General features: G+C 40.9%; 4 protein-coding genes and 1 long non-coding RNA gene across 22 annotated transcripts; 2 read left to right on the top strand and 3 right to left on the bottom strand.

The window, feature by feature from the left end:
* Positions 1-9,066: 9,066 nt before the first annotated feature.
* mkrn4 (makorin, ring finger protein, 4) lies at positions 9,067-44,195 on the top strand. Of its 2 annotated transcripts, none has more exons than XM_072563288.1 (8): positions 9,067-9,199; positions 27,414-27,542; positions 29,235-29,665; positions 32,933-33,045; positions 33,658-33,851; positions 38,889-38,996; positions 40,515-40,644; positions 43,354-44,195. In XM_072563288.1, exons 1-8 carry the CDS (start codon positions 9,147-9,149, stop codon positions 43,549-43,551), a joined length of 1,356 nt encoding a protein of 451 aa, XP_072419389.1. In that variant the 5' UTR covers positions 9,067-9,146; the 3' UTR covers positions 43,552-44,195. The 2 variants fall into 2 exon arrangements, with proteins under 2 accessions (XP_072419389.1, XP_072419390.1); XM_072563289.1 differs by lacking the exon at positions 9,067-9,199 and adding an exon at positions 9,257-9,338.
* Positions 44,196-45,614: 1,419 nt separating this feature from the next.
* Positions 45,615-71,854, bottom strand: fance (FA complementation group E). 2 transcript variants are annotated; one of them, XM_072563284.1, is made up of 10 exons: positions 71,349-71,854; positions 68,698-69,337; positions 61,508-61,552; positions 59,638-59,691; positions 56,456-56,599; positions 54,890-55,013; positions 53,163-53,238; positions 48,871-48,937; positions 47,468-47,593; positions 45,615-46,418 (listed from the first exon to the last, which is right to left on the bottom strand). In XM_072563284.1, the coding sequence occupies exons 1-10, from the start codon at positions 71,555-71,557 to the stop codon at positions 46,317-46,319; spliced, it is 1,587 nt and encodes a 528-aa protein (XP_072419385.1). In that variant the 5' UTR covers positions 71,558-71,854; the 3' UTR covers positions 45,615-46,316. The 2 variants fall into 2 exon arrangements, with proteins under 2 accessions (XP_072419385.1, XP_072419386.1); XM_072563285.1 differs by lacking the exon at positions 56,456-56,599.
* A 1,597-nt stretch (positions 71,855-73,451) lies between these two features.
* On the bottom strand, positions 73,452-104,626 carry LOC140467157 (NADH-cytochrome b5 reductase 3-like). The gene is made up of 9 exons (XM_072563282.1): positions 104,534-104,626; positions 91,404-91,553; positions 91,248-91,320; positions 89,104-89,210; positions 86,545-86,674; positions 81,592-81,675; positions 81,335-81,420; positions 76,711-76,810; positions 73,452-75,113 (listed from the first exon to the last, which is right to left on the bottom strand). The coding sequence occupies exons 1-9, from the start codon at positions 104,546-104,548 to the stop codon at positions 74,941-74,943; spliced, it is 918 nt and encodes a 305-aa protein (XP_072419383.1). The 5' UTR covers positions 104,549-104,626; the 3' UTR covers positions 73,452-74,940.
* A 27,334-nt stretch (positions 104,627-131,960) lies between these two features.
* Positions 131,961-261,493, top strand: LOC140467156 (tetraspanin-18B-like). Of its 16 annotated transcripts, none has more exons than XM_072563281.1 (11): positions 131,963-132,114; positions 212,593-212,651; positions 214,908-215,003; positions 223,645-223,860; positions 250,592-250,692; positions 251,051-251,173; positions 254,303-254,377; positions 254,469-254,567; positions 256,105-256,278; positions 256,987-257,070; positions 258,631-261,493. In XM_072563281.1, exons 5-11 carry the CDS (start codon positions 250,618-250,620, stop codon positions 258,676-258,678), a joined length of 678 nt encoding a protein of 225 aa, XP_072419382.1. In that variant the 5' UTR covers positions 131,963-132,114; positions 212,593-212,651; positions 214,908-215,003; positions 223,645-223,860; positions 250,592-250,617; the 3' UTR covers positions 258,679-261,493. The 16 variants fall into 16 exon arrangements, with proteins under 16 accessions (XP_072419380.1, XP_072419382.1, XP_072419381.1 ...); XM_072563280.1 differs by having other exon boundaries at positions 251,051-251,245; positions 254,339-254,377; XM_072563264.1 differs by having other exon boundaries at positions 131,964-132,114; positions 251,051-251,245.
* Positions 168,731-182,867, bottom strand: LOC140467083 (uncharacterized). Its single transcript, XR_011955337.1, has 3 exons — positions 182,755-182,867; positions 172,389-172,536; positions 168,731-168,869 (listed from the first exon to the last, which is right to left on the bottom strand). It is a non-coding gene; the product is annotated as an uncharacterized lncRNA (long non-coding RNA).
* Positions 261,494-272,618: the final 11,125 nt, after the last annotated feature.

Below are 272,618 nucleotides of genomic sequence, written 5' to 3'. Positions count from 1 at the left end.
TGTTGTTACCTCCATAGGAAAGGGTTTCATTATGGTCAAAGTAAACAAATGAGGTTTGGTGCCTAAACATGCACGGTGCTTTATTCATCCATTCATGTTCTAATAATACTGATGTTTCAAAGTAGATAGGGACAACATTTTTATGTCCCATCTCAGGATAGTAAAATATTTTGATACTGTATGTAGCTTGTGCATTATATATATCCTAAGAAGCATGCAATAAATTTCAAAGTAAAAGCTGGAGAAAAATTAAATGAGAAAACTGCATTATGTTAAAACATGGTATTTTGTATTCATGGTATTCAAACATTCAATGGCAAATGTTACTTTAAATTGCTGTTATTCCCAGATGTGATGCCTTTTGCCGAAATTCGGCAGATATCAGCAAGTTGGAGGCAATACTCCAAAATATTGTTGGATTATCCCATGAAAAATACCTTTCAGCGGTATTAAACAATTCCACCAAATATTTTTTCACTTAAAAATTGTACCTTTTTAGATTGCGATTTCACTGAAAATTAAATTTTTGAAGTGAACATCAGCCATTATAAATCGTACTTCTATTTTAATTAGGTCACTAATAAACTTAGAAGCACATGGACAATACAAGATGGTTTTCTGTAATATGTGAAGACAATAAATGACACTGTGACTTGTGGATAAGTTGGACTCTCGTTCTGTACCTAATGTTAAACAACATTTTTGAAGCTTTTTACCTCGAGACCAGGCAATTGAAATAAAAAAAAGAATTTAAAAAGTTGAACTTTTCTGTTGTTTGAACTGGTGCAAATCTTTTTGCCTGGAAAGAGTAATCTCTAAAACTTCTGAGTTTCCATTTAAGCGATTCTGATTCATTGTGCCACTGTGCAGGTAAGAAATTCAAATCAAAGAGTAGACTTACTGCTGGTTTAATAGTGTGTAGACATGCCATCAAAGTAGATGGCGTACTGCATAGATTAAATCCCAAGGCGATTCCTCGCCACAGATTTCTATCAATTAGTTGCCAACAGAGAATGCGCTCATAATCAAATACTCTTCATCATTTGTTTTGCTGTCTTGTACACTTTCAATAGCAGCAATATTTCTTGGTTCTACAGCAACCACAGCTGTGCATTAAATGGAGTTGCAATAATGATTTACAAAGTGGCAGTTACCTCACTACTTGATCAGTATTGACTTGTCAGTTACAACATCTGACTTTGTTTTGCTCAATCACGGAGCAGTGTTATGATAGTTTCAACTTATTGTAAATCAAGAGCCACAGATGTTTTTCATATTATATTACATAGAATGTGCACCATTGAAACAAGTCTATACTAATATGATGATCCACATAAGTCTCTTCTGACCATTTATTTAACCCTGTCCCTCCCACCATACATTCTAGACTTTTCATCTCTCTTATGCTTATCTAACTTCGCCTCTAAATTATCTGCACTAATTGTTTCAAGTACTTCATGTGGTAACAAGTTCCATATGCTAATCATTTATTTGGTAAATTGGTGTCTCCAAATTTTGTAGTCAGTTCTGACTTAAAAGTAAACAGGCATTAAAATTCAAGCAGCAATATTGTAAAGGCAGATTTATAAGTAATTGCCTTATTCCAACATGTCTTGAAGAAGCAATGAGACTTTTCAATAAACTTCAAAGACAAGTTGTGAGCCAAAAGGAACTTATTCACACGAGGACATAGGCATTGTGGGTTGACTTCATGATTGTTAACCAAGAAAGCTAAAGTAAGTAGTCCACAATGCACATGGTTGTTGAACTGAAGTAACCAAACCATTAGCTGATTGTGTTGCTTTTGGATAAGGTCCCACATTGCTTGGAAATGTTAATATTCAAACTTTACCGGAGTAGCACTTCTTCACCAGCCTGTGAAGAATCCAGGTTTTTTTCCCATTAAACACCGTTGTGTGACAATGACTAAACATAAGTAGAATTCTGGTGTTTGAACGGATTGGTAATTGACTCCAAATGGAGAGATCATTGGTATAATCAAAGCAAGGTTGGCTTATGTTAATCCATTGTTACAGGTATGTGTTTACAGGGAGATTTTGGTCCTGAAATGTTAGGTGTGATTTTAAATATATGTTTTATATAGATTTTTAAAGAGTTTGGATCTTGAACTAGTGGGATGTGGATTTTGGTCTGTTTTTGATTAACTTATCAGATTTCTTTGGATCTAGGATTTTCTTGAAACCAGTATGAAACAGAGGGGCTCCTGGGGAGATTTTACCAGTGGACAGAGTAAACATTGAAAAGCATTAGCTTGCTTGCAGGTTGAAGGATTGGGAATTTCTTTGTAGTGGAAAACTCATAACCAGAAAGGTTTTTGTTAGCAGCTGTCAGAAGGCCTAGTTGGAGTTAGATATAAATAAACAATCTCTCTCCCCTCCAAAATAAAAGATAATTTAGAACGGTAAGGAAATAGATTACCTCAATGTAAGGGTTTTAATTAAAAGCTCCAAATTACAAGAATTTTTGGAGAACACTGCAGAAGTTATTCAAAGCTAAGAACATTTGAACCAAGTTGTGTGACTAAACGAGGCCATAAAACACTCCAGATTGGGAATTGAAAGAAGCAGATGAAACCCATAGATGTGATGGAGATGGCAGTAATGTAACATCACATTGGGTTCGAAAGGATTGTACTTCATTGTGCATTTTGAAATATTGTGTGTTGTGTAAATAGATCGGTTTATTCTTTTTTTTAATCTTTTTGTTTGTGCACTAAACTTCTATTTTATTGTTAAAACCAAATCTGCAGCATTGTATTTCAGAGAAAGACCACTTAGTTCATAAATGTATTTTTAAAAAACTAACAATCAAGTCATATTTCAATCTGGGATCTTGTCCATAACAACACTTTACAAGGAAATTGTAGGCAGATTAGCTTAGCCATGAGATGTGAACATGCTCCTCTGAGTTATTGTGAATGATTTTGAAAACCCAGAAGTTAAGGGGAATACAGTATGTGGGTATTGTTTGAACTTAAGGGAAGAAATAGTGCATTGTCATCTTTAGGTTATCCATGTGTTGTCAGTAACAGTGTCTCTAAGACCCTGCAGACTTCTCAACCAGTGTACACAATGTTAATTTACTGAGGCACCTTAACATGTATCAGGAAAGGACTACATGGCATGAATCTACAGTCAGTGAACCAGGTCGCAACTTTGAAGACAACAAAGGTTAAGAGCTAAGTACACTTTTAACAACTCTATTTCTAACGATCTGATTCTTTAGAAACATAAAATACTTGTAATTTTTGCTGGTCTGTTGGAATTGTTCAGGCAAAAGTGAGGACTGCAGATGCTGGAGATTAGAGTTGAGAGTGGGGTGCAGGAAAAGCATAGCAGGTCAGGCAGCATCTGAGGAGCAGGAGAGTTGATGTTTTGGGCAAAAGCCCTTCATTAGGAATGAGGACTTGCTGTCGAATTGCTCAGTGTAGAGTCGCAGGTAGACAGGATCGTGAAAAAGGCATTTGGTATGCTTTACTGGTCAGAACATTGACTACAGGAGTTAGGAGGTCATGTTGCAGCTATACAGGACATTGGTTAGGCCACTTTTGGAATATTGTGTGCAATTCTGGTCTCCTTCCTCACGGAAGGATGTTGTGAAACTTGAAAGGGTTCAAAAGATTTATAAGGATGTTGCCAGGGTTGGAGGATTTGAGTAAAGTGAAGAGGCTGAATAGGCTGGGTCTGTTTTTCCTGGAGCAGTGGAGACTGAGGGTGACCTTATAGAGGTTTATAAACACATGAGGGTCATGGATAGGATAAATAGACCGTCTTTTCCCTGGAGTGGGAAAGTCCAGAACTAGAGGACATAGGTATAGGGTGAGGGGGGAAAGATATAAAAAAGACCTAAGGGGCAACATTTTCACACACATGGTGTGTGTATGGAATGAGCTGCCAGAGGAAGTAGTGGAGGCTGCAATAATTACAGCATTTAAATGGCACCTGAATGGGTATATGAATAGGAATGGTTTAGAGGGATATGAGCCAAGTGCTGGCAAATGGGACTAAATTAGGTTAAGATATCTGGTCGGCATGGACCAGTTGGACTGGAGGGTCTGTTTCTGTGCTGTTCATCTCTATGTCGGAGAGCAAGCTGCTGTGATCACTGCTGTACCCTGTTGTGCCTCTCTGTCGGCTGGAGAGTGGGAGTACCCTGAGTCCTGCCAGTTTGTGTTCTTATACCCTCCTGGCTACTTTCTGGAACTTACCTCTGGTCAAGTTCGTGGAATCCAATTAATTGGCTTTATCCTTTTGAGATGCAGCTTAACAGTGACCCTTTTCATGTGTCTGCTCTTAAGCCTGGAAAAAGTGAGGACTGCAGATGCTGGAGATCAGAGCTGAAAATGTGTTGCTGGAAAAGCGCAACAGGTCAGGAAGCATCCAAGGAGCAGGAGAATCGACGTTTTGGGCATGAGCCCTTCTTCAGGAATCATGCCCGAAACGTCGATTCTCCTGCTCCTTGGATGCTGCCTGACCTGCTGTGCTTTTCCAGCAACACATTTTCAGCCCTTAAGCCTGGAAGTCTGGTTTCATCCCAGAATATACACCTGGTCGTTTGTTTTACTGAAGCATGTCTACCCCATGCAAATAACATTTTTGGTCAGGAAGGATTGAATTGCCCTTTCACACTTCCTAATGACTCCTGGTGCTTCTCTGGTTTTAATTGTCTAGGCTTCGATCCTGCAGGGACTTGTCCCGGGGCAGAATTGTCTCGTGTCTATCTTAGCTTAGGCATTCCCAGCACACCCTGTTTATTTCTGTGCTTGTATTTCTTACCTCCTTTCTTAATGATTTTTATTTCATTTGAACAGTCACGGGCTTTACACATGATACCATCAACAATTAACACAAAACTTGAGAACCTTGACCACTTATTCTATTTAGATGTATTCAGGTCCGATACATGATTCGGATTTACTTTCTGCAATTCCCTTTTGGATTCATCTGTGATGGGTCTTATATTTATGGCTTTTGCTCTGGACTTGACTGAAAGCAAACAACTCTTTAGCTGTTGTATCAAACTCATTTGTAATCTCAAAGATCTCTAACAGGTCATACCTTGGGCTTTTATATACACAAAAGATCCCCAGTATGTTTAATCTTTGTTGATCGGTGCGATCTTTCAGTTCTGATATTATTTGATTAACTTTTTTGCACTTTCTCCAGTAAGTCTGAATCAGTTTGATAACATGGAGGCTAGTTCTGTTCAAGATACTCTAAATGAGTGGTCCAAAAAAGATCATAAGGCACAGAATTTATGGCACAAGATCATAATGTCATGCAATTTATACAATATATTGAACAAACTTAGATTGCTGTTAAGATTAGATTAGATTAGATTACTTACAGTGTGGAAACAGGCCCTTCGGCCCAACAAGTCCACACCGCCCCGCCGAAGCACAACCCACCCACACCCCTACATCTACCCCTTACCTAACACTACGGGCAATTTAGCATGGCCAATTCACCTGACCGGCACATCTTTGGACTGTGGGAGGAAACCGGAGCACCCGGAGGAAACCCACGCAGACACTGGGAGAGTGTGCAAACTCCACACAGAGAGTCGCCTGGGAATTGAACCCGGGTCTCTGGTGCTGTGAGGCAGCAGTGCTAACCAGAATTGGTTGCAAGTTTTGATTTATTAATATGTAAGTCCCAGAACTTCTTTGAAGATTTACTTATGAATGAATCGAAACCTGCAACCCATTCTAAAAGATGAAAGACTTAACAGCAATCAAGGTTTGTTCAACGTATTGTATCAGTTGCATGACACTATGATATTGTGCTATAAATTGTGTCTTATGATCCTGCCCCACTAACTACCTGATAAAGGAGCAGTGCTCCAAACGCTAGTGCTTCCAAATAAACCTATTGGAATATAACCTGGTGTTGTGTGATTTTTAACTTTATCCACCCCAATCCAACACTGGCTCCTCCTCACCATGGTCAGAATAGATGTTATTTTTGAGAGAGACCTGATCAGAATCTCTCTGAAATATGGAGCTCCATGATTTGGTTTAAAAAAAAGCTGGGGGTAGAATCTGCTTGAGATTGCCACCCTTCAGAAATTCTGACCTGGCTGTCACCATTCTCGTCATGATATTCAAACCTTCCAGCAGTATGTGAGAAGACCTTTGAAGCACAGAGAATTGTCATATTTTAAGAGGACTACTTAGTAACCTCAATGGCTCTACAATAACATCACTGGTACTTAAAGCCTTGCCAACTCTGCTGAAAGGTAATCAAATCTATCCAGAAAATCTATTATTGTTTTAGGTGCAGTTCCTTTCTCAGAGTGATTGTACAGATCTGTTTTTTTTCTTTTCTTGTTTCACATTTCTGGTGACTAAATTTAGAAGGTGCCCTGTAGTAATTCACCAAGGCTCCTTAAACAGCACTTTCCAAACCCATGGCTGCCACCATCCAGCTGGATGAGGGCATGGAAATGTATTGTTGTTCCTTCAGTGTCATTGGTCAAAATTTGAAACTCCCTCTTTGATGGCATTGTGGATGTACCTTCACCAAATACCCTGCAATGGATCAATAAAGCAGCTCATCACCACCTGATCAAGGGCAAATAGGGATGGGTAATGAATGCTGGCTCAGTTGGTGACATCCAAATCCTATGAATGAATTTTAAAAAAGCTAGTGCCTTTTTGACATCTTAATTGAAATGAGCGACTGAACTTGTTAAAATTGTGAAGGAAATAATTGGGTGACATGAAACTAAAGTACCGCAGAAGCTGGCATTCTGAAATGAAGACAGAAAATGCTGAAGCAGCTCAGTAAGTCCAATACAATCTCTAGAGATCACCTCTCCAATTCAATGCTAATCATTTGGATAAAAGGAAAATACTGCGGATACTGGAAATCTGAAATAAAAACAAAACACTTGATAAACTCAGCAGGTCTGGCGGCATCTGTAGAAAGAGAAACAGAGTTTTATACTTTGCATCTGATATGTCTTCTGCACAACTGAAAGAAGTTTGAAAATAGATATGAAACAGCAAGTGAAACAGAGTGCAAGAGTGCAGAGATGGAAAGACAAAGGGAGCTTTGATGATGGTTAAGGAGATGGGTGAGGAAAAGAAAATAGGTTCACTAGGCTGAGAGCAAAGTAAACAAGGCACAAGCCAGTGTGAGAGAGTGGGAGGGGATGAAAAATGTAAGAGAATTTGAGGAAACTGGTCATGGTCGGTGGATCTCAATATTGAGACTTGGAAGCTGTAGAATTCCCAAGGGAAAATGAGGTATTGTTCCTTCAGTTTGTATTGTGCTTCTTTGGAACATTGTAGTAGGTTCAGGATGGAAATGCAAGCATAACAGCATGGTGGATAATAAACAGGACTGTACAGTATTACAGTTCAAGTACTGTACAGATTATTTATTGCAAAAGTGTACTTTACTTTCAAAAATCTTTATGCACACAGGTAGGAAAGTAATTCTGTAAACCTTTGTATATACAGAACAAACAAACATTGGAATTTGATGTTCCCTGCAGTTGCAAAAACCAAAGGCACTCCTACTCATGCAGCACATTAATTTATACACATTTGAGCCAAAGAGAGGGTCTGATTAACTGAATGGACCTTTGTTACACTTTGGCAGAAGGATCTTAGATAGTGGTCTTTTCCCACCATCCCCTGGCGGCAGCTACCACAAGCTTTAATGCATCTCTCAGCACATAGTCCTGAACTTGGAATGTGCCAGTCTGCAACACTCGATCCAGGTCAACTCTTTGCATTAAAAGGACAACAAGTTTTAGGTAGATTAAAGAGCGTTTTTCAAAAAGTTGATCGTCCTCCAGGTGCATTTGATGTTTGCCTTGGTTTGCATCCTGGGCAACAGAGCGCAGAGTCCTGCGTCATACACCAGCTTGGGATAAATCATGACCAAATCCACTGCATCTTTGCACAGGCACCTTCCAGAAGGAGATGTATGACAGTCTCAATAGAACCATCTGCCCAGTCTCTACCTTCCCTTTGCAATACATTCATCCCAAATTTTGACACAGGCCCAGCCCCTTTGAACCAGACACCCAGCAACTTCAGAGTTGAAGATGGTGGTGCTGGAAAAGCACAGCATGTCAGGCAGCATCCGAGGACTGGGAGAATCGATGTTTCGAGCATAAGCCCTTCATCAGGAACATTTCACCCAGCAACTTCAGATGATTTGTCTGGATTGTATTGGGTATAAAGCATCAGTACCCTTACTGCAGTCCGTATAGATCACATCTACCGCTCTGCCCTCATCAATCCTCTGAGTTTTTTGAAGAAGAAACAATCAAGTTTGTGAGACATGATTTCCCACACACACAGCCATGTTGACTATCCCTAATCAGTCCTTGCCTTTCGAAATACATGTACATCCTGTCTCTCAGGATTCCCTCTAACAACTTGTCCACCACTGTCGTCAGGCTCACTGGTCTATAGTTCCCTGGCTTGTCCTTAATGCCCTTCTTAGAGAGTGGCACCACGTTAGCCAACCTCCAGTCTTCAGGCTCTGAGCAAAAAACGGGGATGTCATCCATGTACAGGAAGGCTTTGACCTACAGGCCTCCACTGCTTGGAATAGTCACTGCTCTCAGGCTCACATCCTTCCTGATGGACTCTGCAAAAGGTACTATACAGCACAGAGACAAGGTAGGAGCATACCCTGCCTGACTCCAGATCTGATCAGGAAGCTTTCTGATTCCCACCCATGTCGGTTTGGAGCAGTGGAAGCCTATCCAGATACAGTATTCTGCCAAATACAGGGCAGGTACAGAATAGATACAGTACAGTATATTGCCAAACACAGAGCAGGTACAGTGTTGTCTATGCAGCCTATCGTACTGCCAGATCCAGTTTAATGCCTGATACAGCTCAGTAAACAGAGCAATGATGCCAGACCTGCCTAGTTGCTTCAGCGCTCTGTTCTCTCCATTTTTCCTGAATTGGCGCCCTCTCTCTTTCTGATTGGTGGATTGTGTGGGTTGGGGGGGGGCGGGAAAGGCGAGGTCGGGTCAATGATTGGTCAGCGGCGGGGAACGGGGCGGGTCCCGATCCGGAGCCGTTGATAAAAGGGGCCCCCCCACGCGGGGGTGGGGGAGGGAGTTAACCGGGACCAGGAGCCTCCGGCAGCGGGATGGCCGAAGCTGGGGCGGGCAGCGCTCCGCGTCGGAGGCGGATCCTGTGCAGGTGAGGGACGGCTAAGGCTCTGAACCCACCGCACACCTTTCCTTTCCCTCCCTCCGCCCGCCCCGTGGGGGGGGGAGAGAGCGCGCGCGAGTGAGAGCGAAAACACTTCGAGGGAAATTCCGTTGGTGCCCAAGTGACGGTTGGTGCGCGCGATGGCCGCGCGGCGCTGGCGTTCGTCTGAACCCCCCTCCCCCTGAGGGAGGGCGGGCGGGCGGCTGTGGACAATTCTCGGCCTTTTATCCACGGGCCCTCGGGAATCGGCGTCGTCCACCGTAATCTGAGTAAACTTGAGTCTCCTCGTGGTTCTGGTCAGCCGTCCGCGTCCCATCGGCCGCTTCATTAGTTCTTTCTGACTTTGTGTTGTCCAGCGCGGTGTTGTGGTGCCGGTGTTGGACTGGGCTGTACAAGTTCAAAATCACACAACACCAGGTTATAGTCCAACAGGTTTAATGGCGGGGTAGTTTACATTGTAGATCCCCACGCTTTTAAATCATCTGTGGCGGCGATGGACTTGAGCGTTTTTTTAAAATCGGGCTCCACGCTTTTTCCTTGTTTTTTAATGATTTATCCTGCAGTGAGGCTGGTGACGCAAACCCGCATAATAACTTTATTTTATATCGATGTGCGTTTTGAAGTTTTAAACTTGGACAGCATCTGTTCTCGCCAGTTGAGTTATTAGACGACCAGACTTTCAGTGTTGCAAGGTGGTGGCTTTTGTTTTCCTCTCTGTCTTGCCTTTCTGTTTGTACCTTCAAAGTAATGATTGGAAGGTGGCTAGTCAGCCCATGTCTGCTCCACTCCTCTGTAGCCCTTACAACCCTTGCTTGTAAACATTCATCTAATGTCCTTTTTGAGCGTGTCTCCACTGCGCATCCAGGCAAGTATTCCAGACCATATGTACTATTGTGATTAGTCTTTCTCACTTTGCGTTTGCTTCTTTAAAATTGTTTTCCAGTTCTCTTTTTTTTTCTCTTTATCTACTTTGTCCAGATCTCTTGTAATTTGGAAACTATCCAGTCTCCCTTAGGCCTTGCCACGACCTAAAGGTGCTTTTTCACCCCAGTTTTGAGCCTTAAGTATTCAGCTTTGTTACCTATCACAAACATTCATTCCTCTGTTAAAATTGGTTTCCAACCCCCTCTCTCTTGGGGTGCTTTGGATTTAAAAAAAAAATTAATGGGTTGTGGGGGTTCTGGCAAGGCTTGCTTTTTCTTTAACGTAGGGGCTTACAAGGCTATTTCTGCAGGTGGGAAGAGGGGAAGAGAGTAAAATGAAAGCTAGGCTATTGGGTTGCTTCTAATACTTTGGGTGCTAGTGGAAATGCCTCATAGTTTTTATGCAATTTCAAGAACATAGAACAATACAGACAGATGGGAAAGGGTGAAGAGGGGCAATGGGCTGAAAGAAAAGAGCCTCCTGCTGAAAGTCTACTTCTGGCCTCCCCATCTGTGAGAATTCTGCAAAGACCAGTTTAGAGTGCACTCCCAACCTAAAATGACCCAAGGTCACCATTGGTTTAACCTAACTCCTTATCCCAGTCCTGTTCACCAGCCCCTTTCCTGCTGATCATGAATTGAGATTGGCTGTTGTCTTTCTGACCCTAGTTCTGTTTTGTAACCAAAATGGCAAAGAATTAACTTTGTTGTTTAAACTTGCTGGGTGACATTTTAAAAAAAAGTTCAACTCTATTGATTTAAACGATCACGTTTTAGCATTTAATGAAGTTCATGTTTGCAGCAGTGGCAGTCCCTATCTTTGTGAAATTTGGTAATGAGCCCCCACCCAGAGAGAAATTAAAATGTATCTGCTCTGACTATCTCCCATCTTTCTCTTGTCGTTCTCCACCACCACTGCATTCAAGGACAGTTACAGCACCTGTTTTAAAACATTGCTGAGAGTCTTACTGACTTGAACAGACCTTCAAATGCAGGTTAAACACCCTTTGGCCTCAACACACTGGCATTTCTGCACATCCCGAGTACCTTAATTAGGATGCCTCAGAGAGGGTGCAGAATGTTTTCATTGGAACCAAGGATATAGGAAGGGAAAAGGTTGAGATTCCGAAGGGAGATTAGAGAGTTAGGCAGAAATTTAAAAAGGAGGTCCTCAAAGGTAGTAATATCTGGATTACTCCCAGTGCTATGAGCTAGTGAGGGCAGGAATAGGAGGATAGAGCAGATGAATGCATGGCTGAGGAGCTGGTGTATGGGAGAAGGATTCACATTTTTGGATCATTGGAATCTCTTTTGGAGTAGAAGAGACCTGTACAAGAAGGACAAATACCATCTAAATTGGAAGGGGAGATTTGCTAGAACTGCTTGGGAGGATTTAAACTAGTAAGGTTGGGGGTGGGACCCAGGGAGATAATGAGGAAAGAGATTGATCTGAGACGGGTACAGCTGAGAACAAAAGTGAGTCAAACAGTCAGGGCAGGCAGGGACAAGATAGGACTAATAAATTAAACTGCATTTATTTCAATGCAAGGGCCTAACAGGGAAGGCAGATGAACTCAGGCCATGCTTAGGAACATGGGACTGGGATATCATAGCAATTACGGAAACATGGCTCAGGGATGGGCAGGACTGGCAGCTTAATGTTCCAGGATACAAATGCTACAGGAAGGATAGAAAGGGAGGCAAGAGAGGAGGGTGAGTGGCATTTTTGATAATGGATAGCATTACAGCTGTGCTGAGGGAAGATATTCCAGGAAATACATCCAGGAAAGTTATTTGGGTGGAACTGAGAAATAAGAAAGGGATGATCACCTTATTGGGATTGTATTATAGACCCCTCAATAGTCAGAGGGAAATTGAGAAACAAACTTGCAAGGAGATCTCGGCTATCTGTAAGAATAATAGGTAGTTATGGTAGGGGATTTAACTTTCCAAACATAGACTGGGGCTGCCATAGTGTTAAAGGTTTAGATGGAGAGGAATTTCTTAAGTGTGTACAAAGCAATTTTCTGATTCAGTATGTGGATGTACCTACTAGAGAGAGTGCAAAACTGGACCTACTCTTGGGAAATAAGGCAGGGCAGGTGACTGAGGTGTCAGTGGGGGAGCGCTTTGGGGCCAGTGACCAGAATTCTATTTGTTTTAAAATAGTATAGAAAAGGATAGACCAGATCTAAAACTTGAAGTTCTAAATTGGAGAAAGGCCAATTTTGAGGGTATGAGGCTGATTGGAGACAGGTGTTCGCAGGTAAAGGGGCGGATAGAAAATGGGAAGCCTTCAGAAATGAGATAACAACAAAAATCCAGAGAAAGTATATTCCTGTCGGGATGAAAGGGAAGGCTGGTAGGTATAGAGAATGCTGGATGACTAAAGAAATTGAGGGTTTGGTTAAGAAAAAGAAGCAAGCATATGTCAGGTATAGACGGGATAGATGGAGTGAATCCTTAGAGTATAAAGAAAGTAGAAGTATACTTAAGAGGGAAATCAGGTGGGCAAAACGGGGACATGAGATAGCTTTTGCAAATAGAATTAAGGAGAATCCAAAGGGTTATTACAAATATATTAAGGACAAAAGGATAACTAGGGAGAGAATAGGGCCCCTCAAAGATCAGCAAGGCGGCTTTTGTGTGGAGCCACAGAAAATGGGGGAGATACTAAATGAATATTTTGCATCAGTATTTACTGTGGAAAAGGATATGGAAGATATAGACTGTAGGGAAAATGTCCAGATTACAAAGGAGGAAGTGCTGGATGTCTTGAAACGGTTAAAGGTGGATAAATCCCCAGGACCTGATCAGGTGTACCCGAGAACTCTGTGGGAAGCTAGAGAAGTGATTGCTGGGCCTCTTGCTGAGATATGTGTATCATCAATAGTCACAGGTGAGGTGCCGGAAGACTGGAGGTTGGCAAATGTGGTGCCACTATTTAAGAAGGTGGTAAAGACAAGCCTGGGAACTATAGACCAGTGAGCCTGACCTCGGTGGTGGGCAAGTTGTTGGAGGGAATCCTGAGGGACAGGGTGTACATGTATTTGGAAAGGCAAGGACTGATTCGGGATAGTCAACATGGCTTTGTGCGTGGGAAATCATGTCTCAAACTTGATTGAGCTTTTTGAACAAGTAACAAAGAAGATTGAGGGCAGAGCAGTAGATGTGATCTATATGGACTTCAGTCAGGCGTATGACAAGGGAGACTGATTAGCAAGGTTAGGTCTCATGAATTAAAGGGAGAACTAGCCATTTGGATACTGAACTGGCTCAAAGGTAGAAGACAGGGTGGTGGTGGTGGTGGTGGTGGAGGGTTGTTTTTCAGACTGGAGGCCTGTGACCAGTGGAGTGCCACAAGGATCGGTGCTGGGCCCTCTACTCTGTCATTTACATAAATGATTTGGATGCGAGCATAATAGGTACAGTTAGTAGGTTTGCAGATGACACCAAAATTCGAGGTGTACTGAACAGCGAAGAGGGTTAACTCCGATTACAACAGGATCTGGGCCAATGGGCTGAGAAGTGGCAGATGGAGTTTAATTCAGCCAAATGTGAGGTGCTGCATTTTGGGAAAGCAAACCTTAGCAGGACTTATACACTTAATGGTAAGGTCCTAGGAAGTGTTGCTGAACAAAGGGACCTTGGAGTGCAGGTTCATAGCTCCTTGAAAGTGGAGTCGCAGGTAGATAGGGTAGTGAAGGCGGCGTTTGGTATGCTTTCCTTTATTGGTCAGAGTATTGAGTACAGGAGTTGGGAGGTGATGTTGCGGCTAGGCTGGACATTGGTTAGGCCACTGTTGGAATATTGCTTGCAATTCTGGTCTCCTTCCTATCGGAAAGATGTTGTGAAACTTGAAAGGATTCAGAAAAGATTTGCAAGGATGTTGTCAAGGTTGGAGGATCTGAGCTACAGGGAGAGGCCTGACAGGCTGGGGCTGTTTACCCTGGGGTGTCGGGGGCTGATGGCTGACCTTATAGAGGTTTACAAAATTATGAGGGGGATGGATAGGATAAATAGACAAAGTATTTTCCCTGGGGTTGAGGAGTCCATAACGAGAGGGGAAAGATATAAAAGAAATCTAAGGGGCAACTTTTTCACGCAGAGGGTAGTACGTGTATGGAATGACCTGCCAGAGGATGTGGTGGAGGCTGGTATGATTGCAACATTTAAAAGGCATTTGGATGTGAATATGAATAGGAAGGGTTTGGAGGGATATGGGTCGGGTGCTGGCAGGTGGGATGAGGTTGGGTTGGGATATCTGATCGGCATGGACGGGTTGGACCGAAAAAGATCTGTTTCCATGCTGTACATCTCTGACTCTATAACTATGTTCTTTAATCCTAGGGTTATGAGTCCCATATTTCACAACTAAACTTTCTTAATAGTATTTTGATTAAAAGATCATTTCACAATGCATTTTCAGTCTACATTTATAATCAAATCTTGTCATTGAAAATTGGGAATCTGGTGATTCCTAATTGCATATCTTCACCATTTACTGAATTGTCAAGAACATGCCTTGTAAAAGGAACAGGTTGCTAAATGAAAAGTGGATCAAAAACACAAATTTGCAATTGTTTAGGGATTGCACAAACCTAAAAAAGGATAACTTGAGCTTTATTGCTAGTTTTAGTCTCTTGTCAAATTGTTGTTTAATGCTGCCATCTGTTTCTCATTGATTACAACTGTGCATGAAGTGTAAGCCTTTATTTTGGCACAGGTGACGCTGCTTTTAAATTTTTCTTCAATTTAATATGTCTTGCTCTGAAAAAGCTTTTTTTGTCAGCGCTCAAATGAAATCTTAACTTTTTTTTAATTGAAGAAACTGACAAGGTATTTATTATGACAATAACAACCATTCTCTGAATTTACAGACCAAGTTTCAAGTCCTGGAGAGGTGGTGTAAATAGTTGTCTGTCAAGTTGCCTGTCCTCATCTTAGTTGAGAGATTTGAGTCAAAAATAGCATTTCTACCTGGATACAAGGCTAATGGGTTTAATCTCTCCATGAGAGTAGGACCGAGGGTGCCATGTTTAACATCTGGCTGGCCTGTGACAATGTTATTCCTTTAGCAAAGTTAATTTGTCCTTGTTTTTTGAAGAGGAATTGCAAGAGGCAGAGGCTCCGATTTTTGTTTGGGATAAGGAACTTTAGTAATGACTAACAGATACTGACAAAGGCAACAATTGAAGAAAAGGCTTTTAGGTTTTCAAAAAAATCACGACAATAAAAGGGGAGTGGCCACTTCTCCCAGTTCAAGGTTTTTTCCTAGTTTGCTATTTGTTTTACCAAGCAGTTTGTTCGAAGCTGTTGGGGAACAAAGGTTCCCTGATCCAACAGATATTTCTGGCTGTTGCTCGTGTAAGATCCTGTATTTGAATTTACTTTTTTGCCAAGAGGTGTGTTTATGAGTATGTTGCAGGAAATTGGAACAGCTCCCTTATTAAGTTGCAGGGATATCATGTTGGTTGGGTTTCCAGATAGGTGTTATTTTAAATTCTGTTTCCTTTTGCTTGTATTTATTTCAGTAGTGTGTAAATAAATTCTGTTTTACTTCAAGCCAAGTGGTTTGATTAGCTGCATCACTCCTGGAATATCAGCCTATGTCTGCCAAAAACAACGAGAAAATTTAGGGTTTGTGCTGCCTTCTTGAAATTAGATTCCCTACAGTATGGAAACAGGCCCTTCAGCCCAACAAATCCACTCCGACCTTCAAAAGAGTATCCCACCCAGATCCATTCACCTACATTATATTTACCCCTGACTATGGGCAATTTTAGCATGGCCAATTAAACCTAACCTGCACATCTTTGGATTAGGAAACCCACGCAAACACTGGGAGAATGTGTAAACTCCACACAGACAGTCATCCAAGATGGGAATCAAACCCCGGTCCCTGCTGCTGTGAGGCATTTGAGGGGTTTTGGCCTGGTCCATAAGATTAGGTTGTCATCCAGGATTTATTCTGTGATTTCAATTTAGGGTTAGGGTTGTTGGACACCAAATGCAGTGAGTGATAGGTGTTAGTGTCTTCTGTTCTGGGTGTTGAATTTGATTGATTGGTTTAAACAGTGCTTGGTGTAGTAATGGCTCTGTCAGTCATGGAATTTTCTGGGGATGGAAGAAATGACTTTAGGGGTTTTACGAAAGGTGAACAAGGAAAAGCTGCTGAATTGGCAAAAAAACTGGAGTTAAAATTGCCTGTGTCTCTTGGGGAAAAAAAGATGTAGTTACTTACAGCAATAGCGCAACATTTAAATTTGCTGGAAATGCCATGAGAACCTCTTGGAAATGGCTAAACTTCAATTGAAGATGAAGCAGCTTGAATTAGAGGCGAAAGAAAGAGAAAAAGAAATGAAGCATTTTGAATTATGATTTTAAAGCATAAAGAAAAAGAGTTTGAACTTTAGAAGTTGGCACTTAGACAGGAAAGTTGCTTTAAAAAGATGGAGCTGACAGTGGAAGGTAAGCTTAGTGAGGATGAGCAAACCCATGATAGCCAAACGCTTGGTAGGGACCTTCTTGAACAAATTCAAGCATTGCCTATATTTGTTAAGAAGGATGTGGAAGCTTTTTTCATCTCATTTGAGAAGATGGCTAAACAAATGAAGTGCCAGTGACCATGTGGGTTTGTTTTTTGATACAAACAAAACTTGTGGGTAGAGCTAGTGAAGTATTTGCATTACTATCAGAGGATAGTAATGGGGAATATGAGGTGAAGAAAGTCATCTTAAATGTGTATGTGCTTCACCCAGAAGCTTACAGACAATGTTCCAGGAATCTAAGAATCTGGTCAAACTTCCATTGAGTTTGAAAGGATCAACAAAGTCATTTTGATTGGATAAGGACATTAAAAATACAGCAAACCTATGACTGTGTTAGAGAAACGATTATTTCGGAGTTCAGACATTTAATACTTGAGATAGTGAGAACTCTTGTGGAAGAGCAGAGAGCTAAAACTGCAAGATTAGCAGCTGAAATGGCTGAGGTGGTTCAGAAATCAAAGTTTGGCTTCCATCATAAATTTCTATCCGTAAGGGATAGAAATTGGGGAAAAGAGAAATCCTCACGTGGTAAGGGAAAGGTAGATCTTGGTGAATATCATAAGGATAACTTACTACAGGGTTAAAAGGAAACCCATGACTGGGAAAGAGAAGTTAAAAAGTTCCAGTGTTTTCACTGCTATAAAGTAGGCCGCATAAAATCAGTGTTGTTGAGCTAGGAAAAGCACAGTGATGATGGATGTAGGACAACTGGATAAGCCAGTGACTTTTGTTGAAGTGGTAATGGAAAGCACAGTGGAGGCTAAAAAGCTGCAGCAGAATGTACAACCTGGTCAGAGGTTGTTTAAGGAAGAAGTGCTAGATCCTCTTAAACCATATACCTGCAAAGGTAAAGTTTACTTGCATAAGCTGGGAACAGCGGGTTAAAAGGTTGAGAGACAGGATCGTGTCAATCTTAGATATTGAGAAATGAGAAGACATGTGCCTGTGAAGGACTCTTGCTGGAAAAATTGGTACTAAGTGGAATTCTTGGTGAGACAAGTGCTCAACTATGTAGAGTGAGGTAAGTGTCCAGTGAAAAATTGAAAAGTGGTGGTAGGAGTATTGGAAGAACTCTCAGCTCTTGGAATACAATTTGTCCTTGCTAACGATATAGCTAGGTCATAGGTAGGAGTGCTGCCCACTGTGGTTGAAAAGCCAGTGGAAAATCAGGTAACGGAGGTATTACAGGAAGCATATCCTGGGAGTTTTCCTGACTGTGGTAACGAGGTGATAAAAGTTGAAACAGGAGGAGAAATCAAAGTGTACAGAAAGTTGACGTGGAATTATCAGAAACCAAGTTTGATCAATTGCTTGAGACAAACCTGGAGCAGATGGATGACAAAGTAGAAATTAACAGCATTACAACAGACGAAAAACTGAAGCAATTGTGTGAAAAAGGCATACTTGGAAGAAGAATCTGAATGTCTCCCTGAGTGCTGTTATCTCAAATAATGTCTTAACAAGGAAATAGTGACCATCACATAATCAGGCAGATGACAAATGGGCTGATGTTGTTCATCAAGTCATGTTACCAGTGAGTTATAGAAAGGTGGTGTTGTGGGAAATATCAGTAGGTGGTTATTTAGGGATGAGAGAAACTCAAGCTAAAATACAAAAGGATTTTTACTGGCCTGGACTGCATAAGAATGCGGATGAATTTTGCCATACATGTCAGGTAATTGGAAAATCGCAGACAGTAATAAAACCTGTGCCTTTAATACCCATTCCTGCATTTGAGAGAGCTTTTACAGGAGTCTTAATTGACTGTTTAGGACCCCTAACTAAAACAAAACGTGGGAATCAGTATTTGTTAACAATAATGGATGTGCCCACTAGATTTCCAGAGGTCATTCCATTAAGCAATATCAAGGCTAAAAGGATTGTAGAAGAGTTACTCAAATTTTTCACTGGATATGGACTACCCACAGAGATCATCAGATCAAGGGTCAAATTTTTACATTTAAAATTATTCAAGGAAGTTATGGACCCCTTAGGAATAAAACAATTCAAATCTTTTGCGTACCATCCAAACTTGTAGGGAGTGCTAGAAAGGTGGCATCAGACATTAAAGACCACATTGAGGGCTTATAGTACAGAGTATCTAGCTGATTGGGATAAAGTAACTTAATTTTTGCCATCTGAGATGCAACAAATGAATCAACCAAATTCAATCCATTTGAATTAGTCTTTGGGCATGAGGTGAGATGACCAATAAAATTGATGAAGGAGAAATTGGTGAGTCAGAATTCAGAGACCGCATATTTGGACTATGTCAATTTTAGGGAACGGTTAAATACAGCAGGGAAGTTGGTGAGACAACATTTAAAAAATATCACAGTATACAATGAAATAGGAGGCAGACAAGAAATCAAACCTGCAATTTTGCTGTCTGAGATACAGTTCCAGTGATAGGTGAACCTTTAAATGCAAGGTTTAGTGGACTTATCAAGTCAAGGAGGTTGAGTGAGGTGAACTATTTGATAAGAACTTCAGACAGGGAAAAATGTGTCATGTGAATATGTTCAAAGGGTATTTTGATAGGGAAAGAAAGCAAAAGAAAATGTGTTATTGGTCACAACACCTGAAGAACCAAGTTCAGAGGATTCTGAATTATACACTCAAATTAGATTGTCCAATGAGGAAGATGTCAAAAACTGGGATAAATTGAGTTACCTTCCAGGGGAAAATCAAATGACCTGAAAGAGTTATTACTATCACATGGGAAGATGTGTGGAAATAAACTGAGAAATACTAATTTTAAATTATGCATTATATAGACATAGGAATTGCTTTTCTGATTGGGCACGATCCTTATAGACAACCCTCAAATTGGCACAGGTTCAAAGAGAGATTAAACACATTCTCCAAGTCGACATAATCGAAGTGAATTGCAGTGATTAGAGCTCACCCATAGTAATGGTGCCAAAACCATTACTACACAGAGCCTACACAGGACCATTGGGTACAATCTCAATCTCAGTTACAAAGTTGAATCTATGTTCAATTCCACATTTGGACGACTGTGTTTGAAAGGTGGGACAAGCAGCTTATGTTTCTAAGTTGGACTTGGAGGACACTGGCATGTGCCACAAAGACAATTTTTTTTTTGTCTTTTGTAATGCTGAGTGGAATGTATCAATTTAAATTTATGCCATATGAAATGAAAAATGTGCCAGTACCTTTCAAAGACGAACCAATAGTCCTTTCCTGGTTACCCAATTGTGTAGTTTATGTTGGTGATTTTTTTTTGTCCCACATGGAAGGAACATTTGCAACTTCAAGAATGAGGTAATGAGAGTCCAGACACTCTGTTCCTGTTAGGTTGAAAGGTTAGGCTGGCAGGTGTAGGGAATGCTGGATGACTGGAGAAATTGAGGTTTTAGTTAAGAAAAAGAAGGAAGCATATGTAAGACAGCAGAGATCAGGAGTATACTTTTAAGAAGGAAATCAGGAGGGCAAAGAGGGGTCATGAGAGTTTTTTGGCAAATAGGGTTAAAGAGAATCCATAGGGATTTTATAATTGCATTGAGGACAAAGGGGAACTAAGGAGAGAACAGGGCCCCTCAAAGATCAGCAAGGCAGCCTACGTGTGGAACTGCAAAAGATGAAGGTATTACTAAACGAGTATTTTGCATCAGTGTTTACTCTGCGGAAGGACATGGAAGATACAGAATGTGGGGCAATAGATGGTAACATCTTAAATTCTCCATATTACCGAGGAGGAAGCACTAGATGTACTAAAATGCGTGAAGGGGGATAAATCCCTAGGACCTGATCTGGTGTACCCTAGAACTCTGTGGGAAGCTAGGGAGGTGATTGCTAGGCTCCTTGCTGAGGTATTTGTCACCAGTAGTCACAGGTGAGGTGGTGGAAGACTGGAGATTGTCTACAGTGGTGCCACTATTTAAGAAAGGTGGTAAGAAAAAGCCAGAGGGGTATAAACAAGTGAACCTGACCTTAGTGGTGAGCAAGTAGTTGGAGGGATTCCTGAGGGACTGGGTTTACATGTATTTAGACAGGGAAGGACTGATCAGGGATAGTTTTTATTTGTTACTTCCTTCAAAGAGCATTGATGACAGAGCAGTGGACGTGATCTAAATGGACTTCAGTAAGTATTTGACAAGGTTACTCATGGTAGACTGGCTAGCAAGGTTAGCTCATCTGGAATACAGGGGCAACTAGCCATTTGGATGCAGAACTGGCTTGAAGGCAGAAGACAGACTGTGTGATGATGGAGGGTTATTTTTCAGACTGGAGGATTGTGACCAGTGGTGCCACAAGGATTAGTGCTAGGAACACTGCATTTCATCATTTCTGTAAATGATTTGGATGTGAACATAAGAGGTATAGTTAGTAAGTTTTGCAGATTACACCAAAATTTGGAGGTGTAGTGGACAGCGAAGGATAATGACTAAGGCGTTTAGTATGCTTTCCTCTATTGTCAGTATTGAGTATAGGAGTGAGAGGTCATTAGATTAGATTACTTAGTGTGGAAACAGGCCCTTCGGCCTAACACGTCCGCACTGACCCACCGAAGTGCAACCCACCCAGACCCAATCCCCTACATTTACCCCTAACACTATGGGCAATTTAGAATGGCCAATTCACCAAACCTGCGCATTTTTGAACAGTGGGAGGAAACCGGAGCACCCAGAGGAAACCCACGCAGGCATGAGGAGAATGTGCAAACTCCACACAGTCAGTCGCCTGAAGCAGAAATTGAACCCGGGTCTCTGGCGCTATGAGGCAGCAGTGCTAACCACTGCCACCCAGATCGTGTGGCTGTACAGGACATTTGTTAGGCCACTTCTGGAATATTGTGAAATTCTGGTCACCCTATGGGAAGAATGTTGTCAAACTTAAAAAAGTTTAGAAAAGATTTTACAAGGCTACTGCCAGGGTTGCAATGTTTGAGTTATTGGAAAGGGCTGAATAGTCTGGGGTTGTTTTCCCTAGAGCGCCAGAGGCTGAGGGCTGACCTTATAGCTGTTTTAGAAAATTGAGGGGCTTGGATAGAGTAAATAGCGAAGGTCTTTTCCCTGGGGCGGGGGTGTTCAGAACTAGAGGGCTTAGGTTTAGGGTGAGAGGGAATAGATTTAAAAGGGATCTAATGGGTCACTTTTTCAGTGTGGTGTGTGTATGGAATGAGCTGCCAGGGGAAATGGTGAAGGCTGGTACAGTTGCAATGTTTAAGAGGCATCTGGATGGGTGTATGAACAGGAAAGGTTTAGAGATATGTGCTAACTACTGGCATATGGGACTAGATTAATTTTAGTTTGACATGAACGAGTTGGATCAAAAGGTCTGTTTCCATGCTGTCGATCCATATGACTCTAACATTTATTGGAATTGTTCAATTGACTTCGGAAGGCAGACCTTGCTAAGAATGAATTTGCCAAAGCCCAATTCATGTTATTGGACCTGGACAAATGGCCCCACGGAAGGTAGAAGCAAAAGTAATGAATGGGATGTTTCCCTAACAATCTACAAAAAGAGCAGCACTACGATTCCTGGGATTGAGCGGGTTTTGTTTGAAATTCATTCCCAATTTTAGCAGCTTGGCTCCTCCAGAGTTACTAAAGAAAGGCAAGAAGTTTCAGTGGATAGCAGACTGTTAGAAGGCACTTCACTGCATGAAAGCTGGGTTAACTACTGCCTCAGTAGTTAACCATACCTGATTATGCAAAGCCATTCAAGGTGGCTATCGATGCAGTGTCAGTGCTGTGCTCTTACAGGAAGACTATGAAAAGATAGAAAGATATATCTGGTATTATTTCAGGAAATTGAACGTTCATCAATAGAAATATTTGACAGTTGAGAAGGAGACTTGAAACTTGGTGTCAGCACTTCAACATTTATTATTAGTAATGTGTCTGAGACGTTTGTATGTACTGTTCAAAACCCATTGAAGTTTGAGAAATTCAAGGACAAACATTCCATACTGATTAGATGGAGCTTGTTATCACAGCCAATCAGTTTGAAAATTGTGCATATGGCAGGATGAGAAAATGCGACTGCCGATGCATTGTCAAGCCTTGGATGAGAAACTGCGGCTTTTGGTGGCATGAGGAGATGGATCAAAATAGAACATATTGGTGCACAGTCGTAGTTAGAACATTAGAACATTACAGCGCAGTACAGGCCCTTTGTCCCTTGAAGTTGAAGAGTGTGGTGCTGGAAACGCGCAGCTTGTCAGGCAGCATCTGAGGAGCTGGGAAACTGATGTTTTGGGCGGACGTCCTTCATCAGGAATGTGACTCGTGGGCCAAGGGGGCTGAGATGAAAGCAGGTTGGCTGAGTGAACTTAGCTGAAAATGTGATAGATGATGGTAGGGGTGAAAGTGATAGGTGGAAAGGAAGATGGACAGGTATGACCGTTCATGAGGGTGGTGCTGATTTTGGGAGGCTGGCACTGGAATGAGATGGGAAGAGGGGAAATGGGCAAATTTGGTGAAATTCACATTGATCCTGTGTGGTTGGAGGGTCTCAAGGTTGAAGATGAGGCGTTCTTGCTCCAGGTGTTGGGTGGTGGTTAGGGTTTAACCACAGAGGAAGCCCAGAACCTGTGTGTCTTTGGAAGAGTGGGAGGGGGAGTTAGTTCAGCAACAGGTTGGTGGGTGTTGGTTGGTGTGGGCATCCCAGAGATGTTCTCTGAAATGATCTGCAAGTTGGCATCCTATTTCCCTAATGTAGAGGACACTACAGAGGGTACAATGGATGCAGTAGATGAGGGGTACGGGTAAAGTTCTATTGGGAATGGTTCTTTTGGGGCCGGGGGGGTGGGTGGTGGTGTGGATGCAGGCTTTGCACTTCTTGCAATGGGAGGGGAGAATGGGTTGGACGGGGGTGTGGACCTGACAAGGGAGTCTGGGAGGGAATAGTCTTTCTGAAATGCAGGTAGAGGTGGGGAGGGAAATATCTCTTGTTTGTAGGTGGCAGAAATGGTGTAGGATGATGCAGTGTATCTGGAGGTTGGTGGGTGTAAGGTGAAGATCTGGGGATTCTGTTCTTGTTGCAGTTGGAGGGGTTGGGTTCATGGGCGGAACTGTGGGAAGTGGAGATTTGCTGGAGGGCATTGTTGACTATGTGGGAGGGGAAATTCCTATCTTTGAAGAAGGAGAACATCTGGGATGTTCTACGGTGGAATTGGTCCTCCTGAGAGCAGTTGAGGCAGAGGAATTGGGAATAAGGGATTAAGTTTTTTTTTTACAGGAAGCAGGATGGGAGCAAGTGTAATCTAAGTAGCCTTGGGAGTCTGGTTTGTTGTAGATGTCTGTCTTGGGATCCTCCAACCACATGGGATCAATGATTTCACCATTTCCCCTCCCACCTATCCCAGTCCCAACTTCCCAACTCTGCACCGCCCTCTTGAACAGTCCTACCTGTCCATCTTCCTTTCCACCTATCTGCTGTGCTTTTCCAGCACCACATGTTTCGACTCTGATCTCCAGCACCTGCAGTCCTTACTTTCTCAGTGCATGGTTATAGTTGGTGTGATGTATATGTATTGTAGTGTCCTAACAGTGTAAGATTGAGGTTTTAAGATGAAGCCATCTGTGGATACCTCTGCTTCTTTTTTTTTTGTGTAAAGAAGACAGGTGTTCATTTTAAGAAGGTTATGTTGTCCTTGTTTTTTTTTTTGTTTTTGAAGAGGGTTTGTAAAAGGCAGAGATTCCAATTCAATAGGATTAGGGACTTTTGTTAATGGCTAACAGATACTGCCTAAGGCAACAATCAAAAGGCTTTTAGGTGTTTTTTAAAACCCTTGTAGCATAAAAGGGGAGTAGCCGGTTCTCTCAGTTCAGGGTTTGTTCCTGGTTTGGTTTTGGTTTGAGCAATCAGTCTGATTTTAAAGCTGCTGGGTCATAAAGGTTCCCTGATTAAACAGATGTTTCTGGCTCATTTGCTAGCTCCATCTCTCGACCCTACATCTGCCGAAAACAACTGGAAACGTTGCTCGTGCTCTCGCACGCTGTCTTGCTTGCTGGCTGGCTGCTCTACATCTGCTAGAGCAACTAAATTTTTTATCTCTCACTCTTGCTCTCTCCTCCCTGCATCTGCCTAAAACAACTACAAATATTAGGCCCTGGGCTACCACCTTAATGTTTTAAGCGGGTTTGGCCTGGTCCATAACAGCCCCACAAATTCATGAATATCATGAGCAGCAGTTGTCTGGTTGTTCTGCTATAATTGGATGTTGAAGGGAAATGGTCTAGTTACAGTGAAACAATTTGTAGCCTCCAGAAAGATTGTGGCTGGGTGAAGTGATTGTAGTTTTTAACACTTTATTTAGAACTACTGAGATCAGGAGTGTTTCCTAATGAACTCTGCAGGCAGAAGTTAAGCTAGTCAATCTGACAAATTGCTAGTTTGTGGTTTGCAGAATTAACATAGCCATCTATAGTGGAGGAACCTGCCAGAGAATAGTAGTCTTCTGATTAGCTTGTTTAATTTTAATTCGAACGGCGATAAGGAGAAAATTCTTCAGGCAGAGAGAGATGAATCTATGGAATTCACTGCCACAGAATGCTGTGGAGGTCAGGTCTTTGTTTAAGACTGAGATAGGTTCTTGACTGTCCAAGGGATCCAAGGGCTACAGGGAGAATGGGGATGTGAAACTTATCAGCCATGATTGAATGGCAGATCAGACTTGATGGGCTGAATGGCTCCTTTGTCTATTGGTCTTTATCTGGGATACTTATGAGCATAGATATTATAAAGACTCCAGGATTTTCTCTGCTCAAGAGTATATATTTACCTATTTGTGGTGTATCTAGAGTAGGGTTCATTTCAGTTGTAATGGAAAATCTTGGGCTAGTTACTGAATTTATAATTAACAGAAATTAACAAGCAGTGCACTAAGTGGATAAGAATAAGAGTATGTGGAAATTTTAATATTTGTTCACATTTTTCAAAATAAAATTTTACCTTAAAATGCTGAGCATGCAGGAAGATATTAGAGAAAATATCTTTTGGGAGGTATCAAGGGTTTATGGAATTAATATAATGAACTTTATTCAGCCAATAATTAGGAAATATTGGGTAATAGGTCAATAAGTAGGTGGTAGGATAGTGAAGGTGGTGTTTGGTAAGTTTGCCTTTATTGGTCAGTACACGGAGTATAGCAGTTGGGAGATCATGTTGGTTAGGCCACACTCTGAATACTCAGTGTAGTTCTGGTGTCCCTGGTATAGGAAGGATATTGTGAAACCTGACTGGGTTCAAAAAGATCTCTCAAGGATGTTGCCAGGGTTTGAGCTATATGAAGAGGTTCAGCAGGCTGGGGCTATTTTCCGTGGAGTGTCAGAGGCTGAGGGGTGTCCTTCTAGAGATGTATCAAGTCATGAGCATGGACTAGTAAACCTTTTCCCCAGGGTGGGTGTGTCCAAACCTAGAAGGCATAGGTTTAAGGGGAGAAGAGAATAATTAAAAGTGACCTAAAGGGGCAATTTTTTTTCTCAGAGGGTGGTGCGTGTATGGAATGATCTCCCAAAGGAGGTGGTGGAGGCTGGTATAATTGCAACATTTAAAAGGCATCTGGATGGGTACATGAATAGGAAGGGTTTAGAAGGATATGAGCCAATTGGGACTAATTAATTTAGGATATCTGGCATGGACTGACAGGTCTGTTTCCATTCTGTACATCCTGGGCAGGTATGTTAGTTAGGCACAAAGGGCTGTTTGGCCTCCTTCTGCACTGTCTGAATTGAGTTTCATTTTATGGATTAAGGTTTTTATCTAATCAATTTTTGATGTTTTGTAATTGTGCAGGTATTCCTTTTAATCTCTCCCTGGTTTTCTTAAACCTTTAACAAATCAGTGAAGATATTTTATTTGTCTGAATGTTATCCTGATTTCCAGTGGTATTCATGTGGTAAGGTCCTTTTGTCATCTCTTATCAGTTGTATGGTTCCAGTACTCCTCCTGTAATTAACATTTTATTTTGACACTTGTGATGCATGTCTCATTCCTTGCCTTCCTTTCAGTTTTTTGTAAACTGTCTACGTCTTTTGTTGTCTGTGCATGTGTTTTCTCTGCTTGACTTTTTTAATGCTATTTCCTATGCGGTTATATTTTCAATTTGCTTGTGATTGTGATCTTTATAAAGAGACTTTTAAAAAGTAACTGAAGATAGTTGCTTGAAGTTATTACTTACTGAAATGGGGTTACAGGAGCCAGTGGGTACATGGGAGCCACTGATTTTTTTTTTAATAAGGATTCTGATTTCTGGAGACAGCAATGGGTGGCAACTATAAATAGGTAACATCATTTTCTCTAGTTTGTGCATGAAAAATAATTGTACGTAGGCATGTTGCTCTTTTAGTCACTTCCTACATGAATAGGAAAGGTTCAGAGGGATATGAGCCAAGTGCTGGCAAATGGGAGTAAAATTTTTTTAGTTGTGAAATCTTTACAAGCTAGTAATTGGAAGTTGAAATCTTAACTGGTGTAATTTATACAGCCTTGAACTATTTATTTCTCGTAGTAGGAATGCTTGGCTTATAGAAAATTGGAATGTGCTGTGTGAGGTCTCAAAGATCCTCCAAAGAAAATCCACAGCAAATGAAAGCCATCCTTTTCAATCTTGAGTCCATATAAATCCTCTGATTGTCCTCTCCGTTTTTCTGACCCATCTTGTTGGGTTATTGGGCTAGTAATGAAGATTAACTTGAGAATCTTGACATGCATTTCAACATTTTCACATTATTTCATATTAATGTTTTCCAGAAACTTTGTCTGTGGTGTTTGCAAATGGGGACATAGCTGCTATTATTCACATGACCTTTCTATGCTGAAGTCGTCCCAGATCTGCAAACACTATTTGAATGGATTTTGCTTCTATGGAAACAATTGCAGGTTTGTTTGGTCACTTGTAGAAATTCATAATGTTTGTTTTGGGCCTGCTTTTTGTTAGAGTTTGCATATGTAAAATTTTATTACATAAGCATACTTTTGTGCTTCACATGTTGAATATTTGTTTTGCATTAGTGACTGTATTGTAAATTTAATATGCATTCTGTGCCAGCAGGAAAAGTGATTTGAAGGTGGACAGTTGCAGTACAGACTGAAACATTTTAGGTTGAGCTAGTATGTATCTACCTTGATACAGAAACATTTTACTTATCTGACTAATATTGTATCCTACCATTTTGAACTACTATCTTTTTTTTTCCATCATAAGGTCAGAATAGGGGATGTTCACAAACACTGTTTATGATGCTAGATACTGAAGCTGTCAGTGTCTAAATGCAGCAGTAGTATCCAGGTTTGGGCTGACAGGTGTCACAATAACATCCATGTGATAGAAGTACCACTCAATGACTCTGTCTTTAAAAGGGAATCTAACCATTACCCCTTGACATCCAGTGGTTAACCATTACTGAATCCCCCACAATCAAAGTCCTGTAAGGTTCCTGTTGACCAGAAACTAAGCTGAACCTGTTGTGTTAATACTATGGCTACAAGAGCAGATTGAAGGGTAGGAATTCCATGGTGTGTAATTCTCCTCCTGACTTCTGTGTCGGTCATCTAAAGGCGTAAATCAGGAATGTGATGGAATACTTCCCACTTACCTGGATGAGTGCTGTTCCAACAATACTCCAGAAGCTTGATAGTACGCTGTATAAAATAGCCTGTTAGATTGACGGTGTTCCATTTCCTTTTCCACCAGATCACAATAATGGCATTGTGTACTCTAAGGCTCCTTGGACAGCACCTTCTAAACTAAACCTCTGCCACCTAGTAGCATAAGGGCAGCAGATGCAGTGGACACCCTTGCAGGTTTCCCTCTAAGCCACTCACCATTCTGACTTGAAACCATAGCACTTTTCTTTCCCACTGTTGATCAAAATCCAAGAACTCCTCCCTGACAACTTTGTTGGATGTAACTATAGTTATAGTTACAGAGGATAGCTCACTATCTTGAGAGCAACTAGGGATGGCTAATAAATTCTGGCACAGTCAGTGAAGCCCTCATCCCACAGATGAAATTCTTAAACTTATTTTCCACCCCCCACCCATGACCAGAACTGTACTGACTGACTGTGTACAATAGGGATATCCCTATTGTCTTTGAACACTACCACAGTGGTGTAATTCAAACTTAAAGTGATGGTATACCGAAGTCTTCTGAATGAAGTTGAAATTCCATAAACACTCAACCATCTCAAATCTGTTCAATGATAGCTACACAATTCAATGTGTATGACTTGCTTAGCTTTCAGGTAGCTTCTCATTGGAGGAAGTAAGTGTTCTGAAGCTGGGTTTGATTGAATGTTTAGGGCAATGTGCTGTAATTTTATTCTGGCCTACATTTTTGATGGCCTTTTTTTTAACAAAAAAAGTTCCATTCTCCAAGTGAATATATCTTCCCCTTTTAATTATTACTGTCATTCTTGGAATGTGCTGCGGGGGCTCTATATAATTGTAGTTTGATTAATGACACATATAAATCAGTTTACTGAGCAGTATGGGGCTTGAAACCCAATGGCAGCTTTGTATGCAGTTGTATTAAAGGGAATTAATGTACAATAATGAATCTGTTATTAGATACCTGCACATCCGACCTGCTGCAGGATGGTTATCCGGAAACAGACGTGGTTCTGAACCTGCTCTTCAGCCGAGGGCTGGAGAATCATCCCAGAGATACCATGGTATGGAATCTAGTGATCCTACTGGCAGAAACTACTCTAGAAATAGACGTAGCTCTGCTCCTGCTATTCACAGAACTCCAGGAAGATTTTTCCAACATTCCCATACTGCTGAACCTCCCAACCACTCAACTACACCAAAAAGTACTTGGAGTCGACGTGGCTCTGAACCTGCTGTCTCCAATTTCACTAATTTGGGTAGGGATACTAGATGCTCTGGCACACGCTTGGACGAGGATGTCGATGAAGTGAAGGAGAATGAAACACCTGAAGGCTTAGACAGATGGGCATTTGCTGCAGAATTTATACCTCAACAATTTAAAAAGCATGGTAGGTAGAAATGGCTGTCCATAAAAGTGAGTGGTATGAATTATAACTTGCATTTTCTTGTGATAGAGTTTGTGATGGAAATTCAATATAGAAAGTAGTTAATGGTGCTCAGACTTCATAATCTTTTATGGGAAGCAGGTGGATGAGTGATTTTTGTTTTCTTTAGGTCTTTTTTATTTCCAAACTGTCTCCATTGTTTTTATTTTGCTGTTCTTTTGAATGTAGTCAAAGTAGAGATCTTTGTGTATTGGTTAATATTTCTACTTCTGAACCAGAAGTTCTAGATTAAAGTTCCATGCAGGATGACTTGGCATTCACAATGTAGCAAAACCATGTTGAGTATCAACCTGTAAATTCTTGCAGCACCTGTGAATGCCAGGCAGTAAGAGTGGGAGACATTCCTGGTCAGCCTTGTAAAGGAAAGGAACATTGGAACAAAGTCAGCTGGCATTTCTTTCACAGAATAGGTTCCAATAAATTATAAACAAACCAAACGCTTAACTTAAAGTGAAACATTTGACTTTTAAACATTTTTTTTTTCATTTCAAAGGTCATTTTTAAAAAGAAGCTATAATCCTACATGGCCTTCAGAAAGTCTTAAATCGTATAACAGAGGTTTTTTGACACATTGAGTCTACACCAATGAAAACTACTCTAAATCTGTTTTGCAGTAATGGTCATCCAAGTTACTTTTTTAAAGTTTTAAAAGAATGTTGTGCAAGATTGTGGGTAAAAGTTGGCGTTGTTTGTTTTTAAACCACATGCCATAAGTTGGAAGAATAGTTAGCCAATGGAACAGTTGTTCTTCAGTGCTGTCATTCCAGACCTGTGTACTGTAAAACTTCCTTTGAGAGAACTTTCAATTGAATGTCTTTGTGTTTGCTAAGTCACAAAATATGTTTACAATTCCAACCTTTGTTCAAATTGAAGAATGAGACATTTTTATAAGTGTTCCCTCTTACCCCACACTAAGCATCCTGCCTTTTAACCCTGTTTAGGGTGTGGGTTTGCTCGCTGAGCTGTATGTTTGATATCCAGACGTTTCATTACCTGGCTAGGTAACGTCATCAGTGCCGACCTCCAAGTGAAGCGAAGCTGTTGCCTCCTGCTTTCTATTTATATGTTTATCCTGGATGGGGTTCCTGGGATTTGTGGTGATGTCATTTTCTGAGGGGTTGATAGATGGTCCCTAGATCTTTTGTTTATGGCGTTGTGGTTGGAGTGCCTGTGTCAAACCAAAACTAACAAACTTAAAAGACCCAGTACATCCCGTGGACAAAACCAACGTTGTCTACAAAATTCCGTGCAAGGACTGCCAGAAACACTACATAGGACAAACAGGAAGAAAGTTAGCCACCAGGATACACTAACGCCAGCTAGCCACAAAAAGACACGACCCTCTCTCCCTCGTAGCCCTACACATGGAGGGAAAAAACCCCACCATTTCGACTGGGACAGGCTAAGCAAAGACATGCCAGAGAATTCCTAGAGGCCTGGCACTCCAACCACAACGCCATAAACAAACACACAGATCTAGATACCATCTATCAACCCCTCAGAAAACGAACAGGAAATGACATCACCACAAACCCCAGGAACCCCATCCAGGAGAAAGATATAAATAGAAAGCAGGAGACAACAGCTTCGCTTCACTTGGAGGTCGGCACTGATGACGTTACCTAGCCAGGTAATGAAACGTCTGGATAGCAAACCTACACCCTAAACCTCAACCTGAGCTACAAACCTTCACAAACCTTTTTAACTCTGTATTCTGCATTCAAATTCACCTTTCAAAGTGAACAACTTCACACTTTTCCAGGTTGAACTCCATCTGCCATTTATCAGTCCAGTACTGTATCCTGTCAATGTCCCGTTGCAACCTATAACAGCCCTCCACATTATTCACATCCTCCACCAACCTTCATGTCATCGGCAAACTAATCCACCCTTCCACTTCCTCATCCAAGTCAGTTATAAAAATCGCAAAAAGCAGAGCAAAAGTCCCGGAATCGATCTCTGTGGAACACCACTGGTCACCAAGCTCTAGGCTGAATACTTTCAATCTATCACCACCCTCTGTCTTCTTTGGGCCATCCAGTTATGTATCCAGACAGCCAGATTTCCCTGTATCCCATGCCTCTACTTTCTGAATGAGCCTACCATGGGGAACATTTATCAAACGTTCTGTTAAAATCCATAAACACCACATCCACTGCTGTACCTTCAATGTGTTTTGTCACATCCTCAAAGAATTTAATAAGGTTTGTGAGGCATGACCTGTCTCTTGCAAAGCCATGCCAGCTATATCTAATCAAGCTATGCTTTTCCAAATCCTCTTCTCCGAATCCTCTCCAGTACTTTGCCCACCACTGACGTAAGACTGATTGGTCTGTACTTCAGAGGATTATCTTTATTGCCTTTCTTGAACAAGGGAATAACATTTGCCACCCTCCAATCATCTGGCACTACTCCAGTGGACAGTGAGGATGCAAAGATCATCGCCAAAGGCTTCCTCTAGTAACCCAGGGTATATCCTGTTGGGCCCAGGGGATTTATCTATATCCTTTATTTTTCAAATTTTTTAGCATGAACTTTTTTCCTAACGTCAACCTGTGTTCTATCTCCCTCACCCTATCCTCCATTGTTCTTTTGGAAGTGATCAATGGTCAAAAGAAAATGTGTATATTTTCTCTAATATTGTTCGATGTTATGGTTTGTGGAGCTTAAAATCAGCCCAACTACTTGCCTGAGCTACTGCTAGGCTGGATTTATTACCCATCTCTATTTGCCCAGAGAGCACTTGAAGATAAACGACATTGCTGTACTTTGAGTCACATTCTGGTCAGAGCAAGTAGGCATGACTGACCTTCTTCCACTAAGGACGTAGGTGGTCCTGAGGGGTTTGTGCAACAATTGACAATGGTGAAATGAATGATATTAGGCTAGTGTTTCTTTTGTAAATTGGCTTCATCACTGGTTATGGTCGAATTTGAATTGATGGCACCTGAACAATAGCCTGAGGTTCTGGATTGCAAGTCCAGTGACATTATTGCTATGCTGCCACTACCTGGAGAATTCCATTCTTATGAAAATGCCAGATCTGCTATATCCTGGCTTTTTAACAGAAAATTAACTTGTCAATGCAAGTGTTAACTTCTTTCTCGTGTTTCTCTGTGGATAACTGTTTAGTTTCAAAGCTGACAAATATTTTGTTCTGTTTTGTATGTATGCAAAACATAAATGTGTTGAATTGTTTACATATTATAGGTTGTGCATCAACATCACAGGCAGGTCATCTCCATTGTATGCCTGGTTCTGTCAAGAGCGTATCTCAAACTGCCCTGAAACCAGATTCTTCAACTTCACAATCTGTTCCACAGGTATACAGTTTCAGCTTTTTTATAAATACATTCACCTCCTTAGGCGAATGTAATCATTGAAATCTATGGTTAGATGTTTTTCTCTTTTTTAAATACTGCCCTGAGAACTAAATATTTGTAACTGACTAAACATTTGTTGTCTGGAATTATTCTGATTGCTATATTTGCTATTTTGAACATCCCACTTCAACAAAGGAGGATTCTATAGCATTACAGTACAATGCAATTATAATTCCTTGATCTTAATAAGAATGGTGCATTGTTGGAAGTTCAATAACATTTATTCTTTTGTTAGTATCTTAAGCTATCTAAGCAGTACTGAACCTTGCTTATGCAGAGATTGAACTAATAGTGAAGGACAAGGAGACTGGTGATCTCATTGGCTGGAACAGAAATTAAACCCCATAATGTTTCACCTCCAAACTTCTGCCTGAAAAAGAAAGTGCTGAAATACTTGTGCAAACTAGTTTAGTTTAGTTTATGAGATGACTATGGAGTAGATGCTATTGATAACTTCTAATACCAGAACCATGGTGCATAGAGCTGGGAAAATGAATCCAAATTCAGATGTGAGCCAACGCTGATTTTACGAAATGTCTTTTTACATTCTAGAGAAAGTTGGCTAAAGATTCAGCCTTTGAAGACAGTAAAGATATAATTTGTGGAATTTGCATGGAAAAAGTCTATGAAAAAGCACCAGCCAGAGACCGTTGCTTTGCAATTCTTCCTGATTGCAACCATGCTTTCTGTGTGAGCTGTATCAAGAAATGGCGAGGGAGCAAGGGATTTACCAATAATGTAATAAAGTAAGTGAATGTCAAATTAAACAATATCTCTATTGTAGTTGTTTTATTGACTGTTAACAGTTAAAGGATTTTATATTTGCGTTTGGCTCAAAACATGGGAGTTAGTTTGCTTTAGTGAAGTGTTTGGAAAGTCTGGCGTAGATAACTTTTAAGAGTGATAATTTAATCGTATGCCTGCTGGAGTGATGAAGTTTGCAAACTCCAACTTTACTAACAGGGAGAAAATATTTCAAGTCATTTGATTAGTAGAAAACAGCATGAGCAAGTTTTTTAAAAATGTAGTTCAAAAGGAAACCTGACTGAAGTAAGAATAGTCCCCTAGAAAAATGGATTGCTTAGAGTATTTAAGGGATGATGTTAACACAGTGAAAATGTGTAGTGTGTAAAACTTTCAGATGAGGAATGTTTGATTTAAACCTTGACAAGTTAGTAAAGGACTGAGTAATAATGGTCTGCTTGACTGGTCAAGAGAAAAAGGCCTTAAGCTTGCAGAAACTGCCTTTTGAAGGAAGCAGTTACATCAAATGTGCAGAATTGATTAAGGAAAATTTCTCTGGATTTTGATTAGTTGGGATTTTCTGTTGCTGTTTTGAAATCTTTCAGACTGTTATGTAGCTTGTGTTTTGTTCAGTGATTGGTACAACCAAATCTGCATTTCACTACTGCCAAATAATGAGTTGATGGGGACTAATATACTGGCAGGGAGATTTGCTACTGGGAGGATTTAAACTAGTAATTTACTGGAGGAGTCCAGGGAGATAGGAAAGAGATCAGTACTGAGGCTGGTACAGTTGGGAAAAGGAGCAAGTCAAATAGGCAGGAAAGAACAAAACAATAGAATAAGGTCAAACTGTTGAATTAAAGTGCATTTATTTCAATGCAAGAGACCTATCCGTGAAGTCGGATGAACTCTGCATCGTTAGGAACATGGGACCGCGATACAGTAATTAGAGATATGGCTCCGGGATGGATGGGACTGGCAGCTTAATGTTCCTGTATACAAATGCTATAGGAAGGATTTGGTTGGGGGGAGGCAAGAGAGAAGGAGGAGTGGTGTTTTAACAACATTTATGGTTGTACTTTGGGAGGATATTCCTGGGAATGTGTCCAGGGAAGTTATTTTGGGTAGAACTGACATAAGAAAAGGATGATCACCTTATTGGGATTGTACTATAGACTCCTAATAGTGAGCAGGAAATGGAGAAACCCATTTGCAAGGTGAACTTTACCTGTAAGAATAATAGGATGATTATGGTTGGGGATTTTAACTTTCCAAACATAGACTGGGACTGCCATAGTGTTAAAGGTTTAGATGGAGAGGAATTTAAGTGTGTGCAGAAACATTTTTCAGATTCAGTATGTGAATGTACCTACTAGAGAAGATGCAAAATTTGACCACCTCTTGAGAAACAAGGCAGAGCAAGTGACAGGTGTCAGTGGAGGAGCACTTTGTGGCCAGCGACCATAATTCTATTAAAAGGTGATGGAAGAGGATAGACCGGATCTAAAAGTTGGGAGGCATTAAGCAAAACGTTCAAAAGTTAACTGGGGTCGAATATTTGCAGGTAAAGAATCGGCTAGAAAATGGGAAGCCCTCAAAAATGAGAGTCCAGAGACAGTGTTCCTATTAGGGTGGAAGGTGAGGCTGGTAGATGTAGGGAATGCTGCATGACTAGAGAAATTGAGGGTTTGACTTTTTTTTTAAAAAAATGCATATGTCTGGTATAAACTGCAGAAATTGAGTGAGTGAATCTTTAGACTTGAAAGGCAGTAGGAGTATACTTGAGGAAATCCAGAGGGAGGAAAACGTACATAGTTTTGCCAAATAGGATTATGGAAAATCCAAAGGGATTTTATAAATACATAAAGGACAAAAGGGTAACTAGGGAGAGAATAGAGCCCCTCAAAGATCATCAAGGCAACCTGTGTGTGGAACTGCAAGAGATGGAGATGTTAAATGAGTATTTTGCATCAATGTTTACTGCGAAGGACATGGAAGATATAGAATGTGGGAAATAGATGGTGACATCTTAAAATCTCCATCTTACAGCGAGGGAAGCACTGGATGTATTAAAATACAAAAGTGGATAAATCCCCAGGACCTGATCACAAGTACCCTAGAATTCTGTGGGAAGCTAGGGAAGTGATTGCTAGACCCCTTGCTGAGATATTTGCAACGTCCATAGTCAAAGGTGAGGTGCTGGAAGACTGGAGGTTGGCTAACATGGTGTCACTATTTAAGAAAGGTGGAAAAGAAAAGCTAGAGGACTATGGACTGGTGAACCTGACATTGGTGGGCAAGTTGTTGAAGGGATTCCTGAGGGACAGGATTAACATTTATTTGGATAGGCAGGCATTGATTAGGGATAGTCCTCTTGGCTTTGTGCGTGGGAAAACATGTCTCACAAGCTTGATTTGAGTTTTTTTTTTAAAAGCAAGTAACGAAGAGGATTGATGGCAGAGCAATGGATGTGATCTATATGAACTTCAGTAAGGTGCTCTACGAGGTTAGATCTCATGGCATACAAGGAGAACTAGCCATTTGCATTGAAGGTTGAAGACTGGGTGTTGGTGGAGGGTTGCTTTTCAGACTGCAGGCCTGTGACCAGTGGTGTGCCACAAGGATCGGTGCTGGATCCACTGCTTTTTGTCTTCTATTCACATCTAAATCATTTATTTAAAAGAGGTAGTTAGTAAGCTTTCAGATGACCCCAAAATTGAAGGTGTAATGGATAGCAAAGAAGGTTAATGCCAGAGTAAAACAGGATCTTGATCCAATGGGTGAATGGGCTGATGAGTGGCAGATGGAGTTTAATTTAGATAAATGGGAAGTGTTGCATTTTGGTAAATCAGGGCAGGACTTAGACACCTTTAATGGTAAGGTCCTGGAGTGTTGCTGAACAAAGAAACCTCTGTACAGTTCATGGTTCCTTGAAAGTGGCGTCAAGGTAGATAGTATAATGAAGGCATTCAGTATGCTTTCCCTTATTGGTCAGAGCATTGAGTGTAGGAGTTAGAAGGTCATGTTGCGGCTGTACAGAACATTGGTTAGGCTACTTTTGGAATTTTGTATGCGATTCTGGTCTCCCTCCTATAAGAAGAATGGTGTGAAAATTTGAAAAGGTTCAGAGAAGATTTACAAGGCTGTTGCCAGGATTGGAGGATTTGAGTTGTAGGGAGAGGCTGGGGTTGTTTTCCCTGGAGCGTTGGAAGCTGAGGGGTGACTTAATGGGGTTAGTAAAATTTGAGGAACATGGATAGAGTAAATGGTCTTTTCTCTGGGGTGGGGGAGTCCAGAACTAGAGGGCATAGTATCGGGCGAGAGTGGAAAGATTTAAAAGGGATCTAACTAGCAACTTTTTCACACACAGTGGTGTATGGAATGAGCTGCCAGAGGAAGTGATGGAGGTTGGTACACTTGAACATTTTAAAAGGCAAGAATAGCCTGGTCAACATGGATGAGTTGTACCTGGGGGTCTGTTTCTGTGCTGCAGCTCTCTGACATCTTGCATGCTTGTTTCTGTGAAATATATAACAATTAGTAAAACCGGGAGGAAAAATAATCATACCAAGCCAGATTTCAATCTGGGATCCTATCTGACCTGTCCAGTAACAGCATCAGATGAAATCATAATCAAATACCTAAGTCAGCGACTCTTGCAAATTGACTGAGTTGGTCTCTAATCTCCAGCAGAAATAAGTGGAGTTGCATTTGTCAGGCTAGTTTCAATTAACATAAACATCAAGGGTTTACTTAGTGAAACTGCGGCTGGATTTTTAAACAAAAATCAATTTTGTGTGTTCAGTTTTAAGATATTTACCTATATCTATTTGAAAATGTAACAGTTGATAGTATCAATTACTGTTTGTCTAAGGGAATTTCAAATTTGTGTCACCTATTGTCTGGATATGATCAGGATGCTTCCTGATGCCTGTCTGTCAGTCAGACAACCCGGCATGGTAGCTCCGTGGTTAGCACTGTTGCCTCGCCGCCAGGGACTGGGTTTGATTCCAGCCTCTGATGACTGTCTGTGTGGAGTTTGCACTTTCTCCCTATGTCTGCATGGGTTTACTCTTGGGTGCTCTGGTTTCCTTCCACTGTCCAAAGATATATAGGTTAGGTGAATTGGTCATGCTAAATTGCCCATAGTGTACAGTGATGTGTAGGTTAGGTGCATTTGTCAGGAGTAAATGTAGAGTGAGAGGGTAGGGGATTGGGTCTGGGTGTGTTACTCTTTGGAGTGTCAGTGTGGACTTGTTGGGCCAAATGGCCTGTTTCCACAGTAGGGATTCTTTGAAGTCTGGCTCTAATTTTCAGCTTGTTTCTCTGGTGTTAGGCACTCGAGTCAGCAGAAATGGTTTTATTTCTAGCTGTCCTATCTGTTTCCATCTAACATCCTAAATTTTAATCAAAGTATCCCTTCAATGTTTTATTTTCAATTAAATGGAATACCACTCAACTTTGATCTCCTTTGTAATTTAACTACTGGGGCTCAAGTAAACCACCTTTGCATGCCTTCCAAGGCTAACAGTCTTCCAACTGTGGACTCTTAGTGATTCATAGCCAATACTTTATATATGGAATTCCTTGTTCTATGCCACTACTTTGTGTGGATAGTTGAGACCTCCACATAGAGCTGTGCAGGCCATCAGTTCTTATATCCTGGCAAATTATTTTTACTATCTCCTCACAATTTATCAGATTCCTACACAGGGCAACTGTTTTCTTTTTTTCCATGAACTTTAACTGTCTGGAAAATATAATCTGACAATGGATAACTTTTCAGGAGCAATTTCAAAAACTGTTCTAAAGGCTACTGTTAATTACTGGAAGTACTTCTGTAGCACAAGTGAAGTAAGCATTTTCATTTAATGAAATCTATTACGGTGAGTATCTCCGGAATGTTTTTACTTGTAAATGACAAGAAAAGCAAATCTTCCAATGTGATGAATCTGCTGTTTGGTGGACTATTGCAGAGGGTCTAGTTAAATCTTTGCAGTGCGGAAAATTTAAACTTCCAATATCTTTATTTACAGAGCATGTCCTGAATGTAGAGTAGTGGCCAGTTACTTCATACCATACAAGTACTGGGTGATTGATGAACAAAAGCAAAAACTTATCGAAAAATTCAAAGTTGAAAAGCGGTATGTATGCCTGGAGGTACTATAGAACCTCAAACTGTATTTCTAAACCTATTTTCTAATTCAGTATGCTATGGATTTCATAATTTTCCATTTTTTTGGTTTAAAACTGTAATCGTTTTGCACTAATTCCACTTGATTCAAGTTCACAATTAATGCTTAAAATACAATGATTATAATTCAAAATTGTTCTGTGTTTATTCTCATAAGGTCCTACCAGGTGAATGCACTTTGTTTACATATATAACCTTCACTAGCAGTATGTCATGGAAAATCTGTAACAACTTTTTAAACTTTAAGTGTAGAAAATGTTGGGAAGATACTCTCTCACTGGAGAGTGCCAGTTGAATTAACCTCTTCATCAGAACTGTTATATCTAACAGTATAACTGAAAAGGGAGGATAGGAACAACAATCTGGGGTGGAAAACAATGGGTTTATGTGGTAAATTGGTGTAATGTCAAATGGTGAACGAAAACACTGAAAGAAGTGGTAAGAATATTGGAGTCATTTTAAGAACTGCTGCCCCCTAGCGAAGTGAAAGGAACTACAAGATGTGGGCAGAGATTGTGATGTAAAGCTACTGAGTATTGATGAGGATAAAGGGCATTCTGTCCTTATTTTGGGAAGGGCATGGTTGAGTAGAAGCCTGGTAAACAAGATGAATACAATGATCTGAAGAGTCATTGGACCTGAAACGTTAAAACTGCTTTCTGTCCATGGATACTGCCAGACCTTCTGAGCTTTTTAAGCAATTTAATTTTTTTTTTGATGAACACACTACTCTTGTATGGCAGTTCGCTCTCTCATTACCCAGTGACTCCAAAGAACCTGATGACCTGATTTTCTCAAGACTCTTGTTGTAAATGTTGTCAGCCTAATACTACTTGAAGTTTAGTATCTTGTCTATTAACACATTTCTATGGCCATTGCATCCTGAGGTGGAACGTGAACCCAGACCTGCTCAATGAAGATTTCACAATCAATACTAATTACAAATTTTATTATTTTTCTTTCTTTCAAGTTTTGTTTTACTTGGCCCATTGAAGTACATGAACCCTTTTTTTTTAGTAAAAAGGTGTTTAGGATAGGTGCTTTAGTTAAAAAGTTTTTCAAATCTGAGGCCTAGTATGTGTAATCTCTGGGTTTCTACGTGCAAGTGAGTAATTTAATAACTTTCAGATTTGAGTTAAGTTTTTCAGTAGCATAGCCCACATTTTCTTCCCTTCTCTTCCTGTTTTTCTCTATGTAAGCGTACCATCACTCTGACTTGGCTGTTTGAAACAAGTGTTAGCCTCAAAATCCAGAAATTTCCAGGTTCACACCTCAATTGACAAATTGATTTTGAAGTCAAGGTGAAGCGATTAGGGCAACCTAAACTGACATGTAGAGACTGTGTTCATTATAGCTTAATGAAGTATGCAATCTGGGTGGCACATGATATTTGGAATTGTAACTGGCATTTATGATAAATTCTGGAGATGGCTGTTGGAGTTGAGCAGTTGTTTTGTCTTTTTCACAGGAAAATACATTGCAAGTTTTTTCTACGAAATAATGGCAGATGTCCTTTTAAATCTGAATGCATTTACTTGCATGAGTTTCCTGAGGGATATCGACCTGCCCAGCATCGACAAAGGAGACGAAGGGATAGTGTAAGGATGTGGCATTTATTGTGACATAAGCAGTGGTCTGTTCTACTTTGTGTTTCGTGACTGAGCATAATTACATTCTCTAATCACCACCACCTTGGTTTCCAGGCAAACTAAACTAGATAGGGTAAACCTGCATTAATTTGTCTTTGCCCTTTTTTTATGTGTAATAGTGACATCAAATGTCATTGTCATCTTGAAAAGTAAAGTAACACCTCCAAAGGATTGAGACTTAATTTCAGAACTTTATTATGTTTGGTTAGCAGTTTTAGCCTTCGTGCAAAATGGCATTATTTATTCATGTATAACTGAAGCCTATTAACTAACTGGACAAACCCATAATTTGAAATTTTATCTGCAGTAACTTAACACTGGCATAAATTCTATTCATAAACTGTAATTGCCCTTTTCTTTGAGAAATGTCTATTCCATGTTAAAAATGCAGATCAGATTTGATAATGTTCATGATTAACTTAGTTTTGTGGAAAATTGGCCCTACTGCTGTCAAAAGTAAAAAGACTGGAGGGATTAAATTTGGGATTCCCATCTACTATCTGTAGCTCCGCATCAGAACTGGTCAGAAAAACAATATTTCCATTTCCTCTATACAATAGATTTGGAAGGTAATAAATGCCACATTGTTTGACAAACATTTTCTCAGACAAGTGAAGACAAGAGAAATAAGAACACACACTGGTTTAGTAGAATAGACTCTTTTTTTAATATATATTTTTTTAAAAAGCCTTTTAATTCCACTCTTCAGGCATTGCAGGCCAATGCAGAAAGTCAGTTTATTATACACAGTTACAAATCCAAGTGTTAAAGTATGCTTGCCTCTTTAAAAACAGATACTGTATAGTGCAAGGAATCCAAAAGTAATCAATTGAAATAAAACCATTGCCAGTTGGATGTGCCTCAGTTGGAATATGTATCCAGTTTGAAGCATCATCTTGTTGCCCAAAAAAATAAGAAATCCTTTGACAAAATGCAGAGATGTTACACTAGTATTACACCATGGATGAGGTTGTGGAGAGTTTAGGATAGGAACTGAGGATAATTTACAAGTTCCAAATTAAGTAACTTTAATGGAAATAGAACCTCCTGAAGAAGGAAGTTTGCCTATAACCAAGGAATGCTAAATAATAGGATATTAAGGGACTATTTAAAATTCCCAAAGAAACTTCATCGAAATGTTAGATCAGTTTCATGCCATGTATATTAAGAGATGGAGTCAGATGACCAAATGCTTGGTCCAAATAAGAGGTGATGAGATTAAGGTACTCCAAGGCCTAGGCAACTGAAGTTGCAGCTATCAGTGATGGAGTGATTTTTAAACCAGATGTATAAGGTAAAAGAGAGGGAGGGATAAGGCCATGGAATTATTTGAAAACTAAGATGAAACATTATTGGATGGGGCTGTTCTCACTTATTTCATTCTTATCAGTTGGATGGTAGTGGCAAGATTGAGCAGCTTCCTCTGGAATATAGTGCTACCACATGTTCAACTAGCTTCAGTAGTTACTCAGTTGGAATTGGATATATATCTTGGGGCCTATGGTGTGGTGACAAAAAGGTTGATACTTCCAAAGCAGACACAAACACTGGCCTGAATGGTTGTTTCCAATGATGTAAATTTTTGTCCTTTTTTAAGTTGTGATCTTTACACAAGGAAGTAAAAGAGGATCAAGAGGAATATATTTACTCAGAATTTTAATAATTTTTCTGATAATCCGATTTGTGATGTAGGCTCAGTAACTGGACAAATTCAATGGTCTTGGCATGTCTAGCATTGGATGTAGCATTCAGTCACGATTACTATTTTGTTCAGTATAAACTAGCTAACTTGCTGAATTTATGGTATTTGTAATATGCCAATATTCTTCACCTTGACTGGCAGACTTTTCACCTGAGTGGTGGAATGGTTCTTGCCCAAGTAGTGTTCTGAAAACCAAATAGTAACTCAAAGATACTGTACAGGCTACTTGCTATTTATTGCACCATGCAAATTTTGAAGTTAGCACTGGATGATGGACAAATAAAAGCCATTTTCCTGGTGACCATTTCTTTAGTTGGAGGAAGTACCAAATTTAGCTCAATCTGGCCAAAAGTAATCAAATTGGGACCTTCGCCGGATCCGAACCTTCTAATTGTGTATCCTCTGACATGGCATATTCAAGGTTCTGTGCTGTTTTGAAGTGATTCTATTTTGGGAGGTCTCAAACAATTTTGATAAACTCTAATTGGGGGGGGGGGGGGTGGGCGGGTGACATGGTGGCTCAGTGCTGAGCACTGCTGCCTCTCAGCACCAGGGATCAGAGTTCAATTCCAGCTTCTGGTGGCTGTGTGAGAAGTATGCACATTCTCCCCGTATCTGCACAGGTTTCTTCCAGTGTTCGGGCTTCCTCCCACAGTCCAAGGATGTTCAGGTTAGGTGAATTGGTCAAGCTAAGTTGCCCATAGTGTTCTGGGATTTGTAGGGTAATGGGTACTCTTCAGAGGATCGGTGTGGACTTGTTGGGCCAAAGGGCCTGTTTCCACACTGTAGGAATTGTAATTCTATTTTCTGCACAAGAAAATTGTCAGGATTGCAGTAGCTTGCTGGTGCAATGGGGCAGTAGCATACTGATGGGTTGTTTGCTTATCTTCACCGACATAGGTAACAAGTCAAAGAAGTTTTAAATTCTTGATTTTAATGTCTTATGTATTCCACAGTCTCCATTAGGAATTATGTGGGAAGATGATTGCGACGATGATGACTATGACCATGCCCTTCATCTCCTTGGTGTACTTTCCCTCGATTCATTTTTAGAGGATTTAGCACACTTTCAGTATGAACTCTTTGATTCAGATCTATCTGATTTTCTTCAGGATGATTCTGATTCTGATGACGACGATGACTTTGCCATTTAGTCTGTATGGAGTAGTGTTCATGCAAACAGCAGGTGGAATATTGATAGTAATTGTTTATCTTATATTTTGGCAGTGCTGTTGCAGGTAGTAGGCTTAAACCATTTAATTAGGCATTTGCAACTAAAATCTGTTTATGCTGTTCTACAATGCAAGTTCTGAATTTATCTTGCACTCATCACTTACTTTATTAAATCAGCTACTTAAGTCTGTACCTGTAAGCCTTTTTAGATAAAGATGTGCATTTTGCAAAGAAAATGCATGACACATGCAGTACACCTAAATGATTTGAACAATTCATTGTGGTTTGAACAATTCATTGTGGCAGTTTTGATGTTGGATTTCAGAAATTGTGCTGATTTCCATTATCACTGATTTAACATTCACTTGAATTGGCTTTTATGAATGTTACTGATATTTGATTACAAGTAAACTGTACTGAAGTGATGCTGAGTTATTAAAGTTGAATAATGTAGGTTCAGTAGAGCTGAAATAGAATGTTTTGCTTCCTTCCCACTAATTAGGGTGAATGCATATTTAACATGGGGATCAGTGATTATTTGACACTTTGTAACTTGATCAATTACTTAATCAGTGGGATGTTTTTAAAATGTCTGTCCTGTGTCCAAATAAAAATGTTTTGTAAATTGTTGTCAAGGTCTTGCATTTTCTCTTTCAAATCTGGAAGGTGTGTTCTTTGTCAAGTCAGTAAGCATGTGGAATTTGAATAGACAATGCTAAATAACGAAATTTGTGGTTAACTATTCAAATATTACCAACTGTCTGAACTGAGCCAGAATGTTTTGCAACTTGTGGTATTTAGCCCAGAAATTAGAACATTTTCAAATTTCAAAATTATCATCCAAGTCTGCTTGTTTCCACCTGTGTAACATCAAAAGCTGATCAGAACTCAGTATATTTCCTTAAACTACCATTAGTACTGTCTTTGTACTGGAACCTCAGCTATGGAACCCTAGTTCCCTTCCCAAATCTCAGACTCTGCTTTTAAACCCTACATCTAACCTTTTTAACAGTAATATCCAGGCACTTTATCAACTGTTCTTCCACCAGCAGCTGATGCTTGCAAAAGAGTTCCCATCCCTATGATAGTGTGGCAGGGTGAGCTGATAGCCAGAGGAATTTCATTCAGTCTTGTTAGATTTTGGAGAAGTGTTGTGGATCAGCCTGTAAGTTTGCTTGCTGAGCTAATAGATCTGTTCTCAAGTTTTTATCATGTGAGATAACATCATGATCCTCCGGTGAAGCATTGGTGTACTCTTCTGCTTGCTATTTTTCTGTCTTTGTTGTGGTGGGTGATACTATTTCCGATTCTCTTTGAGAGGTTGGTAAATTGGAATCCAAATCTGTTAATTGAGTTCCAGTTTGAATGCCAGGCTTCGAGGAATTCCTATGCATGTCTTTGTATAGCCTGTCCCAGGATAGATGTATTGTCTCAGTCTAATTTCCACTAACAAACGAAGATTTGGACTCCATTTATCAACAGCTCAAACGGAACTGGAAATTATATAACCTACCACAACAAACAGACAGAAATAGCAAGCAGGACAGAACACCAAGTCTTCTTTGGAGGTTCACTGATGTTACCTAGCAAGGGATTGAGAACAAATCTACCAGCCCAATGAGCAAACTTACACCTCATCTTGTGTCACTTGAGAAACTTGGCTGAAGCCCACAAAAAGTACAATAAAACCTAAATATATCAAATATTGCTGAACACATTTTTGTTGAAGGATTACAAGTGCCCAGTCTCTCTCTCTCTCTCTCTTTTTTTTTAGACCCTGGAAAGGTAAGGAATCTCAAGTTTGAGCAAGAGATGGCTAGTTGTTTTACAAGTAGTAGTTCACCACTAACTTGCTGCTGCTGTCAAGCCTACTACATTCATGGGTAGTGTGGTATATGAATTTCAGTGCAGGTCTAATACTAGTTATGTTGGAATACTGTGCAAGGAATTGTTTTGACAACTAATTTGGGACTTTTGGTGCATTTTGTATGTAATGCACTGCTTCCACTAACACACAAGGCTCTTTGCAGACAGAACATATGCATAACTGGCACACATCTCGACTCAACAAAAATTTGATAGCCATTTGTGGGTTCATAGATTGAAATAAGAATATCTACCTAATTTGCCAAGCATTGTTTGGATTTCAGTGAACAAGTATCTGACAATTAACTAATATCTCCTCAATGATGATGCCTGTATCAGTCAGTAGTTTTCTCATTCAGTTTAAATGTTAAAGTTATTTGTATAGGGATAGTCTTGCAAGTTGGAACTTCTCATTTTGAACAGGGGAGCCCCCATCACTGAGCAATACTCATGTTTATGTTCTATCAAATTTTAGTTTTATTCCCAGCTGGGCAAAACCTGTCGGGCCTGACTTAATGACTGTAGGCACAATCCTTATCAGGCAGGCCACCTCCCCTTCATCTCAGAAGTAGATGATCTCTTAATGAAATTTATATAGCAATGGCTGAGAAGTACATTTCAGGTGCCATGGGAAAGTTGGAATGGATAGCCATTCATCCCTAGGTAACTCATCCCTATTTACCCTGCACAGTCATGATTGCATATTTCCAGACCAAAAGCTCAACTGTACTATTGAATGGTGAAAACTACAGTTTCTTATTTCAGTTCACACCAATTATATATTTTTACATTAATGTTAAGTTACTTTTATTGTGGATTAGAATACTTCCAGTTTCACAAAAGATGTAATTACAATTCCTCTTCTAGATACCAGAACAGTTTATGTAACAATGTGCTTCAGTGCTGCTTGCATTGACTTCTTCAGAAATGTCTTGTGTAAATCTAGGATGCAGTACAGCATGTTCTTGTGTACAGATGTTACCTACAAAAAGAAATCTATTTTAATTAGTTTCCCTTCCTGAAAACTCTTGATTCTAAGTTTTATCATACCCCAGTTTGTAAGTATGTTTTCCAATTGGAGTCACTGAATAATTACAAGTGAGGATAACATATATAAAGTCCCTCAGTTCTGTGAAAAGAAATCCCAGCTATGGCATCAGTTGAAGTACAAAGAATGATTAGTTATAACTAAACATCAGTTCTGACCCCAGGAGGTGGGGTGGGGAGAAGAGAGTAGGCTGAAACAGAACAGAGGACAAAAATATGACTAATTATTGGGGTGGCTCAGTGGTTAGCACTGCTGCCTCACAGCACTAGGTTAGGTGAATTGCCCATAGTGTTAGGTGCATTAGTCAGGGGTGGATGTAGGGAAATGGGTCAGGTTGGGTTGCTCTTTGGCCCAACAAGTCCACACCAACCCTCAGAAGGGCCTGTTTCCACACTGTAGGGAATCTAATCAAAGTCAGGGAAGTAGAAAGCCACTGTTGCTGACAGGGCCCATTTCCGGTACTTGTACCCTCATCCCTGTCCTCTCCTTCCACAACACTGATCAGGTTCCCCTGATCCTCATCGTGCTCTCCCTCTGTCCCCACTTATTGGCCTGAGATATTATCTGTTTGGGGGAAAAAAATTCTGAAGGATATACTGTTATTTTATTTAACTATATGTAATAATCCAAGAAGCAGAATCATTGTGCTTGGGTTGTTCGGATGGTAGCATTACCTCATGACTGCAATAAGTTGGAGTTTTGGTTAATTTGATCACATGTCCTGCATTGTAATGCCACAAACAACAGAATGGGTCAGATATTGCAAATTACCACTTGTATATAATAGATTATGCATTTCTAGGTGGATGGACATAGAGCAGCAAGGGTGGTGGCAGGGGCACTATTTCAATTCCTGACAGGAGGGCAAGATGGTTTGAGCAAGCCGATTGTCTATGATTGGATTCCTGTTCCTGCAACTCTCCCGAAAAGAGGCCAGCTCGAGCTTTTTCTTTTTTAAAAAAAAGCTCAGGTGTAATACTCACATAGCTCTGGTACTTTGTAAGTGCAGCCAGCACCACTTTGGCGTATTTCATTGATTTGCTGAAACTTCCTGCATGTTGGCTTAGCTTCTGAACAAATTGCTCAAATTGTTCAGGTGTTACTTCAACCTTTTAAGAAAAACAGAATGAGAACGGTTCAAGTCGCAAATTAGTTCCTGGATAATATCCTCTCAGCCAATATTGTGAAAACAAATGATCCAGTCATGAGAGATTTTGCAGTTGCTGGTTTGCTGCATTTGACTAGAAAATAATAATCTATAAAGTAACTTAGATGTCAATGAAAATAAATTATAACATTTCAAACTTTAGCTCTTTAAATGATCAGCCATTTAACAAGGGCAAACATTAGATTTTAAATCTGCACAGTAAGTAGTGCACAAAATTCCTGCTGATATTATTTTTTCTCTGGAAATAATTCAACTACTTTCCATAGTCTAGCATTAAAAAGGCAGTCTGTAGGTTGAAGTTAATTCTTATCAAAAAAGAGGTGAACAAAGCATTGACCTAAGTTACTTGCAGGACTTGGGAGGTATGCTTGTAATAGCTGCCTAGGACAAAGATTGCGTACATGATACACAAATAGGAATACCTGCATAACAACAGTAATTCAGAATATTTTATAATTTAATTATCTTAGGGGAAAAAATGCTCCATTAACTAAGATGGTATACACAGTGGATCATTTCTAAGTCGATTCTGTCAATCAAAATTAAGAAATTAACGTGTTCAGTTACTGAAATGAATGGGAAGTAGTTTTACACTTGGCAGTGATTGGTAGCTACCCAAGAACGATACAGAGCTAGTTATGAACTTTATGTTCTATTTAGATAACCAGACACCATATTGGTCTCCTTTTTTTTTTAATATATATATATATACAGTTGGTTTGCTACAACATAGTAGTTCTGCTCTCTTACAACCCCATGTTATAACCAATATCCACTTGAGGAAGTGTCCCAAATTTGTCAAGTATGTTATAGCAAATTTGCATTAAAGAAATGTGTGTTGTAGCAGAATGATCTGTAACTTATTTTTCTAATTAACCAGGTGATAGATGTTATTAACACACCTTTGGAGCAAGTGGGACTTGAACTTGGGTGTCTTGGTTCAGGGGTAGCAATGCTACCACTGCATTGCAAAGGGCTCTTAAGTTGGCCCCAGAAGTGCAAATGAATTCCACGTGAACATAATTTAAACAATCTCTTAATGTATGAGATTTACATCTGACATAAATCAGACTAATCTGGTATTTTATCATTTTTAATTAACATGTTAAGAGACACCTGTGCAGATGGGACTTGAGCCAAGATATCTTGGTCCAGAGAGTGTGAACAACATGTTGGCAGATACTAACTAGCGTCGTGGTAATCACCTAGCTTACTCACCTTTCTCTCAAACAGTGTATGTACTACAGAAAGTAACTCTTCACTCCATGTAATGGACAAGATGTGCCTGTGAACATATCCCATTAATTAGTAATACATTAAAAGAAAATCTTACTAGATTATGATCTTTCATTGTTACAGTTCAATATTTTCAGTTCTTCAAATTTTTCTGCCCTCATTAAAATTTTGTTTGGTCTGCATTCTTGTACCTGTATCAACACTTATGTAATTTCTTCAACTTTCATAGTAGGGAGGTGAATTTGTTCTAAGATACCATCTACCTGTCCAAGCTAAAAGCTAGGACAGACAGAGTCGTCATCTCTGGGTTGTTGCCGGTGCCACGTGACAGAGAGGCAAAGAATAGGGAGAGAGTGCAGTTGAACACGTGGCTGCAAGGATGGTGTAGGAGGGAGGGCTTCAGATATTTGGACAATTGGACTGCATTCTGGGGAAGGTGGGACCTGTATAAACAGGATGGGTTGCACCTGAACCAGAAGGGCACCAATATCCTGGGGGGTAGGTTTGCTAGCACTCTTCGGGGGGGTTTAAACTAATTTGGCAGGGGGATGGGATCCGGACTTGTAGTCCAGCAAGTAAGCTACCTGTGTGTCAGGATGTCCAAGACTGTAGGGAGGCTGTGGAGAAGGTAGCACTGACAGGGACTACTTGCGGACACAGAGATGGGCTCAAGTGCGTATACTTCAATGCAAGGAGTATCAGAAATAAGGTGGGTGAACTTCAGGCGTGGATCGGTACCTGGGACTACGATGTTGTGGCCATCACGGAAACATGGATAGATGAGGGACAGGAATGGCTGTTGGAGGTTCCTGGTTACATATGTTTCAGTAAGATTAGGGAGGGTGGTAAAAAAGGAGGGGGGGTGGCATTGCTAATTAGAAATGGTATAACGGCTGCAGGAAGGAAGTTTGAGGGGGATCTGCCTCTGGAGGTAGTATGGGCTGAAGTCAGAAATAGGAAAGGTGCAGTCACCTTGTTGGGTGTTTATTATAGGCCCCCCAATAGCAGCAGAGATGTGGAGAAACAGATTTTGGAAAGGTGCAGAAGCCACAGGGTCGTAGTCATGGGCGACTTCAACTTCCCAAATATTGATTGGAAGCTCTTTAGATCAAGTAGATTGGATGGGGCGGTGTTTGCAGTGTGTCCAGGAAGCTTTTCTAACGCAGTATGTAGATTGTCCAACCAGAGGGGAGGCCATATTGGATTTGGTACTCGGTAATGAACCGGGACAAGTGGTGGGCTTGTTAGTGGGTGAACATTTTGGTGATGGCGACCACAATTCTGTGACTTTCACCTTGGTTATGGAGAGAGATAGGTGCGCACAACAAGGAAGTTTTTACAATTGGGGGAAGGGAAATTACGATGCTGTAAGACAGGATTTGAGGAGCATACGTTGGGAGCATAGGCTGTCAGGGAAGGATGTGGTGGAAATGTGGAACTTTTTCAAGGAGCAGATACGACGTGTCCTTGATATGTATGTACCGATCAGGCAGGAAAGAAATGGTCGTGTGAGGGAGCCTTGGTTGACGAGGGAGGTTGAATGTCTAGTAAAGAGGAAGAAGGAGGCTTACATAAGGTTGAGGAAACAAGGTTCAGACAGAGCAGTGGAGGGATACAGGATAGCCAGAAGGGACCTGAAGAAAGGGATTAGGAGAGCTAAGAGAGGGCATGAAAAATCCCTGGCAGATAGGATCAAGGATAACCCCAAGGCATTCTATGCGTATGTGAGAAACCTGAGAATGACGAGAACGAGGGTAGGTCCGATCAAGGACAGTGGTGGGAGACTGTGTATTGAGTCGGAAGAGATAGGAGAGGTCTTGAACAAGTACTTCTCTTCAGTATTTACGAACGAGAGGGACCGTATTTTTGAAGAGGAGAGTGTGAAACGGACTGATAAGCTAGAAGAGATACCTGTTAGGAAGGAAGATGTGTTGGACATTTTGAACAACTTGAGGATAGACAAGTCCCCCGGGCCTGACGGGATATATCCTAGGATTATGTGGGAAGCAAGAGAGGAAATTGCAGTACTGTTGGCAATGATCTTCTCGTCTTCACTGGCAACTGGGGTGGTACCAGGGGACTGGAGAGTAGCGAATGTTGTGCCCCTGTTCAAAAAAGGGAATAGGGATAACCCCGGGAATTACAGGCCAGTTAGTCTTACTTCTGTGGTAGGCAAAGTAATGGAAAGGGTACTGAGGGATAGGATTTACGAGTATCTGGAAAGACACTGCTTGATTAGGGACAGCCAGCACGGATTTGTGAAGGGTAGGTCTTGCCTTACAAGTCTTATTGAATTCTTCGAGGAGGTGACCAAGCATGTGGATGAGGGTAGAGCAGTGGATGTAGTGTACATGGATTTTAGTAAGGCATTTGATAAGGTTCCCCATGGTAGGCTTATGCAGAAAGTCAGGAGGCATGGGATAGAGGGAAATTTGGCCAATTGGATAGAAAACTGGCTAACCGGTCGAAGTCAGAGAGTGGTGGTAGATGGTAAATATTCAGCATGGAGTCCAGTTACAAGTGGAGTTCCGCAGGGATCAGTTCTGGGTCCTCTGCTGTTTGTAATTTTTATTAATGACTTAGATGAGGGAGTCGAAGGGTGGGTCAGTAAATTTGCAGATGATACAAAGATAGGTGGAGTTGTGGACAGTGAGGAGGGCTGTTATCGGCTGCAGAGGGACTTAGATATGATGCAGAGCTGGACTGAGGAGTGGCAGATGGAGTTCAACCCTGCCAAGTGTGAGGTTGTCCATTTTGGAAGGACAAATAAGAATGCGGAATACAGGGTTAATGGTAGGGTTCCTGGTCAGGTGGAGGAACAGAGGGATCTTGGGGTCTATGTACATAGATCTTTGAAGGTTGCCACTCAGGTGGATAGAGTTTGTAAGAAGGCCTATGGAGTATTATCGTTCATTAGCAGAGGGATTGAATTCAAGAGTCGTGAGGTGATGTTGCAGCTGTACAGGACTTTGGTTAGGCCACATTTGGAGTACTGTGTGCAGTTCTGGTCGCCTCACTTTAGGAAAGATGTGGAAGCTTTGGAGAGGGTGCAGAGAAGATTTACCAGGATGTTGCCTGGAATGGAGAGTAGGTCGTACGAGGATAGGTTGAGAGTTCTCGGCCTTTTCTCGTTGGAACGGCGAAGGATGAGGGGTGACTTGATAGAGGTTTATAAGATGATCAGAGGAATAGATAGAGTAGACAGTCAGAAACTTTTTCCCCGGGTACAACAGAGTGTTACAAGGGGACATAAACTTAAGGTGAAGGGTGGAAGGTATAGGGGAGATGTCAGGGGTGGGTTCTTTACCCAGAGAGTGGTGGGGGCATGGAATGCGCTGCCCGTGGGAGTGGTAGAGTCAGATTCATTGGCGACCTTTAAGCGGCATTTGGATAGGTACATGGATGGGTGCTTAATCTAGGATAGAAGTTCGGCACAACATCGTGGGCCGAAGGGCCTGTTCTGTGCTGTATTGTTCTATGTTCTATGTTCTATGTTTTATGGAAACCAATCAGCAATGGTTGTACAATGTACATTTGAGTTGTCTGCCAATTTTAGTTAGGGTTTATTCTCTATAAGTTCAACACCACCAGGGTTAGACTTTGGCTAAAATATTAAATAAAACTTAATTTGCCTCATTGGACTTATGTAAAAGATCGATCTTCTTTTTTCCCCCAAAGTCCTGGCCTAACACTCTTGCTCTGTCCAAAAACAGATTAATTGTTCATTTATCTCAATTATGCTGGAGGAGTTTTACTGTTTGCTTTCAAAACAAGGGACTACACTTTGTTACAGTATGCTTACTTAACCAATTTCATTCTTAACCATAACTAACTAGAAATCAGTGAAAGCTTCAGAGTTCTGACTCAAACACCCACTTCCCTGCATTTATCCTAACTAACATTTTTGTAAGCATAATGAAGCAGTGCTGAATGTTGAGATTTTCCAAATAGCGTAATAGTCCCAAGTCTACAACCCAGCAGTGCAAAGTAGTCATTCTTAAATTTTGCTTTTAACAATTTGTACAAAAGTTTTTAATCCCCTCAAAATTGACTGCAGATTAAAAAAAATCTTTTGCTGAAAATACTCTCCTTGTTTCATGGAGGCATCCATTTTAAATTTATTTTAAAGCAACAATTTTGTTGTTATCTTGGAGAGATTGGAAAAACTTTTGTACAAATTGTTTAAAAACAATTTTAAGAATTGACTACTTTGCATTGTTTGAGAGGAATTTACAAATTATACAAGCAATAAGCATTAACAATAGAATAACTACCCAAATATCACTGTTAGATGCTCTGGTTCGAGGCAGTCTTCTGCAAGTCTGCAAATCAATTTTACTTGAATACTTCCTGCAAATAATTAAGAAAAATGAAAGTGCAGGCAAAAGAGTTTTGTCTAGTTTGGTAAAATTAATGTACAGACCAAAATATTCTAGTTATTGCTATAATGTGAAAAGACAATAGTACAAGCTTACAACTGGGCTCCAAAGCAACAATAGTCAGTTTCAGATAGAGATAAAGGAAGATTCCACATTGGATTAAGCAGCATTGTGGCCATTCACTGAAACGACATTGTGAATACTCTTAGGATGGAATTTAGCTTTGATACGTCAATCTAGAGTAGTTTTCATATTTGTAATTACATAACTTAGAGAATGCAACTTCATAATCATCAGATTTTGCAAATTCAAACTAAATCAAATTAGATTTCTTTCGAAAGATAATACTTTGGGGTGCAGTGTTTAACGTTATTTCATTTTACATTTTTTTAAAAGAGGCCTGTGTTATTATGTTATCTTCAATTATGTTATCACTTGGAGTTTAACATCATCATCCCACATTTCTGCTGCCTGGAGTTGATTCTGCCCTTGCCCCAACTCTGCCTCACAGTTTGCTGTATTCCCTCAGCCCCTGGGCCTGGCCTTGTCTCCCTCTGTACTTCTCTTCAGCTAGCCCCTTCACCCACTGAAACAGGTTCCTTCTCATACCAAGGGAATTTATCTTGCTGGTCAGTGGATGATCTCTGCAGCTTCCTGCATCAAGTAACATTAGCCACTAGATGGAGCCAGATGAATCTAAAATTCGGAGTTATATAGAAGCTGTATTGTGTTTCTTTCAATATTTGTACAAAGGAACCTTGATTATCCGAATATCTGGCAAGATCGCAAGGTCCTGATGCTTGGCTAAACTATGTTAACCAGCATGCAATTATCCAAAATTCGATTAACTGAATGAAGTACTCCCCACCTGTGTCCTTCGGATAATCAAGGTTCTTCTATATTTTATTTTGTGAACCAATCAACTAGGAATGGATATTTTTATAAATGTATGCAATAGTATTTCAACTTGTAGAAAGTTTCTTTTTCCATGTAAAATAATGCCCAAAGGACATTAATTGACTTCAATATTGAATTGTATTGGAACCTATGATTTACTTTAGTCAATTTTTAGGAATACAAACACAACTTTGAGTACTTGATGTATATGAATAACTTAAGACATAGAATGCATGCTGAACTTGTGCATTATAACAGGATCAAGTAGGTCGAGACCCATGGTCCCTAAACCTTTGCACAAGTATGGGTTTACGTCACCTTGTGTGTCCTGGTCTGTTATGGACTAAGATTTACAACTACAATTTGTCAGTTGGAATTGTTCTAGCAATGTGGCTGCCAGGATTGCAAAAGATTAAATAGTCACCTCAAACATTCTTCATCTAACAGTTCTTTGGTTTCCATGTTCTGTTTCAGTACCTTGTTCCATAAAGTGAAAAAGCTCTGGTTCATACACATAATTTTGCAAACAGCAAGATCATTGCATCACTACTGAAATCACTGATAAACTTTTTTTTTCCTAATGGGAAAATTTGCAGGTGAATATTGGCTTGATATTCAATTAAAAAAAAACAAGGAAAAAGAGCAAAATGATTTAGTCATTTTAGACAGTGATAGCAGTTACCATCAATGCAAGTCTTACAGTTATTCAAATTGTCTTACTATACCTATGGCTGGAGTCTGAAGGAGTGGCCCAATCAGAGCAGTGCAGGATGGACGTACATATTTCTTGCAAAATGAAGTGATGGCAGCCATTAGAAAGCGTGAGGCAGGCTCTGTCAGTGATAGTATCTGTAAATACACAGAATCCATTTATTTATCACTTGCCTTTCCTCTATGGAAAGCCATTCGTTTTGGGGACACGATTATACAACTGTTTTCAGTACTTCATACCTTTCTCAACATGTCTGAAGGGGGTTTAAGAGTTAAACAGTTTCAGTTACTTAAGGGTTAAATAGGGATAAAAGTTTAGGTTATAAGAGTTGTTGAAAAGCGAACTGAAAGATCACAGATTCATAGGGACAGAATGGGGAGTTAGAGACAGTTACACGACACAATCAGTAAAGATAAGAAGGCCTTTGTATTTAACCATACCTACAGTATCACTGAGGCTATAAGGCTGACTCTCATTCACTCAACTGCACATTTATACTAGTACCTGAGTCTCCTGGTGATTTGTCAAGTTGAACCCAAATTGTGCCTTTACACAAAACAAACGTTAACATCATATTTGACTATGGGAGGCATCGCAGAAAGTTTTAACCTAGTTTTCTTGCACAGTCAGCAAGTGTCACTAGATAGCAATGAACATTTCTAATGTTAAATCGATTACAATTAATTAATGGTGAAGTGATAGCAACCTAAAACTCACTTCTGACTGGGGCCAGCGTGACATTGCACGATTTCTAAAGGAAATTGGATGGGCACTTGAGCTTATAGAGGTTCTGAGGATACAGCTGGAAAATGGACAATCTCTGCTTTCTCTAGAGAGCCAATTTAGATTGTGTGGGCCAAATGGCCCCCTGAACCATGATGAGACAAGTTTAAATCAAACTAGAGAAGCTAACAAACTTCACAGTTCAATTAAACACTGCTTTTGGTATGTAGGCCAACAGAAGAGCTTTATATCATTTATAGCCACATGCATGTATATAAATATCAATCTTCACTTCCTCTGTACAAACTACCTTATAAAGTTATTAAACCCAGAGACCACACAACACTCAATTCTCCGAATCTTGCCATAAAGCATCATTAACACATATATAATTGTAGTTATACAGATAGGACAAATCAAATATTTGTAGTAGAAATACTACCAACATGATCTCACCTCTCATCAGAGTGTGTGAAAATAAATTTTCTGCTCAAAACCCTCTAGCTCTGATATATCCAGAGTAGACGTGGTGAAAACATCTTCAGAAACTACTACTGCCCATGCTCCTCACTCATTCTCTCCAATTCAGGATTTCTTACTAGGAATAACATAGGACCAGCAATACATCTTTCCATAAGTGGGTGAGCATGGTCCAATGCTAGACAAATGATTATAACAAATTATAACATTTGCAGTTACTTGTGGCTTAGCAATATTGGGTATCCAGTGTTGCTTATGATGAGAGAGCAAATTTCAAAGGCTGAAAAGACTATGCAATTAAGGTGAAAAAGCTGGGGGGGGGGGGAAGAAAATTGCAAATTTCAGTTCCAAATTACAGCACACAGAATGATCATACCCTCATCAGGAAGAGGTTCCGAGCAAGCACAGCCGCATTACTGTAACTGAGATCAGATGACAAGGAGATCAGTTTGATGCAGGTCAGGGGCAGGAGGTGCTCTGGGAGTTCAGACAGCCGCAATAATGAACAGAGTTTCTCCAGCTACAAAAAATGTAATGTGCAACTCAATTTTCAAAAGCCTTATGAACAACTTATACAATTTACAAGATCAATGCAGGATGGATATGCAACTATAATACTTTGTTGTGGTTCTGTTCGCCGAGCTGGGAATTTGTGTTGCAGACGTTTCGTCCCCTGTCTAGGTGACATCCTCAGTGCTTGGGAGCCTCCTGTGAAGCGCTTCTGTGATGTTTCCTCCGGAATTTATAGTGATTTGTATCTGCCGCTTCCGGTTGTCAGTTCCAGCTGTACGTTGCAGTGGTCGATATATTGGGTCCAGGTCGATGTGCTTATTGATTGAATCTGTGGATGAGTGCCATGCCTCTAGGAATTCCCTGGCTGTTCTCTGTTTGGCTTGTCCTATAATAGTAGTGTTGAACTCTTGTTGCTTGTAGCGGACAACTGGAACTGACAACCGGAAGCGGCAGGTACAAATCACTATAAATGCCGGAGAAAACATCACAGAAGTGCTTCACAGGAGGCTCCCAAGCACTGAGGATGGCCCCCAGACAGGGGACGAAACGTCTGCAACACAAATTCCCAGCTCGGCGAACAGAACCACAACAACGAGCACCCGAGCTACAAATCTTCTCACAAACTTTGAACTATAATACTTTGCCAAATAGATGCTGCAATCCGGAAATTTTGTCCTCTAGACTGTCCAACCAAAGGGTGCATTATCACAATTCTGTGATGTAATGAATCTTTTTAATTTCTTAATTGGAGCTATTAAAAGATAATATCATACAGTAGTGTTTGGGCCCCATCTCTTGATAACTCTGAAGTGAGTCAAAAGTCGAATGCTATTGCAACAGACCATCCCCAGGAACTTTATATTGAGTGTGTTAATGTAAGATGATTAATTACCACAATACATTACTAGATGGATAACTAAATCCTGATTAATTTCCCCCACTTTAAAAAAACTTTGTCACTTTTCTGAGAAGCCACAGGTGGCCGTAACCTCAGGCTGCAAATTGTGGATCTGGAATGGACGAACTGGGGACAAGCTCAGCTTCCAACTTCTTTTTTCGAGGGCGATCTTGGGGCAACACCACATGTATGCACCAGCCCTGATTAAATACAAGAAGGGTTTTCACTCTGTTCCAGCCTCCAGCATTTTCAAATGAGCAAAGGAGTGCGATGGAAGGGGAAGAGATAAATGTTTTGTGGGTTAAGGAAGCAGCACAAAATGATGCTATTTGCTTTATAAAGCTCACCATTGACCTGCTTTCTAACCTCCTGATGGTTGCCAATACAAATTCCCAGCCAAACTTTACCATAGCTGATAGTTTATTTAATATTTCAAGACTGTGAGTGTTGCTGGCAGGGTTAGCACTTGCTGCTAACCCTAATTGCCTGTGATGTGGCGGTTAGCTACCTTCCCACATTGCCTTTTTTTGGTGGGAATGGGAGGGGGAAGAAGAGTTCCAAGATTTATGCCCAATGACAGTGAAGGAACATTGATATTGTTCCAAGTCAGGGGATGGGTCTGTTAATACAAATTGGCAGGGATAGTGTTCAACTTTAGACTCACTTCAGAATTACCAAGAAATGGGGCCAATACACTGTATGATATAACAATACCTTTTAACAGTTCCATGTAAGAAATTAAAAGTATCATTATATCCCAGAATTGTGATAATGCACCCAATCCTGAGGGGAAATTAGCAGTTGATGGCCTTCCCATCTATGTGCTGCCCCTATCCTTTTTGGTTTGAAAGTTAATGGGTTGGGAAGCTGCTTTTGAAGGCGGCTTGATAAGTTGCTGCAATAAATGTTAAATGGTACACACTACTTGCAATATGCACTCACGGCAGATAAGAAATTTTGTCCTTCATGGTGTTGAGCTTCTGGTGTGTGGTTGGAGCTCTGCTAATCCAGGCAGGTGGAAAGTATTCCATTACACTACTGACGTGTGCATCGTAGATGGTAGACATGCTTTGAGGAATCACAAGGTGGATTACTCACCAGACAACTCTGGCCTCTGACCAATTCTTGTAGCCACAATATTTATATGGCTAGTCCAATAATAACCTCCGTGAAACAAAAGATCGGGGATTCAGCAATGGGACATCAAGGGGAAATGATAAGATTCTCAATTTTTGAAGGGGGCCATTGCTTGGCATAGGTGTGACATGATAGAATACTTGCTATTTAACAGCCCAAGCCTGGATATTATCTAGGTCTTTCTGCAAGCAGTACAGATGTTCTGCTTCAGTTTCTAAGGAGACATGAATAAATAATGTGGAACCACTGGGTTCCTCTTGGTAGTTTCCAACAATCATCATTTCTGATCTTATGATGAGAATGAACTTTATTTATGAAGTTGGTAAAGATGGTTGGAAGCTACCGAGTAACTCCTGCAGAGTTTCTTGGAATTGGCCTCCAGCAACCTTTTTGCTAGGTGCGGCTCCAATCACTGAAGAGTTTTCCTAGATTCCTACTGATTTCTATTTAAAAGGTTTCCTTGATGCAATATTTGATGAAGTGCTGCCTTGATATCAAGGACATTCTGTGGTCACAACCCTTGGAACCTTGCCCAAGGGCATTGTGGATCTATCTATTTATAGGACATGAACTACCATGGTTCAAGAAGACTGCTCACCACCACCTTCTCAAGGGCAACTAGGGATGGGCAATGAATGCTGGCCAGCCAAAAAACAAAATTAACTTATATCTCTGGAATATAGCCCCTTGCTCATGATTGGAGCAAGGGTATATTGTGGTTTGGAGCCTCGGTAGAACTCAAACTGAACAAAGGTAAGATGCCTACTGCTGAGTGGTTGCTCTTGACAATACTGTGTTGTTAATTATACTGGGAGCCGAAAATATAACCAGCATCAGGGAAGCATAACACGAGTAGGTAGCAGACCTACCCATGAAGGTGCTCCAAACAGAAGGCCCAGGTCAGGGAGATTTGGCAGAATGTGTCACCACCTTAACAAAGATCATGTGAAGTTCAGTTAACTGCAAACAGGTTCTTACTTTAAGAGGGAAAAAAAATACTCTGGTCCTACCTGGCTTGGATCACATTCATTAAAGATATTTAATTCGTCAGATGTTTCCAACTTCTGTAAAGAGAAGAAAAAGACAATAGATTTGATTTCAGAAATAAACCGCAGCTGGGCTGTAATTAAGATGATCCCAGAATTCAGTGTTCAGGATCAATCACAACAGAACCTTGCCAGATAAAGAAAGCAAATGACAGCAGGGGAGGACAAGGCACTATCTAGTTCTGAACCTGACTAACAATCTGTTGTAATCTTCAACATTTACCTGTCCACAAACACAACACTTCATGTGATTACAGTCCCTAAATCACACCACTGATATCATTGACATTATTAGATTTCTCACGGACCTGATGAGGGAGGTGATGGCCTCATGATATTATCGCTGGACTGATAATCCAGAGATAATGTTCTGGGGTCTGGGTTCAAATTCCACCATGGCAGATGGTAGAACTTGAATTTAATTTTAAAAATCTGGAATTCAAAGTCTAATGATGACCATGAATTGATAATCAGAAAAACCCATTGGTTCATTAATGTCCTTGACGGAAGGAAACCGCCATCTTTGCTTGGTGTGGCCAATATGGAATAAATGTGGTTAACTCTGAACTACCCTCTGGGCAATAAATGCTGCCTAGCCAGCGACATCCTCATACATAAATGAAAAGACGACAGTGGTTTTCTCTCTCAGTTATTAAACCGAGAGAGAATTTGTAGCTATTTTGCCATAATTTGCCTTAAATATTCTTCTCAGTTATTTTGGTCCCTGGCATAAACAGTAGCATTCTCAGCTCACTAATTTGATGTGGTTACATCATTCACCGCTGTTGTTGGATATCAACAGTTAGGAATAAAGTTTGTCTGAATATAAATTATACAAATAATTAAATTAGTAAGGGTGATCTTCCATCAAGTAATAATTTGATAGAGTCATAGATTCATAGAGATGTACAGCATGGAAATAGACCCTTCGGTCCAACCTGTCCAGATATCCCTAACCAATCTATTCCCACCTGCCAGGACCTGGCCCATATCCCTCCAAACCCTTCCTATTCATATACCCATCCAAATGCCTCTTAAATGTTGCACTTATACCAGCCTCCACCACTTCCTCTGGCAGCTCATTCCATACACGTACCACCCTCTGTGTGAAAAAATTGCCCCATGGGTCTCTTTTATATCTTTCCCCTTTCACCCTAAACCTATGTCCTCTAGTTCTGGACTCCCTCACCCCAGGAAAAATACTTTGTCTATTTACCCTATCCATGCCCCTCATCATTTTGTAAACCTCTAAAAGGTCACCCCTCAGCCTTCGACGCTCCAGGGAAAACAGCCCCAGCCTGTTCAACCTCTCCCAGTAGCTCAAATCCTCCAAACCTTGCAACATCCTTGCAAATCTTTTCTGAACCCTTTCAAGTTTCACATCTTTCCGATAGGACGGAAATCAGGATTGCACGCCATATTCCAACAGTGGCCTGTACAGCCGCAACATGACCTCCCAACTCCTGTACTCAATACTCTGACCCAATAAAGGAAAGCATACCAAATGCCTTCTTCACTATCCTATCACCCTGCGAGTCCACTTTCAAGGAGCTATGAACCTGCACTCCAAGGTCTCTTTGTTCAGCAACACTCCCTAGGACCTTACCATTAAGTGTATAAGTCCTGCTAAGATTTGCTTTCCCAAAATGCAGCACCTCGCATTTATCTGAATTAAACTCCATCTGCCACTTCTCAGCCCATTAAGTAAAAGCATTGCTGCAAATTTCCAATAAATCAGAAGACTATTGAAAATTTATTTCTACATTTTGAGTATAAACCTCCTTCAGGAGGAATATTGTTTTAAGTAGACATAAAAATAAAAAAAAACACTTACATCTGATTCAGCCCCAAACAGATCCTTCAGACTGGGTATACAAGCCTTAAAGAAAAAGTTTGTATATGAATGACAGGTTTTGAAACTTAAACATGTAATCAAATGGCTTGTTCCAATAAATATTCATCTAATAACCGCCTATGGCTTTAAATGGGCTTTATTTGATTTTACTGTTTCCCAGTCTCTCTTTCCCTCAATATTACTACTCATTTTTTTACATATGGTTATGTATCTTACATTTACATAATGGTTTAATGTTTTCAGTTTATGATTATGAGTTAATCTTCTTTGAGTGCAGTTAATAAATACATTATTTAGCAATGTTAGTTCGAACAAGCTAAGAGTGCTGACAATGCTGCTTCTGGAGGAAAAACAATAGTAGAACATTATCGATTGAATTCAATGCAATAAGGCATCACACTGTTACTAATTTAAGAAGGGTGAAGTATCAATACGGCTATAACTTGTTTATATGGAAGAATCAAAGTTTAATTGTAATTGCAACAATCCAAATCTTTCTTGCCACTTAAAACTATCCTTCTGATCACTGATTGTGGAGGTCAATGCTAATTATTTTACTTAGGGTCAGGTTGGGGAAGGTTTATGTTTAATATCAGTGATTGCTTTATATGCTTTGTCACTCTGAAAAGACAAAAGGAAAACCTGGGACAAGGTTTACTGGTCTTTGCGAATCGAGACTCCTGCAAACCTGTCAAGGAATTCTGCAAAGAATGCCGAAGAAATTCAGGGCTTACAGGCTCTGTGGAGAGAAAACAGAGTTAACATTTGAATCTAAAGACTCTTTGGAACTGCAGTTTCCTGTTCACAGATGTTGCCAGACCTACTGAGTTTTTCCAATGCTTTCTGCTTCTATTTCACATTTCCAGCATCTACAGCATTCTACTTCTACTGGAGTATCCTACTTTTACTAATTCTGCGACATTTCCACAGGTTACGGTTTTTGACTGGATTAGTGGTGCTGGAAGAGCACAGCAGTTCAGGCAGCATCCAACGAGCAGCGAAATTGACGTTTCGGGCAAAAGCCCTTCGTCGATTTCGCTGCTCGTTGGATGCTGCCTGAACTGCTGTGCTCTTCCAGCACCACTAATCCAGTATTTGCTTTCCAGCATCTGCAGTCATTGTTTTTACCTTTACGATTTTTGACTGTTAAGTTTCAACAGAACAGTTTTCGAGCGAATAACGTGGAGGGTTACTGAGCAGAAGCATCAAGAGAAGTGAGAGGTGACAGTGTATGAGGCAAAGGAGCTGAACATGTGGCTTTGACAACAAAGAGCACCCCAAATTGATTATCATTACTTCTAATGTTGTATGTCGAGATTACAGAGAGGTTGACTGGAGACCATTAATAGCAGCGAGTGGATTGCAGCCCGGTGGTTCAGCAGGGTTGAAAGCTTGGAGTTGAGTGGGGTAGGTACAAATAAGCAGCTAGTATGAAATTTGTTTGGGATCAGGCAACTCCACAGGTGTCAATATATTAAAAGCACTTCATAAACACAAACTGTTGTTAAGTAGCAACGCATATACCGCTTGTAGATAATCTGTAAATAAAGGACCAGTGAACATTTCATCAGTGTCACTATCTCACAACTGTAAATGTAAACATTTTAATATAGAACAAACTTATATATTTATCATGCCTTTTAAAATATGCAAAGTAGTTCAGAGCTTATTAAATACTGAAATCAATAAATTAAAAAATTTGTATTTATAAATCATTCTTCACATTCTTAGAAATTCTCAATGCATATAAAAGACAATGACAGGAAGAGTCTGAACTTGTTCTTGTTTCTTAAATTACAACGGAAACAGATGAAGATTAGACTGCAAATGGGGAGCAGTTTTAGAAGATGTTTTAGTGGACAGTTAAATGCCACTAATAAACGAGTGGAAATGGCTATCCCATTGGGTTTGGAAGCTACTAAAAATATTGAAAGTGAAGGCAAAACTTAGTGGGAGACAATGATGGGCCATAAATAAATTTTGTCAGGGCTACCTACATCTGTTTTAGAGAGATATGAGGGATTGGCTTTTCCAGATTGAGAAAGAGGGAGTTATTTGGAACAGACCCCAGATACAGTTATTAGCATGAATGGTCAGCATATGTCTATAAGTTTCTGTTAACCGTTTGATCTGGTTTCTGTTGCATTGCCCCCCTAGGGGTGGTCTAATCTGTTAAAATTTGTTACTTTAAGATTAGAAACTACGAGAAGGAATAGGCCATTCGGCCCTTCCAGACTGCTCCCAAATCTGGTGTAATCATGGCTAATTCTCTACATCAACATCATATTCTCACTTTCTCCCTATACTCCTTGATGCCTTCAACATCTAAAATTTTATCTAGCTTTCTTTCATCAACGTGGCCTGGCCCCCACAGCCTTCTGTGACAGATCATTCCACAGGTTCATTACCCTGAGTGAAGTTTTCCTTATCTCAGTCCTAACTGGCTCACCCCATATCCTAAGATTGTTTTCTGAAATACAGTCTGTTCACTCGTTAGAATGTTTTACATTTCAACCAGATTTCCCCTCTTGTGAATACAGGCCTAATTGAACAAATATTTCCTCATAGGACAGTTGTGCATCCCTGGGACATGAGACAGCTCTGGCAGATAAGGTTAAGAATAATCCAAAGAGATTCTACAAGTATACAGAACAATCTCGGTTATCTGAATTTCAGATTATCCGAACAAGATCTCAAGATCCCGAAGTTTGAGATTGGAAACCGGATTATGTCACTACTTACAGAAACTCCAACTTCTCGCCTGCTCTGCCTCTGCCGTTTATTTTCTTACTTTCCTTTCTACCATTCTTTCCTCACTGCCCTTCTATCTCATTCTCTCTCTCTCACAAATTGTCTCTGCCCCCTTTCTCTCTGTCTCCTTCTTTCTGTCTTATTCTTTCCCTGTCATACAAAGCAGAAAGTTTCAGGAAGTACATTTACAGACTTACATGCAGCATTTTTTCCCTTGTACTTTAACTACAATACGAAGTTTGGGTTTGACTATTTTGGACAATCAGTTCTAGACCTGAGTAGCTCACCCAATGGCCTGAATGAGTGAAACAGCACAGCTCTAAGCAGAAACACTGACAGAAACCCAGGCACACATTTGAGAACCCACATAAAACTACAGAAAAGACAACCCCACTTCGTCCCAGAGTGTCTTTCGATTTGATCAAGTTGACTGTTGTAACACATGTTGGCGCTGCTGGCTGAGGGTTTGTGTCCTGGTTCCATTTACACTTCCATTGTTTACGATCAGATCAGTTATCCAAACAATCAGTAATCCGAACAAAATGACTCCCCCATCCATCTCATTTGGATAATTGAGGTCGTTCTGTATTAAGGACAAAAGAGTAACTAGCAGGAGAATACGGCCCTTAAAGAACAACAAGGTCATCTATGTGTGGAACCACATGAGACAGATGAGATCCTAAAAGAATATTTTCTGTCAGTATTTACTGCGGAAAAAGACATGAAAGCTAGGAAACTTAGGGAAATGAATAGCAATGTCTTGAAAAGAGTCCACATTACAGAAGAGTAAGTGTTGGAGGTCTTAAAACACATAAAGGTAGATACATCCCTGGGACCTGGTCAAGTGTATCCTAGGACATTGTGGAAAGCTAGGGAAGAATTTGCAATACCCCTGAGCAACTATATTTGTATCATCAACACCACGGTGAGGTGCTAGAAGGCTTATGACAAGCACTGTGCTGCAAGGATTGGTGCTGGGTCCACTTGTTGTTTGTCATTTATATAAACAATTTGGATGAGAATATAACAGGCATGGTTAGTAAGTTTGCAGATGACACTAAAATTGGTGGTACAGTGGACAGTGAAGAAGCTTACAATGGGATCTTGATCAACTGGGACAGTTGGCCAAGGAATGGCAGATCAAGTTTAATTTAGATTAATGCGAGGTGTTGTGATTTGTGAAGACAAACCAAGGCAGAACTTACACAGTTAATGGTAGGGCCCTGTTGTCAAACAAGGATGCAGGTACACAGTTACTTGAAAGTGGCGCCACAGGAAGGTAGGGTGGGGAAGAAGGCATTTGGCAACTTAATCGGTTAGAGCACTGAATACAGGATTTGAGATGTCATTTTACGTCGAAAGAAGACATTGGTAAGTCCACATTTGGAGTACTGTGTACAATTCTGATTATGAAACAGTAAGAAGGAAGTTATTAAAATGCAATAGGTGCAAAAAAGATTTACAGAGATATTAAGCGGGGGGGCGGGGTTGAACTATAAGGAGCAGCTGGACAGGCTGGGACTTTTCCCCTGTAACACCACCTCTTCTGTAATGTGGACTCTTCACTATTTGTGACCTTATAGAGGTTTATAAAGTCATGAGGGGCATAGATTTAAAATAGACCCGAGGGGCAGGTTTTTCATGCAGATGGTGGTGCACATATGGAATGAGCCGCCAGAGGAAGTTGACAGTGTGGTGCTGGAAAAGCACAGCAGGTCAGGCTGCATCTGAGCAGGAGAATTGATGTTTTGGGCAAAAGCCCTTCATCAGGAATGAGGCTATGAGCCGAGGGGATAGTGAGATAAATGGGAGGGGTGTAGAGTTGGGGGAAAGGATACTGCCTGACCTGCTGTGCTTTTCCAGCACCACATTATCGACTCTAATCTCCAGCATCTGTGGCCCTCACTTTTGCCTGCCAGAGGAAGTGGAGAGGCGAGTACAATTACAACATTTAAAAGACATTTGGACAGATACATTGGTAGGAATGGTAGAGGGGGATATGGGCCAAACACAGGCAAATAGGTCTAGTTCACATTAGGAAACCAAGTCGACTTGGATGATCTGGGCTAAGAAGTCTGTTTCTGTATGACACGATGACTAATTCTACACAGTGAAGCTTATTTTTGTTTGTTCAAAAATCATGGAAACTTGTGGTTTTACACTCTCATACAAAGTTTGAGAACCCAAAGACTTGTCAAGTTACTGGTCCCCAGACAGTATGGACAGTATGTAATCTTGTCCAGGAGCCAAACAGTGCAAACAGGAAGGTATTTTTCAGAAGGGGAAATAACATTGTAATGCTCTGCAAGAAGCCTGAAGATTGCTGGGATGGGAGCTGGAGTTGGACCAGGAATCCAGAAGGTACAGGAAAAGTTCTGTGAAGGGCAGAAAATGTTGCTGGAGTGAGTGACAGGCTAAACACTGAAACAGTAGGCAGCCCGAGTAAACATTCAGACAGAAGCAACAGTTTGCCTCACCAAAACGAGGGCCAAGTGAAAGTAAGCTTTAGGCCTGTTCAGGAGAGTGAATATTTTGGGACAAATCAGAAAAGTAGTTGAACATCTTCTGAAAGGCAAATCAGGGCAGGACTCACACACTTAATGGTAAGGTCCTGGGGAGTTTTGCTGAACAAAGAGACTTTGGAGTGCAGGTTCATAGCTCCTTGAAAATGGAATTACAGATGGACAGGATAGTGAAGGCGCTGTTTGGTACGCTTTCCTTTATTGGTCAGAGTATTGAGTACAGGAGTTGGAGGATATGGACATTGGTCAAGTCACTTTTGGAATACTGCACTCAGTTCTGGTCTCCCTATCACAGGAAGGATGTTGTGTAACTTGAAAGAGTTCAGAAAAGATTAGCAAAGATGTTGCCATGATTGGAGGGTTTGAGCTATAGGGAGAGGCTGAATAGGCTGGGGCTGTTTTCCCCAGGGTATCAGAGGCTGAGGGGTGATCTTCTGGAAGTTTATAAAATCATGAGGAGCATGGATAGGATGAATAGTCAAGGTGTTTGCCCAGGGTATGGGAGTCCAAAACGAGAGCGCATAGGTTTAATGTGAAAGGGGAAAGATTTAAAAGGGACCTAACGGGCAGCCTTTTTTGCATGGAGGGTTGTGTGTGTATGGAATGGATTTCCTGATGAAGGGCTTCTGCCCAAAATATCGATTTTCCTGCTCCTTGGATGCTGCCTGAGCTGCTGTGCTTTTCCAGCGCCACTCTAATCTTGACTCTGCATCTGCAGTACCCACTTTCACCTTGCCATATGGAATGAGCTGCCAGAGGAAGTGGTGGAGGCTGGTACAGTCACAATATTTAAAAGGCTGGGTATATGAATGGGTATATGAATAGGAAAGGTTTAGAGGAATAGGGGCCAAATGATGGCAAATGGGACTAGGATTTAGGATACCTGGTCGGCATGGACGAGTTGGAGCAAAGGGTTGTTGTGCATCCCCTGAATTTATGATTGGAGGAAAACCTCATTCATCAGAACACCAAGTATATCAGGGACTGAAGGCAGAACAAAAATTAAGAAGAGCGTCACGCTGGCTCAGTGGTTAGCATTGCTGCCTCACAGTGCCAGGGACCTGGGCTCGTTCCAGCCTCAGGGAGTTTGATGTTCTCCCCACATTGGCATAGGTTTCCTCCCACAATCCAAAAATGTGCAGCGTAGGTGCTTTGGCCATGCTAAATTGCCCAAAGTGTTCAGGGATGTGTAGGTTATGTGCATTTGTCAGGGGAAATATAGGGTAGAGGAATGGGTCTGGGTTGGTTACTCTTCAGAGGTTTGGTGTGGACATGTTGGGCTGAAGGGTCTGTTTCCACGCTGATTCTAAGAAATGGATTTGGAACCGGTCTCTTGTCTTACCCATGGTGATAACATGGCGCTGTCGGTTAGATACTGGACTGAAGAAACTATGGGGAGATCGGGTCTTAGTTAACCATCTCACTCAAAAGACACCTCTGATACTGTTTCTGATTCCTCTGATTCCCTCAGCACTGCTGTGAAGTGCAGCCGAAACGTCAACTGCTGCTTGGATGTAAAATATTCTGGTTCAGTTGAGAGTTTTGTCATTATATCAGCTGAAAGCACAAAGCTCAGGAAGTGGATGTATAGGATGGAGCTTTGGGAATACTCTTCCATCCTCTTGATCTCCCTCCCATCTTGCTCACCTTTCTTTCTAGTGAGTACATCAAAGTGATAACTCGGGTTCATCCACACATTACAAACCATTTCCAAGCCTATGCATGTATACCTGAAAAAAAAACTTTCCAAAATGCAAATAATCTAAGTTACATAAAGAACCCAATCTTAAAAGGCATTGGAAGATAACAAGCATAACAAAGGATGATCAAACTCTGTGAAAAACCCATATTGAACATGTGCTGTCAAACATAGATTTGAATGAAGCTGATCTGTACCTTAACATGTTCTGGCAAATTAAGACTGCTGTGTGTGCTTGGAGGTGATTTCTGTTCCACCTCACTGATATCCAACCGGCTTTGCGCCTGTGGAGAGACAACTTGCACACTTTCCAGGGATAAGGTCTCAGGCCTTGTGGTGATATCTTGCTTCTCGGGGCCATTACAGGGCTCCAAACAGGAAATGTCCTCCGACAATTTGATTTTCTTCATTGTATTTCGCTCACCATCATCCAAGTGAAACACATCTTCCATGGAGTTTTTCCGTTTTTTAGGGTTCTGTGTTAACACCAGCTTGTCTTCAGTACCTTCAGAGGATTCATTCTTCTGTTCGCTGAAGTACCACCCTAATCTTTTCTCAGAATCTGAGCACTCTTCAGAAAACCCCACTAATTTTTGACAGAGAGATTTTAATTGCTGCGTTTGTGAAACAGATCCCTCCAAATGTCTTATTCCACCCTCTACATCTTGCTCTAGAATATCAAGTAATTTCTGTGTCCACAGATCAGTATGTGAGTTTTGCCTCAACTGGCCAATGAGATGATACAGACAATCTTTAGGTATAACAGCATTCCCCAGATGAAGAAATGATAGAAGATTTCTTCTGGCCATCGCTGGTAAAAGATAAAACAATGGTTTTCTAAAAAAGAACAAACAATAAAACAATGAGTTTGATTTATTGTTGTCACATGTACCGAGATATGTATCATACAAAGGGCATTAGGGTAGCAGAACAGAGTGCAGAATACATTGTTTAAAAGACAGCTGAGAGTTACATTACTGTGACCACAATTTATCTCAAATCCTTCAATTTGTTTACATGATTTATTGCCAGAGCAACACAGTTTTGCAGTTGCACTGGACATGCCAGAGGACGCGAGTGATCATAAAACATATCCCAGTTATTAACACACATCCCAAATAATATTTAATATTCTACTTATATACGATTATACACCAAATACGATGAGCAAAGAAGATGGGGAGACTCGGCAGCTAATATCCTTCCTCAGGATTGCGTTAATGTTCTGTTTCACCAGCAACGTTATCCTACCTCCTTTTCCTCTTTCTCCTTCCTAAAATCCGATTATCCCTGGATATTCATTCCCCATCCCTCATCACCCCATATGCATGGCTCTAGAGTACTGAATATATCATACCTGTCTATATTTATTTCTGCAGCTAATTCATCCACTTCATTGTGAATGCTCTACAGCTAAACTCATAAGATCTTAAGGCTTGTCTTTTTAACATTCTGTTAACTGTTTGAGTCTCGCCCTTGAATTCTCTGCTTATCTTGTTTCTTATTTCCCATTCTTGAGATCGCTTTAAGGTCCTACCTATTAACTTGCTTCCCAATTCCATTTGCCTTCCTAATTATTTGCTGTACCTGGATGCTAATGTTTTGCGATTCATGTACCAGAACATCCTGTCCCTCTGCACAGAGTTCTGCAATCTTTCTCTATTTAAATAATGTGCTACTTTGCTATTCTTCCTGTGAAAAGGGACAAGCTTGCACTTTCCCACAATTTACTCCAAATCCTAAATTTCTGCCCATTTACTTACTCTATTGCAGAATTCTTAAATCCTGTTCACAACTTAATGCAAATAGAAAATCACAAGGAATAATTTGACAGGAGGGACAGTGTTTCCAAATCAAGGAGTGAGCAAGTGTCAAAAGATACATTTATTGGTTTCTTCACCGTTGGGTCAATGGGATAGAGAAAAGTACAGAAAAAGAATAAAGACAAAAATTATGACCCTCAAATTATGAAATTAGGGAATAGCTTGCACATGCTTGAGATGTTGTGACTTTTCACATTGTCACAACATCTCAAAGTACTTAAAGAAAAAGCAATTTCAAACTGTAGTCACTGGCTGAATGCAGAATTCATGCACATCATGGCCACAAAGCAGGTGCGATAAATGTTTTTAGTGGTGCCTGGGTGAGGAATATATATAAAATATTTATATTTTAAAAGACCCTACTCTTCACTGTCACACAGTCTTTCACAACCATCTGAGGGAATAAATATAGTCTTCATTCAAAGACACACTGAAAAATCTGTATATTTAACAGTAACGTTGGAAATGTTAAAAAAGCTCACATTTATAATTCCACAACTACCGGACATTACAATGCATTCCCAAAGTGCAATCACTGTTGTCAGAAACACAGCAACCTATATGTACAGTATACAGCAAATCACAGACAGCAATCACAATCTGTCTCTGGGATGTTGACTGTGGGATAAATATTGTCCAGGACACTGAAGTAAACTTGGGAGTTCTCCCCAAAGTAATACCATAGAATTTCTTTTCACACCCACTGGTGAGAGCAGTCAGGACCTCAACTAAAGTCCAAAAGACAGCACTACTAACAATGTAGCATACCCTCAATACTGTACTTTCAGACCAAGTTGTTGTACTCAAGTTCTGGAAGAGGACTTGAATCTACAACTTTCTAATGAAAAGTTGAGTGTTATCAGGTGAGCACATGAGCCTAGATTACATCAATTCTGAACTTTAGTCCAGTGATCTGTGTTTGGACTTCAAAGTTTGGAGTAAAATGAATTTGGTGGATTTAGATTTATTACCAATTTAGAGAAAATAGCAGAATATCAGAAATGTTTACAATTAAAGGCTCTTACAGACGAAGGTTCTGCTCCTTTCCTTCCAACAATGGCTCAAGCTGGCACAACGTCTCTGTAAAAGTTTTCCAATGGAGTGGCTGCTTTGATTGGATACGCTGTAGAACATGAAAAGCATTGGTAGCTCCTGACATGCCCATGGTCAGTATGTGAAGCAGAGTTTGGAATGGTTTCTCAAACTGTTCCAGCAGCGCTTTATAGTCCCTCATGCTCCTTGTAAGAAATAGCAATTAAAAGTTGGTGCTGATTTAAAACCAGCTCCCACTTCGGTTTCTATCTGAAGTAGCACCAGCAATCTCCCACCTCCAGAGTTTATCTTCAGTCCAACCTTTACATTTATCTCATGCCTGTTTGGAACTTTCTCTTTGTGCTTTAGTTGGGGATAACACTCTCCTTTTTATTGTCTGTTATTGTTGCTCCAGCCTCTTGTTCTCTCAGTTTCTGAATGTCCCTCCTCCCCATCTCCCACATTCACCTCTTCTTAAATTTCCAAACACTGTCTTCACCCTCTCTCTCTCTCCCTCCCTCTCTCCCCCTCCCCCCTCCCTCTCTCCCCCTCCCCCCTCCCTCTCTCCCCCTCCCCCCTCCCTCTCTCCCCCTCCCCCTTCCCCCTCCCTCTCTCCCCCTCCCCCTTCCCCCTCCCTCTCTCCCCCTCCCCCTCCCCCCTCCCTCTCCCTCCCCCTCCCCCCTCCCTCTCTCCCCCTCCCCCTTCCCCCTCCCTCTCTCTCCCACCCTCTGGGTATCACTCCGACTTTCCCCCCCCCCCTTCCTTCCGCGCGGCTGATTCGAACTCTACCATCGTCATTTCCGCTGCGTTTGGCGGGTCCCTACAAAGCTTCCGGTCTGCGACAGCGCCCCTCCACGGTGAAATCGTGTCACTACAGACTGCCGACACTGCCCTCCCGTGGGTGCAACACGTAACTACAAAGTGAGCACAGCTTCTCCCCCGCCCCCCCGCCCCCAGGTAACCCACGTGGGGCAGGTGTGGGACTGCGCTGGACAAAAGTTGAACAGAACACCAGGTTATAATCCAACAGGTTTGGTGTTTAATTAGATCATGTGGAGACGGTAACCACATGGTTTAACACATTAGCCCATGGTTTAACAAGGTGCCAATAGTAAACACCCTCCTCCCCCCATTAATGTAATTATTAACTACAAGGTGAACGTGGTTTAAGAACAAAGGGAACAAACTTTAAGATTTAGTCTGTTCTCATTTCCAGGTTGAGTTCCCTTATGTAGCAATTTTAAAACAAATGCAGTATTTTTAATAGGGAAGGGATGGGTGACAATGCTAACAGAGGTTAGTTTACATAGGTAACTCCCAGATTGAGCAATTTCCCCGAGTAAAATCCTTTTGCTGCAAATGGTTATCAGCAATATTGAATGTAAACCCATACAAGACAACAGTGCTTAAAGCAAAATCAATTTTTTCTCCAAATGAACTTTCTCTTCAACCTCCAACTCCTGACCTGTAAAAAGGCAGTAGTTGAAGTGTATGGTACAGCTTTAAATAGACTTTTAATGAAGTTGCGTCCTTCTTCTCAGGATAGTAGAACAAATTTCAAACTTTTATTTAGGTCAGACGAGAGGTTGAAAACATCAAAAGAAAACCTGAATTCTGATTCATAAAACTCAATGGAAAGGTTAGAGAGGGTTAAACGGACGCAGGATGATGATTGAGTGGCTAACAAGCACTTTCCAAGGAGGTGGGGCTGACATTCTAAATATTAGGAGGCCACATGCCTCATTACCCTTTCAAACTTGAACTCCAATAATCGATAATTCAATTTCTCCAAATCTTGCAACATGGGACTGACTACCAACAGATTTAGGTTGCCCTCCAGGATTCTCTCCATATTTCATGTGACTTCTTATCATGCACTCCTCTGAAGAGCCTTGGAATAGGTTTAATGTTAAAAAGGTGGTATATAAATTCACTTAAAGGTTTGTGCTGCATGTTTACTTGTTGCACTTCTACAATATGCCTCAAATAAATGCAAGATAGCTTGAGATTTTTGAGCTTTTGAGCAAACTTATTGAATTTCAATATGAACAATATAACTCCAAAACTGAAGGTCTAAGTCATCACAATACACAAAATTATTCACCAAAAGGATTTTATTTGTATTCTGTGCCATACATCACTCTCAAAAACAGTGATCTTCCAAATTTACTAAAAGAATATTCAGGACAAATCCAAAAATGTATCATTCAATTATACTTCAACTAATGATTGAAGCAGCTGATTTGTTTGTTTTGCACAGAATTGGATAGATCTTGATGCAGTGTTGCTAAAAGCCATTTCGGGTACTATTTTCTTCTTAGCTGAGCAATTTCCAATGTGGCACTGTCTCTCCAACAGAACAAATGAAGTTCCCAGATCCCTGAAAATCAAACTCAGTTGAGAGTTGCATGTATTTTAAATAAGCAAACGTTACAGCAACTATAAGTTAGATCAAAACAAAACCTGCAGCAATGCAGACTTTGACAGTGAACATCTTGAAGAACTTCTCAACAAAAAAAAAGCTAAATTACTTAAGGCACAGATACTTCAGGTAAAGTTATAATTGATTACTGGGAAACATTGACTAGGTAAAATCAGATAGACAAGGCTATTTATCATTTGGACAGGCACACTAAAATGAGGACAATATATTCTGTGAAGCCTTAATAGAAAGATTCAAATCAGACTATTACTGCTATTGAACTATACCCAGCTAGTTTTGCAATAACTGAAGATCCTATTACCAGTGTTTGATATTTGCATTCTTATTTAACTTGGTGAGCTTGCAACTTATCATAAGTCCAAAAATGTGTCTGAACATTCAGCTTCAAATTAGAACCCTCCTGAAATGCTTGTGAGATTCTTTCCAAAATATCATCCTGAGTGTTTCGACGAGCCGGATTTTACTTTAAAATAAAAGTACTAGAGGAAATTTTCAGTCCTTTGAATCTTGGGGCAACACAGCAGTGAGCATGCTCATCTATTATTACATCATCAAGTCCCATAGATTTTTAATTCAGATGATAAATTGCTAAAAAAGGTAAAAGATTAATTTGTTGCATATCCTGAATGCTGCATCACTTGGTCACCAACAGGTGCATCAGAGAATCACTAACTTACGTGCATTTTCAGTGCCAGTACAATACATGAAGTGCAAATAAAAAAAATAAAGGTGGTAGAATTCAAAAGTACAACCAATCCACCTGCATGTGACCACAGTCCCTCTTGATTGCTTTACATATTTTTATAAATTTCATGGAGCAAACTGACATCTTTAAACTGCTTCCATTAGTGAGAGAAGTGAATCTATATATTTGGTTCCAGGTGCACTGAACATGAAGCTCTGAATTTTATGCTTTCTAGACAGATTAAATGACTGTACAGCACTGTATACATTGTACATGTTGTTTGTACAGATTCAAACACATACTTGATATAGAGAATGACAGTATTAAATGCAACATGCATACAAACCAGTTTAATGTCTCTTAATACCAGTAATAAGGCAAACACCACTGTTTTGAGTGCAAATATTTCCACTTAGTTTGCAAATCACATCCCCAAAGCTAAATATCGGAACCACATTTAATAAACAAAACGCATTCCTTGCGAATATCCGAGCTTGTCCAAGTTGGGGTTGCATGCAAATTGAATCATGGGAGGTGGACCACACATGAGGATCAAGACATCATCACCAGGTGGTGGCAGGTGTTCCTTCATCATTTCGGCATTCAAAAAGCCTTCACTGTAATCCCAGCCTAGAACAAAAGTTATTTGCATTAAACAACAGATCTTTTTGGATAGCGATTACATAGCTTTTATTGATTACTGGATTAGTGGTGCTGGAAGAGCACAGCAGTTCAGGCAGCATCCAACGAGCAGCGAAATCGACGTTTTGGGCAAAAGCCCTTCATCAGGAATTCCTGATGAAGGGCTTTTGCCCGAAACGTCGATTTCGCTGCTCGTTGGATGCTGCCTGAACTGCTGTGCTCTTCCTGCACCACTAATCCAGTATTTGGTTTTCAGCATCTGCAGTCATTGTTTTTACCTTTTTAGCTTTTATTGATGTCAGGTCAATGCCAAGAATACCCATTTGAAGCTGGCATTTGGTGGATTACATTTACCTTGTCAGGATATTGTTGGAGAAAATGTAAGGTCAAGTGGATTTAGACATTAAATCATCTCAAGGCAATTAGGGATCGGCCAATAAATGCTGGGCTGCTGTGATGTGTATATCCCATGAATGGGAAATGAAAAGAATCAGGCTCCCAGAGAGATGTTAAATAACAATAACTATACAAGGAAAAACGACAAATGAAATTTTGAAACTGACCCAATTTAATTTTTGTTGCACTGGCTAACATTTCTGATCATTGTGGAGGAAATCTGTAATTAGATGTTTTGAAAAAGGATCACTGGAATCAAAATGTTAACACTTTATCTGCACAAATGCTGCCAGACTTGGATTCCTGTTTTTGTTTGTAATTAATCCTTCCAAAAAGATGATTTTAGAGCAAATACTTATCCTTCAGAATAATCTCCATTATAACCAGAATTGTTAATGTATTAACTCAGCCTCTCAAAGGCCATTTAGCCCACTGAATCTGTGAAGGCATTCTATTCCATTTATTCAGTTTTCGTAATATTTTTGCTTTGAATTGCTGTGAACAACTTTGCAGGGTATCCCGTATTCTAATGGGTCACTGCACAAACATTTATTGGTAATCAACCTCTGCTTTTACTACTAATCCTCATTTCCCACACATTAGTCCTTCTGTAAATCACAATGCTGTTTAGATCCACGTTTTCAAATTAGTTAGCCTCAGTCAGAGCACTTCTGCTAGTCTCACTGCTCCTTGGGTTTGGAAGAAAAAGTGACAGATGCTGGAAAGTATACATTTGGTGTAGCAAAGGGAAATTAACCCTAAATCTACACTGAATCAAAGAACTACCCATTTAGCTTGCTCTTTCTTTTTTTTAAGGAATCTATTTTAACTATACTTCACCCTTCCCCTTCCCTATTATAAACTAAAAACATGTATTTTGTACTTTCAATCACCAGTGTTGGAGCACAGAACAACCACGGGGAAATGCTTCTGGCAAATTGGAGACAAAAATCTTCAGAACTGTCTGTCAAGGACAATCTCAAAGGTTCATATGATTGGCTCCCAAATGTATATTCTTTACAGGTATGTAAATGTAATGAACTAAATATTACAGCTCCAATTCTGTTTATGGTGAAATTAAGAATACAGAATTGAACATTAATTAAAAAGCCCTCCATTAATCAATATTAAAAATAATTCATTGCAAAATTGCTTTATTTACTCTAGTAAAATAAAGTTTATAATCTACCTTCTGGAGCCTTATCTACCGTATACCACAACCTAAAGCGGTCAGAATACTGAGCTTGAATTTCCTCCAGGTCATCACGAAGCAGAATGTCCTTTTCAGTCTAAGGCAAAAGAAAAATTGACAAAACATTTTGGTGAATCCACAATTCATACAATTTTCTGCTGCTTTGAATAAAAACATGTGACCGGACTGTCAGTCCCCACAGCTGGAGTTAATCCAATACAAAAACGGAGAAGCAAAGCAGGTAGAGAAAGAAATGTGATCATCCTGGCTACATTCCCATCCCCACAATTTAAGGCTTGCTTTTACATAGAGCTTCCAAGAGCTCACCCAGAAACCTTCCTTAGGGTCAACGGATCCGAAACATTAACTCTGATTGGTCTCCAGATGCTGCCAGACCTGCTGAACTTTTCCAGCAACTAGTTTCTGATTTTACAGCATCCGTAGTTGTTTTAAGTTTTTTTTTTAAGAAAGAGCAGTACAATACAGGAACTGGCCTTTCAGCCCATCAAGCCTGTGCCCAACACACAGAACCATTTGCCTCTGTATCTCTATAATCCCTGCCTATTCATGCATCTGTCATGATACATTTAAATACTGTTTTTATTATCCCCTTTGGCAGTGTATTCCAGGCATGTACCACCCTCTTTTAAACAAAAAAAAAAATTTGCCTCTCATCTCCTTTAGATTTTCTCTTTAACCTCTGTCTCCTAGTGGTCGATGTATCTAGCCTGGAAAATATAACAATCATGATTTTTAAAACTTCTATCAGGTCACCCTATATCCTTCAACTGAGTTTATCCAATCTCTCCTCATAGCTAATACCCTCCATTTCTACACCCTCTACATCCTTCTGGTAGCATGGCAACCAGAGCTGTATGCAAAATTCAAAATGTGGCCTAACTAAAGGTTCTATGCAACTGCAACATGACTTGTCAATTTTTACATTCTATGCCCTGACCAATGAAGGAAAGCATACAGTACACCTTTTTGACCACCATATCCACTTGTTGCCACTCTCCAGGAACTGTCAACATCCAGATCCCTCTACGTTAATGCTTCCAAGGGTTCTGTCATTTACTGTATACTTTCCTTCTGCATTTGATCTTCCTTACATCATGCATCACCTTATATTTGGCTGGATTAAACTCCATCTGCTGTTTCTCTGTCAAAGACTCTTGCTGTTTCCTCTGTAGACCAATAAGCCTAATATTTGAGGTAGTTAGGTTACTTGAGAAGATTGAGATAGATACATATGCATTTGAAAAGACAGGGTTTGATTAGGAATTAGTAAGTTTTAAGATTTGTAGTTCAGGTTGAGGTTCTGGATGTAGGTTTGCTCACTGAGCTAGAAGGTTCATTTTCAGATGTTTCGTCACCATACTGGGTAACATCAGTGAGCCTCTGGATGAGGCACTGGTGGTGTAGCCTGCTTTCTATATATGAGTTTAGGATTCCTTGGGTTGGTGACACCAGTGCCTGCGGTGTAGTCTGCATGGCTTTATGCGTGCGAGATTAACAAATTTGTGTTCTTTAAAATGTCTAGGAAGGTTGATGAGGGCAGAAATGCAGAAGTCGTTCATATGGATTTTAGAAAGGCCTTGCATAAGGTTCCATAAGGTAGATTGCTCTGGAAGGTTAGATTTCATGGAATCAAGGGGGAGCTGAAAATTGGATACACAATTGGCTTGATAGTAGGAAACAGAGAATACTAGTGGAAGGGTGCTTGTTGGACTGGAGGCCTGAGAGTAGTGGAGTGCTTCAGGGGTCGGTGCTGGCTCCATTGCTGTTTGTTATTGATAATGATTTGAATGATAACTTACAAGGCATGATTAGTACATTTGCAGATGACACTAAAATAGGCAGTAACATAAACAGAGAGGAAGGTTCAGAAATTGTAGCAGGAACCTTGATCAGCTGGGGAAGTGGACTGAGAAATGGAGTTAAATATAGATAAGTCTAAGATCTTACATTTTGGAAACTCAAATCAAGGTAGAAGTTTTATGGTGAATGGTAGGGCCTTAATGGAACAGAGGAACCTTGGATTTCAGGTGCACGGTTCTTTGAAAATGGAGTCACAGATAGGGCAGTGAAGGCTGCTTGGACACACTGGCCTTCAGTCAGGGTACGGAGTATAGAAATTGGGAAGTTACGTTGCAGTTGTACATGATGTTGGGTGAGGCCGTACTTAGAGTGTATGTTCAGGTTTTGGTCACCTTGCTATAGGAAGGATGTTATTAAGTCGGAAAGAGTGCAGAAGACATTTATAAGGATGTTGCTAGGACTTAACGGTCTGAGTTTATAGGGGAAGGTTGGACAAGCTAGAACTTCTTTCTTTAGAGCTTAGGAGACTGAGTTGGGCTGGTGGGGGTGGGGAGGAATCTTATAACCGTATACAAAGATCATGAGAGGTGGGGATAGAGTGAACGCACTCAGGCTTTTTCCCAGGGTTGAGGAATTGAGGACTCAAAAGTATCAGTTTAAGGTTAGAGGGGAAAGAATAAAAGGGATCGGAGGGTCAACTTTTCTTAAAAAAGCAGGGGGCGGTATTTACATGGAATGAACTGCTAGCAGAGGTGGTTGAGGCAGGTAACATTAACATTTAAAAAGCATTTGGACAAATACATGGATAGGAAAGGATTTGAAGGATATGGGTCAAAATGCAGGGAAACAGTGTGGATAGACATCTTGATAAGCATGGACCAGTTTGGGCTAAAAGGCCTGTCTTTGTGCTGTAGGACTTTATGACCTCTATAGCTCTATGAAAGGTGCGATGAAAGACGGCTGATTTTTATGTATTTAAAACTGAAAGTCTAAAAATGGTAAATGAGTTGGTTTCTTTGGAGAGGTTCAAGGAAAGATTAGGCTAGATAATCTTTCCAGAACAGTGACCTAATCCAGTACATGTCAGACAGCAGGGATGCCTGGAGTATTAATGGAACTTTTTTTTTTAACTGTTAATTTAAAACAGGGAGTGTAAACATTGAAAGCTATTTGCTTGCTTTTAGTTCAGAACAAATCAAGGATTGATGTAGTTTAGAAAACCCATGAATAGGACGTTTTAGGCAGTTCTGAGATGACCTGATTGGGGTCAAAAGCAAATAAAGTTTCCTTTCTAGAAGAAAAATTACTGACCAGTTCAGGATGCATAACCAGTAGAAAAGCTTAATTTGTGAAACCTGAATTCTGGGAGTGTTTGGCTAGGAATCTGCAAGTTGTTAAAAGCTGAGGAAGTTTGCACTCAGTTTTTCAATTATTTATGAAAGATGACTTCAGTTCACAGGAGAGAGGTAGGAAGGATAAGTTATGAACTTAAGATTTGATCTGGAAAGTAATTTCTTTGGATTTGAGCTGCTGTAAAGTGGTGTTGGGGAATATGGAGAAAAATAAAGTTTCAATGTTAAGATTTAGAAATATTGTTCTAATCATGCTCTAAATCTAGGTAGATTTTTCTTTTCATCTAACGTGTAAATGAGCTTCTGTTCTGTTCTTGAAGAAACAGAGAGACTATGTCAGGAGTATATATAAGGCAGAATACTGGGTCAATGAAAAGATTCTTGAGTGTATGGATGTGCAGAGGGTTCTTGGGAGTCCATGTACATAGATCACTGAAAGTTGCCACCCAGGTTAATAGTGCTGTTAAGGCATACAATATGTTAGGTCTTATTGGTAGAGGGATCAAATTCCAGAGCCATGACGTCATGCTGCAACTGTACAAAAACGCTAGTGCGGCCTCACTGGTCGCCCCATTCCAGAAAGGATGTAGGGGCATCGGAAAAAGGTACAGAGGACATTTAGCAGGATGTTGCCTGGTCTGGAGCAAAGGTCTTATGAGGAAAGGCTGGGGTACTTGGGTCTGTTCTCATTGGAGAGTAGGTGGTTAAGAGGGGATTTAATAGAGACATACAAGACGATCAGAGGATTAGATACTGTGGACAGTGAGAGTCTTCTTCCTAGGATGATGTCAGCTTGTACGAGTGGGCATAGCTGCAAATTGAGGGGTGATAGATTTAAGACAGATGTCACAGGCAAGTTCTTTACTCAGAGTGGTATGGGTGTGGAATGCCCTGCCTGCCAATGTAGTTAACTCAGCCACATTAGGGGCATTTAAACAGTCCTTGGATAAGCATATGGATGATAATGGGATAATGTAGGGGGATGGGCTTAGATTAGTTCACAGGTCAGCGCAGCATCGAGGGCCTGTTTTGCGCTGTGTTGCTCTATGTTTTACTAATTATAAAGATACAAAAATCAGGGCAATTTCATTCTGGTATCAGACTTCACCAGTTGTTCTATTGGCTGGGATCAAAGGTTATTTGGAGGAAGTTGGGAAAGTGAAGTCAGTCATATTAGCCACAATTTTATTGAATGGCAGAGCAGGCTTGAGGGCCCAACTGACCTACTCTGCTCCTATTTCGTATGTTCAATATTTATCCTTCAACCAACACAAAAACATTGTACTGCACAAAAAATGACTGGCCCACTTCCCTACAGCAACTCTGTACCAGGATATCCTGAAATGTTCCACTTATAGAAACTCTTTCATATGCTCCCATTACAATGTCTTTAATTGATTAGTTTCATTTAGATCGCCTCAGGACAATTAAAACGTCAGTCTACTCACTTGGTTTGCAAACAGTAAATAGCACATAGTTGGGTCTTCATTATCCTTCATTATGGCACGAATTAACTGCAGCATTGGAGTAATACCTTCAGAATAAAAGCAGTAAGATTAGTAGGGCATCCAAATAAATTTGTAATTGACTGTCCAATTGATTTCTAACATTTTAAGTTTGCTTCTCTGTTCCTCCACAAGATGTGTTATTCCCTAACTTTTAATATTTAACTTTAATACTGTTTTCAACAAAATGCAGTACCTACCAGAACCACCTGCAATCAAACCAAGCTTTTTGGCATATTTGTTTTCTGGTGGCGATTTCTTGTCAGGCTGGATGGCAAATTTCCCTAGGAACAAATCAAGGATTGATGTAGTTTAGAAAACCCATGAACAGGATGTTTTAGGCAGTTCTGAGACGACCTGACTAGGAGCAAAGAAAATTACTATGCAACTGTTCTTCGCCACCTTTCCAACCGGTAAGACTCATGATACAATTACATTTCAGTCATCTTAAAATCGGTGTTAGGATACAAAACGAACGATGCTGCACACATACACGTTCTAATGGTCAACTTTGTGATAACAGTTATTACTCTGGAACAATTCTTGCAAAAATACCTTTTAATTTACATCTACAGGAGACAAATGTTTGAGCAAACTTGCAACTTGAGATATTAAGGAAAAGTATGTTGAGCATTAATGCTTAATTAAAGCCAAATAAGTCAATGTTTCAGTTTACTACTTTAGTCTTATGTCATTTAGTTTTGATGGCTACGTACAGTAACTATATGCGAAGGAAGAGAACCTTTTAGATTCAGTTCTGATGAAATGTCACAAGCCGAAACTCTCTTTGCACAGGTTTTGCCAGACTTACTGAATATTTGGATCTGCTTCTCTTTTTGTTACAGATCTCACAATTGTAGTGTTTTGCTTTTGAAATCTTTTAATTGATCAGTGCTGTGACATTACTGTTATAATCTGGGCAGCTGTGCATGTTTTGGATATGACAGGAGAGTGTATTCAAGATTTGGTTTCCTAACTTGTTGGATGAAACTATCAGGCACTAAGATGCAATTCTGCCACCTCTGGTGATCAGGACAACAGGAGTGGTAACCTTCACTGAGATCCTGTGGTATTGCTAAATGATTCATGACCTTTTCTTTGAAGTTGAAGTCTTATTCCACTTGACCACAAATTTTGGGGCTGGTGGGTCAACACTGTACTGTCAGAAGACCAATAATATACCCACTCGTCTGAACATTGCCACCCCAGGGAAAAGACACTTGCCATTCACCTTTTTTTCAAATTAGACATTATACTGAGGCGTTTGAGTATCTTAAGCTCATGAAAGACTTGCTTTCTTGACTCCGCTTGCACAACACTCATGTCAGCAGTGGTGTGAGAACACTGTATCCTAATAAGTTTCTTCAGAAAGCGTGGCACAATTGGCGAGCACTGCTGCCTCACAGCACCAGGGACTCTGGTTTAATTCCGACCTTGGGTGACTGTCTGTTGCAAATTTTTAATGTCTGCGTGGGTTTCCTCTGGGTGCCCTGGTTTCCTCCCACAGTCTAAAGATGTGCACATTAAGACTGGATATGCTAAATTACCCATTGTGTTCAGGGATGTGTAGATTAGGTGCATTAGCCATGGAAAATGCAGGGGTAGGGGTAGGGGTAGGGGGATGGGGATGGGATGCCTTTCAGAGGGTCAGTGTGGACTTGTTGGGCTGAATGGCCTGTTTCCACATTGGTGAGGGTGCCGATGAGGTTTACCAGGATGCTGTCTGCATTAGAGGCATCCTTCCATTTCTTGCATGGAGATGTGCTGACCTAAAAGAGCCTTAAACGTCCCTACTGTATCTGCCTTCGTCACCATCCTTGGCAGCACGTTCCATACTCCTACCACTTTTGTGTAAAAGACTTACCCCTCACATCTCCTTTGACCTTTCCCCTCATTTAAAATGCATGCCCCCTACTAGTGGGCATTTTAACTCTGGGAAATAGACTCTGACTGTCAACTCTATCTATACATCTCAATTTTAAACAGCTCTTTCAAGTCTCCAATCAGCCACTCCATAGAAAATAACCTGAGTTTTTCTAGCTTCTCCTTATAGCTAATATTCTCTGATCCAGGCAGAATCCTGGTAAACCTCATCGGCACCCTCTCTAAAGCCTCCACATCCTTCCTGTAATGTGGTGGCCACAACTGAACACAATACCCCAAGTGTGGTCTAACTAAAAACTCTTATAAAGCTGCAACATGACATCCTAACTCTTGTACTTAGATCTCTGACCAATAAAGGCAAGCATGTTATATGTCTTTACCACCCTATCTACTGAAGTGGCCACTTTCAGGGAGCTATGGATTTGAACCCCAAGGTCCCTCTGTACAATGCTGTTCAAGATCCTGCCAGTAACTGTATACTTTTACATAACATTTGATCTCCCAAAGTACAGCATCTCACACTTACCCAGATTAAACTCCATCTGCCATTTCTTCACCCATTTCCACAACTGATTTTGCTGTATTCTTCAACATGAACAACCCAACTGATCTTTGCATCATCTGCAAACCTACTAGTCCACCCATCTACATTTTCATCCAAGTCATTTAGAAATATCACAAATAGCAGAGGTCCCAGCAGAATACCACTAGTCACAGAGGTCCAGCCTGAAAAACACCCTTCCATCACTACCTTCTGCCTTCTATGGACAAGCCAATTCTGAATCCACACAGCCAAGTCACTGTGGATTCCATGCATCTTAATCTTCTAGATCATGAAATCTTTATTCAAGTACAGAAATGATTTTAAAAACTATTAGAATGTTTTGCCCTCACTGTAGAAAGCCCTGTCCAGATCATATGAGAGGTAGCACACAATTTTTGACACCTTAGATTATAGACATTGAAAGGAATATAGTGGGTCAGTGTAGGACAATGGGACATAAGTTTACCAGAATCAATTCAATCATGGGAAGTTGGGAAACCTTTCTTCAGATCAGAAGCAGATGCTAGTTAAGGCACCATATTAATCTTAGATTTATATCTTACTAAGATGCATGAGCAAATGTAATTATTGCAGATAATGGCATATCCAGTGTATAAGACAATTCCATTTCTTAGATGCCAAAAATCATGCTTTTCCATATACAAGTGACCTTTCTTTTCAGCAAATATACATAATTCATCAGCTTCAACTTTTCAACCAGAATTGGATGTTTTACTTTTTGATACTGTATAACTGGATGCAAGGGATCAGGCCAGTGATGCTGGCTGTACCACAGGTACATGCAGCAGTTTAAACAAGCCCACAAACAGAATCGTCGTCATCAACAAGAGAAAAAGTTGTCATGTTGTCTGATAGCATAGCATTGTGGCATCTGCACTCTCATCTTGTGCAGAATTCTATTTTTGATAAATTCACTTGATGGGCGTAGGAGTCTCTGGCTAGGCCAGCATTTGTTGTGAACCACTTTACTGTGGGTTTGGAGTCACATATATGCCAGACTAGGCAAGGATGACAGATTTCCTTGCCTATAAGACATCAGTGAATCAGACAAGTTATTCCAATAACAATGGTTTCATGGTTTTCATTCAACCCTTAATTCCAGATTCTTTACTGAATTCAAATTTCACCATCTACTATTTGGAGGAGGTGGGGGCGGGGGGGTTCCCCAGAACATTAGCTGAGTTTCTGGATGAATAGTCCAGCAATAATACCACCAGGCTATTGCTTCCCCAGATGTGGCGGTTACCTGCGACTGGAAGTTGGAGCAGAAATGTCTACAAAAGTAGGACAGAGACTGGGTGCTACTCAAGAAAGGACTCGCCTTTTGGCCTCTGATGTCTTCCCACCATTTACAATAAGTAATTGTTATAGGATGAATACTCCACCACTTGCCTATGTGCTAGTGTGAAGTTCAAGGAAGCTCAAATTCCAATTCCTCTGTCAAACTATGAACCAATCTATTGCTGTAAGCCATCAAGCTCTCTTTTAAAGAAAGATACTTCTGCCACAGCCTCAGCCATTGAGAAGAGCAAAAACAGCAATGACGTGCCAATACCATTACCTCAAATTCGACAAGCAATAATGAGCCTTTAACGCTGGGCCATATGCTGAAATTCTCTCTTTGTAAGAACACCTTAAGAACAGCAACAAAACAAGAACTTCAGGGAACTAAGGTCACCCAGATCCAAGAGGGAAAAAAAACCAAGAGATCACTCCAAATTGTACTGCGCTTGTTAAAACACAGATTAAAAAGTATCCAGAAGCCTACAAATTATATTAAAATTTAACTTTCTATAGGTCCAACAATTCCAAGTAATATTTCACTGAAATGCAGATAAAGATGAAGAGTCATAACCTCTGCATTTTTTATGCATGTAATGATTAAAACATCTGCTGTAGCACCTTATTATTCTTTCAAACAAATCCAAAAATTATTAAGATCAGTGTATGAGCTTCTGAATGGCTGCATTTCCCAAAATCCTAAACTTTTTTTCTGGTTCAGTTTTAAACCACGTTTTCTTCTTGTTAAACTGTAGAACATAATTCAAATGCGTGTAAATTCCTGCCACATTCTTTCTGAGAAGGTCAAACGCATATGTGTAAAGCCAATTTATCACAGGATATGAGACAAGCTGGATGGTTGTAAATGCTACAAAAATATCAACTGCCTCAAGTCATTACAGCAGATTACCATCGCTGTAGCGATGATCACAAACTGCACAGCCCAGCTTACACTGTTTCAATAATTGCCAATTGTTTTTAAATCGGTGAAAAGCAGACATTGCATCATTTGGAGTTCGAATCAGAGAACACATTACAAGAGTGATGTTTTGGGACCTTTCTATGGCTAACAGTCAAATCACCAAGTACACACTTACATTAATGCAACAATTTTGTGACTATGAAGGTTAGTCAGTTGTTCAATAACTTGAGTTTTAATATTTCTAAAACCTGACTGTATCTACATGCTTTTAATGCCCAGACACATCTCTCACTGTACCATACACTGGAGTAAATTTTTATTCTAAGAAGTGCACCAAAAAGGAAACAAGTATTAGTTGTGCCTCTTCCGCTTAATTTAATTTCATCCCCCATTCTACAATCACCACGTTACACTGAAGGTTTTGGAAATGGTGACTCTTATTTCGAATTCAAGATTATAGTAACACTAGTCTAAAGTGTGGATTGCAAACACAAATTTCACCTTTTCCTTCATAAAAGAGTAATCCACCCGGTCCTCTAAAGTGGATGGTGTCCCCAATCTTCAGGTCTTCCAAGTATTGAGACATCTTGCCACCTTCTGGGAACTTGGGATGTACTCCTTTGAAATAGATCTTCAGAAAGACAATATCAACTTGAGTAAGCTGAGAAAACTAGTTTACACAGGTTCTCTATACTGCCATGTGGAATTAAAACTAGCATCAGCTCTGGCAAGAAATTAAAATAGGCAAGAGTGAATGGTTATCTAAAATGTAAATCCATCTCTTAAATGCTAAATTATACAGAAAGAGCACAGAATTGTGTAAATCAAGTGCTGCTTTAGGAATATTAGAACAGAGAATCCAACCATGGTCATAGCTTTCTGCTCTCTGGATTACAAATGCTTAGGCTAGTTTAATGCCAGACAATAGTTTTCATAGTGTTTTTAAAACAAGATATGCAAGAAGCCGCTGAGTCTGATGCAATCCAATTATTCCCATTAGTTACCCAACTACCCAGAATTTAGTTGTGTAAACTCATTAGTCTCAATGAATTAATAATCTGGATAATTTTACATTTATGACCAATGAACTGCAAGATTAATGTTAAACTGACTCCAGACAATGATTAACACTTAAATAGTGTCATGTTAATTTTGGATCATTTGTTTAAAAGCACGCTTTTACTTTGTCCTTTCTTTTACTCTGCTCCCTGAAGAGAATTTATACACAAACTTATTAAATATGCTGCAATTTTAATTAGTACATGCATGCAAAGAGAGCGCTAAAAACCTGTATAAAAAGAGCAACTTAGTTTTTTGACTATTTACCCTATCTTATTTTGGCTATGTGGTATTGGAGGTTCATGAGATTATTTGGAAACTCTAGTTTTAAAGGTGGATAAATGCACGCAGCATTAAGTTTAATTTGTATTACTATATTTTTAAGGAGTTAAAAGGAAGGATATAGCTTTTGTTTTATTTTGAGTTCTATGAATGATGCCAGGTCACTTTGAAATTTGTTTAAGTGCATTTAAATGAGATTTTGAAAATCTGTGAAGTGGATAGGCCAGTGCTTAGAAGGGTAGAAAGCAAACAAAAATAGACTAGGCATCCTATGATTCAGGGAGACAGACACAAAGTAGTTCTTTTAGAAATACAGAACCATCTAGGTGGTCAAGGGGAGTACAGGTTCACCATGAAAAAGTGAGATTTAAATTCAAAATCTGCAAATAAAAGCTAGCCTAATAGAGGCCATTTAAGTTGTTTTCTTGTTGACCAATCAGAACACAAGGCCTTTGTATAAGGCTACTTCCATGACACTTTCCAGCTAGAGTGGGAAAGTGTTGGTAATGTCACTGAACTAATAATCTAAACACCTCATTAGCCAGGAACATGGGTTCAAATCCAACAGTTGCAGCTGAAGGTCAGGTAATTAATAAATATAGAAAAGGAAAGGTAGTCAAAGTAACAATTGTAAAAAAAAAACAACTTTCTTACTCATGTCCTTTAGAGAAAAATCTGTCATTCATACCTTGTTTGGACTACATGTTATCTGACCCACAACGTGGTTGACTTGGAAGTAATGTAGCATGTCATTTAGTTCAAAGGCAATTAGAAATGGGTAAGAAATGTGGCTGTGCCAGTGGTCAGAAAGGTCTAATGCACTTCATTATTTTTTAACGATTATAGTACATGAAAAAAAAACCTGGATTTGTTTTGGTCTGTTTGCTGAGCTGACAGGTTTGTTGGCAGACAGTTTATCCCCTTTTTAGGTGATATCATCTTGATGAAGGAGGATGAAACGTCAGCCAACAAACCAGCTCAGTGAACAGACCAACAATGAATCTAATCAGCTCAAACTACAGATCTTCAAAAACTTTAAACATGAAAATTATCCAATTTAATGCACATTTTACCTTTCTGAAGGCAGAACAAACTTGGTTGTGCATGAGGGGTTACAGGACCAAATTTGTACAAGAGGTTTTCATTAGATTAGCATGAGAGGTGGTGATATCAGATTACTAGAAATTACGTAATAGCAGTAAACTGTTGTTTGTAAGGAATGCAGCAAGTGCTTAAAGAAGAGTCTAGACAAATGGTTAGCTATTAGGGTTGAAATAAGGGAAAGTTTTCACTCAAAGGATTGTGGATCTTTTGAATTCTCTAGAGGTTGTGGATCACAAGCCTAGAATATATTCAAGACAATGCAATACATTGTTCAATAGAGGTAATGGGGATGGTGTAAGAAAAGTAGAATTAAAGTAGATCAGCTATAACCTTGTTGAATGGTAAAGCAAGTTTATACTTGTATGCAACACTTAATATCAGAAACCCGAAAATGTAACAGGCACTTTGAAGCAAATAAGTCAAACAACTTGAGATGTAAGGACTTAGCTGCTCATAGATAAATAACAAATAGCAAGTTTCATTCTTGTTTAAATGATGAAAAAAATTCTTTAACCTGCCTACTTTCTTGTTCAAAATTCTACATTCACAGAGCTCACCATATTTAAAAGTATATGAAGTAACAAGTTGATTGGAGAATAAGGAAACAGGCATTACCTTGACAACAAGATCCACAAAGCCTTTGTCGTCATCACTGCTAACTGGAGTATATGGCCGTACAATAAGGTTTCCATCAATTCTTGCAGAGAGATACACATGTTTTCCTGTAGGAAAAGTTCCAAGTCAAACATCTGATTCAATACAAAATTAAAAACAGGTGAATGAATAGAATTTTAACTGAACTAGAAGATGTCCTGGGTCATTGCTTACAGAAGGAGAAGTTTAGGCTGTGTGTCTGGTGGGCCATAAGTACAATTTTTTCTTCTGTTGGGTATTTTTCTCACAACTTGTTAAGCAGAACACAGTATAAAAAGGGAGTGAGAACAGCTTACACAAGGGAAACAAGTATAGAAATGAGAGCATCTATGCACTGAAATTAGTTGGAGCAAACAAAAAGAAATGCTAGAAAAATAATGTTGGGAAAATATCCTTAAATCCCATCTGGGTTTGACTTTGCAGGAAATAGAAATCCAAGAATTTGAGTTGCTATAGCATTCAAAGCAACATCAAAAGCATTATTTTTCTTCCATTGATGGAACGTGGACATTACTGACAAACCAGTATTTGATCCCATCCACAACTTGCCTTGCATCAAGTGCCACTTTTGAGGACAGCTAAAGTAACTGGGTTTGGAAGAATGGCAAATTTCCCTCTTAAGGAAAAATTTCCCACCGGGCGGCACGGTGGCACAGTGGTTAGCACTGCTGCCTCACAGCACCAGAGACCCGGGTTCAATTCCCGCCTCGGGCAACTGTCTGTGTGGAGTTTGCACGTCCTCCCCGTGTCTGCGTGGGTTTCCTCCGGGTGCTCCGGTTTCCTCCCACAGTCCAAAGATGTGCAGGTCAGGTGAATTGGCCATGCTAAATTGTCCGTAGTGTTAGGTAAGGGGTAAATGTAGGGGTATGGGTGGGTTGCGCTTCGGCGGGGCGTTGTGGACTTGTTGGGCCGAAGGGCCTGTTTCCACACTGTAAGTAATCTAATCTAAAGTGAACCAAATAGCCGCTTATGATAACTGCTAACAGTTTCATGGTTACCATAAATGAGACCAGCTTTCCTTTCCATTTTTAAAAAATTATTTGACCTTAAATTCCATCAGCTGCCATTGGAGGATTTAACCCCACATCCTGAAAGTATTAGCCTTATCAGTCGAGTAATATTACCACTATCTTCCCACCCTTTAGAGCGAGCCTTTTTGGGAAGTATTATGGAAGTCATATCACTCCTTTCCCAACCCCCCCCTCCCCTTGCCTCAATAAAGGTAGCTGTAAACAATGGTGATCTGCTTTAATTGTTGCTGTAAGAACTGCTCCTTTGACGTATTTTAGGTGTTGAGGGTGATTTCCTCAAATTCTAAGAGCAGCATTACTGTTTTATATGCTGTTGCATTGTTTTGAAACTTTAGGGGAAAAAGATCAAAACAATAGCACTTTCAAAAGGAGGAAGACAAAGGCTGCAGCCACATGGTCAGTGAGGGGTAGAGAGAAAGTAACCGTTACTGCTGTCTGACAGCAGTGAATCCGCACAGTTACTGTCTTTGCTGTTTGAGTTCATGTATCTCTGAATATCGGAGTGCACCCAGGAAAAATTAAACATCAAAATTCACAGCTGATCTTGGAGAGATCTCTATGGAAGAGCTCACAGTACAGGACCTAAGGGAAAACTTTCACACAGAGGGCAGTGTGTGTATGGAATGAGCTGCCAGAGGAAGCGGTGGAGGCTGGTACAATTACAACAAAAAAACACATCTGGATGGGTCTATGAATAGGAAGGGTTTAGAGGGAAATAAGCCAAGTGCTGACAAATGGGACCATATTAGGTTAGGCTATCTGATCGACATGGACATGTTGGACTGAAGGGTCTGCTTCCATGCTGTACATTTCTCGACTAAAGATAAACAAAGACCTAGCTAATCAACAAAGATGAATCACTATACATGTTAACAATGAAGGACAGTCAGATACAAAGCTTGGATAAATAAACAGCATGCAATAGTACAAGTGACACAGCACCTTAATGTATTAATAAAGACTTCTGTTTTGGTTAGACCATGCTGGGAAAGACAGTGGTGTCGAACAAATGAATCCAGGACATGGTACAGCAATCAGCCAATACAGCTGTTGCTGATGCTCTAAGTAACTTACCTACAGGCAAACCAAGAATGTGTTCTGCTGAAGGAAGAGCAAAGCGAAACCGCCTGGTGTCGTGGTTCACAACCTGTTTTAAAAAAAAAACAAAAATGAGTACTTGCAGGTTCTCAATTTTTGAAAATACAGAATACAAAAAGGTGTCGCACTCACCTCCTTATCTATTAATCGCAGTGGATACTTTTCATTGTGATCTTTTAAAGTGATCGCAGGCTTCTTCTTTTTTGACAGAACATAATGTCCCACAACAACGCCAACTGTTGTTATGAGAACAGCACCAATTGCAAAGAGCACTCCTGAGGCCTATAAAAGAAACATTACTTTATGGCAACAGGATGCTATATTTCACAACAATTATAGAGTGTTCATCATAAAGTGAGTACCTTTTAGCATAAAGTGTGTCAGGGATACTCAATTTAGGTGAAAATTAATCCAGCAGCATTACTCAAATACAGGTTAAAGTTGCCACCACAGTCTTACTAGACTGTAAAGGTGCTCTCTCATTAGAGAGACAAGACTGGGGATGGTTTAACCAGAGGGTCACCACATCTAAGGTGAGGGATCAGGTTGGGAAGCAGAAATCTTCAGATGAACCTCACCTGGTGCATGAAATGAATCACAACGGTGGAATCATTGTACTGCAAACAAATCATCCAGCCAGATGAGATATCTTGTACTCTTAAGGTAGTAAGTTGAGTAAACCCTTAATATTAATACTACTGTATAAATAATTAAAATTAAAAGTAACAGCAAAATCTCCTTTATGAGAGATGTCAATCACCTTCAGTTATAGAATTCCATACAGTGTGGAAACAGGCCATTTGACCGATCAAATCCACACTGACCCTCTGAACAGCATCCCGTCCAGATACAGCCACTACCCTGTCCCAATAACCCAGCATTCCCCATGGGTAATCCACCTAATCTACACACAAATTGAAAGCAGTTTCACCTGGACATCACAAAATGATTATGTATCCAAAGTGCATGGCTCAACTGCAAGGAATCTGTTTTTTTTGGGGGGTAAATGGAGAAATCTACATACTTATCACACAGTAGTGTGCTCAGATACCAAGCAATCATGCAATTCCAGTTCACCAATGTTTACAATAGCTCAAAATCATAAATTGAAAGATTAGCTTTAAATGAGCTTTATTTGTAATGATTTACCTAAGAATCTTAAGTCACTGGACCGGAATCACTAACCCACAAATAAACAATACCTGACAGCCTTCAGATGTATTTTATTAGTTTGTAGGGGGGGGGGGGGGGGGGGGGGGGGGCGGTAGGTGGTGGAGAAAAGAAATGGTTACAGAAAGTAAAGAGGAACTACTATTAGTATATCTCAACTTGATTTTTTTTTCCCTTCCTCTTCTCCAGTCCCTTCTCAAATCACATCTGTGATTCTTCTGACACACTGTTTCTGAAGTTCCAGTTCACAGACACCAGCCACCTTATCTTCACCATGGTCATGCGATCCCTTTACACATCCATACCCCCATTAAGGTGGTCTCAGGGCTCTCCACTTCTTCCTCAATAAAAGGCAGCCCCCTCCACCTTGGCTGATATGGCCCTCAACCGTGCCCAACCCATTTCCTGCACTTCTGCCCTTAACCCTTCTCTTCCCTCCCTCAACTCCAAAAGGGTCCTCTTGACTTCGTTTATCACTCTAGCAGCATCCGCATCCAAAAGGATCACAGACCACCATTTATGCCACCTCCAGCAGAAGGCCACCACCAGACAGATCCCCCACTCCTTGTCAGCCTTCCTCCGGATCCATTCTTCTTCCATCCCAATATCTTCCCAAACTCCCACAAGACCTTACCATGTAATCACAGAAGGTGAAACACCTACCCTTTTACTTCCTCCCTCCTCTGCCCTAGACATACCTTCCAGGTGATGCAGGTCATACAATGTAATCCACTGTATTTTCTGTTCACGACATGGCCTCAGCTGCATTGGGCAGACATTCTGTCTGCAAAAATGACCCCGAGCTTCTGGTTGCTTGCCACTTAAACACACCACTCTGTTCCCTGGCCAACATTTGTCTCGGGCTTGCTGCAGTGCTCAGCATCTCACTTTTGCTTGTGGACTCTGAAGCCGTCAGGACTCAGTATCAATTTCAATAATTTTAGGGCCCACGCACATTCTTTCATGCCCTGACCAAATCATCAGCATATGTACCAACATTCAGTTCTGAAGAAGGGTCATTGGTCTCGAAACCTCGAGTTTGCTTTCTCACCACAGATGCTGCCAGACATGAGTTTTCCAGCTATATCTGTTTTTGTACAAGAGCATTGGGATCTAGCTTGCACCTAACTTGGTTCCAGTTTGAAAGTTCTATGTCCAGACATCTTACGCATTGCCAAGTATCAGATTGGCAGGTTGTTATTCCCACTGACATTTAAAATAAGATTCTGACACAGCAAAGCGGCCCTTTACTCTGCCAATGTTTAAAATTTGACTCTATGGGAGGAAATTGAAACTTTGAGCAATAGATTTGCTGGAACATTCAACAGATACATCCAAAGGAAAATTGTATGCTCAACTTTTATTTGTAAACTAGCCATATATTTTCTATCTGACAGACATTGCCAGTATGGTGTCAGAACCTATTCTAATTAATGAAAACAATCCTTGTATAACCTTTCCCATAATAGTATCAGCTCATGGATCTTTTGTAAGCAGCTGGATCAGTTTCCTCCATTTATTCTAAGTTGCATCCTTGGTTTTAAAACTGGTGGATCCAAACCCAAATCTTAAAATTGCAAACAGTGCAAGTATTGAAAAGTCCACTTTCCATGACTAATTCTGATTGTGTATTTAACTTGACTGCATTTTATTTTTAAAATCCTCCCTAAGTACTAGACTTGGACAAGACTCAAACCTTGATACAATCTCCCTGCAACCCAAATCAAATGAATTTCAAGTGGTTCATCGGGTTCTGCCATGCCACTCAACTTCTCACCATAACTTCAGTCCAACGAGAGACAAAAACAGCCATATTCCAAAAGGTGACTGACCACCCTTGGGATCAAGACAACAGGTGACAAAAGTTAGATCAAAATCAAGTAGTTTAGTAAAATTTGGAATTAATTTGATGTAACCCAGGAAAACCTCTCCAACGAATGCAGTCATACCTAACATGAGAAGCTGTGGTGGTTGGAGGCCAACCAGATAGTGTACTAGGCTTCACCATCTTCAGCTGCCTTAATCAATGATCTTCCTGCCAAAGTTAGAAATGGTGATGTTTGCAAATGATAGAGAGCATTGTGCAATGCTTCAGACTGCAGTGGCAAGGACCCAGTCACACCAGACAAATATCAGGTAATGACTATCCCCAACAGAAATCTAACCATTCTCTTATGTTCAATGGTACCAAATATTAACAGCCTGGAGCTAACACTGACCAGATAATTAACTGGATCAGCCACATATGTACTGTGCCCACAAGAGCAAGGAGGAAGCAAGGTGAATTCTGTAACTCACCTCCTGTTCATCAAAGCATGTTCATCATCCAGAAGGGGCAAATCCAGAGAGTGATGTAATAACTACCATTTGCCTTGATGAGTACAGCTTCAACAATACCAAGACAGTTACAGTAAGCTGGACAGGCCTCCCACATCCTTAGAAATTCACTCCTCCTACCCCTATCATATGATGATAGTGTGTTCCATCTAAAGGATACACTGCATCAACTTGAGGCACCTCCTACACCCATAACCTCAGCAAGGACTGCAGATGCTGGATGCCAGAGTCAATAGATATTTAACTGGAAAAGCACAGATCAGACTGCACCTGAGCAGGCAAGTTAACAGATCGGGCCAAATCCCTTTGTCAGGGCTGGGGCGAGGGGAGGGTGTGCATGTGTATATTGAAAGGGTAGGGGGGTGAGAGGGATGGTGTTAGGTGGGGGCAGTTGGGGGTTATAGTGAATGGTCAGTGGGAAGGGCGGAATGGATAGGCAGGCAGGAAGATGGACAAGTTAGGACAGGTCAGGCAAGTGAGGAGGGATGGGGCTAGACATGGGATAAGGCTTTTTGGGGTGGGGGGGGGTGGTGAGAGAAGAAGATTGACTTTGAAGCTGGTAAATGATGTGGAGGCCATTGGGCTGTTGGTTTCCCAGGTGAAAGAAAAGTGTACTTCCAGTTTTGGTTTGGCCTCACTGTGATAGTGGAGGCAGCCAAGGATGGACATGTCACTGGGGCAAATGGGAAGGGGAATTAAGGCAAATGGCAACCAGAAGATTGGGTTGGTTAATGCATACAGAGCACAGACGCTCAGTGAACTGGTCCCCGCATGCGTTTGGTCTCCTCAATTGGATACCATATCGGGAGCAATGGATGCAATAGAGGTAGTTGGATGAATTACTGTTGGATCTGGAAGGATTGTTTAAGGCCTTGGACAGAGGTGAGAGGGGAGATGGTGTGGGGATAGGTGTTGCACCTCTGGCGGTTGCACAGAAAGGTACTGGATGTGGTGGAGAGGTCGGTGGAGAGTGTAGACTTGGCGAGGGAGTTGCGGAGTGAACGGTCCCTGCAGAAAGCAGACGGATAGGGAAGGAAATATCTTTTGTGGTGGCGGAAATGTCAGGAGATGATATGTTAGATTTGGAGGTTGGAGGGGTGATACGTGAGGACTAAAGGAACTTTATCCTTATTGTCATTGGGGGAGGTGGTTTGAGACCAGAAGTGTAGAAAATGAAAGAGATATGGTTGAGGGCACCTTTAATTACAGAGAAGGGGAAAACAATGGTCCTGAAAGTAGGACAACATCTGGGACATCCTGGAGTGGAATGCTTCATCCTGGGAGCAGATGCAGTGGAGTCAGAGGGATTGGGATTATCAGCGAGCAATTTTACAGGACAGTGGGTGAGAGGTGTACTCGAGGTAGTTGTGTAAATCAGTGGATTTGAAATAGATACCAATGATGATGAGTCAGTTTCCGGAGATGGAGACAGTGAGGTCCAAGAAGGGGAGGGAAGTGTCAGAAATGATCCAGGTGAATTTGAGGGCAGGGTGGAAGGTGTTGGCAAAGTTGATGAACTGCTCAAGATCCTGAGGGAGCGCAAGGCAATACCGATTCAGTCATCAATATAGCAGAGGGAGAGGGGAGGGATGGTGCTGGTGTAGTTGTGGAAGAGGGACTGTTCCACAAATCCTACAAAGAGGCAAGCATAGCTCGGTCCCATGTGGGTGTCCACGGTTTTGGCTTGTAGGAAATGGGAGGAATCAAATGAAAAATTGTTGAGGGTGAGGACCAGTTCTGTCAGGTGAATGAGTGGGTCAGTGGAGGGGGACTTGTCGGGCCTACAGGACAGGAAGAGGCAGCAACCTGGTGGCTCGGTGGCTAGCACTGCTGCCTCACAGCACCAGGGACCCGGATTTGATTCCAGCCTCGGGCAATTGTCTGTGTGGAGTTTGCACATTCTTCATGTATCTGCATGGGGCTTCCTCTGGGTGCTCCGGTTTCCTCTCACAATCCAAAGATGTGCAGGTTAAGTGAATTGGCCATGCTAAACTGCCCACTAGTGTTCAGGGATGTGGGGGTTAGGTGCATTAATCAAGGAAAATGTAGAGTAATGGGATAGGGTATTCTTCGGAGGGTCAGTGTGGACGTGATAGGCCAAAGGGCCTGTTTCTAGATGGCGTAAAGGGCCTGTATGTTCATGGTGAAGATGAGGTGTTGGGGGCTGGGGAACTGAAAGTTTTTGGAAGAGGTGTAAGGTGTGGGTTGTGTCTTGAATGTAGGTAGGGAATTCCTTGACCAAAAGGTGAAAGAACAGAGTGGAGGTAGCCTTGAACACCTGGAAGGATATGGGCAGCAGATACACAGTGACATCAGGTGCATGATCTCCATGTCACACACCATCCTGATTTGCAATTATCATGCTGCTTCTTCGCTGTTGGTAAGTCAAACTCCTAAACACTGAGGGTGTAACTACACCCAGTGGAAGGCAGCAGCTCACCACTTCATTCTTTAAGGTAATTAAAGATAGGCTTTAAATGCTGGCCTGCTTACCTTCCACAAAAAATTGAAAATTGCTACTCGCTATTTAAGAGCGGGAAATACAGATTCCATTGTACCAAAACCTTCAAACTTGCTAAGGATAGGAATTTGCAAACAAAGTGCCCCACCCAATTGCTATTAAAAACTTGATTCTTTAGCCCCAAGTCCATGATTAACATTTCAAGACAAGTTTTGTGGTTCTCTAATGCATTAGATAGAGCCTAATGCCAAAAATAAAGGCTTGTCCAGTGAGTCAGATTTTATTTTAACCTAACGGCAAAACACTGCAGCCAACTTGTGAAATCAATTGTGCTCGTTTGCTACTCATGCCCAAGGATGTGATCACAAAATGCTGTCCTTATGATACAAGCTACTCTTGAACAAGTTGAAAATTGGCTTGAAGTCACATGTTTCAGATACAAAATTTTGTATACAACTAAATAGGATTTTTAAAAATAGTATAAATAGAAAGGGCAGTAATAAACTGCAATGATAACAGCACATATAAATGAGCAAGACAGAAAATTAAGGTGAAAACAGTGCAAACTTAGAGGAGGATAATTGTGTCCCAACCGCAAAGCAAAGCTAAAAAACAAGAATGCTCCACAGAGTGAATCATCATTCCCAGCTATACTGACATTGGGGCTAGATATATCTCCAAATGGGCAACAGTAAACTTGTATCCAGGGCACTTTTGCACAGCTACAGCCCAAAGCAATTACACATTTTGAATTCTGAATGTAGTAACGCCCAAAGTAATTCAGAGCATTTCTTGCGCTGTGGCTACAGAATAGGGCATTCTAACATGCAGGCTAGATAGCAAACATTACACTTATTTCTTACATGCAAAGAAAAATCAAGGTGCAGCTGTAAGACAAATTTGTAATAGCACGGTGAGGCAGAGTAAGTCTGCTTCTACTTTCAAAGCCCGAAATAGATGTTGGTCAGGAGACCAAAGTTCAATGTGCAGTCAAGTAAAACAATTACAGCAGCTCAATGCCAAACATAGACTTAACATGCTGCTATATCAGAGGGGCTTTGTAAATGCTTTGCTCATTACCTCAAAAATATATACTTGCAAATATGACACAATATTTGCATTACCCCTACCACCCTCTGGGTGAACCGATCCTTCCTCAAATCCCTTCAAACTCCTGCCCCTTCCTTAAATCTGTGTCTAGAGGGCTATTGACCCCTCTACTAAGGAGCCAAGTTCTTTCCCATCTAACCCCCTCAATTTTGTAAATTTCAATCAGCCTTTTCTGCTGTAATGAAAACAACCTCAGTCTATCCATAATCTCTTCACAGTTGAAATGCTCCATCCCAGGCACCATCACAGCGAATCTCCTCTGCATCTGGTCTGGTGCAATCATATCCAGATCAGCACTCCAGCTGTGGCCGAACAAACATTTCATACAGCTCCATCTGGACTTCCCTACTTGTGTACTCTGTGCCTTAACTAATAAAAGGCAAGTGTCTCATTTGCCATCTTAACCACCTTATCAATCAGCCCTGTTGTCATCTTGGATTATCAGCATGCATACCGAGATCAGTTATTCTGAACTTATCATTCATCAAACATTTCCTTGCCTTGTTAGCCCTTCCCAAGGTGTATCAGCTCTCACTTTTCTGGATGAAATTTCATTTGTCACTGTTCAGCCCAACTGACCAGCCCATCTGTATCATCCTGTAATCAAAGGCTTTCTTCCTTGCTATTTACCATATGGTCAATTTTTGTCTCAATGAGCTTACTGATCATTCTTCCTACATTCATATCCAGATCATTAACATGCACTACAAACAGGAGATCCAGCACTAAACCCTACATATGCTACACATTTCCAGTTGCAAATATCAGCTTTGAATCATAACCCTCTGCCTCCAACCTCTGAAACAATTATGTATTTAAATGCCAAAACGTTGTGGATCCATGGACTCTTACCTTCCTGACCAAATTCCCATTCAAGACCTTGGCAAAATCCTTACTCATGTCCACGTATAATATATCAACTGCACTGCCCTCATCTATAAACCAAGTCCCCATCTCCCAATATTTGACAGACATGATTTCTCCTGACAAAGCCACACTAATTATCCTTGATTAATCTTCACCTCTCTAAGCAGAGATTAATTCTATCCTTCAAGATGTTTTTCCAATACTCTCCCTACTACAGATGTTAGACTCACCAGCCTGTTATTTCCTGGTTTATCCCTGCCACACCAGAATGATGGTACCACATTAGCAGTCCTCCAACCCCATGGAGAATTCAAATCTCTATTTCTGGTCTATCTTTTTCCATGACTACCTCAAATTTAACTGAGTTATGGTCATTAACACAAACACATGTCACACTTGCATCACTTAGCCAGCTTATTCCTTAAAAAGTTAGGTCTATAACCACTCCCTCTCTTATAGGGCTTTCTACATGCTAGATTTAAAAGCTCTCATGGATGCAGTTTAAGAATTCCACCCCCATTAAGCCTTTCACACTTTGTTGAAGTTAATATTGAGGAATCTAAAGCAGTTTCTTTTACCACCCTATTTTTAGACTTCTGATATTTGCCAACATACCTATTCTTCTTACTGTCCCTGACTGTTATGGGGTCTGTCATTGACTCCCAATGTGATCATGGCTTTTTGAAATTCTACTCATATGGCCTCATTTGAAGGGCATTCCAAGATATCATGTCTCAACTTATTAACAGACACCTTAAATCAAGACTGAGACAGACTATCAACTCCACTTTTACACCAATTCCCATCTCACCTGAAAATTCTATATCCTAAAATATTGAACCTGCCAGTTCTACACACTATCAACCAAGACTCGACGATAGCAATGTCATATTTGTACAGTTCATCAACACTCAGTTTTTGCTTTTCTTGAGATTCCTTGCAATAACGCAAACGCAATGGTAATATTCAGTGCCCCCTTTGCCTTAAACTTGAGTATATATGCTACACCTTCCAGACTGACTTGGATTTTCTATACTTGTTTGTGCATTAACCCTTAATGGACCTCCACTCAATACCTCATTCCCTGCCAAATTAGTTAAACCCCCCCCCACCAACAGCACTAGCAAACCATCTTGCAAAGATGTTGGACGTGTTATGGTCCTGGTGTAGCCTATATAAATTTGTTCAGAAGCAGACCTAGTGATCCAAAATCTAAAGCCCTCTATCTTGTACCTATTCTTCAGACTTGCATTAATCTGCTCTGTTAATTCCTATACTCACCAATATGAGACACTGGGAGCAATCCAGAAACTAGACATTGAGGTCCTGCCTTTCAATCTGCTTTTTAAATTCCAAATCCCTAAATTCTTATTTCTGGACTTCATTCTTATCACCTATATTGTTGGTACCTAGATGAACAACCATCACTGACTGTTTGCCTTCACCCTTCAGAATACTCTGCAGCCAGTAATATATTTGGCTCATGGATAATTAAATAACATTCAGCTCCTCTATTCTTGCTGCCAAATATCATAACCTCACATTTTCCCATATTAGGTTCCATCTACCAAGTAGGTAACATCCTGGAATCATGTCTATGGCTTTTGTTAAATTGATAAAAGATAATCTTAAACACAACACCTGCACCAATGTCTGTACATTTTATGGTTTTGAAGATTTAGAACTTGAATATATTTGGATTTGCAGAAGGCATTTGATAAGATACTGCATGTTGATTATTTTAGAACATTGAATAATACATCTCAGGAACTGGCTCTTCAAACCATCACATCTATGCTGAACATATCACCATTATAAATTAATCCCATATGTCTATGTATGGCCCGTATCCCTCTATTCCCTGCATGTGTCAAAGACAAGAGCCCATCAGACTGACAGAAGATTGACTAACTAATAGAAGCAAGGGAGTGGGTTAATGGGAGTCATTTTCAGGATGGCAAATTGTAACTGGTGGAATGCCACTGTGGAAATATATTAATGACTTGGATGAGCAAAGTGAATACACTTTAACCAAGTTTGCAGATAACACAAAAACAGTCAGCGTTATACAGCATGGAAACAGATCCTTCAGTCCAACTAGTCCCACTTGCCTACGTTTAGCTCATATCCCTCCAAACCTTTCTTATTCTTGTACTTATTCAAATGTCTTTTAAAGATTACAACTGCACCTGCATCCACCACTTCCTCTAGCAGATTGTTCCACATGCGAACCACACTACAAAACAAAGTTGCCCTTGTTCTTTTTAAATGTCTCTCCTCTGACGTTAAAAATATTAGATTAGATTACTTAGTGTGGAAACAGGCCCTTCGGCCCCACAAGTCCACACCAACCCACAACCCACCCATACCCCTACATTTACCCCTTCCCTAACACTACGGACAATTTAGCATGGCCAATTCACCTAGAGGAAACCCACGCAGACACGGGGAGAATGTGCAAACTCCACACAGTCATTCGCCTGAGGCAGGAATTGAACCCGAGTCTCTGGCGCTGAGGGGCAGCAGTGCTAACCACTGTGCCACCTTGCCGCCCACAAATATCCTCCAGAGTTTCAAACACCCCACCCAAGGGAAAAGACCCCTGCTATTCACCATATCTAAGCCCCTCATGATTTTATAAGCCTCGATAAGGTTACTTCTCAATCTCTGACCCTTCAGTGAAAATAGTCCCAGTTTATCTTTATATCTCAAACCTTTCATTCCCAGCAACATCCAAGTTAATATTTCTGAACACTCGAATTTAATAATACCCTTGCCAAAGCAGGGCAACCAGAACTGAACACAGTATTCGAGAAGAGGCCTCCACAATATCATTTACAATTTCAACATGACATCCTAACTCCAATTTTCAAAAGGAGTGAACAATGAAGGTAAGTGCACTAAGTGCCTTAACTATCCTGTCTACAATTTGACACAAATTTTCAAGCTGTGTCCTTGAAACCCTTGGTCTCTTTTCCGCAACACTACCTAGGGTCCTACAATAAATTGTATAAGTGCAGCCCTTGCTTGTTTTACCAAATTCCATACCACAAATTTATCCAAATTAAACTCCATCTGCCACTCCTCACCTGATTGAGGAGATTAATCAAAATCGCTTTTAATCTTAGATAACCGTTTTCACTGTCCACTATACCACCAACTTTGGTGGCATCCGCAAACTTACTAATCAAGTCGCCTGAAGTCTCGTCTAAATGCTTACATAAGTGACAAACGAAAGTGGACCCAGTACTGATACTTGTGGAATTCCACTGGTCACAGGCCCCTCAGTCCAAAAAAAAAAGCCCTCTGCCAACCTCCCTTCTACCATAAAGCCAATTTTGTATCAAATTGGTAAGCTCTCCCTGAATTCTATATGATTATCTTTAGGAATTAGTCTACCATGCAGAACCTTATCAAAGGCTTTACGAAAGTGCATGTAAACAACATTTACTACTCTGCCCTCTCTTTTTTTTTAAAGTTACCTCTTTAAAAAAACTCAATCAAGTTTGTCACCATGTCTTCCCACCACAATGATACATTGTCTGCAGAAAAATTGACATTAATTGAGCAGACAGAAATTTAGAATATAATGTAGGATAATGTGAGGTTAAGCACTACAGCAGGAAGACATGGAGGAGCTGAGCATTATTTAAAATGGAGAAAGACTGCAGAATATTGCTGCACAGAATTCTTGCACACAAAAAGAAACTACCATGTAGGCTTAGCAGGTAAGAGGGATGGCAAATAGAGTGCTGACCTTTATTTCTAAGGGAATCAAATATGTAAGTAAGGACATCCTAAAATTTAAAGCACAGCTGGACTACTGAACAGCATTGGAAACAGTGCAAAGAAGGTGCATTAGGGTTGATCCTATGTATGGAGGAATATCCTTAAGACTTTAAGTACTTATTGACCTATAGAAGAAACGATTCTGTAGTTGTCACTTTTACATTCAATGGTAGTCATCACAGTTATTTCATTGTACTGTCTTCCCGGTCAGTTTGAGGAGAAACTGTTAATCACGTGGGAAACCACTTTGCAATCCAAAATAGAACCAATACATCTGAGGAAAAACACCTATGACTTGCCAAATAGAAAGAAAGAATGTTAAAATAAAGTAAGTTATCACTGAGTTTAACCAAGGTAGAAAAGACCTCAAAATGCCCACACTCAAGACTAGGCTTGAGTTAGGAATGTGGGGTGCCTGGCTAAACAGGCTCAAGCTACAGCATTAACCAAATCAGGAGAGTGAACTGGGTCCATGACATGGAGACCTAGCAATAAATATCAAAGAGCTGCTTTGTGGAACAGAAATAATTGACAGGATATTTTCTCACATGATACACAAACTAGGATTTGAAACAAATGGAAAAACCATAAATCTCCCCAATGTCAATAAGAACACTAGGGGAAAAAAGTGCACCAGATTGCATAGAGCAATTTGAACAAAATATGGTAGAGTGATGCAAAGTCTAATTGTTCTTTGTTCATACTGGCACATTTTCTCCTCACTTCATGTAGTCAGCACTGTCTTCAATAATTTTCAATGGCAACAAGCCATGTCAGCCCTTCACCCAAAAATACAATTTAGTAAAATAGCTGAAGTGCAGAATGTTTCAATATTGAACTTAAATTGAAAGTAGGGTATTTTTGGCATCAATGATTCTACAAAGCACTTGAAGCAAGCTACTGCAGTGCAATCAAGCAAACAGTATTGCAAAATCCAACTGTTCTAAGTTAACATTAACTATAAAACTATTTTCAGATACATGCAATGACATTCCTTAAGGACAAAGAACTTTCAAGGACACACTGCCAAAGGGTCATTTTTAAACCCTCTAGCATTTTAGCAATATTCTCCATTATGATCCACCCACTAGTCAAATATGTGTGAATGTATATGAATGCAGGGTGTATTCCACCCCCCCCCCCCCACCCAGTTAGACGAAATCAGACATGAAAGTTTTTGTTCAAATGTACCAACATTTTTCCAGTGCATGGATCAGCTTCACCAACAGCAAAAACAGTAACCCAAAATAACCATGGCAAGTTTTACAGACCTGATTCCAAGTGGGCATAAACAACATAGCAATGAAAGGAAGACATTTTGCAACAAAAAAAAGCAGCAACTTGCTCACAACTAGCCCAGGGTTATATTCACTGAGGACTATTTACAGACGAACGTCTCCAGCAGAGACCAGCCCCACCCTCACTGACTCTACAGTTAAAGCCGGTTGTGCTGTTCCACTAGTTTCGACTGAAAGAAGTTTGTTAATTCATAAACTAAATACCCCCCGAAGATACAAATATCACTAACCAGTGAATATCCCATTGCCAGGAGAAGCTAAGACAGCAGGTCCACACACACCAACAACTACCCTTCACTCTCCCAACACGCATGCGCACGTCGCCCACTTAATAATGACGCCGGGGACAGTGCCGACCAGCGGCCGGGAAGACCATCGCTGTTCATTGACAGCGCCGACCAGCGGCCGGGAAGACCATCGCTGTTCATTGACAGCGCCGACCAGCGGCCGGGAAGACCATCGCTGTTCGTTGACAGCGCCGACCAGCGGCCGGGAAGACCATCGCTGTTCATTGACAGCGCCGACCAGCGGTTAGGAAGACTCATCGCTGTTCCGTGACAGCGCCATCCAGCGGAGGGGACGACGTATCGTTGCCCAGGGAGCAATATGGGGTGATCAACTGGAGTAATCAGTACATCTGCAATCAGAGGATCTCTTTGTGGATGTCAGCCAGGGTCAAGGCTGTGGTACACTGGGTGGTCTGGGGGTGTGAGGAAGAAATATGGAAGGACAATAGTGGTCGAGAATTCATTAGTGAGAGGAGAAAACAGGCACTTCTGCAGCTGTAGACCAGACTCAAGGATGGTATGTTGTCTTTTGGGTGCAAAGGTACAAAATGTCACAGAAAAGCTCAGGGCATCCTGAACGGCAAGGGTGAAGAGAGTCAGACATTGTAGTCCTTGTCAGGCCCTTTTATGGGATATAGGTAAAGCAGTGTTACTTCTGCAATCATAATTGCTTATACAAGGTAAATGAACTCACACCAGAGCTAAGTTAACAAGAATGAAAACTATGTGAAGGAAATATATAATTGTTTTTGTATTAGCTAAAATGTGCATGCAAGAATGAAATGTGCCTGCAGACAATGGTAGATGTTACAGACAAATAGATAAGGTGCTGTGAGGGGAGGGGTGTAGGTTAAGCTAGATATGCTTGTACAAGCAGTAGTTATAAGCATCTGTTTCCCACTTCTGCAAGGACAAAAAAGACCACAATCAAGAGGTCATAAGGCTCAATATGGGCAAAGAATGGAAGGAAATATTGCTTTAGCAAGCAAGGAAGCAGATGGCAGTGGAGGAAGATATATAACAATGGACCACAGCAGGATGTGGTGAAATGGCCAGGCAAAATTTGTACTTTGTTATGCACAAGGCCGGATAAGGCAAGAGATAAACAGTAATGGGCGCTGGGCTGAGAGAAGTGGGAGATGTAAACAGGGGAGGAGCAATGGAATAAGCAGGGGAGGAGTAAAAGAGAAATGAATTGTATCTAAGATATGTACTTACTAAACTCTGTGTGTCTATTTTAGACACCATGCTTGCAATCGTATAATAAACGATACTGCTGCTTCAGATCTTGTCTTGGAGTGACAAGAGTAAAGAGGTCCTACAAGCAGACTTCAGAGAGTTACATAGGAAATTGAAAAACCACAGTTCAACAATTACTTCTGGTGTTATGCAGTAGTGAATACAGGAACAGAAGGGTACAGTAGAGAATGTGGTGTTGTATGGAATTAGGTGGCAGAGGAAGTGGTGGAGGCTGGTACTATTACACCATTTAAAAGGCATCAGGATGGGTATATGAATAGGAAGGGTTTTAAGGGATTGGGGTCAAGTGTTGGTAAATGGGACTAGCTTTGGTTAGGATATCGGGACGGCATGGATGAGTTGGACTGAAGGGTCTGTTTCTCTGCTGTATTTCTATATCTCTTTGACTGTATGAATGTGTCAGTGGAGAGATGGTGCAGGAAGGAAGGATTCAGATTCCTGATGTGGGGTGGGACCATTTTCGGAGGACATGGAAATAGTACAAGTTGAACAGGTTACATCAGAACAGAAACAGGACCAATATCCTCATGGGGAGGATTTTTTATGCTGTTAGAGCTGATTCAAACTGGATTAGCAGGGAATTTGTGCTGGAGTTGTATAAAATGATAGTCTGCAACAGTTCTGTCTCCTCATTATAGGAAGGATGTGATTGCATGAAAGACGATGGAAAGGACATTTTGATTTTATTGTCAGGTGTATTAAGTACAGAAGTACAGGAGTACAGTGAAAAATGTACAATGTTACCACACATAATGCCATCTTAAAACAGTAAGACATAGGAGTAGAAATTAGGCCATTCAACCCATTGAGTCTGGATTAGTGGTGCTGGAAGAGCACAGCAGTTAAGGCAGCATCCAACGAGCAGCGAAATCGACGTTTCGGACAAAAGCCCTTCATCAGGAATAAAGGCAGTGAGCCTGAAGCGTGGAGAGATAAGCTAGAGGAGGGTGGGGGTGGGGAGAAAGTAGCATAGAGTACAATGGGTGAGTGGGGGAGGAGATGAAGGTGATAGGTCAAGGAGGAGAGGGTGGAGTGGATAGGTGGAAAAGAAGATAGGCAGGTCGGACAAGTCAAGGAGACAGTAACTGAGCTGGAAGTTTGAAACTAGGATGAGGTGGGGGAAGGGGAAATGAGGAAGCTGTTGAAGTCCACATTGATGCCCTGGGGTTGAAGTGTTCCGAGGCGGAAGATGAGGCGTTCTTCCTCCAGGCGTCTGGTGGTGAGGGAGCGGCGGTGAAGGAGGCCCAGGACCTCCATGTCCTCGGCAGAGTGGGAGGGGGAGTTGAAATGTTGGGCCATGGGGCGGTTTGGTTGATTGGTGTGGGTGTCTCGGAGATGTTCCCTAAAGCGTTCTGCTAGGAGGCGCCCAGTCTCCCCAATGTAGAGGAGACCACATCGGGAGCAATGGATACAATAAATGATATAAATGAAGAGGTCGAGGGCAGGTAATAGGCCAGCGCGGGGTGTCCAGGTGGATGCAGTGTGTTGGAGGTGGGCGAAGGGGTCCTCGGAAGGTGGGCGGGAGTCCTGATTGTGAAAGTAAGCTCGGAGGCAGAGGCGACGGAAGAATTGTTCGATGTCCTCACCCTTAACAATTTCTCCTTTGAATCCTCCCACTTCCTCCAGACCAAAGGCGTAGCCATGGGCACACGTATGGGCCCCAGCTATGCCTGTCTCTTTGTTGGCTATGTAGAACAGTTGATCTTCCATAATTACACCGGCACCACTCCCCACCTCTTCCTCCGCTACATTGATGACTGCATTGGCGCCACCTCGTGCTCCCGCGAGGAGGTTGAGCAATTCATCAACTTCACCAACACATTCCACCCTGACCTTAAATTTACCTGGACTATCTCTGACACCTCGCTCCCCTTCCTGGACCTCTCCATCTCCATTAGTGACGACCGACTTGACACTGACATTTTTTACAAACCCACTGACTCCCACAGCTACCTGGATTACACCTCTTCCCACCCTATCTCTTGCAAAAATGCCATCCCGTATTCCCAATTTCTCCGCCTCCGCCGTATCTGCTCCCAGGAGGACCAGTTCCACCACAGAACACACCAGATGGCCTCCTTCTTTAGAGACCGCAATTTCCCTTCCCACGTGGTTAAAGATGCCCTCCAACGCATCTCGTTCACATCCCGCACCTCCGCCCTCAGACCCCACCCCTCCAACCGTAACAAGGACAGAACGCCCCTGGTGCTCACCTTCCACCCTAAAAACCTTTGCATAAACCAACTCATCCGCCGACATTTCCGCCACCTCCAAAAAGACCCCACCACCAGGGATATATTTCCCTCCCCACCCCTTTCCGCCTTCCGCAAAGACCGTTCCCTCCGTGACTACCTGGTCAGGTCCACACCCCCCTACGACCCACCCTCCCATTCTGGCACTTTCCCCTGCCACCGCAGGAACTGTAAAACCTGTGCCCACACCTCCTCCCTCACCTCTATCCAAGGCCCTAAAGGAGCCTTCCACATCCATCAAAGTTTCACCTGCACATCCACTAATATCATTTATTGTATCCGTTGCTCCCGATGTGGTCTCCTCTACATTGGGGAGACTGGGCGCCTCCTAGCAGAGCGCTTTAGGGAACATCTCAGAGACACCCGCAACAATCAACCAAACCGCCCCGTGGCCCAACATTTCAACTCCCCCTCCCACTCTGCCGAGGACATGGAGGTCCTGGGCCTCCTTCACCGCCGCTCCCTCACCACCAGACACCTGGAGGAAGAATGCCTCTTCTTCCGCCTCGGAACACTTCAACCCCAGGGCATCAATGTGGACTTCAACAGCTTCCTCATTTCCCCTTCCCCCACCTCATCCTAGTTTCAAACTTCCAGCTCAGTAACTGTCTCCTTGACTTGTCCGGACTTGTCCGACCTGCCTATCTTCTTTTCCACCTATCCACTCCACCCTCTCCTCCTTGACCTATCACCTTCATCTCCTCCCCCACTCACCCATTGTACTCTATGCTACTTTCTCCCCACCCCCACCCTCCTCTAGTTTATCTCTCCATGCTTCAGGCTCACTGCCTTTATTCCTGATGAAGGGCTTTTGTCCGAAACGTCGATTTCGCTGCTCGTTGGATGCTGCCTGAACTGCTGTGCTCTTCCAGCACCACTAATCCAGTATTCGGTTTTCAGCATCTGCAGTCATTGTTTTTACCATTGAGTCTGCTCCACCATTCAATCATGACTGATAAGTTTCTCAATACCATTCTCCAGCTTTTTCCCCGTAACCCTTGATACCCTTGACCATCAAGAGCCTATCTATCTCAGTCTTGAATATACTCAATGACCTGGCCTCCACAGCCTTCTGTGGCAATGAATTCCATAGATTCACCACTCTCTGACTGAAGAAATTTCTCCTTATCTTCGTTCTAAAAGATCTTCCCTTTACTCTAAGGGTGTGCCCTCGGGTCCTAGTCTTTGCTAACAATGGAAACATCTTCCCAACATCCACTGTGTCCAGGCCATTTGGTACAGAGGAACCTCGATTATCGGAATATCAATTATCTGAATATTGGATTATCCAAAGAAGATCTCAAGGTCCTGACAGAAACGACGTGTTTCCAATACTGATCGCATCTTTTGTTTACAGCGATTAAAAGTAAACTCAGTTTACTGACATGCTGCCGAGAACAGTCCTGGACATCAATGAGAGCCCAGGCACTGTCTCCAAATGATTGACCTCCCGCCCTCTCGCTTCCTCTCCACACTTTCCCTGGAGTTCTACACAGGGGTGTATCCCAAACCCCCCCCCCCTTCCCCAGATAAATTTCTCCAACATTGTCTGTACAGGGCAAAGGTGGAACCTGTCAAAAAGTTGCAGTAGAAGATTGTGTGTGTGCACGCTATTTGGAGACTCACTCCTCCCAAAAGGCAGCAGCAGCGGTTTTGTTGGTGTCCAGTCTGCCCTGGAGAGGAGGCGGGGGTGGACGTGGATGGGGACACACAGGAGCAGGTAGGAGGGTGATGTTGGGTGGTGGGGATGCACAGGGGGCAGGATTGCACGGAGGTGCGGGGGCTTGCGCGCTGTGTGCTGCTGCCTAGTCTCCTGAACGGGGAGCAGACTTAACAGAAAGCTCAGAGCCCCAGAGTTAAGGCATTGAATCGATTAACTGAATAATCAATTATTCGAACGAAATAGTGCCCGCCCATCTCGGTCGGATAATCGAGGTTCCTCTGTATCCTGTAAGTTTCAATTAGATCCCCCCCCTCATCCTTCTAAACTCCATCGAGTATAGACCCAGAGACCTCAAACACTCCTCATATGTTAAGCTTTTCATTCCTGGGACATTCTTGTGAACCTCCTCTGAACACGCTCCAGGGTCAGCACATCCTTCCTGAGAAGGAGAACTATTTTTTGTACCTAGGTACAAAAAACTTAGGTACAAAGTAAGAAAGGAGAGACACAATGTTAAAAGGTTAAGTATTACAGGCCATCACAATATAAGTAGAAAAATAAAGAAATAAGGTAATAGTTAACATTAAAGTCTTTAATTCATTTAAGATTTACAAGGGGTGGAAGCTTTGAGCTATGTGGAAATATTGGAGAGGCTGGGGTTGATTTCTTTGGAACAAAAGTCGAGGGGGCCTTGATGGAGATATAGAAAATTAGGAGGAGCATGGTTACAGTGGGATAGGAATCCACACTTCAAGCCTGGTCCTCCAATTTACATTCCTGAGCGAGACTCCATTTTAATAGGGTGTCAGTGAACAGGAGGTATAGATTTAAGGTCAGACCTAGAAGGCCTAGAGTAGAGTTGAAGAGAAATCTTTTCACCTAGAGGGTGATGAGAGTCAGGAACCTGCTGCCTTTGAGGGTGATTGAGTCAGAAACATTGAAGTAGTATTTAGATATTCACTTGCATTGTCAGAGCTTCAAAGGTTATAGCCAAGAGCTGGAAAATGGGAAATGTAATCAGATCTTTGACCAACACAGAAACAATGGACTGAATGGCCTCCTGTGCTTTTAACTATGAATCTATGATAAAACGCATTGAATACAGTACACGCCCATTCTGGGAAGGGAAAAATCTAATGGAACTCGAGGGTAAATTTTCGCGCATAAAAAGGGACTTACCTCAGGAGTTGGGCCTCCATTTTGCCAGAGCGGCGAGGAGAGAAGAAGGAGTGAAGTGAGGGCTGCCGGGAAGGGCTTAATTTTTATTTGGGCAGTGGCTAAACCCAAGATACTATACATGTAGTGTCTCCCTCCCGCCCCCCCTCCTCTAACCGAAAGAAAAAGACCCTTATCTTTCTTTTTCATTTATTTAAGTGCATTGTTTGGTTTTAGTTAGTTCATATAAAGCTAAGCTTACAATGGCAGGGGACCTCAGACCCATGGCATGTGTCTCTTGCTTGATGTGGGAGCTCAGGAACGTGTCTGACATTCCTAACTCTTATACTTGCGAGAAGTGTGTCCAGCTGCAGCTCTTGTTTGACCACATGACGGCTCCGGAACTGTGGATGGACTCACTGTGGAACATCCGCAATATTGAGGAGGTCGTGGATAGCACGTTTGGTGAACTGGTCACACCGCAGGTTAGGATTGCTGAGGGAGACAGTGAATGGGTGACCAAAGGGCAGAAAGATTAGGAAGGCAGTGCAGGTGTCCACTGCGGTCATCTCCCTCCGAAACAGGTATACCGTTTGGATACTGTTGGGGGAGATGGCTCACCGGGGGAGGGCAGCAGTTGTCAAGATCATTCACCGTGGCGGGCACTGCTGTTCAGATGGGCGGGAAAAAGACTCATAGGGCCATAGTCATAGGGGATTCTATTGTGAGGGGAGTAGATAGGCAGTTCTGAGGCTGAAGACGGGTCTCCCGGATGGTATGTTGCCTCCCAGGTGCTCGGGTCAGGGATGTCACTGATCGGCTGCAGAGCATTCTAAAAGGGGAGGGTGAACAGCCAGTTGTCTTGGTGGATATAGGCACCAACGATATAAGTAGAAAGCGAGATGAGATCCTGAAAGAAGAATTCAGGGAGCTAGGAGAGAAGTTAAAGGGGAGGACCTCAAAGGTAGTGATCTCGGGATTACTACCAGTGCCACGTGCTAGCCAGCATAGAAATGAAAAAATAGGCAGGATGAAAATGTGGCTTGAGAGATGGTGTAGGAGGGAGGGGTTCAGATTTGTTGGACATTGGGACTGTTTCTGGGGAAGGTGGGACTATTACAAAAGGGACGGTCTACATCTGAACCAGACCGGAACCAATGTCCTTGGGGGAGTTTTTGCTATTGCTGTTGGGGAGGTTTTAAACTAATGTGGCAGGGGACTGGGAACCAGAAGAGAAAACAAGTAGGCAGCGAGGTGGACACTGGAGACTGTAAGAATCATGAAGATAGCATTAATAAAGGGAAGAATAGGCAGAGAGCAGGTGAGAGCAAAAGAACTGGTGGCCTGAAAATGCATCTACTTTAATACAAGGAGTCTAGTGTGTGAGGCAGATGAACTTAGGGCTTAGATTGGTGCCTGGGAGTATGACATTATTGCCATCACAGAAGGAAGGGTATGATGATTGGCAACTAAATGTTCCAGGATATAGACACTTCAGACAGGTCAGGGAGGGAAGTAAAAGAGGGGGTGAAGTTGCATTGCTGGTCAAGGACGATATCACGGCTGTGTTAAAGGAGGACACTATGGTGGTCTTGGGTAGTGAGGTTTTATGGGTGGAGCTGAGAAATAAGAAGAGTGCAGTTACATTGTTGTGGATGTATTACAGAACTCCCAACAGTGAGCGTGAGGTAGAAGAACAAATAGGTAAACTGATTATGAATAGATGTAGAGGCAATAGGGTAGTGGTGATGGGAGATTTTAATTTTCCCAACATTGACTGGGATACACTTAGCCTCAGAGGTCTGGATGGAGTAGAATTTGTATGAAGCGTCCAGGAGAGTTTTCTAGAGCAGTATGTCAATAGTCCGACGAGGGAAGGGGCCATATTGGACCTAGCACTGGGGAACGAGCCAGGACAGGTGGTAGAAGTTGCGGTGGGGGATTTCTTTGGGAACAGTGACCACAATTCTGTAAGTTTTAGAATACTTGTAGATAAAGAAGAGAATGGTCCTAAGGGAAGAGTACTAAACTGGGCCAAGGCCAATTATATCAAAATTAGGCAGGAGCTGGGAAATGTGGATTGGATACAGCTATTTGAAGGGAAGTCCACATTTGAGATGTGGGAGGCTTTCAAAGATAGGTTAAAGATAGTGCAGGATAGGCATGTCCCATTGAAGGCAAGGGATAGGAAGGGCAAGATTCGTGAACCGTGGATGACAGGAGAAATTGTACGACTAGCCAAGAGGAAAAGGGAAGCGTACATAAGGTCTAGGCAGCTAACAACAGAACGGGCCCTGGAGGAATATCGGAAGAATAGGATAAGTCTTAAACAAGGAATCAAGCGGGCTAAAAGGGGTCATGAAATAGCTTTAACGAGCAGAATTAAGGAAAATTCCCAACGCATTTTATACTTATATAAGAAGCAAGCGGGTAACTAGAGAAAGGATTGGTCCCCTAAAAGATAATGAAGGAAGGCTGTGTGCCGAACCTGAGAGAATGGGTGAGATTCTGAATGATTACTTTGCATCAGTGTTCACTGAGGAGAGGAACATGATGAATCTTAAGATTAGAGATAGAAGTTTGATTAGTCTGGATCACATTGGCATAAGTAAGGAAGATGTGTTGGGTATGTTTGAGGTTAATAAGGTAGATAAATCCCCAAGACTGGATGTGATCTATCCCATGTTGCTGAGGGAGGCGAGAGAGGAATAGCTGGGGCCCTGACAGATATCTTTGTGGCATCCTTAAATATAGGTGAGGTGCCGGAGGACTGGAGGATTGATCATGTTGTCCCCCTTTACAAGAAGGGTAGTAGGGATATTCCGGGTAACTGCAGGCCAGTGAGCCTGACATCGGTGGTGAGGAAGTTGCTGGAGAGATAGGAAAGGAATGAACTTATCGGGGATGGGCAACATGGTTTTATGTGGGGGAGATCACGCCTTATCAACTTAATAGAGTTCTTCAAGGAAGTGACCAAGTTGTTAGATGAAGGAAGAGCTGTTGATGTCATATACATGGACTTTAGTAAGGCGTTTGATAAAGTTCCCTATTGTAGACTAATGGAGAAAGTGAAGCCATATGGTGTGCAAGGTGTTCCAGCTAGGTGGATAAAAAACTGGTTGAGCAACAGGAGGCAGAGAGTAGTAGTTGAAGGTAGTTTCTCGAAATGGAGAAAGGTGACCAGTGGTGTTCCACAGGGGTCGGTGTTGGGGCCACTGTTGTTTGCAATATACATAAATGATCTAGAAGAGGGCACTGTTGGTATGATCAACAAGTTTACAGATCACACAAAGATTGGTGGTGTAGCAGAAAACATAAGGGACTGTCAGAGAATACAGAAGGATATAGATAGACTGGAGAGTTGGGTGAAAAAGTGGCAGATGGCTTTCAATCCAGACAAATGTGAGGTAATGCATTTAGGCAAGTCTAATTCTAGAGCGAATTATACAATGAATGGAAGAGCCTTGGGAAACATTGATGGGCGGAGAGGTCTGGGAGTGCAGGTCCATTGTACCCTGAAGGTTGCTGCAGAGGTGGATAAAGTGGTCAAGAAGGCATATAGTATGCTTGCCTTCACTGGACAGGGTATTGAGTATACTGGATTAGTGGTGCTGGAAGAGCACAGCAGTTCAGGCAGCATCCAACGAGCAGCGAAATCAACGTTTCGGGCAAAAGCCCTTCATCAGGAATAGGATGAAGGGCTTTTGCCCGAAACGTTGATTTCGCTGCTCGTTGGATGCTGCCTGAACTGCTGTGCTCTTCCAGCACCACTAATCCAGTATTTGATTTTCAGCATCTGCAGTCATTGTTTTTACCAGGGTATTGAGTATAACAGCTGGCAAGTCATGTTAACATTGTACAAGACATTGGTTTGGCTGCATTTAGAATACTGTGTACAGTTCTGGGCGCGACATTACCAAAAGGATGTGGGCACTTTGGAGAGGGTGCAGAGAAGGTTTACGAGGATGTTGCCTGGTATGGAAGGTAGCTAGCTATGAAGAGAGGTTGAGTAGGTTAGGTTTATTTTCACGAGAAAAAAAGAGATGGGGGGGGGGGGGGGGGGGGCGCCTGATTGAAGTTTACAAAATCATGAAGGGTATAGACAGGGTGGATGGAGACAAGCTTTTTCCCAGGGTGAAGGATTCAATAACGAGAGGTCATGCTTTCAAGGAGAGAGGTGGAAAGTTTAAAGGGATACACGCGGCAAGTACTTCACACAGAGGGGGTGGGCGTTTGGAACACGTTACCAGCAGATGTGGTAGATTCATTTAAGATGCAGCTGGACAGATGCATGAGTAGGTGGGGAGCAGAGGGATACAGATGCTTAGGAATTGACCAACAGGTTTAGATAGTACATTTGGATCAGCTCAGGCTTGGAGGGCTGAAGGGCCTGTTCCACAGCTGTAAATTTTCTTTGTTCTTCTTTGTTTGTTATAGTTTTTCAAATTGTCTTAGGGATCTAGACACTGCTGACAAGTTTGTAATTATTGACCAACCATGTTTGCCTGTTTCTTGTTTCTGGATCCTTCTGCCAATGGGAATCAATTCTCACTATATATTCTGTCCAAACGTTTTATGATTTTTGAATATCAAAAGTCAGGTTAAACTTCTCTTGTCCAAAGAGAGCAGCCCCGGCTTCTTCAACCTATCCATGTAACTGAAATTACACATATAACTATTATTGTGATTGTTTCTCCCCCCCTTTTTGCTACAGCTTTCACATTCTAGGTGCCCATGAATTCACTGTCTGCATTATCTTCATATCCCTTCATGTCTAAAGCAACTTTCTCTATTATATATTCTTCTTCTTGCCCATCAATCCACTGCCAGTTTTCCTGCTATTTCCTTCATGCCACTATTCATGTACAACTGTCAGAGTGCTGGCCATAATTTCTAGCACTTTCTTTTGAACCCCTTCACCTCTTCATGTGTTTAGCAGTTTTAAAATCCCACTTTCAAACTTGACTCTGCTTATGCTCTGCTTATTCTCTTTTGTTCTTGAGCATTCATCATTAATATTTTCTTACCTCTAGCATTTCTCTGTGAAATTCCTTGGGGTTTTTTTTCTGTAAGGTGCTATTGATGTACAAGTTTCTATTGATATATTAACTGGTAAAAGCCATATGTTATGTGGCTTCATAGGGCAAAACATGCCCAAAGTGACTCAAAGTTGAAATATTGTGGAGTTTGAACATCTGACTCCAAGCCTGGTCCTCCAATTTACATTCCTGAGTGAGAGTCCATTTTAAGATTACCCTTGTAACTCTAGCAAAATGCTTTTTGAATTTGTTGAAAAGCTGGAATTTAACTTCATTAGCATGACAGCATCAGGGAAAGCGCATAATGTTCTGTTGATTTAATAAATTTGAAGATTAAATATAAACTAAAATTATGTGGGCAAGATAAACAAACAATCCGAACAGCCCCTTTACTTATCCTAGATACCACTTGCCAAGCCTGTACTATAGCAATGAAGTTCACCTTGTGTTGTGTAAGTTAATGGTTCTGAAAGATGTATTGTTGAAGTTGCATTCCCTCCACCCAATCTGGTGATGTAACACAGTCTTTGGGCGGTGAATCAAGCAATCTGACAGTACCAAGTCGCAATGGATAAACTTGATAAAAACTGAAAGAAGTGTGAATGCTGTAACTCAGAAACAAAAACAGAAATTACTGGAAAAGTTCAGCACGTCTGGCAGCATTTATAGAGTTAATATTTTGGGTCCAGTGATCCTTCCTCGAACAGAAATGTTAACTCTGATTTCTTTCCACACATGCTGTCGGACCTGCTGAGCTTTTCCAGCAATCTCTTATTTTGTAATGGATATAATTGTTTCGTCTCTGGCCCCTGATAGCTGTCATTAGACATAACGAGCTTATGTTAGTTATGTTAATAAAGCTATGGCACTGGAACCTGATGTATCTATGATTGCCATCTGTAGCCGTATTTAGTATGAAAGTAGAATGGGTACGGTTGCTTTGAAGTTCAATCCTGAGGCTGGTTCTTAGTTTTGCCTTCTCCTCGGCCCATCTGTTGACTTGAATTCCAGCTGATAATGTGGCATCAAACCACATGACAAAAGTATCCCTTTCCAATAAAGGTCATCACCATCTGTAGCTTGTCCCAAGAGCCAGTCATCCAGCAATATTTAGTATTCAAATCATTTCAAATGGTGAATTTGAGTTTAACCCTTTCACTCCATTGAGCTTTATTCTGTGGTGATAATTTCAGCCCATTCTCCTTCCATACTAAAATCACATCAGTGTAACTAAACTTAAGGAAGAATGTTTGCTGTAATGAACAATTGTAGTTCATTCTATCAACATGAGATGTCGCTGTTCAGCTTTTATTCTTTGGATTAGTGGTGCTGGAAGAGCACAGCAGTTCAGGCAGCATCCAAGGAGCAGCGAAATCGATGTTTCGGGCAAAAACCCTTCATCAGGAATAAAGGCAGTGAGCCTGAAGCGTGGAGAGATAAGCTGGAGGAGGGTGGGGGTGGGGGGAAAGTAGCATAGAGTACAATAGGTGAGTGGGGGAGGGGATGAAGGTGATAGGTCAGGGAGGAGAGGGTGGAGTGGATAGGGTGGAAAAAGAGATAGGCAGGTAGGACAAGTCATGGGGACAGTGCTGAGCTGGAAGTTTGGAACTAGGGTGAGGTGGAGGAAGGGGAAATGAGGAAACTGTTGAAGTCCACATTGATGCCCTGGGGTTGAAGTGTTCGGAGGTGGAAGACGAGTCGTTCTTCCTCCAGGCGTCGGGTGGTGAGGGAGCGGTGGTGAAGGAGGCCCAGGACCTCCATGTCCTCGGCAGAATGGGAGGGGGAGTTGAAATGTTGGGCCACGGGGCGGTGTGGTTGATTGGTGCGGGTGTCTCGGAGATGTTCCTTAAAGCGCTTTGCTAGGAGGCGCCCAGTCTCCCTAATGTAGAGGAGGCCACATCGGGAGCAACGGATACAATAAATGATATTAGTGGATGTGCAGGTAAAACTTTGATGGATGTGGAAGGCTCCTTAGGGGCCTTGGATAGAGGTGAGGGAGGAGGTGTGGGCACAGGTTTTACAGTCCCTGTGGTGGCAGGGGAAGGGACCAGGATGGGAGGGTGGGTTGTTTGGGGGCATGGACCTGACCAGGTAGTCACGGAGGGAATGGTCTTTGCAAAAGGCAGAAAGGGGTGGGGAGGGAAATATATCCCTGGTGGTGCGGTTTTATTCTTCTCTTCCAACTACTTTTCATAAGTCCCTTAAACTGCACTAATGGATAAGGCAAATGATTTATTATATGATGTTAGTTCTTCACGCTCTAATCTTAACACTGCATTTGGGACTAATTATGCAAAATTACAGAATTGATGCTCTTAATACTGATCTGGATACTGGCTCTGATGACATTTACCTTATGGTTCTCTAATACATAGAGACTATGAAAAGAATGGCATTAATTGCTAAAGAGTCAGAGTCTAAAAGTAGGAAAGTATTGCTGCAGCTGTACAAGGCATTAGTGAGATCACACATGGAGTATTCCACACAATTTTGCTCCCCTTACTTGAGGAGGGATGGAGTTGTATTGGAGGAAGTTGTAGAGTCATAGAGTTCTACAGCATGGAAGCAACCCCTTTGGTCCAACTCGTCCATGCCTACCAGATATCCTAAAGTTCGGAGGAGGTTCATTGGATTGATTCCAGAGATGAGGGTTTACCATTTGAAGAGCGATTGAGCAGTTTAGGCCGATACTTTCTGGAGTGTTGAAGAATGAGAGATCTAATTGATGTATTCAGATGCCAAAGTGGCTTGACAAAGTAGGTGTAGAGCAGATGTTTCCTCATGTGGGGCAATCTAGAATGAGAGGTCATAGTTTTAGGATAAGGGGTAGCAGATTTAAAACAGAGATGAGGAGAAATTACTTCTCTCAAAGAACCGTGAATGTGTGGAATTCACCTATCCCAGAGTTCAATGGATGCTGGGATATTGAGTAAATTTTAAGGAGAAGATAGATTTTTAATTAGTATTGGGTTGAAAGGTTGTGAAGAGCAAGCAGGAAAGTAGTGGAGTTGAGATGAGATCAGCCATGACTATAATAAATGGTGTAAAAGGCTCAAGCAGTTAAATTGCCTACTCCCACTCCTAACTCTTATGTGTTTTTATGTTCTGTGAATCATTGCTTACTGAACTCTGTAATTACATTCATACAGTGGAGGAGCCGATTTGGTAGCTATATTTAAAAAATAACTCTATTCTGGAAAATTACAGTTCTTCAGTTGTGTGCATGTTGCTAAAGAAAGATCAAATGAAAATGTACCCTATGATTCCTTTGCAAGGAAATGATATTTACAAATCAAAGCATGACAACAAGAAAACAAGGATAGAAATCATAAGGTTAGTTTAATTTTGGGAATAAATTACCAAGTGTGGATGATGGAAATCCAATGGATATTGAGACTTTTACAAAGACAAAGCTGTTTTATTCAAGTTCTACACGGTGTAGTGAAGTTGATTAAGGGTCTGTGAGCACTGGCGGAGATATCTATAAGTTATATCACCCAAAGAGATGTATGCTATCAGTCACTTGGTGGTCCAGAATGTGAATATTGTTGAAAATAGAGAGGCATGTCGTTGAAGATTTTACTCTTCCACTCCTCCAGACAAATACAAGAATGCCAAAATTTCAAAAAAAGTCAGAACAATTTATACTATAGAAGAAAAAGGTGCTGATTGGTTGGCAGGTTGATGAGTTGCCATTGAGAAAGCAAGACGGGATATCGTAGGCTCCCCAAGCTTCAAAATAATTCTTAAAAAGTAAATGGTTTGAACATATTCCTTTTGCTTGCAGATGATGTGTATATAAATACAAATTATATCACTTTTGGGAAGTATAACTCTGTCATTTTATAAGCTGGACTGATAATATTAAATTGTTTGAGTTAATTAGCAGACTCATGATTGTTCAGCAACTGTTGCCAAATCATGGAATTACATCTAACAGTAATTATTTTGTTTTGGGTTTTGCAAGCATGGATGGTTTTCGTATAGTTTGTACTCTGTTATATGAATAGCTGGAACAACAGGCTTTTTGATTCAATCATCCAGTCATATGAAGTACAGCCAATGTAATTGGCATTACACGAGCACTGAAATTTGACTTGCCAATCAACACCTTTTCCTCAAGTGTAATAAATTGCTGGATAAAGAAGATAATATTTTTGAAGCTTTTCAGCTTGCATCATCAGGACAATTTAAAAGAAATACAAATGCAAAGAAAAACAACAATTATATTGTATGATTGGTTGGCAAATGGACTGTGACTGGTAGAGATATTGCCTTTGATAAGGCATCAATTTGATGATGTCCGACAGTTGTGGCTTTAAGAGATGAATGTTGTCCTGTTTTTACAGAGAGGTTTTAAGGTAGAGGTGATGAGCTATCTACTTGAAAAAGCTGTAAAGTAAACAGCTTGTGAAGCCTTGGATTTTCTTTAAAGTTGGAACAATAGAAGCAGCCTGAATGGGTGAGACTGTTCTCACAGATCAGAATTTCTAGTTTTTTTCAGTTTTAGAGTTAGCTTTAAGCAGTTGCTGTTGGAATCTGAACAGGGCAGAAGGTGCTGGAGGTTGGAAGAAGTGGAAGCTATCTTTTCCCTTTCTTGGTTACAGCTAGAAGCTGGAGTTTCTCTCTGCTGTTTGTTTGCTTGTGAAACAAATCTATTTTCTGAATTTGCCTTTATGCCAAGAGATGTGGTTATGGGATGTTACTATATTGGAACAATTATTTAGTAATTGTTATTGTTTTTCTTATTTCCAGTAGAGTTAAGTAATTCTAAGTCATTCTTTCTTTTGTTGTATTTTAACTATAGTGTTTAAATAAATTGTGTTTTGCTTAACATCCAGTAGTTGGACCAGTCAAATTGAATCTGGAAAACAGCAAATTATATTTGCTTTCAAAGTTAGGAAAAAGGTCTAGGCTACCTTCTTAAAATATTCTGGGGTGGGAGGGGGAGTTCTGGTCTGATCCATTACATAGTTACCCCTCTTAGTTTGTTTGAATTCTGATCTTGGCAGGTTGTTTGTCAAGACAATGCCCTCAGAGATGAACCAGAGAATTTTGTTGAGGTTGAAACAGATGGATTGTGTACATGTCCCTTCTGTCTGCAAAGAACAGGGCTGAAAATATGTTGCTGGAAAAGCGCAGCAGGTCAGGCAGCATCCAAGGAGCAGGAGAATCGATGTTTCGGGCATGAGCCCTTCTTCAGGAATCAAAGAACAGGGCTGTACTGTATTAATACGTACAGTTTCTAGCATATTGAAGCACACCACATTGAGACCCTGACTGAAAACGTAGAATTAATTGTCAGTGTAATTTCTTGCACGCTCAGTACTTTTTAGCACATATTATCCAATTATGGAATCACACTTAATGTTGGACACTGTGTTTTGAATTTTGCATGTGCAGGCTGGTTGGGTACTGTTAGCACCTTGCTTGTTGTAAACAGTTAAAGGGATATGCTGGTTGCTATGATCCACCAGTCAAGATCATGAGGAGTCTGGATGGAGAGATAGGGAGAAATTATGCCTGTTAACGGAAGAGGTATGGGGCAGAGAGGACCCAGAATTGGGCACTGGCATTTAAAAGAGTGAGAGAGAGGACTTTGTGCTTCTCATACAGAGTGAGAGAGAACAGAGTCAGCAGCTTCTCAAATAATATGAGAGAGCAGGGACAGCAACTTCATAAAGAGAGCAGCAGATCTGTGAGAGAAGGGTAGTGGCAGCAGGAGCTAAAATCCAACAACAGAGAGTCCCTTGAACAGGAAACAAGTGATTGTGGGTATTGTGACCACTTCTTATTGGTTTGGTCAAGTGGATCTAATCAGGTGACATTACTGCAGCTGAAGAGTAGTTAATATGTTTACTTTGAAAATATGTAACGTACAAATTAATTAATTACATTAGAATAGAGACAGCTGGAAGGGCAATGTGTTGTAGCTGTAGTATGTGGGAGCTAATGCATGCTGGTGCAATCCACAATGGTTACATCTGCAGAAAGTGTGGGCTGTTTAAGGAACATCAGCTCAGAGTTAGCAGACTTGGATTCGATTCCAGTCTTGGTCAACCGAGCATCTGGAGTTTCCACGTCCTCCCCATATCTGCATGGGTTTCGTCCAAGTGCCTTGGATTCCTTCCACAGCACAAAGATGTGCACGCTCGGTGGATTGGCCATGCTAAATTGACTCATAGTATTTCAGGGATTAGCAAAAGTAAATGCGGGGTTAAGGAGATAGGATGGGATGCTCTTCAGAGGGACTCAATGGGCCAAATAGCCTCCTTCTGCACTGTAGAGGTTCTAGCGCAAGGGAGGTACCTGGACATTGTGTTTCTTGAGACAGTCACACCCCTTAAATTAATTACTTCAAATTTGGTCTTTGGTCAGGAACAATAACATGAGACTGAGAGTGAGGATGGTATGGGGATCCAGAATTTAGCTTTGGGGAAGCCTTAGCCTTGTTCAATAAGTACAAGACTGTCTTCTTGCTATTGACAGGGACACAAATCCTGTAGGGAGGATGAGTGAACTGACCACAGCATATTGGTTCAGAGCACCATTCAAGTGGGGGTAGAAAAGAGAAAGGTCAGAGTTTGAAGGGATAGCATGCTTAAGAAAGTAGATACTATTCTCTGCAATAAAGACAGAGAATACTGAAGTCTGTGTTGCCTACCTGGTGCCAAGGTTTAGGACACCTTTTCTGAGCTAGAAAGAAATTTGGATTAGTTGAGGAAGGATCCAGTTCATAAAAGGATCATAGAATCCCTACGGTGTGGATGCAGGCCATTCAAACCATTCAGTCCACACCGACCCTCCAAAGAGCATCCCACCCTGACTCACCTATCCCTGTAACCTACATTCCCCATAGCTAACCCACCTAGCCTGCACATCCTTGGACACTACGGGCAATTTGGCATGGCTGATCCACCTAACCTGTACAACATTGGACTGTGGGAGAAAATGGAGCGCCCAGAAGAAGCCCACACAGACACAGAGAGAATATGTAAACTCCACACAGACAGTAAGCCGAGGGTGGAATTGAACTTGTGTTTCTGGCACTGTGAGGCAGCAGTGCTAACCACTGAGCTACTATGGGTACAAAATATAAATCAAGAATAATGGAGATGTGTAAGAAGTGCAAATTAATTGTCACAGTGAACTATAAAATGTACATTGACTGGACCAAACAAGTGGGAAAGTGTAACATAGAAGATGAATTTGTAGAGTGCATCATGATTGTTTCTTAGTGCAGGATGTTGCAGGATTTACCTGAGAACAGATTATTTTGGATTTAGTAATGTGTAATGAGGTGAGATTAATTATAGATATCATTGTTAAGGATCATTTGACGAGGAAGGGTTTGCTACATGATTAAATTACAACTTCTTCTGGAGGGAGAGCAACTTGGGTCTCAAATCAGTGTTCTCAATTTAAATAAGGGCTTTTACAAAGAGATGAAGAAGAGTTGTCAACAGGGGGCTAGGAAAGTAGACAAAAGTCTCATTGACAGTCAAGGAGATTATCCAATCAAAACCTAAACCATAAAGCATTGAAAACTAATTGTAGGCTAGAGAATTGGGATTTTTTAAGAAGTAAAAAGCTATTAAAGAGGGAAAAAAATTGAATATAAAAATAAATAGGCAAGAAATATAAAAACAAATAGCAAGAGGTTCTGCAGATATATAAAAAGTGAGTAAGTGTGGGAACCTTGGACGAGGCAATTGGGAATTAATAATAGGAATTAAGGAAATGGCAGCTAATTTACATCAATATTTTATATTGTTCTTAACAGCAGAGGACAGTAAAAAAATTCTAAAGATAGCAGCGTCTAGGAGAAAGTGAGGACTGCAGGTGCTGAAGATCAGAGTCAAAACGTATGGCATTGGAAAAGCACAGCTGGTCAGGCAACATTCGAGGAGCAAGTCAATCAACATTTTGGGCATAAGCCCTTCATCAAGAATGCATTTCTGATGAAGGGCTTATGCCTGAAACGCTGATTTTCTTGCCCCTTGGATGTTGCCTGACCTGCTGTGCTTTTCCAGTGTCACACTTTTTGAATTCTAAAGATAGCAGGCAAGCAAGGTACTAGCGGGAAGAAAGATCTTATAACAGTTTCTATCATGAGTACAAAGTTTTGACAAACTCATGATACTGAAGGCAGACAAGTCACGGCCTGTGTCCAAAAGTTTTAAAGGAAGTGACTGCAGAGATAGCAGACGCATTGGTCAAAATATTCCAGAACTCACTGGATTCCAGGAAGGTCCCAACAGATTAGAAAACTGCTCATGTGACTCCTTATTCAAGAAGGTAGGAAACTAGAGCCTGCCACCTGTCATATGAAAAATGCAAGTGTCCATTATTAAGGAAAAGTAGCAGGACATTAAGAAAAGCTTTACATAAACAGTCAGCATGGTTTCATGAAAGGAAAATTATCTCTGACAAAACTTGCTAGAGTTCTTCAAGTAAATAACAAGCAGATTTGATAAAGGGGTACTGGTAAATGTAATGTATTTGGATTTCCAGAAGGCATTCAGTAAAGGTTATTGCACCAGATAGGAGCTCATTGTATTAGGGATAATGTATTAGCATTAAAATTCATTAACAAACAGAAAACAGAGAGTTGAGATTAATTTTTTTCAGGTTGGAATGATGTAACTAGTGAAGTTTCATAAGGATTAGTCCTAGGGCCTCAACTATACTATCTATATTAGTGACCTGGAGGAGGAGGTAGAATGTAAAATTCTGGAGTCCAGATTTGCTAATGAATCAAAAATGGTGGAATATTAAAGAACCAAAACCAGCAAATCCATTCTAAAAGATGAAAGACTTAACAATCTAGGTTTGTTCAAAGTATCATTGAATCACTGTAATCTTTTGCTATAAATTCTGTGTCTAATGGTCTTGCTTCACAACCACCTGATGAAGGAGCAGCTCTTCAAAAGCTAGTGCTTCCAAATAAACCTGTTGGACTATAACCTGGTGTTGTGTGATTTTTAACTTTGTCCTAAATGGGACAGACTTTGAACAGAATTCAAGACTGTGCTTCCATGAGGTGTTGTAGGCCATCAGCAGCCTGGAGCAAGCTGGTGGGACTAGTTTACTTTGGGATTATGCTTGCCATGGATTGGTTGGACCGAAGGGTCTGTTTCCGTGCTGTATGGCTCTATGACTCAATCATTACTGTCAAGCCAGGGGATGAACCCTGATTCAATGGAGAGTGCAGGTAGGCATGCCAGGAGCAGCACCATGCAGACCTACTCGCAGCCAAACAGTATAAGTAGCAAGTGATAAAAGAGCTCAGCAATCCCACAACCAACACCTGAGGTCTGCGGTCCTTTTACATGCAGTGATGAATGGTGGTGGACAATTAAACAACTCATTAGGGGGGGAAGTTCACACATATCCCCATCCTCATTGATGGAAGAGCTCAGCACACTAGTGCCAAAGATAAGGCTGAAGCATTTGCAACAATCTTCGGCCAGATGGGTGATCCACCTTGACCTCCTCGAATGGTCCCCACCATCACAGTTTTCAGCCAATTCGATTCCACATGATATCAAGAAACAGTTAGAGGTACTGGACAGTGCAAAGACTCTGGGCCCTGACAACATTCTGGCAATAGTACTGAAAGCTTGTACTCCAGAGAGCTTGATGTTCCCCTTGCCAAGCTGTTCCAGGACAGTTACAACACTGGCATCTACCCAACAGTGTGGAAATTTGCCAAGGTATGTCCTATACAAAAAAAGCAGGACAAATCCCATCCAGCAATTAACATCCCGTTAGTTTACTCTTGATCACAAATAAAGTAATGAAAAATGTCATCAGCAGTGCTATCAGGCAATAATCTACTCAGCAATAGCCTGCTCGATGATGCTGAGTTTGGGTTCTGCCAACACTGCTCAGCTCCTGACGTCGTTGCAGCCTTGGTTCAAATATGGACAAAAGAGCTGAATTCCAGAGGTGAGGTGAGGGTGAATGCCCTTGATATCAAGGATACATTCGACCAAGTGTGGTATCAAGGAACTCTAGCAAAACTGGTATCAATGGGAATCAAGGACCAAACCGTTTGGTTGTTGGAGTCATACTTGGCAAATAGGGAGATGGCTGTGGTTGATGCAGTCAGTCATCTCAGCTCCAGGTCATTTCTGCAGGAGTTCCTCAGAGCAGTGTCCTAGGCCCAACCATCTTCAGGTGCTTCATGAATCAACTTCCCTCCATTATAAGGTCAGAGGTGGGAATGTTCGCCAGTGATTGCACAAAGTTCAATAGCACTTGCTTTTTCTCAGATATTAAAACATGTTCAAATGCAATAAGCTCTGGACAATATCCGGGCTTGTGCTTACAGGTGGCAAGCAACATTTGCGTCATACAAGTGCCAGGCAATGACCATCTCCGTTAAGAGACAATTTAACCACCACCCTTTGACACTCAAAGGTGTTATTGTCACTGAATCTCCCGAATCAACATCCTGGAGGTTACCATTGGCCAGAAAGTCAACTGAATTTGCCATATAAATACAATGGCCAGAGGAATAGATCAGAAGCTAGGAATACTGCAGCAAGCAATTCATCCCCTGACACCTCAAAGTCTGTCCACCATCTACAATACACAAGTCATACAGAATACTACCCGTGTGCCAAAAAGCATAACAACATCCACGACAAGCAGTCCATATGATTGGCACCACATCCACAATATCTACCTCCTCCACCAATGATGCTCGATAGCAGCAGTTTGTAGCAGCTACAAGGTGCACTGCAGAACGATCCTCAGACAGCTCCTTTTCAGACAACTACTTCCATCAAGAAAGACAAGGGCAGCAAATATTTGGGAGCATCACCACCTGCAAGCTCCCCTCAAAATCATTCAGCATTCTGACTTGGAAATATATCCTGGAATTCCATGCCTAAGGGCACTGTGGGTCTATCTACAGCCTGTGGACTTTAGCGGTTCGAGAAGGCAACTCACCATATCTTATCAAAGCTAATTACGATGGGCAATAAACACTAGCCAGCCAGTGACACCATGTTCAATGGTTGAATTTAGAGACAAGAGATTCACTTGGCTAATTCCTGGGATGAAGGGGTTGAGTGTGATGAGGTATCGGAAGACTAGAGGTTAGCTAACAGGCTGCCATTGTTTAAGAAGGGTGGTGAGGACAAGCCAGGGAACTATAGACTAATGAGTTGACATTGGTGGTGGACAAGTTGTTGGAGGGAATCCTGAGGGACATGATGCACATGTATTTGGAAAGGCAAGGACCGATTAGGGATAGTCAACATGGCTTTGTGCGTGGGAAATCATGTTTCACAAATTTGATTGAATTTTTTGAAGAAGTAACAAAGAGGACTGATGAGGGCAAAATGGTGGACATGATCTATATGGACTTCAGTAAGGCATTCGACAAGGTTCCTCATGGAAGACTGGTTAGCAAGGTTGGATCTCATGGAATACAAGGAAAACCAGCCATTTGGATCCAGAACTGGCTCAAAGGTAGAAGACAGGGTGGTGGGGGAGGGTTGTTTTTCAGACTGGAGACCTGTGACCAGTGGAGTGCCACAAGGATCGGTGCTGGTTCGACTACTTTTCGTCATTAATGATTTGGATGTGAGCATAAGAGATACAGTTAATGAGTTTGCAAATGACATCAAAATTGGAGCTGTGGTGAACAGGTTACCTCAGATTACAACAGGATGTTGATGAGATGTGCCAATGGGCTGAGGAGTGGCAGAGGGAATTTAATTTAGATAAATGCACAGTGCAGCATTTTGGGAAAGTAAACCTCATCAAAATTTATACACCTAATGGTAAGGTCCTGGGAATTGTTGCTGAACAAAGATACCTTGGAGGGCAGGTTCATAGCTCCTTGAAAGTGGAGTTGCAGGTAGATAGGATAGTGAAGCAGGTGTTTGGTATGCTTTCCTTCATTGGTCAGAGTACTGAGTACAGATGTTGGGAGGTCATGTTGCAGCTGTACAGTACACTGGCTAGGCCACTGTTGGAATATTGTGTGCAAATCTGATCTTGTTCCCATCGGAAGGATGTTGTGAAACTTGAAAGGGTCCAGAAAAGATTTACAAGGATGTTGCCAGAATTGGAGGTTTTGAGCTATAGGGAGAAGTTGAATAGGCTGGGGCTGTATTCCCTGGTGTGTTAGAGGGCGAGGGGTGACCTTATAGAGGTTTATAAAATCATGAGGGGCATGATTAGGATAAATAGACAAAGTCTCTTCACTGGGGTGTGGGAGTCCAGAACTAGATGCCATAGGTTTAGAGTGAGAGGGGACAAATATAAAAGAGACCTACAGGACAACTTTTTCACACAGAGGGTGGTACTTGTATGGAATGAGCTGCCGGAGAATGTGGTGAAGGCTGGTACAATTGCAACATTTAAAAGGCATTTGGATGGGTATATGAATAGGGTTTGGAGGGATACGAGCCGGGTGTTGGTGGGTAGGACTAGATTGGGTTGGAATATCTAGTCAGCATGGACCAGTTGAACTGAAGGGTCTGTTTCCATGCTGTACATCTCTATGATTCTATGACTCTATGACTAATCAAGAACAGCTAAATGGATTACACTTGTATTCAATAGATTTTAAAAGAATGAGGGAGGATCATTTTGAAATGTACATGACTTTGAGGGTATATGTTGAGAAGATGTTTCCACCTGTGAGGAATTTCAAACTAGGGTCACAGTTGCAGAATAAGGAGACACTCATTTCAAACTGAGATGTGAAGATATGTTCCATTATTCTAGATTCAGTGTAGTATTTAAAGAGGAGGTAAATCGAGTTTTGACATATATGGAGTTGAGGGCTATGAGGAGCTGATACAAAAGAGGGGTTGAATCCAGGGCAGTCCAGCTATGATCTTGTTGAATGGTGAGACCTGCTTAAAGGGCTGAATGGCCTACTCTTACCACTATTTCTAATGTTCTACCTATCAGAAGGAGACCAGAATTGCATGGAATATTCCAACAGTAGCCTAGCCAATGTTTTGTACAGCCGTAACATGACCTCCCAACTCCTATACTCAATACTCTGACCAATAAAGGAAAGCATACCAAACGCCACCTTCACTATCCTAGCTACCTGCAACTCCACTTTCAAGGAGCTATGAACCTGCACTCCAAGGTCTCTTTATTCAGCAACACTCCCTAGGACCTTACCATTAAGTGTATAAGTTTTGCTAAGTGAAGTTGGCTACAAAGATGCTTTAGCAAAAGAATGAGAGGCAGCATTTAGAAAAAATGCTTTTGCACAGTGAGTGATTAGGATCTGGAATACACTGGCTGAGAATAAGTGGATTTAACAGGAATTGAGTGATAATCCAATGAGAAAATATTTGCAGACATTCAGTGGAAAAATGGCTGAGTGGTCTAGCTGAGTTTCTCTAGCAAAGAAGAATGGATACATTGGACTGGATGGCTACCTTCTGTGCCATAACCCTTCTGTGATCTGCTAACAAGTAGCAGGCCAATTTAATCTTAGTCAGTAGCATTAAACAAGTAACATTGCTTCAACTGTCTGCTTTAAAGCTCTCCTGATTTAACTTCCCAGCCTTCCAATCATTCAGATATCTTATCACCAAGACCAGGAGTAAACATAACATTTGGATGATTAGTGACACTGCCAGACCATTTGAGTATCATTTAGGAGATGTCATTCTGAAATTGTACAGTACTTTGGGTACTCTGTTGAGTTTTGGTTACCAAGATATAAATCATTCAAGTTACAGAAATATTGCAGAGAAAATCAATAATTCTTAATGTCCTTAAAAGTGATTGAAAGTGGCCTTTTTTAAAATTGAAAAGGATCTGAAAGGGTAAATCTGTAGGACTGGATCATGGTACGTCAAAATATTAGGTCAGAAAGAGGCTTAAGTCAAAACCAGTGAAAAGGATGTTTATAGTAGACAGCAGGAAGCACATTTTCACGCTAAAATTAATCAACATTTTTGTTTTATCCCATAGCTTGTGGGAGTACAGAATTTAGGTTAATCCAAGAGTTATTGACAGAGGAATCTGAGGTTTTCTTTATTTGGAGTTGTGAGCCAAGATAGGCTTGACTTGCCTTCTTCTGCTCTATTTCTCCTTTGACATTGCACAGGATGATTAGATAGTGTTAGCAAGAAATTCCTGAAATCTGGAACAGAGTCAAGGAACATTAGGAGAGAGTCCCAGCTATCCTGAGATACTTTTGAGATAATTTAGGGGATATAAATTGAAAAAAAAACTAATATTGTCAAGTGTCTGTTTGAAAACAAATGGCACATACGCGTTTGAAGAGAAGTCTGGGGGTGTCAGGTCTTTATTTTTATTAATTCATGGATATTGGTATCATTGACATGACCAATATTTATGCCTTATACCTAACTCCCTTGAGAAGAGTTGCCATTTTCTTCAGTCACTGTAACTCATGGATGTAGGTACACTGACAGTACTTTTAAGGTAATATGTTCAGGATTTTAACTTATGAAGGAACGGTAATCTAGTTCCAAATCTGAATAATGTGAGACTTGGGTGACAAGGTGATCAGCTGCAAACCCTGTCCATTCTACAGGTCCCTACAATTGGGTATGAAAACTCCTGCCCACAGTTTCAACTCTCACCACACCGATTTGGGAAATTTAAATTTAGTTAAATAAAGCTATCAAAAAAAAAAAGCCAGTACCTATAACAGTGAATATGAAACTACCAGATAATTGTAAATAAACCATCTGGATCCCAAATCTCCTTTACGGAACTGTAAATGTGCCACTAATATCTGTCTCCAGATCCACAGCAATATGATTGACTCTTAACTGCCCTTTGAATTAGCTACTAAATCACACGATTATGTCAAACTTATATGCAAAACTACTGTAAGAATAATATCACATGACACACAAATCTACGAGTACATGAACTTGAAGCAGGAGTAGCGTTGTCTTCAGCACGGGACATGATGAAGGGACACACTGTCCAATTAATTGTTATGGGCCTGCTGTGCATTCCCTGTATTTTTAGAGCTCACTTTATAATTTTTATATTAGCCTGTGACAGTGCAAATCATTTTAACCTTTATGATTATTCAATCTGAGCAATAAAATTGAATCCATTCACAATGAGTTTTGGATGAGGGATATAGTTGCTGTTGATCTGATACTGTTTGAATTACACTATCCCCAGAAATTAGTATTTTTCTCAGTGTGTTTAACTCCAATCTAATTTACCCACCTGGTCTTTGAAATAGCCTACCAAATCACAGAGTCGTATCAAATATTTCTGCAAAACTAAATTAAGAAGAGCACTTTCTCATATAGATGTGACAATGTATGAAGTTGGAGCAGGGGTTAATAGATTCAACTTAATGAAGTGAACAGGGGTCATATACATGCTCCTCCCAAAGTGAAAACTTAGTGTGGAAATAACCAACATCTCCCACTGTGTGATTCCACTTGTCAAAAATTGAAAAGGTTCTACAATAGATAGTCAACCTTCTCATCTTATCTGTCCAGTCACCAACACAGAAGATCAGCTTCAGCACATATGACTTTTAAAGACAGTTATATTTAATCAACTGCTCCTTTCAGACAATGTAAGCTGGGGAAAACAATAATATTCAATAGATTAAAAATAGACCAAAGTGCCAATCCATATTATTCTTGCTGAGAAAGGACAAGATAGTAATCTTAAAACTGAGCCTGCTGCTAAACAAAGATAAATTGCATGTTCAGTTCAGTGACTTGCTATGTAGTTTTTGGCATTGGTATTACTTATTCCATTCAGCTTGTGCTCAGTTATTTCATATCCCACAGTCAATAGGAATCAAGACAGTAGTAATGAACCACAGTCTGGAATCCTGTTTGCAAAGTATTCTGCTTTAAGAAATGTGTCTGCTTTAATATCACAGCTAAGGAATAGTTGAATTCTGCAGTCATTTCTTTGAGGTTGGAATTGCACTGAATCATTTCCTGTATCACGTGCCTTCCCCACACTATCCCAGTAGTGAGCAAGCCAAACAAATCTATTTTATGGCACTGCTGATTTCCCAGATGCTGTTGGAGCCAGTTATGGCACAGATGAACTCAGGCACTGGTGGAACATACAGGCAAACGGTGAGGTGCCAAGAGAAATCTGATGTTCAACAGAGGCCTGAATTTAACAGAAGTAACTGTGCAGGTGAGTTGAATGTTTGTCATTCTCACCAGAAGCTGTTGATTGTGTGTATTTGTTAACTTTAATACTCATTGTTGTGGCTGAATGGGAAGCTTGCTGCTGTGGGACAGGGTAGGCAGCTTGTGAAAAGCAAACTGAAACTTTTCATAGATACCTCCATAAGACATTTCCTTCTGTCAGCGTAACAGAAGACAGATGTTTAAGTAAAAATTTCTTAGACATTGCAACCCAAGCCCCTTATTTTTATAAATCTGCTTCTGTATGTTTGTATCCTAATTTGGCCCTAAACAATTCAAACTCCTGCCACTTTTCTCTTTTACATTATTAGATTAAAAGCGTTTAATTCCAAAGGTTTATAATTTCAAATCAAGATCCCAGGGGTGAAAGAAGTAAGGTTTTAAGGACTGAGCACAATTGCAAAACGGATGTTTAAAGGGGCTGGATGGTGAGAATGTTCAGCTTAAAATGATATTTGCTGTAGCCCATACCTACATCATTCCATTCTTGTCAAGTTCCACTGGCTTATATGCCCTCGATCCTCATCCTCACTTGCAAATCATTCCATGGACTCACTGCTGCTGCCTACTGCAATCTCCTCCAGCCATATAAAATTGTAGAATCTTGCAACAAAAAAGGAGGTCATTTGATCCATCATGGCCCGTACTGACTTTCTCATTACTTTAAATAATGCTCTGTGCCTTCTGCACACTGTTATTGCTGTCTGTTTCCTCTTAGTTCAACGGCAATGTTCCTTCAAGCACAGTATTAATACTCACTGGAGAAGCCTCTCTATCTTGTTCGTTGTCACCTTCTTTCTTGCTTTCATCAGTCTCCTAAAATAAAAAAAAACTTTCTAACTGTATTCTTTCCCAAATCCTTTTTTCCAGTGTGCATCTGTTGTTCACCAAAAAGCCCATAGCTCTCTGGTGTCTCTATGAATACGATGGGTGCATGTAGAAATGCAACCTTTGTTTTTGTGGTCTTGATTAGCCTACTGAGTGAAGACTTATTGTTGAAATAACGGAAAACCTAATTGAGCTTAATGTTTCTCCATTAAACGTACAGTGACTTCAGATTATGAGCAGTCAAGTTGCATCACTTTGCTGTTAGCATTATGAAAATGGCACTTCTTCATCAACTTCACCTTTGAAATGCATTGAATGTTGTGAATGTCTCTGTATTTGAATGCTAGATACAGACTAAACCTGCTACAGGTAGTCATGATTTGGAGGTGCCAGTGTTGGACTGGGGTGTACAAAGTTAACAATCACACAACACCAGGTTATAGTCCAACAGGTTTAATTGGAAGCACACTAGCTTTTGGAGCGACGCTCCTTCATCAGGTGACAATCAGGTAGTTAGGCATTGTAGTGTAAATACCTTTTACATTGTTGTTAGACTTATTAATTACTGCCAATCAACAACTCTGACACTGCAAAAACTAATCACTGCAAATCTCATTTAATCAGATTGTTGATTATTTTGTGGAGAATTTTTTTAAAAAGTCAAATGTGGGCAGCACGGTGGCACAGTGGTTAGCACTGCTGCCTCACAGTGCCGGAGACCTGGGTTCAATTCCCGCCTCAGGCACGTTCTCCCCGTGTCTGCGTGGATTTCCTCCGGGTGCTCTGGTTTCCTCCCACAGTCCAATGATGTGCAGGTCAGGTGAATTGGCCATGCTAAATTGCCCGTAGCGTTAGGTTAGGGGTACGGGTGGGTTACGCTTCGGCGGGTCGGTGTGGACTTGTTGGGCCGAAGTGCCTGTTTCCACACTGTAATGTAATCTAATCTAAAAAGCTTAACCTTGTTTTCCTTAATTTTCTTTCTTATCTTTCTTTCCTCTCTAATCCAATCTGCATTTCCCTGCAGTAAAAGAACTGCAGGTTCTCAAGAAGAGTCTTATTAGACTCGAAACACTAACTCACTCTAGTTGAGAATATCTCCGGTTTTCTCCCTCCACAGATGCTACAAGACCTGCTGAGTTTCTCCAGAATTCTCTGTGTATGTTTCTGCATTTCCCTCTCTTTATTCACTTCTCAATACCTGATTTAACATTAAAATCACATCCTTCTCAGTCCTTCCATGATTTATTTCCCAATCCCCAAATCTCATTGGTTGAAGAGATATACTGTCAGTTACCCTGTTCACCTTGATCCCAGATACTCTGGTTCCCTTTCTGCCAAAAGATTGGCTCACACTTTCATCAGTCGAAAAGTGTGGCACTAGAAAAGCACAGCAGGTCAGGCAGCATCCAAGGAACAGGAGGGAGGGACTTTTCTCCACATCCAAACACCTGTGTCTGTTGCTCTAGATGTGGTCTCCTCTACATTGAGAAACCAAAAACATTTCAGAGAACTTGTGGAACATTTCAGAGAACATCTCCAGGACACATGTACTAAACAATCCCACCACCTGCATCTGACCACGTTAACTCCCCCCCTCCCACTCTATCAAGGACAAGCAAGTCCTAGACCTCCACCACTGCCAAATCCAAGCCACCTAATGCCTAGAGGAAGAACGCCTCATCTTCCACCTTGGGACCCTCCAACCACATGGCATCAATCTTGATTTCACCAGTTTCCTCATCTCCGCTCCCCCTACTTCATCTCAGATCCAACCCTCCAACTTGACACCGCCCTCTTGAACTGTCCTACCTGTCCATCTTCCTTCTCACCTATCCGCTCCACCCTCCCCTCCGACCTATCACCATCTCCCCCCCCCACCTGCATCTACCTATCACCCCCACCCCTGCCCCTGACACTCCTGATGTCTCTCTCCCCCTTTCATCATCTTTGCGATTAAATTATGTTTGAGTTGAAGGATCCAGGGACGAGTCCAACTGCTGGGAGATGGTATCACGTTGCAATTTCTGGCAAAGAGCCAGCAATTTCAATTTCTATTTCAGATTTCTTTTTTTCTCTTTTTTGTCTCCTTGATTCAACATTAAATGTTCTTCTTCGCCATCAACTGCAGCAACCCCCGTTCTATAAATTTTAAATAATTAACTATTTACAGATTGCCCAGTGACTGCTTGAAGCAATGAGGTGTCACTGCATTAAGAAGGTGGGTAAATAACAGCCTCTTTAAATGTTTAAGGTGTCAAATTGTAAAAGGAAGAAGTCCAAATGTAGCAACATATTTCACATCATATTTCCACCTCATTTCTTCATCTGCATACTGTGTACAGTGACAGAAACTGGAGACATGGAACTAGCTTTCCTACATCTGCTTATGAGACCCATCTCTATCTTTCCACTCTTTCCTTCAACTCCTAGACTGTCAGATTGCTGTGTCAGCATTGAGTGTTTGATAATTTACAGGCTTCTGCAACTCCACGTTAGGGAGACTGTAGCCGTCATCGTTTCTAGCTACAAATTCTACTTTCTTGGTTCTGTTTCAACCCTGCTGTGGACCACTCAGACTGAACTAAACTTGGACTTTTCTCTGCTCTGATCTAAACTCAAAGCTCTGTAACACCTCAAGCGCAATGACTGCGTACTTTGGTCTCTGCGATATCACCTATACTTTACTTCAACTTTGCTGTCATGAAAAACTTGTACATGTTTTTGTCATCTCCAACAGTCCGACACTGATATTTGACCCTGCACTATCTATTAATCTTTGCTCCCTATTTCTTTCAGATGGTACTTCAGTCCAATCTGACCTACTTTTGCTCACCATCACATTAAATTAAATACTCTCATCCTAGTCTGTACATTGCTGCGCAGGCATGCCTCACGTTTTCTGTGCAAGCTCCTCCAGCTCTATTACCCCCATCTCAAACTCAGTTTTTTCCTCATTCTATCCTTTTGTACATTTCTCTCATTTTATCCCCAGAACGTGTTCTCAAGGACTCCTTTTGTAATCCTTCTTGACTTTCTGCCTCTGTCACATTCCTTAAAAACCCATTTCCTCAACTCAGGTTCAATCTTAATTCCTCTCTTCATGTCAGGCCATCTACTTTCCTCAAGACTTTTGGTGAAGATTCTTGCGACCTTTTCTTTTCAAGTCACAAGGTGCAATATAACTGTGGGTACCTGTTGTGCAATACTCATTTTTGTTTATTTATCTGGAACTGGGGTTAAGAGTATGTAAAATGTTTTATGAGAAACTCAAGTGGTCAGTCATATAAATACTATATTTATAAGAGCAGATCAGAAGGTAGGAGTTTTGCAGCAAGTAACTCACTACCCAATTTTTTAAAGCCTGTCCACCATCTAGAAGCCACAAGTCAGGAGTGTGATGAAACACTGTCCAATTACCTGGCTAGATGCAGGTCCAATAGTATTCAAGAAGCTTGACACTATGAGTGGCACAGTGTGTCAGTGATTAGAACTGCAGCCTCACAGTGCCCAGGACTTGGGTTCAATTCCAGCCTCGGGTGACTGTATGGAGTTTGCACACTCTCCCTGTGTCTGCGTGGGTTTCCTCTGGGTGCTCTGGTTTTCTCCTACAATCCAAAGATGTGCAGGTTAGGTGAATTGGCCATGCTAAATTGCCCATGGTGTTCAGGGATGTGTAGGTTATGTGCATTAGCCAGGGCTAAAATGTAGAGTATTAGGTTAGGGGAATGGGTTTGGATGGGATATCCTTCAAAGGGTTGACGTGGACTTGTTGGGCCAAAGGGCTTGTTTCCACGCTGTAGGGATTCCACAATAAAACTATCCATAACCAAGGAGCCTATTTGATCAGCATCCCATGATTCACTTTAAACTTTCCATATTTATATGACAACAGTATGTACCTTGTGCATTGGATAAGTCATTAAGCCACATTTGATACTACCTTTTTATACCAGACCCCAGCTAACGTTCCTCAGTTTGTTACGGTTCCAGATGGGATATGCCAACTCATTAAGCTCCCAGCTGAAGGAAGATGAACTGACTCTCCTTGGTCATTCACCTTCATTCTTCGGTGGCACAGTGGTTAGCACTGCTGCCTCACAGCGTCAGAGACCCGGGTTCAATTCCCGCCTCAGGCGACTGACTGTGTGGAGTTTGCACGTTCTCCCCGTGTCTGCGTGGGTTTCCTCCGGGTGCTCCAGTTTCCTCCCACAGTCCAAAGATGTGCAGGTTAGGTGAATTGGCCATGCTAAATTGCCCGTAGTGTTAGGTAAGGGGTAGATGTAGATGTAGGGGTATGGGTGGGTACGCTTCGGCGGGGCGGTGTGGACTTGTTGGGCCGAAGGGCCTGTTTCCACACTGTAAGTAATCTAATCTAATCTAATCTAATTCTTACTTGGTCATAATAAGGTTAGTTGAAAAAAGTTCTCTTCTCTAGTGGATGCCTTCCTGCCAGATCCAATTAAACTTATAAAATGAGCCAATTTAAGCAGGTATTTTTGAATTTACAAAATGAGGGAGTTTATTAATTACAAATCGAGATCAGTCTCTGAATTGTTTATGAAGAGCAGACCAGATGGTGTTGCAGACTTTGTCAGATAGCACCAATAACTTTGGCTGTTGAGCAGAAGATTTTGAGATTTTTAGTTTTTACTAGTTGGCAGTAATAAGGGTATTTAAAAGGTTGTGGTTCTCATTGCACTCCAGTCCACATACCAGGATGTCTGACCAATAAAACCCACAGGCTAGTGTTGCAGTCAGTTTTTAACTTGTTGTTCAGTACATTTCCTGAATGGTGAAACAAGCATGTCTGCTTGAGATGGCTTTCTGCTGGGGTCAGGGGGTTTGGACATTCAGCCCTCATGTTATCTCTTGTTAAATCTCTCCTTTTTGATGTTTCACTGACACTTTACAGAAGGAACATACATGGGACTTTACACAGGACTTGGCCAGACACTTGTACACAATTTTATTTTCCCCCTGTAGGAGTATATTCTTTTTCTTAAACAAAAGGACATTTTTTTGGAAATAAAAGTAAAAATGCCAATATTGACATTTTGGAGCACTGACCCATTGTCATACAAGCCCATGACCTACCATCTGTAAGGACAACAGCATCAGAGAGATGAGAATGCAAGTTCCCTCCAAGCCACTCATCAGCATGACTTCAAACTATATTGCTGTCCCTTCACTGTCAAAAACTTGGACCTCACTTCCCAACAAGGCTACAGATGGTGATGAGCCACCAGGTCCATTGAGAGATAGGCAACAAATGAGAGTAAATCTCACATCTCATGTTGGAATAACAACAATGAAAGACTTGACAGTTGTGAAAAATGGAAGGTTTTTTCTCCAGGATGCTTGTTTAAGAAGTCTGCCTGAATGCATGAAGAAACCGCTACATTATTCATGCAGATGTAAATGCAGACATGCCAACAGCAAAACACTTCAAACATATTTTCCCAATATTAGCTCATCTGGGCATGGGAGTGAGGTGTTTTGGGGGGACACTGTTGTCAAGAGGGTTGGAGACAGCAGTGGTGGAGTGTATGTCTTGTTAAAATCTTTACTGGGCTATTTTCTCAAGTGCCAACTTCAGCTTTGTTTGTGTAGATGCCTACACCGAAAGGCCCCTGCTACAAGAAGCAACTTTACAAACTATGCAACTTGGTGCTAAAATGTGCTGCTCCTGCCATATCATTTCAAAACTATTTCCTGCCTGACTGTTTTGTATGCAATTCTAAAATAGTTACAGATGTTGAAGTGGATGCCAGATCTTCCAGTCTTGTGATGAGAAATGTATATACTTTGGAAACTCTTAGGGGAGAGTGAAAACATTCTCGAGGGAAGTGTTCATAATGTTCATTGGCACACATTCAGAAAACCCTGGCCAAGGAAATTATTTCTCATTATAAGCTTCTCTTAACATGCTCCTTCCTAACATTAAAAGCAAAGAAAGAACTACACAAAGGCACAGTCATTAACTCACTGCATGGGATTAAGATAATTTCTGCGATCACTTATGTATTGTTTTATAAACTAATAATTTTTCAGCTTTGGGATTGGGTCAATTATTGGCCTGTTACAGATGTTGGGCTACCTCAGTTATTCACACTTGTTATGTGAATTGACGGGTGGGTCTAAGGGAGAGCAGAGATCAGCTCTGATCACTGTGTGTAGCAGTACAGTATGGAGATGCTGCTTCAAAAGGACATGCTTGTGAAATCATTGAGCATAACCAGAGCAGTTCTTTTCCATAAATTAGTGGATTGTTCAGCCAGATCTAAGATTTTGATTTTCCTACCCATACCTGCAAGATATTTCGATTTGAGCCTATTTTTAAATAAACATTAGCTTATACAGGTACATATCACAGAGATGTATAGCACAGAAACAGACCCTTCGGTCCAACTTGTCCGTGCCGACCAGTCTAGGACTGATTTTTGTTGAGGTCATTAAGTGAGTGAATGGACCCCAGTATACTTGGGTGGGGGGTAAGGAAGCACATATTGGGATCTAGTGGAGTGCAGGCTCCTGAAAGCCTTAGGAGCAGTTTCTAAATGAAAGATGTGCAGGTTAGCCATGTTAAATTGCCCCGTAAGTGTCCAGGTATGTGTAAGCTAGGTGGATGAGACCTGGTTAATGCGAGGTTACAGGGATAATGTAGGGGGGAGCTGGAGCTGGGTCTGAGTGGGATACTCTTCAGAGAGTCAGTGTAGACATGATGGGCCAAATGGCCTGCTTCCGCACTTTAGGGATTCTATGATTCCATAATCAATGAATGTGACTCGTACCTGAATTTAAATTGAAACAAGAAGTGCCTGATTTTTAGGCTATTTGACAACTCACATTTATATAGTACATTTTAAGCAGTAGAACCTCACAAGGCATTCCTTAAAGAAAATTTGACAGGAAATCCCAAGGTGAAATACCTGGACTGAAGGAGCAGGTTTTAAGCAATATCTGAGAAAGAGAGTGTGGTGAAGAAGTTTATGGAAGCATACAACTCATGCCACGAAAGGTGCAGATGAGAATGGTGAAGTCATTTAAATAAAAGGATCTTCAAAGGGCCAGAGACTTGAGAAGTTTGTATGCCCGCTGAAGATTGCAGAGATAATGATGGACCAGGGAATGAAGGAAACAAGGAATTAAATTTTAAAACACAGGCATGGTTAGTAGAGCAGCTAATGTAGGCAGCATACTTTTTGATGGATTCAGATTTCTGGAGGATGGAAGACGTGAAGCCAGCCAAAGAAGTACTGGAATAGTCAACATCAAAATATATTTTAAAAAATGGATGATGACACGAACAGCTAACGAGTAGAGGCAGGATGGTTGGACAAGATCAGCCAGATAGAAGTAGATGGTCTCGATGGTGGTGCAGGCAAGTAGGAGGAAGCTCATATACAACATACGTATGAGTGGGCTGATTCGGCCAAACAAACAATTGCAAGGGATAGAGGTGACATGTCGGTATTTGTAGTGGGGACTGAGGACAGTCTTCCCAACATTTAGTTTGAAGAAATTTTGTACTCATCCAATTCTGTTAAATAAGCAGTCTAATCATTCAGACCTTGGGGGTATCAAGAAAGTGCAGCTTGTGTTGGCTTCCAGATGGTGACACCTAAGATACAAATGAAAAGTAAAAGTTGCCTAAGCATGGATATTTGGGGGCCACCTGAGATATAGAGTAGCAAGAGGAACTATTGCACTTGATATTCTGGCTTCAATTAGGAGGCAATATTGGGATGAAGTGTGTATGTTTCTACCCAGGAAGATGGTGGAGGCATCGTGTTAAAGGATGACAGGAGGTCAACCATGATAAAAATCTGCAGACAGGTTGAGAAGGACAAGGATGGATAGTTTACTACAGTCACAATACTATAGAGGGTCATTCATGGCTTTGATCTTGGCCATTTTCATATTGTGACAGGGCAGAAATCTGATAGGCTGGCTTCAAACATGGAATTCTGGGTAAGATGGCATGTTTTGTGAGATGTGAAGATGTTCAAGGGCTTTGGATTTTGTATTTAATGTACCAAAATGGCAGATAGGAAGTGTACACACACTTCCAAATGTGAATGTTCTGGCCTTCACAATGGGAAAGAAGAGTGCTCACACATGAAGGACATGTATTTACTTATACCTCCCCATGCTTTAAGTTCATTTCTGGTGCTGCTAACACTGTGTTGATATGATGTGGTAAAAAAATTTTCTAAATTGATGCATGCACAAATTTTGTGATGGTACCTTGAGATAATAGTTTTATATTGCGTCACATTGCCGCTAATTTAAGTGCCAGACAGTTGTAACTGGTATGAAGTTTTTTTTGGTGTTATCAGAATGCTAAACTAAATGTTTCAATTCAGTTTGGATTTAAATCTAAATCTGTTTGTCAAATTGCAATAGTGCTCTATGATTCTGTGCTCTGGGGGAATAACACAGTGTAGCCATGTGTTGCCATATCCTGAGAACATGCCCTTACATTGAGGACAAATAAACCTCGCAGTCTCTACTATGTGAATCCTTCTGAACACTATAATGTTCAGAAATAACATCTCTGATTCTTTTAAGATGCAGCATATATCAAAAGCTAATGATTCTGAAAGGATTAATGTTTGTGACTGCATTAATTCTATTCAATCTGATGTCACACAGCTTGGATGGAAATAAGACAGAACACCTAAGGATCTTGTGGAGTGGAGACCTATTTCCATAAGCATTTACAAAGTCTCCGTAACAATGTTTATCTTGAACTCGTTACTAATTGACATCATGTGATAAACAACATTTTCTTTAAGATAAGAGCCTGTAAATGAAATAGACTCTTAAACTCAGTCAAGGGAAAAGCAATGGGTGCAGCATCCTTTTATCTAGAACTACCACAGTACAGATCAAATTCTCACAGTGTCTCATGCTGGGAATCAAACCACCCCACTTGTGGCATAAACATTCTTAAATATAGAAATACCACATGCCATTCACCATCATAATTGCTTGTTTTTCTGCAAGTTAACTTTTTTGCAATTCGCTGATTATCAACATCTAAAAGTTTCATGCATTTCAAAATATATTTTGTTTTTCTGTTCCTACTAACAGTGAATAACTTCACATCTCTCACATTATATTCCATCTGCTGTTGTGTTGCCAGTTGGTTAAATTGTCTCTCTTTGCAGCTTCGTTATGTCTTCACAGCTTACTTTGCTACCTAGCTTTGCACCATCAGTAAATGTAAACACATTATTCTCGGTCCCTCATCTGAGTTGTTAATACGTTTGTCAAATAGCTGAGGCCACCTCTGATCCTCGACCAGCTATATCTTGTCAATATGAAAATGCCCCACTTATAACCACTTTCTGCTTGTCATTTAACAATCCTCTATGCATGCTAATATATTACTGCCAACTCCATGTGTTCTCATTTGTATGTTAATATTTTGTATGGCATCTCATTGAATGTCATCCTAAAATACATGTATACAACATGTACTTTTCCCCCTTCATCTAACCAATCAGTTGTAATTTCAAGAACCTTTGATAAATGCATTACGCATGATTTTACCTTTACAAATGATTTTGACTTTGTCTGTTTATAGTATTATTTTCTAAGAGTCTTTTTATGACTTCTCTTAATATATGATAGTGTTGCAGGCAGCATGTGAGTTTTACAGTGAACCTCTCCTTATTCTCACCATCTGTGCATGAGTGTGAATTAATTTTGTCCTATTTTTAAATAGTGGGTGATTGAAGGTTGACTTCTAAGAAAGTCCTATTTCTTCTGTTTGTGGAGTCTTATCTTATGAGGCTTACAACAACATTGTGGTAAACCAGAAAGTAGAGTTTATTTTACACACTCTTAGATAAAGACACTGGGAGAGAATGTCATCACACAGGCACACTCACTGACATACAAAAGAAGAGATCAAATCAAAAAGAATACAGAGGTTAATCAACTAGCAACAACATATATACAAATCACCAATAGGATACCAGTTTAATCAATATCTTCACTTTGAAGATGGAGTCTATACTTCTCAGTCTGGAGTTAGCAGTCTGTGATTCCACTTTGGTGGTGGGTGATTGGCTAGTCACAGTACAGGAGTCACAGACCATTACTTTTGTTTCAGAATCTCTCCAAAATTCTCCTGAGAAATTTTGTCAAAACATCACCTCCACTTTGCTTTTTTAGTGAGAGAGAGTTTTACTTGCTAGGATCACAAATGGAGGTTGTTAGCTGAGTTTTGCAGGCCAAATGCTTTTCCTTTGTAACCCGGAATTAGGGTTTTGCTATTGCCAGTAGATGTTATACGGAGCAGCCCTGATCGCTCAATTGTTGATTATATCAAAATCCTATGATGAAAAGGCAGTTGGGTTTAGCACTGTGGGAGTCATGTGACTAGGCCATCTTGTTTGGGAGAAGGAGAAATGGGCTCAATTGAGATCCACACTTGAATTGCAGATAACCTACTATCAACAGCCCATCTGAAAAGTTAAGTGAAAAACCATGAACACATCTTACAGGATAGGTGTACCTTACAATCTAATGTTTATTATTTCTTTCTTGGAGATACCTTTGCCTCTGTAACAGATTTTTAACACAATTTTTAGCATTCCTGACCCATCAGGAGGTACATGGACTTTTAAGAAACTTCAAAGATTATTGCGAAGTCACTCCATAATTCTAGACATCATTACCTTTAATGGACTCTTTATATTAAAAAAGTTGCTACAGATAGATGTCGATTAATATTTTATATTTTAAAATCCATTCACGACAATAACATTTTACCTATGACTGATGTCAGGCTAAATGGCCCTATTTTCTATGTTTGCTCTCTCCTTCCTTTCTTGAATAGTGATGTCACATTTGCCAGCTTGCAAGTTGCTGCGACCATGTTATGGATCAAGGAAACTTGGATCGTCATAACCAGTGCATCCACTATCACTCTGTCTCCTTTTTTTTGTACCATGGCTAGCCACATGGCTGAAGTCTTTGCCTGTTAAAGGTGTGGAATGATATTGCATTGAGCCAAATACTTTTCTGATTCCTTTCCACTGTTTGTAGATTTATTAATTAATAGCTCAGTCCAGTTCACTGCAATCAATTCATTTTGTATTCCTTTGAAGTTTTTTGTACTTAGTTTGAAACCTTGATATGACAACTCCCTTTAAAGTTGTTAATATTATCAGCAAAAAATATTTAAGAGACTTAAGGGACAAATTCCCAGGACCCTGAGGGACAGTTGGGTGTCAAGCTAAAAGAAAGGCTTACACAAATTCAGTGTAAAGTAGAATCCCGTAGGCAGGGCATGATTAAAAATGCTACGAAATGATATAAAGAAAGTATTAAACACGCAAAAAAAATGGAAGGGTAATCAAAGATATCGTTAATATTTCGAGTCCAGTGACCCTTCTTCTGAAGAAGGGACTTTTATTTTCTCTCCCCAGTTGCTTTCAGACTTGCTGAGTATCTCCAGTGCTTTCTGTTTTTGTGTGCATCAGAAAGAGAACAGCTTGCTTTGTCATTATCACATACTTACTTGCATGACCTTGTCGTGCATAAATTAACTGCCAATTTTCCTACATTACATCAGTGACTATGGCTCAAAAGTTCTCAATGTCTAGAAAGTACTTTAAGATTGCTGATGGTTGTCAATCTATCCTTCTTACAAATCATATGTAAGAGCCATATTCCACCCATTAATGACACTAATACAATGCAGTTCAGAAACAATTATTAACCCTTTTCACATCTCTGTAAACATCAGTCATCGACAATTTATTTCTTCCCTTTTGTCAGCACATAACTGAAAATCCCATTTGCCTCTCAGTAACCACTGGTACAATTTAATGGAGACAATGGAGTTCTTACTCAGGAATCCAGTGAGAGCCCTGCCATTCCTTTTATTTAGGAAGGCCTGGTGCATTCTCTGTCATTAACTGGGTAGCAGGAGACCTTCTGGGATCAAGGGCCCTAGGAGGTACTAAGGCCAAAGGTGACTGATGGCAGGACTGGGATTACAGGGCAGTGGAGAGGGGAGGGGGAAAGACAGGACCTTCTCTGCTCCCATTCTCAATGCTTGGCTTGTCAATTGGTCACTGAATATGCCTGAACAAGGGATTCCCTGAAATATCTGTGGACAACCCTGACAGTGTTTGGTATTTGGGCCTCCTACACACTGATAGACCCATCCAGCAACTGAGGGACAAAGTCCTTAAGTAGACATTAATTGTCCACTTGAAGGCCTCAATTGGTGGTGGAGTGGGAAAACCATCCAATGCAGGCTTCCCAATGTAGACTTCGTCAGAGCAAATGTAGGATGATAGTGGTGCCCTCCAGTACCTCTCTTTTATCTGATTAAGAGGCTCATATGCCACTGAGCGTACTGTAAGAAAAGCTTGAAATTGTGCCCTAAAAATGGGCCGAACAGGGTAGTAATTGTCATCATCTCTCTGATGGCCTAGCTGCATATCACTGCTTCCTACTGGACAGTAGTCTGCAGTGGATCAGTAAGTGATATAATTATGTAGATATAGGGTTATGGTATCTGTCATCTTTTGCTCAAGCCCTCCATGGACTCCTGTGATAGCAAAACAAAATCCTTGTATGCGTATGTGACATCAACTCATTCATTCTTAAGGCAGACTCCACCAACCTATTTGCAATTATGAATTGTTTGTTAGCAAGGCCTGTCAATATTTTACACATTCTCTGCCTATGCTCAGTGATTATTCACTTACGGTTCTTGAATTTGTCATTGACTCCTAGGTTTGTACCCAGCTTTTCCACAACTCACTGTTTGATTGCATTGAAATCTGCTTCCTCCCTGCCGACAACAATGAGACCACCCTGTTCAAAGTGAGCAGCAATACCTTCTGTGACTGGAACCAAGTTATCTTATGCTCTCTTGACATCCAAGACCTGGCTGCGTCATTAAACATGGATGATTACACCATCTTCTTCCATCACTTCTCTTTTGTGATCCATATCAATGGGATTGTACCCATTCATTCTTGTCCCATTACATCACTTTCAATGACTTCTTCTCTATATCCTATATAGCCTCCTCTCAACTTGCTCAGAAATCCATCCTTACCTCTTCCTTTTCATTTCTTACATGTTGTCCTCTGTAACATTTATCATAAAGAATCAGTTTCAGGACCATAGCTAACTCAACATCCTTGCCATTAGCAGATGACCACAGGAATAATCATTGGATCAATGATTATCCATTTAATCAAGGACTATTTGTGTGCAGCTGAGCAGAGCTAGGAGACAGCAGTGTTTTCAGATGCTCCTCTCCCTACCTGTTCCTGTCACTATCATTTGAGTCGCATAAATCCAACTGTCTTTCTTTTACTGGTGTCATTAGATTCCAACAATCTGAGTTTATGTATGAGTCCTGTGATGGTGCAACTTCCTTAGGAACAGGAATCTTTGCCCTTGCCCACCACTAACATCTGCTGCATGTCTGCACACATTGGCTTGGATTACAACTGGCAATGTAGGAATTTCTGAAATACATACATCAAAGAACTGCAGATGCTGGACATCTGAAAGAAAAATAAATGAGTTTTGCCAACAATATCTGTTTCTAATTTAGGAATTTTGCAAGTTGTCATTATGAACATGATTACATTTCATTCACTGTTGATATAAAATTGACATGGTTGAGTGCTTTATGACATATAGCTGTCTGATTTTAAACATTCACCCAGTAGCTGGGTGATTCTCATCCTCCCATTTCCAACAGTTAGGCACACTGACTTTTCTGTCCTCTAACACCTTATCCTCTACAGTTCTGACTTACAGAATAATTGAAGAATGACCACAGATTCCCTGTCTCTCCCTGACTGATTTGTTCTATGTATCTCATCTGCATGAACTGATCCATTCCTCTGAACACTAGCCAGCAGTATTCTACTCTCATGGATTCGGCTGATCACTGCCTGGGTTAGGGTTAGCATTATTACATACTTGAAGCTGAGCTACTTAGTGACACTGCCTCTCCCCTGAGTCTGCTGCACCTCTGTCTCTGCCTTACTGAAGAGTAACTATTTTCTAACTCTGAGGAGTTCTGGTAAACACTGCATTTTCATTCTAATGTATAGAATACTCATTTCAGTTCTCTAATACTGTCATTCTTCCATTCCTCTCTCTTTAGTTTCAATAGTATGACTGTTTATGTAGAGTTACATGATCTTGTGCAGCATCATCATTAACATATTCATTCCCATTTTTCTACACTGGTGTTCTGTGCTCTCTCTGCAAAGCAGGGAAAAAAATCCTCTGCTTGAGTGTAATGGGATGTGTTCATCTGATGGATTGAGAGCATTTTGTAACTGTGACAATGAGGGAGATTAGATTCCCTACAGTGTGGAAACAGACCCTTCAGCCCAACAAGTCCACACCGACCCTCCAAAGAGTAACCCACCCAGACCAATTTCCCTCTGACTGATGCACCTAACACTATGGGCAATTTAGAATGGCCAATTCACCCGACCTGCACATCTTTGGACTGTGGGAGGAAACCAGGGTACCTGGAGGAAGCCACGCAGACACGGGAGAATGTGCAAATTCCACACAGTCACCCAAGGCTGGAATCGAACCTGAGTCCCTGGTGCTATGAGGCAGCAGTGCTAAACACTGAGCCACTGTGCCGCCCTGTGTCAGCATGACATTGTGTATAAGGATGACAGTGGGTACAAATGGTGGGTGATGGATGGAGATATGAAGAACAGAGAGAAATGGGTGCAATTGAAAGATGAATAAGTGTGAGGAGTTAGCTTGGAAAGATACAGTGAGGGAACAGGAGAATACAGGTTGAAGATGAATTGTAGTGATTGCAATGAGGCCAGCCAGGTAGACCTCATAGAATATGAGTTCTCTGATTGGGGCTGTTAACCTAGTCCAATCAGGGAGCTCTGGCTGACAGACAAGAACAGGAGTGTCAGACATCCTGAAACTCTGGCAGCTAGCTCTGAGGGAGCTGAATCAGTGTCAGAGACTTTCCACATATAAATAAAGGGTGACTTGGTGATGGAACACCAGACTCTGTGGAGTTATCTTAAATAGGCATCAGGACTCCACTTTCATGACCTGTTTTGGTCATAAAACACATCTGGCACTGCATTCGAGCACATGGACACCAGGCTCCTGCTGCTCCCTTCCTTGGTAGCTTCCAATGATATCTTCATGGCCTTTGAGAAAGGTTTCTTCCCATTTCTGGGCAATAGAATCATAGAATAATTACAGTTCACAACAAAGTCATATGGCTCATTGTGTCGATGTTGACTTTTAGGGAGTAATTCAGCAAGACTCACTCTCCTGCCTTTGTCCCTGTAGCAGAAATATTCTTCTTATCTGATAGTTATACAATTCTCTTTCAAAACCCATGACTGAACTTGCCTCCAGCATACGTTGGATTAGTGGTGCTGGAAGAGCACAGCAGTTCAGGCAGCATCCAAGTAGCTTCGAAATCGATGTTTCGGCCAGCATACACCCATTTGCATTCCAGATCTTAACCACTTGCTGCATGAAAAGAAATTTCCATTTATATTTTGCTGTTGACCCTGTGCCAACGTGGTGATATCCCCCTGCTCTCAACTCTTCTGCTAATGGTAACAGTTTCTTTATCTAATCTTTCCAGACCCCTCATAATTTTGAACATCTTTATCAAGTCTTACTCTTCTCTAAGGAGAATGGGTTCAGCTGTGAAAATCTATCCAGAAAACTGAAATTTCTCTGGTTCCTCACAGTCCCAGCAGCATATCCAGGAATTATTAAATCAGTTTTTGCACATCTCCACCCCTTCTTCCTGCTTGGCTTCTGAATTGTAACACCTTCAACTTTCATCCTTGCATTGCCCATTTAAATACTGCATAAGATTGGGCCATATGATCCTCAATCATGTCTGCTACTGTTTGAATGAGAAACACCAAAGTAAAATTGAAAATCACGTGGTTGCATTAAAAAGCCACTGATAGACACACTTTGTATAATCTGGATTTCCCACATAATATCAGAGCAGGCTGGTCCCAGTCTGTTTCCCAGATAAGGTGAAGCCAACTATGAGCTTGTTCAACAAAACCTTTGTGAATCTGTGAGGGGTGAGTCAAATCTGGCCATTCTAATAATTCTTTTTTGTAATACGGTTGATAGGAACGTACTATGAGATTTTGTCTAAATAGACTTGCATAAAGCATTTGAGAAGCTTTGATAAAAAAAAAGAGATTATTGGCAAAAATTGAAGCACATGATCATAGGTAACTTTGTGAAGTGAATAGGTTATTGGATGAAAAATAGGAGGCAGTATGGATAATGGAAATGGACTCTGCTTTGTGAGATGTGACAAGTGATGTTCCTGGGGATCTATATGCTTCTCAAAAATCCATCTATACTGCATCTGCAAAGGTCAGCCATCAATGAATTGAAGGACAGGTCAACAGGCTAATGGTCAACTCCTGTCCTTATTTACCTGCAGAGCAGCAGTGACTACACTTCCAAAGTAATTAATTGGCTGTGTCGTGCTGTTGGTTATCTTGAGGATCGAATTGATGCTGCCTGTGTGTAAATTCTTTCGTGACATATTTTGAACATATGTTGCTTCCTTTTGACTGTTATAAATAGAAAGTTTTTTTTTGCTTGGTTTTTGTTGCCTGTTAATAGAATTAAGTTTTACTCAAATCAAAACCTCTACAAAGAATAATGGTAAAGCTAGCCAACTGGAAATCACTAATCTGGCTCCTAAACTAACTGGAGCTTAGATGGTTCCAAATTAAAATCAGTTCCCAGTTTGAACAAAGTCAGTTCCACAGCTGAAGAAAAATTAGAGCCAAAGGTTAGCAGTCAATTGATGAGAGAACAATTCGAATTACATGTACATTGAGTTCATGGCTGTGTAATTGCGTAAACATGACCCTGCAATGTTGACAGTGCGTTCTACCAGAATAGGAGTAGGCGATAAGAAATTTATGGTAGCAGTTGTTTCCAGTACGTTCTGAATGTTTAGTCGTGAAAGTTATGAACTTCCCTTGAGAATGCCTCCCTCCTCTTCTACATTTCAAGTGAGATTGTAGTAACAGTCCAAACCAGCTGGAATTGTCACCAAGGCAACTATATCAGCTAAAAGTTAAGCAAATACACCATGGAATGCAAATCAGATGTGTCTTACAAAGATTTGCAATTTCACCTCCCACTAGTTTATTTTCTGTCCCTTCGTTCGCCATCCCTACTGAAACTGGTACAAAGGCACCTCACTCCTGAGTAGGTAACCTACTCGTGAAACAGATTGAGAATTTCAATACTGGGCATCCAGGAGGTGCTGTTAGCCATCAGTGACAGCAGAATTGTATTCATCCACAATCTGCAGCCTCATTACCCAGTATATCCACACTGGGCCCTGACACTTTTCCCGCAATCGTACTGAAGACTGCTCCTGAACTTCCTAGCTGTTCCAGTACAGTTATAACACTGGCATCCACCCAATAATGTGAAAAGTTAACTAGGTATATTCTGTGAACAAAAAGCAGGATGAATCCAACCTGACCAAGTACTGCTCCATCAGTCAAATTTCAATCATCAGTAAAGTGCTGGAATGCATAATTGATATGCTATCAAGCAGCTCCTACTGAACAAAAACCTGCTCACTGAGTTTGAGTTCCTCCAGGGTCAATCAGCTCCTGACCTCATTACAGCCTTGATCCAAATATGGACTAAAGAGTTGAACCACCGAAGGGAGGTGAGAGTGACTGCTTTTGATATGAAGGCAATGTTTGATCAAGTGTGGCATTGAGATGCTATCGAAAAATTAGAGTGAATATAAAACGTTCTGTGGGTTATAGTCATAGCTGACACTAAGGAAGATGTTTGAAGTTGTTAGAGGCCAATTGCTTGGTCCCTGGACATCTCTGCCTGAGTTTCTCGGAATAGTGTCCTTGGCCCTATAATATTCGACTGCTACATCATTACCCTCCCTTCATCATAAAGTTTAAAGTGGGGATGTTCTCTGATGATTGCACAATATTCAGCACCTTTTGCAATTCCATAGGTAATGAAGCAGTCCGTATCCAAGCAGCAAGCTTGGATACTATTGAAGGTAGGTTGTTAAGTAACATTAATGCCAGACAATAGCTATCTCCAACAAGGAAGAATCTAACAATATTCCTTTAATGTTCAATGGCATCATTATCGTTGAATCCTTTACTATCAACGTGCAGGGATTACTGTTGACCAGAAACCAAACTGGAACAGCTATATAAGCACTATGACTACATGAGCAGGTCAGAATTTGAGGTGAATTCATTTCCTGCTTACCCAAAACCTGTTTCCCATCTACAAGGCACAAGGCAGGAGTGTGATGGGATACCCTCCATTGCCTGAATAAGTGCGTTTCCAAAAATATTGAAGGTGACTAACACCATCAAGGACAAAGCACCCGATTTGTTTGGAACTTAATCTTCCATCTTGAACATTCATTCCCTCTACCATTGATGCACAGTGTACAAGATGCACTTCCATAAATCACCAAAACCACTCAACAGCACCTTCCAAGCTGTGATTTACACAGCAAGGTAGACAAAGGCAGCAGAGGCATGGAACACTGACACCTGCATTTTCCCCTCTAAGCCACAAACCACTCTGACATGGAACTATCTCACTATTCCTTCATTGTTGCCAGGTCAAAATTCTGGAACTCCCTTCCTAATAGTACTGTGGGTGCACCCACCTCACATAGACTGTGGTAGTTCAAAGTTGCTTGGCATTACCTTCTCCAGGTTAATTAGTAATGGGTTAGGAGTGCTGGGCTATCCAATAATTTAAAACTTGTCAGATTGAATGGTATTTTGACTCAGCTCCCCGTGCTCTGAGCCAATGTCTATGCCACTCTTGCTCAACTGCTGACCATTCGGCTTCCTTTCCCTAGCTCAGTGTTCGCTAACGGATTTCTCTGTCCTAGCAAAACCACTAATGTCATATTCTTCCTTATGTGGTCCACTTCAATGGAATTTCCCATGCATGTTTCCATCCCAATACATCACAGAATCAAAAGGAAGCAAAAGGAAGCTTTTTAGCCTATTGTATTTGCATTTGCCCCCTCACATAGTCCAAAACTCCAACCTTCTCTCTGTAACCTTGCAAATTCTCCCTCTTAGATAAGAATCTAATTCCGCTTTGAACATGACTCCACCACATTCCAGACAATGACCACTCTTTGCGTGAAAAAGCTTTATTTCATGTTTTTACTACATTTATCCACTACTTTATATGTGTGCTGTCTCATTGTCAATCCTTGCACAATAGGGGACAAATTTGCCCCTTTCTTCTCTATTTTAATCTCCTATGAGTTTGAATATTTCCCCTTAGCCTTCTTTTCTCAAAGGACTACTTCTAACTTTTTAACTTATCTAATTTATCTTCAGAGTGGAAGTTCCTCATTACTGGCACTATCACCATCAACTGCTTCTGCACTCTGTCTGATGATTTCACATCCGTCCTAAAGTGTGGCACCCAGAACTGGATGCCACATTCATTGGCGTCACCTCGTGCTCCCGCGAGGAGGTTGAGCAATTCATCAACTTCACCAACACATTCCACCCTGACCTTAAATTTACCTGGACCATCTCTGACACCTCCCTCCCCTTCCTGGACCTCTCCATCTCCATTAATGACGACCGACTTGACACTGACGTTTTTTACAAACTCATCGACTCCCACAGCTACCTGGATTACACTTCTTCCCACCCTACCTCTTGCAAAAATGCCATCCCGTATTCCCAATTCCTCCGCCTCCGTCGGATCTGCTCCCAGGAGGACCAGTTCCACCACAGAACACACCAGATGGCCTCCTTCTTTAGAGACCACAATTTCCCTTCCCACGTGGTTAAAGATGCCCTCCAACGCATCTCGTCCACATCCCGCACCTCCGCCCTCAGACTCCACCCCTCCAACCGTAACAAGGACAGAACGCCCCTGGTGCTCACCTTCCACCCTGCAAACCTTTGCATAAACCAAATCATCCGCCGACATTTCCGCCATTTCCAAACAGACCCCACTACCAGGGATATATTTCCCTCCCCACCCCTTTCCGCCTTCCTCAAAGACCGTTCCTTCCGCGACTACATGGTCAGGTCCATGCCCCCAAACAACCCCCCCTCCAATCCTGGCACTTTCCCCTGCCACCGCAGGAACTGTAAAACCTGCGCCCACACCTCCTCCCTCACCTCTATCCAAGGCCCTAAAGGAGCCTTCCACATCCATCAAAGTTTTACTTGCACATCCACTAATATCATTTATTGTATCCGTTGCTCCCGATGCGGTCTCCTCTACATTGGGGAGACTGGGCGCCTCCTATCAGAGCGCTTTAGGGAACATCTCCGGGACACCCGCACCAATCAACCACACCGCCCCGTGGCCCAAGATTTCAACTCCCCCTCCCACTCTGCCGAGGACATGGAGGTCCTGGGCCTCCTTCACCGCCACTCCCTCACCACCAGACGCCTGGAGGAAGAACGCCTCATCTTCTGCCTCGGAACACTTCAACCCCAGGGCATCAATGTGGACTTCAACAGTTTCCTCATTTCCCCTTCCCCCACCTCACCCTAGTTCTAAACTTCCAGCTCAGTAACTGTCCCCTTGACTTGTCCGGACTTGTCTGACCTGCCTCTCTTCTTTTCCACCTCTCCACTCCACCTTCTCCTCCTTGACCTATCACCTTCATCCCCTCCCCCACTCACCCATTGTACTCTATGCTACTTTCTCCCCACCCCCACCCTCCTCTAGCTTATCTCTCCACGCTTCAGGCTCACTGCCTTTATTCCCGATGAAGGGCTTTTGCCCGAAACGTCGATTTCGAAGCTACTTGGATGCTGCCTGAACTGCTGTGCTCTTCCAGCACCACTAATCCAGAATCTGGTTTCCAGCATCTGCAGTCATTGTTTTTACCACATTCCACCTGAAGCCAAACTTTTATAAAATTTAATACAACCTCTTGTACTCTATGCCCCTATTAATAAAGTCCAAAATGCTGTGTACTTTATAAGCCATACTCTTAGCCAGTCCTGCTACCTTCAATGACTTATGCACATATATACTCAGGACCCTTGTCTTTTGAAACTCCTTTGGACATTTGTCATTTAATTTGTATTACCTCTTCATGTTCATTCAATTAAAATGAATCACTTCACATTTCTCCACATGCATCTTTATCTGCTATCTGTCCCACCTCTAGTGGAACTTCACTTTAAGTTCTACACTATGCTTCTGACAGTTTGCAATGCTTCCAAGTTTTATATGGTCTGAAAATGTTTCAATAGTGCTCTAAAGTCTAGATCATGTATATCATGAAAAGCAAGGGTCCCAACACTAACCCCTGAGGAACTCCATTACAAATCTTTTTCTCACCTGAAAGACATCCATTAGCCAAAACTCTGTTTCCTGTCACCGAGACAATTCTCTGTCCATGTTGCTACTGATCCTTTCATTCCATACATTATCATTTTGCTCACAAGGCTGTTGAGCAATGCTGTATAAGACACCTTTTGGAAGTCCATGCACACAACATCACCTACTTTGTCCCCATCAACTTTCTCAGTTAACTCATCAAAACATTCCAGCAACTTGGTTAAACATGACTTTTCCTTGCGAAATCTGTGCTGGCTTTCTTTACTTAACCTGCAGTTGCCCATGTAACTATTAATTTTGCTTTGGATTATTGTTTCTAGATGTTTCTTCATCACTGAAGTTAAATGACTGGCCTCTAGTTACTGGATTTACATTTACACCCTGTTTTGAACATTGGTGTAACATTTGCAATGCTCTAGTCCTCTGCCACCACCCCAAGTCTGAGCAAGACTGAAAAATTATGACCAGTGTCTCTACAAGCTCTAATCTCATCAATCAGTATTCAATATTTGTGCCTTGCCCACTTTAATTGCCAATAACCTATTAGATACCTTCTCTGCAACAAGTTAAAATGTCTAGTGACTGAATTACCTCCTCTTCCACATGGCCCAGGTAGAATCTTTCTCATTGGTACAGACAGATGCAAAGTATTCACTTAATATCTCAAATGGGTTTTCCTATATAGATGTTCCATCATAAATGCTGGCTGCACATTTGCATACAAGCTTCTGGATGCCATAACCAGCTGTGTATCCTTAAACCTAGTCTTCAATTGCTGGGTCATTGAGTCTTTCTGTCTTCTCCTGAAACTATCCAGCTTCTTAGTCATTGGCAAGAAGAATATATGACTAGGAGTACAAGCTTCCTTCCTCCTTTATATCAAGGGAATGCACATGGAGAGCTTCTGCCTGGGTTTGGCCCAAAGGTCCACTTTTGTCTGGCAATACCTGAGCCTCTGAAGATCCCGAAGCAGCTTTGGTCTCCCTGATGGACATTGCCAGTTTTCACTCCAACTCAGCCTGCCATCTTTCAATCTCATCACCATGACTTGATATCTGTGTTATGGAATCCTGCTAACCACAAGAAAAATGTAGCTGAAAATGTGTTGCTGGAAAAGTGCAGCAGGTCAGGCAGCATCCAAGGAACAGGAGAATCGACGTTTCGGGCATCAGCCCTTCTTCAGGAAGGGTTCCTGAAGAAGGGCTGATGCCCGAAATGTCGATTCTCCTGTTCCTTGGATGCTGCCTGACTTGCTGCGCTCTTCCAGCAACACATTTTCAGCTCTGATCTCCACATCTGCTGTCCTCACTTTCTCCTACAAGAAAAATGTAACATGGGATTTGAACAGATGGAATGCTGAATGATCATGAAGCAGGTATTCATGAAGGGAAATTAAAGTTAAAGAAAGAAATATTGACAATATTTATATGGAATGAAGGCTGTGGTTTACATTGGCTTGAGGAATTCTTTGTCTGTCTGCTCCCTCTTCATATGAACTTTCCTTCCCCTTCCCTTTTCTCAAGAGAAAGTCAGTTCTATTGCTCCATCTGCCTCCCTCACCATCACCACCTACTGTTGGAGGTCCTGGCTCTTCTGCTCACTGTCCCTCTCATAATCACCTCCTGCTGCTGAAGGTCCCATTTGAATTGAATTAAGCATAAATAACCTATAAAAACAATGAAAAATGTGAGGATTTATGACCAACACCAAAACCCATATGTCAATAAATGGTCTAATAATTAGAAACAAGGCAGTTGAATGACACAAAATGAAATACAGGCTAATGCTGCTGATGATAATAGTGATGATGAACAGGATGTAGATGGGCCCTCTTTTTCTTCCAGAGCATTTGAGGTTGCAGTAGGATGGTTTGATCAATTTTAAAAAGTGTTTGCTTTATGTAATATGAAGCTGGTGGGGGATACAGTATCCATAAATCAGGCAGCTACAGAAGAGTTTCTGAAAGAGCCGAATAGATTGTTGACACAGGGTACCAACCAGAGAAGGTCTTTAACACAGAAAGAACAGGTCTGTTCTGAAGAAAATATCAAGCAGGACCTAAAATAGAAAGGATATTATTAAACCAGAAAGAGTGCAGAAAAGATTACTCAGATACTACTTGAACTAGAAGGTTTGAGTTATGAGGAGAGGTTGGATAAGCTGGGAGTTGAATGTATGAGACAGAAGGGTGACATTATAGCAGTCTATAAAATCATGAGAGGCATAGATAAAGTAGATTGCCAACAGCTTTACCCCATGGTAGAAGACATAGGTTTAATGTGAGAGGGGAGAGATACAAAAGGGTCTAGAGAGGCAGTTTTTTCACACAGAGTGTGGTGAGTATCTATAACGGGCTGCCAGAGGTAGTGGTGGAAATGAGTATAATTTTGTCATTTAACAAACATTTTGACAGGTACATGGATGGGATAGGTATGGAGGGATATGGGCCAACTACAAACAAATGGGACTATTTTAATTGTAAAACTGGGTAGTATTGGCATGTAAGGCCAAAGGGCCTGTTTCCATCTTGTAGACCACTATAACTCTATGACCTACATATCAAAGGAAGAAAGGACAGCCTTTAAAACAACAAAGGACAGGCTAACACTATCACTATGTGCCATTGTGCCCCAATGCTGGTTTATAGGTCGGAGCACCATTAAACACAAAAAGAAAAAATGAACCTCATATCCAGTTTTATTGGAAGGCAGTCTAAAGTGATTTGGTCACGGCAGTAATGATGTTCAGCTGGTTTAAGAATTCCTTTCTGCATAATGTCAGGACTTATTTAAGAGAAAAATGTAATTTTAAAGTCTACTTATCCTTAATAATGCAACTGGACAACCACTCACACACAGATTGGCATCTAAACATTGAGCTTGTACTTGCGCCTCCCAAAAAACTGACCTTGCACATCCAGACAATGGGACAAGAATTCATTGCAGCCATACCAGAAGAGCTTTCAGCCACAAAGTCTACCTCATGGAAGCAAGTCTTTCAATGCTGTCTGTGTTTGTTGGAAAGAATTCAACATCCTGACATCAATTGGGATAATTAAGGACCCTCGAAATGAGGTTAAAGAATTAACTGGATCCTATGCCTGCTGGAGAAAAGTTCGGCCTATGGCTGTGAATGATTTTTCAGGGTCTTAATGTGGACACTGAAGCAGTCAATTTTGTTGAATTGGCAAAAAAGGATGGGGGGGAGGGATTCCAAATTCTGGCCATAGATGAAATGGAGGAGTTGCTTCAGCCTCATCAGGTGGAGCTCTTGACAAGAGAGTTAGTGGAGCTGATGAAACCTTATTTTGCATCTCAAAGAAGGCAGACCTCATGAGAAAAACTGAAAGAAAAAGTGGCAGACTATGATACAAACATGGAAAAAAGCATGATCTTTCACAGAGTGATTGACACTGCTATTGCTCCTTACCTAGAACATTGTAAAATTCCAAAGTAAAAGGCAAAGCAATCAAAATTAATGTCTTTTTTTTATCTAATGCCACATCAACATTGTTAGAGACACAAAAAGTGCAGATGCTAGAATCCAAGGTAGACAAGCAAGAGGCTGGGAGAACTCAGCAAGCCACACAGCATCAGGAGGTAGAGAAGTCAGTGTTCCCGCTATAACCCTTCTTCAGTTCCTTCCAAAACATTAACTTCTCCACCTCTTGAGGCTATCTGCCTTGCCTTCTTCCAGCCTTCTGCTGGTCTGCATCAATATCAACATGTATCTCACTCATTTTCTCAGTTTCCACCTTCCAGCTGAAACTTTAGAGAGATGACTTGTGGTTGGTTCTCCTCCAATATCATGCACAGTCTCCCTTCAAATTCCTCAGAGATCCATCCTTAATCCTTTTCTTGTGCATTTTGTATATTTTATTTCCTGTAACATTATTCAAATGCATGCAATCAACCATCATACATTATGTAACACCCAATTCAATCTTTGGGCTTTGACCCAATGGCCATATACATTTGTCTGACATTAGGACTTAAAAATGCCAGCATTTAGTATAATCAATCCTGGTATAACACATATGGTTTGCTACTGAGAATATCAAAGCCACAATTTTCCACTCTCAACCTCAACACTATTTTTGATCCAGAGTTATGCTTGAAGCTCCATGTCCCACCCAGTAATAGACTGCTTGCTTCCACCTACCTTGCCTTTTTCACTCTGTAGTTCCCTTACAGCTGCTAAAATACATTTTATGTCTTTGAATGTTATATTTCCAATGTCTCCCAGCCTCTAGCATAAACTGTGTAAGGTTCTGCTGCCCTTACCACTAAACCACTGTAATCCCTATCACCTTTATACTAATTGATTTAAAAACAAAGATTGCTGACATAACTCAGCAGGTCTGGCAGCATCTGTTGATCGAAAGCAGAGTTAACATATCGAGTCCACTGACTGTCCATCAGAACTGATAGCAGCTGGGAAGAACTGATATTTATGCTGAAGATGTGTTTGGCGGTGGCAGGCAGTAGAGAGGTGAATGGATCGGTGGAGATGGAGCCCAAACAGTGACAAATATGAAAGGGCATCCCACATACCGTCTTCACCACCCTGTGTACCTATGCTGACATATTCGGGGATATATGACCTTGAACAACAATGTATCTTTGTTATTCAGTACTCTCTAGGGATTTAGCATTCATTGTGCATGTCCTTCCCTTCTTGGATTTCCCAAAATTCTTCTCTTTGCAGTGATCAGGATTAAGCTCTATCTGCCATTGCTCTGCCCCATTTACGAATTGATTAATATCAGACTGCAGCTGAAGACATCCTCCTCAGTATTAACAACACCAACTATCATACTAATTCTATCTTTGATGTTCACATTTGAGTCATTAATGTACATGAAATGAATTGAATTTATTGCCACGTGTACGGAGGCACAGTGAAAAGCTTTGCCTTGCGAACAACACAGGCAGATCACAGAGTTAAGTAGCATAGATAGTAAATAATAAGTAAACAGCGGCAAAAATAAAACCACAGGTACGGGCGAATGCTAAGAGTTTGTGAGTCCTTTCAGTATTCTAACAACAGTAGGTAGAAACTGTTTTGTGTGTGTTCAGGCTTCTGTACCTTCTCATCGATGGTAGAGATTATAGAAAAGCATTGTCAGGGTGAGATGGATCTTTCCTTGACAGCAGGCCTGGTAAATGGATTCTATAGGTGGGAGGTTGGTCTTTGTGATTGTTCGGGCCACGTTCACCACGCTCTGTAACTGTCTCCGATCTTGAATGGTACAGTTGCCATACCAGGTAGTGAGATACCTAGACAGAATACCTGGATGCCGTACCTATAAAAGTTGGCAAAGGTATTCGCCATCATGCCAAATTTCCTCAGCTGCCTGAGGAAGAAGAGACGTTGTTTGGCCTTTGTACCCACTGCATCCACATGGAGAGTCCAGGAAAGCTTGTTGTTGATGACCACTTCCAGGAGCTTGACACTGTCCACTCATTCCACCTCTGTGCTGTCAATGTGTAGGGGGGGCATGAGATACATCCTGCCGAAAGTCAACAATGAGTTCCTTGGTTTTGCCAGCATTGAGAGCTAGGTTGCTCTCAGTACATAGCAAACATCAAAGTTCTCAGCATCGATCCCTGCAGTACGCCGCTGGTCACAGGCGTCCAGTCAGAAAAACATCCCTTCACCATCATCCTTTACCTCATATTGTAAGCCAATTTTGGATTCACTTTCCAAACTTGGCTTAGATCCCATGGGCCTACCTTTTGGACCCATCTTCCATGTGGGACCTTTCTGCCAGTTCCTTTAAGACACAAGGATGCAAGTATTCAGGCTGTGGGGACTTGACAACTTGCAATCCCAATAGTTTGCTCTGTACTATTTCTCTAGGGATGATGATTATTCTAAGTTCCTCCCTTTTTATAACCCCTGCACCATGGTCTGACACAACCAAATGCCTTGGTAGGCTCTTCAGAAGATGGTTATGAGTGACCCCAGTTTGTGTGAGATTCGAGGAGCATATCAGCTAGACCATGGATGGACAACAGATCACTTTCCATGAAGTACATTGGCGAACTGGTTGGGCTTTATGGCATTATGACAGGTTCGCTGTCACTTTTACTGACACAATGTTTTTATTTAGAGATCTTATTTTCTTTGAAATTAAATTCTTAGGCAGTTGTGGTGGGATTCGACCTTGCTTTCTCTGGGTATTGGTGTTCCCTTCTTTGAAGTCATCCTAATAACATAATGGTGAAAAGTAAAGGCACGTCTTGGTGGGGCCTCTCATATCCAAAAACTTTGAAATGCTTTTTGGATTTTACTAACTGTTGAGAAGTTATGAAGCTGGAAAGAGCTCTTTGCTTCAATACAAATTCGGTCTATTTATTTTTACTGCAAGAGCAAAAACATTAGTAAGACATTTAATTTTACAAAAACAAATAATGGCTGCATCCTTCGCAGAATTTCAAAGCCATCGGCTTTGAGGGAATCATGGGATAACCTCACTGGAATTCAAATCATCACAACAGCAGAACCTTACTCAGATAAAGTGGTCCGCGAATCTGCTATCTCCTTGTATTCCTACCTCCTTTTATCACATCTGTCATATTCAAGCAGATGTGGAGCTTAAACGCTAGCATAGACTGAAAAACAGAGTCACATTGTCTGTTTCTGAACTTTAAACTTCTCTGTGACCCTCTATATCTAGGTTTAAAGGAGGATCAGTCATACATCTTCAGAAAGTCACAATTTTCAACTTGGTCCTGAGTTTTGTATTGCGGTGGCGCCACTCCTCTCCCCAATCTACCAGTTGAGGCTTCAGGACAAACCCACAGTGATACAACAACCATCCAACTGTTAATTGGTTCATGTGGGACCTCCATCCTCATTGAGAGAACCATCTGCCTGTGAGAGTTGCTGGGATTGGTGGACACTGCTGAGGCCGTGGGTATTCCCAGTGAATGGAAGCCATGTTGCCGGACAGCCAGTTAGGTTTGGAGTATTGTCAGAATCAGTCCAGCAGGCCCCAAGGCGGGTGGAGTTAGGTTTGTGAAACCACGTGAAAAAGGGTCCATCTTTGGAGGCTGCTGCCATTGGGCAATGGGACCCCCCAGGCAAAATTTCAGCAGCAATGGGAAGATGCTTTTTGGTGGCCATTCATTTGGCCACAATAGCCTCAACCTATCTAAGGGTGTGTCAGCCTCACTTGCCATTGGTAAATTACCAGAGGAGGTGGTGTGGTGATGGGGTGAACCTTCTGCTGCCATGTTAGTCAAGGAACAACCTCCCTACCTGCTAGCCCAATCCTGAGGGGGCCACGAAATGCCGCACTTGGATCAGGAATAATGGCAGGGCATGGTTCCTGACTGACCAATGAAGCAGATTATTGCTGGGTGTGAGTTAAATCTTGTCTATCTCAGCTAAGGAAGTGGTACAGGAGAAAGCCCAGAGGCACTAATTTAAAAACATGTATTTTGTGTGTTTGTGTGTGTGTGTGTAAGTAATGTGTCATTGGATCTTTTGTATATTTTCATTCGTGGGATGTGGCTGTAACTGGTGAGGCCAGGATATATTGACCATTCCTTATTGTCCTTGAAAAAGATGGTGGTGAGTAATCTTCTTGAATCACTGCAGTCAGTGTGTGTGTAAGGTCCTTTGACAGTGTATGTACCATGGGAAATTTCAGTTTATGACCCAGTGATGTTGAAGGGATGGAACTCTGCTGCAGCTTTCAATTAGGATGCAGAAATCATGGTTTGGATGTTGATGCTGCAGGCACCTTGATGATTTTCTTCAGTACACCTCGTAGACTAGTACTCACTGGAGTCACGTCGCATCAGTGGCTTATGTGCTTAAACTTGGTGGTGGATGGGGTATCATTCAAGTGACTGTTTTTCCCAGGTAGTGTAAAAGAAAATTGAGAGGTTTTGGAGCTGCACTCTGCCAGTTAAGTTAAGAGTGCTCTCACACACTTGGGACATTTCTTTTGGAGATGGTGGACAAGCTCTGGTGAGCCAGGAGATAAGTCAATAGCCATAGGATATTTAGTTTCTGATTTGTTCTTGTAGCCTCAGTATTTTTCTGAGGGATCTAGTTGAGTTTCTGCTCATGTCGACCCCCAGCTCTGGTATAGAATGTTGAGGGATTTGGAGAATTCAGTGAAGGTGGTATTGTTTAATGTTGTGGAGAGGTAGTTAGACTCTCTCTTGTTGGAGATACATTGCACTTGCATGCTGTAGATGTCACCACTTATTCATCCAAGGTTGGATATTAGAAGGAATTATAGAGCAATACAGCACAAAAGGATGCCTTTTGTTCCATTGTGTCTCTGCTGCTTCTTCGAAAGAGTGATTACTTTGACCTGCTGCTCTTTTCTTTCCTTATAGATCTCCAAGACCTTTCACCTCAAATATCTGTCCAATTCTCTTTTGTAATTTACCCATAAAATTTGCATCCAGCACCTTCTCAGGCAATAGGTTGTGTGTTATTTTGTGATCTCATTCGATGCATCCAACTGTCTGTAATACATGAAAATCTTGTAGTGCAGTGGGAGATTGTCCCTGTTTATAAGCCAGAAGGTCCCAGTTTGAGTCTCACTTGATTGTCAAGGAAAATATATTCAGAATGTAAGAGTGCGAATGTCAACTGCAAATCTTTCCAAACATGCTAAACGAAGATAATAGGGGGTGGTGGAGTAAGATTCCTGGTCAGCTGTGTATAGATAGAAAGTTGGACCCTCTATCATCACAATTTGCAATGCTGGGCCAGAATATGAGCATAAAAGCCAGACTCCCGGCATGAACAATGTGTAATCCTGCTGTGAAGTGTTGGTTTATTTTCAAATGTTAAAAGTCCATATAGATACGTGTTTTGAGTATATGGTGTATGGTATGTGCCTGGTGAGTATGATATCAAATCAATTTACTTCAATGTCAATCAAAAACTTACTACTTCTATTCTCTCACCTCACCCCACATTGCATAAACCATTAGTTTCTATATAAAGTGACAGTACATAACATTTGAACAGTAATCTGGTGAGTAATGAAACCAGATCAGTAAGATTCCAGGTTCAGTTGTTGATCTTTAATGGGTTAACTAATTTCAGTCAGAGCAGAGGAGGAGTTGATATAATTAATTTTAAATCCCATTGTTTATGGATTGGCATTTGATGACCCTTATTTAAAATACATGTTTTTAAAATATTGGATGAAGACAGGTTGAAGGTCAGTGATAATATTTCCCACAGTAGTATAGTCTGCCAATATTCAATGCTAAGGCTTACAGAAACACACACACACACACACAACAGACAGAAATACACACCACACACACATACACCACACACACAAACAGACACAACACACACAGATACTGCACACACACAGCTCATACGGAGCGGACACAAAAATACACACCATAACACAAACAGATACTATACACAGACACTGCACACACACACACACAGCACAAATGCACGGCACATACAGAGCACACACAAAAATACACACCATACACACAAAAAGATACCACACACACAAACAGACACTACACACAGCACACACACAAACAGACACCACACACACACACACACACACACACACACACACACAGAGCACACTCAGAGCACATACAAAAATACATTGTACAGGCACAAACACACAAACAGACACCACACACACAAACACACAGCACACACATAGTTACACCCCACATACAAATACAAACACACAAATGCACACCCCACCCCAAACACACACACACAAACACACAACACATAAACTAACATTGCACATAACCATTCTCCAAACTAAAGCATACACAAGCACCACACACAATCCCCTCTTCCTCCGATTTTCTCACTCCCACCAGACGCACATAACAACATGGTTCATTCTGCAGAGATATTACATCCCAGTGAGGTGGAAAATAATAAAACTGAAAGTGCCAAATTGTATTTGGGAAAATGTTACTCCTTAGATTAAACTGTACATTCTGTTCTTGTTGAACTATCCCACAGATGATGCCTCAAATTGATTTTGGTGGTATCGCTTTTATTGTTCAGTTAACAGCAAAATTCAGTGGAATAGATTACATTGAAGAATATGAACAATATCACCTCTAAAGCAATTCATACTTTGACGATAATTTTGGCTTTTAAGACATAAATCATGACTGGTCATAAATTAAAATATATTGTATGTTCAGAAAATTGCATTTGAAAAAATACCTCTGTACCTCTTGGGCCCAACTTCAAGTTTAGACATTCATTCCCCTTGATGTGGGAAATGTAGGACTCAACAAACAGAATTATTTCTTTATTGTAACAACTGCTTGAATGTCCCCAGAAGACAGCGAGGAATTTAAGAACATAAGAAATTTGGACAGGGGTTGACCATGTGTTACTTGAGCTGCCCCGCCATTCAATAAGATCAAGACTGACTGTCAGTCTCATCTGAACTTCTCTGCCTGTTCCCATATCCCTTAGTATCCAAAATTGAAAACAGCAGATTGTTCTGGGACTAACTCAATGGAATAAGCAGAATTCAGCAACTTGTCCACTTGAAGTGAGCACAAGTGGCTGGCAATCTTGATCAAAATTAAGTTCTCAACCTCTTAACAATAATGAAACTTTCTCCCAACTACTTTCGACACAGTAGAAACATTTTGACTTTGCTGTAAAATGTACCGAGTCTTGAACACTGGTCGGCTGCAGTGCCATAAAATAATTTTACAGAGGGCTGCTTCAAAGATCATTCTGACAGAACTAGTGTATATTTTGCCAAAATAAACAAAGTAGACAGGAAAATATCATTAAACATGCTTCGAAGTGAGTGCCTAAAACCTACAAAGCTGGCCAAGATTTCCCTGACATTCATACACTGTGCACACAGGAGCAGCAACTGTTTTTCTACATCTCTCTGAAAATGTGTGTGATGTACGCCTCCTTCAGTTACTGAGTTACCAGGTTAGTGAAACCATTTTAAGGTCTCTCTGCTCAGTTATTATGGTTATGAACTGTTCTAAAGTGGGTGCTTGATGATGAACGGGACAATTCTGAGACTAATCATGAAAGATTAATCTAACTATTGTAGAGGGGAACTGAGTTGGAGTGAAAAACTGCACATTCTTTGGCTTTTCATAGCCAGTATTAGAACAGCAAAAAACATGAAGCTTGTGTGACTTAATTCAGGTTTACCAGCTTTTATCAATTCCAAGTATAGAATGTAGCTTTTTTTTCTGGAAAATAGATTATATAAAGAAAAATGAATTCCACGATTGTGTGGTCTTAAACTTCAACTGTGATGTTATAACAGCGACTACTTCATTGGTTGTTATGTATTCTGAGATGTCCTGTGGTCATGAAAGGTTCCACTTAAATGTGAGGCTTTCTTTGGATTACATTTCCTTCAGCTTTACTCTTTGCCTTGCTGGTTGTGCTGAGCTACTTTGAGGATCAAATTGGTAGTGTAGCAGGAGACGTAATTCAAATCACGCTGATATTTACATTTCACTGTGAAGACTAATAATAGATTTTTAAATGGTCTATTGAAAACAGTCCAATAAATGGACCTAACCTTAGAAAACCAGAATTTAACTGCTCTCTTTCGCATAAGCTCAATAGCCCGCTGATAGAATCCAGCAGAAAGCTAGAGGGGTGGGAACATCATCATCACTGTCATTTTTGATAACTTTAATATACTGTCCTGAGATTATCAGTGTCTGACCATGTTTTTTAAAGTACTGTGATCAAAGATAAAATATGAAAAATTGAGATTTAAAATTTCATCTTAACACAGGTTGAGCAGTTACCAGATACTGATTACTCTGCTTAATTTCCATTGAATTTAAATGTCAGTAGGAATGATTCGACTCCTATCTTATGTTGACAGTAGAATGATGGTTTAGATTGTGGAAAAGACTTGCACCTATCTTTACCATACCTGGAAAGCAGAAAGAGAAAATTCACCCAATATATCTTCGTCAGCTTGATAAGTGACAGTACATTTGGAATAGCGCATTCAATTCTGAGTCTCCCTGCTACAGGAAAGACGTTGTAAAAATTGAAAGGGTTCAGAAAAGATTCACAAGGATGTTACCAGGGTTGGAGGGTTTGAGCTGTAGGGAGAGGCTGAATAGAATCATAGGAACATCATAGGCCGAGGGTGACTTTATAGAAGTTTATAAAATCATAAGGGGCATGGATATGCTGAATAGTCAAAGTCTTTTCCTAGGGTAGGGGAATCCAAAACTAGAGGGCATAGGTTTAAGGTGAGAGAGAAAAGATATAAAAGGCACCTAAGGAGCAGCTTTTTCACGCAGAGGGTAGTGTGTGTGTATGGAATGAGTTGCCAGAGAAAGTGACGGAGGCTGGTACAATAACAGCATTTAAAAAGCATCTGGGTGGGTATATGAATAGAAAAGGTTTAGAGGGAAGTGGGCCAAATGCTGGCAATTGGGACTAGTTTACTTTAGGATATCTGGTCAGCATGGACGAATTGGACCGAAGGGTCTGTTTCTGCGCTGTACAGGTCTATGATGCAATGACTCTATATTTTTGCACTAGAGGCTCTGCAAACAATTATTAATCCTATTTGGCAGAATCTTCCCAGCCAGGAGATAGTGAGCACTGCAGATACTGGACAGTCGATAAGCTGTGGCATTGGAAAAGCGCAGCAAGTCAGTCAGCATCTGAAGAGCAGAAGAGTCAATGTTTCAGGCAGGACCCCTCATCAGGACTGGGGAGGGGGAAGATGGCTTTGAAATAAATAGGAAGGAGGTGGGGCTAGGAGTAAGGTAGGTGGGATGGCGATAGGTGGGTGCAGGTAGGAGGTGATTTTGATAGGTCGGTAGGAAGAGTGGAGTGGATAGGTGGGAAGGAAGATGGACAGAGAGGTCAGGTCAAGACGGCGATGCCAAATCAGAGGGTTGAATCTGGGATGGGGTGGGCCTCCTTCACTGCCTAAACAAGGCCACTTGCAAACTGAAGGAGGGAAACCTCATTTTCTGCCTCGGTAGCCTAAAACTGCAAACCTCAACATTGAATTCACTAGTTTCCGAATCTCCCCAACTCCCCACCCCATCCCAGATCCAACCCCCCCGACTCGACACTGCCCACTTGACCTGACCTCCCTGTCCATCTTCCTTCCCACCTATCCACTCCACCCTTCCCACTGACCTATCACAATCACCCCCTACCTACATCCACCTATCGCCAACCAACTACCTTTCCCCCAGCCCAAATCCCCTACCCCAACCTATCTCTCAGCCCCCTTCCCCCTCCCGAGTCTTAATGAAGGGTTCTACCCGAAAGGTCGACTCTCCTACTCCTCAGATGCCACCTGACCTGCTGTGCTTTTTCCAGCACCATACATTATTGACTCAGAATCTTTGCGGGCACTGAACGATGTGAGCCTGGGCAAGATATTAGAGCCCGGTAGTACTGGAAAACCTGATGACTTTTGAAGACTCTTATTTTTAACTCGCAATAATTAAGAAAAGGCTGGCTTTGAATGAAGAATTTCCAGAATGTGCTGCAGAATTGTCTCTGAGAATATCTTCAGAAGTACAATTCTTAAAAATGAAAATAAAGGCAGTAACAAGTGTTGTCAATCAGGACCTGGAAAAATCAGTGTCCAATAGAATGTTCAGTCAGCAAGAAAACTTAGGTACTTTTTCTCACTGCTGGGAGCAATTGGACAAAACACACCAAGAATATGAAGGCACAGCTACCCTGATAACTCAATCAAGTGGTGAGTGTATTATTTATGGGACAAGAATGGAAAGCTGCTAGTTGGAAATGAGCCACCCATTATACACCTTATTCTATTGTTTTATGTGAAGTGCTTTTAAAGTGTTGCCTATTATTCTGAATTAAGGCAAATGCTGACAATTATAAAAGTTTGCAAGAGCCGAAAGCATTATCTCGGTAATTACATTACAAGCTGTGGCCACTCTTCACCCTGACCTGAAGCAGAATTTCAGGGCCAATATAATTAATCTCCTGAGGAAACGCCTTTCAAAACACGTAACTGTGTGAACTTTCTCTATCATTCCCTAAAGAAATCTAGCAAAACTTTAGAACATCGATCTAACAGTGCAGGTTATATTATTCAACCCTGGCCAGCTGTATTCACAGATGAATTTTCCATCATGGGAACCAAAGTTTTCCCTAGAGCATTTATTTAGTCTTGTTCATGCTTATTATAACTTTTCATCCTGTTCTTAATCAAATATTTTCTCATATCCTTATGTAAAGGAATGAAATGAAATAGCATTAAATATATCTATAGATTTTTGAAATGTCTTCATATTTTTCACTTTGCTTGTAGTTTCACTAATTTTGTTACTCAGCTCATGCTGTTTTGAAATCATTTCAAGCATTGATTTCATATGCACCTTTCAAATCTTGTCTGGATTGTCTTCAATGAAAACTAATTTAAGTTCTTACCACATGTTGGTCAGTGGTGAAAATTGCTCGTATATCAGTGATGAGCCATCGGCTTGTACCACAGCAGTGGGTGGAGGTACATTCATTGTGCTGTGAGGAAAGCAATTGCAGGATTTTGAATGAGCTACAGTGAAGGAATAGTTTGAATATTCAGAATATTTTATGGTGACTTTAATAATAAATCAAGAATATAATGTTTCGATTCTTCTCACTTTAATGTTTCTTATTTAAGTATTTCATGAGATACTTCCAAGACAGGATGCTGCGTGGCTTGGAGGTGGTGGTGATGTTACCTTGCAGATGCTGACAAGCAAATTGGACAGTTGGGAGACAGCCTGAATTGTAACAGCCTTTGCTCAATTTACAAGTCCTCTTGCTTGACGGATATCAAGGAGCTTTCAAATCCTGACTTTCTCTATGTACAGTCAAGCTTGGTGTCAATCATAAAGTGTTTCTGGTCGTGGTGAGTGTAGATACTTTGTGGGGATTGTAATTTTCAACTTTGTTGATTTTCCTCAGTGATTGCAATTTAAATTTAAACCAAACACTAGGTTTCCCAGATAGTTAAAATCTTCTGAAGACAAATGTAATCACTTATTGTATAGATAATAGTTAATTATCTTCCAGTAAATGTCATCTTTAATGCCTTTATTATGTCATGAACCTATGTCAGGTGCTCAGGTTGCAATTTAGTAAAGATAACTAGGTGGCAGTTTGAAAAAGTTTTAAAATGATCTTGTGACAATTTTATTAGTTCTTGTATGAAATATGAGCCAAAATTTGACACAAACATTACTCAGATAGTGAATAGACGTGTTTGTAATGTGTTACAAAGTTAACGCATGAGATAGAAATCAAATGATGGTGGTGCACACAGTTGTTATTTTAGATATATTTCTGAACATTTTTACACTGACTCTACTAAGAAAAATAAGAAGTTTTGAAACATATTGTTCCAGCTCTTCCCATTTTAACACAAGTAATTGAAGTCTTAAAGGGAAAAGGTGCATTCAAGTTTCATGTCTGGAAACTACCTTCAGTTTGTCTGCCACAGGAAATGTATTCTTCACTTGCGTGTTGAATATCACACAATTAGATTTTGACTGTAAAGAGATTTGTGGATGCAGAGTGATCCCAGTGGAGTCTCTGTCCAAGAATGTTCTTTTAGACAGTGATTAATTTTGGCAAGGGAATGATTCAGAGGTGCTGATAAAATGCAATGTCTTCCATTCGTGTTCTTGCTGGACCTGTAAGATCTGGTTAAATGATTTTGGATGCTTGGAAACAACATGTACAGATTACAAATTCTATAAGGCTGAGACGCAGTCCCATGGAGAGAGACTCTTTCCCTCCCCCCCCTCACAGAGTAGAATTTTGTTTGACATTTTGGTTGAAAAACTCTTGTCGGTACAATGATCAAGTTGTGTTTCCCTCCTTGCTGGATGTGACAGTAATGTTACGTACAGAAAGTTCCTTGTGTCCCACTTGATTCTTAGAAAATGGTGAAGTGATGACAGTTTGCTGAAGATGTGGAACCTGCAGCACTGAGGGGTTTTGCTGTTTTGTATGGCACTGCTACAGGCCGCATGGGATAACTTCCTATTGGTGGCATAGTAAGAAACGAGACCTTATTCAAGAGATTCCTTAATTGATGTGTCTCTGCCCATAGACAGTTTGATGGCTTGTCATCTGTAAATACTTCATCTGAGGTGTTTCCTTCATTTAACAGCTTTTGTCAGTGGTGGTTTAACATTGCTTTCCACTCATAGTGAACAAATCTGGTTCAGGCAGAGTGGGAATTGAACTTGTAACTCTGGCATTGTTTTGACCAGAATGCTAGCCATCTAGCAATCTGATCTGACCAGTCCCTGAGGAAAATAGCTTTATGGAATAAAATTCTGTTGATTATACTATTTTGTACTATAAAACAAGGAATTACTTTGAACAAAAAAACACTGATTAGCTGTTTTAAAAACAATTTTGGCACTTAATCACATTAAGTAAATCTGTTTACATAGCCCGTTGTTTGCCAGTTTCTAACTATTAACTAATTTTGAAAAGTTTTGATTTAAGAGGTAGATACAAAGCCAAAAATGTAGTTGTCTAATTGGGGTCTAAATGAAAAGATTTATGTGGCAGCTTCTATGGTTAGTGAAAGAAAACAATTAAAGGCAGGAAACTTAACATTCAACTCTCAAATTCAGTTATCTGGATGAGTGACACATTTGATTGCAATGTTCTCAGTAGATTGGAAAAGATACAAGACATAGAATTGGGCCCATTTTTGACAGTACCATGGGTTCTTTAGCCTTAAAACACCATCTATGATGAATGTGCACATGTATAGTTCCAGTTGCATTTTGGTGAGAGGATCTTCCACTGGAAGTATACAGAGAAGGCAGATCATTACATTGTTAATTTATCACCATTCAAAATTAATGCACAACAGCAGCAGGGAGAATCCCACCTTCTCATTATCTTTGCAAGAACCAATCAATTACTTGCAGAATATTTGCTGATTTTGCTGTGATGTGGAGGTTTGTGGTACTTTCTACAGTTATCTTAAGCCAATGAAAGCCTTTGAGAAATGTGTAAGAGTGGCTGTAGAATCTGGTTCTACCTTTCAAGATGCATGGGAGCAGTTCTTTGCATTACCTTTGGACCATGGCATGACTGGGTGAATGATCAGAGGTGACACAGAGAAGGACAAGCTGCTTGATGAGTGAGGGGGAAGAAGGGATGTTGTTGGCAGGAAGCCATTTCAGCTTTGGTTATTCAGGGAGCATGGCAGCAAGTTGCATTTGAATGAAATCATTCTTAGCTTTTACAGCAGCACTCATGAGTGACTTCTGTTTATGCTCCATTAGAAGCTGAGAGATCATCCATCAGATACTGTATCATGGCTGGATTAAAAGTGTTCTCAGGAGGTTGGACATCACTTCTACAGTGCAGAGGCAGGATTCCACATTCTGTGCAAAGTCGATGCTGGGTTCCTCCATTGTCTTTGACAAAAGCTTTCTGGCAGATCAATGAATCAAGCATTTCAATATGAGTCCCTTTCTGCCTTCATCTGTAGATCGTCCCTGAGGTGCTCACTTGATTCCTTTGCCCCTGTTTTTCTTGCCCCTGTTAAGCTAGCATCTGCACCATACTTAGACCCAGCTCTTGTTATAGGCTACTTGCACTTGGTGTCTTACCACATGAAAATCTCACCTTTAGGTTATCCTTTAAAGTAGACACATTGTCAACATGTAGACTGGTAACTAAAAATGACAATGTTCCTTCTTCATCACTACCTTCCTTTGACCGCTTCTTTTTCCGCCGAATCCTGGCCAGGGTGGAATTTCTGGTTGTCACCAAAGAGAATAGTGCAAGGTTGGAGCAGCCTTGAATGAAATGGAGGCGGTTGGGTTGGGGGGGGGGGGGGGGGGGGTGGTGGTGGGGGGAGGTGGGGGGGGGGGGTGGAAATTGGTGGGAGGAGAGGAGGGTGGAGTGGTGGGGAGGAGGGGAACGAAGTTTGGGGTATTTTCAATTTGTAAATCAGAAGAGGGTGTGGGATGAAAGGGAAGTGGGATCTTAGACAAGGATTATGTCGGAATACATATTTACCTTCCTTGGTCTCATCATAAATGCAGTTTTGATTCTGAGTTTGAACTTCTCCGTGCAGGCAGATGGGTAGGTGCAGCTTTCATTGAACAATTAAGGGCCTCAAACATAAACGGTATGTGCTGGACCAACTCAGCAGGTGTGGCAGCATCTGTAGAGAGGGAAACAAAGTTAACATTTTGAGTCCTGTGACCTTTCATTGGGACTCAATTTTTTGAGAATTTTCCTTTATAAAGAGCTTTCACTTTCTGTTTCTATCAGCTCTTCAGTGAAAAATCCAACATGTGGCAGCGCATAGGAAAGTTTCCAATGCTCCACAATCTGGAAATTTCAGTTCAAAGCTAGTCACTAAAGGATTTATTGGTTGATCATATAAATATAACTGAGTTGGACAACCATGAAGAGATAGTCACAGGGCCTGAAAATTGGCTGAATTGAGTTCAAATGCCTTTTATTTCATTACTTTCACTTCATTGATCTTTATTGTGATCCTTTCTGTAGTGATGCAAATTTTTATCATGTTCTTCTCAGCCCCGTCATGTCTGGAGCCTGCTGAGCTGATCTGCACATTTATCTTTCAATGGTTCACTTACATCTACTACACATGCAGTTTCAGATCAGTGACACCATTGTCTAATGATTTGTTGCACTGCTTGGAATAAATGTGCAGACATTTTTTTCAACTAAATATCAAGAAGATAAAAACCTTTTGCTTCAGTCTTCTTCAGAAACTCAGTTTCCTTGCGAATGATCCATTCACCTTCCTGACAGGCTGAACCAGATTAACTGCAAACTTGACATTGTATTTGACCCCAAGGTGAGCTTTCCAACACACGCTCACTACATCACTGAGACCAACTATTTCCAACCTGATAATAGTGATCGATCCAAGATGGAGGACGGGAAAAATTTCTGGTTGTAACAGCTGCTCCTTTTTTGAGGTATTTTAGGTGTTGGAGGTGATTTCCTCGGATTCCAGGAGCAGCAATTACTGTTTTATATGTTGTTGCATTGTTTTGGAACTTTGGAGAAAAAGAAAGTCAAAACAACAGCACTTTTAAAAGGGAGAGGAACAGACAAAGGAAGCACATGGTGAGGTCAGTACAGGAGAGAGAGAGAGAAAGAAACCCACATTGCTAACTGACACAGCAGTGAACCTGCACAGTTACTGCCTTTGCTGTTTGAATTCATGTATCGCTGGACATCGGAGTGCATCTGGGAAAATTCACTACGCGTATATAATGAGCTGCTAGCAGAAGTGGTGGAAGCTAGTACAGTTGCAACATTTAAGAAGCATTTGGATGGGTATATGAATAGGAAGGGTTTGGAGGGATATGGGCCAGGTGCTGGCAGGTGGGACTAGATTGGGTTGGGATATCTGGTCGGCATGGACAATTGGACCGAAGGGTCTGTTTCTATGCTGTTTATCTCTATGACTCGATGACTCTACCCTTTTTTTCAGCTTATCTGCTGCTGAGACCTTCACCCATTCCTTTTTTATAACAGATTCTGACGTTTCCCTGGTTAGTCTCCCAACTTCTGTTCTCCATTAGATTAGATTCCCTACAGTATGGAAACAGGTCATTTGGCCCAACAAGTCCACACCAATCCTCCGAAGAGTAACCCAACCAGACCCATTCCCCTGCCCTATATTTACCCCTGACTAATGCACCTAACACTATGGGCAATTTAGCATGGCCAATTCGCGTGACCTGCACATCTTTGGATTGTGGGAGGAAACTGGAGCTCGCAGAAGAAATCCATGCAGACACAGGGAGAATGTACAAACTCTGCACAGTCACCTGAGGCAGGAATTGAACCCAGGACCCTGGCGCTGTGAGGCAGCAGTGCTAACCACTGAACCACCAGGCTGCTCATTAAACTCATCCAAACCTGTACCATTCATGTCCCATCTGGCACCAAGTCCAATCCCCCCAATGCTGGCTGACTTACTCCTGAATTCCTCAATTTTAGAATTCTCTGCCTTGTTTTCAAATCCCTCCAAGGCGCTGCCCCTCTGTATCTTTATAACCCTCTCCAGCCCGAAACTATCCGACATATCTGCACTACTGTAATTGTGGCTTCTAGCATCTCTTTGACATTAATTGTACCATCATTGGTAGGCACATTAACTGCAAGTTACTCATCTCTCCACTTATCTACCACTCTCCTGTTTTAAAATGTACTTCTTTGATTAAGCTTTTCGTTATTTATTCTGATTTTTCCCTCATGTGCCGTGTGTCAAGGTTTGTCTACGAATGCTCTAATAGAGTCATAGAGTCAAAGAGACGTACAGCAAGGAAAAAGACCCTTGGTTCCAACACATCCATGCCGACCAGACATCCTAAATTAATCTAGTCCCACTTGCCTGCATTTGGCCCAAATCCCTCTAAACCCTTCCCAATCATGTATCCACTCAGATGCCTTTTCAATTTGTATTGTACCAGCCTCCACTACTTCCTCTGGCAGCTCATTCTATACACGTACCATCCTCTGCATGAAACGTTGCCCCTTAGGTCCTTATTAAAACTTTCCCCTTTTACCTTAAATCATAGAATCTCTACAGTGTGGAAGCAAGCCATTTGGCCCATTGAGTCTACATTAACCCTCTAAAGAGCATCCCACCTACTCCCACCCCTACCTAATACCCATAGCCCTGCATTTGCCATGGCTAACCCACTTAACCTACATTTCCTGGAGACTGTGGACAACATGGCATGGCCAAGCCACCTAACCTGCACATCTTTGGACTGTGTAAGGAAACCAGAGCACTGGGAGGAAAATCCTCACAGACACGGGGAGTATGTGCAAGGTCCACACAGACAGCTGCCGGAGGCTGAAATCGAACCCGATCCCTTGCACAACAGTGAGGCAGCAGTGCTAACCGCTGAGCCACCGTGCCACACCTATGCCCTATCCCCTCCGGTTTTGGACTCCCCAGCCCTGGGAAAAAGACCTAAGCATATCCACTCCTCTCATGATTTTATAAACCTCCATAAGGTCACCCCTCAATCTCTGATGCCCCAGGGAAAATAGCCCCAGCCATTCAGCCTTTCCATGTACCTCAAACCTTCCAGAATGGCCTTAGGATGTTTCATTATCTGGAAAGGCATTATATAAATATTAATTGTATTTTTGGTGAGATAGACTGATGCATAACATCATTCACTCTTTGGAGTAGTTCAATTTCAAACTTTCTGAACCTGGAGGTCAACATCAGCAAGGACATTTGAATGTATTCATTTTTGTGAAGCCATCGCCATTCTGTTGGCTTGAGTTCTCATGACATTATGGGTGGTAAATCACATATTCTGGTTTATTATTAGAAATCCATTTCTCAAAAAAGGCTGGGATTCAGAGAACCATCCACTTCCTTTACATTGTGTAACATTTGGACTGTGTATTGCTTAAAATCTTTTAACTTCATTCACCTCACCTGGCAAACTGGTTATCAAACCTCAACACAGCTTAATCCATCTGGCCAAATTCAGAAATGTCTGAATTTATCCAAGAAGATTCAAATGAGATTTGCAACTGACTGGAGAGGGGGATTCTGGATAATCCAAGGTAGAGGACAGGAAAGAACTTGGCTGTGAGAGCTGCTCCTTTTTGGGGTATTTTCAGTGTTGGAGCTAATTTCCTAGAATTCTATGAGCAGCAACTACTGTTTTATAAGCTATTATGCTGTTTTCAAACTTTAGGAAAAAAGATCAAACCAATGTACTTTAAAAAGGAGGAAGAGAGATAAAGGTAGTGACATGTATAAGAAGGACAGATTGCACCTGAATTCAAAAGGGACAAATATACTGCTGGCGAAACCTGCTAGAGCTGCCAGACAGATTTAAACTTGTTGGGGTGGGGGGAGACCAAGGCAGATAGTGAGGAATGACATCAGACTGAGGCCAGTACAGTTGGAAAAAGGAAAAAGTCAAACAGTCAGGGCAAGGAACAAAGCAGACAACAAGGTAGGAATTTATAAATTAATCTGAATTTATTTCAATGCAAGAGGTAAAAGGCAGATGATCTCAAGACATGGTTAGAAGCATTGGACTGGTATATCACAGCAATTACAGAGATGTGGCTCAGGGATGGTCAGGACTGGCACCTTATCCAAGGTAAAGATGCTATAAGAAGGATAGAACAGAGGACAAGAGAGGAGGGGTAATGGTATTTCTGATTAGAGATAACATTACGGCTGTACTTTGGGACGATATTCTTGGGAATACATCCAGGGAGGTTTTTTAGGTGGAACTGAGAAATAAGATTGTATTAATGGGATTGTATCATAGACCCTCTAATAGTCAGAGGGAAATTGAGAAACAAACTTGTAAGGAGATCTCAGCTAACTGTCAGAATAATAGGGTAGTTATGGTAGGGGATTTTAACTTTTCAAACATCGACTGGGGTTGCCATAGTGTCAAAGGTTCAGATGGAGAGGAATTTCTTAAGTGCGTACAAGACAATTTTCTGATTCAGTATGTGGGTGTACCTACTAGAGAAGGTGCAAAACTTGACCTACTGTTGGCAAATAAGGCAGGACAGGGGAGCACTTTGGGGCCAGTGACTGTAATTTTAAAATAGCAATAGAAAAGGATAAACTGGATCTAAAAGATAAAGTTCTAAATTAGAGGATGGCCAATTTTGATGGTATTAGGCAAGAGCTTTCAAAAGCTAATTGAAACCGAATGTTTGTAAACAAAGGGATGGCTGGAAAATGGGAAGTTCAAAATGCAATAACGTGAGTCCAGAGACAGTATGTTCCTGCTAGGGTGAAAGGAAAGGCTGGTGGGTGTAGGGAATGCTAAATGACCAGAGAAATTGAGGTTTTGGTTAAGAATAAGAAGGGAGCATATATCAAGTATAGACAGCAGAGATTGAGTCAATCCTTCGCAGAGTATAAAGGCAGTGGGAGCATGCTTAAGAGGGAAATCAGGAGGGAAAAAAGAGTTCATGAAACAGATTTGGCAAATAGGGTTGAAGAGAATCCAAAGGGATTCTACAAGTACATTAAGGACAAAAGGGTAACTAGGGAGAGAATTGGTCAGCAAGGCCGCCTATCTGTGGAACTGCAGGAGATGGGGTAGATAGTAAAAGTGTATTTTTCATCAGTGTTTACTGGGGGAAAATATGGAAGATAAAGAAGGTGGCGAAATAGAAGGTGGCATCTTGAAAAATGTCCATAATAGAGAGGAGGAGGTGCTGGACATATTATAACGTATAAAGGTGGATAAATCCCCAGGACAGGATCAGGTGTATCCTAGAACTCTTTGAGAAGCTAGGGAAGTGATTGCTGGGCCCCTTGCTGAGATATTTGTATCATTGATAGTTACAGGTGAGGTGCCAGAAGACTGGAGGTTGGCTAATTGTAGTGCCACCACATAAGAAAGGTGGTAAGGAGAAGCCATGGAGCTACAGGCTGGTCAGCCTCATGTTGGTGTTGGAGGGAATCTTGAGGGAATCTTGAGGGATAGGATCTACATGCATTTGGAAAAGCAAGGACCGATTAGGGATAGTCAACATGGCTTTGTGCGTGGGAAATTGTGTCTCACTAATTTGATTGAGTGATTTGAAGAAGTAACAAAGAGGATTGATGAGGGCAGAGAAGTGGACATGATCTGTGTGTACTTCAGTAAGGCATTCAACAAGGTTCCTCATGGTAGACTGGTGGGAAAGGTTAGAACACATGGAAAGGTTAGAACATATGGAATACAGGGATAACTAGCTACATGTACTTGGATACAGAATTGGCTTAAAGGTTGAAGGCAGAGAATGGTGATGGAGGATTGTTTTTCAGACTGGAGGCCCGTGACCACAAGGATCGGTGCTTTTCATCATTTATATAAATGATTTGGATGTGAATATAGGAGGTATAGTTAGTAAATTTGAAGATGACACCAAAATTGGAGGTGTAGTGGACAGCAAAGAAGTTTACCTCAGAACACAATGGGATCTTGATCAGATGGGCAATGGGCTGAGAAGTGTCAGATGGAGTTTAATTTAGATAAATGTGATGTGCTGCATTTTGGAAAGGCAAATTAGGGCACTTAATGGCAAGATCCTGGGGAGTGTTGCTGAACAAGAGATCTTGGAGTGCAGGTTCATAGTTCCTTAAAAGTGGAGTCACAGAAATATAGAATAGTGAAGAAAACATTTGGTATTTGTGTCTTTATTGTTCAGAGCACTAAGTACAGGAGTTGGGAGGTCGTGTTTGGCTGTACAGGACATTTGGAATACTGCATTCAATTCTGGTCTCTCTGCTATAGGAAGGATATTGTTAAACAAAAAAGCTCAGAAAAGATTTACAAGGATGTTGTCAGGGTTGGAGAATTTGAGCTATAGGGAGAGGCTGAATAGACTGGGGCTGTTTCCCCTGGAATATTGGAGGCTTAGGGGTGACCTTTTAGAGGTTTATAAAATCATGAGAGGCATGGATATGGTGAATAACCAAGGTCTTTTCTCTGGGGTGGGTAAGTCCAAAAATAGGGGGCATAGGTTTAATGTGAGAGGGGAAAGATATAAAAGAGACCTGAGGGGCAACTTTTTCATGCAATGGGTGGTGCATGTATGTAACGAGCTGCCAGAGGAAGTGGTGGAGACTGGTACAATTTAAATGCTTAAGTATTTAAAAGGCATCTGGATGGGTATATGAATAGGAAGGATTTAAAGGGATATAAGCCAAACGCTGGCAAATGATATTAATTATTATAGGATGTCTGGTCGGCATGGACGAGTTCGTCTTAAGGGTCTGTTTCCGTGCTGTAGAACTCTATGAATTTGACTCTATGAGTGCTGAACTTTAGTATTTTTAATACTATAAATCTGGTCACAGCCTCATAAAAATCTTCTCAACAAAATAAAAACTATTTTTATAAAGCGCTTTCATGGGAATAATAAATTGAAAGCATTTTCAAATTACAGAATCTGACATTAATGTCCCAGATGAAAAGACCGTGGGTGACTAGTTCATGGATAATTAAATTCAGTGTTAACAGATGATAAGGTAAAGAGTCTGACATTCCTGTAGAAACATGTCATACCAATATGCCACAGAGCATTAAAAAAAGCAACCATGCTCAAAGGGACAGTGAAGGCAAATCTCCAACAATCATGAATAAAACTCCCAGTGAGTTCAGATAATCAAAGTTTTGGAGAAGATTTGTAGCTCGGGTGCTCATTGTTGTGGTTCTGTTCGCCGAGCTGGGAATTTGTGTTGCAGACGTTTCGTCCCCTGTCTAGGTGACATCCTCAGTGCTTGGGAGCCTCCTGTGAAGCGCTTCTGTGATGTTTCCTTCGGCATTTATAGTGATTTGTATCTGCCGCTTCCGGTTGTCAGTTCCAGCTGTCCGTTGCAGTGGCCGGTATATTGGGTCCAGGTCGATGTGCTTATTGATTGAATCTGTGGATGAGTGCCATGCCTCTAGGAACTCCCTGGCTGTTCTCTGTTTGGCTTGTCCCAGTCGAACTCATGTTGCTTGTCATCTGAGTGTGTGGCTACTAAGGATAACTGGTCATGTCGTTTCATGGCTAGTTGGTGTTCATGGATGCAGACCATTAGCTGTCTTCCTGTTTGTCCTATGTAATGTTTTGTGCAGTCCTTACATGGGATTTTGTACACTACATTGGTTTTGCTCATGCTGGGTATCTGGCCCTTCGTCCTGGTGAGTTGTTGTCTGAGGGTGGCTGTTGGTTTGTGTGCTGTTATGAGTCCTAGTGGTCGCAGTAGTCTGGCTGTCAGTTCTGAAATGTTTTTGATGTATGGTAACATGGCTAGTCCTTTGGATTGTGGCATGTTCTCATTCCGTTGTCTTTCCCTTAGGCATCTGTTGATGAAATTGCGGGGGTATCCGTTTTTGGCGAATACATTGCATAGGTTGAGAAAGATTTAAAAGGGATCTAAGGGGCAACTTTTTCACCCATAGGATGGTACATGTTTGGAATGAGCTGCCAGACAAAGTGCTGGAGACTGGTAGAATCACAACATTTAAAAGGCATTCTGGATAGGTATATGAATTAGAAGGGTTTAGGGGGACATAGGCTAAGTGCTGGCAAATGGGACTAGATTATTTCAAGTTATCTGGTCAGCATGGATGAGTTGGACAAAAGGGTCTGTTTCCGTGCTAACTATCTCTATGACTCTATGAGTTTGGGTTTGTGTATGAAAAATATTAAGACTATTTCATTCATTCCAATTAGACAAGGAAAAAAGACCATTTTGAATTAGTTGTGACAGTCCTGTATCTTATACTTCTTTGGTGTGGAAACTGATAAATACCTATCTGTTATTAAATAAGTGTTAAAGCTTTGCAGGGGAAGTGTAATTATTACAATCTGAATCATAAATAGTTCTGCTATGTGGAATACTTGTTGTTTTACAATGTGCTGTTGGTAAGACTTTTCCAAACAAAAAAGGTGCCATTGATTTGGGTAGAATGCAGACATGTTCAAAACCAGAATCCCAACAGCAGCCTACCTCTAGCCCATACCTTCCAGGTTCTAATGGAGGTGGGACTGATGTAGCAACCAAGCCACGAATAGGAAGTAGAGTTGGCAATTTAAATGTTCTATTGTAAACTACATATCCCCAGTTTATTCACCACATCAAATTTAGCTCTGGCTAGCTAAGTCTCACCAGACAGGATTGCTGGGTGTGAGAGGAAAGTGTTCTCCAATCTAACTGCTGGATCTGCCTTCCCCAACTTTCAGCATCTGGACAACCTCCTAACTCTTTCTTCTCTTCCCAAATTCCTCTCCCACCCCTCAACTCCCCCAAAAGCCACTTGTTTGTCAATCCCTCAAACTTCAATCTTCTACTGAAATGCACCACCTCTAATTGGATTTGCTTCCTGGGCTTAAACCTTTTGAATTAAACCCACTCATTGTAACTGGGATCAGTGACCAAATAGGCACTTCTGCTTCAACTTTTGGATCAGTTAGAAACCTGCTAATGGTGCTGCATGTGTGCCACTTAGGTAGAACTTGATGTTGTTGGAAAAGTTCTGGCTTACAGCTTTCCTGGACAGCCTGCTCTCAACAGGACAATAAGTTAAAATTCTTCTCTTTGTTTTTAAGCTGCGTTCTTTTGTAAAATTTCTACCAACTCTTAGGGTTGCAAACCCTGGATATATTCCTGTCCAACCTTTTATCCTCATGCCCCCATCTTCCTGCTCCTGGTTGCCAACATTTTCATTCTCACAGTGCTGTGCCTTTGTACTCACAAAGCAAATGGACTCCCCATCAGCCTCTTAGATGATTCTTGACTGTAAATCAAACTTTTGTTCTGCTACCTCCTATAGTTCTATATCTCTAAAGGCAAAGAAAAAGAAACTCAATTTTACTCCCCCTCTGCTGAGTTACTCAAAACAGGGTGCTGGAAATTGGCCTGTAATTCCTGGAAACTAAGAGTAAACCTGGAGGATTAGCAATCTCACTCACTGTTCATGGCCAAAGACCAACTCCAGGCCACATCCCATGTTATACAAGGGCTTGAGCAAGCATAGTCTGGGAAGAGTATTGACTCTCTTTCCATGTGGGAAGGTTCTTGACTTTGCGATATGGACCATCAAGCTATTTTGAACAATCATCCATAATTCCTAATATTGGAACCATGTACTTAAAAAAGGAAACTAATAAAGACATAATGCATTGTGCGAATGTACTAAATAATAATCTTTAAATGACTGGGACATTATTGGTAATTATTATTGTATTATCATACAGTTAAATAATTTTCTCAGTACAGAATAGCAAGAAGTAGTTTTCTACCCCAAAGTATTATATATGAGTTTCTACAAAGTGTATACATTTTTAATTAACCTGTTTAGACTTGTTATGATACACCTCTAGAGCATGTCTGATATACTGCTGACTCAGAAGTAGGGACACTAACACTGAGCCCCTCAAAAGTGTGAACTATTGATAATTATGCATCAATTATGGAAAATTAAGTTATTACTTAATTGTTGAAGATTTCACAAGAAAAATTAAATAACAGGCATTTACTCCACCAACTATTTTGTATAGATCCGTAGTTTAAAAGTATACAAAGGCAGAAATGTGCAGAAGCTGTTTTTTTAATTGTAAGCTTTAAAGAGCGTAATCCAGCAAATGGATAAAACTTAACTTAAAATGAGCTGGCGAAAATAAGACATTTTTATTTGACTGACAAATTTTTAAATTAATCACATTCCATTTACTGAAATGCTTGCTTTAAGTTTATAAATGGATGGAAAGGCATATGAAATGAAGTGCAGTAAACATAAAGAAAAGAAAGATTTGCATTTATAAGTCTCTTCCATGACCTCAGGACATGCTTGAAATGTGGTTAATGTTGTCACAATGTTATAATATAAGGTTTGTTTCTGATACTTACATCAATTCAGTTTCACGTTTGTTGATACACAATTGTAACCAGCCATTAAAGGCTCCTAGGCTGTCCATTGGAAAACTTGAAAATTGTAGAAATATTGAGCATGAAATTTATCTGATTGGTAGCTCTCAATGGATGATAGGTATAGCACTGCACTGTTTTGAAATTGTGATGCTATATAGTGTTCACTTCAAGCTACCACACAGAGCAACATCAGTACATGGAGCTGTGCGAAGAAGCAGGATATGAATCAACAACTAGTTTGAACAGAAGAACCATTGTTAAAGTTTGTACACATTTGTATTCTGGGTCTTTTTCTGGCTGTGTCAAGTTCCAAGTACCTCAGACTCAGCCAAGAGCATCACAATAGGGAATTGCTAGCCTATTTCATAATCCACACAATTTTCCTTTCTTTTCCATTACTTTTTGGAGGAATTTGTATTGCAAATAACATAGGATAACATGGAGGTGCTGGTGCTGACTGGGATGGACAAAGTCAGACGTCTTGGACTGAAGAGTCTGTTTCCATGCTGTATGTCTCTATGACTCTAAATCACTGGGTTATAGTCCAACAGGTGTATTTGAAATCACAAGCTTTCTGAGTGCTGCTCCTTCATCAGGTGAAGAGGAGGGAAGCACACATAAATTCCGTGTGTGTGCACTTCCCTCTAATTTACCTGACGAAGTAGCAGTGCTATAAAAGCCTGTGATTTGAAATGAACCTGTTGGACTATAACCTAGTTTCATGTGAAATAAAATGGGCCATACAAATTTCCAACTGACCTTAATGCACCAAAACATGTTTTTGTTATTGAAAAACTCCATATAGAGTCACAGAATCATGTAGCACTGAAAAAGATCCAACTCGTCCATGCCGACCAAGTTTCCTGGCTCCACTTGCCTGCATTTGGCCCATATCCCTCTAAATGTCTCCCTTTCATCTGCCTATCCAAATGTCTTTCAAATGTTGTAACTGTACCTGCAGTTCCCACTTTCTCTGGCAGTTCATTCGACACATGAACCACCCTCTGAGAAAAGTTGCCTCTCAGGTCACTTTTAAATCATTCTTCTCTCACCTTGAAAGTATGCCCTCTAGTTTTGAACTTCCCCATCCTAGGGAAAAGACCTTTACTGTTGCCTTTCCCTATGCCCTTCATGATTTTATAAACCTCTATAGGGTCACCCCTGAAACTCCTAAGATTAATTTCTATTATTGTTTAATTTTAACATTAGCTGACCCAGTTGAATACCTCCTTTACCATTAAGATGGAACAGCACTCTAGATACCATGGAGCTAGTTATATAACTCAGGTCTGCAAGGATCATACTAGTTAGAGTCATAGACTCATAGAGATGTACAACACAGAAACAGACCCTTGGGTCTAATTTGCCCATGCGACCAGACATTCTAAATTTATCTAGTCCCATTTGCCAGCACTTGGCCCATATCCCTCTAAACCCTTCCTATGCATATACCTGTTCAGATGCCTAGTAATTGTAGCAGCCTTCACCACTTCCTCAGAAAGCTCATTTCATACATGCATCACCCTCTGCATGAAAAGGTTGCCCCTTAGGTCCCTTTTAAATATTTTCCCTCTCACCTTAAACACATATCCTCTGGTTCTGGACTCCCCCACCCTCAGGAAAAAGCCCTATTTACCCTATCCATGCCCCTCCTAATTTTATAAACCTCTATAAGGTCACCCCTCAGCCTCTGACACTCCAAGGAAAACAACCCCAGCCTATTCAGCCTCTCCTGAAAGCTTAAAGCTTAAATGCACACAATATTCCAAAAGTGGCCTAACCAATCTCCTGTACAGCTGCAACATGACCTCCCAACTCCTATACTCAATGCTCTGACCAATAAAGGAAAGCATAACAAACACCTTCTTCACTATCCTATTTACCTGCAACTCCATGTTCAAGGAACTGTGAACCTGCCCTCCAAGGTCTCTTTGTTCAGCAACACACCTCAGGACATTACCATTAAGAGAATAAGCCCTGTCCTAACTTGTCTTTCCAAAATGCTGCACCTCACATTTATCTAAGTTAACCTACATCCGCCGCCCGTTGGCCCATCTGATCAAGATCCCATTGTATTGTACTGTAAGGCAACTTACAAAACTATTTGCCTCAGATTAGTGATGGGGTATAACAAAACATTGTGTGCAGGCGCCTTAAAGAATTAACAAGGAGTTACTGTTATTTTCATGTTGTATTATCATTGCTACTAGTTTCTCCCTTCAACTGCCTATCATAACTTTCACAAATATAAACTAATAAAATGCTGTCCCCGACTTCGTTTTTTTTATTTTTTCATCAAAGGTGATATTGATAACAAACTGAGAATGCTGGAAATACTCTACATGTTAGGCAGTATCTGTTTGTGATAATGATATGCATGCACCTTCAAGGAGGTATATTGCAATCAATATCCACCTTGACAAGATGTGATGTGTTAGAGCCTTGCATTGAGGGGCAGTCTGAAGTATTTGTGATAAGTTATAATCTGTGAGGCTGATACAAAATTCATGTATCTCTGGACGTCGGAATGTGTCTATGAAAAATTAACAAAGCAAAATTCACAATTGATCTTGGACCTGTGTGGGAGAGCTCACAACACAGGAACATGTAAGTGCATAGTTTTACTGTGTAACCTTGCTGTAAGTTTACAGTAGTGAATACAATGGTTCTTTCTTGATTATATGTTTTATTGAAATCTGTCTCTTGATTAAATTTTAAAAATATAAACCGTAAGTACAATGTTAGCCTCGAGCACTGTTTTTTAGAGCATAACAAAGGTGCTATTTTTGGGTCTGTAGATTGTGAAGGAGCAAAGGTGGTCTTTAGTAGAGTGATATGCTCTTCTTGTTGAATGTGGGAGTTTAGGGAGAGTTTACATGTTACTGAGGATTATGACTGCAGGAAGTGTCTTTGATTGTGAATCCTATCAGATCAAATGGATTGGTTGGAGTGACAGTAAGAGGCAATGAGGGATTTACAAGAGCAAAGGGGTGTGATGGATGGCAGTTATAGGAAGGAAGAAAAGCCGCTGATACGGTCGGAGAGATGGATTAACTCCAGGAAAGGTAGGAGAGGCAGGCAGGTAGTGCAGGAGTCTTCTGTGGCTATCCCCATTTCAAACAAGTATGCTGTCTTGGAAAATGAAAGGGGTGATGGACTTTCAGGGGAATCTAGCACAAGCAGCCAAGTTTCTGGTATTGAGACAGGCTGTAATGTAATGAGGGGTACATTGGGTTCCAAATGATTGATTGTCTTGGGGGACTCTCTAGTCAGAGGCACAGACAGATATTGCTGCAGCAAACATTGAGAATGGTGTGTTGCTTCCCTGGTGCCAAGATCAAGGATGTCTCTGAGAGGGTGAAGAATATTCTCAAATGGGAGAAGGACCAGCAGGAGGTCATTGTACACATTGGAACCAATTACATAAGAAGGCAAAAGGATGAGGTTCTGAAGTGAGAATATCGAAAGTTAGGCAGGAATTTAAAAAGTAGGTTCCCGAGGGTAGTAATATCTGGATTACTCCCATGCTACAAGCTATTGAGGGTAGGAATTGAAGGATGGAGTGGATGAATGCATGGCTGAAGAGCTGGTGTATGGGTGAAGGGTTCACATTTTTGGATCATTGGAATCTCTTCTGGGGCAGAAGTGACCTGTACAAGATGGGGGGATTACACCTGAATTGGAAGGGGACTAATATACTGACAGGGAGATTTGCTAGAGGTACTCGGGAGGACTTAAACTAGTAAGGTGGGGGTGGGACCCAGGGAAATAATAGGAAAGAGATCAATCTAAGAGTGATACAGTTGGAAAATGGAGCGAGTCAAACAGTTGGGGCAGGAAGGAACAAAGCAGAGAACAGGATAGGACTGACAAATTGAACTGTTTTATTTCAATGCAAGAGGCTGAAGGCAGATGAACTCATAGCATGGTTAGAACATGGGACTGGGATATCTTTAGGAATTACAAAAATGTGGCTTAGGGATGGACAAGACTGGCAGTTTAATGTTCCAGGATACAAATGTTATCGGAAGGATAGAATGGGGACAAGAGTGGAGGGAGAGTGGCGTTTTTGATAAGGAGTAGTACTACTGCTGCACTTCGGGAGGATAATCCTGGAATACATCCAGGGAAGTTATTGGAACAGAGAAATAAGAAAGGGATGATCACCTTATTGGGATTATAATATAGGCCCCCTAATAGTCAGAGGGAAATTGAGGAACAAATTTGTAAGGAGATCTCAGCTATCTGTAAGAATAATAGGGTGGTTATGGGAGGGGATTTTAACTTTCCAAACATAGACTGGGACTGCCATAGTGTTAAGGGTTTAGATGGAGAGGAATTGTTAAGTGTGTACAAGAAAATTTTCTGATTCAGTATGTGGATTTTACACTAGAGAAGGTGCAAAACTTGAATTACTCTTGGGAAATAAGGCAGGGCAGGTGACTGAGGTGTCAGTGGGGGAGAAAACTTTAGGGCCAGCGGCCATCATTCTATAAGTTTAAAAACAGTGATGGAAAAGGATAGACCCAATCTAAATTTGAAGTTCTAAATTGGAGGAAGGCCAATTTTGACGGTATTAGGCAAGAACTTTCAAAAGCTGATTGGGGGCAGATATTCGCAGGTAAAGGGACGGCTGGAAAATGGAAAACCTTCAAACATGAGATAATGAGAGTCCAGAGACAGTATATTCCTGTCAGGGTGAAAGGAAAGGCTGGTAGGTATAGGGAATGCTGGATGACTAAAAAAATTGAGGTTTTGGTCAAGAAAAAGAAGGAAGCATATGTCAGGTAAAGACAGGAGAGATCAAGAGAATCCTTAGAAGATTACAAAGACAGTAGGAGTATATTTAAGAGGGAAATCAGGAAGGCAAAAAAGGGACATGAGATAGCTTTAGCAAGTAGGATTAAGGAGGATCCAAAGGATTTTTACAAATACACCAAGGACAAAAGGATAACTAGGGGGGGAATAGGGCCCCTCAAAGATCAGCAAGGCAACCTATGTGTGGAGCTACAGGAGATGGGGAGATACTAAACGAGTATTTTGCATCAGTGTTTACTGTGGAGAAGGACAAAGAAGATATAGACAGTAGAGAAACAGATGGTGACATCTTGAAAAATGTCCATATTACAGAGGAGGAGGTGCTGGATGTCTTGAAACACATAAGTGTGGATAAATCCCCAGGATCTGATCTGGTCATAGGGTCATAGAGAAGTACAGCACAGAAACAGACCCTTTGGTCCAACTCGTCCGTGCCACCCAGATATTCTAACCTAATCTAGTCCCATTTGCCAGCACTTGCCCCATATCCCTTTAAACCCTTACTAGTCATATACATACCCAGATGCCTTTTAAATGCTGTAATTGTGTCAGTCTCCATCACTTCCTCTGGCAGCTCATTCCATACACGTACCACCCTCTGCATGAAAAAGTTGCCCCTTAGGTCCCTTTTATATCTTTCCCCTCTCACCCTGAACCTATGCCCTCTATTTCTGAACTCACACACCCGAGGACTCTGGGATGCTAGCGAAGTGATTGCTGGGCCTCTTGCTGAGATATTTGTATCATCAATAGTCACAGATGAAATGCCGAAAGACTGGAGGTTGGCTAACGTGGTGCCACTATTTAAGAAGGGTGATAAGGAAATGCCATGGGGCTATAAACCGGTGAGCCTGACATCAGTGGTGGGCAAGTTATTGGAGGGAATCCTGAGGAACAGCATTTACATACATTCGGAAAGGCAAGGACAGATTAGGGATAGTCAGCATGGCTTTGTGTTTAGGAAATCATGTCTCACGAACTTGATTGAGTGTTTTGAAGAAGTAACAAAGAGGACTGATGAGGGCAAAGTGGTGAATGTGATCTATATGAACTTCATTAAGGCATTCAACAAGGTTCCCCATGGGAGACTGGTTAGCAAAGTTAGATCTCATTGAATACAGGGAGAACTAGCCATTTGGATACAGAACTGGCTCGAAGGTAGAAGACAGAGGGTGCTGGTGGAGGTTGCTTTTCAGACTGGAGGCCTGTGACCAGTGAAGTGCCACAAGGATTGGTGCTGGGTCCATTACCTTTCGTCATTTATGTAAATGATTTGTATGTGAACAAAGGAGGTATAGTTAGTAAGTTTGCAGATGACACCAAAATTGGAGGTGTAGTGGACAGTGAAGAAGGTTACCTCAGATTACAATGGGATCTTGATCAGATGGGCCAATGGGCTGAGAAGTGGCAGATGGAGTTTAATATAGATAAATGTGAAGTGCTGCCTTTTGGGAAAGCAAATCTTAGCAGTACTTATACACTTAATGGTAAGGTCTTGAGGAATGTTGATGACTAAAGAGATCTTAGAGTGCAGGTTCATAGCTCCTTGAAAGTCATCACAGGTAGATAGGATAGTGAAGAAGGTGTTTGGTATGCTTTTCTTTATTGGTCAGAATATTGAGTATAGGAGTTGGAAAGTCATGTTGTAGATTAGCTGTACAGGACTTTGGTTAGGCCACATTTGGAATATTGTGTGCAATTCTGGTCTCCTTCCTATCAGAGGGATGTTGTGAAACTTGAAAGGGTTCAGAAAAGATTTACAAGGAAGTTGCCAGGGTTGGAGGATTTAAGATTTCGGGAGTGGCTGAATAGGCTTGGGCTGCTTTCCCTGGAGTATCAGAGACTGAGGGGTGACCTTATAATGGTTTATAAAATCATGGGAGGCATGGATCGGATAAATAGACAAAGTCTTGCCCGTGGGGGTGGGGCAGTCCAGAAATAGAGGGCATTGGCTTTGGGTGAGAGGGGAAAGATATAAAAGAGACCTAAGGGTCAACTTTTTCATGCAGCGGGTGGTGCGTGTATGGAATGAGCTGTCAAAGGAAGTGGTGGAGGCTGATACAATTGCAGCATTTAAAAGGCATCTGTATGGGTATATGACTAGGAAGGGTTTACAGGGTTATGTACCAAGTGCTGGCAAATGGGACTAGATTAAGTTAGGATATCTGGTCAGCATAGATGAGTTGGACCGAAGGGTCTGATTCCGTGCTGTACTTCTCTATGACTCCATGACAAATGAAAGCCAACACCTGAAGCACCCCTGCAAGCCACACGCCATCGTGACTTGGAACTATATCGCTGCTCCTTTATTGTTGCAAGTTCAAAATCCTGGAACTCCCTCACAAACAGCATCGTGGGTGAATATGGCAAATGGAATATTACAAGGAAAGGAGTGAAACATTTCACTGTTGTGGAAGAAACAGATGAGCAGAGGACAGCACGGTGGCTCAGTGGTTAGCACTGCTGCTTCACAACGCCGGGTTCAATTCCCGCCTCGGGCAACTGTCTGTGTGGAGTTTGCACATTCTCCCCGTGTCTGCATGGGTTTCCTCCAGGTGCTCCAGTTTTCTCCCACAGTCCAAAGCTGTACAGGTTTAGTCAATTGGCTATGCTAAATTGCCTGTAGTGTTAGGTGCATTAGTCAGGGGTGAATGTAGGGGTATGGGTCAGGATGGTCTTCGGAGGGTCAGTGTGGACTTGTGCCGAAGGGCCTGTTTCCACACTGTAGGGAATCTAATGTAATTTTTAAATGGGAACAGGTTGGAAAATCAAGTATCTGGATATCCTTGTTGATAAGTCACTGAAGGCTAAGATGCAGGTGCAGCAAATTGTTAGGAGCATTAGTGGAATGTTAGCCTTGATTGCAAGGGGATTTGAGTATAAGGACTGTGAAGTCTTGTTTCAGTTGTTTAGGAACTTAGCTAGACTGCACTTGGTGTACTGTGTGAAGTTTTTATCTTCTTATCTTAGAAAAGACATTATTACTGCAGAAGCAGTACAGCAAATGTTTACCAAACTTGTTTTTGGGACAGTAGGACTGTCCTATGGAGAGAGATTGGGATAAACTGTGACTTTATTCTCTGGAGATTTGAAGAATTACAGGTGATCTCATTGAAACTTACAAAATACTTAAAGGGATACACAGGGTAGCTGCATGTAAAATATTTCCCCTGGTTTGGAAGTCTAGAACCAGGGGTACAATGTAAAACAAAGGGGAGGCTACTTATTACAGAGTTGAGGAGAACAATTTTTTCTCAGAGGATTGCAAACCTTTGGAATTCTCAACCCAGTGAGCAGTGGAAGCTTAGTCTCTGAATATGTTAAAGGTAGAGATTGATTGATTTCTGATTACCATGACATTCAGGGTTATGGGGATGGAGTAGAGAGAAGGCATTAAGTGTTTAATCAGCCATGATCGTATTGGATAGAAAGGCAGGCTTGTTGGGCTGTATAGTCTATTCCTGTTCCTATGTTGCTATGCTTCAACTACAACCTAAGAACTGTAGCTGTACAAGAAGACATGTCACCACCAGCTTTTGCAGGGCAATTGAAGATGGGCAATAAATGCTGGCTTAGCCAGTGATGCCCAAACCCCAAGAATTAATTAAAAATACTTAAAGTAAAGAATCTGCATCTTAAGTTTTACTTACCCTTGTGTGTGATTGGTGCATTTCTATTTAAGAAGATTTTAACAATGTCAGTGGAGAGGTCATTGACTTGAAACAGAGTCAATGTTTCAAGTCAATGACCTTTCACCAGAACTGAAAAAAGGTAGAAATGAAATGGGCTTTATGAAATTGAAAGAGGTGAGAGTTTGGTAAAGATCAAAACGCAATATCTGTGGTTGGATGGAAGATGTGGTGAGATTCAGTGTAAAAATGGTTGGTGGCACACAATCAAATAGAGTTGTATGGAAGAAGTGAAACAAATATTTGTCTTGAGGAGGTGTGAATGGCAGAATCATGAAAAGCGGGATCAGAATAATTCATGATATCATGACTTCAGAATCACAAAGAATGGAAAAGCAACAAAACAGAAAAAGAAAAAAATCAAAAGCAGCAAAGAAGGAAGAAAAAAACAAAATGGCACCCCATGACAAACATAGGAAATAGATTCAGGTATAGACCTTTCAACACACCAAGCATGCTTTGCTATTCAAACATATCATCGACCTCTAAACTATTTCATCCACTATCCACTAAAGTCATTCCATTTCAGAAATTTCTCAATTTCTCTCTTGAATATAATCAATGTTTGAGTTTCCACTGCTCCTTGGGATTGATAATTCCAACGATTTACCACCCTCTGAAAGAAGACATTCCTCCTCATCTCTTTTTCAACAGCCTTTTTTGAAACTGATCTTAACTTCTTATGGTCAAATTCAGAAACTACAATCTTTTGACTCTAAAGTAAGCATGCTGCCCACTGAGCCAAGATAGGAATTTCAGGTCAGGAAGACAGTAAATTGCCTAATTGTTAAATAAGTAGTTGTTCCTATTCACTAGATCACTGCAGGAACTGAGGACAGAGTGGGACCAATGCACAGAATTAAAATGACAGGTCATTGGATGCTCTGGGTCATGCTTGTGGGTTGAACAAGGAGAAAAAGCAAATATTATTAGAGTTCTGGCAGCATAGGAACAGAATTGTGGGAGATGGGACAGATTCGGTCCACTATGCAGAGAAATCCTTTGTAGAAGGAAAGGAAAGGCACATCTGAATCTCTGGTATAGAGAATCTGGAATTAAGGTGGGAGATGTGAATCACAAGCTAAGATTGAGTATATCCCAAGGTGACACTTTCTATTTCCCACATTAACCATTTGTGTCTTCTGTGCCTACTGATATGATGTCAATTAATCCTGCTTTAAGATAACTGTTGTGTTGCAAATCCATGAATCTCTACGAATTGGATTGAAACACCAAAAGTATGTATCCTTGTAATCACCTGATTACCTCATCACTTCATTTCATTGTTTTTTCATCAAGATTGATGTAATAATGAACCCTCTGCACTAATATAGCCCTCTCCCCTGCACATTTAGTTTTATTATAGAGTTTTTGAATATTTTAATTTGGATCTGGTTTTAATGAAACTCTCATCTGTTTCTGCCGAAATAAGCACCATGACTTGATAAATGGATAAGGGGCAGCCAAATTCTTTGGATATCTCAAGGCTTTTGTTCCCTGTAAGTGGAATGCTTGTTGTAAGTGGGGCACAGTGAGTGAAGAACTCCTGCTGTACTTACTTCAGGTTGTTCTGGTTAATGGTGCTTTATCATGGAATCCCATCACTCATTTTAATTACCTATTTTTTGGTGAAATATGTTGTTGTTGCAGGTGTTCTCTTAATCATTCTTGTGGAGGCTGCTCAGGAACTGGCTTCTTACTTTACTATTAAACACATTAATGGTTGGAGGAAGGTATGCATTGCCTTTTGAACTGGGGTAGTCTGGCTGAGCAGTCTAAGGTACTGGATTTAGGTTCTAGACTCAGGTAACAGGTAGCTAGCATTAAGGGCTTTTCTGGTGCAGTGGCAGCATCTCTACCTCTGGACCTGCTGGTATGACTTCAATTCCCATCTGGTTAATTAAAAATCTTTTTCAGACCTTCTATAGTTTCCATCTATTTGTTTTGAGGCTGCTGGGAAAATTAGAATTTGTTGCGTAGGTTCTTGAGAACATGGTCCTGAGTGGCTTTCTTGAAATGCTGAGGGGAAAGGAATTCCAGAATTTTGATACAACAGCAAAGGCAATATATTACCAAATGAGGATGGTGTGTGCCTTGGATGGGAATTTGCAGCTGTTAGTGTTCTCAGGTACCTGCTTCCCTTGTCTTATAAGGTGGCAGACATTGCAAGCTTGGAAGATGCTGTCAAGGAAGCCTTGGGCTAGTTTCTGCACAGAACCTTGTAAAAGATACTGCTACCACTGCACACTGCTGGTGAAAGGAGTGAAGATTAAGGCAGTGCATGGATTTCAATCAAATTGGCTGTTTTTTTCCCAGATGGTGTCAACATCCTTGAGTTTTCTTGGAGCAGCACTCATTCAGACAAGTTCCATTACACTCCTGCATTATGTAGAACAATATTCATTTCTCAGCTACCATCATAAAATTGAGATTGACTGGTCAGTCATCCCATTTTGTAACCCAATAGCAGTTTATGGTACTAGGCTAGTAATCCGGAGATTGTGAGTTTAAGATCCCTGGAAAATTTACCAGGTCCCAGCATGGGAACCTGGCTAGTCTACCTGCTAATCCAGTCGTCCATTCCATATATGTTCATTTTTCATTCTTTCTGAAAGCAAACCATATAGTTATAAAAACAGAATCACCACTCATGGCAAGATGCACAAACACATTTTCAAGCAATAACTTCATCTATATCTTCAGAACCAATATAAAGAATAGACTTGGCAGAAATATAGATTTTTCACCTATCCATCTATACAACAGCACTTTTACCAGCACTACATCAACATTAAAAGTATTTTATAGGATCTATGGTGCTTTGGAATACACATTAAATGTATTTTATTAGTTGTCAGACATGTTCTAAGGTTGTGAATAGCGCTAATTAATCAAAACCTTCTTTCTTGGAACATCCTGAGATGATGTGAAAAGCTACTTAAAAAAGTAAGCAGCTGTTGCTGAACAAAACACCAAAACATAGGTACAAACATTATGAATCAGATATTGAGATCAATTAAAGTATCACAATGGCATTAAGATCAACACTGTTCAGAAATGCTCAGTTTAGGGTTGCTCCAATTTGATGTGTTTGTACTGAACAAAATTTCTTGCACTTTGGAAAAGATCCTAGTCAATAAGAAACAGGTTTAACAAGTGCTGCCATCCATATCTTGACAGGACTAACGTGGTCTCATATGTGATATAGGTTAAATAAGATGGAGTTTATTACATCTTTGCAACTATATAGAGAGTATAAGCACACGCTCTACAATACTGCGAAGACTGTTGGGAGGATCAAGCCTTAGGTCTCCCATGATGTGATAACCCCTGCAAGGTTCATGGGAAATCAATTAAGTTTTCTGAGTATGAATTCTCTTGGTAACTCACAATGGCTTGTCCAGCTGGAACTTATCAGCTGAGCGCTTTATATGGTATTGTCCCTACACCTAGACCAGGAGGCCAAGATTCAAGTCCCACCTGCACCAGAGATGTATAATACCATCTCTGAACAGGTTGTTGAGAAAATTAGGTCAAATTTTTAAAAATTAAACAAAAAATGTATAATGTAGCTCTTCAGGTTGGTTAGCTCAGTTGGCTAATTTATGATGCCAACCGAGTGGGTTCAATTCCCATCACCAGCTGAGGCATGGTGACCTTCAGGTTAAGCCACCATCAGTCCTCTCTCTCCATTGAGAGATACCCTTTTGTCCAGTAGGAGTATGGAGTATGGCTTCTAGGAAGGCTATGAAGTATATAATAGTATCACAGAGCAGGTTGATTGGAAAATAGATTAAGAAACAAACATAAAGCATACAGCAGACCTTTGTCCATCCCACTATCCCTAACTTCCCCCATACCTTTGATGGTTTGAATTGACCTTAATCAGCTTTGCATGTAAATATTGAATTGGCTACATGGGTGTTTTTTTTCCTTATATCAAGAAATGTTATCACGCACAACTGGATGTTCTTTTCCCACAACCAAATCCCATGACTTTTTTTGTTTTTAACTATTAACCACCAGGAACTCTGTAGCGCTGTCACAAAAGCATTGTATCTTCCATGGTGTCCACCTCATAGGTCTGCTTTATTTTTGTTTTTCACACAACTAAACAACTTTGCCACCACCAAAATCACCATGATTTTTTTTAAAAAACTACTAACCACCCCCACTAATTACTCTTGTAGTCAATTAAATATCTACAAGCAAAGCCCATTATAGGTAAAGCAAACCACCATGGTGGTGTTTAATAGTTTTAAAAAAATACAAAATCAAAAGTCCTGGTGATTTTGATGATCGGAAGATTGTTCAGTTGTGTGTGGTAACATTTCTGGGTAAAATAAAAATAAAGCAGCCATTTACAAAGTAGATCCATGTCCATTCCCACTCTTCCTACACAATATCCCCCTGACTTTTGATGGTTTGGGTCTGCAAAGCTATCTGTTCTAGGCTGGGATTAGCCTATTTATGCCATGATTTGGTTTTTAACAGAAGTGATATTCATTTCTAATCAATCCTATTTTACTCTTCCCCAAGGTCCTCATGATATTATCACACTGCGTGATGCTTATTCCACTCAGGCAAGTATTAACCCATTCAGATCCATATACAATATCTTATGCCAAACTTTTTCCTGATAACTACTGTTGATGCACACAAGTGTATGTAATGACACGTACCAGTATCCTGCGTTCCCATGAATCTTCAACTTGCCAAATTCACATAGAGATTTCCTTATACTTCCTGAGTATGTTCTCATCAAACTGGATAGAATGGTAGCTTGTTAGCTTAAAAGATAGTTGTCTTGCACTGCTTTTCTTTCACAGAGGAAACTTTCCCTGCCACGTCAAGCAGTTCTTTCTTTCCAGCATAGTCATAGAGTAATAGCGATGTACAGGATGGAAACAGACTCTTCGGTCCAACTTGTCCATGCCAACCAGATATCCTAACCTGATCTAGTCCCATTTGCCAGCACTTGGCCCATATGTCTTCTGAATGGTGTCTTCTATGGAGTTGTGGGTGTGACATTTTCAGATTGTGCCAGTATATTTTTGTCCTCAATCCAGATGTGAAGTTGGTATTTGGTAGACCTTTACTTCAGTTTTTTGATTAATTTGGATTTTCTTGTTCACTGTCACCAATTGAACTTTGTTTTCTTCCCCAACAGTGTTACCTGAAGGTTTCTTCTTGTATTATATGATATCCATAATGGTTACTTTTTAGGAAGGTAGAGAGGTCAAATATTCTACTTGAATTTATCCCTTCCCGGTTACCTCAGCACCTAATGTGTGATGTAGATTTGTCATAACTAGTTTTTCACTGTATTGTGTTGCAATCTAATACAAATCATTTGCAGATGCTTCAGTTGTCTTGAGTGGGATATACTGATCAGTTACACCTCTTTTCCTTTCTCTCATAGTTTGTTGGCATTTGGAATCTGAACTGTCTTCAGTGTTGTTAGCAGTGGAAATAAATTGTTGTCAAACTTGTAAAGTCACAGCTTTCACCTCATGGACAGAATTGGACAATTTTTGCATTCCAATTCGCCTCAGGGGATTCTACTTTTTTGTTTAGATGCCATCATGAGCTTATGGAGCCTTGTTAAATCTTTTATTGGCTATTCTTTGACCAGCCATTCCCTGATCTTTTCTTGTTTAATCCCTTCCAGTTTTTGAATGAGATTGAGGTCAAAACATGCCTTCCTAATCAGGAATTAGAATTCCCAGCAGAAAGGTGCATTTAAGGCACCTAGTACTTGGTGTCCACTACGTTGGAGGGTTGCTTGTGGTGAACCTTTAACATTAAGTGTAGTTGAGCTTCTGTTGACTAAAAACTGTGTACTGTCAGCAAAGGCTTGCAATCTGAGAATATTATGACACCTACTACTGTGTCTAATTTGAAACTTGTGAGATGTTCAGTAACATATCAGTTTTTCAAAATGTTTGGCCTGGGTCATCAGTTTCACTAAGAAAAATTTTAGTTTAATTTCTGTTGGACACTATTCTACTTCTCTTATTGCTTTGTCTGGGTAATGCTTTAGTCTTTTGCCTTTTTGTAGCTGCTCCTGCTTTAGCATGTTGACATCATTTTACAATAAAAGCATTCATAGAATCCCTTCAGCGTGGAAACAGGCCCTTCAGACAAGTCCATACTGACACTCCGAAGAGTAACCCACCCAGACCTATTTCCGTAATCGATATTTCTCCTAACTCATGCACCTAACCAACACATCCCTGAGCACTATGGGCAATTTAGCAAGGCCAGTTCACCTAACCTGCACATCTTTGGACTGTGGGAGCAAACCAGAGCAAACCCATGCAGACATGGTGAGAATGTGCAAACTCCACACAGACAGTTTCCTGAGGCTGGAATCAAACCTGGGTCCCTGGCGCTGTGCGGCTAACCACTGAGCCACCGTGCCACCCTTTTGATCACTTAACATTGTTTGCATATTTGCTTCTAAACATTGGCAAGGACTTTTAGTGTCTAGTGTCTGTCTTATCCACTGTGTTAGCTTTCCATGTGTGGCTTTTGTGTTTCTTTACCATAAAAATCGAATGGATTCTGAAACTCTGCTATGCAAATTCTGAGCTTCCAGACCACTGCTTCACTTATTATCTGAATAGCATTTTCTGGAGTTAGGTCTTCTTTACACTATAATACATCTTGTATGATTCTCCAGTAAAGGTTACAACTACTGACTCTTCTGAATTCTGACTTTAAGGTACCATTGTTGCATCATTCCACTAGGCCGCCAGGTTCAATAATGAAGTGATCTATGGATTCCCCAGATGCTATATTTTTCTGTTAAATCTTACTGATTTAAAAACTTCATTAGCTATAAAGTTGAAACAATTGTCAAAAGAACAGTTTACCTGTAACAAGCCAAAATCAGATTGATCAGGGAATCTAGTGGGTTAATTAGAATATTAAAAAGAATAAATAGTTCGGAGGCCATGGGAAGGGACCTATGTTTGATAGCTTATATTGCACTCTGTATAGGCTCATGATGCGAGGAAAATAACAAATGGATTCACAATTTCCAATTAACTGTAATCTCTCCATAGCATTGAAACCTGATTCTGATAAACACTAAATGGAGTTTTATTTGCATGCTGGATTAGTGGTGCTGGAAGAGCACAGCAGTTCAGGCAGCATCCAACGAGCAGTGAAATCAACGTTTCGGGCAAAAGCCCTTCATCAGGATGAAGGGCTTTTGCCCGAAACGTTGATTTCACTGCTCGTTGGATGCTGCCTGAACTGCTGTGTCTTCCAGCACCACTAATCCAGTATTTGATTTTCAGCATCTGCAGTCATTGTTTTTACCTTTTTATTTGCATGGACAGATTTCATTAATGGGGCTGTTGTACTTCAGAGTTTTTTTTTCTGTCGAAAGCATCTGGAAGGACGTTACACATCAGAGTGTGCTAAAACCAAATGGGTTCTGCAGATTGAAAGAAAGACAAACTGCTGAAAGGAAATATTTCAGGACTACAGGGCAAGGGAAGGGGATTGGGACTAGCTGAGCATTTAAATGTATACAGCTGGCATAAAGGCTAATGCCCGAAACGTCGATGCTCTTGCTCCTCGGATGCTGTCTAACCTGCTGTGCTTTTCTCAACTCTGATCTCCAGCATCTGCAGTCCTCACTTTCCCCTATCTAGCATAAACGTATCAAGTTGAAAACCTCCTTTGTGTGTAACTATTTTCTGAATCTGTCTGTGATTGTAAATGTTTAGCGTGGTTGTCATAGCCCTGAAAGTAGGATATTAGCATCACTTATGATATTGGCTGATATCACTTAATCTAGATGGATATTTAAGGCAGATCCTGGATTTTAAAAGGGGTAAATTGCACTCTATATGTAAGAGCAGTAATGAAGCTAATTCTTCTCACTCTGCTCCTTTTGCACTGGACTTTTGTTCAGGCTTTTGGTTTGATACTGAGTCCTGTGTGCTCCTCCACCTTTCCTTTAGACTGGCTCACATAAATAACAGAAGGACAATCAAATCATTTAACCCCATTCTTACATGCTCCACCATGAATGAGTTACATTTCAAACTCAGTCAGCATTGAAAATGATTAGACCAGGAAAAGTTCTCTAAGATGGACAGATACATCAAAAATCAAGGTAGAAATGACGTGCCTGCTGATTCCTATTGGTTAGATTCTTCTTGCTTAGTTCACCTACGACCAGACCAGATACAGAGGACAAGAGCTCTTCCATGAAGAGGGACTTTTACTCAGGAACAGTTTTATTCTGTTCCTCTAATCTTCCATGCAAAAGAATCCTGCAGCATTGCCAAGGCATTTGTCTGAGGATCCATTGTGCACCATTGATTTCACATGAGCTCATGGAGATAGTCCTTGGCCTGTTTCAGAGCACTGCATGTATCTTGTATCAATTATTTAATAAGGGCATAGTCTGGGAAAATAACATTGCACCAATTGTTTGCTACCAAACATTTTTCTTTAAAGCAATACTTGTGGGATTTGCTAGACAATGGGTAGTGGAGTAACATAGCCAAAGTCACAGAAGCACAGAAGTCTTATGGTGCAGATGGAGGCCTTTGAAACATCATCCCTAACCAGTTCTTCTAATTAGCAACATTATCTAATGTCAATTTACTTCTTTTTTCCCATGTCGTTGCATATTATTTTTATCCAAATAACCATCCACAGCCCTCTTGAATGCCTCAATTGAATCTTACATCGCCATTCTTTCAGGCATTGCATTCCATAGCCTAACTACTTTCTGAGTGAAAAAGATTTTACTCACAATACAATTGCATCTTTTGCAAATCATTTTAAATCTATGTCCTTCCATTCTTGTTTCCTTGTTCAAGTGGGAAGAGCTTTTCCTTATCTTCTGTATCTAGTCCACTCTTGGTTTTAAAAGCCATGTCAGATCTCCTCTTAGTCTTCTTCTCTCTGATGAAGACAGTCCTGATTTCTTCAATCTATCCTCATAATTGAAGTTTCTCATCCCCAGAATCATTCTTGTCAATCATTCCTGCTCTCTTTCCAATGCATTCACATCTTTTGTATGATGTGAACTGTACACAATACTCCAACTGACAACTAATAAGCCTTATACAAGTTCAACATCATTTCCTTGCTCTTGCACTCTAAGCCTCTATTAATAAAATCAAGAACATTGTATCCTTTACTCACTGCTCTCTGCACTTCCCTGGCCACTTTCAGTGATTTGTGCACATAGACATCCAGGATTACCCCCTTTAGAATTTTAAAATTATCATATATTTTGGACTTCAAGTTAGTTTCAGCCCAGAAATATGAAGCTATTTTGTCTTTACCCCATTGACATGGTAATGAGACATATTGGGGTAGTGGGGGAGAAGAGGTATAAGTTGAAGAGCTGTGTTTCTAGTGTCCCACTGCTTTGGGTTTTTCCTCCAAATTCACATCATGCAAACTATGTCCATTCATATTAGGGTGGGTCAACTCAAATAGAATAGCAATGAAATAAGTATGTTATTTGAACCTGAGAACCATTCTATACCAGGAGAGATGATGATATTTTCTAACTACAGTGTTGAAGTTTTATTCAAATCTGTTAGCTCTATATCTAGGAATGGCAATCTTGCTACCTTATGACAAGGTAATTCCAACAATTAACGTCCACCCCCAATCTGTGACAGAAGCCCCCAGTGGCACATCAACAATATCCACAGTTATTGCTAAAATATCATTTATCCTGACCCAATCACTGGCAGGTTTTCCTATCACCCTGAAGGCCTCCCATCATTACATCTGAGATGCAGTGAATTCATGTTGCAAAGGAGTGGAGGTATTATCTACTTATTTTCTCATAAAAGAGGACCAGCAGCATAAAACTGATGATATTCCAACACTGAATGCTTTTACTTTGGTTTTGTCAGCATCACAGACTGACATTAGCCTTCTATTCTGGTGTAGAAATGTGATTAACAGTGTGCCAATGATCAGATAGCCTGTTTGCAATGTTGATAGAGAAATAGAAATTAGTCGGGACACCAGGGATAACTCTTCCACTCTTCTTCAGACACAGTGCCATAGGACCTTTTGCATTCATGTGAACAGGCAGGTTTTTTTTTAATATTCATTTGTGGGATGTGGGCATCGCTGACTTGGCCAGCATTTATTGCCTATCCCTGGTTACCATGGAAAAGGTGGTGGTGAGCTGCCTTTGTGAATCGCTGCAGTCCTCAAGATGGGACCCCAGATTAATGTCTCAACTGAAATACGACACCTCTGACAGTACAATACCTGCTCAGAACTAGTAGCAAAGGGAAGGAAACAATAACTCAATTTTTCTTGGTTGAGATTGTAGTCCAAGAGTAGAAGGTTATTGTTATTCAACTGCTCTAAGAGCTCTCTTATTACATTCATTATCTAGCAAATCTTACAAACATTTTTCAAAAAGACATCTTTGGAAACAAACAATTAGTGCAATATCAAATACTCAAACAATGTTCTTTTAAAATAGTTGATACAAGATACATGCAACTAAATGCCAGCTTTGCATCATAAGGATAGCTGGTATGGAATTTGGAAGAAAAAAACTCTTGCTCCTGTAGTATTGATAGGGTTCCTTTTCTGCATTTGAACTTTAAAGAACTCTTTTGGAGTAAAGCACTCCATATGTACCACAAGAAACCAACTCCACATATATTTCAGAGCTGAAAATGTGTTGCTGGAAAAGCGCAGCAGGTCAGGCAGCATCCAAGGAGCAGGAGAATCAATGTTTCGGGCATGAGCCATTCCTCATTTCCTGAAAAAGGGCTCATGCCTGAAACGTCGATTCTCCTGCACCTTGGATGCTGCCTGACCTGCTGCGCTTTTCCAGCAACACATTTTCAGCTCTGATCTCCACCATCTGCAGTCCTCACTTTCTCCAGGTATATTTCACACTATCCATTACCAGAAATGCTGAAAATGTTCCACTCCCCAACAGTAACGTATTTACATTGGTAAGCAGAAGAGAAAAAGCTAAATATAAATCAACATTATGGTCATGGTTTTTTCTGAATCACATATGAACATTTGAATTAAATGCAGGAGTAGGCAGTTTGGCCCCGCGAGCCATCTCTTCTATTTGATAAGATCTAATTGTGGTATCAATTGTCTCCTACTTTTCCTGTGTTCAGAACAAATCCTAATTCCAAATGTGATGACTGTTCTCATATTGTAGGCTGGCCTTCCAAACATCAATGTGCCAACAGTTTTCACCTCCATTTGTAGGCCCTTTCCTCAAACTTAGCTTCCAATTTTGTTTTGTCTGATGTTACCATCTTGTCGCTAGTTTATCAGCATTATTATGAACATTGTTTTTCTCTCCTTATTTTACTTCTAGGGAAGCTGAAAGCAGAAAAATTCTAAACTCTTTAATGCTGGCTGTCTCCTGGTTTATCTCTTATAACATGAGGAACTCTTTACCCTTCAATGGGTCTCTCCTTCCTATAATCCTCAGGCCTGACACCACTAACTATGATTTGTGATTTACCCTGCTACTATTTTCAGCCATCATGGCACCTAATGTGGTTCAGTGATAGCGCTCTTTTCTGTGAGCCAACAAGTTGTGGGTTCATATTTCCACTGCAATGACCTTGCATCCAAATTCTTGATTGATTTTCCAGTCCAGTACCGAGGGTATGTTGAAATGTCAGAGGTGTCGTTCAGATGATACATTAAACCAACATCCTGTCCACCCTTCCGACCTTCATTCATCCTACTTTCAGCAATATAATTAAAATAGATTACTTAGTAATTATCATAATGCTGTTTTGTATAATTTTGTGTGCAAATTGGCTGCTGCGTTTCCTATTATTATAACAGAGACTAGGATTTATTTGCTTTGAAGTGTTTTGTAATATCCTGAGGTCATGGAAGGCCCTATATAAATGCAAGTTGTTCTGTCATAATGTTGTGCTTTACGCTCTTTGTATATTTTAAGCAGTAATAATTAGTAAAGTCTGCAATTGTAATCACCTCGTGGACAGTCCTTAGAACGTATATACAATTAAAAATAGATGGCATGTTTTGAAAAAGTCAATACTTCTCTGCCTCAATGGAATGTGTATGAAAGTGAGAAGATTCAGCTGCTGTATCGTGACACGTAAACATGAAGCAGTTGCAACTTTCGACAAATTACAAAATAGGCTCATTGCAAGTACATCGAAACACACTACTGGGGGTACTTTACTGGAGTGGAGGCATCGAAACTAACTCAATTTCTTTTCCTCACAGAAAAGATATAATAGCTTAATTCAGTGTTACTGCATTGTGTTCAAATTGTCAGGTCAGTTTCAAATACCCCTGAGATTAAAGTTAGTTATAACTATCATAATGATAAGCGTTTGTTAAATCATAACTTATGTGAGTCAGCATGTTGTATATAAGCAGAAAAACAATCATTTTAGCAGCAAGAACTAATTTGCAGTAATTTAGCAATGAGAATGGCAGGACAAAAAGAAAAACAAAGGTGCATTATTTAAATATCACTTGTCATTATCTTCTACAAAATGTAACTTTAGATGAAAAAAATTAACAAGTTATTAGTGAATTGAAACTCAAAGCTACAGTTAATGGAATATTGCAAATACTTTGTAGTTTCCATTTCCTTAAAAGATATATTTGTGTGTCCATGTGTGTGTCTGTCTATATTCCATCTCCAAACATTTTAGAGAGAGTTGGAAGGGAGATTCACAGAGTGAACCAAGAGATTAATTGAATTTCTACTAGGTAGAAATTGCTGGAAAAGCTCAGCAGGTCTGGCAGCATCTGTGGAGAGAAATAAACATGACCCTTCTTCAGAAACATTAACTCCGCTTTCTCTCCAGAGATGCTGCCAGATCTGGTGAGTTTTTTCCAGCAATTTCTGTTTTGTTTCTGATTTCTAGCATCCTCAGTTCTTTGGTTTTTCTACTAATTAAAGTTTGCTCCACAGTCATAAAGTCATGACAGATCCGAGTGATCTTAACTCACTTCCCTTTTCACCTTCTACACCCTTTGACTCCCTCATCAATTGATAATCTATATATCCAACACAGTCTTAACAATATTTATTGACCTTGTATCCAATGGTCTCTGAGGAAGAGAATTCAACACACAAATTACCGTCTGAGAGGTAAATAATTCTCTTCATCCCTGTTATAGATGATACATCCTTTCTTTTAGACAGTGTTTTGTAATTCAGATTTGGAGGTGCTGGTGTTGGACTGAGGTGTACGAAGTTAAAAATCACAAAATGCCAGGTTATGATCCAACAGCTTTACTTAGTAGCACGAGCTTTCAGAGCACTGCTCCTTTATCAGGTGGTTGTGGAGTATAAGATTGTAAGACACAGAATTTATAGCACAAGTTTACAGTGTGATGCAACAGTGCATACTTGCATAATTGCATTTTATTTTGCTCAAAAAACTGCATGAATCCATGTAAGATTCTGTAAATCCCATTTTTAGAAATAGAATCAGTCTGAACACTGGGGCACCTTCAATGCATTATCTGGGCCAACATGGCACCTATTGTTAAAAGTTCACTTGAGAATGTAACTTTTTTAAAAAAAGTTCTGGGATTTACATATGAAAGAACTGAAACCAACATGGTCATTCTAAAAGATGAGAGACTTAACAAACAATCCAGGTCTTTTTCAATGTACAATTTCAGTTGCATCACACTGTAAACTTTTGCTATAAATTCTGTGTCTTACGACCTTGAACTCTAAAACCACCTGATGAAGGAGTAGAGCTCTGAAAGCCAGTGCTTCCAAATAAACCTGTTGGACTATAGCCTGGTGTTGTGTGATTTTTAATCTTGTGGTTCTAGCCCCTCCCACAAGGGGAATCATCCTTTCAATAGCCACGCTGTCAATTTCCCTCAGGAACCTGATTCCATAAGATCGCCTCTCATTCCATTAGGCCCTTCAGTAGGTACAGGCACAACCTGACCAACCTCTCTTCAAAGAGTCTTCTGCATCGGTAGACTGAACCTTCTTGGAACTACTTCTAATTATTTTAGCCTTTTGCAAGTAAGAATACCAAGAAACACCCTCTAGCTGTGGTCTCACTTATATTCTGCAAAATGAATGCAAAATTATTCTATTCCCTTTGCGATAAATACCAACATTTCAATTAGCCTTCCTAATCGCTTACTTTACTTCCATGTCACATTTAAGTGAATCATATACCAGGATACCAAATCCCTCTGTACTGCAGTTTTACAATCTTTCTTCATTTACATTACATACTACTTTTTTTCTGACAAAATGGATGAGTTCACATTTTTCCCTAGATATCCCATCTGCTGATGAAGGATTTCTCAAATTTGGCAGCTGTAATTTAACATATTTACATCCCTTTGTAGACTTTTTGTGTTTTCCTCACAACTTACTTTCCTATCTCCATTTATGTCATCAGCAAATTTAGTAACATACATTACACATGGTCCTAGAATGTAGGGCAAGAGCCAAAGTCAGTCATTCCCCAATAATACATGTGCAAGGCTGCTGTTGGCCCTTTGCAATGTAAACACGTTTACAAAGCATTGCAATTTTTAATATTTACTTTTGAAATGTACCCATAAATGTGACAGACATCACTGCTACAAAATGGGAAATGTAGCCATTTATATCTTTTTCTAGGCAATTTTCTCTCTTGTTAAGAACATTAGCTTTTCGACGGGCACCCTTCCTTGGAGTTCCTCTGATATGCCAATATGTTTTCAGATGTGAATCATTGAATAACAATGTGGAATGGCTGCCTGGTTAATTTTCGTCTTTCCAACTCAAAGACATTAAGTTAATTATAAAGCCCTGACTGCTGATTTCAACTAACTTAGAGTAGTCGTGGGCCATCCTGACCTGTATACAAGCTGCTGTTTGAAATAATTAAAAGGCAATAAGGCAACATACTTCTCCTGACTCTGCACAGCAGCTTTGGAACTTGGCATTCTAAAGATATTGAGCAAAGCACTATTGCTGGTACTGCACCAGATAAGTAAACTCTTGTGCAAATAGATAGTGGAGGATCTAGGCAAGATCATTTTTTGCTTGAAATTAATTCGACATAGAAACCGTGTTTAGCTTTAAGCATTGCAGCAAAGAATTTGCCCTATTTTATTATGTGTTGTCAATGAACGTGTAACCATGTCAAATTTACATCTCCAGGCAACTTCAGTAGTTAAAACAATTGTAACGCAAGACTGAAAATTTCATGAAATTCAAAAGAATCGTATATTAAGTCAACATTCTTCCCAGCTATATAATGAGAAAATGGACTACTGATTATCACAGTGAGCCATACATCAGCTGATTAGTTGATGTTAACTCAAGAAATAATTGAGAGACCTATTAGCAGCTTTAGGCTAGGCAGCATTTAAATTATTCGGAGTTTCCACTTTTAATTATGATCCAGTGACTCCTGTTAATAAATGCGCAAGTGTGACTTGCTAACTACTTGCTTGTTGAACCAGCTGATTGTAACATTAGGAGAAAGTGAGGACTGCAGATGCTGGAGATCAGAGCTGAAAAATGTGTTGCTGGAAAAGCGCAGCAGGTCAGGCAGCATCAAAGATGCAGGAGAATCGACGTTTCGGCAGAAGGGCTTATGCCCGAAACGTCGATTCTCCTGTTCCTTTGAAGCTGCCTGACCTGCTGCGCTTTTCCAGCAACACATTTTTCAGCTCTCTTTGTCACATTACTTTTGTTGTACCGAATTTTAGCTTTCATTGAGTGGATTCCTGATGAATGCTCTCAACCATGTTAGAAGGTAGGCCCTTTTTTCATCTAACGGTCATTCAATAATCTTGCTTGCCAGACCAATGAGATCAGGGAGCTTGGGCTACTAATGGGATGAAAATCTCACAGCATCTCCTCGTGTATCTGGTCCCATCTTCATACACCTGTGGTTGCACACCAACTGAATATTAATGAAAATGACCTTGTGTTATTTTAAACACTCCTAGTTGCTCTGCAGGGATGTGGATTGCCATTTATAACCCAAACTGTGGGAAGCCAGCCAGAGACAGAAGTTGAATGTTTACTTATTTTAGTGATCTTCTTCACAGGCAGAGTTCACACACAGTCTGCCTTGGCAAACATGATGTAGCTGATCTGTCTTATGTATTTACATACAGATGCCCAGCAGTTTCTACCATTGCTCTGGAAGTGGGACAAAGTCAAAATATTGAGCGAGATGGTCACGTTCATGGTTGCTGATCCTACTTGTCTACTGACTTCAACAGGAGTAGGTTGTCTTCTAAGATGCTGCAGATGATTGACACCATCTAATGGGACTATCTCAGATGCTGGAAGTACAACTCTTTTGAGAGGTCAGGGCAGCTGAACATTTAGTTTTTCCCTCTGTTTAATGGATAGTGCGTCCATTGATCTCCATCCCACCTATACTCCTTTCTCTGCTGATTGCTTTCAGATCTCTCTGTTGTAGGCTTTTGCTGCCGAATGTTCTCACCATGTTCACTGTCTGTCGAGGCACCAGCTACCCTGATCTGAAACTGACTTCACATCCAATACTCTAACGAGACCCTTTGCCAGTGGTAGCTATGAAAGCGATTGTGAAATCTGTGTATTTATTACTGTATTTGCTGATTTATAGTGAGGCCAAAGACCTGTTCTCACCTTAGTTTCCATGGCATGTTGGGAAATCTGCGGGTGTATTGTTAAGTTCAAATATCAAGCTATGGAGTGATTAATATATTTAAGTATCAGCGTTGTAATAGTTTTGAGGTCTGAATTGATGTTGTCCTGCAATATTGACCTGAATGGAATTTGGGCCAGTTTAACCCCAACCCAATCAAAACAAGCACACAAACTCATAGGCTGCTCCATATTAAAATTCACTCCCAAGTGACTGTTTACCAGAAGAGGGGATTCTCTTTTGGGGCAGTATTCTATCTTTCAACACTGTCTAATGGAAAATCTCAAAATTATATATCTCATTGTTTTGCAAGAGGTGCTTGAATTAGTCAGCAGAGTTCACAGCAACAGCAGAGGTTATTTCTAAAGGATTTTCAGATGAAGTTCACCTTAAAGATGTACCACATTAAGGTAAAAACAATGACTGCAGATGCTGGAAACCAGATTCTGGATTAGTGGTGCTGGAAGAGCACAGCAGTTCAGGCAGCATCCAAGTAGCTTCGAAATCGACGTTTCGTGCAAAAGCCCTTCATCAGGATTGCCTGAAACGTCGATTTCGAAGCTACTTGGATGCTGCCTGAACTGCTGTGCTCTTCCAGCCCCACTAATCCAGATGTACCACATTAGTCCAGCTAAATATCACTTAAAATATGCAACACAGAAATTTAATTGATTCAGCGTAGAGTAGATTCAACACCTTAATATAGCCAAAAAATGGAATGTTTTCGTCCGTATGGCTCAATAACCCAGGTTAAAGTCTTTGCTTAGTACAATGAGGCAATATATTTGAGTTTGAGGCAATGGGCAGTGTTTTGCTTTATTGAACCAAAAGCATTCAGGACCAATGAGCTTTCTAGTGATTAGACAGTTCCACTTTTGACCCCATTTCCCAATGGATCAATTACTGCTTTCTTCTTGTTATGGATGTTGGAAGGAATATTATTAAAGAGATTGTGTACGGATCATTAGAGTTGGAATAGCCAGTCAGCAGGAGTGTGTGCAAACATACATCACAGGAGCCAGTAGAACCAGACAGCTAGTCTCACAGGCGGGTGCTGTAAATCACAGTTTGTTGAGTTCTGATATTGCTGAAGTACAATGGCTTTGAGAACAGCATGGTGTTAGCTTTAGCTTTGGAGTTAGAAGATAACATGGGAGGAGGATGAATTGTCCTTTATTTTTGCCTTAGAAATGCAAAGAAAGTTCATCTGTTTCATAGAACCATATAAAAGAGGTCCCATTTCTTTGCTGTCTTTCCCATTGGCCTGTAATGCGTTCCTTGGTTAGTCAAATAATAACACACAGAATGCTATTAGAATTGTAACTTATGACGGTGTGCAGTGTCACCCAATGTTAGAAAAAAAGCTTAGAGGCAGGTAAGTCACAGCTCTTAGTTTATATGCAGTGTTTAAAATATATTTAAGTTTATTCATTGCTTCAAGACTTGGATCATTGTCTTTCCTGTGTTAAAATTAGTCCTTTTGATCCCAAGGTAAGATTGTTTGAATCATGAGGTGATGAGATAAATGAAACTGGAGACTCCCTATGTGCGCTGGTAAATCAAACAGGGAGAGGCAGGATGTAGGGGAAAAGTTAAAGAGGGAAAGGTTTTGTGGATATCTGTATAGCCTTCTCTAACTAACTATATTTTATATAGAGAGAGGCAGAAGAATACAGACAAAGAAAATTACTTCACGTTGTTTCTATATTATAGACTTTAAGCTGCCACACGCTGCTTCCTGGCTATTTTTATTAACCCATCTGAAAATGTTTTATAGTATCTCAGCCCCCCTCCAACTGAAGATTTGTAATTACATTCTCTTCATTACTTTTCTTTTTCTTGAGTGCCGGGCCAGTTGTATCATGGATTGAATTCATTCAGCCTTCTGTGGTGAATAAAATGAGTATCTTGTATAAACTACGGGGGAGGGGAGAACTGACTGCAGGGATTGTGTCGGGGTATCAGCCAATGTCCCAAGTATAATTTTCCAATGTTCCTGACCATTGTCAATATAAATGGATTTAGGTGACATCTCATGGTACCACTGGTGTTGATTAGGTAAATTTCCGCTCTAATTATTGTTCCTTTTATAGATTTTCTGAATTCTGTTTGTCACAGACAACTCTACTTCTGACCCTGAACTCAAATCATTTGTTGTATCGTTACCTTTTTTCTGTATTGAAGAAATTAACCAGAAATTGACAAGACAAATGGATTATTGAAAAGTGAAGATGGCAGCTCAGATTTATTGTAATATTTCACATTTGTACCTCCATTTACTAGAAAGCGATTTTCAATTGGATTCTGCCTGATTGGAATCCTGAGCTCTCTAAATAATAAGACAATCCATCTATGTAGCCAAAATTAAACCAAGGTGAATTATATTGTTGGGACCAAAGTTTCATCTCTTTTGCCAGCTGTAAGAGTTCTTTGGGAAATAAAGTTGAGCAGTTACAGCCCAATCTTAATGAAGAAAAAGGGAAATACCTAAACATATGTGGCATCTTTGATAAGCACCAGACTCCTCAAAACACATTACAGCTAATTAAATATATTTGACACTGTTATAAAGTAGGAAGCATGGCTGACAAGGTGTGCACAGTAGGATCCCACAAACAGCAATGTGATAGTGATCACATTTTTTTGGTGACGATGCTTGGGGGTTAAATAGTGACCCAACTGCTCTGCTTTGCAGCAGTGCCACAGGATCATATACATCCTTCAAAGCAAGTAGATGGAGTCTCAGAGTAATATCTCATCTGAAATAATTCCACTGAGTCCAATAATCCATCACCAAGTCACCCTTTATTTATATATGGAGAGTCCTTGACACTGATTTCGCTTCCTCAGAGCCAGCTCTCAGAGTGAACAGTACCTCTGGACCATGTTAACAACTCCAGTCAGGAAACTCATATTCAATGAGATCCACTCGGCTGACTTTGTTACAATCATTACATCACTCCCCCTCTAAGTACAGTGACAGAGGCCTGTTCTTTTCCTTGTAGTTCTCCTGGGGCATTTTTGCACTGGGTCCAGTTCCTGTGACTCTGCCTTGGATACCGGACCGTAGCCCACGTCTTGTGCTCTCGTGCCTCGGAAGAAATTCATCTTCTCCTTCAGTTGGTAAAGGTGTTGAGGCTATGACATCCATGCTGTCCATCTCAAACGGTGAGGTTTCTTCAACGCTAGATGGAGGAAGGGAACTCTTGGGTTTCGACTTCCTTTGCGGCTGTCCTGAAGAGTTGTGTATGTTTTGCTTCTGCCCTGTTTGTGAGTTTGCAACTTTCATGTGGTCCATGTGCTTGTTCAGGACCGCCTCATCTTCCTGCACTTTGTAGGTCACAGGACCTGACCTTGCATTGACCATGCCTCTTACCCACATGGGGCCATTTCTGTGGTTTCAGAACCACACCTCCCCAGCCTGAAGAAAACTGTCTGTCTTGCTTTGAGGATTCTTGAATCCAGCATTAGTGTTCATGATGCCATTTCACTGCCCCCCATCTGCAAAGGTCAGATTTAACCTGGTGTGAAGTCCTCTCCCCATGAGCAACTCTGCTGGAGCTGTTCCTGTAGTTGCGTAAGAGGTGATCCTATAATCAAATAGGAACCGGGACAGTTTGGTATTGAATGAAACCATAGGCTGTTCCTTTAAGCCTGCCTTCAAAGATTGGATTGCTCTTTCCACTAGACCATTGGACAATGGATGGTATGGAGCTGTCCTTAATTGTCGAATGCCATTCGACTTTAGGAAATATTTGAATACCCTGCTGGTAAATGATGGCCTGTTGTCTGCGAACAACATTTCTGCAGTCGGTGTATTGCAAAAGATGCTCACAGCTTTTCTATTGTCATTGCTGTGTTTGACGAATGAACTCTATGTATGTCCAACCATTTTGTGTGGGCATCCGCAATGACTAAGAACACTGAGCCCATGAAAGAGTTGACATGTTGACATGTCAACTCATGTGTAGGGTATACCTGGTCATTCCCACAAACATAGGGAACCTCTGACAGTAAATTTTGTTCTTGTTTGCACTCCAGACACTGCCCCACCAACACGCCTATGTTGGCATCCAGTCCTGGCCACCAGACAAAATCTTCATTTTGGACACTTCTAGGTGACCCTGATAGTTTTCAGCCAGTATCTGGTGGCAACCTTTGCTCGGAACAATCACTCTTGCTCTCCATAATAAAATGGCATTGTCTATGGTGATCTGGTCACACCGGATCCAGAATGGTTTCAATTCTGATTTGATGGGGTTTTGTTTCCTCCATTAGCACCAGCTGTTTTAGTTTTGTCAGGACTGATCTTTTAGCATTCACAGTCTTATATTGTCAGCGGTGACCAGAAAGGTGCCCACCTCTTACACTGCAACACTTTCATTATTGCATTGGAACAGCAGCATAAATTTCTAGTACTCACATCCTAGAGGGGTCTTCAAACTGGACATTTATGACTCAGAGGTAGTATGTTTTGTGGCTTTCTATACATTTAGTCCACATAACATTTACCACAAAGTTGGGGTCTTGTTGAGAGAGATGTCTTGCAGTTTATTAGTATCACAAACTATTTATACAATTACATTATCACATATTTATACTCATAGTCTGGGTTCTATGCTTCCTGATGTTACTATACATTACTTTCACAGATCTGACTGACTGAAGGCACTCCATTAGCTCTATTAGACACAGAGTTACTGAAGCCGAGGTGGGTAAATTTATATTACTGACATGTCATGATGTCGGTGTCTTAAAGGTACATACCTTTCTAGTCTGGAATCTACGCTATAATACAATCACATCCTTTTCTCTTTAAGGAATGGGAAGTCTTTTCTGATAACATATACAAGGATGCATGTGGATATATTGTCTTTATACTTTCAAACAATATTTTGTTGACTAGGTTTAGTCCTTGTAACTATCACAACTTGGTTGTATGATATGGCTTGCCTTTAGTATTTGTCATCACGAATTAATGTATGTCATTTGTCATAGCCATGTGACTGTTGTCTGGCATGTTATCATCCGTTTCCAAATTGTCATTCTCTGTGAATGACGATTGATCATGTGCAGTCCAGATATGTCATCTATTTCTTTTCAAGTAGCAAGCCAGAAATATCACTTAGTACAATGTCATAACCACAACCTACATTCAATGTAGCAGCATCTTTGTACAAATCCATGTGTTCATATGAAAATTTCAAACTCATATGATCTATCCCAATGGATTGTTGGGAAAAACCCATGTGGGTCACAAATGTCCTTTAGGGGAGGAAACTACTATCCTTATCTGGTCTGACCTATTTGTGACTTCAGACTCACAGCAAGATGGTTGACTCTTAACTGCCCTCTGGGCAATAAATGCTGACCTAGCCTGTGATACCCACATCCCATGAGTGAATTTAAAAAAGATAATATAAAGTATTGTTTCAAGACTTATTTAATACCATTTTGGGAGGTTTTCCTCTGGTTTCTACTTCTACAGAATTAATTAAACTTCTTTCCAGGCAGTTTTGTTTTACTCTTTCATCTAAAGTAATGAGCAGAGAAAATCTTCCTGTTATTGTTACAATGTCATTTTTAAATTGCAACCTGATGTAAACTTCCCCAATGGAAGATACATTTTAGTATTCAATAGGTCAATTGCTCTCTGTTCAAAAAATGTTGAGTCTGTTTACTATTGTTGTTCACTGTGCTCTATTGGTTAAGTCTGGATTTAGCCTCAGATAAATAAAACTAAAAAGAGTTGGAAGTGAGAGTTAGAAACTCATTGTAGATGCTTTGAAATGTTGTGAATAAAACCAGTTTCACGTGTAGAAACTCGGGTTATGTATGCATGGATCTGAGATGTGAAATTGACAACACTTTTCATTTGATCTGTGAAGTATCTAACTTGGGAACACCTCAGGTTGAGATTAGCATCTAGTAGGAATTATTTTCTGCATTGAAACCCTTCATTTTGAATAACAATAAAAGGTATAATTTTAATCAATGTCATGATATATGCAAGGAGCCTGAACTTCCTTGAGCTAAAATAAAGAGCTAAAAGTGCTGGAAATCTGAAACAAAAACAGAAATTGCAGGTGAAACTCAGCGGGTCTGGCAGCATCTGTGAGGAGAAAGCAGAGTCAATGTTAACCTGGTCCAATCATGGAGCCCTGGCTGACAGATATAAACAGGAGTGTCCTACTGCTGTTAGGCTGTAGTGTGGGGGAAAAAAACAGGAGTGTCAGAGGTTCTTTTCACTCTGAGAGCTGACTCTGAGGAAGTTAGAGCAGTGTTAGTACTGTGCATGTGTAAATAAAGGGTGAATGGATTCCGGCCTCTGTCGATATATTTCAGAAATGTTAATTTTCCTTTCTCCGCACTGATGCTGCCAGATGTGCTGTGTTTCACTTGAAATTCCTTGATTTACAGTTTGCCTTTTGTTGCCATCCTCCTGGCCGTGATCTTGTCAGATTTGGCACCTAGTTGACATCATGATGGCAGGTACTCATGGCACTATTGTCATATCTCTGGTGTTTACCTGTTGTATATGGCTAGAAGATCTATCCGTGGCTGAGTGACCTGAGTGGTGATGAGTTGCAGAATGCATGTCACCCTCAGAGGGTAAAACAGTGATACTAATTGGGATAGCTCTCTTAAAAGGTTAACACAGGTATGAGGGGCCAAATGTTTGCTTTCTCTGTGCTGTAAGATTCTATGTTTAGAGAACTCACCACTTGGGGATTTCTTAAAAGTGCATTCAAAGGATGTGGGCCTTCAAGGCTGACATTTACTGTGCCTTGCTACTTAAAATGGAATGGCTTGTAAGAACTCTTCAGAAGTCAGTTGAGAGTAAACCACAATGATGAAGAATTGGTGCCATGTATATGCCAGACCTGAGAATAACATTCTTTTAACAACTTGAGTTTCTCTGACAATCCTGTTTATTGATACTATTTATACTTTATTTTATTTTCAGATTTACTGAACTAAATTAAAATACTCAAAATACCTTGGCGTGAACCTATAACCTCTGAATTATTAGCCCAGACCTCTGCATTACAAGTTCTGGAAGGTAAGTATTTTGTAAGTATTCTAGAAGTTAACCCACAAGCAACTCTCCTTATCTTATGCTTTGTCAGACAACTGCAATGGACTACTAAGCTGGATGCACAAACACCTTAAAAGAACAATTCTCCCCCAATGTCTGCCCACTATCATCCAGCTGGATGGCACTGTGTTCACTTGCTTTAATTCTGATCACAGCCAGACTATCACTTGCAATGGATTCTCATCCTGCTCTTGCACCACTCCAGCTTGTGGGGGGTTGTGCGGGTGTGGGGGCAATGGGATGGGCTTCTCTTCTATTTCTCACGTACAAGGCAACTCTCACCAACATCCCCTAAAAAGAGAGTCTAGGTTTTCACACGCATGCTGATCATTCCCACATTCACCATGGCACAATGTATTCTGACCCTCCACTATTACCAACCTATCAGATGATTTATCCAACATCTGGAAGTGAATAAGAAGAAACATCCTTCAATTAAATTTTGAGAAGACTGAAACCATTGTCTTTGGTGGCCCCTATAAATTCTGTGTGTAACTACTAACTCCAGCCATCTCACAGAAGATGACTGACAGTTTGAAAACTTGATATTCCATTTGACTCAGAAATGAGCTTCTAACCACTTAAACCTTTACTCAAACCACCTATTTCTATCTCCTTAACATCATCTGGCTTCACATGTCTCCAATTATCTGCTGCTGAAATCTTCAATCATGTCTCTGTTCGAGACTTCACTAATCCAATTTGACATGTACCAACCTCTAAGACCCCCACGGTACATCTCTGATCCACTAACATGATTCTTCTGCAATTAAATGCTGCATTTTCGGCTGCAAAGGGACATTGTGTGCTCAGGGGCATACACCCAGCTTCTGGACTGGACCAGGCTGTTCACTTGCTGTCATAGCATTCACTCACTCAGATCCTGCCAGAGAGCTGTGATTTGGAGATGCCGATGTTGGACTGGGGTGTACAAAGTTAAAAATCACACAACACCAGGTTATGGTCCAACAGGTTTAATTGAAAGCACACTAGCTTTCGGAGCGACGCTCCTTCATCAGGTGATACCAGAGAGCTGACAGCATCCCTGTCTTACCTCTCCTTTGTTTGCACTTTTAGCCCTCAGCCAGAGCTACCAGTCCCAGAGTACTGCAGTATTGCTGCGTCATTCAGGCCCAGTGCTGGAAAATGGGATTAGAATAATTAGGTAGTTGGCTTGAATAGCACAGTTTCGAGAGGTCGAAGGGCCTTTTTTTTGCTACAGACCCTAACCTGACACAGCCAAAAAAAAATAAGATTCAACCTTTAGTGTTTTGACCCTTGAAAGCAGCCCTGAGCTTTGTTCCTATTGCTGGTGATAATTCCTTATTTTGCTACAGTCCAGTAAAAAACAAATTGTAACCATGAAGCTACCTTGATATCTTGCAGTTTAAAAAGTAGCATAATGGGAAGTGCTCCCAAATATAATGGGAAGTGCTCACAGCGCCTGAGACCCGGGTTCAATTCCTGCCTCAGGCGACTGACTGTGTGGAGTTTGCACGTTCTCCCCGTGTCTGCGTGGGTTTCCTCCGGGTGCTCCGGTTTCCTCCCACAGTCCAAAGATGTGCAGGTCAGGTGAATTGGCCACGCTAAATTGCCCATAGTGTTAGGTAAGGGGTAAATGTAGATGTAGGGGTATGGGTGGGTTACGCTTCGGCGGGGCGGTGTGGACTTGTTGGGCTGAAGGGCCTGTTTCCACACTGTAAGTAATTAATCTAATATAATTATTTTAAATCTTACTAATTTAAAGTTGGTCACATGTAAATTAGTGGTGACAGGGAAAAGGACACAAAAAAAAGGAAATAGCTGTTTGGTGTGCTTTCAAAATATTCACAAATGCAAGCCCGGAAAACGTTTACAGTGATGCAATTTAAATGTCTTTAAACTGCTTTGTTAGTGCTTTTCAATGGCCAGGCAGTGAATTAACTCACAGTTAGAGATGGCCCTAAAGAGCACAAAGTTCAATTTAGTCAGTGGTAATGTCACTGGATTGTGAATCCAGAAACCCAGGCTAGTGCTTTCGGGACATAAATTCAAATGTTGCCGTGGCTGCTGGTTGAATCTAAAATCAATTAAACAATTTGGAATTAAAACCTCATCTCAGTAATGGTGACTGCAGAACTACCATTGAAAAACCCATCTGGTATACTAGCAATCTTTCAGGAAGGATATCTCTCATCCTTACCCTCTCAGTATACATGTGACTCCAGGCCCACCACAATGTGATTGACTGTTAACTAACCTGTGCAATACCCTAACAATCAGTTCCAGGTAATTAGGGATGGGCAACAAACGTTGGCCTAGACAGCGATGTCTACAATCACAGAAGAGAGTAAAGAACAAACAATTTCATTGCTCCTAGTTGGGACATCATGCAGGATGTCATGAAGATGGCTTCAATGCCAGGGAGGCAAACCATTAATCCCTGCTGAAAAGAGTAAATGCAAGCTGATGAGTAAGATCACTCACTGAGCCTGACTTCCTATTGCAAGATGTACCTCACATACATCTTGTAGCCTGGTGCATTAGATAATGATGGTAGAGACCACATTACGGCGACACAGTGGCTCAGTGGTTAGCACTGCTGCATCACAGCACCAGGGTCCCAGGTTTGATTCCAGCCTTGGGTGACTGTCTGTGTGGAGTTTGCACATTCTCCCTGTGTCTGCGTGGGTTTCCTCCGGGTGCTCTGGTTTCCTTCCACAGTCCAAAGATGTGCAGGTCAGGTGAATTGGCCATGCTAAATTGCCCATAGTGTTAGATGCATTGGTCAGATGGAAATGGGTCTGGGTGGGTTACTCTTCGGAGGGTCGGTGTGGACTGATTGGGCTGAAGGGCCTGTTTCCACACTGTAGGTAATCTAATCTAATCTAATTATTATGAAAGCACCACCCTAGGGAGGGGGTAATGTTGGAGGGTGGGATAAAATAGGATGTGACCCCGGAATGTCTGATTCAGAGGCAGGGTGACTACCCACAGTGCCATACGACATATGTGTGAACTTTGGTAAAAGGTATGGGGGTTGGTTAGCTCAGCTGGCTGGACAGCTGGTTGGCAATGCAGAGTTACACAAAATTGTTGAATGTTTTTAAGGTAAAGATTGATATATTTTTGAACTGTAAAGGAATTGAGTGTTGTGGTGAGAGGCGGGGAAGTGGACCTGAGTCAATGAAAAGATCAGCAATGATCTTATTGAATGGCAGAGCAAACCCGACAAGCCAGATGGCCTACTCCTGCTCCTGTTTCTTATGCTCATTCAATTCCTGCATCAACTAAGGTTATCACCTTCTTGACCTGACCCCTCACTGAAGCGTGAGGACCCTCAGGTTAAACCACCTTCAGTTGTCTCTGTTTAATGGGAGAGCAGCTCTATGGTCTGGTAAGACTATGGCACCTTTACATTTAAAGGTGTGATGAACTACAGATGATGTGGTTCCAAAGCTCGTTAACAATCAATGACTAAACTGACACAGAAATAGATATGTACTGAATGTGGCATTTGATCGCCGTTTTGATCATGGACTGCACATCACCAAGACTCAATGCCTTTGTAGAAGGAGAAAGGTCATAAAACGTATTTATCCCTCAATCAAGACTACCAAAACTTGAAGTCATGCTTTGATTGAGAATAGGAGAAAGTGAGGACAGCGGATACTGGAGATCAGAGTTGTAAAGCACACCAAGTCAGGCAGCATCTGAGGACCAGGAGAATCATTCCTGATGAAAGGCTTATGCTCAAAATGTTGATTCTCCTGCTCCTCTGATTGAGAATAGTTCACCCACAACAGCTGAAAGTGCCACATTATAAAACATACTGATGCATCTACCCACTGAACTATGATGTGGAGGGGACACTTGGTGGTGGTTGGAGATAGAGTTCACGTTCTCTTACTTACCACAAAGGACACTATATTTGAATTGGAAATCAGTTGTACAATATCACTAAACATAGCTGGAGAAACAGCACCATTGGAACCCATATACAAAAGCTGAACTATCTGGGGATAGTTACAATGGCTGGTTATTATTCCCACCATTCCCCCCACCCCTTGCTAGGCATGTTTTTACTGGTGGGAGGTGGGGCACAACAATAAAATGCCAGTCTACCCCCCTCCTACCATCCCTGAGCCATTCCCCATTATAAGGAGAGTGAAGATGGATCCAATAGATTTTCTGCCCTCAGGCCTATTGAGAACCTAAACTGCCTCATTAATTGGCAATTAAGCCACTTCCACTGCTATACAATGTGGAGTTCTGTGATATGGGTAGTGTCCCAACCTCTGTGCTTGGAGTCCTGGGTTTGAATCCCATCTGCTTCAGAGGTCTGTCACAACATGCCTGAACATGTTGATGAGAAAATAAATTAAAATGTTGGGGAGTGACAAGTCGGCCAGAATATGACGGCCGTTTCTTAAAGTTTTCTTTAAAAGGGCCAGGGGGCACATAAATTTGAGGTACCCTCTGTGAACAGGAGGCATCCTTCAAGATGTCACGATCTACTTTTTTCTTCTCTGTCTGCCTCCCAAAAGCCCCGTCTTCCCTCGGAGCCCTCCCTATGCTCTGCAACCTCTCCCATCCTAAAAGTCTGGGATATAACTGTCTCTGATGGCTATTGCTTTCCGTCCTGTATCTTGCAGTCCCAGCACTTACTACTGAGTTCTTGCCTTGCCGGCACTGTTACAGTTATTAGCCAATCAGATTGACCAGTAGATCTCAATGATGAGGCTTCCAATTCACTGAGGGGTGGAAGTCTAATCCTAAACATGTTCACCCTACTCTTCCTCCCTCAACCCCGGTCATATTGCTGCAACACTTCCTTTTTAAAAACCAACCTATTCCCCTCCCTGACCTTCTAACCCAGCTAAACCCACCCTGAGATCTATGTTTGTGACCTAGGTTTGTAAAGGTGTGCAATCCCTACATCAACTCAGTATGTAAGTTTATTTTTTTTGAATTGTGTAACATTGCTGTTCAAAACTCAAATGTCAAGAGTTTATCAACAATGTCTGACTAAAGCTGATTCATATTTTATTTAAGATGTGAACAGTTCAGGATAAAATGGAGCAATGAATGTATCAGGGACACCATGATTGAAGATTGTGTGTAAATTCTATAACATTGGCAGTGCATCAGAATTATTTTTGCAATTTGCAGAAGTTCATTACTTCAAACCTTATAACTGTATATGGACAGCCGTGCACAGGAAGAAAAGTCCAACTAGATCAGAAAAGCTGATCTTTTCAAACCTTCAATCTATCTTTCTCCATAAGTTACCTCGTCCACTAAATGTCCTGAGGGACAATTCCATTCCAGTGCTCCCTTCATCACCTCTGAAGTTACCACAGTATACTCTGAAATTTTCCTCCATCTCAAAATGTGTGTGTTTTAGTCCTGGTTTAACTCCAGAGCTATTTCTTCAGACAATAATTCAAAATAACAAAAACTGTTGACAATTGAAGAAAAAGTGGAGGAAAAAATATTAAATTTGTAATGAGATGTTTGGTCTGTCGTTACTTGATGAGATATGTTTATTGAAGATGATGTACAGACCCAACAGATTTTATTTAATATATTTCAGATTTCCAACATTTCTAGTTTGTTCTTTTCTTTATTTGAAAAATATTTCTGATCTTATGGCCAACTGTCCTCTGATTTTTGCCAAAGTAGTATTTGATCCAATTCCTTCCCAATGACTCCTGGAAAGCCAATGTTTTCCGTCAGAAATTAGCTGTGTGTTCTGTAAGTTATTCTAACTGTGAAGAAATTATTACTGAGGAAATGGATTGGCTTAGGAAAGCAATGCAGTCTCTTCCAGAATAGTTCAAACCTTCGAGGATATTAGTGCAAGGTACTGCTCAATGTGTAATCTATGCCATCATCTTTTAAAACAAACTGGGACAGTATTTAGGACAGAGTGCATGACCCAGTATACCCAACTACTGACTTGTCTTCTCCAATAACTTTACCTTCTACTCCTTTAGTTTGTTAGATTCTCTTGATGAACTGTAAAGTGTATATCGACATACACATGAAGTCTTTTTTCCTCTCTGAAAGAGTAACTGGGATCTCTTGATAGGGTGCAGCTACATAACAGATGACTTACTAACACCCATGCTGCATTAGTGGCCTGAGTCAGAGGAACAGATCAGAAATGGGATTGCAGGAACAGGATTAGGTTAGTCAGTCCCACGAACATTTTCTGTCATTCAGTTCGATCAGGGATAATATGCATTTAAATGTCTTGGTTTTGTAGTGCTTAAACCCTTGCCTAATAAACGCCTATCACTCTCTGTTTTGACTTTTTCAACTGACCTAACCTTAGTAGCTCTTTGAAGAGAGAGTTCCAAATTCCCATGACCATTTACATGAAGTTCATTGCCTGTGAAATGGTTATGTCCACTTGTTGTGGACTTCCCCACCAGAGGAAACAGATTCTCTTTCTACCTCTCACTCTCTAGTCTATCGTGGAGTTGCACTGCTGCCTCACAGTGCTAGTGCCAAGGTTCATTTCTAACCTTGGGCAACTGTCTGGGTGAAATTTGAACATTTGCCCTGTTTACTCCAAGTCCCCCTTTTTCTCTCACAGTCCAAAAGTGTGCAGGTTAGATGGATTGGCTGTGCTAAATTCAAGGGATGTGCAGGCTAGATGGACAAGCCACGGGAAATACAGGGTTACAAAGGTATGGTCTGGATGGAATGCTTTTCGGAGGGTCAGTGTGGACTCGATGGGCCAAGTAGTCTGCTTCCACATTGTAGGGATTCTATGAATTCCTTGGTTCCGCTTAAGCAATCATCATTACATGATCCTTCAATCTTCCATACTCCACACACACCATTCTAAGCTGTTGAACACTACAACTCTCTGGTTTGTCTTGGTGCTGCTGTGGGGCCCGAGTGTGGAGAGAAAGTGAACAAATGGGTTATGTCAGCTTCTTGGGCTTGTCATTCCTCCAGGGCCATCTGAATTGAACATAATCTTGAGGCACCGCTGTGAACACTCTGTGTGAAAATTCACTGGAGCGTTTAAAATAAAGAATACTTTCATTCATTTTCTCCTAATACTTTTGTTTAACGGCTATAAGATATTAGTGACGGGGGAAGAAGGATGTTTGGTTAGATACAATGGTTGAGACAGAAGATTGTGTGATGACCTCCAACAATATGATGCAGTGTGATTGGCCACAAGGTGCCAGCTGTAGACCTTCCCCCAGCATCCTGCTCTCTAGAAGAGACACGGACTTACGAATAAGGAGCAGAAATAGGCCATTTGGCCCCTCTAGCCTGCACTGCCATTCATTAGGATTATGGCTGATCTCATTACAACTTCAAATCCACACCATTGATAACCTTTCACCCATTTGCTTCACCAGATCTATCGTCCTCTCCCTTACGGACTCTGCTTCCATCATCTTTTCAGGAATTCAGTTTCAAACACTCACAACCCTCTGAGAAAAAGATTTACCTCAAATCTGTTTTTAATGGGTGACTCCCACTTTTTGAACAGTGACTCCTCGTCTTGGATTTTCCCGGAAAAGGAAATATCCTCTCCGTATCTAAGCTGTCAGGCCCCCTCAGGATGTTTCAATCAAATTGCTTCTTACTTTCCTAAACTCCAACAGATACAATCTAGCCCTGACTAATCTCTGTGCCTAAGGCAACCTGCTCAATCAAGGTATCAGAAAACCTTCGATTATTTGTTTCTCATGTTTATTTCCCCGCACTTGCTACATTGCTAAGTTTTACACAAGAATAATCATCACATGGATGATCAGGGAATGGCTAGTACCTGTGGAAATGTATCCTGATAAGAGTCAACATCTTCAGGAAGGCAAGAGAAATCCTGTCTGCTTTCCTTAATTTTTCAGTACTTCAAGAAGAACAGACTTCCCATCTTTTGTCTCTCTTTACAGCTCAACAATGTGAAACATGAAAGATACTGTACACTGCAAATTCAGGTTTTGATGTCAACGATTTGTCATGTTGGAAAGAGAGAGTGCATATTGTGGACGAATATAAAATCCACCCCAGGCCATGAGGAACCTTTTCATGGCAGATTTGAATGAAACTAATTATCAGAAGATTTATGCTTTGCTCTGCAGGATCCTTTATCTATACATCCTCTGCAATACCGTCATGCTATGCTGGTTTCAAAGATGATCACAAATCTTATGAAGCTTTTGCAAAGGCCAGCAGAGCAGGAGGAAGGCAGGGTTTAGCCCAGAGTTGCCATATTGACACTGCTTTGATTAGAGCTGGAAAAACAAGTCAGTGGTAGCTGCACTTTTTTTTAAGCACAAAGTTGCTTGGTCTCAAACTTCAATCAGTACAAACCTTGAATTTTGTTGTTAAAAAAAAAGCTTTGAGCAAATCTCCCCTGAGCCCCATATAGAGAAACCAACTGCAAAGAGAAAACACAATTCCTTCTCTCCAGGGATAAAAACATTACTCACTTTAATCAAATAGGTCAGTTGCTATGTCCTTTTGCATTAAGAAAAAAACACCTTGTAAAGTCTGTTTTCATTTTTATTACTGTTAATGAAAGGCTTGAGCTCACAGCAACTTCCACCCTTATCTCTTTATCTCCTCCTCTGCATATTTCTCTCTGCAGAATGCCTTGCGGTGGGCTTGGTCACTGAGTACAGCAGCACTGAGGGAAAGGGCTGCCCGCTTCCCACCCTTGATGTTACTCCATGTCGTGTTCTATTACAATGTGACGGATGGTTAACATTCTGTGTGTAGCTAAGTGTTATGCTTGCTAAGTGTTCAAAACTGTGTGAAAACATTAAGCTTCCAGCACCAAAGACACGTACTGGCAACAAAAAAGGTGAGTTGAACTGAATGCCACTTGGCTGTGAAGCATCACGCATTTGTAATAAACTGTTTGTCTGAAGCTTTTGTTGTTCTAAATGGCATATGGCTAACTGTTGATCATAGATTTGATTCTTTTAGTCTCTGGTTGCCAAACACAAACTGCTTGTATAGACTAAAATAGTCCCTTTATCTCAATATTCCTATGAATCAAATTTTGTGACTGCAGAGGGATTTTCTGCTGATGCTGATTCCGTTACTGTTATGATTCATGGCAACTGATTTTCTCCAGTGCAAATACTTGGATATTTCTGTAGTTTTGCTCTTTTGACTGTATTTCCCTAACTGCCAGTATTTCAAGGCTAAAGAAGTGTGCCTGGAGAATGAGTTGAGATGATGAGTTCAGACAAGGTTGGACAAGTTTACCTATTTAAATGAAGGAACAGTGAAAACCAAACTGTGCTCGAAAAATCTAGCAGTGACTACTGTAATTATCAATGAAGCAATGTTTTTGCTGTCAGTCGATGACAGGGTGTGAAATGCTGGTGTTGTGAGTGCTAGTCACTGAAGCAATCACTGTGTGCTGCTTCCAATCTAGTAATAATATCTATAGGCTTTCACTGCTGAAGGGTAAGCATTTAAGACTGGAAGTTGTGGGACTGTGAGTTGCATGGGGAAGTGACGAAACCTGTGATTGCACAGGTAGGGGTGCAGGTAAGAAGCTCTAATCTCGGTGAGAGCTTTACACAGTGGTACATAATCAGATACATCTCTGCAAGGATCTTAGGAAAATTAAAACATGCCTTCAATAATAGGTGTAAGAAATCAGCATTTTTGGATAAATTCAAAATAAACAGGAATCTTTGTGTGTCTGAGTTCTGAGTCCAATGTTAATCTCACTCTTTATGCATCTTTTCTGCCACCATAACATGGTGTTCTTTGTTTTGTTCTATTACCCTACTGCACCTTCTATTGTATGATAGGAAAGGAAAGGCTGGTAAGTATAGGGAATGCTGGATGACCAAAGGAATTGAGGGTTCGGTTAAGAAAAAGAAGGAAACATATGTCGGTCTCGACAGGATAGATCGAGTGAATCCTTAGAAGAGTATAAAGAAAGTAGGAGTAAGAGGGAAATCAGGAGGGAAAAAAGGGGACATGAGATAGCTTTGGCAAATAGAGTTAAGGAGAATCTAAAGGGCTTTCACAAATATATTAAGGAGAAAAGGGCAACTAGGGAGAGAATAGGGCCCGTCAAGGATCAACAAGGCAACCTTTGTGTAGGGCCGCAGAAAACGGAGTAAATACTAAACAAATATTTTGCATCAGTATTTACTGTGGTTAGGACACAGAAGACATGGAATGTAGGGAAACAGATGGTGACGTCTTGAAAATTGTCCATATTACAGAGGAGGAAGTGCTGGATGTCTTGAAATGCATAAAGGTGGATAAATCCCCAGGGCCTGATCAGGTGTACCCTAGGACTCTGTGGGAAGCTAGAGAAGTGATTGCTGGGCCTCTCGCTGAGATATTTGTATCATCGAAAGTTACAGGTGAGGTGTTGGAAGACTGGAGGTTGGCTAACGTGCTACCACTGTTTAAGAAGGGTGCTAAAGACAAGCCAGGGAACTATAGACCGGTGAGCCTGACGTCAGTGGTGGGCAAGTTATTGGAGGGAATCCTAAGGGACAGGATGTACATGTATTTGGAAAAGCAAGGACTGATTAGGGATAGTCAACATGGCTTTGTGTGTGGGAAATCAAGTCTCACAAACTTGATTGAGTTTTTTGAAGAAGTAACAAAGAGGATTGATGGGAGCAGAGCAGTAGATGTGATCTATATGGACTTCAGTAAGGCGTTCGACAGGGTTCCCCATGGGAGACTGCTTAGCAAGGTTAGATCTCACAGAATACAGGGAGAACTAGCCATTTGGATACAATATTGGCTTAAAGGTAGAAGACAGAGGGTGGTGGTGGAGGGTTGTTTTTCAGACTGGAGGCTTGTGACCAGTGGAGTGCCACAAGGATCAGTGCTGGGTCCATTACTTTTTGTCATTTATATAAATGATTTGGATGTGACCTTAAGAGGTATAATTAGTAAGTTTGCAGATGACACCAAAATTGGATGTGTAGTTGACAACAAAGAAGGTTACCTCAGATTACAATAGGATCTTGATCAGATGGGCCAATGGGCTGAGAAGTGGCAGATGGAATTTAATTCAGATAAATGTGAGGTGCTGCATTTTGGGAAAGCAAATCTTAGCAGGACTTATACACTTAATGGTAAGGTCCTAGGGAGTGTTGTTGAACAAAGAGACCTTAAAGTGCAAGTTCATAGCTCCTTGAACGTGGAGTCGCAGGTAAATAGGATAGTGAAGAGGTATTTAGTGTGCTTTCCTTTATCGGTCATAGTATTGAGTACAGGAGTTGGGAGGTTATGTTGTGGCCATACAGGACATTGGTTAGGCCACTGTTGGAATATTGCATGCAATTCTGGTCTCCTTCCTATTGGAAGGACGTTGTGAAACTTGAAAGGGTTCAGGAAAGGTTTATAAGGATGTTGCCAGAGTGGGAGGATTTGAGCTATAGGGAGAGGCTGAACAGGCTGGGGCTGTTTTCCCTGGAACGTCGGAGGCTGAGGGGTGACCTTATAGAGGTTTACAAAATTATGAGGGGCATGGATAGGATAAATAGACAAAGTCTTTTCCCCTGGGTGAGGGAGTCCAGAACTAGAGGGCATAGGTTTAGGGTGAGAGGGGAAAGATATAAAAGAGACCTAAGGGGCAACTTTTTCACACAGAGGGTGGTACGTGTGTGGAATGAGCTTTACAGTGTCTCTGGAGCCATGTTAAAGCTCAGCTCCACTACACTTCACAATCTATAAACCAAGGACAACCCCTTCAACATCACGGCTTGATCCTGAGGACCCTGTCTCAGAGGAAAGGAAATCTGCATCCCCACTTTCAGTGCAGGGATCTGGCGGGTCTGGTGGCAGGGCTGGTGGAGATTACAGTGACAGACACAGGCAGCCGGGAGGAAGTGAGGACGGCAGATGCTGGAGAGTCTGGTCTAAAAGTGTGTCTCTGGAAAAGCACAGCAAGTCAGGCAGCATCTGAGTAACAGCCCGGACATAGATAAGAGTAAAGATCAATGCTGTATCCTGCATCAAAAGACACTCCCAGCAATGCCGCAAGGAGGTCAATCTCCTGTGCTATACTAGGATAAGTGGCAGCATCTTCTGTCTGCTACATCACCAAGTGTAACGGACTGTGGGATTTCCTCCAGTGGTGTATTTTACCTGATGTGGCTAAGCTTACATTATTCCCCATACCATAGGTAACTAAATGTGCATAACATGGCATTGGAGAGTCCAATATTCATTTATTACAGCTTGCAAGAAACACTACATTCACAGTCACGTTAAATTACATCAAACAGCATACTTTAACAACATGCCATACTTCAAGTGATCTGAATTAAGCTTCAGTATGCTATCTTTATACCTTAGTCCACATGCCGTGATATAATAATGGTGTCATTAGAATATCTCTTAAAGTTGTACAAACATCAGACCAAGAGACTTAACAGAACATCATCCACCTCATCCTCTGAAACTACTAACCCTTTCTGCCCTTTGAGGTTAATGCTCAAATCACGTGGAACACCTTCCCACCTCTCCCACTAATGTGTGACTACTAAATGCTCTTGTATCCACAACCAATCCCTCCCTTTCTCTTCTTGCAGGAAAAGTTAGACCATCTCCAAGTCTGATATCCCACCAACTTCCTGACTGACATGCCTGTAATCCTTGGACTGCATTGCAGGACTGACTATAGCTCAATCCCCTTCAACAACGAGGATCTCAGGATTCTAATAGGACCAAGTGCCTGACTGTGAACCTCCTGACTGAATGTAGTTCTCCTTCACCCCACTGAGCACTCTTTTCCTTTTGATTTTCACACATTGCCATTTACTTGAAGCACATCCAGTGTATTTGCCACATAAGCTGCTGGCACATGCTGCTGTTGTGATATTGACAGAGCACCATTGCTGACCAGTGTACAGAAGATAGTGAGGATTGCAGATGCTGCAGTTCAGAGTCAAAAGGTCACTGGAAAAGCACAGCAGGTCGGGCAGCATCCGACCAGCAGGAGAATCAACATTTCAGGCATACCTGATGAATGGCTTATGCCTGAAACGTTAATTGACCAGTGCACAAGCTGACCTAGATCATAAATTTTGAAAGCGGAAGAGCCATCAGAGAAAAGAACTTCTCCCAAACTTTTCTAACTTGGGATTCACCCAAGAACAAATCTCTTGGAAATACATCTACAAAGAGCCCTAGAGCTTGAGAATCCTTCCCTTTGTAAGACTTCTACCTCAACTTTAAAGTTCCATCTTCATCTGAGAAACTATAGGTCTGCTATAAAAAAGACTGGGATAATTATAAATTGTAACTATTTTATCTTCATCTGTATTTAATCTTTGTTTATGAGACAAGTGTTTTAAAACTCCTGGCCAAACATGTAATAAGAAATAACCTTGTTTGTTTTAGAACTAAAAGATTTGCTGCTGGAATTATTTCATTTTGAGAGTAAGAAAACATGCATATTTTAAATACCAAAATACTGACCAAAGATTTAAAAAACAGAAATTCTGTCTACCATTAATGTCTTTGCAATGCAGAGTGACACCAACAGCATGAGTTAAATTCCTGTATTGGCTGAGGTCACCATGAAGGACACACCTTTTCAATCTTGTCCCTCACTTGAAGTGTGGGCACCCTCAGGTTAAACTCACCATCACTTGTCTCTCTGTAATGAGAGGACAGCCCTATGGTCCTATGGGTGTATGGCAACTTCACCTTTTTACTTCTCCTTCACCATAACCACATAGAAAATCCATACAAAGTGTCCCGCTAACAAATGCTAATTGTCATTGCAACTGATTAGTTCTCCATGTTTTTTGTCTGATTAGAATTTGCCGAGTGATCCTTTGACTTTTTTCCATTTTAAGCCTGGTTAGGTGATAAAAGCCATATTATAGTGGGTAAAGGTTGAAGATCGGAAGGCATAATTGAAGAAGGATAGCTCTTTTGTAAAAGATAATTGTTCTGAGGGTTATTGTGCATGTTACATTGGCTCCTCCCATTCTAATGATGTCAACAACAATCTTTAGGTGGAGACAAGGACACAGGTTATCAACATTATGGGGAGCCGAAGTCAAACATCCTAAGTCCCATTCCCAAACTTGGCAGGTCTCATTTTCGCAGGGGTGAGACTTGTGGCAGTCTGTAGTGCAAGTGAACACATATTCCTGGAGGCAGCCAGCCATTTTAAATGATCAGTTGCTTTTCAATGAATGCAAATGGTGAAGTGCCTGCCTATGTAGGACCTGGAGTCTGGAAATTAGACTCAGTAAGAGCAGGTATGTTCTCAGTGCATTTATTTTGGATAATCAGTATACATCTTTGGAGATGTAACATATCTCTTTGAATCTGGTCCCAAGATATTTTTGGGAGAGGTCAGAGACCCTTTGGTGGAGGTAAGGGACCCTTTAGGATTGTGGAAAGTAAGCATCCTTGTGCATAAAAGGTAGATAAATGTAATTTGTTTATTTATTTGTGTCGACGTTGCTGGCTGGGCCAACCTTTATTGCAATCCCAAATGGCCCCAGGTGCGTAGGTCCACCTGCAGTACCGCTAGGTAGGGAGTTGCAGGATTTTGACCCATTGAAGAAAGAGCGACTTAGTTCTAAGCCTTGGAGATGGTACACACTGCTGCCACAGTGCATTGATGGTGTAGGGAGTTAATGTTGCAGGTGATCCATGGGATTACAATCAAATAGGCAAACGTGAGGATTGCAGATGCTGGAAATCAGAGTCTAGATTAGAGTGGTGCTGGAAAAGCACAGCAGGTCAGGCAGCATCCGAAGAGCTGAAATTGATGTTTTGGGCAAAAACCCTTCATCAGCCCATTACAATCAAATAGGCTGCTTTGTAATGGATGGTCATGAGCCTCTATCATATTGTTAGAGCTGCACTCATTCAGATAAATGAAAAGAGTTTCATCATTCTTCTGATGTGCTTTGTAGATGGCATTGGGAAGACATAGGATGAATTACTCTCCACAGAATTCCTAGCCTCTGACCTGCTCTTGTAGCCACAATATTTATATGGCTAGTCCAATTTGGTTTGCAATGATTGTTAACCCCATAGAATATTGATACTTGAGGATTCAAAAGCGGTAAAGCCATTTAATTTGAAAGGGAGATGGTTAAATTCACTCTGGTCGGAGATGCATGTTGCTGAGCACTTGTGTGGTGTAAATTTAATTGTCACTTCCCTGATTAAGTGTGAATGTTGTCCATGTCTTGCTGCATATGGAAATGGACTGCTTCTATATTTGGGGAATCATAAGTGCTGCTGAACATTGTGCAATCATCAGCAAAACTTCCCCTTCTGATCTTACAAAGAAGGGGAGGTCATTGATGAAGCAGCTGGAAATTGTTGAACTGTTGCAGTGATGCCCTGGAACTGGGATAGTAGAGTTCCAACAACCAGAACCATCTTCCTTTGTGGTTAGGTACAAATGTAACCAGTGGAGAGTTTTCCCTATGATTTTCATTGATTCCAGTTTTGCTAGGACTCAACTAAATGCTACCTTGTCGTCTTGACCCTCTCACTTTGTGGATCTCAGCTCCTTTGTCCATGTTTGGACCAAGGCTGTAATGAGGTCAGGAGGTGAATGTCCCTGACAGACCCAAGCTGCTCAGTAGTGAGCAGGTTTTTGAGCAAACACTGCTTCGTTATACTGTTGATGATTCCTCAAGTCACTCTGCTGATGACTTGAATAGATTGCAAGAGCTGTTACAGAACTGTCTATAAGAATATGTGGAGTTAAAAAAATAGTTTGTGATACTTCAGCCTTCTTGATGACAAAAGTCATTATAGGATTTGTGCTGCATGACTGATTTCCCAAACGAATATTTTCACATTGAGTGTCTATCAAGTAAGTATTTTGGTAGGCAGTTCTTTGTGCTGATGGAATAGAATTGTTTTTTTTATTCACTCATGAGATGTGGACATCATTGGCTGGCAGCATTTACTGCCTGCCTCTAAGTTGCCCGTGAGAAGGTGGTGGTGACTTCATTATTGTTTGTTTATTTATGTTTATTTACATAAGGGATTGAGCATCTTACTGAGATATTAGTTTCCATAAGGGCATAATTAAATACATTTCAATGTTCTGAATGTCTTTTTGTATCAATTAGAGATTTATTTTCTCAGTAGTGATATCTTCAACATACAGTTACTTCTGGAAGCAGGCTGACAAACATAAAGTTATGCCCATGCTGGGTAATAGGTGAATTAGCATGGAGACAGAAGGGCAAAGGGTGATGAGAGGGGTTATGGATTGACACTGAATTGGCTTTGGCTCTGTAAAGGTCCAATGGTGATTATTTGGGAATAAGAAGCGTGAAGACTATGGGCAATATGCCTCTGAGATTAAGACTGAGTGTATTAAGGGCCATAAGGATTGGGTAGATGGGTATTGCTTGGCACAATGGTTATGAGGAGCCCTGGGATCACTTTTGGCATTGGTTGGTAGGGAGGGTGTGGGGACCATAAGAGTGAGTACAAGTCATTGGGATAGGTGCCAGCCATTATGTGGGATGGTAGAGATCAGGTAATGAATGCATTGAGAGTTTGCGAGCAGGAGGAGTTGTTTTATGTTGTAATTTTTATTTTTAAACTTTGAAAAGTGCTAGATTTCCCAAGCATTGTTCTGTATAGCTAGTCCACCTTAGGGACCAACAGCGTCCTTCAGGTCCAAGCCCCCCAACAACCCACCCTTCCTTCCTGGCACCCTCCCTGCCACCACAGGAATTGCAAAACCTGCGCTCACACCTCCTCCCTCACCACCATCCAAGGCCCCAAAGGAGTCTTCCACATCCATCAAAGTTTTACCTGCACATCCACCAATATCATTTATTGTATCCATTGTTCCCAATGTGGTCTCCTCTATATTGGGGAGACTGGATGCCTCCTCGCAGAACGCTATAGGGAACATCTCCGGGACACCCACACCAATCAACCCCACCACCCTGTGACCCAACATTTTGACTTCCCCTCCCACTCTGCCGAGGAGATACAGGTCCTGGGCCTCCTCCACCACTGCTCCCTCACCACCCGATGCCTGGAGGAAGAACCCCTCATCTTCCGCCTCAGAACACTCCATCCCATGGCATCAATGTGGATATCACCAGTTTCCTCATTTCCCCTTCCCCCACCTCACCCCAGCTCCAACCTTCCAGCTCAGCACTGCCCTCATGACCTGTCCTACCTTCCTTTCCACCTATCCACTCCACCCTCCTCTCTGAACTATCACCTTCATCCCCACCCCCATTCACCCATTGTACTCTTTGCTACCTTCCCCCCCACCCCCACCCCTCATTTATCTCTCCACTCTGCAGGCACTCTGCCTCTATTACTGATGAAGGGCTTTTGCTTGAAATGTCAATTTTCCTGCTCCTTGGATGCTGTGCTTTTCCAGCTGTGCTTTTCCAGCACCACTCTAATCTAGACTCCAGTTTCCAGCACCTGCAGCCCTTATTTTTACCTAGCATCCTTCACTATGCCCAGGTCACCCGGCCTGTCTCCCTATCCAACCCACACTCCCGGACCAAAAATGGGAAATGCAGGCCACCATTTTTAAAAGTTTTGTTTGTGGAGCTGGGGTTTCAGTCACCTCTGTGCATCTGCATCTCTGTGAACAAAAACCAGGGTCAAGGTAGTTTACTCTGGCTTTTGGACAAGCCGATGTATTTATATCAGCTCCTGAAGGTCCTAGTACCTATGTCTGACCAAACGTGGTTCTACATATTGCCGCCATTAAATAAACCTTCTTGTTATCTATGAGCAGGACTGCAGACACTTTATTCCAGTGTACTCTTTATCCATTAGTCACTAGAAAGTCACATGACAAAACAAAGACACAAAAAATACTCACTAGTCCACCTTCAAAGTCTGTTCATTTTGTTTTGATGGGATCTTGCTATTTTTAAAGTGTAATAGCAATGGCACTTCAAAGTAATTTATTGAATGCAAAGAACAGACAGTGTTTTGGGACATTTCTCAAACACAAAGCATGGGTTTATTCATTCTAGAGATTGGACTGGCACGAATGCGATATCCTAACTAGGCTCCTTCTATGTGGAAAATCCTATGGTCTTTGTGTACAGTATTGATTTTGTAAGATTATTTTGAAATAACTGTTCACTTTGAAATGGAAGGATCAATTGAGATCCTTAAACTTTTACTTCTGTCTTACAATTGGTATATTGACGATATGTAGCTGTGGGATCACAGCCATATTTCTCTTCGCATGCTTTCCAACCCTGTGAAATGAATGAGGTTTTATTTCTCTTTTTTTGTGGAAGTAAATATTACAGAAAAGTCCACATTTATTTCTGTTCAGAAGAAGAGGAGTGAGTCACTTTTCTGGACTGCTGTAGTATGTGTGCTGTATGTACATGAGACGTGCTGCTGGATGGGGAATTCCAGGATTTTCACCCTGTGACAATGAAGGAATAAGAACGTGTGTTGATATCAGGATAGTCTGTGACTTAAAGGCAAACAGGCAAGTTATGGTCTTCACATGCATTTGCTGCCTTTGCACTTCTCAGTGAAATGGAAGCTATTCCTTGTAGAATAATTCGAGAAAAGGAGTAGGTCAATGCATCAGTGTGCTATCATGGACCATCAGCAGCTAACAGGGAAGGCCTGACTTAATGTTAAAAGATAGGAGGAGTTATGGATATTATTTTTAAGGCAAGAGTGGGGTAAAACAGCTTGGTGAGCATATGTGATATAATACACAAACCAAAGATAATCCAGGTGGATTGACCCCCAGAGTATCTCATCCTCTTTGGGTTCATTATTTGCCTGCAATGACATCCTTGGCATTATTGTGTTATTGGCTCTTAATACATATACTAAACACTACACAATGATTGGTAATCTAAACAAAGGGTTCTTTCGTGAAGAGTAACAGGTTTCCAGGAGCCCTCTTCATCCATGTTACCTGCTGATCAACGCTGCTCCAACATGTTCATTTTCATCTATTCCTGAGATGATATATACCCAAATCCAACAGCACGTTAGGCAGTATATATGAAACTATGTGTTCTTCAGAAGTAATAAAAAAACAACTAGTCGCCAGGAACTGAACTCAACTAGCCATATAAATACAGTGGCTACAAGAGCAGGAAGAGGCCGAAGATTAATATGTACATACATATAACCAGATGCATTATGGGAAGGAGAAGGCTATTCAGCACCTTGAGACAGTTCTGCCATTCAATAAGATCAAAGCTGATCTAATAATGGCCTCAACTCCCATTACTGACTGATATTCTGTGAATCCATTGTTAGTTGAGAATACATTAAAAATACATTATAAAAACATTCAACGACTCTGTCTCCACCACTTTCTGCAGAACTCCACACACACTCATGACCCTTTGAGAGAAACCTCTTCCCAGATCCAACCCTCCAACTCGGCATCGCCCTCTTGACCTGTCCTACCTGTCCATCTTTCTTCCTACCTAAGCACTCTACCCTCCTCACTGACCTATCACAATCACCTCCTACTAGTGAGCACCTATAGCCACCCCACCTACCATTCCCCCTGCCATACCCCCCAACACGCCCCATTTATCTCTCAACTCCCTTCCTCCTCCACATTCCTGATGAAGGGCTTATGCCCTAAATGCCGACTCCCCTGCTATTCTGATGCTGTGCTTTTTCCAATGCCATACCTTTTGACTCTGACTCCCTAGCAACTGTGTGTTTTTACAGGAGGGGGTTGGGAGGAGATGTAGCCTAGGTAGCCGTGGGAGTCGATGTGTTTGAATTAGATGTCTGTGTTGAGTCGGTTACCAAAGACAGAAACGGAGAGGTCTAGGAAGGGGAGGGGGGTGTTGGAGCTGGTCCATGTGAACTTGAGGTCAGGGTGGAAGGTGTTGATGAAGTTGATGAACTGTTTAACCTTTTCATGGGAGCAATACTTGCACAAGTTCTTCCTGTTTGCAATTGACAGGGCCCTGCATAAGAATTACGTCCAGCAACTCAGTGAGCTACCTTACAGGTCCACCTGAAAATCCTGAATTGATTGTTATTGTAGTTCTTAGATCTTTAATGATTGTTCAGCAAATAACAGAGATATATCGTTTGCTGGACACGATGTTCTGAGTTTGAAGGTTGGCTGAAAGTGGTCATATTCTTCCAGTTAAGTATGGTCAAAGGGACACATTGTTTGATCCGATCCACCAGCCATTGGGTCATTCTGCCCACCAACAGGCATCACACCAGCACTGAAATTCATACACCACATTACACATTAGTGCGATAGGCAGAAGATTTCTTTGGCTAGATGGCAGTGTCCTATTAATGGAGAGTTCAGCTCATTTATGAGAGTGTACAAAATATAGGGAGCAATAATTTGATCAGGATATCTACTATCCTACAGCTCCCTTTTTCTCCAGCAGTAGCAATTAATGTTTTCTTTGAACTTTAGTAGTCTTGTATCTGTGCTAGTGAATACAAGGTGAAATACTTCGGCAATCTGTCTCTTTTTTCATAATACTCAAGCTCTGAAGCAGCTGTATTGATATAAAACAGAGAATCCTGTCGTAACACTAATATTGAGTTTCCCACGTGTGTCTCTTTGCCATTTGAGTGCTGGTATCTCGAGTGATCATCTTCCAGTCTTCTCCACCAGCCTGCTATTCAAAATCCCTTTTGGAGGGACAGGACCCTCATCAACATAAACTGATGACAGATGGTCTGTCAGATCATCATCACATAGCTCCTGTGGGATCTTGCTTTGTAAAAATTGCCAATCCCCTTTTTCCAATATTATACTTCAAAAGTACTTAATTGCCTGTGCAGCATTTGTATATGTTCTGTAATCATAAAATAATCAATAAAAAGGCAAATTCCATCTTAAATACCTCTTATATAACCAAATAATGAGATACTAGCAAAAAACAAAATTTAATGCTTTAAATGGCAAAGTGTATCCATCATTTATAAAGGTGAGATTAAGGATTGGGTACAAAACTAAATTGACATTTTAAAAATTGCCCTCCATATTTTCCAAATTGCCTGCTCAGGGCCAATGCATGGGATGGAAACATTTAAAAATGACTGTGTTTGATATCTTGATCCTAGCATCTGCATAGCTGAGGAATTGTATTGCTCCATCTTTGCCAAATAATGAGGTTTTGATTATTTCAAGCTATTGAAATATAATATATTCTGTCTGAAAGGCACTACAGGACTGAAAAAAAACATACTCCCCAGGAACTGATACCAGCCTAAATAAATGGCTACAACTGTCATGTATGCCAATTCACAAAAACTTGAGCCAAAACAATTATCCCCTGTAAACAGGTTCACGAATTTCCCAGAAAACATCAGGGAACAGTAAGTAACAAATGCAGACAATTGCTGTAAGGCGTGTGACAGAAACTTGAAGTAAATACATTCCAAAATGAAGCACAATTAACATAAACTGTAGATTATGTTGATAGCACACACTTTAAATGGATGATAAAAGTAAATATATTCAATGCAAGATAGGTATGTGAAAATATATTCAAGATTATCCAGTTCTGAGAATATAGAATAGTGTTTCCTAAGCATGAATGATAATAAATTCTAGTCAATTTGTTTTAGTGTTGTTCCTGGATAGAAATGGAAAATACATTTGTATTCTTCTTTTTGTTTTTTTCTCACCTTCAGTCCCCCTAATGTTAAATCCTTTTTGACCTTTTCAGTTTGATTTCCATTTCCATGTCTATCTTCTTGGTTCTCGACCATTATTCACAGCTGCTCTATACCCTCCAATTGATCTGGGAACATTTTCAGGCTTTCTCCCTTTCTTTGTTTTGTCTAGATATTCCCATCATGCTTATCTTCATCTGAGACATGTTGCTTTGTTGATCAGCACTGGTAGACATTGCTTGTACATTAAGGATTGTTTGACACAAGGTGGGCGAGAATCCAAGATACAACAGTTTTGGAGAAACAGCATTGTGACCCCAAGGATGCTGAGCCTGAGAGCAGAATAATATAGGAAAATAGGGAGAGGTATAGGCTATTTATCCCCTTGAGACTGTTCTACTATTCAATGAGATCATGCTCATCTGTGGCCTAAATTCATACATCTGCCTTTGGCCCATATCCCTTAATACCTTTGCTTATTAAAACTTTATCTACTTCAGATTTAAAATTAACAACTGATCCAGCATCACTCTTGTTTGTGGAAGAGTGTTCCAAACATCTACACCCTTTGTGTCTAGGAGTGCTTCCTAACATCTGTCCTGCTCCCTGCCTCATTCTGGATGAAGGGATTTTGCTGAAACATCGATTTTCCTGCTCCTCGGATGCTGCCTGACCTGCTGTGCTTTTCCATCATCACACTCTAGGCTCTAATCTCCAGCATCTGCAGCCCTGACTTTAGCCTATCTATCCTGAACAGTCTGGCCCTAATTCTCAGACTATGCTCCCTACTTCGGGAATTCTCAACTAGTGGAAATGGTTTATCTACCCTGTCCTTTCCTATTAATGTCTTGAAGACTTCAATCAGATCACCCCTTAACATTCTCAATGCTCAGGAAAACAGATCCAAGTTGTGAAATTGCTCCTCATGAATTAACCCCTGAAGTCGAGATCAGTTTTATATAGCCTCCCTCTGAGGCTAATATATCCTCCCGAAGGTGTGGTGCCCACATTTGCTCACAGTACTCCAATCGGTGTCTAATCTGAGCTTTTTATAACTGAGCTCCAATAACTTCTGCCTCCTTATACTCCAATCCTCTAAATATAAAAGCCAACCTTTCATTAGCCATCTTGATTATTTTGGGCACCTGTTTGTGATATTTTAAAGATCTATTCCAGGTCTGTTTGGACATCCACTGTGTTTAACTTCTAGAAAGTACCCTGACCTATCTTTGTTTGGTCTGAAATGGCATGGAGGGAATGTTTGATCTTGTGACTTTGGTCTCACTGGAGAACAGGAAACTATTGCAACTAGTATGAGGTGGGAGTCAAAGCAGATTACAGGTTTTAGATCAGCTACAAAAACATTGCTCATGGGGAACAAAACAGCAGTGTCACTCTGATAAAAGCAAAATACTGCAAATGCTGGAATTCTGAAACAAACACAGAGAATGCCTGAGCTAAATATTTCCAGCATTTATTTCTTTTATTTCATTCTGTTAAATTAAGGCTGCACTCCCTCCAAGGTTAATATATATGTCATGTCTAGAATTGATTATAGTAGTCTGGGTGTGGCAGCTTGGGTTTTGTAGAATGGCAGCATGGCCTCCTTATAATCTGTCCCTCTTATCAACTGTGACAGAAGCCTCTCCTGGAGATTATTCCCCTGAAAATGTTAATGTTATTCATTGACTTGTCAGCTGAAGCCATGCACAAAAGCAGAGGTTCAGAGCCACACTGGCACTGCCCTTGCCCTGTTCTTGCTGCTGCTGCTATCATTGGTCTGCCACAGCTCTCTCCTGTCCACCTTCGTGAGGCTTAGTGTCAGTGAGAAAGCAGGCAACAGTGTTCATGACTGCAGTATGCAATGGGTGACACATGGTACACACACACTCCACTCACTCCTGGCTTAAGTGATCATGATTCATGTCAACACAACACTGCTTGTAAACTCTGCTCGCAATACAATGGGAACACGAGTTTGATGAGATTGAAATTCTGACAGAGGCTTCTGCATGAATTATGTAACAGATTTGCTTCAAATTTTTTTTTTTACAAATCACTCATCCTGCTTTGGTCACTGAAAGATTGATGGCAGAACCTGGCTGTTGTGGGAGAGTGGGTAAGCCTAACCTCTCTAATTATAATAGAGAGCATTCCATTTACTTTCTGATTGTTTTCTGTACCAGATCAAAAACTTTTACTGATCACAATATCTGGAAACCCTAGTATTTTGCAAATCCACTGTATGTAAATTTCTGTGCATTTTGTTTTGCATTTTAATGCTTTTTTTCAGTTTTAAATTGATCCTTACCTCTTTGGTTGTCCAGAGCTCTCTTCACTTCCTTTTGGGATATGAACTGGTTTTGATCATGTTTGCTTTTTTTTTTGAACACCTCTCACTGATCATTTGTGATTTTACCATTAGCAGACTTGTCCAGTTTACTGGAGACAGATTCCATCTCATTCAGCTGAAGTCAGCCACATCTACATCAAGAATTGTTTCGCATTTCTCGCTCCACACTGACCTCAACCATATGACGATCATAAGATAAACGCTGAAATACCATTGGGCTGATAATTCAATCTGATTTATTACTCATAACTAAATCCAATATTTCTTGCCCTCTTGCTAATTTTCACATGGTGACCACGAGCTTTTTTAATTTTACCAGACAATACTTGAAACCATGTGTGTAAGAAGTGACACTGATAATCAGCAAAAACTTTTAACAAACCCAGGACTGGAGGCAATCAGTCAGATCCATCAAGAGAACACATCATTCATCTTTTGGAAATCATCATTTTGCATGTGCAACTGACAGCAATAACAGCAGGCAAGACTGTCTCCTACCATGAACTCAAATACAAAGGGCTGGAATTTTGCCATGAAAGTGGAAAGCAAGAGCAAGGTCTGTTTTCTGTGGCTAATAAAACTCCACTGTTTAAAAATGGAGAGAGAGAGAGCTCATCTTCCGCCTCGGAACACTTCAACCCCAGGGCATCAATGTGGATTTCACCAGTTTCCTCATTTCCCCTTGCCCTACCTCACCCCAATTCCAAACTTCCAGCTCAGCATCGTCCCCATGACCTGTCCTATCTGCCTGTTTTCTTTCCCACCTCTCCACTCCACCCTCCTCTCTGACCTATCACCTCCATCCCCATCCCATTCACCTATTGTACTCTATGCTACTTTCTCCCCACCCCCACCACTCTCTCATTTATCTCTCCACCCTGCAGGCACCCTGCCTCTATTCCTGATGAAGGGCTTTTGCCTAAAATGTCGATTTTCCTGCTCCTCGGTTGCTGCCTGACCTGCTTTGCTTTTCCAGCACCACTCTAATCTAAACTCTGGTTTCCAGCATCTGCAGTCCTTGTTTTTACCCAGAGAATTATAGATCTATTCTCGTAACATCAGTCGTGGGGAAAATGCTTGAGCCGATCATAAAAGACACATGATGTCTTTTGTATGTTATGATCTGCCTGTACTGCACGCAAAACAAAACTTTTAACTATACTTAAATACATGTGACAGTGGTAAAATAAATCAAATCAAAACAGAATACTTGGAAAGCATAGACAGAATTAGACAAAGTCAGCATTGGTGTATAAAAGACAGATCATGCTTCACAAATCTTCTGGAGTTTTTTTTAAGGATGTAGCTAGTAGAGTAGATAAGGGAGAGCCAGTGGATGTGGGTTCCCCAGAGGGGCAGTCCTGTATTCCCCTGCAAGTTCAAGGTTACCATCATCGGAGGTGGTGAGGAGCTGAATGTCTGGTACCCCTCCACACATAAGGGCCCCCTGTGCCCTGTTCTGGAGTGAGAGAAAGACAGGGATTGAGTGATGTAAAAGTATTAGCCCCAGTTCAGGCAAGTGAAAGGTAGTGAGGTATTGAGGAGGCAGTGCACAGGTCAAGCAGGGTTTGAGGCATAGGAGGTTATTTGGGGTGAGAGCGAGCAAGGCAAGTTTTTCCAGCAAATAGTAAATTTGTCAAAGTACGAGATGCTGTGGGAAGTTGGTGCAGTAGCACAGAGAAGATGGTTGAACTCACCTTTGCACAGTGGAGAAGGTCATTGACCTTCTCACAGCACTGCTGGCTGATTCCTCCTCACCACAGACAGGGCATTGAACAGATTGCCAACCTCAGACCAGGCAGCCAGGATCGGGTGGCATGGCCTCTTTTGCCACTCGTCTGAGAAGAAGATGATCTTCCTGTGCATCACCCCTCTATCAGGGCCTTCAGCTTCCTGTTGGCAAATTCTGGGACCATCTTCTCCTTCTCTGACATGTTCAGGATCTGTTCATGACCAAGGCAGCATTGGAGTGCCAGATGCACAGGGCCCTTTTAAAGATGGCATGGGCCAAAGGTGTATAGGTCTTTTGGTGGATATCTGCTGAGTGGTGAATCGTACCGTGAATGGTGTGTGAGTTGGGGGCCAGAATCAGACATGGCGAATGCCAGGGGGAAGGATTAGAGTTAATGCTATGCATTTGCTTAGATATGGCAAGCAAACTTGCTAGGCCTAATGGAGGAAATGCCTTTGAAAAAATTCTACGCACCTTGAATTTGCCAAGATAAACATAAGATTCTGATCAATAGCTTGGCATAGTTCTAGCAGCAAGTGGCCTTGCCGACCTGAATTGACTCTCCAGATTAAAGGGAAGATAACCTACCTGTTCCCATCCTCCTTTGCAGAATGTCTCTGTTCCTATGTCTCCTTCAAAAGAAACAAGGACACATGAGCCAGACTAATTCTTTCCACTGACTTAGAGAGTGTGAAATTGACTTTGGCAGATGTGGGGAGAAGGAATAGAAATGAAAATGTAGATAGTCTGTGGGTCACCTAAGAGCAGTGGTATGGCATAAGGGGTTAATAGGTATTATGTTAATTATTATAGTGCATTACCAGTGATATCAGATAACGTCTGATTACATGTAATTGGAACTTGAAGGAAGAAGAATTTGTTCAAGCTAAAGTCAGTCTCTGTAAATAAAAGTCACTAAATGCTTGCTAGTTTATGCCAAGGTAGACAAGCAGGAGGCTTGTCTGCCTTGGAATCCAACATCTGCAGTTTCTTTGTCTCTGCTAGCTTATACCAGCATGGTTTTTAATTTTTTTCTATCAAGGGCATAATGAAGCCACTCATGCTATTCATACAGAATCCAGCAATGCCAGTGAAATTCAATGACATCTCCTGCTGGATCAGTTGCAAACAGGATGTGTTATCCAGCCTTGGTAAACAGGGCATTGCTCACCCGAGCTATACCCTTCTGCAGCTGCCTCACTATCTCTGGAACGCTGCAGCTGTCTCTTGAAAGGATATAACTGTGAAGAATTTCAAGGCTGCAGTTACTTTGCCTGCTGGGGGAAAGGCAATGTTGATGCGTGCTGTGAGGGTTGTACTTCTGAGCACCATCTTCCTCAAGAGTCGCAGTCACCTTCGGCACTGGTTTTCTGCACATGACATAAACCCACCAAGTGTTGTTTCCTTAATTATTACAGACCTGCACATGCTGATGGTTAAATGAAGGATACTTCATCCTACCCCATGATCAAAGAACTGGTAGCATCCCCCATGATGTTAAATTAGTGGACACAAGTTCAATCTGACGAGATTAATAAAGTGGAAATAACAAGTGAAATTCATACGTGACAGTAGTTAGAGCCTGAAGATATTGCTTAGCTGGTCTAAAATGCATGAGTTGATTCCTTGAAACTAAACAGCAAGCAGACACACTCCCAAAACCATCAGTTGGACTGATGTTTTCACAAATTTCTTCCTCCTTTGCTTTCTCTCCATAACTCTATTACTTGAGCAATAGTGAAAACAGCTATTATCTTCCACCGCTTCACCCTGGGCCTCTGGCCCCCTCACTTCCCTCTTCGAATCCCTTGCTTACTTCTTACCCTCCCTCCCTGAGTCTCACATGCAAAGATCCTGTTCCTGGCTTCACTATTTCCACTCTCTGAATGACCCCTTCCCAACCCCATGTGGTTTGGAAGGAAGAAACGGAAAGCAGGAGAGGTGCCAAGCTAGAGGTTTGGAAAGTAGCAGGGATGTTTTGAGCAGGAATGTTGGAGAGTGTGATGGTGATTCGGGTGTGACAGCGAGTCAGAGATAATGTCAAAGAGTTAGTAAGTTAGTAAGAGTTAGTGAGAAGATTTTATAGAGTCAGTTACTACTGACATTGTTATTTGGATGAGCCTGGTTTTGTAGAATTTCAAAGGATTCCTAAAACACAATGACAGTTCTACTAAATTTGTAAAGTGGATTCCTAGCCCAAGTCTCCAAAGGTACTCGTAAATCTTCCAGTTTTGTCTCATAGCAACGAGTTCAACTTGAGCTCTGTTACTAAAATTGAAGCTGCAGTATTAATCTAACATGTATCTCACATGTTTGTTAGTTGTTATGGTTATTGTTCTGAAATGTTGTGAGTTCTATTACACTGTGGTAAATGGAAGAATGAATTCAGTAAACCTGGTAATTTGTGGGCTAGGATGTTACCACATCAATAGCCAGGGGTAATATTCTTTCCTCTTCTCCCATATCTATGGTAACAATTTTGAAAAGTACATATATATTGTTATGGCCAGTTAAGGAGTACCATGGTTCCCCTCTGTTTTAAACCCTCTCTTGATCAGTCATAATAAACATGATTTATATTTCTTTTTCAGTACCTAGCTACCACATTTCAGCTAGACTTAGCTAACTATATCACAAACGAAGGAGAGTCAATTCCAAGGTTTTCTTGAGTGAAGAAACAGCATTTTATTATCTATTACTAACTAACAAAGTTAGGGATAGGTATCTGGTACAGGCAGGGAAGTAAAGACAGTTACAGTTTATAAATAATTAATAATTAATCTGAGCCTCACCTGCTGAGCTGTAGTCCTGTTTCCTTAGGAGGGGTGAATTTTGCAGATCTTCTTGATTTATCAGGCAGTGGATTTTTCAAGTTGATTATTAATTAATGCTGTTTTCGAGATTCAGATGCAAACTCTGTGTTTGTGAGTGTGTTTGAAAGAAAGAGATAGATAGAGAGAAGAGCTTCCAGTGTCCTGACTGTTATCAATCCATATTGCTTTCTCTTTGTGTGTTGTTACTCAAACTAATCCCCTGAAGTATGGTTTGTTTCTGCATTCCAAATCTAGCTCTTTTTTTTTCAAATTGAACACCCTACTGATAATCTTTTATTTCTAATAAGTAAGGTTTTCATGCAAGTTTGAGTAAAACGAAAGATGAGAATTTCTTCATACTTCACTGAGACCTAATGCCTCTTGATAAATTGGTAATTCTGAGGCAGACCATTTTATATCTTCCTTGTGGTTGCCTGGACTTCTCAGCTCATCACAGCAGCCATTTTAGGCAAGCAGTGTACTTTATGAAATCAGCTTTAAGTCCCTGAAAGACTCAGATATTAAAGTAAGGAAAATTGAACATTCATAGTTCATTTTCACAACTATTGTAACAATACAGATTTCTACAGATGGCACATATTCTTCCATTTCCTCTGTAACAGTGAACATGAAATGCATTCAGTATACAGATGGAAACATTAAGGGAAACTTTGATTCTCAGTGATGCCCAGTGCATTTGCCTCTCTCCATCTTTTGCTCAGGGTGGTGTCTTCTTCTCTTACCTGTCCCTTGTTCTTTTGGCTCTGGCTTCCAAATCACCTTGGGTTTGCCCTTTGTGCAGGTGGCATGATGGCTCAGTGGCGGCTCTGTGTGGAGTTTGCACATTCTCCCTTTGCCTGTGTGGGTTTCTGTTGTGTGCCCTAGTTTCCTCTCACAGTCCAAAGGTGTGCAGATTAGGTGGATTGCTGGTGGGGAATGCAGGGTTACTGGGATGGGGTGGGTCTGGGAGGATGCTCTTCAGAGGATTGATGTGGGCTGAATGGCCTCCTTTCACACTATAGGGATTCTATGAGCAAACTGGAATGCAAGAAATTGCCATTGAGACTTCTCTGCCATTTTGTTAGATCATGGCTGATGTAATTGTAAATTCAAATCTATTATTCTCCTGCTCCCCATAATCCTTCACTCCCTTATCAATCACCAACCTGTCTAACCCTGCCTTGAATATATTCAAAGCCTAATCTCCACTGGCTTCTCATGTATGATCGTGGGTCTTGGGTGGGTGTTGTGTTGCAGCAACAGACATTACCTCCCTGGGATCCTTGATCCTGGGGAAGATCTCCTGCTAGGCTGTCAGTGCCCGCGTGGCACCTAATTTTGCAGCCCTTCCCATTAGAGTCTATGTGCAGATCTTACATGCTCTCAATCTGGCAGATCCTTGATGCCCCCATTGGCTCCCACTCTTTATTTATATATTGCTATTTCTCAGTATTAGGAAAAGAATAATAGTGGCTGAAGTAAACATGTTAAATGAAACGTGTATATTTTTTCCTTGTGTGTTTTTGCTTAATCCATGTCCTAACACAAGGTGGGCAACCTGATTCCTCATTGCCACCAATGCTCCTGTGAACCAGCAACTGAGGACAATACCGAAGTTTTCCACTTTTGTCTCATGGATAAAGAACTTGCCTTTCATTGTTGTTTCCATCAGAAGAATGCACTTGTGTCCCACTTTACCATGTTTCTTGATTTCACTGGTCAAAGCACAAAGTCACTGCACTCCCTGAGGATTGAGTGTTTGACTGAGTGGTAGCATTCTTTTCCTGGAGTCAGAAAGTGTGAGGTTTGTGTTCGGCCCTAAAAATCCCATTAAATAGAATGAAAGTGGGAATGTGTAAATGTTTTCCGAATCCTAAGGTGACATCCAGCACACTATGCATGTATGGCATGTTTAAATGACCCCTTCTGTTATGGACCAGGCCAGACCCCCTAAAAACATTTCAAGAAAGTAGCCCAGACTCTAACTTTGCAAGTTGTTTTAAGCAGGTGTAGAGTGGATATTCTAGGAGTGATGCAGGTGGTCAAACCACTTAGTTTTAAACTAAAGAGAATTTATTTACAAGATTACTGAATGAAAAACAAATAAAAGAGAACAGAATATAGAATAACTTAACCTATCCAAAAACCCAACCGATTATCCTAACTTAATGACTCTGTTCCAAATACTTGCAACAATCCCCATAAACATCCCTTGGCAAAAAAGGTAAAATCAAACACAGATTCTTATAGGAGAGATGTCAGAGAGAGGGAGGATCAGCATGGACCTGCTTCTTTGGTCCAGCAGCTTCACAACGACTGACTACTTTCAGTGAACAGCCAGATGCTAAAAACCAAACCAAACCAGAGAAAAGCTGAGCTGGGAAAACTAGCCACTACTCTTTCATTGTACAAGTTTTTTTTAAACTTTAAAGCCTTTTTCCTGAGACAGTATTTGTTGGTTGTAATCAAATTGGCCCTAAAATCTTTCAAACCTAGACCTCCCGGAGTTTCTTAGTTTACAAATCCTCTGGGGATTTGTTGTCCCTCTCTATGGGTTGTGGGAATCCACAACACCTGTCCACTATATAGGGCTGACATCCTATTGGTTAGTGTAAAGATGTAAACAGGCAGTGTAAACAGGCAGTGTTCATGTCATATACTGGATTAGTGGTGCTGGAAGAGCACAGCAGTTCAGGCAGCATCCAACGAGCAGCGAAATCGACGTTTCGGGCAAAAGCCCTTCATCAGGGATAAAGGCAGTGAGCCTGAAGTGTGGAGAGATAAGCTAGAGGAGGGTGGGGATGGGGAGAAAGTAGCATAGAGTACAATTGGTGAGTGGGGGAGGAGATGAAGGTGATAGGTCAAGGAGGAGAGGGTGGAGTGGATAGGTGGAAAAGGCGATAGGCAGGTTGGACAAGTACGGACAAGTCAAGGAGACAGTGCTGAGCTAGAAGTTTGAAACTAGGATGAGGTGGGGGAAGGGGAAATGAGGAAGCTGTTGAAGTCCACATTGATACCCTGGGGTTGAAGTGTTCCGAGGCGGAAGATGAGGCGTTCTTCCTCCAGGCGTCTGGTGGTGAGGGAGCAGCGGTGAAGGAGGCCCAGGACCTCCATGTCCTCGGCAGAGTGGGAGGGGGAGTTGAAATGTTGGGCCACGGGGCGGTTTGATTGATTGGTGTGGGTGTCTCGGAGATGTTCCCTAAAGCGCTCTGCTAGGAGGCGCCCAGTCTCCCCAATGTAGAGGAGACCACATCGGGAGCAACCTCAGTGTTCATGTCATGTCTGGTCTGACTGTCTATCCATCTGTGATTGAACTGACTAAACTAAAACCCTGATTTATTGGATCAGGGAATAAATGTAGCAAAGCTCAACATACTCTCAGAGGTCAGGTTTGGAGGTTGTTGGAGATGATTAACGAAGTTGACCTGCTTAACATATTTAAATACTTGCAGATACACATTAATAGTTTGGGTGACACTTTTACAGCTAAAGGGGTACATATTGAGCATTCATGAAATGGGGCCTGATTTTGACACTGTGCCAGTGAATAGGTTTTGGATGAGTTAAAACCTCACACTGTGAATGGGTTCTACATATGATTAAATATATTTTCTCAAGAGAGAAGGGGTTGTTGTACATGAGAGAGGCTGGTGGGTGGAACCAAGTTTTGGATTCTAATGTCCTTTGTCTGATGTTAACAAGTTCTGTGTTGTCTTCAAAAACTAATCCCAGAATTCTCAATTCCGTTATTCAGTTGTTTGCTTTGCTGTAGCATAGTAAAGTATACTGACCTTGCAATCAACTCAACTATCACCTAAAATCTCACAGGAGAACTAAAATCTGATACTGAGAATCCAAACTCCTCATTGCATGAGAGGCAAGCAGGATTTCAGCAATTTGCTGTCAGAGATTTTTGCAGTTTTGATGTAAATCTAGAGAGACTTTTTCACTTCAGGTACAGAAACAAACGCCCTCCAGTTCAATTAATACTCTTTATTTTAGTAAAGATTGCTCATTATCCTTTGTATGCTAATGAGATTTTTATGAAGTTTTCTGATGTTTTACCAGTGTTCTCCTCGTAGCTTTCATTTTGTGTATGTAAAACTTAAATTCACTTTCTAAAAGATAAGCTTTGCTGATTAGGTATACAATTTTACTTTTAATGGAATCAGCCTGAGGTCTCCATTCCTCAGATTGTTTTTCTATAATAAACGTTTTGTCGTTACAGTGCAAGAGCACAAAGGATGAAAAATGTTTATCTAAAAGCCATTTCAAAAGTACATTGAGTGCAAAAATAAAGTTGACAATTTTATAGTTGCACAACCATTTTGCTCATATTAGCAGAGGAAAATGTACTATACAATTCTAATCTAAGAATAATGTTTCAAATCATAGGTAAACATTAAGTATTTGCTTTTAAAGCATGGTTAGTGCCAATAAGAATACAATATGATTAGTTGTTAGTGATTATAACAGAGCATCGGTATGATTTGAGAGGTCATGGTGAATTACATCATGGTTTCTTGATTGTTCTTCAGTTCACTGACTGCATGAGCATCCCAGCTGCTAAGGAACCTTGTGATACTAGCAGCACAGTTCAGTACCTTCCAACATCACAGAATTTTCAGTGTGTAGAGGAGAATCTGTTTCCTTTTGGGACCATACCAATACTACAGCAGCCATGTGAGTCATACACAATTTAGGAATACTGGGCTCAAGACAGGGTGGAGATCTATGCTTTTGAGTATGAATTGACTACTGATAACAACCATGAATGAAAAGGATAGATACATTTAGGAACAGAGCTCAAAAGCTCAACAATTACAAATATTTCAGGCTTCAGATAATCATTAGCAGAAGTTGATGGAAAAGCTAGCAGGTCAGAAGGGTCACCTGAAATGTTAACTCTGATTTCTCTTCACAGACGCTGCCAGACCTGCTGAACTTTTTCAGCAACTTCTGTTTTTGTTTCTGATTTACAGCATCTGCAGTTCTTTTGGTTTTTATTCAGACAATCTTTGTCTGACAAGGGAAGACATTTGAAGCTTCTCAGAAACTTGTTTACGGTCAGGCAAGGAGGGAAAAAGATTGTTTCTTGAATTTTTTCCAGCTTACTAGAAACTGGCCTAATATACGAGCCATAGATTTGTTTTTCAATGAGCACTTTCATTGGGCAAGAGATGGAGGGAGTGAGATCCACTGAATGCCCAGTGGAAAGAATCTGAGGCTTCAGACTTATCCATAGTCAGCCTTTACTAATGATTCATCTATTAATTGGACCCTCTTAGCAGGATGCAGGGAATAGGAAATCTGTCCAGTAAAAGCGTCAGACCAAACCAGTAAATGAATGTGGGAGCAGGCTGAAGGGATTCCAGAGGACAGTCATGCACAGCATGGGAGGAAGTGGGGAACACAAATGGTGGAGAGTCAGAGTTAAAAAGGGTGGTGCTGGAAAAGCACAGCAGGTCAGCCAGGATGCACAGTGGGAAAACTGATTTTGTGAGGCCATGAAGTCTGTAATTGTACCTCTGTGCTCCTGTTGGGGAGACAGCTTGCCTCTTGCTTTGGGCCTTTGCAAATATTATGGCTGAAATCAGGAACGCACTAAAGGCAAACCACTTGGCACAGAACTGCATCGAAGGAAAGTGCATCTGTTCTGCTCTGTTCACCCGCTCCTCCAAAATCATCTGAAAATAATTCACCTTTCATATATGTTTGGTAAGAATTATGATTATGAATGGCTTGTGTTATGTCTTTTTTTTTGACTGGATGTCAGACATTTGAGAACTAGCTATCCAATGTATTAGCACTTCATTTTGGAGGCTGACATTTCACAGTTTTAGGTTTTGTCGAATGTACTTTAGAACTGAAGAATATTGCCAGATGATGGAGCTTTACAAGTCATTTTTAATTTCATGTATTGTTATTCCTTTGCGATGTTTTCTGTGGAATTCTGCCACTAACCAGCTGAACTGTAACATGTTCAGCTCTGTGTTTCATAATCTGTGTCCCTAACTGCATTGAAATCCAGTTAGTGGCAGGGAATTCTATGGTGATTAATTCATCTCCAGACTTCCCAAAACCTGTCCACAATTCACAAGACACAAATCAAGTGTTAGATATTCATGAGTCAGATGGAATACTCCCCACTTGCCTCCATAACACTAAAGAAGCTTGACACAATCTAAATCTGCCCACTTTACAGGCATCCTATCCACCACCTTCAATATTCAATCACTCTGTTGTCATCGCAGAGTGACAACAGTGCGTATTATCTACAAGAGACACTGCAACGACTTACCAAGGCTCCTTTAACAACAAATCCAAAAGGACAAATGCAGCAAATTCATGGGAGATCACCATCTGCAATGTCCCAGGCCATTCTGACTTGGATTTATATTTCTGTTCCTTTGGCTTGAATCCTGGAATTCCTGTTTTGAGTGTACCAACACCACATGGATTGCAGTGATTCATAATGGCATCTTCTGATGGGCAATGGGGAGGTATGTAGTGGTATTATCGCTGGACTGTTAATCCAGATAATGTTTTGGGGCTCCGGGTCTAAATTCCACATTGCCAGATAGTGGAAAAAAGTCTGGAAATAAGAGGCTTATGATGACCATGAAACCATTGTTGATTGTAGAAAAATCCCATCTGGATCGGAAAGGAAACTTCCATCCTTACCTGGTCTGGCCAACATGTGACTCCAGACCCACAGCAATATGGTTGACTTTTAACTGCCCTCTTGGCAATTAGGAATGGGCAATAAATGCTGCCTAGCCAGCGACATCCACATCCTGTGAATGATTAAAGAAAAAAGAAATATGGAATGGAAACAAATACTGGCCAGCCAGTGACCTCAACATCCCATGAATTAATGAAGATTAAGTTAAAGCTGGACAATTGATTTACTTTTCTTTTACCACTAAGTGTTAATATCTATTTTTGCTATCATGGTAATTCAGCTACTTGAAGATTGATGCAAAGGCATTAACCCAAACTAAATTTGCAATTAAATGATTGCATAGTTTAAACTGCGGTTCTCTTCCAATTGTTATTTCAGACTGAAAGCTCCTTAAAACAATTGAAATGACTGGATTTCAAACGGAAAAATCACGGACCTGTATAAAGTATCTCATGTTCCTGTCCAATACTTTAATTTTTGTAAGTAACTGCTTGGTCACATTTGTGAACATTTGAGAATGGCTGTTTACATGAAACAGGTACTTGGAGGGAAAACTCTGAGAATATTCATGAGATTGGTAATTACAAGAAATTATATTAAAACCTGTGTCCATGGCAACAAGCATTGTTATTCAATAACTTTAATCAAATACATACCGCGTAATTTTATTAAAGTCTCAAATGTGGTTTAATTGTATTATGAGATAAAGAGTACTTTATCTTAAGAATGGTTATGAAATAGTGTGCAGGAGCAGAGGAGATTATTGCAGGATTCTTGATGAATATTAATGCTGGAGGCTTCAACCATCTGTAATAACCTCATTGTGGTCTTTTACAGACAGGAGGGATATGTCTGCTGGGAGTTGGCATCTGGGTTACAACAAACCCCAATGGCTTCAAGAACATTGTGACTGCAAACCCATTCATCTATACTGGGGCTTACATCATCCTGTCAGTCGGGGTAATTCTCTTCTTCCTAGGGTGCTTAGGTTGCTGGGGAGCCATCCGAGAGAGCAAACAACTGCTTATGATTGTACGTAACTTGAAATCTTCATTCTTTCAGATTATTTTTGTTTTATAATCAAAGGTGTCAGAATGGTTAAAATTCAATCTATATTTCTCCCTCCCCGACCTGCATTTCCAAATTTAAGAGGTTAATTGTACAAATGCATATTATATTCTCATTAGGATAACATCACCAAATTATCATAGAATCCCTACAGATGTAAGCAGACCATTCGGCCTATCGAGTCCACATCCATCCTCTGAAGAGCATTCCACTCTGACCCACCCCCTCCAACCTATGGCTAATTCACCTAACCAGTACATCCCTGGACACTATGGACAAGTTACCATGGCCAATCCACCCAACATGCAGATCTTTGGACTAAAATAGGACATAATATTTTTCTTCATCCATTTTGGGAGCTGGCAAGGGTTAGGGTCCTTTGTCCAGTATTCATCATATTGGCCTGGCTGCATCTGTGGAAAGAAAGCAGTGCTAATGTAATGTGTTCAGTATCGTGCTCTGAGAAAGGGACACTGGACTTGAAACATTAACTCTGCTTTCTTTCCACAGATGCTGCCAGACCTGTTGAGTTTCTCCAGCAGTTTCTGTTTTTGTCTCAGGTCTCCAGCATCTGCAATACTTTGTTTTATTCATTGCTTCGGTACCTGGTGTGTGGTGGCTAGCATTTGGCCTCTGGAGCAGCATAACCAAAACTAATGATCCTTTTGTTTGCAGTCCAAACCTTCACTTTTTCCAGCACTCATGGGGTAGTGACATGAGTCAAGAACATTTCCCACTCCACCGTGCAGACACATTGAGACTATTCTCCATCAGCATATTGTTGAGATTAACTCCCTACTGGCTAGTTTAAAACCCCATCTCAAATGCTTTCTTATCTCAGAAAATCAAAAGCTAGTGGAAGAATATCTGCATTTTGCATGGTTGGATGGTTGAGATGCTATCTGAAGAAGAACAGGGATTTTCTCTCCACTACCCAATATTTAATCGCTCAGCTAATATCATTAAGGCAGACTATGTGTCCACCATCACATTGTTGTATATAAACTGGCTACTGTGTCAGTCAAAATAAATGGTATGGGGAGAATGTGATGTAGTGGCAATGATATCAATTGATGCTCTGAGAACATGGGTTCAATTCCCATCATGGAAACTGATGGAATTTAAATTAAATTAGTTCATTTAAAAAAGGAATGAAAACTAATATCAGTAATAGTGACCGTGAAACTATAAAAACTAATCTGGTTCTTGGATAATTATTGCAGGTATCCCTTCAAAGTTTGCTATCTAGAATCCTCTGTAAAATAACGATCTGTACAAAACATAATTTGGAGATGCCGGCGTTGGACTGAGGTGTACAAAGTTAAAAATCACATAACACCAGATTATAGTCCAACAGGTTTAATTGGAAGCACATGAGCTTTCGGAGCACCGCTCCTTCATATGTTGGTACCGAAAGCTAGTGTGCTTCCAATTAAATCTGTTGGACTATAACCTGGTGTTGTGTGGTTTTTAACTTTGTACAAAACATAGACTCTGAAGGACTCTTAACCTGGTCTGTCAACATGTGACTCCAGGCACATTGCAATGTGCTTGACTCTAACTGCCCTCTGAAAGGCTATTTAGTTGTCAAGAGTAATGGCTTCCCCAGTGACACCCACATTCTGTGAAAGAATAAGTTACAATACGATTTAGTCTTCAAAATAATTCATTGCAATTGACTGCAAAGCATGTTGTTATTTCCTGTGAAAGACAACGTAAATACCATTTTTTGTTTATTTGTAAATAGTAATAGACCTTTTTCAACCTGTGGTTTAAAGAATTGTGCCACATTATGTTTACAAGCTGTTATTGAACCTGATTTTTTTTTGCAAGCTGCCCCAACATAAAAGTCTATTTTAAAGCATTTTGTATCAATTTTCCATGTAAAGAGATTCCCTCACATATATCAGCATGGATTTTTTTTCCACTTCTCTTTCAAGTTTACTTAAAAATATTTGTGAATTTGTTATCCTCAAACTCCTTTACTGTCCAGAAATGAAGACTAATTACAAGTTTTTTTCTATACGTAATTCGTTACTTCACGTCAGCGGAGCTCCCTCTCCTGCTTTCCCCTCAGTACGCCTCCCTTGAACAATGAACGAGATCTAAAACAAATTAAAAACCACACAACACCAGGTTATAGTCCAACAGGTTTAATTGGAAGCACACTAGCTTTCGGAGTGAAGGAGCGATACTCCGAAAGCTAGTGTGCTTCCAATTAAACCTGTTGGACTATAACCTGGTGTTGTGTGGTTTTTAACTTTGTACACCCCAGTCCAACACCGGCATCTCCAAATCATAAAACAAATTAGGTCTTCTTCACTTTTCATTTTCAACTCTTCTATGATAGTGCTCAGTACAGGGGCTCCTGACTCTTCATCTAAGGTCCCGGAAGATTCAATGACCCGAACTAAATGGCAAACTTGATTGGCAAAAAATATGCAGAGAATCCGGTTATATTTTTGTGAACAATTTACAAAATAATGGAGTTTCTCATTGAGAACGGGTTGGGAGCGGCCTCTGCTGGTCATTTTCAATTCATCTACTCCATGCAATACTGTCGGAATATTTTTGAAGAATTAGAATCACTTTATCTTTAATGTGCCACAATCCACTGAATTCAAATTGTGTACTTTTGAATTTTAAAAAAAAATCAATTTTGTGCACTGTAGCTGTAATTTGATTCGGTTCATACATTTAAGTTCTCCCTTGCTAATTGTGACGAGGCAATGCTGGTCTGTTAACATATGAATTTCTTCAGTTTGACTCTGAATTTACAGAACCGCCCAAACTGACAGATTTGTGAAAATCGAAGACCAGTTGCCTGCGTAAGGCATTTTTAAAAAAGTAACAATGTTTAAAATGCCAGATCAGATGTCTATAGTATTACTGAAATCATATACAGTTTTATGTGCATTCATGAATTTGCTGTAAATGGCAAAATTCGGAATTCTCCTCACTGTTACTCAAAGAGGCAGTTGAAGGGATAAGGAATAACTGATGGTGTTGTGTTATTTACAGTTTTTGCTATTGATTCTGATCATTTTCATCTTGGAGTTAGTTGCAGCTGTCCTTGCGTTAGTCTTCAGAAAACAGGTAGGTACAATGATCACAAATAAAATATTTTTCAGCTATTTGAGAGCAACTACTATGTGGCTGAATATGAATCCTGTAAATTTATATTCAGATACGAAAGGATTATTTCTTAAAGGAATTGCAGATGAAATACAAAGGAGACAATTCCACAGATGCATTTTCAAAAACCTGGAATGCCATTATGATGGACGTAAGTTTTCAAAGAAATTCTCTTCTTCCGCACATTCCTCCTGGATATAGGCTGCCTATATTTGCACAGCCATCAGCTGTCAACTTATGCCTTACCCAAGTGACTGTTGACATGTTGCTTTACTATTAGTTGCTTCACAATACGAGACTAGGACCCGTGGACACAGCCATAGAATTAGAGGGGGTAAATTCAGAACAGAAATGCGGAGACATTTCTTCAGCCAGAGAGTGGTGGGCCTGTGGAATTTATTGCCGCAGAGTGCAGTGGAGGCCGGGACGCTAAATGTCTTCAAGGCAGAGATTGATAGATTCTTGTTGTCTCGAGGAATTAAGGGCTACAGGGAGAATGCGGGTAAGCGGAGTTGAAATGCCCATCAGCCATGATTGAATGGCGGAGTGGAACTTGATGGGCTGAATGGCCTTACTTCCAATCCTATGTCTTATGGTCTATGGTCTTATGGTCTTATGAATATTGACAAATAGCTTGACCATGTGATGCACCACACTTCCCTTAGTTGACTGCATTAAAAACCATCTTGTGGTCCCTGGAAAAGGAATAGCAGACCAGGTTATAACAAATTGACTTAGGCAAAGTCAACCAGTTATCTGGAATTCCATCTGGTCAGCTTGACCTGTTGGCTTACCCATGTTGATTGTTATAGTACACACAGTCTTGGCAACATTATAGAGTGAGCTGTTTCGTAGCTTGTTTATGTTGCTGAACCTGTTCCACTGAGTTCATTGTTATTGTTCAGTCACCATTGTTATGGACCAGATCCCCTTAAAATATTTTAAGAAAGTAGCCTACGCTCTAATATTTTCTTATTTTAAAGGTAGATGTGAAGTGCCGTGTTCCAGATGTGACTGATCAAACAACACAACGTTTAGCAAAACAATTTAATTAAACACTATTGTTAAAATAAAAACAAAAGAAAGATCAATAAACTTAATCATAGGAAAACTTAACCAAATAATAAGGAAAGCACCTATTACTGATTAACTATTCCAGTATAGTAACTTCCCATAAACACATACCTTGGCAAAAAGGCAAATGCAGACAGAGATTCTTTCATGTGGTTCTGCAATTCAGGAGGAAAACTTCAAGAGTGTAGAGCAGCTAGGAGTCATTCGCTGATGCTTCCAACTCTTGAGATCCCAAAGACCTCTGAGTTACTGAAGAAACCAAATTCCAAAAATCTGGATCTGTGAGAGCTGTCCACACCCAGGCTGCTTCCTTTGTTCCAATTCTGAAAAACCTGAAGGCCTCACAAGCTGTTTACTGAAGTCACTTCAAGTAGCCAGTTTGGTGCCTCTGTCTTACAACCTCTCTTCAAAGAAAAAGGACAAAATGACTTTTAAAGGTGACAGCGTCATCACACCTCCTACTCCGTTGAGGCTCAGGTGATGATTGGTGTTGTTTGCATCACTCATCCACCCTAATTCTGCTCTTCTTCTGGCTTCCCCTGTCCTTTAATATTCAATTCGTGGCAACGTGGAATTTGCATCAAAGCCATCATATTTATTTCTTGTCATTTCAGTTTTCCTGCTGTGGTGTAAATGGGCCTCAAGATTTTGGACAGAATTCGTCTTTTCACGAACTCTTCCCCAATATGCTGCTACCTGAAGCGTGTTGTAAGAAGAACAATACAGTCCTTGTCTTCCTCGACAAGAATCGATGTTTTCAGGGAGATGCTGGCTACATAAACAGTAAGGTAAATAGAAAATGTACATGGAGCATTTATTGTGTAAGGGAATTGGTTGCAACTCAGTGTGATTTCTGGATTGATTTTTTTTAATCACTGAAGTCACTCAAACATGATTATAATTTTGATGTAGTGTAATAAAGTAAGCACCAATCTTACGGATTGGAATATGGAATTGAGAGACAAAATTTCTTAAGTTCCTATGTGGACATAGCATCACTGGAATGGCCTGTCCATCATCATTGTCCTTTGAAAAGGTGATGGTGAGCACCTTCTTGAACCATTGCTGCTTGTGCAAATATGATGTCATTGGATGGTGGACCAGACATGGGGACTGTGACTGGCCTATTACTATTCTTGCATCTGTTCCAGTGAGAGTCCAAGTTGAGTTCATAGAAAGGAGGCCCAGAAGGAGGGCATATAGCCCACCCTGCATGTGATAGCTCTTTGGAAGTGAAATTCAATTAATTCCATTCTTCTGCTCTTCTTCCATTACCCTGAAAACTTTCCAGTTCTAGAAAATACCCTAGTCTATTTCCAAAGTTACTAATGAATTTGTTTTAATTGCTCTTAATTGTTCTTTCAGTCAGTACATTCCAAATCATCACAATTCAACATATACAGGAAATATATGTAGTCTTGAAGGCATTCACTGAATTTTAGGTCATAGCAGTGTTGAAACTTGCACAGGGTAATTGCTAATGTTTCTTGTTTCAGGGATGTTTCTCAATGATTGCAGAGAATTTTCGGAATTATGTTCATCTGGTTGGAGCATTCAGTATAATAGTGCTTTTAATTGAGGTAAGGTCGCATTTGTCCAGATTTAAATGTTTGAAAGCTTCATAAAATACAGGGATAGGGGATTTATTTGTGGTGAAATTGCTTGTGCTGAAATTGCAAGCATACTTTTCAGAGCTAGGATTACAATTGAGGAAATCTCCTACCGTCACTTGATGGCACAAAAGGAACTTTCTCATTGTTCACTAAACATGTACCTTTTTACCACAAGCTATGAAAGTCTTTCAATGTTTGTGCAGAAGAATGATGATTTGAGGCAGGCAGAATAAATGGAGTATGACCCAATAGAAGCTTCAAACCACTTACCGGATTGAGACTAGGTAGCTAAAGCATACATGATCCAAAAGACAATTTTTGGGTTATTATGCTCCAAACTATCACATTGAACAAAGTACTTTTTTCAAAAGCAATTGTATCAAGGGAAGGGAAGATACAGGAGTGTAATTTCTGCTCTTAGTCATTTCCTCCCAATTCTGTCTGAACAACCATGATCTTAGGTATGTTTATGTTGGAGCAAGTTGAGCTTTGCAATGGCCCCTGAGACACACAAGAGAGTGGCTGATTCTAGTCAAAGTGCAATAAAACTTTGTGTCCTCGAGTTAGGATGTGAGAAAGATTGGTTATGTAACTCCCACGAATTAGTGGCTCAAAACATTAAATGAAAATGTACCTTTAACTCAGTCTTTTGTGTCTGAAGTGGATAAATTTTATCCATGTGGTAAACTAAATATCAACTGTGATGTTGATTTGTACAAACTGAAGGGAAGTACAATAAAACCTGCCTGAGAATGGAAGGGACGGACAAACATGTGGATATGGGTCTTGACTTTGGCTAATAGTATGAAATGGGCAATGTCACCTGCATTATGCATGTCAGCCTGTTTACGAAACTGTGTTTTGGACAGCTGATCTAATATCATGCATTGAATACTAGAAAACCCACGAAGACTTTCAACAGGCCAGAATGAAATTATGGTCTGTAGCAGGAAAACTACAAGGTGAAGCTGAGAAATAAATTAAAACGTAATACTGTCTGAAACTTAATTTTATCAATCCTGTTTTTGAAAAATGTAATTACATCTGATTGAAATTGAATTCCTCTTCTGTAATTAAATCTTTGTCCCATTATTTCTTGTCCTGCACCACAAACTACATGCTCTTTCACTCTCGGAAGATCTGTGTGGGAAATGTTTAATAAGGGGGCAGAAACAAGAGGCTTTAAATTCAAGGTAATTGGCAACATAATCGAAACGGAAAGAAGATGTTTTGTTTTACTTATGGGGAGTTGTGACCTGAAATCCTTTGCCTGAAAAGTTGATGTTACCAGAAAATAATACTTTTCAGAAGGTATTTGGATTAAATGCTTGCAAGGGAAAAAAGATTATGGCTGTGGGGAAAGGGCAGGCAAGTGAATCTAATTGGATGGCTCTTTAAAAGAGTCAGCATGTGCAAACTGGACTGATTGACCTTCCTTGTATGCTGTATCATTTTATGTTTCAATGAACTTGGACTAAAATTCATGTTATCATGTTGAGCCAAAGTTGTTTATTTTTGCTTTTGCAGCTTGGCGCTATGGCTTTTACTATTTTTGTGTACCAGACCTATAACTAATACTGACCATTGTCAGGCAGAAGACACATACTAATCATGACTGAACAAAGAGGAGAAAGCAGTCAACAAGAAACACGTACTGGACAATGACTGGGTGGATGTGCAGAGCCAGCTGTGATTTAGCAAGAATGCATTTAAATGACACGTGAAATTGTTTGAAAAGGAATGAAGCGAACCTTAATAATGAAAATAATGAAAAAGGACAGTCCAGCCATTTTATATTGTCCACACAATTATTATAATTGTAATTATTATAATTATATTCTGTTTTGTCCTGTTAAGAATGTGCTACTTAACCTTTTAACAGTGTTACTGCCCATTTTGAAATGGTTGTGTAATGAGGTACAAATGTAATGTCGAGCTAATTATATTACAGTGTAATAGATATGTATTGTGATATGAATATTCATATTTCTTCTATTTGTGATATCTCAGTTGTATTTTTGACTTTAAGGATGAAGGTCTGCAGCTTTCCTTTTAATTTATTATACCCCTCTAGTTTGCAAATTAAACCTCCCCTGAATCCCTCTTCCCACCTTTGTGCTTTTGAAGTGGTTGTGCAAACAACAGGCATTATATGGGTCACCTGATTCATTTCTGTTTTCATGCAACTCCCAAAACCCACACTCCAAATCCCACTCCCCACCATCGTGCCAATCCATGCCAGCCCTTCTACCTGTTAGTGAAAATTTACTTTGTCAACCTCCCCATACCAACTTGTTTGTTAGGGTAGAAGGTTGTTATGTAATGCTTGATTTGTGACAGCAGTAACAAGCAACAACAACCCCAGTGTATATTTCCTGTTGTCATTGTGGAAGCTGTGTTGTTTTTCATGAACACTTTCTTAATAGAGGGAGCTGTTCTATTATTGAGTCATGCACTGGTCGTATGTCACTTCCTTAATTTGTGGAAGCTGGCTTTTCTGCCATGTGTATGTAAGGTGGCATGGTGGTCAGTGGTTATTACTGCCGCCACACAGCACCAGGGGCCCAGGTTCGATTCCACCTCAGGTGACGATCTGTGTGGAATTTGCAGATTCTGTCTGTGTCTGTGTGGGTTTCCTCCAGATACTCCAGTTTCCTCCCACAGTCCAAAAATGTACAGGTTAGGTGGATTGGCCATGTTAATTGCCACCTAGTGTCCAGGGATATGGAGGCTAGGTGGGTTAGCCATGGGAAATGCATGGTTATAAAGATGGGGTGGGTCTGGGTAGGATGCTCTTATGGAGGGTAGCTGTGGACTCGATGGGCTGAATGGCCTGCTTCCACACTGTAGAGATGCTATGAAAGGCAACAGTGAGGGAATCACTTTTATTATAAGTGTTGATATTATTTATTGTGCTATGCAAATGGGGATCCTGTTCCCAAAGCTGGAGAGTCCTTCACATACTGAACACTTCTTAAAATATCTAAAAAAAGAACTGGGCCAGAATGAGTAAATTCCACTGCTCACGGTGTGTAATAGCATTAAGAGTGGACGTGTGAAACTTATTATTATTTCCAGTGAAATCATCAATAATGTCTTTTGAATATTTATCACAACTTTTTTTAATGATTTGTGCACCAGAGCTAGAACACTTGAGTATCTGATGACAGAGTCATCAAATGGACTTTTATAAACTTAGAACACACTAGATGATGGTACAATGCTTCTCTTTTCTTACAGCAACTTGCCTATAATTAGTTTAACTTATGATATCTTACTTCTGACCTATTGCCCTTTTTAAAAAACAGACATTTCTCCAGTCCATTCAAACTATTGGAGATTCTGAATGTATGGGCCAATAGCACATAAAATACAAACCCTAACTTTATAAGCACACATACTGTTAGGGCCTGCAGCTTGGTCTATTATAGAACTACTCCTACATTCAATTCCATTTTACATCATCTCTATCTAACAGCACTGGGTCATCATCTAGAGTGGTGGAAATCAATTCAAAGTAACCATTGTTAAATTCAACCATATCTTGAAACTCAACCCTATCTTGAAACTCAACCCATAAATGTCCTGCAGTGACCCTATATCTTGCTATCAGTTATCCATGAACTTCATTTCCACTAATAGCAAGAGAGTGGTCTATTATTAATATCCATGGATCAGAAATCCAGGCTAATTTTCTGGAGATGTGATTCAAATCCCACCATTGCAGCTGATGGAATTTTAAATCAGTTAATAAAATCTTAAATCTAAAGCAAGTCTCAGTAATGGTGACCATGAAACTATCATTGATTGTCAGACAAAAAAAAGATTAGTTTACTGATATTCTTTAGGGAAGGGAATCTGCCAAACCTACAATGTTTGGTCTACAGATATCTCTAGATCCACAACAAAGTAGTTGGCTCTTCATTTAAATGACCAGCAAGTCACTCCGTTCAACAGGCTTTAGGAATGGGAGACAAATATTGGGCTGGTCAATGGTACTTAAAGAATAAAAAATAACAGCAAATTTTGATGCCCTTAACTGAATGGTGTGCCATAGAAACACATGAAAAGACTACCATAAGCCATTGTCCTGTCCTTGGACAAAAGATACATGTTGATGATGATGATAACAAAATTAATTGGGTTTTATTAATGGTTTGAAGCTACTTATGGGCCTGTTCTTTCTAAGTCTTCAAAAAGTGAAAAAGAAAGAAGGCTTTACATGAGAAAAACACTGTAATCATAATTTCATACTGCAATTGCAAACTATTATATTTTATTATATAAGTGCTAACTAAATTCACTATCAATTGTTTAAAAAAATTACTGCTCCCAATCACTTGTTTTTGCTATTCAATAAATCCATGAAGTTGGTAAAGTTGAAGTAAAACATTGTGGAACATTATTCTTTTACTTTTGAAAGGTACCTTGAAATTATGGGATTGAACCAAATACTGAAGTAATCTTTAAAGCTTCTCTGTGACCACAAAACAAGTTACAATGTAAAAAATCATCATTCAGTGCAATCAGTCCATGTCTGTATTTACCTTTGACAGGAATAACTAACCCTAGTCATAATTATTCATCCTGCTATCACACCATTTTAATCTTTCATAAACAGGTTTAAAGGGTTTGGTTATACTGCAATTGACACAAAGTCAAAACCTGCAGTTATCCCTGAACTAGATTTAGCAAACTTCAAGTGCAACTGCTTTGGCTCAAATCAAGGTATGTAGCACAACTAGCCTAAATAAGAAATTATCCCAAAGTTTATTAGTACCTGTATTTATTGAGCTGCCCATTCTGACCTTGATCAGTCCAATAAATACAACAGCTGCAAGTCCAATAACTCATGTTACAGGGGTTGGATTTAAGGAACTGAGAAGCGTGTGGTGGTACTCTGAGCTATCAGAGCAAGGAGGTGTTAGAAGTGAGAATTATGATTAGAAAACGAAGAGTGACACAGATAGTTATCCCACTTTGACTTTTCATGGCAGTGGAAAGGGATGACATTTTATAAGCTGTCTCCTATCCAGCCTGTGCCTTAGTAGGAAATGAATTCAAAGGTTCAGATATCTACTGTAACTACCTATCTATTTTAACAGAAAGTGCCAACAGTCCGCCCACCATCTGAGGGAACCCTGTTCTTAACTGATATACTTGCTTTCATGTTAGATCATTGCATAAGGATCAGCTTCTGGCTGATCTCCCAATCTCCAACTTAGTGCTGAGGTCAATTACAGCATCTTGGAGATAAAATGTGAAGCTGGAGAAAGCACAGCAGGTCAGGCAGCATCAGAGGAGTGAATGTTCCAGGTCAGAACCTTTCATCAGGACTGGGGAGGGGGTTGAGAAATAAATGGGGTGGGTGGGATGGTGATAGGTGGATGCAGGTAGGAGGTGATTGTGACTGGCGAGTGGAAAAGGTGGGAAGAAAGGTGGACAGATAGGTCAGGTCAAGGGAGTGGAGTGGAGAGGGAAGACTTGGCTTGGGATGAGGTGAGGGTTGGGGAGATTTGAAAGCTGATGAATTCTACGTTAAGGCCACATAATTGTCCATTGCTGAAATAATTAAAACCATCTGAAACACAATAGACCAGAGATTGAACTATGGACTTATTTGATTGATGAGCCTTCAGAGAAGTGTGACTCAATAGATTGCAGACTAAAATGAAATGGTCCTGCACTATGTGCAAAAATTGGCAAGTCTTACTATTGTTAACTGGAATCTCAATATCCTTAATTTCAGTGAACTCTAAAATTAAGTCATAATATTGCTATGTGAAGTAAGTTACAATTGTAACTTTACACAAACAGTAGAATTAGAAGACTCATAGGTATACAGGAGTTCGGCTATATGGAGAGACTGGAAAAGGCTGGGTCTGTTTTTCATGGAAGTTAGAAGGGACTTTTAACATACACACCGCCAAGGAAGACTAACATTGGATCCAGCAAACACATCCTCACCCAGCCTGGCACTGAATCTAGCAGGAATTCTGTGTCCTAATCCTAAATCTCCCACGCAGCCTCCTGTTCCATCCACTTTTTGTTGCAATCAGCTTTGGAAGCCCTCCCTGTCTCACGTTAAATGTAATTAAGTGTATCATTCATCTCCCTCCAGATTGTGATCACTTTTATGATCCTGGTGACTCGAAATTCATTTGGGTTCATTTTAAAGTCTTTCGTGTCTAATATTTGTAATCAAGATGGTATTAATTAAACAGTTTTTAAAGGTTGCAATAATTTTTTGCTATCTGTACACAAGTAAAACAAAATACAGTTGACCAATAGATCCCAAAAATCTCATTGCCACACGTTTAGCATGAACTAGTTTAATTCATCATTGTGCACATAGGAACCCAGGATAAGTTTCATTCCTCTCATTCTATCACTTTCCTTTTCTTTCCCATCCTATTCTCATCTTCCCAATTTTGTTCCATCCTAGGGTATGGGCTTTCCCAGCTCCAGATCTTATTACCAGGTTCCAAGCTCTAAGTCAAGACCGCCATCTTCCATTAGCCAAATGCCTTGATGTCTGTTTCCCTCTTCCCATTCTCCCTCCCCCCAACCCCCATCTTGGCACATACCCCTGGCTTGAGTTGGCAAAAAGCTTCATTAATATTTCATAATGTTAAAGCCCTATAATCACACCCAGAGGTAAAGGAGAGATACCAAATGCACAGGGAGTAGAGCAGCATCAACCATATAGAAAAACAGTGACAGCTAAAGGGTGGGGGGGGGGGGGGTGCGCGGGGTGGGGAGAGCCAGAGTGAGAGAGAGAGAGAGAGAGAGAAAATGCAGAAGGAATGATTGAACTTTGAGAAGTATACAGATACTAAGAGACACCCAAAGAGTAAAGACAAACAGAGATCAGGACAAAGACCACATGCCAACTGCCACTTTATACACAGACATACTGCAGTCTTTTGGTTTCAGCAGTCAAGAATAGTGGCCTAAACAAAAGCCTCAGTCAATCGGCCCATTCTGAGTCTAGCTACTAGACTGAGCAGTCCCCACTTTCCCTATCCATGTGTTTTCAGGGTGATTGACTCTGATTGCCAGTTTCCTTACCATAACATGATGGCAATGTTAGGCCATAAGCTTTGGGACATACAAAGAAGAGAAGGGCTGGAAGAGACTTTGCCTTAGCTGTCAAACTGCACTCAGAACGGATGTAGCATGATAGAGTGGTCATATAAATGTCAAGCAGAACTGGAGTTCCTTTGGCTAAGAGAGATGTGCTGAATGCAAATATATTTACTTTCCAATGAAATATCCTATTGTCTCTGGATTCACGTCAAATTTGACAACTTGATGGACAAGGAAAATCCATTCATGACATGGCCAAACAGGTTGATTTATCAATCTGCAATATCCTTCCAACACATGCCAATGGCAGGTAGCAAGAACAGAAGAGATTCCCTTTCCGACAGTGATGTGGAGAATGTTTGAGCCTCTAGCACCAATATGTGTAGCTCCAGACCACAACATGCGTAAAAACACATGTTCCCACAGCAACTCAGACTCCCTGAATGATCTGTAACAGACCACCACTATTATTATGTTGATTTAAGAGTGGAAAGTGGGGAAGGGTCAACTTTAGGCATTACCTATTTCCTTGGTATATATTAGTTGAGATACCAGATCTCTAAATACTTCAGAATTGTATCCAATTGATAATGAACAGTTAAGGTCCTTTGTGTGGGGGCTAACAGGAGGTAATCTTGCTTTTGAAACAAATTCTTGGCATTAAAATTTTTCTTTTTGTTTGAAATAAAAATGAATTTTGTTCTGACTCTGTAGTAATTTGCAACTTTTATTGTTTTCTCCAGATATATTTTCACACAATTGAAGGAAAAGAAAGGTTTAACTTCATATAGCATCTTTCACTATCTCAGGCCATCCCAAAGTATTTTCATTTTTATTCCTCTGCATTTCCCCATTCACTAGCCTGTGGTCTCTGTTGTGAGGAGATCTTGTGGTGAAGACGTAACATTTCTACCTCTGGATCAATGTGTCTGGGTTCATGTTCCACCTCAGTCCTTGATGGAGCAGAGAAAGTGAGCACTGCAAAGGCTGGAGACCAGAGTCGAGAGTGTGGTGCTGGAAAAACACAGCAGGCCAGGCAGCATCCGAGGAGCAGGAGAACCAACGTTTCGGGCATAAGCCCTTCGATTGGCTCATGCCCGAAACGTCGATTCTCCTGATCCTTGGATGCTGCCTGGCCTTGATGGAACAGAGGTAAAAACAATGACTGCAGATGCTGGAAACCAGATTCTGGATTAGTGGTGCTGGAAGAGCACAGCAGTTCAGGCAGCATCCAAGTAGCCCTGGGCTTTTGCCCGAAACGTCGATTTCGAAGCTACTTGGATGCTGCCTGAACTGCTGTGCTCTTCCAGCACCACTAACCAAGAGCCATACAGTATTTATCAATCTGTAAATCTATAAGAACTATAGAATATGTGAGCACTGGTAGACCAGACAACCCAGCAATTCTGTTCTGCCAGTCAATGAAAGCATGGCTGATCTGATAATCTACCACTCCACTTTCCTGCCTTATTCTTGTAATCCTTGATTCCTGTACTGATTAAAAATTAGCCTTTCTCCGTCTCCATTGCTCTCCACAATAAAATTTCATGGATTGATTACCTGCTAAGAGAAGAAATTCCTCCTTATTTCTATCTCAGAATGGGCAACCTCTTACATTTCATTTGTGTCCTCTTGTGTGAAACTCTCCTATAAGGGAAGCATTTATCTTATCAAGCCTGCTAAGAATCTCACATGTTTCAATAGGTTTCCTCTCATTCACTATTGATAAGTATTCTACAAATTTAAATGATATATTTTGGGAAGCAGAAATGTGTCATATCCAAATTGATAAAGACTTCAAGCCGTTAAAAGAAAATAATTTTAGTTTCCACAGAAAATAGGTCCATAGGTCGGAAGAGAGATGGGGACTTGAGGCAGAAATTCAGGGAGCTAGGATGGAAGCTTAGAGCTAGGACAAACAGAGTTGTTGTCTCTGGTTTGCCGCCCGTGCCACGTGCTAGTGAGGTGAGGAATAGGGAGAGAAAGGAGTTGAACACATGGCTACAGGGATGGTGCAGGAGGGAGGATTTTGGGTTTTTGGATAATTGGAGCTCTTTCTGGGGTAGGTGGGACCTCTACAAGCAGGATGGTCTTCATCTAAAGCAGAGGGGTACCAATATCCTGGGGGGGAAATTCGCTAAAGCTATTAAGGTGGATTTAAACTAATCCAGCAGGGGGATGGGAACCAAAATTGTAGGACAGGTACAGAAGAGGATGAGAGTAGGGAGTTCCAAAATCTAGTATCTGACACTGGCAAGCGAGAACCTGGTTTGAAGTGTGTGTACTTCAACATGAGGAGCATCCGAAATAAAGTGGGTGAACTGGCAGCTTGGGTTGGTACCTGGGACTTCGATGTTATGGCCGTTATGGAGACATGGATAGAGCAGGGACAGGAATGGCTGTTGCAGGTTCTGGGATTCAGATGTTTCAGTAAGAACAGAGAAGATGGTAAAAGAGGGGGAGGTGTGGCATTGTTGATCAGGGACAATATTGCAATTGTAGAAAGGATGTTTTGGGACTCGTTAACTGAGGTAGTATGGGTTGAGATTAGAAACAGGAAAGAAGTCACCATGCTGTGAGTTTTCTATAGGCCTCCAAATAGTCCTAGATATGTAGAGGAAAGGATAGCAGAGATGATTCTCGATAGGAGCGAGAGAGGCAGGGTAGTTGTCACGGGGGACTTCAACTATCCAAATATTGACTGGGATCATTACAGTACGAGTACTATAGATGGACCAGTTTTTGTCCAGTGTGTGCAGGAGGGCTTCCTGACACAGTATGTAGACAGGCCAACAAGGGGCGAAGCCACTTTAGATTTAGTACTGGGTAACGAGCCTGGCCAGGTGTTAGATTTGGAAGTAGGTGAGCACTTTGGAGACAGCGATCACAATTCTGTCAGGTTTACTTTAGTGATGGAAAGGGATCAGTGTACTCCACTGAGCAAGGGCTACAGCTGGGGGAAGGGAAATTACGATGCAATTAGGAAAGATTTCGGAAGCGTAGAATGGGGAAAGAAACTGCAGGGGATGAGCACATTAAAAATGTGGAGCTTATTCAAGGAAAAGCTCCTGTGTGTCCTAGATAAGTATGTACCTGTCAGGCAGGGAGGAAGATATAGAACGCGTGAGCCGTGATTTACTAAGGAAGTGGAATCCCTGGTCAAGAAGAAGAAGGAGGCTTATGTTAGGACAAAATGTGAAAACTCAGTTAGAATGTTTGAGGGTTACAAGGAAGTCAGGAAAGACCTAAAAAGAGAGCTCAGAAGAGCCAGGAGGAGACATGCGAAGTTGTTGGTGGATAGGATCAGGGTTAACCCTAAGGCTTTCTATAGGTATGTCAGGAATAAAAGAATGACGAGACTTAAATTATGGTCAATCAAGGATAATAGTGGGAAGTTGTGTGTGGAGTCAGAGGAGATAGGTTAGTACTAAATAAATATTTTTCGACAGTGTTCACAATAGAAAATGAAAATATTGGCAAGGAAGATACAGAGATACTTGCATTTAGACTAGAAGAGATTGAGGTTCACAAGGAAGAGGTATTAGAAATACTGCAGAGTGTGAAAATAGACAAGTCCCCTGGGCCAGATGGGATCTATCCTAGGATCTTCTGGGAAGCAAGGGAAGAGATTGCCAAGCCTTTGGCATTGATCTTCAAATCATCACTGTCTACAGGAATAGTGCCTGAGGACTGGAGGATAGCAAATGTGGTTCCCTTGTTCAAAAAGGGTAGTAAAGACAACCCTGGTAATTACAGACCAGTGAGTCTCACTCCAGTTGTTGGTAAAGTGTTGGAAAAGGTTATAAGAGATAGGATTTATAACCATCTAGAAAAGAATAATCTGATCAGGGACAGTCAGCACGGCTTTGTGAAGGGTAGATCGTGTCTAACGAATCTTATTGACTTTTTTGACAAAGTGACCAAACAGGTAGATGAGAGTAAACCGGCATTCGATAAGGTTCCCCACAGTAGGCTATTATGCAAAATGTGGAGAAATGGGATTGTGGGAGACATAGCAGTTTGGATCAGTAATTGGCTTGCTGAAAGAAAACAGAGGGTTGTAGTGGATGAAATATGTTCATCTTGGTGTCCAGTTACTAACAGTGTACCGCAAGGGTCAGTGTTGGGTCCACTGCTGTTCGTCATTTTTATAAATGACCTGGATGAGGGCTTAGAAGGGTGGGTTAGTAAATTTGTGGATGACACTAAGGTCGGTGGAGTTGTGGATAGTGACGAAGGAAGTAGTAGGTTACAGAGAGACATAGATAGGATGCAGAGCTGGGCTGAGAGGTGGCAAATGGAATTTAATGTGGACAAGTGTGAGGTGATACACTTTGGACGAAGTAATTGGAATGCAAAGTACTGGGCTAATGGTAAGATTCTTGGGAGTGCAGATGAGCAGAGAGATCTCAGTGTTCATGTACATAGATCCCTGAAAGTTGCCACCCAGATCGACAGGGTTGTTAAGAAGGCACACAGTGTTTTGGCCCTTATTAATAGAGGAATCGTGTTCCGGAATCAGGAGGTTATGTTGCAGCTGTACAAAGCTCTGCTACGGCCACACTTGGAGTATTGTGTACAGTTCTGGTTGCCGCATTATAAGAAGGATGTGGAAGCTTTGGAAAGGGTGCAGAGGAGATTTACTAGGATGTTGCCTGGTATGAAAGGAATGTCTTACGAGGAAAGGCTGAGGGCCTTGAGACTGTTCTCGTGAGAGAGAAGAAGGTTGAGAGGTGACTTAATAGAGACATACAAGATAATCAGAGGGTTAGATAGGGTGGACAGGGAGAGCCTTTTTCCAAGTATGAGAACGGCAAACACGAGGGGACACAACTTTAAAATGAGGGGAGATAGGTATAAGACAGATGTCAGAGGTAGTTTCTTTATTCCGAGAGTAGTAAGGGTATGGAATGCTTTGCCTGCAATGGTAGTAGATTCGCCAAGTTTAAGTGCATTTAAGTCGTCATTTGACAGGCATATGGACATACATGGAATAGTGTAGGTGGGATGGGCTTCAGATTAGTATGACAGGGTGGCGCAACATCGAGGGCTGAAGGGCCTGTACTGCGCCGTAATGTTCTATAAAAGAGTGAACATTATTCCAATTTGATGGCATTCATTCAGTTATACCAATAGCTTGAGCATACTGCCAGCTAAGTTAAATGGAAGAAAGCTGATTCGCGGAAACACCCTAACAATTGTTATGGATCAGACCAAACCCCCTCAAAGATATTAAGAAGATAGTCTCGACCCTAACTTTTTTATTTTAAAGATAAGTGTAAGGTGTTACATTCCAAGTGCAAGTCAATTGTCAAACTACTCAATTTTGAGCAAAATACACTTTATGGTTACACTACAGTTAAAATATAGACAAAATAAAAAGTGGCTTAACTGTACCTCTATTGAAATGCTTAACAAAATAACATATGCTGCTAATTAACTGTTCCAAAATAATAATAACCAGTAGACAAACCTTTGGAAATTCTGTAAAATAAATTGTCTCACATATAATTCTGGCAGCTGGAAGAGAACCTGAGGTTTTAGCTCCAACAGGAAAAGGAGTATGAGCTTCCACATTCAAGACCCCAGCAACTGTAGAAAGCTAACACGAAAAATCCTGAATAAAAACAGAAATTGCTGGAAAAGCTTAGCAGGTCTGGCAGAATCCATGGAGAGAAAGCAGAGTTGACTTTTCAGGTCGAGTGACTCTTCCTCAGACCTGTTTTTGTTTTGGATTTACAGCATTCACATTTCTTTCAGAGTCTTATTAAAAATCCTGGTTATGTGGGAGCTTGACCCATTCAGGCTGCTTCTTTTGTTCCAACTTTAAAAATAAGACTCCAAGGCTTCACAAGTTGTTGTCTTTATTAGCTTTGAGTAGACTGCTTGGCACATTTGTTCAACATTTCTGCATTAAAAAAACCGGGACAAAAGTCATACCTTGCCCCTTAAAAAAATGAACTTTCAATATACAAAGATAGCTTCATTTTTAAAAGCTTTGCCACCACTGTATTAGTACTTCACAATGCATATGTATTACAATGAATCTAACCATGCAAACATACACTACCACAGTTCATTTCAATTTGTTTCTTCCCTGCCACTGAACATCTCTGTCCTTTGGTGTCCTGAAAGCCAAAAATTTCCTTCTCTCTTTCAGACAAAGGGAACTGCCAGTATCCTCTCAGTAAGTCTAATTTATAAACATAATTTGCTTGTCCCACCTTCTTGATACAGTCCTCAAAACCTGGAATAGAATATTAATCCGCTTTTGTAATTATGTCGACTTTCTGATAGTTCATACAGATTCTTTGAGTACCAGCTGGTTTTGGCACCATTACTATGAGTGAGCTCCATTTGCTGCAAGTCACTTCAATAACATTAAATGCATGCTCCAGGACAATGTATTTTTAAACATGTGAAAATTTGAGAGGGTTAAGTCTACAAGAATGTTGCTTAACTGGAACAGCATTTCCTCTACCTACATCATGCATAATCAGAGTGGTACGTTCCAGCTTATTTCCATGTATCTCCCCTTATGATTATAATAACTCTTTCAGGTCATTTCAATTTTCCTCTGGAAGGTATAACTTAAACATTTATCCCCATTTTTGAGAACTGCCTCATTGTCCAATTTAATTTTAGGTATGTCTAATTCAAAACCATCTGAACTTAGTTCTTCACGCTGTTATAATCAATAATACATTCTCCTTTTCCTTTCTTTCCCTATCAAAATACTTTTTGACCATATTTCTGAATCACTGTGTGAGATTTCTTTCAATGTGGCATTCATATCAAATAATTCACCTCACTCAATTTCATTTCAATTTGACGAAGTGCACTAAATCTTGCCTGTAGAAGGTTCACCTACCACTGGTAGTAACACTGCCTCCACTAGCAAAATTACAAATCTTTGACTAATTGTCTGCTTCTTCTTTCATCACATGCTATAATGCTTTCAAATTCTGTCCAGCCAACGTACCCACTCTATTTAATCTTGCCCTAAAATTTGACACATCATTCAAATATGTTGTCTCTGAACTCTTCCTTAATTATTTTTGGTAATCCTTTCACCTCATGCCCCAAAATTAATTCAGATGGATTGAATTTAGTTGATTCATTAGATGCAGTCTAATGTTTTTTTCCAAATAACTGCAAGAAATACAATTAGAATTCCTTTATCCCAATCCTCTGGATAGTGTTGACTATAAGGCCTCAACATGTTCTTTAAAGTTTGATACTACTGTTCTAAAACTCACTGTGATTCTGGAATGTTCTGCAATAGATTTGAATTGTTTTATTCCTAAGCTATCTGTAACTTCCTTGAAAAATTTTCATGTAATCTTTGAAACTTGATCCAATTGTATTTCTGTGGGTAGACTGTATTTTTTTTTTAAATGAGTAACTCTTCCATAAATCTGTTCACTTGTGATACTGCATAATGGAACAGCGCTGGAAATCTAGTAGACACACGCGTTACGGTCAATAAATGCTGATTGCTTAAGACCCTACCTAAGACAAAATGTGGCAATCAGTTAAGACTTGTGTAAAACATTCCTCAAATGTGAGAATGAATTTTATCACTGCATGAGGTTTTTCAATTATCTGGATGTACCTATTAGAGAAGGTGTAAAACTTGACCTACTCGGGAAATAAGGCAGGACAGGTGACTGAGATGTCATTGGGAGAGCACTTTGTGGCCAGCGACCATAATTCTATTAGTTTTAAATTAGTGATTAGAAAAGGATTGACCAGATCTAATAGTTGAAGATCTAAATTGGAGAAAGGCTAATTTTGACCGTATTTGGCAAAAGTTGCTTGGCAACAGATGTTTGCAGGTAAAGGGATAGTTGGAAAGTGGGAAGCCTTAAAAAATGAGATAATGAGAGTCCAGAGACAGTATATTCCCGTTAGGGTGAAAGGAAAGGCTGATAGGTATAGGGAATGCTGGATGGCTAGAGAAATTGTGGGTTTGGTTAAGAAAAAGAAAGAAGCTTTTGTCAGGTATAGACAAGATATGTTGAGTGAATCCTTAGAAGAGTATAAAGGCAGTAGGAAAGAGGGAAATCAGGAGGGAAAAAAAGGCGACATGAGGTAGCTTTGGCAAACACAGTTAAGGAGAATTCAAAGGAATTTTACAAATACATTAAGGACAAAAGGATAGCTAGGGAGAGAATAGGGTCCCTCAAAGATCAGGGTCAAGATTAGAGTGGTGCTGAAAAAGCACAGCAGGTCAGGCAGCATCCGAGGAGCAGGAAAATCGATGTTTCGGGCAGGAGCCCTTCATCAGGAATGTGGCTGGGAGCCTCTGCTGGGGAGAGATAAATGGGAGGGGGTGGGGCTGGGGAGAAGGTAGCTAAGAGTGCAATAGGTAGATTGAGGTGGGGATAAAGGTAATAGGTTGGAGGGGAGGGTGGAGTGGATAG

This window comes from Chiloscyllium punctatum, chromosome 45 (assembly GCF_047496795.1).
Source record: "Chiloscyllium punctatum isolate Juve2018m chromosome 45, sChiPun1.3, whole genome shotgun sequence".
Taxonomy (NCBI): domain Eukaryota; kingdom Metazoa; phylum Chordata; class Chondrichthyes; order Orectolobiformes; family Hemiscylliidae; genus Chiloscyllium; species Chiloscyllium punctatum.
Note: the sequence above shows the minus strand (reverse complement) of the source record. Positions and strands in the feature narration are given on the sequence as shown.

What these genes read in the sequence shown, in the direction of transcription:
- mkrn4 (XM_072563288.1), top strand. Translation starts at nt 9,147, where the DNA reads ATGGCCGAAGCTGGGGCGGGCAGCGCTCCGCGTCGGAGGCGGATCCTG. An exon ending in TTTACCAATAATGTAATAAA is followed by an intron (nt 33,852 to 38,888) that starts GTAAGTGAATGT and finishes CTTTATTTACAG; the next exon opens with AGCATGTCCTGAATGTAGAG. An exon ending in AAAGGAGACGAAGGGATAGT is followed by an intron (nt 40,645 to 43,353) that starts GTAAGGATGTGG and finishes TGTATTCCACAG; the next exon opens with TCTCCATTAGGAATTATGTG.
- fance (XM_072563284.1), bottom strand. Translation starts at nt 71,557, where the DNA reads ATGAGGGACTATAAAGCGCTGCTGGAACAGTTTGAGAAACCATTCCAA. An exon ending in GGAACCTCTTCCTGATGAGG is followed by an intron (nt 55,014 to 56,455) that starts GTATGATCATTC and finishes GTGTATTTACAG; the next exon opens with ATACTATCACTGACAGAGCC. An exon ending in TTACAAAGTACCAGAGCTAT is followed by an intron (nt 46,419 to 47,467) that starts GTGAGTATTACA and finishes TTCTTTTTGTAG; the next exon opens with GTAACATCTGTACACAAGAA.
- LOC140467157 (XM_072563282.1), bottom strand. An exon ending in TGCGATTAATAGATAAGGAG is followed by an intron (nt 91,321 to 91,403) that starts GTGAGTGCGACA and finishes TTTTTAAAACAG; the next exon opens with GTTGTGAACCACGACACCAG. An exon ending in ACTCTTTTATGAAGGAAAAG is followed by an intron (nt 81,676 to 86,544) that starts GTGAAATTTGTG and finishes ATTTGTTCCTAG; the next exon opens with GGAAATTTGCCATCCAGCCT.
- LOC140467156 (XM_072563275.1), top strand. Translation starts at nt 250,618, where the DNA reads ATGACTGGATTTCAAACGGAAAAATCACGGACCTGTATAAAGTATCTC. An exon ending in TGTCCAATACTTTAATTTTT is followed by an intron (nt 250,693 to 251,050) that starts GTAAGTAACTGC and finishes GGTCTTTTACAG; the next exon opens with ACAGGAGGGATATGTCTGCT. An exon ending in GCAAACAACTGCTTATGATT is followed by an intron (nt 251,246 to 254,302) that starts GTACGTAACTTG and finishes TGTTATTTACAG; the next exon opens with TTTTTGCTATTGATTCTGAT.